Source organism: Rhea pennata, chromosome 4 (genome assembly GCF_028389875.1).
Source record: "Rhea pennata isolate bPtePen1 chromosome 4, bPtePen1.pri, whole genome shotgun sequence".
NCBI classification, from domain to species: Eukaryota; Metazoa; Chordata; class Aves; order Rheiformes; family Rheidae; genus Rhea; species Rhea pennata.
This window is the reverse complement of record NC_084666.1, coordinates 26,571,038-26,832,330: the sequence shown is the minus strand read 5'-3', so window position 1 is coordinate 26,832,330 and position 261,293 is coordinate 26,571,038. Positions and strand designations below refer to the sequence as shown.

At 37.0% G+C, this 261,293-nt stretch overlaps 2 protein-coding genes across 2 annotated transcripts; both read left to right on the top strand.

Moving 5' to 3' along the window:
* The first annotated feature begins 24,252 nt into the window (after positions 1–24,252).
* On the top strand, positions 24,253–36,940 carry YIPF7 (Yip1 domain family member 7). The gene is made up of 5 exons (XM_062574698.1): positions 24,253–24,368; positions 25,904–26,070; positions 27,815–27,960; positions 32,384–32,565; positions 36,778–36,940. The coding sequence occupies exons 1-5, from the start codon at positions 24,253–24,255 to the stop codon at positions 36,938–36,940; spliced, it is 774 nt and encodes a 257-aa protein (XP_062430682.1).
* Positions 36,941–78,383: 41,443 nt separating this feature from the next.
* KCTD8 (potassium channel tetramerization domain containing 8) lies at positions 78,384–175,498 on the top strand. The gene is made up of 2 exons (XM_062574609.1): positions 78,384–79,239; positions 174,250–175,498. The coding sequence occupies exons 1-2, from the start codon at positions 78,384–78,386 to the stop codon at positions 174,708–174,710; spliced, it is 1,317 nt and encodes a 438-aa protein (XP_062430593.1). The 3' UTR covers positions 174,711–175,498.
* The last annotated feature ends 85,795 nt before the right edge of the window (positions 175,499–261,293 follow it).

The following is a 261,293-nucleotide window of genomic DNA, read 5'->3' as shown; positions in this document are numbered from 1 at the left end:
ATTAAAAAATTTAGTATTAAATCAAAGCTACAGAAATTTGCCTGTTTATATAATAAATAAAGATGACATAGATGAAATCAGAACACTTACCTGTAATTTCCAACAATCTGTCTGCTAGAGTACTTTTGCCATGATCTACATGAGCTATAATACTGAAGTTTCGAATACTTTCAGCAGAATATGTAGAAACATCTATTTTTTCCTGAAAAATAGAAATTCTTTTTCATAAACCATGGATACTGTCTCCACATACAATATGATTAACTCTTTATTAAGTTTTGAAAATTGCATTATCATTATGATTTTATAAACTCATAGGAACATAATATTGGAAAGAATTTAAGACAACCATACAATCCAGCATCTTTCCTATGTATGGATCAAGTTTAAGAAAAATTTTACAGAATGTATCTGGTTTTTTTTATCTTAAAAATCCTTCATTTAACATTTCCCTAAACAGACCACTAAATGAAAGACACTAGCCTTTCATTACTCTTATGGCTTGAACGTTTCCTTCCCCATTTGTAGCAAGTTAGGATTAACATGGTTAGTCTTACTCTTCCAAGCATTCCAATCCTTGTCAACAACTAAGTATACTAGACACTCTAAGATTGCCTCCATCTTCTCTTTCCTAATAAATCCTACATCTTGTCCTTATTACTAGTCTTGTATGTTTTCAAATTTATATTCATCTTCATGCTCAACTTCATGCTCAAATTTTATCATCAGTGCCACAGTTATTACAAAAGAATCAAAGTACATGAAGTTTTGCATGGGTTTTTAACATTCTAACAGTGATAACAAGGATAAGGTTGTTAAGCAGTAGCCATGTGTGAGAACCAGATACATATTTGTTGTTTGCTACCATGCAGAGAGGGAATAAACAAATAAATAAATAAATAAATAGCTCAAATTGCCACCAGTGTTTAAAATGATAACCTCTTCATTCTACTCACATGTATACCTACTAGGCTGAACAGTAAGCAAGCTTGAAAGTGTTATAAAAGGCATTGTGTTCTTATGAAACTAGGGAGTCAGAAAACTTATAACAGTTAAGGTTTGTAAAACTGTACTAAACCTGAGGATTAAGAAAATTGGATTAGTGAAATCATTAAGGACATCATTCTGCATGACAGGAAAACTGTGACACTTAGCTAGCAGTCCAGGCAGCAGCAACAACATTATCATTTATCAGCATTTATCACTAGGTTTGGTGAAAAAGGAAGCTACAGATAACATGGAAATCTTGATAAATTAAAAAGGGAAAAATAAACCAGCAAAAAACAACTTGACTTCCTTGGTTCACACACAGAGAAGTTTAGCAATAGCTAGCTCCTTTTGTGTTATTCCTGCTTGTTCCAAATAACACAACATTCTGAAGAAAAGTGGTTTCATTTGTTTTTCAAGGTTTTCAGCATCAAGAACCAGGAGGTCACTACTAGCAGTCAATTACGCTCTACTCCAACACTGTGGCCCCAGCCTGCGGGGCTCAGAGCACCTCTCTTACACGAGGTGCGGTTGCAGCTCCGGGCCAGGCAGAGGAGAAAGCAATCCCTGGGATCTCTGCTAGCACCCCAACACGGCATCGCCTGCAGGATGCCTCCACGCGGGACGGCGGGGCACTTCACCAAGGGGACGACAATAACCCCGCAGCGGGGAATCGCTGCTCGCCACCTGGGGACTCGCTCCAGGCAACCCCGGCGGCGGCGAGGGGCCGCGCGGCCCCACCGAGGGCGCTCACCTTGTCCCGGGCGCTGTACGGCCGCACGCAGGGCCCGCGCCCCGCGGGCAGCCGCGGCGGCGGGCCCAGCGCGGCGGCAGCCGGGCACGCGCCCCGCAGCCGAGCCCACCCCCGCGCCGCCCCGCTCGCGAGGGCCATCGCGCCGCGGGCCGCGCTCACGGCCCCACAGCGCGCCGCCCGGCAGCCGCCGCCGCCATCGGGGGTGGGGGGCGGTGTGGGGCGTCCCACGGCACGAAGCGCGCGCGCGCCGCTCCTCAGCAACAGTGCCGCCGCCCGCCCCACGCGCCGGAAGCGCGCCCGTCGCGGCGGAAGTGACGCGCGCCGCGGCGCCCTCGCGGCCTGAAGCGGGGCGCAGCCGCAGCCGCCGACACCTGCCAGTATTTCTGCCCCCCCCCGTCCCGTCATTAATTATTTATACAGTGATCGGCAAAGCTGTGTTTGTTGTTATCAAAACGCTACGTACGCTTTGTTTTCTGTTTTATAATCTGAAATATTATGAACACAGCAAAAAGCTGTTTCCATTCTTTTTTGTTCTTGTTAATCTTCCCTTACCCCCAGCGTCAAAATTGCGTTCCTGTAATCGTTTGTAGCTAGAAGAATGTGCTTGTCTTTTTGTCTAAGTTCTAGCTTTCCCAACAGAGAAAGTCATCAATTTGATTTTAAAGTTGTTACTCGGTTTTGTTTTATGCAGCCAGTTCCTCAAGAAGCAACACAGCAAAGCTCTGATAGTTCATGGATTAAACTAGCAGGCCCTGACTGTAGTCACCTAGAGCTAAAAGGTTAAATCCCTCATTCATTTCTCTGCAATATATATTTGTGTTTCTTGTTAGTAAAACTTTTATTGGCCTACTCGACATACCTACTCACAGTAGCTTACTCCTCCTGAGCCACAGTTTGTTGGCACTGGCTCCTAGACCATTTATTATCATGAAAAGAATTTGGGTCCATCAGCTTGTAATTGCTCTTCAGAGAGTTGCAGGTTTTAATTTAGGTTGTGGCACTGTCATAAATTTCACTCAGTCAGTGTAGCCAATATAAAAATTTTATTAATTACAGCAAGCAAGATATAGGCAAATATCAGCGCTGGGCGACAGGGGAGTCTCTGCTCTGCCAACTGCCGCGCCTAGACAGGCTTCAGTTCCCCTTTTTATTCTTTTTCCTCTTCCCGTTATCTCGTCCTTCTCATATTACTCTGCGCATGTGTGTCCTGTTGTTAGGGGTTCTTTCTTCTACCTTTCGGTGGAGGTTGTCCCATTTGCAAGCTTGCAAAGCAGATATTCGTTGCAAAGTAGCCGACAAGTACTTGCAAAGTAGATATTCCTTGCACAATAGCCGACAAGCCTTATCTCAAAGAAAGCCGTTATGTACATGTCTGGGTGTCTGGTCTCCTTGCAAAATGAAACAGGATATACATCCTATTCCACCACAGGCACCACTTCCCACTTGCCAGCCTAAACAAGTGCAGCTCACAGAACCATTAAATATGAGGCAGGTGGTGTAAGACTTGGACAACTTTGGTAGCCTGTTTCTGGAATCTTCAGCTTCACCACCTGCATCTTTGACTGGGAGATCTAAACTGGACACAGTATTTTAGGTGCAGCCTTTCCAGTGTCAAGATGAGGGGAATTAAATCTTCCTTTGATCCACATTCCTCCTAGTGCAGTCCATTATGCAGTTGGTCCCGCACTGCTGGCTCACATTCAGCTCAACACCCACTGCAACTCCTACAGCCTTCTCCGCGAGGCTGCTACTCAGCTGACAGGCTCCCAGCCTGTGCACGCAGCTGTTCCACCCCATGAACTGCAGATCTTTGCATGAGGTTTCTGTTTGCCAAACCCTCAGGTTTATTGGGATCCCTTTGGATTGCACCTGTACTGTAATGCATCAACCACTTGTGTTAATTTAATGTTATTCACAAATTTGCTGAGGATGCATTGTGTCTCATTATCCAGGCCATGGATGAAGTAAAACTTCATCCATGAGTTTCAACATTGACTGTTAAGGTACTTCAGTTATTACTGCCAACCTGCTGGATGTGGCAGTCCATCTAATTTTCAAGTTGTTAGCAGTCTGTTTGTGTCAGCCTATAATTCCCCAGTTTCCAAATGTGAAGACTCTGGGAGATCGTGTCAACTGCCTTAATAAACTCAAGCTATAAATTACCCATAGTTCTTCTTTCATCCACTTAGCCAAACATTTCATCAAGGAAGGCAATCAAGCTAGTCAAATATGATGGTGGTGTTAAATTTGTGTTAACTGTTGTGTTTATCTTCTTCTTCAGCATTTGAAAACAGATGCCAAAAGAATCATAGAATCATAAAATTGATAAGGTTGGAAGGGACATCTGGAGACCGTCTAGTCCAACCCCCCTCCTCAGGCAGGATAAGCCAGAGCATGTTAGACAGGGTTGTATCCAGGCAGGCCTTGAATATCTCCAGAGAAGGAGACTCCACAACCTCTCTGGGCAACCTGGTCCAGTGCTCTCTCACTCTTACAGTGAAGAAATTCCTCCTCAAAAAAGGCATGTGATTACAATCAGTTACACTCGTAAATTATAAATAAAATAAATAAAATAAAATTATCTGTTAGTATGCTCACCAAGAGAGACCTTCTGATAGAAAGGGTTATTTGGCATACCTTTTGTTTAAATGGCTTTATAGTAACTACACACTACTCATAACTGTTTTGTTCTTTTGTCTGCTTCCCCCATCTGTTGCAGCCCCTCTTTTCTTTCACCTTATGTTTTCTATCATCTAGTAAGCTTTTGGAACTTTCTTGTCCTTTTTTTGGTACCAGATTGCTCACTAAAGCAGCTTGATTCCTGACTGTAACACCTCAGTGCTGCTGCAAGACATATCATACTGCTTCTTTTAAATATTTATTTACTGGTATTACAGAAGGATCTGCTGTCTTGTATAACTACTCCATTGCTAGCATTCAGCTGTTCTAGCCTTCTCAGCTTCATAGAATTTTAGAAGCATAATTATTATTAAATTATTTCCAGATGTTTCCATGTGTTAATCTTTATTAAGTATTATTGGATTAGTGGATCAATATTGTCTTTTCCAGGTATTTTTCTAGCTTATTTTTTTCGTAATTTAGCCTTTATTACTCCTACATGTTCTACTGTTTTCTATTTTCTTGCTTGAAAATTCTGCATGAAAGATTTACAGACCTGGGTGAACATATGTAAGCCTAGGGTCACTAATTACTCAGTTTACATGTATTGCCTTTCTTATTCTCAATTGCTCAGTCTGATTAGAGTTTCAGCTGTAGCTGCACAAAGTCTTTAAGGAATGCCAGCAGACCACTTAACTCAGAAAACTGCAAATACTTATATCAGATTCACAGTCTCAGAGTTGTGCTAAATAAAACAAAATAGAGTGGATTTTGAGGGGAAAAGTATTTAAAGGAGACTTAAGAGTAATTATCAATATAAAATAAATACATTCTTTGTTTTAAATTACAATGATTTGGCCTCAAAAGACTGCATAAAAATATCTGATAAATAGTGAAGAGAGGGGAGGAGTTCGGTATATACCAGCATGGGAGCACACAGTTTCTGAGTAAATTTGCATAGTTTGGTTCACTGTGCTAAGCACACTGAGCATAGGTAGTAATGGGGTTCCAAGATCTTATCAGCATATTCATGATATTATATAGGGGAAGAGAAGTATATTCTTGAATGGAGAATAAATGTGACAAAGGCCATGAATCTAAAGTGATGATGCATAAAATAAAAATGAGGAGTATAGCAGCTGTTTTTGGAGGAAAGCATCATTCCTGCTGTACATGAATAAATTTGATGTGATACAGACATTGACTTACCCAAGTGTGGTAATACAAAACAGAAATAAACACTGAGAGCCATCCAATAACTGCTAAATGGACATTGTCTTCACTATTGCAAGGGATATGAATAACAACAATCTAAGAAAGCTTCCTGTCTGTTGGCATGCATTAAACTAATATGCTTTACGATAACAATATCCTAAAATATCGTTACCACAGAGCAATGCATATGGATATAAATCCATAATTCCATAATGGATTTATAATGTAATGAATATAATATAATGAATAATTCCAAAAAAACAACTCCAGCAGAGGTAGCTGAATCACGCATTCAAAGTGGCAACACGCATGGTTCATTCTGTATAATGACATGCACAGAACTGTGTAGTCACACACATATCTGCAAAAACAATGGAGTTATTACAAACCAAATACCATATCTAAAGACTGCACCTTCATGCCTGGTACGTGCTCCTTAGAGAACCAGTCGCTCCACCAAGTTGGCTGAATTTAGCTCTGATTCAAGGAACCGTGCTTGAGTAGTCAGTACATGAACTCATGCGCTGTATCTTCAGTCTGGAACTCATTCGTATCTCACTTTTACAGGACACCTACAAAATGAGTGCTGGTCTATGAAAAGACTCTACAGATAGATCTGTCCTTGTTGTTAACCTGTTAGCAAGTCTATGTATTTTAGAATGCTAAAATAAAAATTGGAAATGCAACTGCTTTTCAGATATGCCCCTTGTTAATGTGAATGCAATATAGTAAACAAATTCAGATTGGCGGTCTTTCAAAAAGTCAGGACAGAGCACAGTAAAAATGACAGGTAAAGTCATCTATCTTTTCAGTTTGCATAAATATGTGAAGGAAATATTAAGATAAGCCCCATGTGCAATGGATTACATTTACTAGAACAATTGTGGAAAGATGTCCAGCTCAACAGAATAATAAGTGCGAAAGTATTCATGTGACAGCAAATTAGTAGCATAAATATCATTTTTCAAGTGATCCACTTAAGTGTGGAAATGTGATGGATGTACATACACAATTAGCATTTCCTGTACTTCAAAAGCCATTAGTTATAATGAGGATAAATTAAATGTACCTTTCATTAGCTGGATTGAGTAACATTGAAACCAACCACATAAAGTGATAAATTCAGATATTTACTGATTCATTGCTGAAAATGTGAAAACAAAATATAAATATAAATTTGTTGTCTAATTTTCAGGATACATATCTCATTATAGCCACATGTGTAGGCAGCATTGAATGTCCTGTCAATAATTATTTGAGTTGAAGAGAGAATATCATTTTGTCATAGTTTAAAATCAGTCAGTGTTATGTCTTGTTTCTTGTCAGTTGTGTTCACTAGAAGCAGATATTTTCCCTAATTGTAATGGTTTCATAGTCTGAGTTTTAATAATTATTTTCTCATAAAGTAACAAAACTGTAAAAGTAAATGTTCACACGTTCAGTGATCCTAGTCATCAGCTAAACATCCGTAAGTGTGGCAGCATACATGAATAATAGCATGCAGTGAATAATATAAACAATAAACAAGCATTTCCTCTGATAGTAAAATACGAACAGATTAAATGCAGCTAAAATTTCTGAGTATAGTATATGTGCATGCACAAGGCCAAGCAGATTCAAAATCAATGGTATCTGTGAAACACAGAAGAAAGTATACCGCTTTCTAGTCAATTTCTAGTCAATTCAACACTTTGTTTGAAAGCAATCTTTGGTAGCACTGAAAGACTCGTAAAAAGAAAAGCAATTTCTTACGTCATTTGTGAGGATTTTTGTGACAGCAGCACAGGTAAACCATGAAATCAAAGATTTCTACTCCCTGCTCATATATTTACTGTGCAAATGGAATAAGCATGAAAAAACCCTCCTGTCACTGGGAAGCACAGCTGTGAGCAGATGCTTAAAGGGAATAACTTTTTAAAGTCAACATAAGCAGAAACTTCTCTTTTCTGTAAAATGTATTCTCCGGAGCCAAAATCACAGGCTTTACATTTACATAGGAACTGAAATAAAAGGACAAAATTCACTCTGGGGAAAAAAAAAAAAAAGGCCTTTATGCATTTCAGCCTTACAACTCCTGTCCTGAACACTTTATGTAACAGGTCACTAACGCTGATCTTCTGTGAATATCTGTCCATGGCACAGTGAAGTACCTGGAGAGGTTCCTGAACTAATGAGCATGATCTGCTAGGTACTTAGCCAGAAGAGGAGTCACTCAGCTCTCCTCAAGTTAGCTATTTGAGTTAGGCCTTGCTGTCTTTGGGAGGACAAATATCAGCAAATCCTTCCCTTTTTTTTTTTTTTTTTTTTTTTTTTCCTCCTCCCAACTAATATGCAGGCTCATGCCCACATCGTATTGTATTTGTCCTTGTATCTAAATCAAAAACTATGACAAAAGGAGAATGGTGCAAAGAGACAGCAGTGGCTAGAATAAGTCTTTTTTCTCTTCATGTTGACAGTGAATTTATGTTTTGGAGTCTTTCCTTGACATTGACTTGTCACATTGCTACAATATGGTAATTTGTGGTTGAAAATACAGCCAAACTCTCTTATTTCTCATCACTTTGTAGTGATGGTTGCCAAACATTTCTGTTACAGTCACATTGACAGAAGTAGAAAATAAACATGTATCTCTTGCCTTAAAAATAAAGCAGAAGAGAGAGGTAGAATCTTATTGTCTGAGAAGATTATCTTCAAAAACTATAGCAGAAACAAGCAGTGAGGTGGTCTGTGATAGAAAACACCTGAGATTATTTTATAGTCTATCTAATAAAAAGAGAAAATGGGACATTTCCTTTTTTCTATAGTCATGTGAAATTCTCTGCTTCTAGATTGTAGTGTAGAGCGGAAAACAAAAGTATAATGAAATACTTAACAGAATAATTGTTAATTTTCTTTATATTGGAAAACTTTGTCACTTTAGAAGTTCATCTTCTATGTGCTAGAAAGTCAATGTTTTAGAATTATATTCAAATTACTTCTCTGGGTTCATAATTCCAACACACTTTGCTCAGTAATGATGAAGAACGTTTCTTCCTCTTCTTCTCCCTCATATTAATTTCTTGGGACGTAGACTGTAATTAGCAAGTTTATATGAGTTTACCAATTTAATGGAAAATTGCCTATTTTAAGATTTTCTTGAGAAGGCTTAATGAATGCTAACTGGATTCTTATTCTTTTGATTTGTGTTTACAAAATAGTTCAAACATGTTAAATAGGTTGCATTATTTTAACAAACTGCATATTGAGAAGAATGCTTAAAGAGTAAAGATTACTGATGACGGGAGTTTTATTGCTAATGAAGTCTCTTCTACATAGTGATGTGGCATTTTGAAGTGTATTTTCACCCTTGTATTAGCCAGTTAATTTTCCAGGAATGTTTTAAATCTTACAGAAAATTTTGTCAGTGTAATAATATACATAGCATGCCAGATAGATAAATTGGATGTTTAATAAAGTAAATCAACTTAGAGAAGACATGACCCTGAACCAAAGTTCAGTGTAGACTTTTCAAAATACTGAAAAAAAGTTTCATAGTTACATGGAGAAAAAGGCCACAAAGGAAGACATTCCTTATATTTCACCTGTACATAAAGTTGCTAAGGCTGTCTGGATTTAATTCTCTTTGCACTGTTATATGATTGTTAATAAAAAGTATGGAATCTTGATTTAGAAGGCTGTAAGTGATGCAGAATCCTTCTGCAGCCTAGGTGATTATTTTAACAGTTAATTTGGTTTAAGTCTTTGCACGGTCAGCTGGAAACCCCCTGCAGGCACTCTGCTTGCCCTTCTTAGTATCCAGCCCAAGCCTTCTGGCCTGCGAGGCTCTTCAAGCCCAAAGCTTCTGCAGTTGGTGCAGCCGCTGTGTAAGCAGGCACTGCTCACTTTGTTCCTAGGTGCGTAGCTTTCCATTTGGCCGCATCATAAGTGTCTGGTTTGTTGGTGCATAACTTACCATAAAATTCAGGTTGCTTTGTTTCTATGGCTTGTCCTTTTCATTATTTAAGTAGTCTTCAATCTTTGCATTATTTTTAAGTCTATTAGCAGTTGGTTTCCTAGAGATTATAAATACAAATATTAAAAAATCTATACTTCTACTACATAAGTACTTGATCATTTCCTCTCACCATCCTGAGACCTAACAATTAGACTAATGCATTTAATGTGCAATGTAAAAATTATTTTGTTTCTTAATCAAATATTGCATGTTATCAAAGTCACACACCATATAGAAGTCTACAAATTTTATATTGAGAGTGTTTTCTGCCCCCTCTGTCAGCCTAACTTGTAATCTCATTTTAAAAAAGAAATCAAGTTACTTTGATGGGATATATTTTTCACAAATCCAGGGTGATTGGCATTAATTATATTATCCTCCTTTAATTTTTAATTAGAGTCCTGTAGCATCCATTCCGTTATTTTGCTCATGATTGACATCAAGCTGATGAGTCTATAATTGCCCTTTTTAAAAGCTGAAACACTTTCTTTTGCTCTCTACCAGTGTTCTGGAACTGATGCAATGTTTCAGGAGTTACTGAAAAGCAATGTTAATGGTGCACATAACTTGTCCGTCAGGACTTTTAAAAGTTTTATATGCAAATTATTTGGATGCAGAAAATTTAAAGTTTCTAATTCTGCAACATCTCTTGGTATTGCTATTAGAAGGTGAAGAATTTGACCCTCATTATTATGTGATATACATAATATGTATGTTTCTCTTTTGTATTTGGACAAAAAAATAACTGTTCAGTATAATAAATACCATTTTCATTTAACAAGTGAATCACCCAATGGATCAATGTAATTGAAGGGGTTTTTCTCCTGAAAAATAGATTTTATTACTTACATTATTACATTATTACATAGGATTACATACTATTACATTAGAGTCAGCATGTACCATCTTTAATTTGTTATATTTTTGGAGGGCTCATCCAGGCAAATAACAAATCAAGAAATGGGATAGTAGTTACCTTGTATTTTCTTCCATTTTTGTACTTTGAACCAGACTGTATTGTAGCTTATTTAATACAGAAGTAATTTTCGCTCTCTTTCTCTTTATTAAAGCTTCTCTGTTTTGGCTGAGGTTGTGCTCTTTCTATACTTCAGTGATTATTTTTGAGTAAATATGAAGTAAGAGCGCTGCGAGAGACATTCTGCAATTAGTTATGGGTAAACTGAGGTAGGAAAGGCAACAAATTTGCTTCTTACTATAGGAAATTTATTTTCTGTCCTCTGGTACTTGTAGACCATAAAAGTGACTCTTTGTCTATTATGACCTTTTTCTTTTAACCATTTAGTAAATATATTGCTTAAACTTTTAAAAAATAATAACAACCTTTCTTACGTATTTGGAGCCTCATAAACAACAAAAAACTACATGGCCTTTTTATCACTGCACATATATTCCTTATCTTCTGTGAAGATGGAAAAAATATATAATATCTTTAGACTGAAGTAATACTTTCTTCCAGGTTACTGGCCCATATTCTGCATTTTCCCAGAGGTTTTCAACCATAAGAAGTCAATATTAACAGTCTTTTAGGACAAAAAAAATCAGTTCTTTGTACTTTGAATGAGACCAGCAAATATAACATGTTATTTTACATCTGTATCATCACAATAGTTGCCTGCAAAACAGATGATTCAGTAGCAGAAAGCAGTAAAAAAAGGAGGCGATTTATTTGAAAAAATCAATGCTGTATGTGGCCAGAAGAAATAAATTCTTTTATTTAAACATATTTCCTCGGTCAGGCAAAGCATGAATTAGTCACAGTAATACCCTTCAGCTACAAGCAGTATATGAGAGCAAGCACAAATTCTTTTTAGATATTTTGAATAGTGCAGAACCTACAATAGCAAAGTGACAATAAATTCCTAATTTTTGGTCTTATTTCATGCTAAAAAAGAAAGTTGTTTTTTTCAAGTTTGCCTCTGATATTAAACTTTAACTGCCTCTGTACACATACTGATTTTAATTACCTCTGCTTTAGTGAGAGTAAACATTTCTGCTAAATTGTATTCTGCTGTATGCCACATCCGTAAATCGCAAGACCCGGAGATGTGTTTTCCGAGTGCTGGAGGTCTACTCAGTGATGCATAGTCCATTAATCTATCCATTTTACTTATTCCTAAAGTGCTATTTCCCAGATCCTGAAAGAATAAGATTACCAAGTGTGAAAGTCTATGGAGGACTCTCTCCATTTGCTTTATTGTTTGTCTCTGAGATGTCCTGGAGGACAGCCAAGTCTCATTAGAGGAGGACAGAACTGAACTGAGAATCACTAACTGTGATACCCAGAAAAGCATTGGTGCTAACTGTGTAATTTGTAATGCCTATAAAAATAAGATAAAAACCAGCCAGGATGGATTCATCAAGAGCAAATTATGTCAGTCCAGATAGCTATCCTTCAACAGTGTGGTTGGTCTAACGAATGCAGGGGAAAGCTCATAACTCACTGTCAGTGTTTCCCCAAGCTCAGGTCTGAAAACGGGTAACGAATTTATTTCACCAGTGTCCATGAGCCTGTATACTTAATATCAACACCTTCCCTGTCAAACTGCTGCTAGTCCATCGCCACTTTCAGAAGACAATCTCCGAGCTACCACAGCCTGTTGTGCTTTTGGTTATCTTTTTCAGTTTTTCTAAGATATCGGCCATTGGCCTGATTTGCATTTGAAGTCTGAGTATCTCTTCTATTACTAAGCTCCTCAGAGAAATATTGTTGTATTGTTGTACGTAAGTCAGTGTTTGCTGCAGCTGGTAGTTCGTTGGGCCTCCTTCCAAGCCACCCGCCTACCCTCTGTCTGCATTTCAGGGACTCCTTGTCTGTATGCCTTAGGAACAAATTCCCTGTGGGCTTTATGAAAAGCGTGGCATGTTGTGGCATATGGTCACCCCCGTATTTCTCACCGCCCCAAAGCCTCTCATCTTCTGTAGCTGAAGCCCTTCCATCTGCTGCCTAACTCCTACCTGAGTAGTTACCCTTCCTTAGCAGTCACTACCCTCCCTTAGTATGTAGTGGTTACGAAAGCAGTCCCAGTCCCGGGCTGCTTTGACCAGCAGTGTTGCAGGAATGTGATACTGCAGTCATTTTGCTTCCCTCAATACAGATGTCTCAAACACGCAGAGCTTTCCCATGATGGGCCTGACAGAGAAATAATGTTATTTCCAACCTAGTGTTCAAAACAGCCCAGTTTGAAAAGGTTTCTGACAAAATGGCAATATTCCAGAAGACAGGAATAAAAACACTGAGAGGGTTAGAAAACACCTATTCCAAAAACGTTTAAAAAATGGAGTTGGATTCTTCTAGAGACGGGAAAATTACAAAATACAATACAAAATTACAAAATACAGTAGCAGAGCCTCAACACATAGAGTGCTTTCCCAAAGGTGGTAACTTGTTTTCTTTTTTCACTGATTGACATAGAGGAATAAGTAATAAGTTTATTTTCAACACCACCATTGGCCTTTCTCTCTTCTGCCAGCCACAGCCATTTATCGGAGTAGAGGGCACAACACAGTGCCTGATAAACTGCAAGTAAAACAAACCCCCTCCTGATGCCACGTGGCTGGCACACAGAGAAGCCCCAAGTGCACAGGCTGGGATGAAACCACCACACTGCTTGCAGGACGTTTAGACATGGCTTGAGACCAAAGTGCCTGTGTTTTCTGAGGCACAGAACCACACATTTGAATTTGTGAATTCACAGCTGGCAAGCGTGACGATGATCACTGCAGCTCAGTATCCTTCTCTGTCATCTCACAGCTATCAAACCCTCTACAGCAACTTCATCTGACTGTATCGCTTAGGCAATAAGCTGCCTGGGCCACAGGCACTGTCAAAACAAGCTTAACTGCTAGAGGAAATTTATAAAAATTTTTAAGCCTTTAAAACCTCACAGATTAAGGGACCCTATAGAAAGAATTTGCACGAGGAAAATTGAAAAGGTGCCCAGTCTGAATGCATGGCCTGTACACTTAGCAATATGATTGCTCATGCAGAACATATGTGATGGGTTTCCATAGCACAAATCTAAGTTTCATCATTGCCTTCCGACCACCTCAAGCATGCCCTCGCAAATGTGATACTGTTCAATACTTCAGTGATCCAGGAGCTGCCTGGTTTTGAAGACAAATTCCTAGGTTTTTCTCTCAAAAAAGCATCAGTCAGCTCTTACAGCCTAATTCATACATTGTAAATATATGGTAGCAGAAGGCTGGAAACTAATGGGAACACTAGCCTTTTTTAAGGTCAAGAAAAATAAAGAGGATACGTATGGGTCATCCCCTTGACCATTTTTGTTGTCCGTCTTTATATGGCTTCTTTAGTGGCTCACCATCTTTTCTCTCATTCTTATTTTCCTGAAGAAAAACAGACAATTTAGCAATTTACTGTTTAAACATCAGGTCCATTATATGGGGCCATCCTGAGGATGAAAACAGTGGCCCAGCAAGTCTATGATCCATGTCTGTAGGAACAAAATCCATGTTCCTTGCTATTTCTATTAAATTCCCTCCGGACATAGATCAGGCCAAGGCCATTAATCCCCGTCTTAATTGCTTTTCTCTCCCATTAAATTGTCTGCGTTAGAAAGCTAGATTTATCCAGCTCTGGAGAAGGGGGCAATTAAAATCTGTTTGCCAGTTATTCCCTCAAAGGATTTGCAAGTAAAACAAATACTTCTAAACAGAAGAATTGATCGTACTAGAAATAAATATTAAGGTATTCCAAAAGGATGGATTTGAGGATTTGATTTTTAAAACCCAATATCTTATGAATGAATGTTGGATCTTTCCCCTCCAAATACAAGATAATCTGTGCAAGTTTTCCATACACTAGCAATATCTTTGTTATATGACTTGTACAGCCAGCTAAATAAACTTCTCTGAAAATTACATGATATATTTCCGGGTGCTTCTTTAATCTCTAACATTAAGAGATTAATAACTGATTAATAATCAGACAATAGCTGATTAATAAAACAATTCATGACAGTTTTATCAGTTTTTAAAAAATCATTCAGAATGGAGATTTAAAAGGAATAAACTGATATGCAGAAATTATTCTAGTAAACCTTGCTATAAAACTTTTACATTTTTTGCTTTTCTAGTTGTCCTAGCAACACAATTTCAGACATTCATATTTTTCTCATTATTAATCTTAATGTTAAAGTTAGCACCAAACAGTAATCTTTTTAATAAACACTTCTAAAGGCATTTCTCCCATTACAAGTTTTGGCTCTGGATATTTGCGCACCTCCAGTTTTATTCTGCTGTGGATCTTTTCTATCTAAGGATGAATAAAAATACCTTGACCCAATCTTTACTTAATTTCTTTTCTGGATTTTAGCCAATAAATTTTATCGTGTTTCTGTACCCATTCCATATTCATTTCTAATGGTTGTGCTGATATAAAGAATAACCGCAAACAAAAATTAGTTTAAACCAATGCTAACCGCAGTGTCAGATACTGAAAAGTTTAAAGTGTTGACAAATATAATTTATCATTGCAAATGTAATTTCAACTCTTTTTGTTCATGTTTTAATATTTGATTTCTTTTTCTTTCATAAACTGTCCTATTTTTTTCCCTAAATTAATTCTCAGAAAATAGCATTTTTTTTCCACTGAATTTTCTTTACATTGAAAATAAAAGACAAGGAAGGTCTAAGCTCAAACACTTAAGATTTTACAAATTTATAAGCCACAAGGTCTTCATGAAGCCTTTAATTACAGCGTGGGCTGCTGCACTAATCTGTTGCTTGGATTACCACTGGGTGTACTTTCGGTGCCCTGACAAGCCTGTATCCTGGATGACCCTGGCTGGTAAGAATCAGAAATTCACAGATCTCTGTTGCTCCATTTTGGCATCCAACATTGGATGGAATATTAATTTGCTTTTGGACAAGTGTGGCTTGTATCTCTTTTTCCTATTCAAATTGGGTTAGACCTAGCTGGTCCTTTCTTCAAACACAATTTTTGTTGCTCAAAGGAATGTACTCTATGCCACTATCTCCTTTCTCTCTCTTAGTAGCGTAAAGGATCTGTGTTGTATCTGTCTGACTTTTGGCAAACTCAGGATATACTCAGCTAAATAGAAATTAATAAGAGCTCCAGATTTATTGTTAGCAAAAGCTTTCTCTGCTGCTTTAGGTTTGTTTCCAAGATTTGGATTTATTTCCTCCTGTGGGAAGAAAATAACCGACCGAGTCTTCTTCTATATACTTTTCACTTAGTATAACATTTATTTTCTAAACAACCTATACACAAAGTAATATGAACAAAGCAGTATGCATCTCCAGAGTTTCATAGCCTACTTTACAATTCCAACATCTTTTTTCTACTTTTTGTAAGGCTCTAAGCCAGGCTACACTTTCTAATCATAATTACTTCAAGCACAGAAAGGAAGTTGCAATTTTACCTGAGGAGTCTTTTAGGGATATCAAATCCATCTATGTATTTTTCCAAAAAGTAAAATTCGCTTGCTGGAGTTAACATTTCCTTTAGGCAACTTGTGATCTATAGATCATTGACACAAAATGCCTCAGCTGCTCTTTTGAAATATTTATAGCTTATAGAGCCTAAGAGTGCTATTCTAAAGAAATAATTAGAATTTGTCCTTAGGAGCTTTATGACCTCCACATAGACAAAATTTATTTGCTGAAATATTACCATGTCTCCTGTTCCCAGTACAATTTCAGCAGAATCATTATGATTATGCAAGATGCAGTGTTGCAGTTTTGTTACTCCACTAAGAGCCCTATGAAAAGCAACTATTATGCAACATCCTTCTCAAAAGTTGAGTATCTTTGTTGTGTTTGTTTAAATAAATCACATTTTATTTTAAGCTTGTTCATAGTCTTATATACAACTGCCACAGATTTTTTAATTGAAAAAAAAAATCTATGAAAAATAGCAAAAATACTGGCCTAGGTCTCAGAAACTTAAAATTCCATCCCCAGCTTTGTTGCTGGCTGAGTGAGTTTAAAAAGATCACTTAATCTCCCTTTTCAAGCATAAAGCAATAATGATACTGACTTCTTGCATAAAATACTTAATGATCTATTGAATAAAAGCCCTACAAAAGAGTGAAAAATGATTATATTTTACTACACATTAACTATTGCTTCCATGTACCTGGAAGTATAGGTGCTATTAACTTAATGCAAAGACAAGGCAACAAAATTAGATACCTACACTTGAAACCGATATACCTCAAGATCCAATAGTTCTGCTTTCTTTTTCCTCAATCGTGATGGAGGAAAATCCATATTCTGAATTTGAGTTCTTCTGGAATGTAAAAACATATTTTACTTTATGTGCCTATATTTTGATCTCTCTGCAAGAAGATGGATTGAAACTGAGCTAGACTGTGTCACAACAGAAAGGATATGACAAAAAAACTTAAAAATGGCTGGTTTATAATGTTAAAATCTTGATTTTCTATAGCTACAAGCCTACCAGACCATGCTGCTTATGTACCTATTCTATCTTTCTCCACAGTAACTTTTGAATCTGTTGGCTAATTTTGAATTAATCGAACAGAGAGGCAGTGCTCCAAATGACAATTAAGTTTCTGCAGGTTTCATGAAAATGGAAGGTGAGAAATCTTGTTCATACCTCCACTGAGATAAAGATTAAAACATGAACTCAAACTTATGAGACACTAAAGAACCAACAAATCAGCCTGAGAACAAGCTTTTACATATGCTTAAGCCGCAGAAAAAGCTTCAATAGACATTTTAGTCTAGGTAAATTAGAGATGTCAGCCACAAGGTGTAAACCCATTAACAATCAGGCTTTGATAACTGTGATACTACAGAACAAAATTTTCTCTCAAAATTATTTTTCTTCTCATAAGAAACATTGTTAACACAAGTAGACTTGAAATGCCTTTTTTAACATATCCATCTTCAGACAGTTCCTCCAACGAACAGAAACTAAGCTCTTCAATACCTTTTGCAGATAAGGCACAGGAATTCTAGATTTCTTTTGGAAATGACCCATCCTATTACAGAAGGCTATAATATAGGAAAGAAATTAAATTGAGAAGCTCTGGAAAATCAGGAAAAATTCCATTCACTTTTTTGGAAGTCATTAATCTAGGTATATCCATTAATCCAGTTTCAGATTCTTTCTGCTGCCAGTGCATTGGTAAGTGGTGAATGCTTGGGGGCTGGTATGCAGTGTGGGTCGGTAGCTAACTCAGAACAGTTAGCTACCGAACATGAGAACAGGGAATCTGATCTGAAGCAAAAGCTGAGTGGAAGGAGTATTTGAAGGTGGAAGAGGTATTTGAAGGTGGAAGAAGTATTTGAAGCAATAGCAAAGCAGTAGTTTTGATAATTGTTGTAGGCCAACAGATACATCCCACACAGAGATAAAGAAGTTAGTCTTGTGTGATGGTTTTCTGTTCTTTTGCTTTGATTTGAATCTATTTTTTTTTATTTGCTTTCCTCCTTCATAAACATTAAGAGTGGCTGTAATGAGTCAATCCAGAAAGTTTGTCTAGCCCCAAGTCCTGTCTTTAGCAAGGGCAATGACTGAGTACATGAATATGAATGCGTCCCCTGATGCCTTCCCAGTATCCTACTATTACCAGTTTCTGCGCATTTAGTCATGCTCTGCGAATTTCTCTTTCACGAATTTGTGCAGGATCGTGCGAGATACTCAATGCACATGATTTCCTTTGGCAAGGAGCTCCACAAGTCTGTTACCCACAGTATGAAGAACTCTTACCTTTGTCCTTGTCACGAATCTGGTACCATCACTTTGTAATGCCTTGCTCTTCTTTTGGAAGAGAGAATAAGCAGTCCATCCTTGCCCATCCACTCCATGCCACTCATAATTTTGTCAGCCTATATGTTTCTCCCCCACATACACACTCACGCCCCATTATTGCTATTCCAGACCAAGGAGTCCTTGCTGACTTTGTTGTTCTTCTTGCAGAGCCTGTTCCATACCTACTTTTCTTGCTTTCCTCAGCATTTCACTGTTCTGCTATCCATTTCTGAGATGAGGGAACTGGAAATACACACAGTATTAAAGCTGTGTGCAAATCAAGGGCTTATACAGTAGTATAATGATGTTCTGTTTTATTCTTTTTTCCTTTCCTAATAACTCCTAAGACTGGGTTTGTGGTTTTAACTGCTAGCGAGTATTGATCCATAAAACCACTCATGCAGGACACCATACCTTCTCACTTGTTTGTTCAAGTCTAACAAACTGCTCAATATAAAAAGAAGGAAAACACTGCCTGTTTTAGATTTTCTGCCTTTTTTTGGCCACTTACGCACCCTTTAAAGAACTTTCACAGGAAATAATTTAGGTATTACAAAGTATGTGTTGGAGGCCTCTATGCATATGATTTGTTTAGTAGACATTTTATAGAGTAAATAATTTTGGTAAAAAAATGTTTTGTGGAAGCAGTAAATGGTTTATTTCTTTGCAATTAAACTTTCCTGTCCTCTTTGGTAACATATTTTAATAATGACTCACTTATAAAATTATTAATAGGGGCTGTAAATGTAAGTAATTAAGCTTAAGGCTTACTGAATTAATCCTTAATGTGATTAATTGATGCATTTGAAAAAACTATAGAATAATTGACTAACTATTTTTAAGGATTTGCCATGGCCCTCAGTTTTGTGTGGCTTTGAATACAAAATGTAGGCTTAAAAAATCTGATTCTCTAGCCAGAATTCTATGACCTTTTCTATCTCATTTTATTTGATCTAGTTTAATAAAAATGCTTCATTATAAATAAATATACATTAAAAATATTCCAATAGTTGCTCTTATTTTGACAAAAAAGTGGAGAATGACAGTTTTTGAAAACTGATGTTATTTCACTTTTTCCTGCTTTGTCTGTTTTACTTTCTCTTTTTTTAAAATAGTGGAAAATTAGGAAAATGAAGAAGAAGTAGGGAGAAAAAAAGCTTTAATAGTTCAGTTTAGAAAAAAATTGGACTTTTTATAGAAAAATCTCACTTTTTCATAAACTACATGTATCTTTTCAATCAGCTTCACTTCTGTTTCATTTGGAATAATTAGTCCATCTCTAAACTCATTTTTCCCTAGATTATTAGCTTTCTGTGTACCTGTCAATCAGAGAAAATGACATTACATTCACATTCTGTTATAAAGCCTTGAAGTGCAGCAAATTATGTTTTCCTCATGTTAATGCACCTGTGACAGCCTTCTCTGATGAGCTGTGTCAATGAATGATGGAATCAACAGGTACGTGAAGGAGTGTGCAGCTCAGGTCTCCCTTTGCTCAGTCTACTGACTTGCTCTCTTCATCGCAAATGACCTTCCATCTTCAAGGTTTGACATTTGCTACAGTTACCTTATTGTGAACATGAACACATCTGTTTTTCTTAGCCTCTCTCAGATCCTTTTAAGCCTTATATTTTTCATCTGCGAAAGGTTTATTTAATCTTCAGGCCTGTCTCTGAGTAAATTCATTTCTTATTCATAGACTAGGAAGGACCTGTGTGATCTAGGTTGTAATTCTGGATGAACACAGGTCAAGCACTGTCACTGAATTAATTCTGCATCTTAACTACAACATAATATCTCCTCTTGATTTTCAGATGTCCTGTTGCAGGAAACTCACCAGAAGCTTTGGGAAACTTTTCTTGTGGTCAGCTGTCACTTGAAAACTTTGAAGCTTTTCAACTCTGAATTTTATTGGACTTTTGACTAGTAACTTGAAGGATTTTTTTATTATTTACTTTCTGTTTTGTCCTTGCAGTTTCTGATCAAATTACCCTGTAACTAGTTCTTTGACTGGTAGATTTTGATCCAAAGTGTCTGCTTGATTAGGTTTGTAAAGCTTTTGTCCTGTAAGACATCACTAGAAATATCCCATCTCTTTTACAATTATATTTGAGACACATCAGATAGCAATTATTTAATCCATATGAATGTTGGATTAAATTATGATGGTTTTATATATATTGAAGCAAAATCAAGTAAAATGCGTTGTGTTAAATATAGATATAATTACATCGATGGTTACCTTTCTCAACTAGAATACTCATTAAAAATAATCAAATTAGCTTGAAATGACCTAATTTCCATAATTTCATGCTGATTAGCTTCATTGGTTCAGTTATTTATTATTTAAGCCTATAATTTGCTTGAATTAATCTCATGTTGATGGGCCACTATTTATTCAGGTCAAGTCATTTAGCCTTTTACAAAATAGCATGTTTTCTTTCTTTCTTTCAATCTTCTTAAACTTTCCCATTGTTTTGCAGGTCAGTAGTGTAGGAAGGCCTTGAACAGTTCTTTTAAAACTCTTAGATGCAAAATTTTTAAATTCCTGGTAGCAGTTTTACAAGCCCTTTACATTGCCGTTGCATGGAAAATGTTTAATCATCATTTCGTTCTCCATCTGATAGGAGACCGGCAGGGCTGCTGTGATTCTACATGCTCCTAGCACATTTGAAAACTCTTTATTTCTGTTCTTTTCTATCAAATACTTCATCTCATATTCTTTTTAATCATTTTTTTGCATCATAATTTCTAATTAACGTCATCTTCCCTTTTATTTTAGATTTATATGCCTATATACACAGGAATATTCATGTAATATACATATATAATAGATATTTTAATTGTATATATAATATGTTTATATATTTGAATTTTACTTTCATATTTCAAAACACTAATATTTTTAAACTGACTTTCTTTTGCAACTATGAAACAGCTACTAAAATATTCTTCAATCATTGCTCACTATCAGGTTTTGGGGGGGATTTGGGAGGGTTTTTCAGTTTATAAAATCCTCCTTCCAAGTGCTTTGCGTGATAATTATTTTCCATTCTTATCTGGTAGCCAGTATGCATATATATAATTTATATGTGAACTTTTATGTAACTATATATAAAAGTATGTAACATTTTCTAATTGAAAGTAACAAAAGTAATCAAGTCATTTGGAGTAACCAACTCCATCCCTAAAAATACATATATTTTTAATCACTTTCCCGAAGGATAGAACTTAATTCTGTACATCTTAACAAACACTTTTTCCCGCAATGATCTGGTAAAAACAAAGCCACATTATCTAAACTGAGATGATTAGACAACATTGATGTTAGCCCTTTGCTAAGAATTGAAACTGAAAATTCACTTTGATGGGTGTAGCAGTACAGATTGTTATTCTGGAAATGGCAGGAGAGAAGTTTAATAGCACAAGAGGTAGTTTTAATAATAGGCCTAATAAATATCATAGTTAAATTACCCTTAATTAGCAGAAACAGGTATTGTATTTTTTAATTCTTCCCATCTTTCAGTTCTATAATCATTTTTGGACATGTGTATGTAGTGAAAACTTAACATTTTTTCATTCTTCTTATTTAAAATGACCTATATTTTACTTTTCTGAAAGAATTCTAGGACCTGTATTAACAGGGAATGATTATTCTCCTAATGAAATGAAAGTCATTTGGCCTTCCACCTCGCAGAATTTAATATGGACCTGAGGCACAGATTAATGGCCTGATAATGCATCCTATTTAATGTCCCCTTCCTTAAATTAACCAGCCAAGTGTTTATTGGGAAACTATCCAATAAATAAGGGGAAAAGGCAGCACTTGTTACAGTAGGTTATGTATCTGATTCTGAAGTGTGTGTAAATAGAAATCTGTCTTCAAGGTTTAAATACCCTGTTTGAAAATCCATAACCTATTACAAGTTTTCTAGTAATCAGGGCATTCTAGTAATCAGGCACAGAAAAGGGTAGTTTGGGACTGTGCAATGTTTTTTTCATAGAGGGACATGTAATGGAAGGGATATCATGAGCTGGACATTGCATTAAAAAAATAACTGTGTTATCTGCATGCACAGTAAAGGCCCTCAAAGAGCAGCTTGGGGTCGATCATCTTTTATTAGAGACGTGCTGTGGTCACGCAGCGGTGGGGGCTGCGCTGGAAGACACCTTCAGGCAGCCTTGTTTGGAGCTGAAGGAGAATGGCTGGGAAGCAGCGGGGCCAGGAGCGGGCTCTAGGGACAGAGCCCAGGCTTGTGACCCGCCAGGGGACCTGGTCCCCTAGAGCCTTCTCTGCTCTGCCCCATCTGCTGGCACGGTGCCAGGGAGCACTCGATTCTGCCCGGGTGGTGGGCAGGTCCCACCACCGGCCACGGGGACTGGCTTTGCAGGCTGCGTGTGGTCCCCGGGCCGTCCTGCAGGAACATCTCCTGGAAGCAGACCCCCACATGAACGTATGTAAATATGTACTTAATGCACAAGTTCTAAACTGCAATCTTAATTAACGTTGGTGTTAAATATATATATATATATAAAGTATTTGTTTACTTGACTTTGATTTCCTTGAAGATTCCTATCCTTTTCTGCTCGTTGTCAGTAACACGTTTGCATGTGTTGTTAAATGCTTCCCATGATATTGACAGTGGTTGGTTTTTTTCCTTCGTATGCATCTGTTCAAAGATCAAATTTAGAGCCTTATAAATAGCACTAAGCTCATCCCTGTTGTTAAAGCAAGAGGATATTTTAGGTGTTTCCAGCATGTAACCTCAACAGAAGGGATTTTTCATTGAATGCATTAAAAAGTAAGTAACCTTAACTCCAAATTCTTTGAAAATAAGTTTGTTTCATGAACTGTAGCACATAGAATTTCAGCATACTTGGTAATTTTTTCATTCTTTATAGCAATAGCAAGGAATATTACAGACATTCTAGATTTGAACTATAGTGGGAGAGGTACCAACTAAAATTTTCTAAGGTTTATTCCATGTAAAAATCTTTATTAAATATATAACTGGTGTGAAATCTCACATATAAATTCAAATAAAATAATTTAGTAAATTTATTTTATTTGAATTTATATGTACAATATATATTTTTTCTAAATATGGAAATCCTGCATGATTGGTCAGCAGTTAAGAAAATAACGTTATATGACTGCTACTTTGAACTGCTACTTTGAACTAATGAAGGAATTGGATTCCCATGATTAGTCTGATTATAGGACATGATTGGAAACTATTGAATATGCAGCATTTCAAGGTCCCTGATGAAATATTAATCTTTTGACTTTTATGTTACAAAGAGATTTGCAAAAATCTTTTCTGTATATTCTGCATATTATTAAATAGAAATCACATAATTCTATGAATATTTTGTATTTTTCATTGTTTTAGGATGCTCAGATATAATATAGCAAACACAGTAGCTAAAAATAATAATTGTCTATGAAATCCAAATACTTTTTTAATGGTAAGAATTTGTCTAATTAACTTCTAAGCATTAAGATATGCTTTTTAAAAAAGGAGAATGAACTGTATTAAACAACAATTTCCTCGATACATCTTGTAAAATTACAAATTACCAAGTTATTTTTGATAATACTAACAAGACAAAAAGTCAACTGAAAGTCAAGAAGTCATTGGAGAGTAATTTTTTTTCCCATCCTTGTAACACTAGTAAACTAATATACACTGGCAAGGTAGCAGAAGATTAATTTTTATTTCTGTAACAAAGAAAGCCAAGATTCCCATTTTGTCACTACTGTGGCTACAGAAAGTTTTCATGAGTTTGTGGCTATAAGATCTACTATTTTCATTTCAGTTTAAGACAACTAAAAACAGATTCCAGCTTGTTTGTAAGGCTATTTTATCAATGTTTTAAATCTCTTTTCTCACCAGAATGTCAAATTTTGAGCAATTTCATTTGGACTTTTACCAGTCCAGTTATACTATAGATAACCAAGAAGAAGGTTACAACAGTTATGGGTCTAATGAAAATCTTTGTGGAAGCAGAAGGTAAGTATGCTAGATTAAAAAGCTGATGTATTTCAAAACCCTAATCAAATTAATGTCAAAATCAGCTTGTAATTGCCAAAAAAGGATTGAATGTTCAATGCAGGTGAAGTTTTAAGTGGTAGGTACAAGTCATAGCAGTAGAAAGACAGCAGGAGCCTTACAATCTGATGTCTTTTTCATATTTTTCTATTTGTGGTTCCTGCCTGCTGGAAGGGGGTATAGAGGGAAGGAGGTTTGAGACTTTCACCTTAAGGAGATTTCCACGCATGGTTCTGCCTGCTGTACGAGGTTGGACTTTGCTGTAGCTTCCCCATCCTGCTGCCACAATCCAGGCGGCAGCTAATCCCTCCTGCTGGCCCCAAGCTTTGCAGAGGGAGAAGAGCTTCTGGAGAGCAGACACTTCTCACCATCCATTTGGGTCTCTTAGCAAAGCTACTTAATCACCCCAGCCCACACGCACATCTCCCCCCACCCCTCCAAGGCTTACCACCAGACTGCATTCACTTTTGGCTGCTTCCCACTCACCCCCTCTTTCCTCCTAGTCTTACTGCCAGCTGTGCCTGCCATCACACCTCAGCTGCATGGGAATGCAGCTGGGGACGTTACTCATTTCCTTATTGTCCTCCATGGAGCCCGGCCCATCCTTGTGGAAGATCTCAGGAAATAACGAATGGTTTGGGTTGAAGTATTGAAATGGGGACTAAAGGATGTGAGATTGGCCGTAGCTCTGCCCAGGGATTCCTGGGCTGCTCTGTGTTAGGATTTTTTTCTCTCTGTGCATCATTCTGAGTGTGTCCCAGGTTTCCTGTGTTTCCTTCATTTTGACTATCAGCTCTTTAGATGTCACTGGCTGCTGTGTACATATTCGTTTTAGTCAAATGAGAGTTCAAACTTGGTTTAAGCCTGCAGGTCATGTAGAAATAAAATTACACATGAAAATAATTAGGGAATTATAGAAAAGAAGTCAGGAAAGAGCTTCAGGAGACCACATAGTCTTTCCCAAGGCAATATCATTTATACCTAAACATTTCCTTATCTATGATTGGGCTCCATATTAGTTTTATAAATACAACTGTTACATGTTATTTGTCTAATTTGAATGAATGAGCTTCACATTGTTATTGCCGGGGCTTTTTTTTTTTCCATGTCCTGCTAGAAATTCTTTAAGCTCCTTTTCAGATGCAAAAAAAAAAAAAAGTTCATTTTTGTATAAATATGGGCATATAGTGGCCATGGCGCTAGGTTGCCTGGCGGAAGTCTGGAAGTGGAGAACGTTTCGGACGTTCTCGCGGCTCCCAGGTTCGGCAGTCGGGAAAGGCCTTTCTCCTCGCTCCGACCCGAGGAGAAGCAAATCTGCGGTCGGCAACCCGGTGTTCACCACGCGCGGCGTGAGCCGCGCCTGCAAAGTTTCCAGGCCTCACAGCTTGGGAGCAGTAGAAAACGTCGACCACGGCGCGCCGGGGCGCAGCCGCGAGCCGCTGTGAAGTTGCTCGCTGCCGTTGCTCGTTTCACTGGCGATTCGCTTGCTCTTCCAGGAGCCCGACAGGAGAGCGACCTCAAACAGGCGCTTTTGTCCCTTCGGAAGTACTTTTACCTCCCCAGAGTTACGCAGGTCAGATTTTGCAGCCCACATACGATTTCAACACTCTCTCGCACGTTAGTTACGCTGACGGTTTTGATGAAGAACCTCCTTTGCTAGAAGGTAAAAATAAAACCACAGACGATGTTTGTGGCTCCTGTGGGCGCCTGTGCTTTCGTTTGCCAATTTTGTGTCAGTCGCTAGAGAAACTACAGCGGAATTACCAAGCCAGGCTGCTAGGGTTGCTGCTGCCCTGCATCCTGGGCAGAATTGCAGCCAGCACCCCTGGGCCCCGAGCCTATATTTGCATATTTGAAATCTGCACGGAAAATAACAGTATTAATTCATTCATATGGCATATATGGCATGCACTTAACCACCACTAGATGCCAGCATAACAATAAGTTTTGCCTGTGTGTGTGTCTGAGCATCTTTTCCACTCTTTATTTATACTGCATAATAAAATATATTAGAGTGCTTATAACTAATAAACACAATAATCCTGTTTGCATATCTAGTAATAAATTTGGTAGTTTGAAGATGTTAAATGGCTTTATTCCCATGGAAAAAAATGAGAAAGCTGCATACTTCAGTTATGTGATCATTTAACTACATGAACAATATTATTCTTTCTTAAATGCATGTGGACGATCCTAAAGCTGGAGTCTGATTTGTAAATGAATATTCACTTCAGTTAACAAATATTAGTGCAATATAACAAATCAGGCAACCTGATTGCAACTACTTCAGCATAATGTAGTAAGTGCATATTCAGCCTGCTGTTCCATATTGGAGGGCAAGTGGATTTTTACTACTTAGAAGATACTAATACTACCTTAAAAATATCAAGACTATGCTTGATATACGTCAAGTGTTAGATTTCTAGCTCTGAGTCCAAACATTGAACTCCACTAGCAGCTCACCCTGTGAAAAGGCTCTCAGAATAAAACTGATCCACAGGGTGTCAGAGATATTCATATCTGTGTACCAAAGACGCACACTTTAATACGGAACAACTTTATTTATATAGTGTTATAAGTGTTTCGACTCAGATTATGATGATAGATGAACTGGATAAGGTAAAGACTGGTCATTCCCCTTCCAAATGGATCTAGCACATTGTCAGTCTCACTAAAACCTAAAACCTAACCTCTTTCTTGCTGCTGCATCATAGGGAAAACAATTACTCTTGCAAACTGAAGTCTTTCTACAGAAGTTGTAACAGAAATCTTTGCCCCACAGAATTGAATGGCCAAATTCCTATCGACTTTAATGGGGAAGAATTTTTTCCGGTCTCCTGTGGTCCTTAGTAATTACTTCTCAAAAGCCAAAAGCTTATAAAGCACTGCAAAAAGTATTACTAATTTGCCTAAAAGGGAAGAATGCCATTTTTAAGTGCTTCTGGCAGTTCAGCCTTAAGACACATCTCTTATTAGATTTACCAGAATTAAAGCATGTATCTCTGTCTTCAGTGTTCCAGAATGTTGTGAATTCTGCAGTAACTGTTAATTAACATATTTTTCAACATCTAAGTTAGTATGGCATTAGAAATATATATATCTTAAATATAGGAAAAACAAATATTAACTCAAAGTTGAGAGCATTTTTTAGTTCATTTCCTAAAATTGAACTTAATAAATTAATATTCCAATTTGGAATCAGAGCTGAGTCTTCAGTACACTGCATGAACAGGTACAACATATTCCTGCTACAGAATATATTCTCCCATAATATGATCTTCATTAAAGGAAGGAATTGGTTGCTTTTCTTATTATTATTATTTGGGGGGTTTGCGGTATTTAATGAGTTTCTGTAAAAGTGTTGTTTTCTTGTAAGCAATTAACAATGCTGGAATTTATTGTTGCAGAACTTGGGATCAATTTTGATCACATATGGCAAAAAACATTAACTGTTCTAAACCCAATGAAACCTGCAGATGGCAACATTATGAATGAGACAGACCTCACTGGACCTATGGTTTTCTGTTTGGCCCTTGGAGCAACATTACTGCTGGTAGGATATTATATAAATCCTAAGAGATTACTTTTTTAACAAGCAAATGCCAAGGTGGTGATGCAAGTGAAGTTGCAGAACTGACAGAAAATGGGTCATTTGCTGCCCTTTGTCCTGAAATTATACAGAAAGAAGTCTTCTGGCTTTAAAATGTTTACATAAAGTTTAAATGGAATGTAGATACAATATAAGTGAAGTGTATTAGTTTCAGTGGAGGTATAAGATCACATCATTTTTTGGAGTGAAAATAAAGGACAGATTTGTACAGTGTGTATAATAAGCAGGCTCCGAACCCTTGAAGCATGGCAGTATGTACTCAGTAAGGACCTAACCAGGAATGAATAAAAAAGGCAGAGCAGCCAGCCCACTTTTTCTAACAATTGTGCTAGTATTTTGAAATTATCATCTCTCAGTGTTGTTTTGGGGAGGGCAGAGATACCAAAGAATTCTCTTTTTGTAATTATAGCGAATCCAAAAAGAAAACGAAAACAGCTTCTTTTTCCCCCCTCAGATTTGCAATACCTTCCCATAAATTTTGCTAGTGCTTTCTTAGCTTATATTATTTTTCTACACTCTCTGCTATACAAAATATGGTAACCTGCACTTAACCTCTTTCCTCCTTATGAATACAGCTTTCCTACAGGAGGAAAGTTGAAGCAGAGATTGTACACTACTCCAAATTCATCTATTTATCACTGACAACAGGGGCTCTCTATTGCTGCTGAAGTACAGTTCTGATTGTCGGCAACCATTTATCAGACAGGGATAAGGTGGGACCGTTCTGGGAAAGGCTTTACTGCTCTAGCAACTGAGGTAGGAGAAATGGGGCTCTCATTCTCCGTTTCCTCTATGATAAATAGTGCTGAATCAGATGACTCTCACAAGTTCTTTCTCAATTTGTAACGTCTATGCAGTACCTAGAATATGCAAACTGCAATATAAATGGCAAGTATTATTATTTATGTTCCTATAAAACTAAAAATCTTTTAAAGGGATGGAAGGATGGAAACAGAAGGAGGAAAGGGAATTAAAGGAAAAGAAGGTGAGAAGCAAAAGAAGAAAGGCTGTTTTTCATCTAGAGAAATAAAGATATAAGAGGAATAAAAAGTGAAACTGTTGAATTTCTATGTTAGAATAAGAAAAAAAAGGAGGAAAGCTAAAAGAAAGAAGCAAGGAAATAAAAAAATGGTCATTGCTGATATTGCTGTCTGAATAGTCAACAATTATAATGAATATTAAATTATTGTTATTGAAATAGAGTACTTTAATTAGCTTATATATTGTTCTGGAATATTAAATGTTGTAATTGTCATTAGGAAAACAGATGTTTTCTTAAAACATCTGCTTTTCTGATGCTCTAGTTTTAGGCTAGCAGAACTCGTCTGATACAATCCAGGGAATTTCCAGCACAACTTCACAGCCATAAGTCTATGGGATTTCCATGGACCATCTTATAAATTCAGGCTGCTCATTTTTATCTTGGATGCGTTTGAATAGTAACATGGCTCTTCAGCCATATAAGCTATGATATCCTTCTATACTTGAATAATTCTATTAGCACCAGGAACATAATTTGGTTGAGAGCTTTTTTCCAAAAATAATTTATATTTTTTTCAGCTTTTTAATATGGAAAAATATGCAAAGATATTCTTCAAATGGTAGCAGTTCCTTTGGAACACAGAGAGAATGAGAAAAGGATTGTTAGTCTGGCAGTAGGACTTATCTTCCTCATGCTGGTGTAAAACAGAGCAACTCCACTGCAAATAGGAAAACAACAACAGGGTAAAAGTTAGCAGCAGCTGAGATAGAATGCGCCAGGCTCAGCTGCTTTGCATTTTGCATAGCCATTCCTACAAAATCAGATTCTCCATCCATTTCAGCTAAGGGCAGTAATACCCACCTTAGGCAGATACAAACAAGCACACAAGGTCTGACTTTCTTCTAACCTTGTTCCTTCTGGAGGACAGATTTAGTGCTTTCAATTTATCAAAGTCTGCCAGGCTAATCAAGCTTGATTCTGGTCTTGCTTACATCACTGCACATTGGGAGTATTCCCAAGTGAGTCAATATATTTACATAAGTAAGACTAGAATTGGGAGAAACATGTTCAGCTGAGGGTTTTTTTTTTTTCTTTTCTTCCTTCTCTCATTCCTCTGTACCACAAATCAAACTTTTCACCAAGGGGAGATTTAATTTACTGCTAACCTCACTTCATCTTTGTCTCAGTAATTTGTTAATGTTAGAATAAGCTGCTAAGTAGTGCTGTGTGGAATAAATACACTAAAACAAACAGTCTTATATTAGCTGATAATTGTTATATCTATTTGATATACGCCTTTCTTAGTTGATCTGCAGTAAACACTGCCACAAATAGTTGCAGATGTAAATTCGTTAGATACCTTTAATGGCTGCAATTATAACTGATAATAATCTGAGACAGTATTGCTCTCCCACACTATCTCTAGCTATCGTTAATTTTATTTGACAAAGTGTTCTTTCCTGACTGTTTTATACTAGTAGGATGTAAATTCAATGGTCTCTGTACCTAGAAAAGGCAGATTTCTCGTGCTGTTAGGTTAGGAGTAGATTGTTTCTTTATGGTGATATGCAGTATGAGGGAAAAGGCTGTTGTGAGGATGGAGGCAAGCTGACTGTACTAAGCACAGGCACGATGAAGAGGTCAAGTAAAAAGGTAGGATAACCACAGTGACATAGTACTGTAAAAGGAGGCAGATCTTATTAACTTGGGCAGCCCTTCACATAAACATGCACTGCTCTCGGGCTGCAGCTGGTGAGTCGAGCTGGCATCAATCTGCAAAATCAGGACCTTCAGCTTGTGTGAGCACTTGATTAGGATCTCTCCACTGCATTGCTTTTTATCTGTCCAGCTCAAATACTGTTTGCATCCAGCAATGAGTTTTGACCTGGACAGATACAGGGAAGAGGGAGCAGAGAAGCAGGACCCACAAAGATAGTTGCGTTTCCTGGGTTTCATTAAAATGTGTACATGAGCAGAGCAGGAAATCTTATCAATTCTCCTAAACCATTGTGGAGTTGTAAATGTTCCAAATAAGCTTCAATATTTCTACCTTATCAGACAGAAGAGGCTCCAACTGTGAGCTACAAAGCAATTAGGAAACTGGGCCTCTATTAATTTTGATTCTCCTATGGTTTATTATATGAATTATAACATGTGCATATATATGAATTTGTGTAAACAACCTGTATTTTAAGTATGTGTATTACTGTGTGTTAAGAAGGTGATGCATTGTGGCCCTTTGAGTTTACTTCACCATCATGAGTTAAGGGTTGAATCCCAGGGTTGAGCTATGTCCTTCAGAAACATGTGCTACCTTTAGGATACAAGCTTCCAGCACAAAACAAATGAAACCATCTTCGTCCCAGATCTCTGTTTATTTCTGATGTATGGATGTCAAATCACAATATTACATGGCTGACATTCAGTCATTTACTACTGAATTTGCTAGAAGCTTAAAAAGAGAGGAAAAGCTTTAACAATCTTTTGTGAGGTGAGCGTTCACTTTTGGGAGGGAACAATGCCTTCATGTCTGGAGGAGATCATTCTAAAAAAGGACAGCAAGAGCACGAAGAAATTGGTGTTGCCGTGGCCACTGTTACCTGTTGTACTAGCTTTTTGCATAAATTAGAAAGCATTGCCAGGCTGGTAACTTTCACAGGCACTGAATTCACACAAAGGAGTAAAACCAGGAAGAAAACGTATCTCAAGAATCTTTCATTCAACAGAGCAAAAAGAACATAAGCTGACAATTACTGGTTTACAGAGAAATTAGTATGTTGTATTGGTCTAACCACAAAGATGGGTCTAGCAGCAGTCCATATGTTGAGTTTGGGTTCAGGAACAACCCAGTGATTTTCTCATGATAATCAAGGGGAAGAATGGCCATATTCTCCCTGAGAACCACCATAAGTCCAGCAAAGGTTTTTTGTAGGCCTACGTAAAGCTGGAGAGCTATAACAAAGTGTGAAACCTGTCAAATAAGTAGGCTCATTTTTGCTCAGCCACATGTATGTGTATTGGAAAAATTTTCTTGATACTCAAATGTGTTTTCCATATTTATAATTTCATCTCAGTTTTCTATCATTTAGCCCTTCCCAAATCTCCCTAAGCACTTCCTGTCCTACTTCAGAGACCAATTGCATGAAGACTTAGAGTCAGCCTTATAACTCTAAATTCAGCATAAACACATTCTCACAGTTTTACCTAGGAATATTTTGATGTAAAAATCACCTAAAAGTACCAGGTGGGGTTCATATTTGAATCAATGTACCTAAAGTGAAAAGAGAAAGAGACCTAAAGTGAAAAGAAAGTGTGTTTTCTATCTTCTCCCACCATGTGATCATCGTGTATTTGCTGCTTTATGCTTACTCATATTTATTCCAGGCAGGAAAAGTTCACTTTGGCTATGTGTATGGCATGAGTGCCATGGGGTGCCTTGCCATGCACACACTCCTCAACCTGATGAGCATCACAGGAGTCTCACACGGTTGTGTTGCAAGTGTTCTGGGCTACTGCCTGCTGCCCATGGTGATCCTGTCTGGCTCTGCAGTTGTCTTTTCGCTACAGTAAGTACCAGCATATGGCAACAGATATCTTGAGAAGCACAATAAGTAGGAAGGAAAGTACTATGCACAGCATTTTATAAAGGAGGAGATTTAATAAACTCAAACTTCCAAAACTGTGAAGAAAAACACCTTTCTGTTAGTGTTTGCAGGTGGAAATGGACAAAACTGAAGAGTGAGAGGTGGTCTGTGTTTGAGGGGAGAGATGTACGTTCATTGTAATATGAGTCCTTAAATCCCATGTTCTCTACTAGGCTTGAGAGTCGCTTTGATTTTTGCAGAAGCAGCAAATATGCTTTCTGTGTTGTGGAGCCAACAGTGGCCAAAATCACTAAAAGCCGCTCCTAGGGTTTGGTTTTGCATAGCTGATTCTCCCATTCCTTCCTTGCTTATAACACCAGGCTTCCATCCTTAGATTTCTTTTCCTTTTGTAGACTCACTTCTATGTGACATAGTGAAATAATCTGCTAACCCTTAATGACCTGGACCATTAGAACAAGACTTGATGTAGTAGCGTCATATACTCTAAGTAAGGTGTAATTGCAGACCTGAAATTAACTTTGAAAACTTTGGAAAACCAAATGTACCTATTGGGGGAAGGGGGTTTTACAGTAATAAACCTATGTGTAGGATATCTGTATACCAGCATCTCCTTCCTCCTCAGTCTGTAAACTCTTGGAGATAAAAACTGTATCTACCTCCCTTTTTGCATTCTGCAAAGTACAAGGAAGCTCCAGGTCTTGCCTGAAGGCTTTGAGCATTTCCGTAGATCATGAATATATTAATTTATTTCTAATTTGACTTTCCTCCTTCAATTTTGTTGTTGACTTATATTTTTAACACTCCAATTTGTAAAGCATTGGATGTGGCTGCTGCCTCTGCTTGTTAAGGAACTGCTCCAGTTAAGAAAATGTCCCAGTTTATTTTCTTTGGAAAAGCAGCAATTGTATGTAAGTATTTATTGGTTTTGAATGAAATGATATATTGGGATCAGGATTTTACTGCAATCTTTTTTGTGTATTTCCATGGAACTATGATGGCTCAGATTGACCATATTCCACATATTAAAGTGTTTCTGAGCTGCTCCTGACAAGACAGAGTAGTGGCACTGAAGAAGCCATTGGCCCTCTGTTCTTCTACACTACCGATGCTTGCTTGATTAACCTGTTTAGTAACCCACCCATACAGAAGGTGCGGATATGTGATCATAGGACAGATGGGACTAACTCAAAACCAGCTGTTACCATTGCACCGAGTGCTGTTTTCTGTATCAGGAAACCCCCAAGCATGCACAGTACATTTGTAATATGCTGTGAATTTACAGAAAGCACATGTTTTTAAAAAATCTATAAATACTGCACTACAATAGGCTTTAACAAATTTGCCATTATATCTGAAATGAATTGGTAATGTTAAATGACTATCTACAGGATTCTGTAGTCTTTTCCCATTCACCATAGGTAATTGCTTGAACACTGTAAGTATCAAGGCTCTCTCTTAAGAATAAGCTATTAAAAATGGCAATTTTAAAATCCAATGTATTTTGTATTATTTTTGATTTTGAAAATTCTTTAAAATGGCCAAGGAAAGATAGCAATATGCTCATGATTTTCTCCTCATATTGGTAAAAATGATATTTTTGTCAACTGCAAGTTGTACAGAATTGACTAACTTCAGTATTCGTTTTCACAGGAAGCATACCTAAGAATGCATACTTGTATTGCAAAGACAGATAATAATGGAACTGAAAGCAATTTTTAAAGTTTTATTATTTTTTACAGATAGTTAATGGGTAGTTTCATATTTTTATGATTTGCATAATTAGCTATTTCAGTGAAACTGTGAATGAAGCAAAAAAAAGAAAAAGAAACATGTTGGGTGTTGAATAATGCAAAAGAGAAGACTGATTTTCGTATTCAAACTTCTATGAAACCAGATAGTCTCCAAGCTTTGTTTGTGGCCATCTCTGATGATATCATGTCTGATCACAAGTTGTTTAGGCCCCTTTTTTAGGAGAAAAAAAACAGGGGACTTTTTTTTGGAAAAAGACTTTACTATCAAATCCCTGAATGATGTCCATTGCATTATCTTGACTAAATCCTGAAGGAAATGAGTGTAAGAAGGAAATTCTTGGATCCAGGTGATGCAAAGGACTGAACTGGTGGCCACATTTGTAGGTTGTGAGGGAGAGGAGTGGAGAGGTCGCACTCAGGCTCATCCTCCTAACTCAGTCTTCATGCCAGTGCACCCTCAGTCCTGGTCACTGTGAGCATGACGTCTGCCTTTTGCCCTTCTTCCATGCTTGAAGATTTGGACCTCAAGAACTTTACTGGCAGAATCTCTCCACTGAAGTTAAAACATTCTTTTTTTCAGTAATGTGTTGTTAGATTGAGGGCCATGTTGTTAAGTGGACAAAGTATCTCTTGGCTCCAGTGTGATTTTATGTCAACTTTCCATCTTGTTCACTGCCAGTCCTGGAACAAACCTGGAGAGGCCACTGGGCCCTCGGTGCAAAGCAGAGCAGCCACAGCTCTAACTGTGCCGCCTTGTAATAGCTGCTTTAAAGAGTCATCATATTAGCTGAGAAGTGTCATCACATAGTGTGTTCCTGTTACATCCTATGCCTCTGCTGGCATGGTGATCTGCTCAAAGAGTCATCTATACCAGTTTTGAATTTCTGGCTAGCTGTTCAATTCAGCACCTTAGTCACTCTGCTTGGAGCAGAGGCCAGAAATTTGATCTGCAGAGCCCTGTGTAACACCTCTGAATGTCACTATGTAGGTTCAAAGGAACACTTAACCTGAAGACATAAAATCATATGGTCTTTAATGTTTTGTTCTTAATAGACTGAAGTTGCAATGAGGTGCTGAGTCACCTTAAAATCCATTCTCCCCATCCTCTCCCCAAAGTCCCAAGAGTTCAGGACACAAAATACTTTATAGGCCTGGAGACTGTATTGCCAGGAAATAAAGTAGGATTTTATGTGATATGAATACATTAACTAAACTAAGTCAATTAAATAAGAGAGCTTTACTTATAGTAGTTTAGTTGCAATACCAAAATTAGTGGAGATTATTTCTGCTAGATGAATCTAAGGTAATATGCACAGCCTTTTTCTCTATTCTGATTCTGTTTTGCTGATACTTTGTAAGAATGGAGTGCCAGAAGGTCTTTTAGCAAGTAGCAGAGGTTCATTCATTTTGAAAGTCCTTGAGATTGACATAGGGAAAGTGCATAACACAGCCGATCTCATTATGTACTTCAGCAGCATATTATGTGCATGATCTCATGCATTTTACAAAAGCAGACTGAAAATACAGAGTGCAAAGAAAGCATATGTGAAACATTATTTATTGGCCAGATACTGTTCCTACAGGGCTTAATAGAGTGAGCTCTCTATAATCTACAGGAATATTTCAATGGGCTTTTGATGACAGTCCCATAATCATCAGTTCTCCAGGCCATCCTGCACCTGAGAACTGGCAGAATCTAACTTGAAGAGAGTTCAGCTGTCACAGAGAGGCCACGTAGAAACCCACCATGCCTCCCGTTATGCAGAGAAGGATACCAGGATGAGGGAAAATAATATTTGGAAAATGTGCTCCTTAGTGATTCTTTTTCTGCTCCTTACTTTCCACTTGATATGCACACCTTTTTAAAAGAGCAATGTGAGCTTCCTTCTGGGAACTGGCCAGCACCTTTTTGCACGAGCAGCAGAGGTGTAATTCTTGAAGAGCTGCATTGCCTCTCCTCAGAGTTCATGCGCACTTAAAACCTTTTCTACATTACAAAAATGCATTGTCTGCTGGTCATCAGGCTGCCTGATGGAAGATCAGGTCTGCAGTGTCATTCTAAATCCTAAACCTTCTCCATGTTGATTTTGGCTGCAGTAGGATCTTTGCTATCTTAAAAAGATCTCTAGCTGATGTGTCTACTGGATACCCAGAAGATTTGGTTGGAAATGCACTAGTCCTTTTGGCAGTACAACTGATGAAGCTGCTGTTTTCATCTATGCTGAAGAAATTACATTTTTTTTGTTTACTATTATTATTTTGTTTCTCAAACTTTACTTTCGTTATGTAAGTCAGTCCTTGGTTCTGCCAGTGGTGATCATCTTATCAGGAACAAATTGCTAGACCTGAACTAGAATCTAATCAGATTTGGTGCTGCATGCACTAACAAGTGGATTCTCTTCTTCATTTTTTTTTCTCCTAGGGGAATACTGGGAACACTTTTAGCTCTTTTTATTGTTGGATGGTGCAGTCTGTCAGCCTCCAAAATTTTTACGTCTGCGTTGGCCATGGAAGGACAGCAGCTTCTTATTGCATACCCCTGTGCTTTACTTTATGGACTTTTTGCACTTCTAACGGTTTTCTGAGATGTATTTTGTAGTAGCGTTATTACAGTCTGTTTGTGGTTGTTGGTGGGGTTAGGGGTTATTTGCTTATTTTTTATTGCCTAGAACTGCTTTTAGTTCCATTAACAGAATTAGATTATGCAGTTTACCTTTGATTCACTTAATGGCTGATAATGAAATTAAAAAAAACCAAACTAACAGGAAGACACCATAATGGTGTTTTAAAGTCTTACAGCTTAAAGAAGAAACACTTGTCTTCAGAAGGTAGTAGAAGTAGGAAATTACAAAATAAATGGTAATTAAAAAAAATCTTGTCTTCACAGTATTGTATAGGTTCAATATAAATTACATATATATTAGAGAGTAATTGGAAAGCAATAACACAAATATTTAATAGACCTAGTAAATCAAGTGAAAATATGAATTTGTTTCAAGAAACATATTTTGATCATATATGTTTTCAAACTAATATCCAAAATGAATGTTTTTTTTTAATAGAAGACTGAGTGGATTATGATCTTGAATCTTTGTCAAAGTAACAGGAAGAACAGGTTGCTACAACAAAGAGAGAAAACTAGGAATGTCATCTTGTTTTTTCTTAAAGAGATGTAACTGTCCAAAACACTATTGCACTGTTTGTAATGTACAGTAATGCTAGATTTTAAAATTGCCACTAAACCACAGCCTGCTGTCACTGCAGAAAAGCATCATACAAAGCAAAGATAACTCCTAAAAACATCTCCTGAAAGGCAGAACTGTATCTGAGCAAGCAAAATAAAAATCTCAGCAATTTTATCTGGCCAAATAAATCTACTTGCTGCTTCTAGTCTTACAGGAACCTACGATTTTTATAATAGCAATGAAACACAGAATGCACAAGATGTTTCAAAATATAATATTGGAAATATCAAGCCATCAAGAGGAAACAGAGATGTGTGTGCAGGCATAACAAGAGCCAAATCCAGTAGACAGTGGTAGAGAAAATGAGTGTGGTTGTAGATAGGGCTAGGAAAAAGAAACAGATAAAGGGAAATTTGAATGAAATAAATGTCAATAAATTATTTCATCAGCGTTTTAGTGTGTCTTCCTTCTCAACGCATATTTTTATGATCTTGGTTGTTGTCCAGTCATTATTCAGAATTGTTCATTGAAATGCCTGCAAAATCCTTCTCGAGAGAGAAGACCACCAATGACTGTGGCAGAGAGCCCTGATACTCCAAGCACTTACACAGAAGCTTAATCTGCAGAAACTGCCTGAGACTATGGCAAATGAATCATCTTCCTAATGCTTTTCATGAACAGGTCACAGGTAAATTAGATGATCACTTTGTCCTCCTGCTAGTGATATGCTAGTGATTCTGTCTCTATATTGAAAGTACCTTTGACAAAAATATTTTCCATTGTTTTCATATTTGGTTTCACAGAACACTTGTGCAAACCATTCTCAAATTTGTTTTACTGAATTCCAGCAGAACTAGTTCACACTGGTATTGAGATGTAAACACTTAGGCACTTCCTTAAAAAAACTGCAGATTATTTATGGAAAAATATTTGGTACATTTATCCATTTCTTTTTTTGCAAAGCTATAGACACAGGTACAGAGAGGCAAAACTGGAGGCATAATCCTGGACTAAAATGTGGAAATAACTAAGCAGGATCTACTTGCATAGAATGGAAAAGTTTGTGAATGTGGAAAGCCAGCACTTGAGAGTGTGGTAAATTTGGCCTTGCTTTATCAAGGAGTAAAGTTGCCACTGATGGGGCAGAGTTTAATGCTTGAAGAGATTCTGACGTGTGGTTAAAAAATAAGATGGTATGATTTACCATGCACTAATGGCATTCTCTCAGAAGACAGAAAGACTTCTATGGTTTCCCTTTTCCTGAAATTCAGAAAAGATTGTTTAGAAACTTACCCATTTTTGTCCTACACTTGATCTGTACTATATGAATGGCAGAAGAACCAGTGAATCAAGCCATTAATTTCTGTTTCGGTATCATAGACAGGTCAAATTATCATCTTGACATTTAGCCACTATATTTACAAAGTAAATACTAGACTAACTACAGTTTTATGTTTATTCTTTCAGAATTTATATCTTTTTATTTCCTTTATGGGGATATAACTTCATCTTTTTTAATGATACCTTCTTAATCTAATTCTACTTCCTTCGCATTGCTGTTTAGACATGCTGATTTCTTTTTACCAGTTCTCAAAGTATTTCCAGCAGGCAGTATGCACTGGTACTATGCTCCAAGGATAGTATCTTTCCTCCATGCAGACTGGGGGTATATTTCAAACTCTTAGGCATCCTTCCTAGCTTCTTTTAAACAAAATTCTTCACATTTACGTAACTCTCCTCTCTGAATTTCAGCACAACCGTGGCAGTGCTTTTGGCCCTGCTATCCTGTGTGATTGCTGAATCTAAAAATATCATGGTCACTATTACAAGGTGTTATTTCCGTAAAATAAATGTTATTTTGACCTTAAATAAAATCAGTTCAAAACACGCATATTCAGTAATATGCTCTTGTAGGACGGGCCGTTCCAAAACCACCTAGCTTTACTTTATTTTTCCTTGTCCAGGCCATAATATTTTACTTCCTCATATTCTTAGATGAAAGTTTAAATATAAGCCTGGCAAACTATTCCTTTCAACTTACCAAAGAGAAGATTATAAAATAATAATGGGTCACAGGCTGATTTTTAATTCATGTTTGCCACCCCCAAGAGTTAAAAAATCAGGAGACTAAAATATAAGCTTCAGAGCAAAAGGAAAAGGAAAAACAGAAATCATGGTTTTGAAGGGGGAAGGTTCCTGATCTGCCTTTGGTTTCTTGATTTTCCCAGTATGCATATGAACATTCAATTCTGAGTGTGTGAAAATGCTTGTACACAAGAGTGTGTGGTTATTTAGTTCTTTTATTTCAAATGGTGGTATCAGTGTTGGACACTGGAGATACAGGAGACAAAGTGCTAGCTGTGTGAGGGCGGATGGAGGGAAGGCTCTGGAAGATTTTGGAGAAGGCAAAGACTCCTACCCAGAGAATCTTTCTCTTTATGAGAAGCTTCAGACCAGATAGAAAGTTTCTATACACTCTGCTGAACGGTTCATTTGTTGGTTGTCATGCTGCTTTCCCAATAAAGATGCAATCTGCTCTGAAGGGTCGCTGCTCTGAAATGACAAAGAAAGGAGACCTCTCCGAATAGGAGGTGTTTCTGTTACCTTCTAAATAAAAGCCTAATGAAAGCTGAACAGCTTCCCAGAGCAATGAATAATCTGCTGTTGTCAGGCTGGGCTGTAGACAGGTCTCTGATATCTTGATCCAGTAAAAGACTCAAGTGCCCAAGGTAATAAAAGTCCAAGAGGGGGATCTTGAAATCTTCCACCCTGTGCCACCTAATCCTTGAGGTAACCACAAAACTAGAGCCCTTATGCTTATCAAAAAGCAATCCACTCCACCAGAATGAAAACAGCTCACTACTGTGTCATCTGTGTTTTAAAACAAATGTTGAACTTTCCTCAGTTCTTTGAAAGAGATGTGGTAAGCTTTCTCCTCAGACTTCTGCTGTGTACAGAAAAGGACGGAGCTCCTCATGGAGGGATAGGATTTAAGAGATACCAATGTCTTTATTACTCAACATTAACTGCACACTGAGCATATTAAAGTGAGCATACGCTGAGTAAGAGAATATAGCATGGGTCAGAGTATGCATTGACTACAGAATGATTACTGAAGAGCAGCTGCTGGCATAACTTCAAGTTGCACCCAGAGGACTTCTGTGCTTGGCAAGCCAAAATTCAGGTTTGTAGTACCAAGATTCCATTATTTATCAAAAAACCATCTTGTCTTTTGTCATTTTTAAAAGACTATATACAGACCTAGAGTAATTTAACTATTGATTAACTGAATTGAGGATTGAAAGCTGCTGACACATTGGACACATGGTTCTTGGTGAAATAGCTCTATTAAGAAAGGGTAATACTTTTCTGGTTTTGCGGGGAGAGGGTGTGGACACCTCAGAAGGATCAAATACAAAAGCAGTAAAACTAATTTCATGACTATATTGTTTATGTCATCTAAGAACAAGACATGTCAGCTCCGTGCCTTGTGTTAGACCTCTATTGTCACTATGCTTATTTCAGCTGTCTGCTAATCAACCATCTTTATATGTTGATATTTTCTGTCCACCAAATGATATTAAGTGAATTTTTCACTAAAGTACTGACATTTATTCATATCAATAATGGGTCAAATTAACCAAAAATTTAATAGATTGTGTTCATTTTAAGTTTTCTTTTCCTCCACTGTTGTCAGGAGCATATTTAGTGGTCAAGCTGTTATGGGGGTGTTCATGCCTGGTGGCCAGAAATATGCATATCTATAACAGGCTGCAAGTGAGTGGAGCTGCAGAGAGGTTCTGGGCAGTACATCACTATTTTTGGAGGTCACAGTGTTAGCAGTCTAGTGACCCAGGCTGGGAGATGATACATATCCTTTCAAACAAATCAGCTATTGCAGTTTCTGATAAGCCTTATGATTAAACTGCACATAATGGCAGTTCTTGAGGTGACTTGATGCATTTAGTAGTTAATGTGTATGCCGACAGATTAAAAAAAAAGAAAAAAAAAAGATTACTGCATTGACCAGTATTGCAGCATCAAGTCTACAAAAATAAACCAGATAATTAATGTCAAGCTGCCTAGATAGTTGTAATGTGAAATTGAACTCACTTTACCTGTATCAGCTTCACTAATGGATATGTTCCTTTTCAAAATCTGCTCTCTGACAACATTTGCCCTTCACCGATTCCATGCTAATTTAGCCTCTTGCATGTTTATTCGAAGTAAACTGCAATGGTGCCATTGGTCTTTCACCTACTCAAGGTTCCTGATGGTGCATTCTTAAGAGAGGTCAAAGAACACACAAGGGCTGTGTTTTAGTCATGTTTGCCAAAAGATTTTGAAAGAATAACATTTGTGACAATTACAGTATGTTCACTGTAAATAAAGCACATTTATTAGACTTATGGTCTCATCATTAGCTTAAAAATGCCCAATGACCTTGGTGCTGCATCACTGAACTAGATGAATGATGCAATTCACAGTGATCTGCATACAGTTGCATAATAAAGACCTTGGCCAACACATACCTTCTGCTATGGTAGCATTTTAGTTACAGTTACAAAAAAAGAATCATTATCTTTCTTTTGCCATGACATCAAGTGCAGAGGTAATGAGCAAATAGAGGTCATAGAAAAACCAAGCATGCATAATTTTTAAAATAATATTACATTGAAAATCACCATTTTGCAGAGAACAAAAGGAAGATCTTCAAAGGCACAAAGGTCAGTCTTGTTGAAAATCACTGAGAATAGAGCTCTAGGGTCCACTTTGGCTATTTTCCTGAGCACTCTTGAGCAATCAAAATGCAATGAGCCACCACCTTACCACAGTCAGTCTCCCAGGAAACTGATGACCCACTTATGGTTCTGGATTGTGAGAGCTGTAGCAATCAGGCATAAGAAGGTGCCTCAACAAGCTTCTCCTTGCTGCAAAAAGTGATCACTGGCTATGATATCATTCCTTTGTTTTATTCCAGTTTATTTAGCCCTCACCCTTGGATCTTGAGTGGTCCTTCCTTGTCTTGCTCAAGTTCTAACTGCTTCTCAACTCTACATGTACAGTATTGTGGCTGGGCTCTGGTTTTGCTTTTCAGCTCGGTAGATCTTGTCTGTTGCTCTGGCTTCTGACCCTTAGCATCTCTCTTGACTGCTTCTTAACCAAAATTTCTTCTGCTTTGTAATTTCAGCTTTCCTGTTTTATTTTCAAGTTCATAGTTTTAGTCATTGTCTTCATCACTTAACAGTCTACATCCTCACTGTATTTCTTTGATGCTCCATTTGCCTTCTAGAAAATTAATCACACGGAGGAAGAAGGAATGATAGAGAACAATATGAAAATACTTCTGAAATAAAATCCTATCAGCACTTGACCATCATTAGTCCTTTTTTGTCTACAGCTGACTGTGAAATTAACAGTGCAATTAGGATTGTATATCATCTCAATACTAGTGTTGAGAGAGAAACATCCAAAATATTCTATGAGTAAAAATAGCATTTTAATTTTTAATTCCAACACCCTATTGAGGCCCCAGATAAGATGAAGACCTTAGGAGTGGTACAATTGCAAATCTAAGGGAAAAGGATCTAGAAAAGGATAACATTTAAGAGGCAAAAACTGATGCATTAGATTTTATCTCCCCATTGTACAATATGATAGTCATGCATTACTGTTCAGTCACTCTTCTGAATTGCTAACTGAATGAAGGAAGTATACTATTGACGCACTGCAGAATGTGAAATAGTTTAGGCAGTTATTTCTTGTGAAAAGTAGTAATGGCACTTGGCTCTTCAGAAGAGGTAGGCATGATAATGTGATCTGCTTTAAAGTGCACTTGTGCATTTTGCTTGGTGAGTCAATTTGCTGGAGGAACATAACACTAAATGACACTAATAAGCACAAAAAGGATGAGTGCAGCATAAATTTGCTTACATTTTGGACTTTGCGCACATGGTGCATAGAGATCTGCAAAGGGTTGCAGAGTAACAATGCTGTTATACATCTCACCTGCATAATCAGTGCTGCTGAGTAACTGTTGGCACTGCATCAGAAACACTTTGACTGAGACAGGAGCATACCTAATGCTTCCTGCCCTATTAAAGGACCACTTCTTAAAAGAGAAATTCATCCTAGAGACATATGCATTTCTGAAGGCAGCCGCTGAGGTGGTATATTTTACCAAGCACTTCATAGTTTGCATCACCACCACCATTGCCTATATACTTGTATTATCTCTTTCTAGCATGCCAGTCTGCTTATTGATCAGGTCCTGCTGCAAAGAAAGAGACTGAAATCCATTGCTAAGACTAGCTGTCAGGAATACCCTGAAATGTAGCAAGAATCTCCTCCTCAAGTGAAGAAGCAAAGGCACGCTGTATAGCAGTGTCCACAAGAGCCACTATCTATGTTCAGTGAATAATATAGAGATATTTTTGCTGTGGCAGATCAAACCTGTGTTGCTGTTGTCTCTGCCTGCCACTCTTGACCCTAAGATACATGTACGCATAGCAGTTTAGCTTCCACGCTATGGCTATGGCTTACCAAAGAACTGTGCTCCCCTCATGATCCTTCCAGTTTCTTTTGTCTAATATCACGAGCTGAAATATTACGTGTGTGTTATATGATCTGGCAGAATGAAAGATACTTTCCTGTTTAGTAAAGTAAGTAAAGTTGAGCTTTCTTAGTAAGTAAAATTGAACTTTCTAATTGTTGTAGCAGCTGGAAAATCACAAATTCATAAAAAAATCAGTGTAGGAAGGAAGGCGCTGAGCAGCCATTTAGTCCATCTTCTGCCCCCAACAAGGGCTGACATCATTCCTGATATCATGATACCATAGGAAGAGTTTACTTTGAAACTAGTCTTTGTCTCAGAATATCTTTCAAATGACTGTACTGAAGATATGGGCCTTTCTTTTAAACAGGAGGTGTCCAGTGTACTGTTATGTGCATGTATAAATATGTATACCACCAGAGATAAATAAACACTAGCAATAATCTGTTGGTAATCTGTTTTTGAGTCATTAAGCTGCAACATTGAAGATGACGCTAATCAAACTGCCACAGGACACCTACATGACCTAGTTTTTATATTTAATATATGTCCTGCTGGAAACTTGAATGCTGAATCAGCTGAAGGGTCATTCTAATACAGACCCAGTTTCTTTGCTTAAAAGTATACTTTCGGCCATTGCCAGAGAAGGCATGTTAAGCTAGATGGTACTTAGGTCTAACCAAAGACAGTAGTTTTATATTTAAAATTACAACCTTCCTCATCATGATTATTATGTAGTGCCTAATGGCTAATCAAGAATGGTATCTAGGTACAAGCATAGGATAGTGTCCTTTCCAGAACAGTTTATACTAGCCAAACACAACTGCTGCAGCAATGCACAATTGAGTGGCAACATTTTGTTAAAACATTGTGAAGCTTTCCTTCAACATAGTGCGACTGGTGCACCACAGAAAGCCTTTTGCTCTCTAATCACTGCAGTATGGTACTAATGAGCTCGTTAGGATTTGCATGCTTTACTGCACAGTTTGCATACTTCGTGTACTTGGAATACTTCAATGTTTTCTAGCTGTGCCAGTGGTATTCACATTCCAATTGCTTATCAGAATAATGCTGTACATTTAAGGAAGGTCATAATGCAAATATAAGGCATAGCAACAATAATAATATCCTAGATTCCTACAAATCCCAATGCACATGATGGCAGACATTTAAATGTGAATGAATTGGACAATATACAGCTGTAGACATCAGTTTATGCATAAAAGTCTCTATACAAATGTTTACCAACATTAAAAAAAAATAGTTGAAGGACTTCAGGGAAGAAAAAGGTTCTGTAAAAGAAAAGGGATTACGATTAATGTGCTGGCTTGAGACTTGATGCACACAGGTTCAACTTAGGCTCCTTGACGGATTTCCTAAGGCATGCTAGGTAGTGATTTGGGCTCTGATTCTCAAAGGTATTTAGTGTCCCACTACCCCATTGATTTCCTGGAGAGATAGGCATCTCTCAGGATCTGGCCCTGTCACTCCTAAATGAGGAGAGCAAGATGCTCTCCTGCCTGCCACATTCTTCTCCTTCTCTGCCTTTTCCCTGTCTTTGTGCAACATCTCACTTCTTCCCAGTGGCCTCATCTCCCTCCTGTGGGGAAAGAAAAGACCTCAGAGATACAGTCCCTCTTTATCTTTGACAATCCTTATTCAAACCTCCAGAAAGTAACATGATCACCCAGAAGAGTGTGAAATATGAGCTGCCTCAAGGCTACGATGGGAATGAACAATTGTAGTGAGCAACAGGCATTCCTTACTTGAGATTCTTGATTTTAGATTTTCTGTGCGGTGGTTCCTACCTAGTCTCTGGCTAAGCTCTTTGTGGATGGAGTAAATAGGATTTTGATGGCTCTTATTGGGGTGGTAAACCACAACAGGACTTGGAAAGGGTTGGGCAGTTCATTGACAATGAGTCCTACAGGAGGCAGCTTAGGGCACTAGAGGACACCCATGTACATGTACATCCTGAGAGGCAGGATGAACTGCAGGGAAGGCTTAGTTGTCCATCCTACAAGAATTAGTTTTTAGGAGATGAATTCTACCAGCAAGCAGCACTACTCAAATTCAGACTCCAAGTCTGGGCTGAGTTACTCTTGCCTGGACATCTCCAGTATCCCCTTCATGTGATGTGTCCTGGTTTCTAGTGGGAACTCTGTGTATCTTGCAGGTCTCCTGACCTCTCAGTTCACAGTCACTATCTGCAGCCGCGTTGCCCAGGTATGAAGGTAGCGTGCAACACTCGGCTGACTGGCAGAGCTGGATCCAGCTCACTGCTTCCTCTTGAATGGATTTTGGTAAACTGCTCAAGTAACTTCAACGAAACATTAATTCAGTAGTTTTGAGCTAAGCCAGTGAAGGGCTTTATTTTATTAACAGTCTGCACTGTTTTTAATAATCAAACATCTGTATCTCTATCAGTCAATCTGTATCTGTGGGTAATAATGAGTTTAATGAGTTCTAGAAATCTTTTCCTATTTTCCCATTTTCATTTTCATCCACTAACATTTTTATTCTGCAGTCCAGTGTGACAAGATAATCTGCAAAGTCAGCAATAACTCATTATTGTGCTTAATCCATCATACACTGTTTATTACTGCTTGTTACTGACTCTCTGTAGTTATGTCTTTCTTTGTCCTTTGATAGGGCATGCTTGATTTTACTAAATAGAAGAACATTCTGAGTTTTTGATAGATGTGGTGAAATATTTTCTCTTGAGATATTTTGTTCCGACAAGCTTGCCTATTTGTTTAAAGCAGAGACACAAATCCCCATTATATCTTAACAAAGAATGATACAACCTGAATGCTGGAAATTTTCATGAGAGTTTGAGTTTCAACAGTCATCAAAACTTTTTAAGAATGGAAAATACCCTTGCCCCCAAATTTTGCTCTTGTTTTGGCCTTTTTGGGGCTTTGCTTACAAAACTATAGTTTGTAATATCCTATACAATCAATTTTGTTCTATATATTTGTGTCTATGAAAAAATCATATATAGGCCTGAAAACACAGGCATGAGCATTAATATTTGAAGCTATGAAATGTCCTGTGACTATTTTCCAGTAAAGCAGTTTTTCATATTTGTTTTTCATGCCACATTCCTAACTTACTGCATGGTACTGACACATTATTTTGATATGTACACAGTCAGAATGATTTCATATTTCATTTATTGCATAATGCATTATTTCATACAAGAACGAACAGGAAATTCAATAATGCATGGTGCTATGCTGTCCCCTTTCGCTGAATGAAGACTATTTTTTTCCTTAAAGATAGACTGATATTATGTGAATTCAGTCTTGTATAATTTTCTAAACAAGTCTGGGGGAATTTTGGTGAGTGCTACCATGAAATACCTCCTCTGAGTTGTGAATCTCTGTCTTTGCAAGACACCTCAGGACTCCAGATAAAAGAACAGGTGTTTTACTTCAGTATGTCCTAGCATGTGTTCAAAAATCACTCCTGGACGGTAATTTTAGTGTAGGCATAGACACAAGCACAACCAGAAAGACTCACACGACAAAGCTGGGTTGTTTTCACTTTCAGGAATACAAAGCTCACTTAAGCTGCTCAGATTTCACTTGATTTGAATCACTGAAAAATCATTGCATAGCTATGTATTACTTGGAAGTATGGGGAAGAGGAAATTGTGACATTCCTGTACTTTTTAATACAAACACAAAGAATTAGGTCAATGCCTTTATCACAGGAGTGTTTATATTATTTGGTTATCCCTTTTCTCATGCAATGGACATTTTATAAAGTTGCATTCCATTTTTAAGCAATTTGAACTGCAATCAAATAAAAAGGAAAGATAAGATTTTATATCAGTTTAAAGTTTCTTTCATACAAATTAATTTGATTCTAGATGAAAGATAAGATTTTATATCAGTTTAAAGTTTCTTTCATACAAATTAATTTGATTCTAGATAAATATTTCTATAACTCCAGAACAATTAGACTGAATGAAATATTTTTGTTATTTTCTTTTTAAGTCTGCTGTTCTTTAGATCAATTTCTAATAAACAATGGGCAGTGAATATAGTTTTCTACCTCATTTGAGTACTGATCCATTGCTTATCACAGCCAATACAATTCTTTCACTAGGTTCAGTGGTGTTTGGGTAGAGCTTCCACTTACTGCTCAGCATGGAAACTGAGACGTACAAATTCCTGGTAGTGACGATAGATACTATTTGAATTGTTCATAATCTTACATTAAAACCAGTGTAATAGAAATAAATACATATACCAATATTATTAAACATTTTACACAAAGAATTAGTGAAATTTAAGGAACTGCAGGAGTAAGAAGAGTGTCTGTCTCTCTCTCTTTCTTTCTACCTGCTATCAGTCTGATTAGTGGATGGACTGGTACCAGTGCCTACATTTTTTGTACTGGTGTGTATTGGTCATGTAACCCTCCCGCTCTGGGTCATTTTTTTCAGGCACCATCAGGCATTCACGATGAGACTTTATGGTCAGGGTATGTACAGTTTCAAAGCATAAAGCAATCCTTTGTTGCCTAACATACACAAAAGATGGTTAGGGGATTTAAGTAGCTGCTAGGCTAATCATGCTCATGATCCCCAAAAGACACCGCAAAACAGAGATGCTATTATGGCAGCAATGCTTCACTCACCATACATTCTTACAGCTGCACCCTCATTATATGTAAATTCTGGTGACTGTGGTGAAACTATACCATCTACTTGCCTGTCAATCCAGTTTATTATTTTAAAGTGATATAGAACTCTGATCACCTAGGCTGACCTCTGAGCTAGTACAGAATATACAATTTTATCTATAGGTTCCTACCATAGAGGGAATTACTCTTCCATTCAAGCCCAAGAATGATATTAAGCAGAATTACTAGTGCTCAGGATGGGAAATTAGTGCTAAGAAGATCAAATTTTACTCTGAGTTATACTGCATGAAATTTGGAGAAAGATCATTAACACATATTGATGGAACTTAAGAATATGAAGACCTGAAATGTTTGGCCAACACCATGCTTCTGAGCAACAGAAGGGTCTAGGTTTAAGAACAGAAAAAAAGAATAGTTTTCAACTTTCTGTAGAGTGTAAAATATTTGTGACATGCCTGACAACAAATAGCTTGTGCTAGAAAAATTGCTTTCACATTTTTAATGAAAAGACTTGAAAGCAGATTCCTTCTGGTTCAGACAAGCATTAATCAGTAGAAGCAGGTACTTGTAAATAAATTAACTGATGTTATAGTCTCTTCCACACTTTTTTCTCTTCACAAGCTCAGAAATCAAGATATGCCTCAGGGGAAATGGTTTTATTTGGTGCTAGAGTCGAAATAGGTCCTTGAGAAGAAATAAATACAAATCAGAAGTAAAATAAAATGCTTGTCTCTAACGAAAAGAGGGAGAATGTTTGATTGGTTTGTGATTCGTAGCATCTATAAAATTGAGGTCACTATTGTAAGGGGGATCAGTCTGTTTCTAATCTGTTTAGTTAGTGCAGTGCTACCAATTCATCAGAAATTTATAGGGAAAAATACAGGAGAGCTTGAGGCTTGGGCAGAATTCATTATTCAGTACCCAACTTTCTGTTCAACAGATGCAGGCTTAGTGTAGCAGCTGTATCTTTATCCACCAAAGGACTCTGCTTGGATGTGAAAGCTTTTCCTCGATGCAGTTCTGAAAGGTCTTTTTGAACATATCTACTCTGTAGCAAGCCCGTGTATATCATTAGGGGAATCATGAAGTGTATATATTTATTCCAAGGAAAAATGAATTATTTCACTTGATGATTTCTGCAGCCTTGGTGAATGCCAGCCATGATTTCTTTCTGTAGGTTCTATTTTTTTCTTGATACAAAACTTAAAAATAATGGACCATATGCTCACCTTCTCTGCACAGCATGAAGAGCAGCAAACACACACTGTTCACAGCAGTTTGGGCTCTGAGACCAGCCATTACATGTTGTACTGCCCTGGCTATGTAGTCATAGGTAAATCGTCCATGAAAACAATAAAATATTACATTATGTGGTTGGAGGAAGTCAACTCAAGAAAGGAAGAAGACTGAGAACATATTTTCATTTCAGCCTTGTCTGTTTTCCACAGTAGTTTGTATTAGGTGTAAAAGTAGATGAAAACATTCACCTGAATGCTTCTTTTCTTCTATTATCCTTCTCCATCCTTTATAGAGGGGATAAAAATTTTTGTGTTAGTTAAGTAAGGAATTATGATCATTGGCTAATAAGTCAGTCATGTTTCCTAAAATATGTGAATGTAAAAGGCAAAATAGGATTTTCTATAGAAAATAAAGCAACCTGCATAGATGTTCAAGACTCTCAAGGGTTCATTCTGTATTCTCTTTAGGGCCTAAGGTACTGTGTAGCTATTTCACTGCCTTCTCACTGTTGTAATGTTTTTCACAGGCAAAAAAGAAGAAGGGATTGAAGCTCTATTGCACAACCGGTGTCCTTGCACAACCAGTGTCCTTGCTGTCCTTCATGTATGTGCTTGTTTTTTGCAGAGAACATGCAGCTCTGTTGAACTATTTTAAAAATGAGCTTAATAGTCCATTTTTAGAAAAAAATATTAGTTTTCAGCATGCATTTCTGCTGAATTAAGAAGAAAGAACCATAGAATCACATCATAGAGTCGTAGAAATTATTTGGAAGGGACATCAGGAGAGTATGTTGTCCTACCTTCCTCTCAAAGCATGACAGTCTATCACCAGTGCTAGATTTGGTTAACCATGGCTTTGTCTAGCCAGGTCTTGAAACCTTCCAAGGGTGCCCACAGCTTCTCTGGGCAACCTTGTCCAGGTCACATGTCCTGGTAAAGTCTCTTCTAGTGTCCAACCTGAACCTCCCAAGCCATGATTTGTGGCTATTGCCTAACAGTATACTATCCTCATCTCCACTGAGTAGAGTTTGGATCTATATTTTTGTAACTGTCCTTCAGAGATTGTAGGTTGCTATTAGATTGTTCCTTAGTCTTCTCTTTGCCAGATGAAATAATCTATGCTATTTTTACTTCTCTTCATGGAACGTATGTTGTAGGCCCCCAAATACATCTTGTATCTTCTACTGGCAAGATAACTCTCAACATTTTTTGTAGCCAAACTGCCACTTACTTGACTGAAGTAAATATCTGAGATAAGACAAATGAATTAAATGTCAGGACCTGTGCAGTATACTGAAGCATTTGAAGGAGTCTAGTTTAATGAATCTACCCTTACAACATTTTCATGAACATTTAAAGGTTAAGTTAGACTTTCTGCTTTCTCAGGGGAAATGGTCATACAACCCTAAAGACTATTAGCTTGAAAGGAAAGCCCCAAAGAAATTGAGACAGACACAGAAAATTCTCAGATCAACAAAAAAGCAAACCACTGTCCCAGGAGGCCATTATAAGGAGATTTCAGTTTTATCACTTTGTAGAGAGCAACCTGGAATCTACTAGGAATGTTCTAGCAATTCTACAACTATTTAATTTAGCAGACAATAAACAAAGTGTTACTTGGCTCCCTTTACAAGTGAAAAGAGGAAAACTTAAAATAGAACTTACTACAAAATATGTTGTTTCTGTAATTTCACAACAGGACAATTAGAGACTACTTAAAACCAGAGTTGTCAAAAACCTCAGTGCTTCTAAAACACATACCTATCACTCACCTGGGCCTTACTGTATTGAAGTTAGCATAAAACTGTAAACAGCCTGTGCTAAGCTTCTGCATCATGAAACAAAGGATGAAGTGTCCTCTGTTTCAGAAAATAAGAAATTCATATGTAATCAGCGGAGTATAAAATTCCTGCAGAGTTCCAAAAAATGATGAATCCAAAACAAGAGTTACTTATACTGTAGGACAAGGCACATGGGGTCTTCTACATTAGAATTAGACCTTTAAAACATATAAAAACAAGCATGTGCTTGAGTTTTTGCAGTAAAGCTTGTATATTCAAAACTTAATATACTCCGGATTTCATAAAACACTAGTAAGACTATCTAAGCAACTATAATCGTAGACGTAAAGGTACCTCAGGTATGCAACAATGCTCTGGGTATGCATGTATCACAGATATGCATGTAAGAAAGCTTTGACAGCCTCGAGCAGCTCAGCACATATCTTATGCCTGAGGCACCACAAAATTCCCGCACAGGACATTAGATACAGAACTGATTCAGGTACGGAATAGAACAGCACTTGAATTTCCCACATAGAATCAGTAAGGTTGGAAGGGACCTCTGCAGATCATCTAGTCCAACCCCCTTGCTCAGCAGGGTCACCTAGAGCATGTTAGACAGGATCACTTCCAGGTGAGCCTTGAATATCTCCAGAGAAGGAGACTCCACAACCTCTCTGGGCAACCTGGTCCAGTGCTCCGTCACTCTCACACGGAAGAAATTCCCCCTCATGGTCAGGTGGAACTTCCTGTGGTTCAGTTTCTGGCCATTGCCTCTTGTCCTGTCACATGGGACAGCTGAAAAGAGTTTGTCCCCGTCCCCTTGACACCCTCCCTTCAGGTACTTGTACACATTGACAAGATCCCCCCTCAGTCTTCTCTTCCCCAGGCTGAAGAGGCCCAGCTCTCGCAGCCGTTCCTCGTAGGGCAGGTGCTCCAGCCCTCTGATCATCTTCGTAGCCCTACGCTGGACTCTCTCCAGTAGCTCCATGTCTCTCTTGTCCTGAGGAGCCCAGAACTGGACACAGCACTCGAGATGAGGCCTCCCCAGGGCTGAGTAGAGGGGCAGGATCACCTCCCTCGACCTGCTGGCAACACTCTTCCTAATGCACCCCAGGAGACCATTGGCCTTCCTGGCCACAAGGGCACATTGCTGGCTCATGGTCAACCTGTCATCCACCAGCACTCCCAGGTCCTTCTCTGCAGAGCTGCTCTCCAGCAGGTCAGCCCCCAGCTTGTACTGGTGCCTGGGGTTATTTTTCCGTAGGTGCAGGACATCCCATATAATCATTAGAGTACTGAGTTAAAAAATAAATGTAGCACTACCACTTCCATTCTAAGTCTCTGTGCATGGATAGTAACAACTGATTTTGGCAGCTAACAACCATACTGAGCTCAGCTTAGCATAACACATCAAATATTTCTCAACACTTGGGATTGGCTTGTTAAACTTGCTGGCCTTTGTGAACCTGTTTATCATATGTGAAGGGCTTGCATGCCTAACTGCATATGGATTCTGTTAAAAATTAAATACCATGGCTACTAGGATGTTTGGTCCACACCTTCCAGGTGCTGCCTCACCAGCTTTAGGGAAAAACACCTCATTTACCCCCTGTCACAGAAATAAGTCATGCACACATATGGTCGAAACAATTACAGCTTTATTTTCCTGCTCCAGACAGGATCAGCAGAGGGCTGCCCAGCAGGTACCCCCGAATAGCAGTGGTTACTGCTTCACTTCCCCTGGTATTCTCTTTTTTCCTGCCTTTTTCCCTTCCCAAGTTCTTCCCTTTACCACACTCATCTACTCCCAAATAAACAGTCTTCTCCAACCTCCTCTTTCCCACTTGCCCTACTGTTGCTGACTTTATACCTCTCCAGTACTTGTGAGGTTGCTCTGGTAATTTCCCTCCTGATTAGCTATTCCTTTAAATTAGTACCCTCATTTTGCTGTCCATAATATTTTTCATTTCTACCATTTCTCACATTGCTATCTTGTTGGAGTAGCCACATGTCAGGATTATGCATCTGCATACACATTACTCTCATTTTGTTCTACGTAGTGTCCTATAATTTTTGTTAGCTTGTTAGTGTAGCCACATGTCAGGGCTGACTACCTGCACATGCACCCTAACAACAGTGTTGGGCCTAAGTCTCTGTGTGAGTCTAATACCTTTTATATATGTTCCTGACTGAGTAGAAGGTTAATTTAAGGCACACCTATTACACAAGGAGCAAGCTGGGAAGGCTCAGTTGTTAACTTTCGCTCTTGGTAAGCACACTGGGAATATTGCATCCTCCGTGCTGATTTTCAGACATGAAACGTTGGTACACATGCCTTCAAAAAGTTTCTAACAGATGGGTTATATCATCAAAAGTGCATACATTGAAGCACAGTTAAAGTTACCTTGAGCTGATTCTCCATATGGAAGAAGAGTAATAATTCATATGTAATGGAAGATCATATTCAAAGGGCCATTGACTTTGCTTCTAAATTTCTTCTCTTCCAGATTTTCTCAGATTGACAAAGAAGCTCTTAGATTAGTCTGGGGAGTTAAAAAGTTTAACCAACACCTGTACCTGGCTGCAAATAATGAGTCTCTTGTTTCTTTTTACAAAAACTAACAAAAGAGGATAAGTAGCTTTCTCTGTTCTCCCTGAACAATCTCTTCTTGGAAAATTACTGCTGCTGGCTTCTCATACCTGACTGCATCCTTGCTTTCGCTCAAACTTGGGGTTTCTGTTCACCTTAAAATGACTTCCCTAGATGCTGCCCTTCAAAAGTCAGTTTAGTTGCTGAAGTCCTCCTATTCCATGATAAGCATTCCTCCTAAATTACAGGAATCACTTCTAGAATAAATACATATACATATGTACATACATATTGGTGGATGACTAATGTAAATGGCTTGAATTATGCCATATGAATTCAGCTATTTCAGCACAGATTGTGAATTCTTAAGACTCCTGTGCTCAAGAGAGCTCCCAAACAGATTGTGTGTGACAATGGAAATCAATTCATGTTAAAGTTTCTATTATTTGTAGAAAGAAATTATATGAAATATGTCATATAAGCTTCTTATTGTCCTGCCGCAAATGGATTCACTAAAGGATCTGTCCAGACAAACCCTCCTTGAAGACAGCTTGTACAACCTTGTAGTTTGAACTAGTCTCCCACCTCCTGTAGAAATGCAGTAGACCATTCTAGAAATTGTGTCTTAGAAGTGTTTTTATAGAGGATGTTTTAAGTTTTTATCTTGACTTAACATCTGATCAACAGATTGAGCAGTGATATGTTCAACTAGCCAAACAGTTGTGGGAAACTGAGTATTTTCATTTACTGGTCCACTGTCTTATATAATTTTGTCTCAGAGAGAGTACATAAAACATGTGGTTATATGTTTTAGATTTAAATCTCTTCTTTGTTAAAAAAATCGATCAGCATTTCCATTCTTTATACAGGACATTAAGTATGCTAAGGTGTGTGTTGCTATTGTAAGAAACACTGGTTAATGAATTTTCTAGGAATACGTCATGTAACAAATTTATTAGTGAGTTATTTGCTCATGATTTTTGCATGAGTCACTGATGATTTTAAGAATGTGTTTGTTATTCAAAGAATTTATGAAATTGTATTTTTGAACTAATGTCAGCCTGTGATGAGATTTGAAATTGTTCTCTGACCCCTAAGATCCATGACTTCAAAGGGACATCTCATATGCTTAAATTTAGACATACTGAATTGCTGAATTGCAGTTTTCAGTGACTGCATTATTCATGATGAGTGTAAATATTATAAGAATAGTGTAATGAATGAACAAATGAATGAAAAGTGAATAGATGGTACTTTCCCAATAAATTAAAAATAGCCAGAGCTTCTCGTTATGTCTATATGCCCATTTCTTGCATTCTTGAAAGGCAGCTACTTTTATTAATAAATACTCAAGCACAGACTTAGCCAAACTGGTTTGCTGAGTATAAAGGATGGTGAATGCTCTTTTGTTGTATTTAATTGGCTTAAACAGAAAATCTGGTGATTTTTGACAAAAGACATGATAGTTTCTTGATTGAAACAAATGTAAGATGAATTTATCTCTGAAGATGAACCTATAATAAAAGATTTTCAACAGGAGAAAAGCAGCTTGAATGCTCTGATGAAATACTTGTTTTGTTCTGACTTACATTAATTTCTCAGGAGCCATATCATCTTGAGAAACAAGCCACTGAAACCAGCCTGAGACCTGCTGAATGATCACAAGCAATAGCAAATAAAACAATATTTTTAATCTTGAATTTTCAGATTCTATGTTTAGTGTTTATTAGTACAAATATCCGTTAGAGAATATATAATAAAAATAATAATTTGGGACAGTAATTGTTACCATTTTCTAGATGATAGACATCAGCTGAACCTGACTGGACGTTGCTTTAGTTAGTGATAATATTTAACTATACGGAGCAAAGGAGAGGAGAGGAGAGGAGAAGAGAGGAGAGGAGAGGAGAGGAGAGGAGAGGAATTCTCATGAAAACAAACACAGAAATCAATCTTTAAAATTCAATGCCTTTCATCAAAACCTATGTCTGGAAAGTGATAATCTATTATAGGATAATTTTGCAAATATGTATATAATGTAAGGTGTATGATCCCTGTTATTATAACACTTCATAGAAGGATTTTAAAGATAGTAACTTTTGCTAGTAGTTGCTCTGTCCCTCTTCACTACATGGCAAAAGATTCAGCTTCAGAAATATAAAATTTGGTGCATACATAGAAGAATTTACCTTGAAGCTGCAATAGAAGTGGTATACAACAGGCAGTTTTTATGCTTTTGTGGTGGAAATTGATGGAAAGTAGATTTAATGTAGATAATTAGATTGATTTGCCATTTTAAATATCTTGACTGATGTTTTTTAATGATTGCAGTAATTATATGAAATAAATGACAAGCTGAAAAAAAATAATGTGTAAGGCAGGACCAAATAAACAATTAAAAGCTAGTTCAAGCAGAGGAAATTTTGGAGGATTGTGAAATGATTTACAAAGTATAACTGTTCTCTCTCTTCCAAAATTATTTTACTATCTATTTTTTTTTTCCACCAATATAATCTGGATATTGAATTCTTCTCTGCTTCTGTTGCTTTCACAATTGTTTTTCTAATGCAAAGCACACAGTTATTCTTCAGGAGATTAACAAAAAATATAACAAAAGGCAAAAAGTAGTAAATTGTGTAGTCATTTCATTTTGCTCAATAGAGAAAAATGGTGTTACTCAAAAATCCTATATAATTTGTTGTGTGTATCACAAGTCTAGTGTGTGTCACCATAACTACACAATAGATAATTCTCTGGTATTGTGATGTAGTAACTGTCAGCTTTTACTTAAAACTCATTTTGTTCAGTGTGTGTTGCTCCAAGCCATGAATTATTGATATTAAACATTTAACAAATTAATTTTTGAATATTAGCAAAGCAGAACACATATCAAAATTGCTTTTTCATTTTTTCTACTGAGGAAATGGCTTAGCAGGAACCAATCTAATATTTATGCAGAGCAGCATCTATTTTTAGTACAGCAGTTTTCACTAGATATAATTTGGGCATTCTGAATAGAATATGTGAATCATTGCAAATTTAACTCCTTTGGGTTAGAAAATAAAGCCCATAGTATACGTTACTTTAAGGTGATTTTCTAACTTCAGGATATGATCTCAGTTTTGATATGTTATTTCAAAGTCACAAATTATAACAGACTGCTGTATAGGCAGACAAACACAATATTCTGATATGTATCCTAGTACAGCAAGAATACACATAGATAAACTGACTGACTCAAATTCATGCACATTCTGACCATATCTTATTTTCATTAAGACAGATGGGCTCCAAATATCTGTGCATGGAGGAGACATCCCAGCAGAGAATCCAATATATGTATTTTTATTTTGCATAGTGTAATATTCTACATATCCCACACTTGTTCCCTCCTTCCCCAAATACGTTGTAAAGAAGTGATTTGTGTTTGTCCATTGTAGGTTCAACCTATTAATGCTTATCTACTTATTTGCCTGTATACATAGATTTTTCGTATGAAGCCCGTGAAAGTAGTATCTAAGCAACAGCCCGAACATTTCAGCTTTGTCCTGAGGATTATATTCAGTATTTAGAATGGAGCATAGATGTAGGCAAGGTGTAATGGCTACGGGGAATCTAACCAGCTTATTGTCTTTCTTTTGTTTACTCTAAGCTTTAAGCAGGGTGATATTTAAATGGTTGGTATCTCCTGCTCGAAACAGCACTCTCATTGTTGTTACCACTAATGAAACTACCTCAGAGGTGTTAACCTAGAGAAATGTTAGGAGAAAGATGATCCTAGAAGCAAAATCACACAGGAAAACAAATTCAGTGCAGTACTCAGTTATAGTCTCCGCATCTGGCTGCAGACGTATGTGGGATTTGGTGAGAGTTACTTTTCAGATATCCAGAAGAGACTAGTGAGTTTTGAAAGCTTATGCTGTTCTATGGATTCTGTTTATTTATGTACATATTGTAAGGACTTGTGGCACATTTTTTCATCTATAAGCTAGTGCGTTTCTTGGAAGACTGTTCCAAGGGTTTGTGTTAATTATTGCACCTTCCCTGCCAATATTAGAGACAATGGAGACAATATTAGAGACCTTGGTATTGGTGGCAGAAAATTCCCTTCTCTCAGTAGAAGAATTATGTTTGAAACATAAGTTCTTTTGACTGGACATAAAATCCTTGTAAAAAAGTTGTCTGGAAAGCCCATCTTGAATTTTTACCGATTTTGATAAAAGGTATGTGGAAAAGTTTGTGAAAGATGGTATGGAAAGAACAACTAGCACTGATGTGTGAGACTGGGTTTTCTGCTGGCTCTTTTGCTTGCCACCGTTTCTGAAGAGAAGAAGAAATCTGTAATCTCAGTCAGGGAAGCTATTGCACACTTCTCTATATGTAGATCTTGTCTGTATTAGAAAAAGCATACAGATAGTATTGCAACTTTGAAAGTGCTTCCACAATTTTTGTAAAATGTGAGAAGAGATAGGAAATATTTTCACTTTAGAGAAGGACTGGAATGTCATACAAAAGAATGGGCCTTAGACTAAAGTAAAGATGAAATTTGATAACATTGAATGTGAGGGCATGAACTGAGGAACTTACAACAAGATTCATTCTATAAATGGTGGAATCTTCTGTTAGAAATGATAGAGTAGAAGAAATATTTGCTTTTTTATTAAATAACTCATTGGGCGCCACCAGATAATGATTAGATGCTGGTATAATATAGTAATGAAAAAGGAATGGAGACTTTATCTAAGAAAAATCTAAAAGACTTGGTTTGATGTGGTTGCCTGTAATAACAAGCAACCAGAACTGATATCCTGGGAATCTTCACCAAACAAATTCCCAGTCACTACAGGGCTGTAGGACGTTAGTGATTCGTTGGACTCTCCTTATCCTTCTTTTAGCCTTTCCAATACAAATTCTTAGTTTTCTACACATGTTGAAAGTGTATCAAGAAGTACTTGATAGCTTGTGCAGCTTCGTGGTGATACAGCAGTACAGATGTACATACACACTCCAGAACGGAATGTTTGTAATATTGTTTTTTACAGTTTCACAATTTTAGACTCAATGTCCTAATAATTCTTTTCAGAAGAATGTTGTCATATTTATGCTGGGAATTACAAATGCCAAAACTGAACAAAAAAGACCTGACAAAACAATTTTCTGGGAGGAAAAGAGTTATTTATGAGTGACCCAAGTTTTCATGGTCACAGTGTCACCTCTGTGTGTGGCAGTACAAAAATATATTTCAGCAAGGCAGAGAGAATTTAAGGACAGTTAGGCCAAATAAAACTTGAAAAAATTACTCTTGAAGATCTTGGCGAAGGCCTATATTTTTACTGTGCTTAATAATGCATATATTGAGAGGCTTGGATTATAGCTATACTCCTCTGAAATAATTAACACTTTTACAGAAGAGGGCTGATTCAGAATTATTGCCTGTCCTTCACTGTCCAATACATTTATTCCCAGATTAATAACGAAAGCTTTATTATCATTTCAGATATCCCAAGGTAAGCAAGTTACCAGCAATTCTCTTTTCATTTGAAATACAGATTGTTTTTTTTTTTTGTCCTTGTACACTCTTTGAATCTCTGTTACTGTAATCCATTTCTTTGAACAGGAAAGAAAAATCATTTAAAAAAGAAGTATGAAAACTAAAGCTCATACTAAATAGCCAAAGGTCTTATTATGTTAGTGAGTAAATCACTGCACTGATGCATAATAAAAGTAGATGAACCACAAGAAGAATGCAGTAGTGTGAGGAAGCCCCAATAATCTAGTAAAATACTGCTTAAATACCTGGCTAAAAAGTAGGAGAAAAAAAGAAGTGATTCAGAAAAAAAAACAGGGTGGGAAAGAATTTCATTGGTACAAGGCAGGAAAATACCAAAGAATGGAAAAAATAAAAATAAAAAGAAGACAAGGTTTTCTTACCTTGTTTTTCTAGCACTTATATGCTAGCATATCATTATTTTAATATTTTTAAAAGAATTTCTCCTTTTTATTTTACCAGGAATTTCCATTTTAGGATTTTATTTTTTTCCAATTTTTATTATATTTCATGTTCATTTTCTGTTTGCAAATGTTTAATGTCTTCTTTATCTTCCTGTGCTAGCACCATATTTCCTTCCTACTTTTCTACATTATTTCACCCTTTGTTTCCTCTCTTTCTCTTACTCAAATCTTTCCCTTTGGCTGGCCTCCACAGAAAATTCTGCAGTATTTTTTTTTCATACTATTCTTGCCAGTAAGACACCATCCTTGACAAAGAGAAAAAATAAGCTGCTGCTCTGGAGGTGGCTAGAAAACTGGCACAATACCAGTGAACATAACCCAAGCCTGGCATGGGACACACTAGTTGACCTGAAAACATTTCCTTATGTCCAACTTCAAGGTTTCAGTGAAAGCTGTAAGGGAAAGGGGCAGATTCCAAAATAGAAAAATCTGCCATGACTCTTTAGTTCATCTGCAGAGGATTCAAAGGGCTCCAGAGATGCACCGTCCTAAAACAGCATTTATTTTGTTCATCTTGTAAATTAAACAACAATAAGGTACCTACTTTAAACTACTTCAACTCAATTCTTTTCTTTTGTTAAGCAGATAACAAGACTTTCCATGTCAGGAGCAGAGGCAGTCACTCTTAAGTAGGTTTTTCTGTGGAAAAGAGCAGTGTCAGTCCTAGACCTAGACCTTACAGTGCAGTGTAGGTGGATAAGAGTCCTCATGATACGAGTAAGAGGAGTAGCAGAGCCAAAGAATAAGACAGCATGCAGAGAAGTTAACACCATGAAGTCTGTAGCATGTTCATATATTTTGTTTTACTTCCATACTTGCCTTTTGTCGAGCTTAATTGCTAGTGCTAAGCAGGGACTTCAAGACTCTAGACTTGTGTAAAGATCCTGTGGGAAGGCATTTTTCTTTCCCTTGTTTTTGTCCATTTTCGTGGATCCCTGATTTATCTAGCCTTCAAGGAAAAGTACGTACGTAAATCTAGACACATGTATTTCAACATTTAATTTCTTGATCTCAATATTTTGTAACACACTTCTGGAAGACTGCAGAAATGTACCATGTTTAATAGAAAACAAAACATCCTCCCTAACTCAAGGTCACACTGTGTCAATAGCATGGGAGACATCAAACTCATTTATTAGTATGGGAACCAGACAAGTAAGTGATAGAAGCCACCACTGACATTGCCTCATTAAACATGGTTTTGAAGGTTCGACAGACTTTCAGATTCAGTAATTTGACATCTTGTTTTTCTTCCTCCCTGGTCAGCCATCCATTTATATGTAAGTGAAATATAAAACAACTATTTGATTAAGAGCTCTTATTAACAGGAATTCAAGATTAGTAACTGCAAAAATAAAACCGACAACAATTGAAGAGAGGATTCACCCTGGATTTGGAGCTAGTTTGTACTGTCATTTCTAACACATAAAACTATTTCAGCTGGAATTTAGTTAGAATTGTTTTCATATCTTGCTGTTTGTCTTTGCCAGTCTGCCTATAGTCCCCAAATAGCTTCTGCTTAACTACATTTCCATCTGTACAGAAAAGGCATGGACATGAACACTGATAAACAGTAAATGAAATCTTCCTTCATCCCAGCTAAAGGTAGGATATTAGCAGGCCATATTTTTCTTTTCAGATAGTATTATGCTAGGGATTGAGTCTTATTTTGGGGATTTAAGAAGGATTTTTACCAGGAAGCAGTAGCATCAAGCCTTTTGTTAGCTGGATGGTGTACTGCTCTGCAATATATATGAAAACTTTTGACTGCTGTAACAACCTTTACAGTTCCATTCTCTGCAATAGATTAAAGTAGATTTTAGTCTTGCATTTTTGTCTGAGCTTTTCTTTCATTAAGAACAAGATGAAAGATTGTCATGTATGTCTGCATAAAGGAGGGGATATAAGAGCTACACTCTCCATCATGGACCAACTGCATCTTAAATATATTAGCTGTCTGTAGGGACAAAACAGATTTCAGGGGATGTTCTTTCCATGTTAATTAACCAAGAAATGCTTGGAAAAGGGTAGAATGCTTTTTCTTGCCTATACTCCGACCGTATTTGCTTATACTCTGACTGTACTGGTAAGAGTTAGTAGAAAGTTAACATACACAACCTCTACCTGCAACCAAAATGAAGCTCCTAAAATAGCAGAATTTTACGGCAACACAGGTATAAGGTGTGGTTAGGGGATTATAACTCCAGGTAATAACAATTTGTAACAGAGTTTCAAAATCAAGTAGGAATATGATGAGTCACTGGAAAAATATTTTACATCTGCAGTTCTGTTTCCCATAGGAGGGAATTTTCATTATGAAATCATTCCAATAATGTACAAGTGTATTGTATTCAGGATCAAACTTTTCCAAATGTTAAGAACAATAAGGAAATAAAAGTCCATATTATATACTGAAATAAATATCATATTATATTTAGCAAGTGAAAACTACAGGCATATCTGTTGATGAAAAAGGATAAACCTGTGTCCCTTGATCTAAAAAATCAGATTACTTAGAAGAGAAGGATGTTTTTCTATGACTAAATTAATACCACCATAACTATGCTCACATAACTCTCATTAATATCCACATCAGGTTGGAGCCTAGAAAGAATAGTATAGATCCCTTAAGCACTTATAACAAGCAGATTTACAGCTGATTAATTAATAAAAATGTAACTTTCCTTTAGCTTCTGATCCTACATAATATATGAAAATGCAGTCTGTGCTCTGTATTCCCATAAGTCAGGATCTGTTCTTGAGTCTTGAATCCCCTTGATAACATAGCCTAATGGTAGATCACTAGGAGGAAGGGCAAATATTGCCCTCCTCCTTTTAACTGTTTCCTTCTCACTCCCAGGCTCTTCATCAGACCTGCATCGGTTTGCAGCTGCTTCCTCGTACATTTTTGAGAAACATATTTGGACCAAACCCATCAGTCTCAGAGTCCTCCACAGTGGGTGGTGGAAGCAGCTGTGGGAATGCACTCCAGAGCTCGCTGAGGCCATCTGCAAGAATGTGAAGATCAGACAAAACTATGGCTAATACAGTGCTTGAGAAAGTTATTTTCTTAGTAACTATAATGAAGGAAAAACACTGGGGAACAGACTGCAAGAAAGAATTATATCCTTTAATGATAGATGTACAAATTCTACGAATTCTACTTCACTCTGAGTGATTTTGAATGGAAATGAAATTGTAAGTGATTGAAGAGACTAAAAGTAAGTTACGGTGAAAGTTTTGGATTGTCAGTAAAGATAGATGCGTGAACTGTTGCTATTGTTTACCATGACCTTAAGATAGAATATGAAGGAAAAGACCACAAGCACTTTCAATATGTTACCTTAATGCTCTCCATTTCTCAGAAACATAGTGACCATAAATCCCCATACCAAAAATCAATATGTTGATCAATCTATCCTTTAGATGTGATTCGTAGTTATTGAGGGCATCCAAATCTCATTTAAGCAGAGCTCTGCCATGCAAACTTTCCCAAGCTCCTCAGCTTGTCTGAATGTTACGTTCCCCTTACAGCTGCACAAGAGTGGAGTGCACAAGAGCGTGCTGTAACGTGTTCTGTGGTGCTTTGCAGTACTGGAGAACTGGGCTCCATAAAGACTTACTTCTGTCACACATCGGTGAAGCTTCTGACTGTTGCAGCCAACCAAAGAGCTCAGGAGTGGTCCATAAAGAAAACAGAAATGTAAGAGAGCTCCACCCACGACCGTGGAAGGGAGAATTTTGCATATCTCACTCTTTGGTCAAGTGATAGGCAAAGCAACCCCAAAGTTAGAGCATTAAAAGGTTTCTGAGAAAGTTTTTGGTTTCTTAGACTTCCTGTACATATGCCATGAAGCAGCAATCTGTGTTTCACAGTTCCTTCTTCTATGCAGGTTCAAAAGGAGATGGGAGAACAGCATGAGAGGAAGAACTTGCCACTCTTACAAACATTTCCTCCGTTGACTGAAGCCGAGACCCCCCAAAAAACAGCACTTTTGCCTTTACTCCTCTAGAAAGATTCCTGGCACTCCTATAGATAAGTGGGACGTTGCTGTAACTGAAATGCACTCATCGATGTCCAGCCACACAGCTCAGTTCAGCACTAGATTTGTTGTTTCTTTCTTCAAATCAGTCTGATATAGTAAGAGTAACTGTGTTCTAGAAATTAAAAGGCACACCATGGAGTTTAACTCTGAATCCAAGGGACCTATACTCTGACTTTATTTACGTTTAATCTGCTTCTTATATGTCATGTATTCTCCTGTTGGTTACCATCTTCCACTATGCACTCTGGCTTTGCTAATTAATCGATTACTTTGCATAAAGCATGCATGCAGGATCCACTCACTGGAGAAAACACACTCAGTTCATATTATTATCTTTAAAATGCCATATTGGGACACTTACTAGTCTGCCCATTTTCTTCCATGCAGTACTACAAGGGTATGGTAAGTAAACTTTCTATTTTTTAGGCTTTCATGGCAAGTTTTATCATAAACTAGGATGTAGGACAAAAAGAGGACAGATAAAAGGGAGTGATTTAATTGGCAAACCTGGAAGACAAATTCAATCTAGAAATCTAGACAAATCTAGATTTAATTGCCAGAGAGAAACCTGTGTGGCAAAATTCTGTGATAAAATATGCCTGATTGATATAATGTTCAAGATTCTGTGGAGGAAAGAGGCTGAAAGAGTCTGGCCATGTCTGGTAGATAAATACAGAACGCACACACACAGAGAAAAGAAAACCTATTGCAGATTCCCGGTGCAGGGGTTCTTCTGGAATGATTGATCCATGTATGTTGGCATCTCACTAGACTCTAATTACATTTTTTTCTTTTATAAAATCTTGCTCTTATACTGCCTTAAAATCACTCAAAATGCAGGAAAATGCAAAGCAATAACACAAATATCTGAATGTCGTGAAGACAATTTTGTCTGCTAGTTTATCATAACATTTGTTTTTATAACAAGAATCAGGAAGATACAAGTAGCACTTGTCCATCTGATTTTCTAGACCTTCACTTAATGAGATCTGCTAAATAAGAAGTTAGACTGAAAAGGGTTATTTTTTTCTTTAAGTGTTAAACTATTTCATTTAAGAAGAGACTGTGGATTGGTGTGCTGTTTTATTTATTTATTTATTCAAATGGCTTTGTAAAAGGAGATCAGGCAAACTGGGTCAATTAGGATTTTCAAGTTAAATACCCCTGGAAGCACATTACTTTAGCTTCATTTAATAGCTCTTTGGATTTATATTACTGTATAAAATTTTCCCCTACTGCTTAGTGATATGATGCTGTTTTAGATGCCTTATTCTGATAGCATTCCGGACCATGTCTAAATTAATCCTAACCCTGCATTTGTAGTTTTGAAAGCCAACCTAGGTAGTTTTCTAATTAGACCCTCCCAGGTAGCAGGAAGCTAGAGCTTTGGCTCCTTAGCTAGCAGCTGTGCTCCCAGCTGGGTATGTTTATTATATCTGAAAAAGTCTCCTCAAATTTCCATTCTCGGCATGACCATGCCTGGCTTCAGTTTCCGTTTCTGGACGTCACTGAAGATAAACATTAAAGGCAGTCTGAATGCTGGATCATAAAGATTTGGTTGGCATAATGTACTATAATGATATATTTCTAATCAGGCTATTTAGTGCTACCAAAGGATCTTTTAAAAAATGAATCATGACTTGCTATTTGAATATAAATGTAACCTAACTCAGACAGCTCTCTGTATGACGAGCCTATGCAGTAAGGCGAGTGAATGTGAAATGAAATATTTGCCTACTGCAGGCAGGTGAGGACAAAACAACGGGGCATTGTTGGACCAGGGTGAGAGTATTTTGCTGCTCATTTGAATTAAAAAAATGACTTGTATTCCAATCTGATTACAAAAAACTGAAAATGCGCTCTGTGGCATTATTCACAACAGCGCATAGCATTTTATAGTCTCACTTACACTCAATTTAGTAGGTTTAAGTGAGATTTAAGGAGTACATAGGCCCAGTACTGGCTCTTAACATAGGAGGATTTCTTCATTTATAGCTACAGATCAGACGTAAACATCTATAAAGTCAAGACAAGGAAAAACTGCAATTAAAATTAGTTTTGCCTAGGGTCTCTAGAGTATACTTTCATAGAGCTGGAGGTTTTTGTTTCAGGTGATATTTTCCCTTCTACTTAATTCTCAGGCAATCTTTCTCTCTGCACCTCCTAGCATTTGCACTGCTTTTTTGCATGATTCATTGAGCTTTTTGTCTCAGATATTTCATGCAAATGTAACAAATCCCCTCAAGCCAGCATTGGTCTAAAAAAGGCCAAGGGTAAGAAAGCAAGTTATTTTATATCAGGGTTAAAGTCTTTAGATTATTGTTCTGTGCTACAATAACTATCAATTTGTCTACTTAGAAGAGGCATGCATGTTTTAAAAAAATTAGAGTTCAAGTTTAGTTTAAAGATACAAGTTTATTAGGCCAAACCCTATTAAAGTAAATGAGAGTTTTGCAGTTGATTTAGGGGAGGCCAGGATTTAATTCACTTTCTTCACTCTCTAAGACTCTAAGAGCTAAATCTCTGTACCAATACCTTCGTCCTATACTGCTGCATCCTCCTTTTCTGTCTTCATATGATGATTCTTACAGCTTATGGGCACACAGAGGTGCTTTCTCCCAAGGTGACTTCTAAGTTATAAAGTAATCACTTTCTTCCCTAGAAATATTCCTCCCAATAACCAAGTCTTAATTCACTTTTTAGGAAGTATTATTCTCCATCAGCATGAAAGTGTATTTTATGCAGTGCTCTTTTAGCAATACACCTGGTCTACAATATAATTTATCATAACTCTTGGAAAGTAGCCGTCTCCAGTCAATGCCTGTTCTCTTCTATGTCCTGAACCCATTAATGTAACTGAAAAAACAGTGATGAGGCTAAGCATAATCATGAGAAAACTGAACTAGGGACTTTCAAGATCAAAAATGGTGTTCTACCTTTACCTTTTTTCCAAAAAGAAGAGTTTAAATTTATCAATCCTTTGGTCACGACACTTTAAAAATGTAGTGTTACGTGTTCCTAGGTGGGACATGCTCAACCACAGATAGTATGAACACGAATTTGGCACTATCAACTAATTTTCTTTTAATAAAGTAAAAATGCATGGATAGTGGCCAACTTCTCGACTTCATTTGAAATCAGACTCTACAATGAGTGACGCAGTAGAGTTCTAATTATGTTACAATATGGTGCCCACAGGATGAATAATCTGGTTGAGACCACATTCCTTCTACACATGCAAAGTTTGGCTGCACGCATCCCTCATTTAACATCACTGAAAAAGATGTGTTTTTTCTCCTGGATATAAACATGATCCCATTGACCAAATTCTACTCTGATTTACACCCAGTGCAATCCCACTAGGTTAAATTAATAGAATTTATTCATTTATCATATTGTGCTTTAGCACAACACACTTTTTTTTATCATGCACCTATGAAAAAAGATGTATTTGTTTGAAAATTTGATGTTGCTCCTGTGTGTGCCAGCAAAATCTTGTCATCAGCTTGGCAGATATGAATTAAACCAAGAAAAAGAGGTGTAAGTATTCATGCAGGTCACACACTGAAAAATTAACCCAACTGAATTATACTCAAGGTTTCTTTCTGCTTTCTTCTCCAATTCAGTTACAAGGGTATTTGCAGTAACTTGTTGCAACACACCAAAGTACAGGAGAACTAAGATTAGTTTTAGGTTACTTTAGGCAATTGTGCAATTTAAAGCAGCCTCTGGACTACTCTAAATTACGCTACCCTTGAAGAACTACTTACCATATCCTTGGAAGAATACAGGGGAGCAGCAAAGAATTGTCTAGATAATCTCTACAGCACCAACAGACTCTGCTGAATATAGCTGCCCACAGTTGTTGCTATTGTACCTCTTTGTTACCCAAGTGGTGTAAAAATACTGCAACAGAACTGAGAACCTTACTTGATAATTTTACATTATAAAAAAGCTCCAAGATGACAAATGTAGACCATTTGCACTTGCTCTGAGAAAGAAATGACTTACATTCAGTTAAGGTGGTGGTTTTAATCTTCTTCTTTTTTTTTTTTTTTTTTTTTTTTTTTTTTTTGATTTGCAGCCCTCTTAAGGAGGTATGGCCTACCATGTAGCAAAATTACCCAATAGCAGTAATTCTCCTTACCTCACTTATCTTTTGCTGACCCCAAGTGCTGACAGAGCACAGGCTGACACTGTAGATGTAACACACTTTTGCAATACACACAAAAGAATAAACAAATGAAGTCTAAAAAACATCAGCTTGAATATTTGAATGCTTTGTGTTTTTAGGAACATGATCTTTGAGCTCCCAATTTGCAGATGGAAAAACAAGCAACACCAGGAATATTTCATGATCTGTAATACAAGGTGTGCTTCATAGAATCAAAATCAATGTGAATATAATTTAGAATACAAGTTTTGTTAGTCAAGTCAGAAACTATGTGGGTATGCTCTTAATTCTGTATTAATGCTTTATTCATATTTTATGTATAGATTTTTGTATTACATTTATTACCTGCTTGCAGCACCAATTACCTTCAGTATGTTCAATAATTCTATTGATATCTTTTGTATTCCCTACAGTACACCAGCACAACAGTGCACACCTCTGTCTTTCACTTCTATACTTTTTAATCTCAGGTATAAGCTTGATAAAAACATCAGAATTGTTCTCCGTACTTACTTCTTCCCTACACTTCAGTATTTGTGGGCTTTGCCATTCTCAAAGTGTTTGTGCTCAAAGTATTTTGAAATTTATTATGTAGAAAATAGCAGTTGTGTTCTATCCCCACATATATGCCTTCAGCTTTATTTCTTTCACTCAATTCTCTCAAATTATGACCAAGTTAAGAAAATCTCCCATTACTCCTATGGCTTTCCTGACCTTTTCATATGCCTTTTCATTTACTCAGTCATTTCACAGTCCAGCTGTTCTTTTCAGAGAAGGTGGAGTATAGAATATTCCTGTAACTAGTTTATTCTCTGAGACCTATTCAAATTCAATCCATAATGACACCACAGCTTTAGAAATTATCAGTTCACTACTGTTCTTCATTCAAAGAACCAGCAAATTGATGCTTACGTGAACATCTGCTGTGGCAAGGCATACGAAAGGGAGAAAAGAGCACAGACACCCCTGACCGAGGACGTTATTCCTTTTGGCTAGAGAGGGCTGGCAGACTGCAGATACATCAGGAAACATTTTCTTGTCTCAAGGTCTGCGCCGAAGCCCTGCACCTCTGAGTTTACAGTGGCTGGACACTGCTTCTGCCTGCTTTAAGAGGCTTTGAGAAATCGCCATCTCATAGCACAGAACGGAGGATCTTGAAGGAAACCCAAAACTTCTCTCCGCATTGAAGTTATGGGCTCGTTCAAGTTGCTGTTACATCTTTCACCCTCCTCCAGGCTCTCTGCCCTCAAATAAAGGGGATGAAGTGATTTTGTTCCTAAATGCTGCTGCTACTGAGGAAAGTACAGACCTCCCATTTCACAGACTTCCCATGTCACGTTTCTGCTTGCTTCATCTAACCTATATCCCGCATTGTTAATAGCCTAGTTAATGTAATCTCCCAGCTATGTTTAAGTTATGCCCATAATATCCCCCTTTTCTTCATATCACTAGCTCTCTCATTCTCCTACCTACTTTGTTAGACTTCTTTCCATTTTTATATAGGTATTTTAACAGCCTTTTATTATTGAACTTACATAACTGTATATTAATGTCTATAAATTCTTCATTAATCTCTTATATAGCACACTGCCACCACAAAAGTACGTTTCCCTGTTAGTATTTACTCTGTTTTTTGTTTTAATTTTTATGTACATGTTTGTTGGAGAGGCCACATTTAGGAAAGATTTGGGCATATTTGAATAGGTTCATCTGACAGTAAGATGCTATGTTGTTGATCTAGAGATGACAATTCAGGCAGAAAAATAATTAAATAAAATGAATTACTAGTGCACTGGGATAATTTCTAGAAGATTTTCCTCCCCCCACATAATATATCAAATCAGAAAAGGTTAGCAAGAATCAAAGACATGATTCATAATAAACAGAGCAGTCGGGTAACTTTTAATGTCTTTAATAGAAATATAATCGCCTATTTTAATGTAAAAATTCTTGTAACAGTCGAATAGTTATTTACAAGTCAGCAACAGCATTTTACATCAAGTACTTTAATAACATAAGGAAGATATATATATATATATACACACACTTGTTAAACTACATTTGTTCCTTAACAGAAAAAAAAAAAAGTTTGTCAATCATAGCATAGAACAGTTTTAAACTACCAACATGACAGTAAGAAAAAAAACAGGGTACAGCTCTGCGACTGAAATATACCTTTCAGGCTGTTATCTCAGCCTCATAAGGGCATTTGTATGTGTGCCTTTGTCTATTCTCCCTAAGACCTGTGAAAATCCTGACTTTACTTTTTATCATTTTCTTAGAAGTGGGAGGTAGCAATCTCTAAATTTCTTTGGGCAGTCCAGTACTACACATTTTACTTTGTTCTTTTTCCTTCATTGCTTTTATTAATGTTATTTTGATAGTGACAACAATTTTGTGGGCTTTAAAATCAAATGAACACTGTTATTAGTAGATATTACTGATTTTTGCATTCGTATTTGTTAGCCTACTGTGCTATTCCATGGAGCCTTGTCACTTCCAGAATTTTTCTTTTACTCTAAAGCTATCATTAATTTATCATTATAATACATTCCACAGCTTGCTTTTGTGAGTGCAGCCTTCCACCACACAAAGACATTCTATCTTTATATTCTGATTTGGTTTTTCAACGTGACATTAGAGGAAAATATCAAGTATACAAAGAAAGAAGAAAAAATATGTGGAAGTTTCAAATAAAAAATCATATTTCAGTATGCTATTCTGTCTCTTATAGAATGAAATGAGTAAACAGTAAGCACTAAAGCATTATGAATTATTATTTTATGCTTTATATAAATATTGTTTCATACTAATGAAACATCAATACAACCGTCACAGAAGCAAAGACTCGTTAGTATAATCCCTGATCCTGCATTGCATGTGAATACTCTTACATTGATCAGTACTCTCATCAGAGTCGATTGGGCTCTTCAAAGCTTGCAGAAGTTTTTACACGTCCAGACCCAAAATAGTGCCAAAGTGCTTGCCTCCTGTTTAGACCCTTCACGCATATTAATTCTAACAGGATTTGGGTACTTCATTCAGGGTAGGTTCTTACAAATCCTGTTAGAGATCTAGCCTTAAGCTTTTTGCAATATCAGAGCATTGCCTGAGACTTCATTTTTGACCTGTTCAGCAGAAGTATCAACATAAAAATCAGTAAATTCAAATCTGTTGTCACTGGCATTTTGAGGACATACATTTACATAGCTGTGCATATGCAATATTACCTATACTTATATTACCATAAACATGACAACATGTATAGGTTTGGTGCATTTAAAGACTTGTACATAATCCTATGCTGAAAAAGTTTTGTGTATTACATTTCCTTTGATATTTCCTTACTTAATAAAGAAGGAAAAGATCGTTATGATTGTCCATTTAAATATGCAGCAAACTGTCCATTTAAATAAGCAGCAAACTGGAAAAATCTATATGGCGTTTAGTGAAGCCATGATTTGTACCACTGTAGAGATTTCCTGAAATGAACCATGCCAGCCTGGATGTGCTCACCTGTAGACATATATCTACTCAGACTTTAAGTGCCTACTTAGAGAATTCCTGAATATCACAAAAGCAAGCTGACGGCAAAGGAGCTCTGTTTATGTAAAATCTATCAAAACTAGAAAAATCAAAACCTTTATTGACAAAACAGTTACGGTCAGACTATAGCTGCTCCAGCACAAGGCTATATCACAATACCTGTGCACTAGCAGAACCTGGTATTTCTGGATTTGATTGAACCAAGCTTCCTAAGGGAGTTGCAGCAAGAGGATTCCTATACTGGTGACAGTAAAATGGTGCTACATAAAATCTCTTGCTATAGTAAGTGACCGTAGTATATAGTTAATATTCAAGCATGAGGTGTTAATGAAATATAACCTAACTTCATTATAAGGAAACAATGTGGTATGGGATATATGTTTGTTCCATCAGGCTATTCATTTTAATCGGCTTTGGGAATTTGCTGCTTCAAAATAAGAAAGAAAAGAGCAGTTGAATGGAACATCTATAAGCAGTATTTTTTTGCAGATAATTTCACATTGATTAATGTTTAAAGGGCATTTTTTAAAAAGATAAATGAAAGAAATAAAGAAAAAGAGTAGTAGATTCAAGTGCTAAATACTGCCTACTGCCTAAATACTGAGAAAATAGAGGAAAAAATGTCATTGTTTTACTCACGTCACACTTTCATAATTGTTCACACTATTATGGATAATTAAAAATGAACTAACTCATTCTTGCTGTGGAGGTGTTTATATGCAGACTATGCCAAATGTAGAGTTTGCTACAGTGAGTTAGGATTTAGTTAGATACACATCAATGTAAATTCACACAGAAGACACATTTCTGTTCTGAAAAGGAACCATGAGCCTAAGTACTTTGGGAATTTTATTTCTGAGCTCTATACTTTTTTTCTTTTGTATTTTAATCTTAATGAAAGAACAGAAATCTTGCATTCTTCATGTAACAAATAAAATAATATAAAATATACTATTCCCTCATGTATTTTTGGATAAAATAATATAAAAGATGTTAATTAAGCTAAACTGACTTATAATTCATGGGGTTGTTCTTTCATTTTTTTGCTTTGGTATTGTAGTAGAGTATAGGGAATACTTCCAACAGCTACAGTATAGAGGAACAGGCTTTATTTTAACTTCTGTAAATGACTCTGGACCCTAAGAACTCATCAGGTAAAAACTAACGCAGCTGTTGTAGTGAATAATTCAAACAAATGAGCTCAGCCACAGTATGAGACAGCTGACTTAACAAAAGGAACCTTTGTAAATATTTTTGAAAAATGGACACACTAGCTGTTAGTGACCGAAACTTCCAGTGCCTGAGTAGCGAAACTTGCTGAATTCTTGATTAATTTGGCTGTGAAAACTTTCTACTAAAGCTTTTTTCCTGAGAATGCATAATCTCTACGTAGAAACACTAGTAACTACTAGTTCCAAATGTAACTTACATTAGAACAATCAATTACTATGGACTGTAGGGGAAGAAAGTTCCCATATTCCCAGCATCAAGTGTGCAGATTAGTTTCTTCACATTTCAGTTCCAGCAGTGCAAATAAACAATCTATAATACTAATCTAAATGTAGGAATGTCGAGTACACTTGCAATGTCGTTCAGGTCCTGAACGTACAAATTCCCATAGCACTAACTCTAAGCATACGAATGCTTCCATTGAACTCCAAGCATTAATCACATAAATAAACATATTCCTGAATTTTTACAGGATGAAGTTCCAATTGTTTGGAATAATACAGATTAAATAAAAATATCTTTAAAACTAAATAAAAAGTGAAAAAAAATCTTAAAATAGATGAATTTGGCAACTAGAAGGAATATGTAGCATGGAGGAGAGTTAATAAGGAACACGTGTTTAAGGCAAATGTTTTAAATATATTGAAATGACTACTGTTAGGAGGATGGAAAACTGATCAGCTTAGAGTCTTTAGGAAAGCCATTTCTTTGGAATGAGAATGGATAAGAATAAGATGTAAAAGAACAAGAAGGATCTGCGAGTTCTCAATACAAAATATTAAAACTCGAAAAAATGTCAGAAGTTGACAACAAAAAGGAGGAGGGAATCATGAAAGTGGTCAAGGCTTTTAGGGCTTATTGAACCAAAGTAGAGTAGAGTTACAAGTATGTTTCTGCTGGCAGTTTGTCACAGACTTGTCTCCAATTTTGATGTCATTTTGGGGGATGATGAGTTTTTTGAAAGACAACATAATCACCGTAAATGCTTATCAGGTGATTTCTGTAATTATTACAGACCTACTCACAGTAGCCATCAGCAACTTTTCCTGTGTGATAAACTACTCTTCCTGCCTGATCCTGCAATTCAGGATAGAGGAACAATTTCCTTTGACCCCACAGGAGTCTGGCAGAGTTTCCTTACTTAAAAAAAGTTGGTCTATTCTGTTCATTTATGAGAATTACAGAGTTTCCATAATTCTCTTTCCAAGAACCTCTGAACAAGTGTCCAATTTCAGTGTTTGCTCTTCTATAAGTTTTCCTCTGCTTTGTTGTTCATTTTCAGGAGGGGAATAAGATATATTTTACAATTTAACTTGAAAATTGGTTGGGTAGCCTTTGTTTTATGTTATTTAACTATGCTAAAAATAAGAACGTAGTGGCAGGAACCACCTTGGATTGAAACAGTGAACATATTTTCATTTTTATGTTAAAGTATAACTTTAAAATAGTTGTCCTAAGTTTGGGAACAGGTCATTTTTGTGAAGGAAACTCACCTCCATCCCTCTCTTCAAGAACCCTAAGTGTTTACTTAATTGTGTTTACTCAAATACAATTATGCAGTAGAGATTACTGCAACATTTTAAAAATGTGAAAATGCTACCTTTTCAGGGGGGTTTCAGTTCAAAACTAGACTGAACAATAAGCCCAGTAAACTTACTTGTTCCCGATACATGAATTTCCATTTCAAAACTGGACAGTCTGAGTAGCATTAAATACACACTTTAATCTCTGTGTTTGTCGTAAGGATGATCTGGGCTTTCCCATCCTCCTTTCTGTCATTTTGCCCTCCCTCGACATGATCCTCTCAGGTCGAGATTATACAGCCTCCGTCAGGCCAGCACCCTGAATAACTCCAGGGCAGGAACGATTAGAGTGAAAAGAAGTTTTTTCAGCATGGCCTGCCTGTCCCTCCTGTCCGCCTGGTTCCTGATGGGGTGTTGCCGCTGCCTGCTGCTTGCACTGGTGCATTTTTCCTAAGGCCAGGGCTAGGGAATCTTTCAAAGAAATCCTTACATGAGGTCTTGAGCCCTGCCATAAAACACTCCCAAGAATAAGGAAATATCATGGCAAATTGACATTTATTTTTTTTTCTCTACTTTAAACATCATACAGACATCCTTGCATATTCAAAGCATAAGAATATTTACTTATGTACTTATATGTTTAGTTGTTTTTGTTGAACTGGCATCAGATGTCAGTCAAATGGCCCTATGGGGCCCTGCTCTGCCACACATCTGCAAGCCAAGATGCTTCTTACTCCGCAGAGCACAAATACGTTCTTTCTGTCCTATTCTCATGAAAAAAAATTACCCTTGGGATTTATATAAGCTTTGGTCATTGACTCAGATAGAGACATCGCTGGGCCTACTGTGTGCTTATTCACAGAGGAAACCTTGAGTTGACCAAATAATGAGCAGCACAGATGAGTTCAATACAGGAGCAACTGCAAGCATTAGGTATAAGGATTTTTCAAGTGCTTCAGGCCATGGCTGATGAGCCAAGAACAAAGCATTGATTCTCCCTTCTTTCCTGGATAATCCAGAGACAAAATTTCCTCTTTCCCTGAGTTATATGATAACACTTATTTTATACATGACTTCCATGCAACCTGCCAAACTTGGGTCATCCTGTGTGGTAATGGTCCCACTCTAATGTTTTTCATGTTACATATCCTTACAAGTTACTAGAGAGTAAGTTTAACAAATGGCAGAAGCCATTTGTTTTCGGAGATGAGAAAGAAATGCAATTCTTTCCTTGCTAATGGCACTGTACTTGGCACAAATAGGTCTGCAGTCTGCAGGGGCAGGGAGAAGGATGAGTGCTGTAGCAGCTGAGCACCACCCATCACTGCAGTGCTGCAGGGTCACAGCCACGTGCTGTTCTGGCCTGAGTTGTCTTAGACATGGACCAACTATCTACTCCGTATTACACAGAAGAGGGTGGATGTGAAACCTGTTCTAGAAATCAGCAAAAATGTTTCAACTGAATTCTCAGGGGAAAAAAAATCACCTACAGGAAAGACCAAGACAATGAAAACCATCTTTTCTCATACCTTAAGGATTTAAGCCTTAAGAAATATATGAAAAAATATTCAATAAACAATGACACCTCGCTTTCTTGATGCCCAGCACTTTGAATGGTGATTTTTCTGACTTCCAAAAGCATGTCAAACAAAATAACCATGGAAAGAGAAAGAATTTTGCTTAGTTTCTTGCAATCATCCCTGTTTCATCAGTTTTCATACTCCAGTAAGTGGTCAAGAAGTCAGGCACTGCAGAAATATTTTCAGCTGCTTTTGCACTCTGTTACAAAACCTTTACTCCCACATATTTCTTGTGTTTGGAATATAACCGATCTATAAGTCTTCACTCAAGTTTTTCCAATGCTTCTACATGGAGTGGATGGAGGGGGAGGGAGGGAATCACCACACCTAGCCTTTAGGCATGTAAAAGATAGGAGTTCTCCCTAAACATAGCTGATGGAGAGACAAAGGTACTACCTTGGTTCATCTCATCTTGAAAGAGGTCTCGAAGATTGGTGGGATGAAGTGCTGTAGAGATGTCTGTTTCTGCATTAAGAATAAAAAGTAATTTAAAGAACATGACTAAGCTTTGGATGTCTAATGCTCATGAAGGAAACCCACTCTTCTTGATCCCCACACACTAGTGAGGAGGTAAAAAATGCCAACAGTATTGCAATTGTGAACTGATGTCATTTATACCCGGACCTGAAATGGTCACTTTAAATGAAGAACAAGTTGCCTCCTTGGCACAATTAAGGCTTGCATACTTAATTTTTAAGGGATAATAAAAAACAAATCTAAAGTGTTTCCATCCATGAACTGTGCAGCACAGCAGAGTGACGCTTACATCTGGCACTAGTAGTCAGAGAAATCCAACCAGTTTTAGGCCTAAGCTTCTATGAGCAGGAGTATGTATCTCTTTCAATTCATAGGCACAAATCTGTGCTCAAATTTATATTTCAGCAAGACAGATTGATAGTACATGCATCAGAAACCTGGATGCAGGTGAGTTTGGCTCCCACTAAAAAGTAAATAAATAACAATTTTAAAAGTCTACTGTTTAAAACAAATTTAGTTGTTACAGTGCCAACAATCCAGATGGCAACGTGTACCAAATTGAAATCTGTGTTTGGCATCTGGACCCTAACAGCAGCTGACTTTCTTCTCCGCTCTGAATCACCCGGATTGCACAGCCGAGCTGGAGAGCACATTAAGCCTGTGCTGTGGTGCGTCGAGAATCAGGACCCCGGCGGGATGTGCCCCAGCGAGGCAGCAGGACGTTTGCGCCCCGCGAGGCCTGCTAGATTTGCACCGCCAGGCCGGCTGAACACCGGTTTCTTTCATGCCCCCGGTTAAATTCCTTCCCCTTTCCTTTTGGGAAAGACATGCCGGGGCAGTGCCGACGGTGAAAAATGCTGTCACACGCATCCTGCTGGATGCTACTTTTTGCCCGACTACCCTCCTTCCCGCCGTAAAACTCTGCAAACGCCGCCCGCCGCGACAGCGTAAGGGAGGCAGAGGGATTTGGGGGCGGCTGGGAGATTTTTTTTTTTTTTTTTTTTTTGGGGGGGGGTGCAAACCGACACAGAAAGCCACCCACCCGCGGCGGAGGGGAGGAGCCGCGGCGGGGGCAGAGCGGCAGCGCTTGGCCAGGAGGCGGCGCGGCCCCCCCCGTCCGCGGCCCCGAGGCCACCGCGGCCCCCGCCGCCGCCGCGCCGTCGGCCGGGCAGGGAGGGGGCGCTCGGGGGCTGCCGCGCCGCGCCCCGCCGCCCGGCCCGGCCCGGCCCGGGGCCGTCCCGTCGCGCCCCGTCCCGCCCCGCCGCCGAGCCGAGCCGAGCCGGAGGGCGGCGGGAGCGGCGGCTCCGTCCAGGCGCTTCCGGGCGCGCCGGGCGGCGGGGAAGGAGGAGGAGAGGGGTGGGTGGAGGGGGGGGAGGGAGGGAGGCCGCCTTTTTTAGGAGGGAGACCCTCCTTCGCGGCCGCCCGCTCGCAGCCATGGCTTTGAAGGAGGCGGGCGGCAGCATCCTGCCCATCAGCGACATGGTGTCGGCGCCGTCGGGCTCGCCGTTCCCCGAGGTGGTGGAGCTGAACGTGGGGGGCCAGGTGTACGTGACGAGGCACTCCACGCTGCTCAGCGTCCCGGACAGCACGCTGGCCACCATGTTCTCGCCGTGCCGGGGCGGCCCGGCCGCCGCCCGGCAGCTGCCCAGGGACAGCCGGGCGCGCTTCTTCATCGACCGCGACGGCTTCCTCTTCAGGTACGTGCTGGATTACCTGCGGGACAAGCAGCTGGCGCTGCCCGAGCACTTCCCGGAGAAGGAGCGGCTCCTGCGGGAGGCCGAGTACTTCCAGCTGGGCGACCTGGTCAAGCTGCTGTCGCCCAAGGTCACCAAGCAAAGCTCGCTCAACGACGAGGGCTGCCAGAGCGACCTGGAGGACAGCAACTCGCAGGGCAGCAGCGACCGGCTGCAGCGGGCGGCGGCGGGGGCGGCGCTGGACAAGCGCTCGGGCTTCCTCACCGTGGGCTACCGCGGCTCCTACACCACGGTGCGGGACAACCAGGCGGACGCCAAGTTCCGCCGCGTCGCCCGCATCATGGTGTGCGGCAGGATCGCCCTGGCCAAGGAGGTCTTCGGAGAGACGCTCAACGAGAGCCGCGACCCCGACCGCCCCCCCGAGAAATACACCTCCCGCTTCTACCTCAAATTCACCTACCTGGAGCAAGCCTTCGACCGGCTCTCCGAGGCGGGCTTCCACATGGTGGCCTGCAACTCCACCGGCACCGCCGCCTTCATCAACCAGTACCGGGAGGACAAGATCTGGAGCAGCTACACCGAGTACATCTTCTTCAGTAAGTGCTGCCCCGCGCCCCCCCTCACCCCGGCGGCGGGGCAGGCCCGGGACCACCCCCGGGGGGAGGGGGCGTTAAGCTAAAAACCGATCTGCAGCCCCCCGGGCCAGACCACCGCGTAGCTCCAGAGAAATTGTTGCTGTCACCCAACAACTATTTTATTTTGTGCTTTTTCGGGAGGTGTGGGGGGGGGGCGGTCCGAAGTGCGGCAGGGGAGCGGCCCCCTTCCCCTCCCAGCACCTGCCCCCCCGGCCTAGGGGCCGGGGGGCTGCTGCCGCCGGTGCTGCGGCGGGGGCAGCCCCGGCCCCGCGGGCTGCAGCCGAGGGAGGTCGCGCCGCGCCGCGCCGCTCCGCCCGAGCGCGGCTCTGCCGAGATGGCAGCGCGCAGCCGGGAGCGAGGAAGGGCTTTAATGTTTTCTCGGCACATTTCCTTCCGTCCCCGTTAGCGGCGGAGGGAGCACGGCCCAGGCGGGACCCCCCTACACCCCCTCGTGTATACAGCTCTTAAGTGACTCTGCCAGCGGGCTGTGCGTAGCCTTAAAGGTTTCAGGTCCCTCGCATACAGGAAAATCAAGCGATGCCGAAGGTCGCGGTTCAGTCTCACAGAAGTACCCCGCTCTGTAGGACCTGGGCCAGAGGGTGGGTTTGGACTAGTAAAACTGCAGCTGGGTGAAAACAGCAGCCCTTAGCAGAGATCCGTCCTTAAAAAAGACGCAGGTAGCCTTTTATCTCGGCGAAGCGCGAGCAGAGTTGGGTGAGCCTGTGGAAGAGACCGGCGTTTGCTGTGCATCTCCCGGCGCTGCTGCGCTCGGGCGCTCTTGCGTTACCTGCGCGCGGGAGGGATGGTTTTGTGAAACATCCCCCTGCCCCCGGCGTGCGGGGGGAGATGCAGCCTCCAGCTTCGCCAGCCCCGGGGTTAGACAGAGGCAACCTGCTTTGTGTTCGGAACCGTATCTAGGCACAGTACTTGACAGAGGAAGGAGATGAGAACAGCTCTATTCAGGGGAGAAATTAACTGAACAGCTTAGACTGCAGTATGTTAGGAAGGTGGTGAACACCCTTTTGCTGAACAGACTTGCGGATTTTGATACAATCGTCAAAACTGTAATAAAACAGTTCTTGAAAGATTAACTGCAAAGCCTGTCAAGCATGTCATATTTAATTAAGAAATGTAAAAACTAAGATATAGGAGAGCGTTTCACTTTTCTAGATGGACTTTATCAAGTGTTTTACATAATTATTTAATTGCCCTTTCTGCGAAAAATGGACTTACTGATTTCCAAAATAGTAGAAGCCCCTTATTATCAAGGAGTATGTGAAATAGCTTATTCTGGTTTTACAGAAACAGATTTTTAGGTGCATAATATTGTGCATTTGTGGTACTCATAAGGTTTGATTTGATTTGATTTTTTTTTTTTTTTTTTTGGGTATCATGATCAGGTTGTTCTGTAGAACAGTGCTATAATTCAGATCAATGTTCCAAAGTCATCTCTGGTGTAATATCACTGGTCTATGTGGAATTACGCCAGCGATGAAGTGGATATTGGACACCATGATTTTTGTTTTAATTTTAGTCTTCCAGCCTGCTATGATATGGAAAGTAAAACAGATAATTACTTAATTTTATACAGTTAGCTGAAAACTTATATTTTTACCAGATATTTTTGTTATTTTTACTTACAAGTACAAAAGAGGGCTCAGCTAGAAGTAGGTTGAAAAAAAAGAAGCATATTCTAATTTTGTTTGCTTAGCTACACATTTGACAACTTTTTATTTGATGTAATTTCTTACTTTTTTGTATAATTAGATGCCTTTTTTCCTGGAATAATAGCAACACAGAGAGAAAACTTACAAAATCACCAAAACAGGAAGAGAAACAAAGGCAATGCCTGAAATAATGCTTTAGTCTATTTCTTTTTAATTGACTAAATGTCAAATTGATGCAGACCTTTGCTAAAATAATAGTTTCTTATTAAATGTCCTGGACTTGGTGTAGCTTTGCTTGTGCAGAAGCACAAGAATCCATCAGCGGGACAGCTAACCTTGGAAGCCTGCCTTAGTGCCCTGTACCAGGAGAAGACTAGTCAGGTTAACTGGCTCTAGACTTTCCAACAGCATTTGGCAGGACTCTATTCCTTTCTTCACCCCTTGACAGAGCTTGATACCCAAAGAGAAGAGCAGGTGCTCCTCAAGTTGTTCCACAGTGACATGTCCCTGGGAACCCTGGAGATAAGGCAGTATCTGTTAGGAGGTGTCTGATTTCCAGAGCTCTTATATATAATGTTCAACACAGCCCTGTGTCCTACAGGCAGAAATATCACGACAAAAAATTTTGTGGGGGCTATTGTGGTTTTATTGGTACTTGATAATTAATTGGTGTCAGCCAACAAGAAACCTACCTAATTCTCTGTTACACTGTAAAAACCCTCCATGGTTGCATTTACATTTTTTTATTCACAGAATGAACATCCTTAGCAAGAAACTGTTAGTTGTTGGTCTGTCGTTATGTAGCAGGCATACAGGCTTCTTTTTGAGCATTGCTTCTGAGAACTTGTGGACAACACATTAAGATATGTGGACAACATATCTTAATATATATGTTTCACCCATTTCCTTAGGTCATGAGCAGCTGAATGAGTTTCTCATTGAAAGCTGCTGAAAAATGTTTGAAGGCTAAAGGTGGTCTTTAATCTATATTTTGCAAAATAGTTTTCAAGTCTCTTTCTAATACATCCCTAACTTTGCTAGGTATAATGAACGTCTACTACTTTTTTTATGGGAATTTGGGGAATTTCTTATTTTTTTTTAATGCTGCTACAGATCACATTCATCTTGGATACTACGTATGCATCTATTTAATTTATAAATTGCTTAATATCCAGAGATGGATTAGTTGTTGCAGACTAATTCTGATTCAAGAACCAGAGGTTGTTTGATACTGCATACCAGGAAATAATACCTCAACCTTTGGCAACGTGTCCTGACAAGTATAGAGACAGACATTCCCTTTTTAGTATGCATAATTCCTAAAAAAATTAAGTTCTTTGCCCCTAGTGGTGTGTCAGCTATCTAATATGCAATGACTGCTTCATTTATCTACACAATTACTACATGGCCAGAATTTAACTTGCATACATGGCTTAGCACTGGAAACTGCTTGACAGATCTGCTCTATGTAACTATTACAAATCCTGTTGGTTAATAGTTGATAAAAAGAATAACTCTTTATGTTGGTATCGAAAAGGCTCTACTAGAGCATGCTACATTTTTTTTTCTTTTTCCTGATATGTTGGCTCCAGGCCACACTCACGTGGAGTCTGAATGCTAACAGAGATGTCTGAGCTACCAAGCCTCTCACCTTAGCGTGTGTCAGGGTGACTTGGTTCAGTTAATGCAACAGTAAATGCACATGCAGTTTGGGAAAGAGGCTCCAACTCTTTTGCTGCATTACCATTTCAAGCTGCCATACAGGACCACCTTATGGTGTGCGGTAGAGGATGGCCGTATCACTGTCTCACAAAAGCAGCTTCTAGATGGAAAGAGGAGGCCAGAGTCCCTCCTTGCTTCCTGAGCATACAGCTCAACAGACCAGTTAGCTGGCCTTCCTGAGGAAAGGGTAAAAATTGTACTTTTAAGCTCTTCTGTCTTTTGTGGTTTACTGTGTCTCTCAGTAGTGCTGTATAATACAGGATTGCCTGTGCACGCTATTACTGTTTTTTTCTTCTGTAGAATCTAATTGGTCTTAATGGGTTTCACATTTAACATCTGCTACGCAATCTGAGTTACGGATGTTGAGAGCATGATGCTCAGCTGGAAGCTTTCTGTTCTGAACTGGCATGTTTATTGTAAGAAGAATGCAGTAATATTCCATGAAAAAAACTGTCTCATGTATTCTGTTTTGACATCTTTATTTCACATATACCATTTTCTGTTTTCTTGTCTCTTTTTTTTTGTTTGTAACAGGTAACTTTTGCAGGAGTTTATGGTGTTTTTTTTCCACCCAAACTCATAGCACTCTGTGAGATTATATTGGTTGCTGTGGAAATCATCACAAACAACTGATAACAATTTTATAATCAGTGGGGAATAAGCAGTGGGAAGCAATGTAGGAAATAGCAAGTAGGAAATAATACAGTGTTCTGTTTAAAAAAATGTTTCATTTTAAGAAGAAAGCAGAAAGTGACATGTGAAACGGGGAAAACGTGTAGGTAAAATGCTGTGAGATGTTAGTTGCCCTATAAGTGCCAAATGCAGTTCAACATCCCAGAGGGATAGCAAGGGAATGGTCGGTCAGCAGATGTTGCAACAGAGCTGGGCTGCTGTTCGGAGGCTGCAGGGCGGTGGTACGAGAGCCATCCTGTGCAGGTTTCTGTGACATTTAATTCCGAACTGCTCTGCATTGTTATATTTTTTATATATCGTGATATTTTTGCTACTAGGGGTGTCTATGAAGACTAAGTTGTTGTATTTTTTAATTTATTTATTGACTTTTTTTTTAAAAAAGGTATCACTAGAATGAGAAAAGAAAGGGGACTAAAATAGAAGTAAAAGTAAAGAAAGGCTGTTGCTCCAGGAGTAGTTTGACACTTCACTTGGAGCCTGGGTCATATGCTCAGATACTAGAGTATGAGCTTCTGGTGGTAGTAATTTAACCCTTGATGTCTGCCTCTACCACAAGCACAATATAGAAAAGCTTTAAATTTCTGACAGTATTGGAATGTAGGAATGTTTCTGGTAGGACTGTTGTGCAAAGCCCCTTAAAAGAGTGATTCTGTAGGTAGTCATGTTTATTAGTCCTGACAAGTTTGGAAAATAAACACAAGACAGCTTTAGAATATCCTGTCTTATGATTCCAGTTCAACTCTAACATAGATACAAATAAATAAATAATAGCCTATTCTTTATCTTGTCATTCCTCTAAAATAAATATAATTGAATGTAAAGGGATGAATCAAAGTGTACAGTCATAAATTGCTAATATGGGAATATTTTTCTTATACAGCTATTTGACATAAAGTAAAATAATATAGATTATAGAAATCACTATTCAAAGACATCAATTCTACTCATCATTTCAACCAAAGAACTTGATTTAAGATGTTGATTTCAAAAAAAGTGAGAATAAAAAAAAAAAACAAAATCAGCATTTTAATAACATTAATAAAGAAAAAATGCAAACAATCTGAGCTGTTCTACAGGAAGTGCACAGACACTGCTGCCATGAAAACTATTCTATAAGAAACTATGGAAATAAGTAAGACGCAGTAAGTCTGATCTGACTATGATTACTTTTTAAACGTTACATCTAGTTTTTGCACTTCTTGCAATAAAGTTATTTTTTTAAGCACTGTAGAGATACTTTAATGTTTGGAGGTAAGGAGTGGAAGTGTTGTACAATATTTTAAAAATAAAGTTACAGATCAACTTAGAAAACTGGATGTTACTGGATATTAGAAACCAGGATCAGTACTAGCAATATGCACCTAGATGCAACAGTGTTTACTTTTGATACTGGAAATCAGGAACATACTGATTTTGATACTACTACAGACTTGTACTTCATGTGAATGACTTGGGAGCAAAGTTACAGTGTTGGAGAAGCTGGCTTTGCTGGATCGGTAGCATCATTTTGCAGGAAAACTGCTTCCTGGTGTTGGATCACTTCTGTATTTTCAAGGATTTATGACAGTCCTTGCTGGGAAATTTTTATTTTTCCACAGTGGGATGAGAAAATTGTATTTTATTTTATTGTCAGTGTGAACTTCTAGTTACCTAATGCTCAAGTACAGAATTTATGTGAACAAAGCAATTTTTCTCACAGTACTGTTCCAGCCACAAGATTTAAAATTAAAACTAAAGTTTCTAATGATAAATGATCTTTCACAATGTATTTGTTTTCTCAGTGCAATATGGCTAATATCTCACTGCTGATTTTCTGCTTTGCAGCAAATACCAAATTAAGTGTACTGCGTTGAGAATTTGCGTGATGAACAGAAGTTTACTGAGCATTACACCAAGGGGGAGCTCATCAGCGCACACACATCCTCTTTCTGACACAGTTCCATGTTTAAGCAGAGGTTCCCAGAGGCAGAAAAAGTCAAACTGCTCAGGCAGCTCTCAGAGATATCAAAATGACAGGGGCACGAGGAAAAACTAAAGTGGTAAAAAAGAAAAGCCCTCTCCCTGAACAAGCTCAACGCTAGCATGGCCTGAGCAAAGCGACTAGAAGTAATCAGTTGTATTTTGACAACTTCTCAAGTGAAGGGCTGTATCTTTGCTGAGTCAAATATCTAAATGGAGAAAATAGGAAATATATATAAGCACGTATGCAGCCTTTTTACTCCTGAACTGCTCAAAGCCAGTGTGGTGCCTGGTAGAGCTCCCTGCCAGCTTAGTATTGCTCTGTGTTGCCCCAGCAACTAGGCAGATCTGATCGTAGATCCTGGCTGTTACTGTAAGAGAAGTGAATCGCATGGCCATGCTCTGGACCCCCCTCCTTTCCTACCGCCAGTTTTGGATTACTTCACTGCCAGAGTCCTGCCAGAAGTCTGCAAAGTCAAACTGGTCACGATCGTGTCGAGAGAGCTTTACCACATTGCAGACGGGTGGGTTGGTTGCTGTTTGGCTTGGTATAATTGTTGAAAAAAGCTGGAGTCACTCTGCCAGATAATATCCTAACCATGCAAGCAGAGCTGGATCAGTTTGTGTCTGAGGATGACTTTATTTCATTTCTGATGACGAAGGCTTTGTCTCTTAAAGCAGCAGGAATACTAATGGCACTCCAAAATCACGTTCTTCTATAAACTAAGCCAATTCTAGTGGAAAATCCGTACAAAATTATTAGGGAAATTTAATTTTGTTTTAGCAAATGAAATGCTTTGTGGTGGATTTCCTGGGGAAGTCATTTACTCCAACTTGATAAAGCTGTGTATTCATTTTGAGAAGAGATAATCGTTTATAATCTAGTTGAAATTCATATATTGAGTAAATGTTGGGGGAGGGGGGGGAAGCTCTATGCCTAAACTGAAATTACCATTCTTAGCATAGTTTAAATACTTTGCTTTACAAATACTTTGTAGACTTGACTTTTTTTTCTTTTTCTAAATTAAGCAAATCTGGCCCTTGCACATTTAGCTTTTGTCTCTCATAAGTGTTCAGGATTATTCTCTGATTTTGAAATTGACTCTAAAGTCCCATTAACAGCTGCAATGCAAACCTTCATTGGGACTGAATCAGCAAATAGTCTTGGGCTAGTCTTTCACATAAAAGTGAAATTAAAATTACATGAGTATTCGTTTTCATAATTGTTTCTGGTACACATATGCCTGGCAGGAGGCAAGCAGTGATGATTTGCAGTTTTCATAGCATTTATAGAAATTAATGCCATGCTATCTACAGTTGTGTTTATCAGAATGTAGCAACAAAAATTATGTCACATTTTGACAAATTAAGTCTCAGAAGACATTTGAATGAAAGAGTACATCTTACTGCTAGGTATCACTATATTCATATAACCACATCTCTAAATATTTTCAGAACTTTACCGCGCGTAAAATGTGTCACAGTGATGTTAATGAGAGTTCCATATTTCTAGCAAAGAGATTAATACAACGCTTTAAAAATGTTTTTGCAAATATGATTTCTTATTTATGCAATTACAGTAGTAATTCCAGTACTATCTTAGTACTGTCTTGCTCAAAGTGTGCTCAAAACAAGATTCAAAATTTGGGCGCTTCACTTTTACTCATTCTTTGCTCCGTAGAGGTCTGCCTGGCCGTAAGGAGCCTCAGGACTCTTCTCAGTGATAGGCAGAGCAACGGGTCCTTCATCAGCATTTTGCAGCTGAGAGTAACTGGGTCAAAATTCAGTTATTCCCTTTCTCGTTGTTCCCCGTGTGCCCAGACCCTGTGGTAGGGGCTCTGAGCAAAGGAGGCGCAGATGGGAGCCGGTGCCTCCGGGGCAGTGCCGCTGCCTCGGGGCTGAGCGCGCCTCGGGTTTGCAGCACCTTCCTAGCGCTCCCCGCCGCCTGCCCCGTGCCTGACCTGTTTTGCTCCAAATGACATGTACTTAGTGAATAAAGGAAACTGTAATGGATTATAAAACACATTAATAAAACTTCCTTTTGAAAGGAATACTGCAACACAGTCTTTAAAAATACTGTAAACTCAATCCAGAGCAGACAGTTCGATCACAAATGCAGGTACATACCAGAAGAATAACTAATACATCAAAGTAGATATATTGAACATCAGTTTTAGGGGAGAAGGAGAGGGTTGAGCAAGTGAAGAGAGAAATCAAGACCTTTCATGAATTTTTGTCAAAGAAATTAAAAATTCCATGTTTGCACAGCATAGGTTCAGTCCTATTAGACATAATACATACAGAGATGTTCTCTTTACATGGCATTTATGATTCAGGAGTGAAATTAGAGAGGTTTATATATATATATATTTATATAAGCAAACAACGGTAATCTTCAGGTGCATTTTTATCTTTTTCATCCTCTTTGTTTTTTACTCTTTAGTAGTATTAACAAATATTCCCAAAGAGAGATGAATTGATGCTCAGGGACTTGCATTTTGTTGTAAACAAACTGCTACAGCTTAAGTTACTGGTGAAAGTTTTTCATATTTTATTAAACAGAAATGGTTATAAGTTCTTGTAAGGATTACAACTATGTGTAGTATATGGAAGATATCATTTCATTAACCGCATGGCACCTTCTGAGTTATCACAAAAGTGTACTTTCCTTCCAAAGACCTTTACTAGTTAATGTTTTATATATTTCTCAGATATCTGTGAAGCTCTTCTGTTAAATAATAGGAGAGTAATATCCAAATTCTAATTCATGCATGCCTGTATGCATGGTAAGTGTAAAATGTGTACATATGTGGTTAGTAGTATTCATATATCTACAAGTTGGCACCATTACTTATAATCTAAACTTTTTTTTTACCCAGTAAAGTTAGCAAACCCCCTTCTTTATCCAATTTTACGTTATATTACTAATAAAATGTCTGCATCTTTTTATATGATAGTTGCAGTTTAAAAGAAGAAAGAGTTAAAGCAAATACGTGTCATATTACTCCTCAGTATGATTTTTAATGGTCAGGTGTAAGGTATTCTTATCCTACCCCATGAATAAACAATTTACCAACATAAAAGAACTTACTGAGGGGAAGGAATTTTCCTGCGGAAGATGAATTCACTTTTCCATGTCTTGATTTCATTATCTACTTAGTGGTGACAAGCTGTCTATAAAAAAAACGTAAGGAGGCTCAGCAAGTATTACATCACCTATTAAAAGTAGGAGAAATGCAAGATTTTTCTGTCCCACAGAGATGTTTAGTTGTATTTCATCTTTTTTTTTCTATATTTCTTTCTTTCTTCCTCTTGTGTTTTGCATTTTTTCTCTCTTTTGTTTAGCTAATTGCCTTAATTCCCCCTTTGCTTCAAAACCTGAGGGTCTGAAGGCATGTTTGGGTGAGCTCTTTTTTTTTTACCCCGCTCTGAGGTGGCTGGACGCAAGACATACTCAGAATGGAAGTCTGATAGTGGTATTTGCTTGGCCCTGTACCTAAATAAATGTACATTATCGACAGGACAGGTATGGTTGATTTCATTTTCAAATGTATTTAGTATTTCAGTGAAAAAGCATGGACTTAGTTAAAGGTTTTGAAATGTTTAGATTTCTAATATTTTAAATATCTAAAAGCCAGGAAGAAATCTACCTATTCTTTTCTTCCTTTACCCATCGATAAGCAAAACTGCAGCATGAAACTTGTAAAATTCATATCCATGAAGTATTTGTATTATTAATTCAGCATGTATGTTTGATTCTGTATAATAAAGGAGACAGTGTCAATATTTGTATATAAAGAAAAGTATTTTATAGATGACTTGTCTTACTAAGACCCAGAATTTTAAAGTCACAAATTTGCATATACTGCATTTTGATTATATACATAAATTAAAATATTACTCCCATAACTTGACCCTTACTAACAGTTTATTTAAACCAGATGGTATTTTTTCTGCCTGTTAGTCAAATCCCTGTTAATAACTATCATACCTGCAAAATTTCCAGAGCAACGATAAATATCTATTATGCATATGTAGAACTATTCTCTAATGCTTCTGGTCCTTAATCCAAGGTTCTTGTATTCTTATTCAAACTCATGAATACAAAATAATATGAAAATCAACTACAAAAGGGTTAGAAGGCAGATAAAACAAGTCGGTAAAACAGAGTGCCAGCAATTTAGTTTATGTAATGTGAAGACAATACAGTGGGGAAAGACTAAAACTAAACAACATTTTTGCTAGTTTTTGCTAATAAATACCTTTTCTTTTCATTTTTTCTTACTGTCTCCCATTTACAGCCAGTCACTTCTCAGAACTGTCCTTTTCAGACAGCTCTGTTACTGTTCTGTTATTGATCCCTACTGTGGCTTTTTAGTTGTTCAGAAACGGAGTGGATGTATGGCTACACTTGCCTTTGCACATATTTTTATCTCTTTCCATTGTTTAGGAATACAGAAGGGTAGTATAAAGGATATTAAAAAAAACGGTATACAGCTTTATAAAAGTGTGGTCAATATTACTGAAGTTTCTGGTACTTCAAGGGAAAGAACAAGTAACAATAATTCCATTATTTATGATGCAGGATATAGTGAGCCAGTTCTGTTGAGATTGTGTCCGTCCTGTCTGGTTGCCAGTATTTCTTTGTCAAACACCATGTCTTCCTTTTTAGGTGACTTATCTGTTTAAAGTATCAGTTCTTCAGAGCAAAAACTGCCAAAATATATAGATATATATGTCTTATGCACTATCATAATAAAAAACAGTAAACAAAAATACATAAGGAATATAATTAAGAATAATTATTGCAATTCATAATCCTGCTTGGAATATTTACTTTCCTGTATTTGTGGAGCTTAATTTCTCTTTCTGTTAGCAATCCCTCAGAAGGCTATGCATATTTACCTCTTTTAATGTTGTCAAAGTTCGTAAACATCAATTTCTGACCATTTTATTTTTTCTGTGAAATTTCTTCAGGCTTGCAGTATGTCTTTGGGGAAGTAATAACTGAATATAACATTTCTAAATTTTACTTCCCCAGAATTATAGGGCAAAGTCCATCTGTCTTTGTTACCACTCATGAAAGCATTTGGAATAACAAATAGCAATATCCGTTTGCTTCAACGTAATCCTATAATTCCTTTCTTTAAAGTTGAAGATAGTTTTCAAAACTATTTCAGTTATTCAGTATGTGGCATTTTTAGTACTGGTGGAATTTTTGAACTTTTAATGCATAACGTACTTGTTTTACATATTCATGTGATTTTTAGCTGTCTCACTCTAGCCCCTAGTCATTATAACACTCACATTTTCATTCATATCCTTTCATTACTTAACTTTTTTCACCTGTGATTGAAGTAGTTGGGTGTCTGAATTGGTGGAATTATGCCCCTAAATAATTGCGCCTGTGATCACATTTAATTACAGGAAAAGGAATGCACTCACTGCAGAAGAGATTAGGCTAAATGCCGTCTACATAATCAGGTCCTTGGTGACTGAATTCTGGCAGCATTTCCTTCCTCAGTTCAGTTGCTGCAGATACGATGAATAGGATCTGTGCAATCTGTGAAAGTCCCTGTTTTGGTCCCCTTTGGAATATAAAGTTCTCTTTTCCTGATTTGAGGGGAACAACGCGGAGTCAGGAGAGAGCTTGGTGTTGGCGTTGGGCATCCCTGCCGAACGTGCGTACCTCACCTGGCCTCACGGAGACCGCGGCAACTTTAACTGCAAGATACAAAGGAGAAAAAAAAAAGAAATTTTGATTTACCTTTATAACTACTTAAAAAAGTTTTATTAATAACTTCTTATTATTGCAGACATGTGACTGTATACAGACCCATCTATATTGTCATGCTTATGATACACAAAATCTTTGTAGGAGCTTGTAGGGTTTTCTTAGTTTCACTTTTTAAAGAGTGTAAAACTGTTCTGAAGTTCGAGAAGATGCATTGATTTCTTTTTTTCTCTATTTTTAATACGTGGTTTTGGACTTGGTATTATCCTATTTTAGTCAATAGCAAGGCTACAAGCAAAAATAGTTTTTAAAAATGGAAACAGGGGAATCATATTTAAGAACAATATGAATCTAAAATTAAGGTCCAAATCAATGCTTACATTCCTGAATACATTTTCAGAAAATTCATCTAAGTTCATTGAGAATTTCCACCTATACTTTAGGTACCAGGCATGCAGTAGGGATAGAAGAATTTAAGTATAGCCTGCTGGTTTGGAAATATGTTTTTTTCTTACCATCTTCATGACTGGTAAGAAGCTGCGCTTACTTCACTTCTTCCTTATCTTGTTGTTACATTAGAGGCTTAGCAAGAGGAATTTTGATCTTTTTACCAACGTTCACTTAATTTCTTGTAGTAATTAGCTCTAAGTCTGTAATATGGACAATTGCATCAATTAGTAACAGCAAAACTACGGTATGATGGCAACAGTGGTAAAGCCTATTGACTCATCAAGCAGTAATGTAGCATTACAAGTTGCAGAATAATTCAAACTACTATTTCAAAATGGGTTGCCATCGTTTCTGTTCAAGAATGTACATGGTATTCAACTGCAGATCAATAAATAAAGCCTATTAAATATTGCACATGGTAACTGTATAAAACTCTCAGCTTCCTCTCTTAAAAGATTTACAAATCCCTTACACATGTTTCAACCTGATGTAGGGAAAAACCTTTGCAACGTTAGGGCAGTCCAGTGTTGGAACAGCTTGCACAGTACGGCCGTGCAGGTTGTGGCATCTTTGGAGGTTTCCAAGACCTGACTGGATGAAGCCCAGAGCAACCTGGTCTGATCTCATAGCTGAGCCTGCCCTGAGCAGGGAGCTGCGCTAGAGACCTCCTAAATTATCATGTGATTCTGTTGTATGATGTAATTTAACTTAGTTTTGGGCATTGGCTATTTGAAATCAGTTCATGGGAAAGGAAGAGTAAACTGTTGGCAGATAAATTAAGTAGACTCTAAAGAGATGTGAATTTTGATTATTCTGAAGATCTCAAGTTTCAAAAATCTAACTTCACATTTACTTAGTTTTATGTGTTCTTCTTCTAGTCAGAATTGAAACAAATGTGCCAGGAGCAAGTTTCTTCTTACAGTCTTTCTGTTCCAAATTCAAAGCCATGGAATGTCAGGTAGGCCACAGATAAGAAAGTTTCTGAGAACATTTTCAAAATTGTTATTGGTTAGGACTATGGGAGCTGATCCCATGTAGCTGTGATGTAATGTACTGCTACAAACTTCACTCTAAATGCCTAATACTACATTTAATATAAAATTACATGTAATTGTTGGAAATAAGAAGAAGAACATTTTCCTCATCAGATGATGATTATTTTGATCCTACCTCTTTTGTAGTATCATTATGAATTGTAAAAATATTGTCATAATATATTCACACTGAGGACTTGGTCAAAAGAGATGAAAGACAAACTAAAGTGGGGGTGTTTGGATAGATTATCAGGCTTTTAAATAGTTTTGAATGGTGGTTGCCTTATTCTTTTCCTTACTGACATGAGTTCATTTTCTTTAGTTCCTCTCATAAAAATTCAGCAAAGGACTACTATTTAATCATATAGTCATTTTTATTGTCCTTCTGTATATGTTCTGCAAATAAATGTGTCTGAATACCTTGGATTTCTTTCGGATATTCCCTGTTTTCTGTCTTTTTTTTTTCCAGGGTTGACTTTCAGATACTTTCTTGCTTGAGCTTTTCATCCGCTATATTTTTTTCACCTGGCATAGCCTGAATCAATTTACACAGCAACTGAAAATGCAGTGAGCAGCTTTTTTGTAGCTTAGAAAACTTAAAATTATAACGCAAATGTGAACAATGCTGAACTACTTTTTTTTGTGGTCGCCATGGTTTTATATTAATTTATCTGTAAGTACTGACTCATTAATTCATACCTTCCTGTTAAGATATTCCTGCTCCTGGCAGATTTCTCCAGATACCTGGTGTTTAATAGGAAAATGTCAGAAACCTCATATGGCTAACTGTAGAATATATACCACATGAGGGCAATCTCTATTTTGACTTTGTCACGTTGTAATTTTAGTTGTATTCCAGTTGCTGGAAGGTCTTTTGTGCCACCTGTGATTTAGCACCATGAAAAACTAATAAAATGAAAAGAGAAAAAAAGATGCATTAGAACTTCTTTTCCTTTTATTGATTTGTTTAAAAACTACAGATCCTCCATATTTTCCATAGTGCATCTGCAATAAAATGCTAAGATATAGTGTATATTTCCATTGGCATTAGTGGTGATGGTGGGATTGGGCAGATGGGCAGAGGTATCTTTATTCATGTAAATCCACTTGGAGTAGGTTTGGAGATCTTGGTGGTGTTTACCAGTCTGTCCCTTTATGTCCATGTTGAATATGGTATAGAGCCTATATGGCTCTGGGTTCAAACCCCTCTTGCTTGGCCGTACTTCTGCTTCTGTGAGAGTGGTGGAGATGGTTCCTCTGGGCACACTCTGCCAAGGAACAGCAACCACAGGGTTTCCAGCACTTACTGGAAGTTGAAAGGCCAGCCTGTTCCTTTCCTCCTCAGTTGGTGTTGTGTCCTTGAAGCAGCGGATCATGGAATTTAGCACCTCAGTGATCTGCATAGGATAGGCTCCTTATTTTAAGGCTATTATTCCAGGCCCGTTTCCAGACTCTAATTGATGTCATAACTCTGGTTATGTCTATGTCATAAGCTTCAAGCTTTTTTTGCAACATTTAGGGCCAGATACTTACTACATTTTTAAATTAAAAGCCTGAAGTTCAGGTATGATCATGTGAATCAGGAGCCTAGTTATCTATTCTTCAATGTTTTCAGCTATCTTTTCAGGGTAAATAAGTGCTATCTTTTCAGCATTCCTAAGGCTATCATTGAAGCTTCAGCAGCAATGCAGCAGCATTGTATTTCCAAATATTTTTCAAAGCAAGAAGACTGTTAACATATATAAAATATAGAAGTACACACGTATACTCTCTCTGTATATACACACACACATATATATTAAACCTGTAATCAATTTTGTTGTCCTTTGTATCTTCTACCAGTAAATGTCTTTTCATATAGATATATATGGGTGGGTATGTGTATATGTGGATATATATATATAAAATAAAGGCATTAACTGAATTGTGATATCATGGCTCAATATTCTGATTGAGCCATATTATAATAGTTGGAGAGCCATATATATAAAGTTCTTTAGGAAAAGACTAATCAGTATTTTTACTGATTATGTCATTGTCATGCCATGTATACTTGTCAAGATACTTTACCTCCCTTTTCTGACATTTATAATCACAGAATCAGTAAGGTTGGAAGGGACCTCTGCAGATCATCTAGTCCAACCCCCCTGCTCAGCAGGGTCACCTACAGCATGTTAGACAGGGCTGCATCCAGGTGGGCCTTGAAGATCTCCAGAGAAGGAGACTCCACAGCCTCTCTGGGCAACCTGTTCCAGTGCTCCGTCACTCTCACAGGGAAGAAATTCCTCCTCATGGTCAGGCAGAACTTCCTGTGCTTCAATTTCTGCCTGTTGCCTCTTGTCCTGTCACATGGGACAACTGAAAAGAGTTTGTCCCTGTCCCCTTGACACCCTCCCTTCAGGTACTTGTACACATTGATCAGATCCCCCCCTCAGTCTTCTCTTCCCCAGGCTGAAGAGGCCCAGCTCTCACAGTCGTTCCTCATAGGGCAGGTGCTCCAGCCCTCTGATCATCTTCGTAGCCCTACGCTGGACTCTCTCCAGTAGCTCCATGTCTCTCTTGGACTGGGGAGCCCAGAACTGGACACAGTACTCGAGATGAGGCCTCCCCAGGGCTGAGTAGAGGGGCAGGATCACCTCCCTCGACCTGCTGGCAACAGTCTTAGTTGTACTGATACAATTCAGTGTTTTTTTGTCGTATCATATGTAATTGTCATTATTTCATACATTCTTAAATAGTTAAACAAATATGTCAGTGATCCTTGGCCATTATTAGGATGTTAAAATAATTCATTTTATAATATTATTTGTAATAAAAAAAAAATCCTAAATTATTGCATACAAACTAAACACTCTTTATTGCATTTTGATTCAAAGCTTCTTGAGGCCTTTTAATTCTTTGAAGATTTAATAAAGATCCAGGCTATATACAGTTATCAAATATAAATATTGATTTAATAACCATTTTATGCAGTGGTGAATCCTACATCAAATACATAAAAATTATGTTATCAAATATACAAAGTTATGCTAAAGTAATTCTGCTTTTTGTATTTTTTTTTTTTTTGAATTTTATTTTTAAGTAGACATTTTTATCTGCCTGTTTCTTTTTTAAGATTATGATGCTGCAGTCCTCATTGGATAGAAAGGCAGACTCAGTGTCATGTAAATCTATTTTCTCTTTATTCTTTTGTTTCCAAAATTAGCAGTGCTTCTACAGCGTTATTGGAGAAAAAATGACCATATTTTAATTAAGATACAAAATCTTGCCAAATGAACTTTCAGAGCCATTGATATAGCATTGGTTCTAAATAAAATTTTGCTCTGATGTGGATGATACAGGATAGCTGCACCAGCCAAATAATATATAACAGTTTGTTGCTAAAGTTCTGGAAAGAAGTAGACCACAGTATTACTTAATTACCACAGCAGGATTCAGAGGTTACAACAAATTGTAGAAACAATAAATAATACTTACGTTTATACATAATAATTGATCTTTGTAATAACTCTGCAAAATTTTTTAAATTATAATGTGTGTTCTCTGTTGGCTCATGTTATGTGTAATCCACTTCACCTGCAGAGTCAATCCCAGCAAAATAGGTAGATTCCTTTGCTTGTCTGCTGAACGATTGTAGATAGTTGTATAGAACACAAAAAAGGAAAGTCAGGGCTACAGGGACAGGAATATTCTTGAAAGATAAGACTGAGCCTTCAACTAATAGAGATGCAGGGGCAAAACTCAAGAGCGCCTGATTTTTGGTCCTTCAGTCCATTTGTTAACTTTTGATGCTTTGCATGTAGCGTAAGTTAGAGAGTGAAGACTTAAAATTGGAAATGTGAGACAAAATACGTGGAAACTAAGAAAAAAATGCTTTTCTACAAAGAGATTCCTGTCATTAAATATGTAGAATTTTATTTTTAAGTTTTAGAAAAAGTTGCTCCAAATGAAGTTTAAGGGAGTAAAAGCTCTGATGAGACTGTCTCGCATGTAGCAGTATAATCTGGTGGAAGATATTGTAATTATCAAGTCAAGGAGTCCCCATAAGACAAGCGGATTTTATGCCTTTTCTTAATGAAAAATAACTAATAATGTATGCAGAGATGTTATAAATAAGATGTATAGGTATTAAAAGCATTTGATGGAAGCTGGCAGAATTTCACCTGCCATATTGCAAACCTTTTTTTCTTTGTTATAGTGTATTTTGTACACTAGATGGCAGTGCATTAGCACTAGTGTATAGTAGGGGAATAGATTTAATTTATTCTAGTGGGGAAGAATCCTTCTGTTTCATGTTTCCTTTTACATACATCGAAGAATTGCATGTAGAAGGCTATGTAATGGTTAGCCACATACGCATGTGCAAAGGGAGCTGCAGATTAGTTCCCCTCTTCCTTTGTACAAATGAAAATCCATTTAAAGTGATAGAGCCAGACTTGCACTGGCTGGAGGTGAGATGAGCTGGTGCACTCCCTCTGTGCTTTTTCCAGTGGCTGGCTGACAAACACCACCAAATGGCATGGAGAGAGAAAGAAGAAGGGCTTCCCAGGAGCAGTGCGTGATATTGCTACACTAGGGTGTATAACTGGAGAATTCAGCTGTGTAGGTTGTCTTGCCATTTCCAAGACCCAACCCTAATAACGTCAAAGGGATCGTGGGTATCCCCCTTTTTTCTGCACGAGTCTCCCCTTCCAAATTAGTCTGTCTATTCTGATTTTCTTACTGCTTTATATTTTTTCTCTTTTTCTCTCATAAGTAGTTGTATGCCTTCTCTTAACATAGCTTCAATATATGTAGACTCATTGTTAAAAAAGTTCACCAGACCAGTAGCACTATCAAGTGAGGAAACATCATTATTTCCATTTTATAGACAGGAATGAAGTCAACAGCATAAAATGTACAAAGGCAGTTAAGTAGCTAGCATTTGGGAATTAGAACGTTGAGTATGTATTTACTTTGGACTGAAATTTGAAGGCCTTGTGTAGGTTTTACTTAACCTACTCTTTTTAAGTAAGTAAGTAAAGAGTAAGTAAGTAAACTTACTCTTTTTTTTAACTGAGTTTCCACTTAGAGAAGTTCCAAATGAAGTTTGAAATGAAGAAGATGTGAGCTAGAGATTTAGTTCCAGAAAATTAATGATATAAAAATAAATACAAAGCATGGAAAATGTTGTTGTAGACTGAGTAGTTGCCATGATGGGCCAATATAGTCAGTCCGAAGTCGTAAGTCTTTCACGTTGCTATTCTGCCAGTACACTGTGCCTCCTAGCACCGCTCTAGAGCCGTTCTTTTGAAAATAATGGGCAAAGAACTGTTCTGTGGAAGCTTCATATAAAACACTTTACTAAGTTAAAGCTAAGAATACATCCAGACTCTGAGCAGATTGATTCACAGTTTTGGGCCATATGTTGACTACACTAGGAAGCCAGGATTATTAAAAGCATTTGCCTTTTATTTTCTGAGTCTCTATGTTCATATGTGCAGTCTTGAGTTTACTATCATGAAATAAAATCTCCATCTAAGCCTGTGCAGGGAGGAAGTAGGATTTTGAAGACTAGCAAATATCAATAGAATTTACAGTTAAAATAAAAAGAAAGATTTTAAAGAAAGAAAAGAAAGTAACTTTAGTTAGTAGCAGAAGCAGAAAAAAGTAGTAATAGTAGAAAAAAAGAAAGAAAAGGGGCCTGAAATAGGAATGACAAATTCTGTAAGAAACAGCCAACAGAAAGAAGATATGAAAGAGCCAGAAAGGAAGATGTCAGGAAGTCAACAGCTGCCAAGGAAATAATTTTGTCTATGCAAATTTCCCTGAGAGTCTCTTTCTGGTGGCATTTGCTCAAAAATAAGATCATTGTTTCAAGTTTCAGTTAAATTTATACTTACAGGAAGTCCAATTTGATGCAATGTCTTTATCATGCTCACTGAGTTAAGCATTTTAAAATCAGGAGAGCTCTTGCCTGGGGCTGGGAAGAATACTGGCATGAATACATTTTCTTAAAGAAAATTTAACTAAACTTGGTGTCTCTTGCGACCTCAATGCGTGTAGCTTCTGCCTTATTTATTCAGTTTTATTTTATTTTTGCTACCTCCCTACTGAATAAACAGGATAAAAACAAATTGAAATACAGAAAAAATATATTTTATCTGCTTGTTTTTTACTGAATTTGCCATAATAGTTGAAATTTCATTAATACTGCTGGAAGGAAGACTGAAGGAATGTTTGCCTATCTTCTACCTCGACGTTCACAGAAACAGAATCTTCTTGCAAAATAGGCCATTGTTGTCCCAAATGTCCAAATGCCCAAAATGCTGTCATTTTGGGGTATCACAGAAGTGTTAGTCCTGCATATAATTTATTACCTGATTCTGCCAGAACAGAACATGCAGATGGCTTGCTATAAAAATGCAGTATGAATTATATTTGATAATAGATCTCAAAGATTCCACTTACATGATTTAGGGAGATCAACAAGTGGTGCTGTATTGGAATTTGTCATGAATTTCATGCTAGAGAGTGAGCCTAATTTGGGGGGCAGCAATGTGGGAGGTAGAAGTTGCTGGTTCTTCAACAAATGATTGAATATAGAACTCTGACCTCCCAGATGTATCTTCTAATTGTCAGGTTAGGCTGTCAAAGGAAATACCTATCCACTTTGCAAAAATGTTTTTTCTTTCTGAATTTGAATGTAAATATAATGACTTGAAGGTTTTCATAAAACAGAAACTTGTTTTCTGATTAGCCTTCTTCAGATCAATGGAGAGCATGATGTAGAGTTGTTTGAGGGAAAAGTCATGAGACACCTTAAAAAAATGTATATTTATATGATCAGCATTTTATAGAAACCTGAGTTCGGGGAGGTTGTTTTTTGAGGTTGAGAGATTGTTTTTATGTTTTGGTTTGTTTTTGTTCTCTTTTTCCCAAATATTTTGTGGTCAGATGATGAATTGAGGTGTTTGCTTTGTACAGGATCTTTAGAAAGGCTGAAAAAAAGAAGTCATATGGAGAGTAATGGAATTCCATCCAGAGTTTCAGTCTTTCAGTCTTCTGAGCAAACAGTCTCACGGGCTGGATGATAAAAGTATCTAGCAATGGACTGGCCCAGTGATAAAAGTTCTTTATCATTAACATAATGATATTTTCACAGAAACTCCTCTAATCAATCTGGATAGGGTACAGATCAAATTCCAGCTAAAAAGAAGAAAGATATATTGTAGACTTTCAATGTAAGTACCAAAGAAACATAGCATCTGTATTTTTAAAATACAAGAGAGTATCATTAAAATCTGATTATCTCATCAGTAGTTTTGTGGCTCCTTTTTCACTTTTTTAACAACCATGTCCAACACTTTGGGGAAGCAACAGCAACACTCTTCTTTTTGTTTGGGCAAGCCAAGAGAAAAATAGTGACTTCCCTTGTAGGAGATTTTTACCCTGCTCATGTGGCAGTTTTGATTAGAGCTGAAGTACAAATGAATGACAGGATTCTTCAGACCAGCCAAATGACTTGTCTTTACTCATATCCGTGATATACATTAGGTCTGCATGTCAAGAATCAGGCTTTGCAAGTGTTAAGGTCTACATGTGTTAAATTTTCATATCCATAATTCAAATTTCATTTCCTCAAAAAGGCAGTGTGCTCTTCCAGGCTATTTTATTGGGTTTCCTGTGATGAGGTCTTTGAAAAACAAAGTGAAATGTCAAGTTCATCTAATCCATCCACTTTTGATAATTTGACATTCATAAAGAAAATATTCTAGGTGTTTTCTCTAGACTAAAGGGTTGTGTTTTCTCTAGACTAAAGTGTTGTTTATGGATTTCTACTGCTGCTTTCCCTCCTCAATATTTTGCTTGCCTGCTTCTGCTTCTGAAATGTTATCTTCATACAGAGTAACGCTGCTAAATTAATTCTAGCATTTGTCATTATGGCTTTTATGCCATCCAATCAATTATTAGTCAGGTTTTGTGGATGACATTTGAGTTACTCTAACCATCATCTGGAAGATATCATTCTGACTCATTGGACTTCGCAAAAGCATCCTATCATAAATTCAATTTTGAATGGCTTTTCTTGTCATAGATATCCTTGAAAATATTCTTTAGCAATCCTGTTGTCCTTCCATTTTCTGCCTTGTTCATCCTTGGACCTATATAGGTTTTTTCTCCTTTTGCCATCATTTTCTGGACAGGCTTATAAATTATTTCATTATCCTATACACTATGATACCATTTTTCTTTTACCTTTCTTTGCTCAATCTTGATATTGATGTATACTTTGATTTTTTTTCCTGTTATTCTTAGTTTTTCTACCAGTGTCTTTTATCTTAACTCTTTTTATTCTGTTTTGTCCGTTACCTTTATATATTTTTAAATTTAAAATCTATTTATCTATATAATTGTCTATGATTAGAAGACATTGTTCTTCCAGTGACTGAAGACTTTATACTCAAGGGTTTTTAAAATACAGTCTACTCTAGCTCAGATTACTTTTTATTTCATTTCCAGAAAAATTAAAAAGTTTAAAGTGCATCAGCTTTTATTTTTTATTAGTTGTGTTTGCTTTTCATCTCCATTCTACAAGACATATGGGAACAGTTGATTTTCTTGTTTCTGTTCCTTAACCTTTTCTTCCTAAGATCATATTTTGTTCAATGTCAATGTTCATTCTTTGGATGACAGATCAAAGACTAGGATGTAAAATGTCATGCTTCCTGATTAGTTTTTCCTTTAATTCCTATGTTTTAAAATATGGAACATACTTAAAGTTCTTCATTTCTATTTCCTGCTTTTGGTTGCTGCCATAGATTCAAATCCTCAGTCCTGCTGAAAAGCTAATTGGTCTGCTAGAGGGATGCTTCAGGTGCAAGTGCAGAAAGGTGTAACTTCTGCTATAGTCTGCAGAGCTTTTGTGAATACTTTCTGCCACAGAAACTACAACTCTAGCCAAATCAGCATTTATCATACTCTATCATTTAACTGTCCTGAATTAATCACCAAATTTGGAAGCATATACTCTCCTCTTTACTATCCCTTACTTATTCTGGTCCCTTTTTATTATTTCACATCTACATATTTCTTTTCTGGGACCTTATGGAGTTGGTTCCTCTTTTTAACGAATTGAACGTCTATTTTTTGTAGCAAATACCTGTTATTTCCCCTGCAGATGCTACTCACTAGGCATGGGGAGGGCTAGGAACAAGACCTGCTCATGGTGTTTATAATGCTCCTAACATTAGAAAGGCTTAAGTTTTCTAAAATGTAGAGCTCATGTTTCCTTTCCTTGACTGAACAAATGTAGATTTTAGAGATGTCCATTCAGCAAGATCATTTAGCTTATGAAGAAATTTAACTTGACTTTGAGCACTTAACTTTGAGCATTTAACTATTATGAGTTGATGTCTATATTCAATCAGTTTTTATTTCATTAAAAATGCAGTTGACTGTCTCATAACAGTGTATGAGTGTATGAGAAACTTTCTAGGTGTCTCACAGTGTATGGAGAGGTGTGTGTATATAAACATGGACAGAACATTTTGGTTACAAAATAACCTTTCTATCAGCTTTTTTTCCAATCTGTCTTCTTTTTCCCATAATGTAGTTACACCTTCCCTTGAAAAATCTGTTTTTCTACACTCCTACCTATCACTGAGGCAGTCATCATCAAATCTGGAGATTCAAAGTGTGTATTGCAAGATGTGAAAATTTGTTCTTGGATTTTATATTTGTGGAAAAAAAAGTTTATTATTTCTATTTCTCTTTTCCTGCTTTGTACAGAAAAGGTCCTTCCTTTGTGATACGCGGGAGAGCTACAGTCTCTTTCTGAATGTGCACCGGAGAGCTTTGCCTAGCACAGGAAAGATGACAGTCGCCAAATTCAGGTTTTGTAAATCGGGGCACCTGAAGTTAAGCACGCTCTAAAGACAACCGGCTAGACGTCACCTCAAATTAAATGCGACCAGTTAACTATTCACGGGCCTCTCTTGCCAAAGTTATTTCTGTCGCGTACCCTGTCCGTGCTGTTTGCGCCTCTGCGTCCGGCCGGGCCTGTGCGCGCAGCGGCTGGGAAGCCGGGCCGGCGGGCCGGCGTGGTCGGCGACGCGCGCGGGCTCCTCGCGGAGCCCCCGGCGAGCGGCTCTGGTGGGAGGCAGCCTTCCGCTTCGCCGGAGAGCTGGAGGAAGGGGCAGAGCGAAAAAATAAATTGACAGCATCTGTCCTTTCTCCCATTTTACTATGTTTTAAACTTTCTATCTCGTTTCAGAAATTCACCACAATTTATGCAAATGTGCTGTACAGTAATAGCTGCAAAGGTAGCGAGATACGTGTCCTTCCCACTATTAAAGGCAATAACTTACAAAGCTGAAATAAAATAATTTATGTGCTAATATTATTACGTAATTATGTAATCACTTCTCTTTAAAGAAATCCCTTTGAAATTAAAGGGAAATGACCAATTTTATCCAACTTGAAAGTTACTGGATAAAAAATTCACAAATAGATAGCTGTTGGAAAGGTAATACCCATCAGCTATTCTCATTCTGCTTTCTGCGGACTTGTTTTTCTAGTTTTACGTGTGTAACTTTTGCATTGCCCGACTGTCATTTTAACTTTGTGAAACTTAATATTAACCTGACTATTCCCTGAAAATAATATTCTCTACAGAGATGGCAAGAGAATCATAAAGCATTAAAATTCAAGAGGAGTAGTTTGACGGGAAAAGGGAACATCATATTCAATCATGCCTTTTCTTAAGAAGTCAGCAACAAAAGACACAGGATATTTACCTGGAATGATCATAGCACTGCATACAGGCAGGAGGCAAAAACAGAACTGGCATTTTAATTTAAATTATCCAAAATTGCTGCTCCCTGAAGAACCCAGATTCCGCTGTTAAATTTGTTCTTTGTCTTGCTCTGGAAACTCATTTCTGGCAGTCCTCAGTATGCCACGTTGCACTGCAGGGTTACTTAACCGGATTAGACGGTGTCCAGCGTACATCTCGCGGCGGAGTCCTTCGTTTCTGACGCCGAAACTGAAGCGGTGGCTTGGGTCTGTGGCTGGCACGCTGATAGCAAGCTGGTGTCGGCGGCAGGAAGTGAGCCGGCAGCCTTGTTAGAGACAAAAAAGCAGAGCAAACAGAGAGAACTGTAAATAAGAACAAAACCACTTGAGAGTTAAAGTTGTTGCAGCTCTTCCATTTTCTCTTATAGGTGGCTGAGTATGATTTAAGTGATTAGCTAATAATGCAAACTCCAGAAAAAAAAATGTTCTCACATATGCATTGTTCTGGGACTTCATGGACATAACTATTATTTTATCATTTCAGTTCTTACTGAAGAATGCTTTACCATTTGATTTAAGTACTGGTTGAATTAAATCTTACAAAATGGAACATCCTAAAACCTTCCATTCCATTAGCTGCAGTTCCTATCTTCTCGCAGTAAGTAAATTTATTTACTCTATCAGAGGAACCAATTGAAAATTTCTAAAAGCAGCTACATATTTTTGTGACACAATGAAGAAAGAGACAAATTCCTATGTCTCCGTCATTCTTTTCAAATCACGTACCAGTTTTCATTCCATTTGCAGATCTCATATCATAAAACGTTCTCCCTTTCTGTTTACATTTTTAAAATTCTTTTTGTATTTTATTAATGCTTTATTTCAAATATTTTTCAAAAGTCTTTAGGCAGAGGCTGCTCTCTCTCATCTAGTTGGGCTTTATTCTGAGTTTATAATTCTTTTTCTTGGCTGGAGGGTGGAATTTATTTCTGAGTATGATGATTTTTGAAAAAGGAAATTATAAATTTCACCTCAGTCCACCTTTCTATTTACAAAAGACTTGAGATCTTCCTGAAGGACTTTAAAATAAGATTTTCTGGCAAATCAAGATGGACTGTCTGAAAGAAAAAAAGAGAAAAGAATTGCTTATTAGGTTTCCCTAGTAACGCGTAGAGCATTTGCAAAAGTTTGCTTTTATTACATGGATCTGTTGTATAATATGAATAGATCAGCTTGGCATCGTGAGTTATGCTTCACATTTTACTGGGTTCTGGCTTGTAATGGCAATATAAATGCCTATCAGTATGACATGCAGATGAAGGCAGCACTGTTCAGTGGCAATCTCTGTAGACAATTTAACTTCTCATTGTCATAAAAGTTTTATTCATCTACTGTATTTATAGAATTGAAGAGTGTAGTGAAGGAAAGTGCAGCCTTCACCGTCATTTTATTACAGGTCTCTCATGAAATACATAGCGTATATGTATAAAGTTTGAAATTCAGTTTCTTTTCCTTTACTATTAGTATTTTAAACTACTAGTTGCTATTAGTGCCTTTGTGTTTCAAAATTGCAAAAATGTTTTAGCTGTTTTGCGACATAAGGATACAATTTACTGATGTTCTGTTCTCCTGGGAGTGAAATATCTGACAAGTAATACTATGGGGCTGATGTAATTCTATAAATACTGGAGTGAATTCCAAACCTGTAAATTCTTCATGGTATAAGTAGTTCTGCTAAGGGAGAATATATGTGTTTGGATCCAAATAAGGTCCAGTGAGGAACTGGTGCCATCTTATGCATTTTTACATACTTCAAAGTGTATGTAAATTAGTAGGATACAGTAATAATCGTATTTCTGTGAGCGAAAATACCACTGACAGCACTCATTTTGCAGTGGTCTGCAGAAATTAAAAATTCTCAGTCCTTTCTAATGCAGCTGTGTAGGAGTTGAATGACAATGCATTTATTTTCTCTCTTCGCCGAATCAGTCTTCCTTTCTACAGATCTCTTAGGAGTCACTCTGACTAGCGAACCTAAATTTTTACATATAATCCTCTATCCCCTTTTCTAAAAAAGACAAGGTAACTAAAATTTTATCCAAATGTTTCGTTAAAGAATAAAATATAATTAGGAATCAAATATCACTAAGAATTGGATGAGGTGGATTATCTAATTTCTCAGTTGTCACTTAGGCACAAGACTATCTCTGTCTTTTAAGAGAAAGTATAAAGGTAGAATAACAGAAGTCCTCCAGTAACCCAATCAGACATCTTTAGTTTTCTGTTCTATTACTCTCTCTGTGCTGCTTCAGGTTTTACAGGTTGACTTACAGGAAAGTAGAACATTAGCCTGGAAGTGACAGTCCAAATACTCAAATGCAGTCCCTTGCCTTAATACATCATATAGTCCCATTAATATGTCTACGCCAGTTTAAAGCCTATCACTTTGCCTGCTGCCACCATTTTTATTGGTTAGAAACAACCTTAAAATGTCCAGCCTTAGCTTTGGTCACAGACAGTTTATTCTTCTTGTTCTTTGCATATATTGCTTTTAGTCTAAATGGCTCTTCTTGTTCCATTGTGAAGAACAATCATGTTTTTTCTGGGTCTTGGTTTGCTAGGATAGACAAGTTATGATTTTCTTATGTACTCTTATTTGCTAATTCTCCATTCCTCTGATCTCTCTATTCATTCTATTTTCTGCATTCATTCCTGCTTAATTATACATTTCCTGAAAAAAGGTGATTAGAATTGTAGAAAGTGCATCCAATGAGATTTTACCAGTGTTGTGGCATTTATACTTTTTAGGGTAACATTTGTAGCTTTCACTAGCCATATTACAATGCTGACTTACAGACAGCAATTTACTAGATTAAGATACTCATATTTTTATCTTTTTCCTTTTTAGCCTATAAGCTGTTGTGCCTTTTTGCAACCATGTGGGCATCACAACTTAAAGATCCATGATACTATGGCCTGACTAAACTTTTTTTTTTTTTTCCCCCCACATGCCTTTAAGTCTTCACTTATTTTGTGTTGGTTCTAGTGGCAACTGAACGTGGTTCTAAGCATTCACAGCTACCAAAATACGGTCATTCTGCGGTCTAAATACTTTTTCATACCGCTTGAGATTCAGCCTTGTTCTTCACACTGTGCAGATGCCTCGACAGTCAGTCATCATTGGTTTCTTGGCCTTGGGTTTGTAAAAATGTAAACCGGACATCATTTTTCAAATACAGCCATAGTATGTGCGCTCTATTGCAGTAGATGCTTTAGAGATCTCTTGAGACCAGTAACTTATTTCAAAACTTTGGGAATATAGACTTTTAACAGTAACCTTTGGACACCTTTTATTTATACCTGAACTCAAGAGAGGTTAACATTTCCAAATGAAGGAGAAAGTGGAGGGAGAGGGAGAGGGAGAGGAGAGAATGGAGCAACGGAGGAGAAATAGAGGAAGGATTCCATAAAAGACAGAACAAAATCACTGTGATTTTTGTCTGAAGCAGAACGTTAATGTGTTATGATACATGGCTCTACTTCTGTAGTATATTTATATCATCAGTAAGTAATACAGACAGGATAGTTGGCATTCAGATATCACTTTATTTTATGTAGAATTAAGCGCAAGTGCAGATGAAAGCAGCTATGTGATTTCAGAAGTTTCTTTTTGACTTCTATTACGTGAATATAAACTGCACTCTCTAACTATAAAATCTTGTTGTTCTCTGGTATGGCCATAATTACTGTAGAAACATTTAATGCATAAATGGTCTTTTTTTTTTTTTTTAATTCTGAATGCTGTAAAACATAATTCCTTGCAACGTGGCCATCAAAATAAAGTCACAGGCAAAATCAACAATTTTCAGATTCTGACTGTAGAAATTGTCACATTAGGATCAGTGATATTCAAAATCAAAATAGCTGTGTGAGACTTCTCACCCTCTCCTTTCCAAGGCAGTATTGTTTCTTGTACTTCTGAAAGTATAGAAAATATGTGAAATTATTATCATTGATTTTTTTAAAAGATTTTTTTTTCAAGTGGTTATTTGTGATTCCTGAATCGATCACACTATTTGACTTGGAATCTTGGCAGGAACTGAACTTGTATGTACAGGTATTTTCCCAAATCTTTGTTATTACACTTTTTATATGCTAATTTGTGTATTACTAATAAGTGTACAGAAACAAAGTATCTTGCTCATAACATTACACAGGCCTTGAATCATTTTTAGCATTTATGCTTTCTATGATTTAATATGTATGGACTGTTTCTTCCTTTAACTTAATATAAAATTACTTCAATTATATCTTGAACTCTCCTTGTTCCTCTCTTATTTGATGCTAAAGAAACCCATTAAAAAGGAATACTGCATTTATATATATATAAAAAAAAAGAGCAACAATTCTGATACCTGCTGTGAGTGTTCAGAGAACTGCTCCCAACTGTGATACTAATATCGCACTGTTTATCAGGAAAGTACCTTGCTGAGTTATTTCAAGTTAAAGGCCAGGGTTATGTCCCACTGAGATAATAGCAAGCGCTATTTTTCTGTACGAAAGTATTGATCTAATTACTTCTTTAAACTCTACTATTGAACTGTGGTAGCCATGCAGTTGCATACATTAGGGTTAAAATGACTTTACATTGTACATTTGGCACAAAATTATCTCGTTTTTAAGATATATTTTTTAAATTTTAAACTAAATTATCACCTAATGCATTCTTACTTTTGAATATTATTATTTAACAGTGATTCAGGAAAAATATCTCTTTTAGAATTTGTAAACATTTGAATATTTTAAAAGCAAAGTGAAAATTTATATATTAAAGAATGTATTTGAACTATTTATGTCATTTATTATAGCTTATTACTAATTTTAAGGGGAATATAGAAATTGCTTGTGTGTAAAAATAAAAAGAGTGTTCTAGGCTGTAGTTTGTTAAAAGTCTACCACTTGTTATAGGGTAGCATCACTGGATTATCAAGATCTTGCCATTTGGAAGTCCAGTTAAGTAAACAATCATTGTCTGTTTTTTAATGTTTTGACTCTTTTCAAATTTCAAGATTCTCTTTTCAAATTCCAAGATTCTCTTGGAAGAAAATCTAACTGAAAGTAGTTTGACATTAAATAAAATGTAACACTAACATGATGTTCATTCAACTAGTTTGTAAATTCAGTTGCGTATTATATGCTTGATACCTGTTCCCAAAGTTTGTGCTAAAAATGTTTCTAGATCTGCTAACTGAAGCAAAGCAAAAAAGTTGCCAGCGTACTGTTAGACCTCCTCATAATATTATACTGCCATTGTTTCTGGAGGAGGTCTAACAGTAATTAGTCTTATTTCCCTGGGTGAGAATTAGTAATAATACTTTAAAGTTTTATAGTCCCTTTCACATAAGATTTTAGTGCACATTAAACATAATGAAATACTGCTCAGATCATCCTTAGGACATATCAGATTACCATTTCTTTTTGAAAAAAAAATGTAATGGAATCAAAATGCCTGCAATGGCAGACTAGAGTAACATTGATAATCCTGGGTGAGAGCTGATTATGAGAAATTATATCTTCACATTTAAATTAGAAAGATGGCTAGCAGACTAAGAGTCTGAATAGATAAGTCCTATTCAATACACAATATATGGGAAGGGAAAACTTACATTTGGAAATGCATAGAAAAGTTTTTGAGAGGAACACATTTGAGTAACTTCTGTGTTATTCATTGTGGGCACAGTTATAAAGTTTAATAAATGGACTCAGCTCATCCAGGTGCAGTCAACTCTTGATCATCTGTGGATGAGTTACACAGTTTGAGGGTTAACTGGGCTGTTTTTGCACAAACACCAGAGCAGGCTCTGCGTGAGCTGGTTGCATTACAGCCATACCCATGCTGAATGCACAGTATGCTCTTGACTATGTGATGGGTGCTTCGTTGTGGATCTCTGCGTTGCACACTAATCGGTAACACCACCCTTTTCCCAGTACACCCTTGTGGTGTGTATTTATAGCTTAATTTTACATATCCATTGTATTATATGTGGTTTGGGGTTGCCCAGGGTATTGAATCCCTTCAGAGTCCGGGAGCATATCACAGCTAGTCAGATATTTGCACGCATTGGTAAGACCTGCCCTGAGCCTTCTCGTTCTCCACGCTAGGCAGTCCGCGCTCTCTCAGCCTCCGCTCACATGCAAGATCATCTCTGTTAGTCATTTTACTAGCCCTTCAGCGGACTCGCTTCAGTATGTCTGTGCCTGACTGGTGCTGGGGAGCCCAGAACTGGACCCAGCACTCCAGATGCAGCCTCACCAGGGCTGCGTAAGGGGCAGGATCACCTCCCCCAGCCTGCTTGCAACACTTTTCCTAATGCAGCCCAGGAAACCATTGGCCTTCTTTACTGCAAGGGCATATAATCAAGTATTGATTGTTGCCTGCTGTTTCCTCTTTACATTTTTTATGTATCAACTTGCTAGGAAACTATTAAAAATTGGAATAAAATTAAAAATGCTAATTTTAAAGTTATAATTTGTATGTCACTTCAAAATTAGGCTTGCTGCTGTGTTTTAGTAATGGGATTCATTATCTCGTCTAGTTGCAAAAAGACATTCATACTACTAACTTAAACATTTTGCTCGCCTTGGGCTTTTGGTGCAAAGTGAATTTAAACCATTCCTGCAATATAATTCTGCTGCAGAAAATTGATAAGACAGTCCATTTCAGAACTTTATGTGGAGTCGATGTGCTTTGGAATAAAGAGGAGGTAGCATGAGATTTAAATTTCACAGTTTTATTTCAGATCCTTTTCACAACAAGTATTAATTAAGTCCCATTTTATGATATTTTCACATCTACAATTTTAAAATTCTCATCAGTTGTTTTGAATACTCATACTCTGAGTGTTAGATTGGCAATTATACACATACGTTCACATATTATGCCCTTTTTGGCTGTGGAACAGTATTTTATTGTAACAGAAGGCACTATTGGCACTATCAGAGCCATTGATTCCCAACCACAAACCCCAATCTGTATCTTACGAGTTGTCTGTTTGCAAAATATATTAGGTGCAGTCTTTTGGGAACAGCAGAATAGGAATCCACTTAAGAGACATACTCATCTTGCTTTTAAATTGTAGGAGTGTTTTTCAATAATATATAATCTTTTTTTTTCTTTTTTTGAAAAATAACATTTTAAATGCTTAGCATAGCCACTTAAATTTTAATTACTTTTCAAAATGTAAGATCTAGTCAAACTTCACTGGATGTAAAAAGCTTTACATTTTTGGTCGCTTCCATAATACTGCCTTGTGTGTTACAACACTCTTGTCCTTCACAACATTATCTATTTGTTTGAAGCTTTGGAATCTTTCAGATTTTGTCCCTGAAATGTTTATAATTGGTTTGTTGCTTAGTCAAGGGTAATGCCTTTGTAATTCTCACAGGTCTTTTGTTTCATCTACACCATCAGCTGCCTCACAAAGAAGTATGACAGTGTTGTATTACACTCAGTGAAATTGTATGAACCAGATACCTGAAAGGTTAAAATCTGCATTTTCTCGTGCCTTTGTCAGGGATTATCTAAGTATGAAAAAAGAGAGAGAGAGAGCATTTTGAAGAGTAATCTTTTCCTCTGGCCTTTAGTTCCATCTAATATGCTAAAATGATAATCGCTGTTAAAATACCAAGCAAATTTCTCTTTGAAACATTTTCAGCTTTTTCATCTAATATGTAATATCAAGGTCCTGTTGAAATGGAAATAAGCTGGTATTGGTATTTTTTGCCTATTAGTCCACCTGTAATTCAACACACCTGCATATGTCCCTCTGGATTTGGCTATAATGTGCAAGCTGGTCTTTTTGTTACAAGGCCAGGCCATTTTCTTATTAATACAACTGTGCTTGCAATATAATCCCAAAGGCTTTGAAAGCTTCTTTCTGTGTCTTTGAGCCAAATGGAAAATGTAAGACTTGCACAACATTTTCAAAGGCTTTGATGTTGCTAGTAAGACCATAGGTTGCATTTGTTTTTGGAACATATGGTAATAAAGATAAGAAGATGTTTCATATTTAAATGTTTAGTTTTCAGGAGTGCTCGTTACCAGCACACAGCCAACAGTAAAACCAGTACAGTTTCTGCTCTTAAAATGAACTGTTTGTCTTCAGTTCCCTAGACACTTTCATAGTAATCTCTAGCAAATGTTTATGTACAGAAGAAGAATGGAGGGGGATATATATATTTATTTCTATAATACAGAAGCACTTCACTGATAACAGTTTCTCACACTTGTACATCTGTTCAGATTTTTGACTTCTAATACTTTGCCTTCCTTTCAGCACAATGTGCTTTGCTTGTTTTTCCTATGCTACTACTTTTGCAGTTGCTTCACACCAAATGAGCTAATTTCATGACACGCAAGATGTACTCGAGAGACCTAGATATTCATCTTAACACTGGTCCTGTCAGGCTCACCAAAATGCATCAGCAGCCATAAATGTGCACAGGACATGCTGAAAGCAGATGTATAACTTTCTATCTTACTAGTTTTGTGGTGATGCCAGATCATATTTTTCCTGATCAGCTTCATCTTGCCTTGGTGAGATGCCAGTTCTTTGGTGAGATGTCACTGGGCAGTGTAAAAGGCATTGCTGAGCTAAGAAGAGTAAGAGAAGCAGAGAGAAGAAAGAGGAGGGAGAAGGCACGGGCAAGAAAGAAGAGCTCTGAGGATTCCAAGAGTATTAGCCTCACTCTTTACTCTCCAGTCTTTAGAGCAGCCCAAAGAAAATTCTGTGATAGAAATCTTATCAAAAGTTCCACTCCATAACCACCCTTCTCACATCACCTTACATTTTGGGTCCTTCTGTCGTACACACACTTTTGTATCTATTCCATTATCTGAAACTCCTCAAGGCTGCTGCATAGCTCTGCACTGTTATCTTGAACTGCTGTTAAGTCTGTTGTTTCTGTGTACTTGTTCCTGCAATGGTAATTTGCCCACCAACAGCTGGCAAAGAGGCAAGCATTAAAATCTAGTTATCCCTGCTGGCTCTGAAAATAAATGGAGCTGGAATGTATCTCTCTCATCAGAGCATGTTTGGCAGGGGCCTCTTACCAAAAGAACAAGTGAGTGGGAATTGGAACGCAGGGCATTTTCTCATCTGCTGTATGTATCCTCATACTCAACACTGTAAGCACAACATAGTAATATAAGTCATCTGGACAGTCTTTGATCCTCTAAGTCAGGTTACGGGAAAGAACCACAACTCAGCCCTTCCAGCATCTTCTAGAATTTATTGTCCTGTACTCCTAGGTTCTCTGAAACCTCTAGCATGCAAGCTGACAGCTTTCCAGCAGCAGTGTGATCAAAACCTCCCCTATCTCTAGTCTGTCATACCTTAACCAGGACCTTGGCCATTGATCACAAGAGTGGCTACACAACAAATCCAGAGAGCTGCTTTACTAGAGCAGCTCTGTGGTTAACCCACAAGGAGTGCTCAGACATCTGCATGGGGTAATTCCATGAACAGGCAGCTCTACAGCACCACGAAAGCAGTCACCAGTTATGCAGTTGTTCATAATAGATTAACCTACAGAGCATCATTATGTATACAGAAGTACATAAAACTCTATTCCCTGCTTCTGTGGCTTGGTGTATATAGTAGGTTTCTGAGATAATCATTGAGTCCCGTTCTACCTCTTCCACCTCTATTTTTATTGTCTCCCTACTGCCATGTAAACATTCAGCCCACCCACAAAAATTGCAGTCCCCCTTGTACATAAGCATACTCCTTCTCCTCATATGAAAATGGACACACGAGGCATTATTTCTACCTTCCTTAACTGGGATTTCTTAGGAGACTATTACTCACCATGTAACCTGAGCAATACAGCTGTGTATCTCTCTTGAGTGACCATGCCAATGAGCAAGGAATATCAGGCTGTGAATTGTGGTAGGTCAATGTTGAAATAAAGTCCCAAAAGTTTCAGAGATGCATCTGGAGGCTCCCCTCTAGCACTGCTGCTCAGAGGATGTCCTTGGCCAACCGTGGAAGTGACCTGTTGCATGGTAAGGGATCTGACAACCTCATTAGCAAGTTTCTTTCAGTAATTCTTTATAAGGCACTTTCAACAGTCTGCATCATTTATTCATCCTGATGATTGGATTGGAGATGGTAATAGCTTAAATGACTGAGTTTTTTGGCAAAGTCCTCAAATTCATTAGAAATGCAGGTCTGTTGTAGAATATGACTGGACCTGGTAACTCATTAGTCACAGCTGACAAGGAGCAGACACTGTTAGAGCTAGATGTCTGTGATCTTGAATCATTTTGAGTAAGTCTCCTACAGTCTAGAGGTTCTTTTTCGAAAAAGTTCAGGAAAGTTCAGGAACGTCAATACAGATTTGGGCCAGCAGCTCCTTTGATGGCATCTGGCATGTCACATAAAATAATATGCCTAGTGATTTATTGCTCATTTATCACTCTTTCTTCTGGATATGCTTTCAAACACAAAACTTTTGGTTATGTTGCAGTGTAGCTAATATTACTTAACAATCTTCTTCAAGAATAGCAACAAGGTTTTTCCTTTTAGAAGCATTTTTATGAGCCAATAATTAATGTGAGTTGTTTCAAGTAGTTTTTCCATATGCCATCCTCTTAATGTTCACGGAAGGACATGTTCCAGTGGTGAATCTGTGGCAAGCCACAGATCCAAGTATAACTTGGTTGGCTGAAAAAGTGGACCAGGGAGAGAAGTGAATATTAAGACTTCAGCTACAGATAGAATGGCAATTTGGCACCACCTTGCAGTGGTTAAGAAGAGGGTAAGGAAGTACTTTGACATGAACTGAATGGATGAAACAGATTTCACAACATGTAGGTGAAAGAATCACCAACATAGCAGTGCTCAGTGATTCCTTGGAGCTCAGCAGTGTAGGCAGCAGTACCCTCATCACTTTCTGAGCTTGTGTGTTGAACTGAAATCTCTAGTTAGTGATAGCTGACACAGACAGAAATACAACTTTGGCTAATCTTAGGCCTTGGTTTTCAGCACAGCAGGCACAGTAAGTGACTATAATGGCAAACACGGGCGGTTGAAAGAACAGTGTTTCAGTTTGAGAATAGTCTCTCTTGTTTAAAATTTTTCTTGAATTTAGAACAGTCTGAAGCAGTATCCCACAATGCAAATGCACTTACATTGAATTGCTCAGTGCGTCCCAACAGGGCTGATCTAGTTTGCAGGCAAGCACATTATTTCAGTTACTGGGGCAGCTTGTCAGCCTTTACGCTGAATGCTTGCTGCCTGTGCTCAAGACGGCTCCTTCCTTCTCCCAGGACCAGTTCCACACTGCTGCTTGCTGCTGTCGTTCTTTGGCAGGATTGCACCCTTCTTGTCAGAGTCCTGGAGCTGTGTTTGTGCAGTGCAACACATGTGGCTGAAGAAGTGAGCAACATACAAATGTAATGTTTCCATGGTTAGTAACACGAATGAGACCACACCAGCTGCACCTTAATGATGAAGAACCCTGTGAAAAATGCATGAGTTATTTTTGCATAGGAAAGAAAAAGTATTCTGCATATACAGCAATGGCATCTTTTTATACCTACATCACATTTTCTGCCTCCTGCAGACAGTGGCTCCTACTCCGTTGTGTAGGAGTCTACAGTCCTTTTTAGCGAGAAAATCAGCAAGTCCAATATTACCTGCCACGATTGCTACCATCTCTTTCTTTGCATGTATCAACACCAAGGTTTCTCTTCATCTTTCCTTCTTTAGTCCTTGCATCTGTTCAAGGACCCATCAACTGTTGTCTGACATGGCAAACTCTGACTTTGATTGCTATAACGTTGCCCTTTTTATTGTTGACTTATCCTGTTGGCTGCTAGCAGCCTGTCTGTTTTGTCCATATGTCATTTCTTGACTGGCACTGAAAATGTAAACTGTTGGCAATAGATATATTTGGTGTTTACTAATTGCCTTATGCAGTTCTTTGAAACTTGACTGATTTGTACAAAAATGAAAATAATATTAATGATATTGAGTTTTTTAACTTCTTAACTAATAACACACCATCTGAGCACATGGAGTATATTAAAATTAAACAATGTACAACATATAGCTAAGATAGTTCGCTACATATAAATATAGTATCAACTGTAATCCATTGTAAAGTATGCAGATGTGTAGTGCTCTGTGTGTTTGAAAACTATTTTCTGTCTCTAAATACTGTTTCTGAAAGATTTGCATGTGCTTTGTTGAATTCTTACTGTATGAAACTAATTATTCCACCTGAGATTAGGTAGTAATGGCCATTTGGAACCGTTTTGGAATAAATTCAATACCTTTTTCCTTTCAGAACACTTTGGAAAATTGAAGATATGTGGATGATTTTACTTGCTTATATTCAAAACGTCAGTTCTAGTTGGAAATAGTTTCTGTTTTTTTCTTTCTAAGGGTCTACAATCAATAAAAGGAAAGGTTTTCATCTGAAAAATATGAGATTGATGGGGAAATCAGCAGATCATCAGGGCACAGTAATTTAAGTCCACTTGAGCACTAATTTCACTTAGTTGAGAAAACTGGAATACCAAGGCCATTCAATTTAGTCACTTAGGAAATAAGATGTAAGCTTTACTGACAGCAGTGTCACTAAAGAGCTGTTTAGTAAATTGTTTCAGCAAGAATCTGTGTTGTCTTTATGAACTATATTTATAAAAATTTACTTTCTATTCTCCAATGCTGTATTGTTTTTAGTCCTGCTAGAGCTATCTTTCTTATTTGTGACCTCTTTGCTATGTCTTTCAATATCTATGTGTGAACGAGCAGACTAAGAGATAGAATTAGAAAGAACAAAAGAAACTGAAAGTACAAAGCTCTTTCACAGAATGCCTTTACGTTCTTGAAGTCTTTCAAGTAGTAACATATGATGAAAATTAATTACTTGCTGGTGCTGAAATATATTCAAGAAATAATGATAATAAATGGCAGAACATACAAGAATTTAAACACCAGTCATAATATATTTTTTCATACATAAAATATTATTTGGAAGCTATTTTTTAACCATAACCCAGTATTTAATTATTTTAGGTGCATGGACATAACTTTAAATAACCTAAAGGAAAGATTTGCTAGTGAGAATCAATGGCTTTGATGCTGTGATATTGTTGCTTTTAGATCACAGTTCAGATAAGGCCTTCTTCACGAGTAAATTCAAACCCGTGAAAGTTGGATATCCTACTTCTATTTGTTTTTTAAAATCTTCCTGTTATAGATAGGCTTATTCATACCGTAATTTTTGCTAAATATCAATTGTCGGTATCTGGAATAAAATTCAGGAACACATTTGTGCCTTGAACAGCCACACAATGAATCTTCAGAATACTAACTTTAGGCTACCCTTAAGTATCTAATTTAGTTGTGATTTAAAACAGGTGTGGCTAGCAACATTTTCTGTATTGACAATGGAGAAAGCACACAGTATCTCCAGAGGATGCAGGGAGGATTGAAGTTGTGTGTCTGCTTTTTTAGCTAATGAGATTACCTCCTTTGAAGATAATTTTGGTTCAAGAAGGGGTAAGTTCATGCCCTCAATTTTAAAGCTTCATCAAACTGAAAAATTATGAATAGGTCTTTAATATTTTTATGAAGCAATTATGCCACTAATCATAATGTTGTAATACAAAATGAGCTGTTTATCCAGCATCTGTCAAAAACACTATTTAGAAGAGATACGGTATGGAAGTATCAAAGGGGGAGGATTTGTTGGTAGAAAGTGTCACGTAACAAAATAAAGTGCAAACTGTGTATTGTACCTTAAAGCTCATGCTACAAAAGAACATAATGGCCATACTGTGTTAAACCAAATGTTGACCTGAGCTGTCTTCTGTCAGGAAGAGTGGCTCCTTTATAGTTAGAGAGGGTATTTAATTAGAAATAGACATGGAAAACAGGCAAGATCAAGGTCAAATGATAAATGCCTAGAAAAGTGTGTGAATATGGATAAGTCTATAGTGATACTTCCCCATGCTTAGAATATTTTGTTGCTAATATTTGAAATATAAGTGCTGATACATCAAAGCATCTGTTTGGAAATAGATTTCTGGTTATTTTGGGGAAAATAATTTTGAAAACTGTGCATTTGCTCTAAAATTGAGTGCATTTTGCCCAAAAGAAAATGTCTTTTCAATAAAAGATGGATAAATATCTTGGGAAATGATAAACTGCTTATTTTAAATATGATATTAAACTTTACCCATCTAAAGTACTTCTGAGGTGACTGTTATGCACATTTCCTTTGTAATTTCTTTCCAACTTGTTCATTAAATTTTAAAATATGATAATGTTTAATGTAGAGAAAACTTTGAGGCACCAAAGCACATTAGCTGGCATCCTGGAAAGAGCTGAGGAAAATAATTCATAATGTGCCATTTCTTTTTTCTCTCCTTCATAAATACCTCACATAGAACAGTTTCTCAATATCAAATGTCTTGGTTACTGAGAACTGAGTTAGTTCTAAGTTTGTAATTGTTAGTCAATAGTCTGCCAACAATCATGGGATTCACAAAGGTGAACTGACTTTTTTTTTTTAATTAACTGAGAGGCTATTTTTATCCCTTGGCTATAACTCTGTATGCCACTTTATAGTAGAAATTAGAAGAAAAAAATCATTTTGGTAGATGCTAATATCTCAGGCTTTCCTGCCAGATCTCCTGTGTGGAGTTCTGAGGTCCATGAGTAGTGATATTCAAATTCTTTCATTGGAGAGTACTCACGAAAAAAACTGTAAAATACTTTTCCCTCTAAAAAAAAACAACACTGTTTGTGAAAGTGTTAAGTGTAGATATTTATAAACTTAGGACAAGTTTGTTGTGGGATAAATGACACAAGAAAAGTAGGAGAAGAGAATAATTAATATTCAAAAATAGAGGCGTTTTCATGGAATTCAGGAGAGGTGGAATTTTCCACTCTTGTGTTTTCTTCATAGTATGAAACAGAATCCAGAGTTTGAGATGTTTATTCTTCCATAGCAGTGGCATTGTTTAAAGTCTGCTTGGTTGTAAACAAGCATCTGACCTTGAAAATAATAGTCTCTTAGATCTGAATGATATGCTATGTGCTTGCAAATATTAAATGACATTAAGGCGATGAAAGGTATAAACATACTCTATTTAAGAAAAAAATTAAGTCCCTTTCTGCATTTGATCATAAAAAATATTTGAAAACTCTCTAGCCTTACAGTTATTTAAAATGTATTTTTAAAATGTATTTTTCTAGATGCATGCTTTTTTACTTGAAAAACTAGCCAAATAGACCTTTTTTTTCCCCACTAGTATTCAGCATTTTTTTTTTTAGTTCACTACCAATCAGAGGTTTATTTCATTTGTTTGTTTTTGCCCTGAATTCTCAGGGGTAAAGTGAGAAATAATTGTTTCTCTCTTCAGCTAGTTGCAAATTCCAGACTTCATGGACAGCCTGTGTGGGCTGGAGAGCTTGCCCAAGCCAATAGTTTTGCATTTTATACCTTAATGATCATTGCAACAACATCTCATGCAAACACCATTTAAAAAGTGATTTCTAACACAAATCAATCTTTGTGTTCCTAAACATGTAGTCTTAGAACAAAAAACAAAACCCACTTCTGTTAATGGTGATCTGAAATATTAGTAACGTATGGGTAGTACTTCCTTCTTAAAAATGAACTTAGATAAAATGAACCTATTTTAAAAAGCCCAGCTCTTAAAATAGAAAATAAAATAATAATATACAAAGTGGTTTCTCTTTTTTTTTTTTAAAAAAAAAAATCTAAATTGCATCATTGAGGGGAAAAAAAAAGATGGAAATTACTCATTATTTCCCCTTTCACATTTTATATAACATTGGCCTTGAGGGGGAAAAAAGCATATATTGGCAGCTCGAGTCAGCTGACAGGGTATTGAATATAGAGCGGTATAAGCTCCAAATGTCTGCCATTGCAGTGTTTGGGAGAACCCAATTTCTGAAAACTGTATAACTTCTTTTAAATTCTTTAAATTAAATAGTGTTTGAATGGATGAAAAATGTGGGATTAGATGACATACTTTTTTGTTGAAACTCTCCATTAAAATACTATTTCTAAGATAAATGGGACATAAAAAGGAGGAAACAATCTAAAATATAGAAGTGTAATTATATCCTTTGTAGACGTAGGTATAGGTGTTAATAAATTACCTTGGGTTGGATAGTTGAAAAAGCTGAAACGGCTTTTCCTTGTATTAATTCTTGTCATGGTCATGCTTGTAAGAGCACGCTGAGGATGGCACTGATGTTTTGTGCCAGCTTGCTGGTCACAGGCAGTTCCCGCGGCGCCTTGCGTATAGCTAACGTGCCGTAGCTACGTCTGGTTGGTACCGTACAAGCCTGAGAACAAGGTGCTATAATCAGTTATCCGACGCTTGTAGCCTCTCATTCTGTGTTGAGGGTGCCTAGTATCACAGCCGATTTCAATAAATAGAGAAATGAAACATACCCGTGTGATTAAAGATTTCACGTTTGGAAATGTATCTGCAGTTGCAGGTATGAGACTTACACTAACTTCTGTAGGTGTATGTTTGCTGAACTGTTGAGAAATTGATTTCTCTGAATATTTTTTTCAAGACATCATGCAAAAGCCCTGTTTATCTCTGGAATCCTGCATTTGTAAACCTTGTGCCGTAATTCTGAAAATTCTGAATATTCTCATGTCCAACTCTACTCCGCCAAAGAAAAATTACGTGATATAAAACAGAAAGATATCCACAAAACTCCCACAAGCTGTAAACATTACCTTGCTGCCTACCAGTATGTTTTGTGGTAGGAAAGATTAGCTTTTAAATGTTTTTATATATTTGTATGTAATGATCATTCCAAATTGTATAATATAAATGGAAAAGTTCCCCATTTACCCTTATTCTTTAGCATAATTAAAGATATGCTTCTAATAGGTAAATAATTAAAATAGCAGTGTGTCTAAAGGTCAGAGGAGTAAGAGTGGGAGGGAAAATTCACAAATATATGTGTTTTTTTTTTTTTTTTTTTTTTTTTTTTTTTTACAACCTCTTTAGTTTCCCTTGAGTAAGTAAAGGATGATGATTTGAAAGAGTTGATTAGGTTATTTCTCAAGCTCTATCTTAAAATGTAGATTGACGAAGGAGCAAATTTCTCACTCTAATGTTTTGTGTATTTAATATTAATTTTTCTCCTGCCATAGAAGGCCATATTGTATAAAATACCTGTCAGGTTTTGCATATAAACCCAGTCATCTACCATTGCAGAGACACTGGGAGAATCCTACTCAAACTCTGTCTCTGTTCCCTTTTAAATTTATGGGAATTTTATCATTATCTCCATGAAGAGCAGAGTCACTGTGGGTGTTCCTGTGTGTTTTGGGAAAGGTTGCCTTGCCAGCCCATGTGATCAGAATGAACTTCCTCAAGTAAATTCCTTTTTCAAAAATACTGACAGTGATGCATTACTTTACTTGGTGATACACTACTTTGTATCATGAAGATTGAATGAATTAGTCATAATCACAAAGATTATGCAAACTTTAAGCACTTGAGTAAATATAAGCTTACACATAAGTCTCTTCAGGATTACTTTATAAAATTTTGGGCAGTGATTGCCAAGTATTTACATTAAATACTGACAGCGTTCTACTTGACAAACTCAGTTTAATGATATGCCACCTTTAATTTTTTTCCATTGCTTAGGGCAGAGACTATGAAATGTCATGGCAAGTGGGATCTTTGTGTGTTGCATTGCTAAACTAGTAACAACTGTGCTATTACGGGCTCTTCAGATGATTTAAGGTTTTACTGTGCCTCAGTGACAAATAAATAATGAATCCAATCATTACTTTGAAATTAGCCCTTCTGCCTTTCCCTTCTCCTTTTGTATTTCATCCTTACTTAATTCCTTGGGGGGTCAAAAACACAGTCAATGCAATTAGATATTTTTTGGTGTGTTTTTTCTCTAATTTTAATTCCTGAAAACTGTACCTAATCAGAAGGACAATATGAACAGGTATATATATTTAGATCAGATCTGAAGCTTGCAGAAATTCATTCTTTTCAGGTGGTTATGCTAGGCACTGAAATGAGATTTTTAGAAAAAAATGTATGAAAAGTTGCAAGATAATTACACATAAGAACAAGGTGCCCTTTATTTAACTTGGACAGTTTGTTGTATATGAATAAAATCCATAAATATGGAGATTCCTCTTTTAGGATAGTATTACTTAGAGAATATTTCTGTGAGATTTTGGAGATAAGGTCAATTTAGGGGTTGTTGTAAGCATCCTGACAAAAGAAGCGTCCATTCTTTGTGCCTCAGTTTTTCCATCTATAAAGTAGCTGTGCTGATCTTGATTACTTTTATTGAAGTGTTTTGATATCTATTTATAAAAAGATGTATTTAAGAGCTACATACAATTATTACTCTATTATTGTAACATTTAGGAAGATACAGCTTTTTATAAGAATGAAATAGTATAATATTTTACTCGCTCCAGATTTCATGACAAAAGCTGTGACACTTGCTAACTGCTTTTTGAAAAACACCACAAAAAAAGGAAAAAGCAATAACAAATCTTAGTCCTTTTCCTTCAAAAATCAAAGTTAAGCTCCTGGATTCGTATGGTTACTTAGAATTTAAGCTCTGACTATTCTCTATTCTGTTTTTAAAATGAGTATTTTTTTTTTTTTTTTTTACTTTCAAGTTTTTCTTACGATTGTTTTAGGCTTGCCTCTTAATTTTGGATGCTTGCAATTGGTATTACTTGTTTGAAAAGATCATTAAGTCGCTGATACTGAGTACTGTTCAACTTGTGGGCTTATGTCCTCTATATCTGGACTCAAGGAAGAAACAGACCCTGAAAGTTTGTATATTGAGTAAGTCTGTCTGTTATAACATGCTAGAATAGATCCATATGTGAACACTATATTCACAATTATAATATTCCAATTTTTTCATAATCCAAAATGTTCATACCACTATTGTTTTGAAAAAGCAATAATTATTATAGAATAAAAGATGGATAAATTTTAAGACTACCAGAACTAATGAAGTCCTTAACATATGTCTCTTCCTGCAAAATTGACAAACTCTGGGTTAAACTATTAAAAAAATAATAATAATAATTCAGATCTGTGTTTTCATTGTTTCCATAAAAAGTATGAGTAATTTTGGTTCCTGGAATTCTATGGCTTTCAGATTTTTTTAAATTTATTTTATATTTTTATTTTATGCTCCTTGAAAACTGATGAAATTTTCTGAGTTGCTTCAGTATGTTTGCTGTAATGCAAAAGGTGACAGAAATTAGCTGCAGGCATCTGTTTTTCCTTCATTTTTCTCTCCTGTCTTTTGTTTCTTACTTTAATTTATTTAATTTAATATTTTTTTGAGAGAGAGAGGGGGAGGCGGTGCTAATTGTGGATGTGTGTCCAGAAGGCCAGTATCGTGAACTTCAAGCAGCTTGCCCTGAACTGAAACAGCAAACCCTGCTGTGTAATTTTGTAATTATTACTGAACTGAAACGTACTTGAAAAGCAGCCATATTCTATGATCTCTGAAACTCAGGGGTTTCAGAAAATCCTGTGTGCACATAATAGCAGAACTGGATACATATGCTAAGATAGAGAGAGCAAGGGTATGAGAAAAAGTTCTGGAAATGGAAATTCAATACCAAAAAAAGATATTCTAGAAATTCTTTTTTCTACAACCCCTTAGAACAGTACAAAAGAAACCAAATTGTTGTGAACTCCCATGATGAGTGAAATTTGCAGTAAAAATAAAGTGTTCCACAGGCAAAGGAGTGCTTTTCAGAATTTAAATTGATTTCCTTGAATATTCCGTTAATGTCAGATTACAGCCTCATTTTAATCTAGAAATAGGTATAAAAATAGACCAGTGTCTTGAACTAGCACAATGCTGATCCATGCATTTTTACCAGTGTAGAACCCAATCTCCTTTTCTTGGCAACTATTTAATGCTAGGCTCAATATTTTGTAATGAGATTTCATTATATTTGCCTTCCTACTTGGTGTGGGGTTTAGATCAAAGCATCTACTCATTCAGTCTGTCCTTTCCTGTATGAAGTCATCAAAACTGACTTGCTTGAGCTTCAGCAAGGACCACAAATACTTTTTTTTTTTTTTTTTTTTTTTTTTTTACGGTGAATATGTGAAAGTCTGAAGCGTTTTTTTTTTTTTTTTTAAAAAAAAATTGGTTCCATTTGCTCGTAGTTAAGGTATTCATGCTATTAATGCATGTAATAAATTGCTTTTTTTCCCTCCTTTTGAGTAATTATCAGAGGTCAGTTTTAGCAACAAAGTCCTGAGTATATCCATAGCCAGTGACCTTCCAGAAAGTGAAAGAAGTTCATGGGCAGCATGCAGCACTGCTGGATGAGTGGCCCCAAGTCTTCAGTTGGATGTTTTTGAAGAATAAATCTTTTCTGAAAAGGAAGAATACTTTCAGTTCCATTTCTGTTCTTTCTAGCATAAGAACTACTTGGAGTACATCAGAAATGGATGACGATGATGGTGTGTATTACTTTGGGAAAGTTTTCCAGATACTTAAAAGCATAAAAAATAAATATAATTAGGTATGCATCAATAATATCTGATTGGAGGCTTGTAAGGACTAAGAAAGACTTGTAAGATTTATTTTGGAATAAAATATTAGCATAATGAACAACAAAAATCTATTTTAATTTATTTTGAAGAAGCGTCTTTCTTAAAAAATAGTAAAAAGAATGGCTTTATTAATAAGAAAGAATGTTAACAGGTAATAAATTAAAAAGATTAGCTTGAGATGAAATTTGCCATTTGTGACTATCAACAAAATGTTTGACTGGATTTGAGGACTCTGCAGGTGTCAGTGGGAGACGATTTGACAGGCATTATCGGCTTCTGCTGTTACATACTATTTCACAATTTCTTCTTGCTGCCTAAGTAAATTTTCTGTCTTTGCAAGACCTGCTCGTTGATGCTAAACCTTGTTCTCCGCCTTTTTCTTGCTTAGTGTCAGTCAGCGAGGCAGATGTGTTCCCTGCGGGGCCTGCGTGCTGCTTGACCGTTTTGTTTGAGGACTGAAACATGTTAAATTTACTATACTTTCAGTAGACCTCCAGTCTGTTTCTGGCTTTTATATGACAGGATATTACGAAGAAAAATGCCACCATTCTGTTGCTGCTCAGTGCACAAGTGATGTGCATGTTAGAGCTGACAGTTACTACAGAAGTAACAGGCCAAACGGTACAAAAATCTCTTTCGACTGAATGATCTGTGGTTGGAAAAGTAGGTTTTCTTACAAACTTCTTAATAATACCTACTTACTTCGTGATCTGCAGAGGAATACTGCAAAGAATTTCCAACAAATCTAATTGAAAAAGGTGAAATTTGGGGCCACTTCAGATAGTCAGGCTGCCCCAAAGTGGTAAGCTAAGGCTTCTCCTTGCCAGAGTTTTCCTACCTGACAAACAGCTGAATGGGGTACAGCTGAGAATGACATCTCCAAGTATTTTTTAAAAGAATTAGCTGTGAGGTTATGTGTAATTTATCTCTTTTTCTTCGTTTTCTAGAATGCATTGCAACTATTTATTTATATTCATTTACATGAGACTGAAAATAATTTTGTGTGTTTAAGTGCATGCATATATTTGCACTTGAGCAGGTGTTTTTGCATGCATGAGGAGGCAATGAAGAAGCCGTGAGGAGCGTGAGGAGAAAGAGTTGTTCTTTTTTTTTTTTTTTTTTTTTTTCATTTTCTTATCGATACGGCCCCCAGTCGCTTCTGTTTCCTTGCTGATCGTTTCAAGCTTCTGACAGCTGTTGTAACATGGAAGGAAGAACCTGCTCCCCACCAAAGCAAGTACTGGGAGAGTGCAAGGAAACCTTTGGAGATGCTCTGTGCAAGCTTAACTGGATTTAATTGTAGAATGAGTGATAAAATTTTATATTTAATATGGCTTCCTGTTGTAATTCTGCAAAAGTTCTTTTGTTTAAAAATATTGTTAATTTTTAATCGTACGTATTATGTTATTCAACAAAATGAAGCATGCCAGACTGCAAGATCTTTCAGGGATGGTAAAAAGATTGTTTTCTGGAGAGAGAGCTTGTTTTGGTAGGAGTAGTTATAAATGAAGAAGGCCTTGTACATAGTTAAAAGTTAATTTCATTAATAATTTCTAAGTCAGACTGTGTCTTGCCCTGCATCTTGGTGAGTGCTGTATGAGGGTCATGAGAGGCTTTTTGATTATTGCTTTATCCTATGGCAGAGGCAAGTAAGAAGCATTTTGTACAGAGTAGTGCTGGCCTACTGGGCAAACACATTGATTATATTTCTGGGCACAGCCTCCCCTGAGATACTGTGAATTGCTAGGATCTGCTTCCTAGCATTTGTGGGCCCAGGATGATTGATGAGTTTATGATTATTTTGTAAGATAGAAAAGAGGAAATACAAAGGTGTATTAGACCTGCATATCCTACTTTCTTGCCTTGGTAGCTGCTTTGACTTATACCATTGACTGTAGAACTATTTAGCTGCTACAAAGAAGGAGATGTATAAACATCTAGGTAGACAGGGAAGTTCTCAACTCAGAACTATCCACTACAATGATCGTTTTTTATTTCTCAGGTTTACATTACAATTAGAAATAAACCTTTTTTTTCTATAGATAAGTTATCCAAAATATTTAATTTAAATTACATTAGATAAAAGTCAAGAGTACTAATAGCAAAAATGTGCATTAGCATCACAATTTTAATACTTCAGGCACAATGGAGGAAAATGCATAAGCTCAGTATTTGGGAGCAAGACAATGAAACCCAACAAACTCAGTTTTAACAATGTCTTTGATACTGTTAGGGAAGCATTTTTGCCCATATTTTCATCTCTCATGTACATTTGTATTAGATGAAAAAGATACTGGATAGAAAAAAATTGAAAATCTTTCAATTATTGAAAATAAAATTGCTGTGCTGTTCTTAGCAGGCTGAAAGGAAAAGATCAGTGAGTTCTACAGTCCTGATTCACCACTATATCACCACAGATATAGTCCATTGAAATGAAGCTTTTACAGGTTATAGCAGGAGCCACAGAGCAGTTAATCAAATTTAGAGCTTCTTTACTGCAACTGTCTTTTTTTAAGAATGCATTTGAGCTCTTCATTTTCTTATCTTTAATCAGCAATGCAGTTGTATGTTTTTGGTGGTCAAACATCAACCTGCAATGTAACTGACAGTGGAAATCTTTCTAGACTGTACTGTACACGGATGCGTACCAGAAGAATACAGTGTGTGCTCAGCTGATGCAAATTGCTATTAGGTTATTCTGTCAAAAGAAGTGCATAGAATACAACAGAGCAGAATTAACCTTTTCCATAGCTCTTAATAAGTGAGGGATGATTAATATGTGAGGGATGATTAAACAGTAACATATAGAGAGCTCGAGGTTGTACAGGGAATAGCTGTTTGGTTAGAGATAAATTCTAAAATTTAGAACACATCCATAAATACAGTTTTTATCCTTGTTGACATTTCTATGTCAAAATACTCATTGTCTATGAATATACAGAAAATTTCCTGTTGTACTTGAAAATTCTTGTCTTATCAACATTTTAGATTATTCATTCAAGATTATTACTTGCTTAAAAATTCTTCACAATATGTGAAGAATAATTCACATTATTATTACCTGTTATTCACTATGCAATGTTTGTAGGGGGAAAGTGTGCATCTTAAACCATCACAGTGGGTTTAAATGATACAAAACTCGGGATGTGTGGGTTTTTAGATGTACTTTTGGAAAAAAATACTTATAGTCTCATTGTCCACCTTCTGCTCCCTGCTTTCATTATTGGTGCTAACAAATGATTCCAAGGATTATGCCATAAATAAGGAATAAATACAGCCTAGGGATACTGTTCGTGATTTTTTTTTTTTACCCCAGGAAAAATATATTCAGGTAAACACTCTGGATTATGAAAAGAATCATTGGGGAAAAGTGTATGTCTACAAATGGTTCACAATCCCCAAAATGGCCTGTGAAAGTGGATAGTAACTTCTCTCCATTGACTCAGCCAGAGGTGGGTATGCATGTTTGCAATGCATAGTATATGAACACATATAGTTTGCTAGTTATATAATACAAGCTACTACTCTTCTGAGGGTCTACAAGAGATGATTTTGTAATCAGCTCGTTATGAACTATTTTTTTCACTACAGTACAGCCTTTCAGTTAATCTTTCTTAACATTTCACCATAGCTAACAGGTGCTCCTTTCCTGTGATATTACCTACTTTGCTCTATCTCATTAGCTTTAAATTCTTTCTCTTCATTGTAAAGTTCTCAAAACAATTTCTTTTTCCTTGAAATAAGGAAGTGAGGTAGATAAAGAGGTTCAATTAGAAAAAATAAACCTACGCTGTTGAAAGGTTTGAGCATTTGTATGTTTTCATTATAGTTGCATTTAAGTTGAAGGGGAAAATAAAACTTCCCTACTACCAAGTTCAGTAAATTTTAGATAAATCCTTTGGGTAAGCTGGACTCGGAACTCAGTGCTAAAAATGACAAATGTGTCTAGTTCTGGGCATAGAAAGCTTTTGTTGTTAATCTGAGTTGTCGCATTAGCCTTCAGAGACTACATTAATAGTTATCACTTATTTAAAACTGGTGAGTTAGTCTTTCATTTAGATTATAGTCATGGAATTATAGAAAATTGTCCATGTCTTTGCTTTCCCAATTTTCTTTTTTTTCTCAGTAGTTAGAGATCTGCTTTCCTCCAAGTTTCCTTTACATAGGAATATCCAAAAGGGTCAGGTAGTGCAGGATTGCTACATGACATAGTGTATCAGCAATCAGCATGTCCCCTTGTACCTCTGTACTTTACCTTCTTCTGAATCCTTTAGAAAAATCTGTATCCTATCAGTGACCTCCCAAAGGCATGGCATACAGATAATGTGCACCTCAAGCAACATCCATTAAAAGAGACTGGAAAATTCATTTCATTCTGCCTGTCCAAGCAGTCCAGAGACTGCTTTGTGCCCTTCTTGGCTCAGAGGGAAGAGCTGTCTTGTGGGAGCTGCTGTTCTTCCCAGGTGGTGCCCAGAAGAGGATAAGGAGGATTCATTCCTTTCTGTAGCTCAGTGCATCTTCACAGGAGCCAGGCACCATCTGACCCATAACTGCTCTTTGAAATATGCATGTAATGTAAATTCCTAAGAAGAGATGTGTTTTTTTTTTTGAAAGCTATAAGCAATGAGATGATTTCATTATCAATTAATCTTTTCCTTCACAAATTTTCTGATTGCTTGAAATGACTAGCAAGTCAGGCAGGCAGCCTGCGGCTCAGACTGGTCACAGCTTTTAAACAATGAGGAATCCTTAATATAAATCACTTTTATCTATGAAAGCAGTCATGTGACTGACAGTTTCTTCATGGGACTTCCCATTTCATCTTACTGTAAGTAATAGTTATCTTTTTTGCCTCAGAGGTGGGGAAATGTCTTAACTAAACAGAAAAGACCTTGACAGATTGAAAACTCAGAAGTCACTCAATGTGTGCTTTGGTTTTTAGAAGTCAATTGAGTTTCGTATATCTATTATTTAGATAAGTATTGTCTCTTCTGTTAGATTGCTGCAGGATGCCTTTACTAGCTAAATTTTGGTTCTTTGCTCATTGCAGTAGTGTGGAAATTAGCCAGTGACACTACTGTCAATTCAAAAGAGAATTTTTTTGTTCTGTCCTTTTTAATTATAGGTGCTGAATTGATTTAAAAGTCTGTTAAGTTTTAAAGTTTCTCATAAATACTTTAGAAAGCCCAGGAGATGTATTTGAAATGCTTAAGTAGCTTTCCATTTATAAATCTAGCACATGCTGAAGTTACTGTTAATAAAGTAGCATGATAAAGCTGTTTCCTGAGAAGACATCAATGCAGTAGTGTCCTTACAGGCACAAATAATTTTTTCCTGTCTTTATAACTTCTTGATATTTTACATGTCTTCAGACCTCTCCAAATACCTATTTCATTATCTGTTCAAAAACAACATGCAAACATTTACTATACCCTACTACAAGATTTCAGAAGGAATTATAAAATATGAATTTGTGAAAATTAACAGTACTCTCAGATGAGCTAAGAACATGATCTCTCCCAGATGAGCGTGATGTTTTAATCATCTGATAGAACATACAATTTTTTTTATTAAAATGTCAGTTATCAGTAAACTGACGAAATCCTTTAGTGGTCTTTCTTATTTAAAAAGAGATTTTAGAAACTTTGAAAAAGTTGCAGTTCATCATCCTGATCCTTCAATTTCAGATTCATCTGACCTTGATTACTTTAATTTTCTGATTGAAAGAATTCCATATCATGAAATGCTGCTATAACTCTTTCTTTTCCTGTCAGCAGAAGCTAACATCTACAAACTATATTGAAAAGAAAGATGAGGCCTTTTCACAGAATGAAAGTACTCATGTTCAAAATGAATTTGAATAATTTTTTGTTACTAAGCTAAGGTGATAGTGTACAATGGTTCTGTTTTCTGCTCAAATGGAGTGAAGTGGGATATGAAATAGCTGTATCCTGAAATAACCAGAAGTTAGAGTTGCTCAGCCATGTCTTAAATTGATAAGACAATCTAACACTGTGATGTTAAATTTTCAAATGAATATCAACAATTAAATTCTTTCATTGTTTTACAGAATAATCAATGTCTGATGCAGTATTTTGATAAATCAGCAATTGAAAACTATAGTCTGTTGGCATAACAGTGAAGTCCCTTCAAAGTTGTACCATAAGAATCAAGTCATTCTAAATTCTGTGCAAGTTTTTGCTTGTTCTGTTAACAGATGAAGGTTAACAGAATATAACAGAAGGTTATTAGTGGAAAAAATGGCTAATTCAGAGTGAACAAACTCTCTCTGTATTTGTTGTTCTTCATCCTAGCTGTCAAGCATTAATTTTACTATGTTCACCATGTTTACCCTTACCTGCTGCAACCACTCCTGCTCTGGAGTGGTTCCACACACAGCAGCAGCTGTGATGAGCCTTTATTCTGAGCTAGCGACCTCCTTGTGTTTTTAGCGTCACTTCAGTTCTACCTCTGGATAAGATCCAGTCCACAGAGCAAACTTAGACTCATGTTTAGTTCTGGTTCTTGAAAAAATATCTTTTCAGACTTATTCTCTGAGTAGTCAAACTCTTCTCCTCCAGCTGGGTATCTACACCCATTCTTTCACAGGGCTGAGCAGTGCTCGTGATGGATCATTTTACATTTATTAGTCATTTGACAAAATGCAGAGAAAAAATGTCAAACTTCAACAGCTGCTTCCTCTTCCTCAGGCATCCCCCAGCTATCACAGCTGTGTGTTGCCTACAGGGCATAGGAGGGGGAAAGCCAATCCTGTTCCTGTGTGTCAAGCCTAAAATCCAGTGGATGAAGCATTTTAGGGGGCTGAAATAAAAGAATGCCTCATTCAGGTTAAATGGGTACCAGGCTGTTATTTGCTCAGGCTGGGTCAGTGCTGTGCATGACCAGAAGCAGAAGTCAGTGGATCTAAACTCAAAGTGGTGCCTGCTGGGTTTCAGAATCTTTGATGGACAGAAGATTTTGGGGATGAAGCAAGGCCAAGACAGATACGGCCAGTCCGCAAGCCACTGGGAACAGAGAAGCAGCAGAAGACTCATATTAGGGATTTCTGAGAATGATTATTCTGACTGTCCTATGAGCACTCCACAGTTAAAGCTCTCTGAAATATAGACCTAGAGTGTCCCCAGGGGTGTACACACACGTCCTTAACATACACCTCAGCATTGCTATTCCTGCAGGTGAGATTAGCTTCTGACTGTCCTATGAGCACTCCACAGTTAAAGCTCTCTGAAATATAGACCTAGAGTGTCCCCAGGGGTGTACACACACGTCCTTAACATACACCTCAGCATTGCTATTCCTGCAGGTGAGATTAGCTTCCTCCTAGCTTGCCTTCTCTTAGAGAAGCTAACTTTCTATGTTAAAGCTTATCTAAATACTGGCCAGTTCTAATGGTAGCCAAAGTGAATCTAATCATAGGCTGCCTTCTCCTTACTCCCTATATGCTTCTAGATGTTGACTCCAGTGTCCGTGAAGCCACAGCTCGAATTAGGAGTGGAAGAGTATTAACTGTTGGTGCCTGTTTCAGTTTGCATGTAACCTTCTGCAGGAGCAGTGCTTTTAGACTGTAATGAAGACAGTTTTAAAAAATTACTCTGGGGAAAGCCTGGCAATTCCTTTTTATATATACCACCCTCGTCTGCTTTGTTTTAAAAACTAAAATTTTTAGAATTCTTTGAATTTCAAACTTGGTGGTTCCTGGAGTTAGTTATGAATGAATTCCACAGTGGTTTAGTATTATCAGTGGGAAGAGGAGTGTGAAGCTGAACAAATCTCTTGCCATCTGGAATCTAGCTGAAACACCTGATAATTCCATTCTAAGTCCCCTCAGGAAGCTTACAATTACATAAAACGTTTAATCAAAGCTGTTATGCCAAGTATATCCGTGTAACTGACATCACCATAGAAAAAGCAAATGTAAATGGCTCCACATGAACTGGAGCCCTTTTTATCACTAGAATTTTTAAAAGATGGGAAGAAGGGACAATAACTCACTGATAAAGGAAGTAAATTTGTGATTAAAATCATTCTTTTAGAAAATAATATCCTTCAGCTACTCTACACTGTTGTCAATTATATTAATTACAGAAATAATGTTCTGATATTTAACTATTTCCTTATGTCCATAGATTTATGATTCTGTTCCATGAAGACTGAATGTTTATTCAGTTGCTTATACATTCCAGTTTCCCTATTTTAACAGTTAATCATGCTAAGTTGAGTTAAACCCAACTGGCCTTATTTATATATTTGTATTTTTTTTAAATTTCCTTTTTTAAATCAGAAAAGACTGAAACATGTCTTTGATCATGAAGCATGATTAAAAAATGGACGCTTTTATAAGCAATTTTCATTTGAGATGTGTTTTTCACAGCAAATTGATAACTTGGCTCTTAAAAATAATTACATTGTCCTTTTTTCATTAAAAATTTCCCACTTTTTGAGAAGGGTCTATGTAAAATCTACTTGTAAAAATATTTTTTTAAATACTTAGTTGGAATTTGTTTTCATGTAAGGTGGTTTTGCACTTACAAAATTGTTAAAATGTAGGCTTGAATTTTGGTGGCAGTATTTTCTTCATAACAGCTTGGATGGGTATGTAAAAGCAAGAGATTTTTGAACAGAGTTAGTGTGGAAATTGCTTGCAAAAACAAATTTCTTACTAAAAATCAGTTTAAAATTGGTTTACAAGAAAGAATCAGCTTCAAAATATTTGTTTAACTGTCAAACTGACTCTGAAAATGCTTAAAATCATACACGGTCAGCAGTATAGTTAAATTTCAGTGGACCTATTCAAAGAACATATTTATATAGCTTGTATAAATAATTGTTTTTATGCAAATTTAAAGTAGTATTAGATCTTGAATATTACATAAGTTAGTGTTGTATCATCAGCTGAGGCTTTGACCTTATATATGTATGCGTTTAACTTTTATCTCGTCATGGGTAAAATGTGGGCTTGAGACATTTCAGTTCAGGAAAGACTTACCTTTTATATTGTTAGATGCTATGGCAGTGTTTCTTTTTTTTTTAAAAAAAAAAAAAAAGGCATGAGAAAGGAATTCTTGTTCTCAAACTCCTTAAGAAAGTGACAGATGCCTTAAGGTTAACTCTTACTTTATGCTATTTGATGAATATCATGCCACAGTTAAAACTATTTTGAAATAAAAAACTTGTTAGAAGTAAATCCTTAATCCCAAAATGAGAAGATCCAAAGATTTGTCTTGCCTTGAAACTGTCTGACTTCTAGTTCCAAAAATATGGTTCCAGTTTTTGACTTAAGGCATCTAAACTGTTCTGTATAAATCTATAATGCTCCCAAAAATGATACAAAAGTTGACTGGAAGGAAACTCTGGAGGCCATCTAGTGCCACCTTCTGCTTGAAGGTTACCTACCTTGTATGACATTAGCTATGGCTTTGTCTAACTTTGCCTGCTGTCATCAGGAAGAGTTTAGCTCCATCAGATGGATAGTAATCCTTCGAACAGTTGTAGGGTCAATAAGTCTCCTCTTTTCCTTTACAAATGTTGGAGGGGATGGCAGGCATTGCTGAAATCTTTTGTCTCCTCAAAATGGCTTCGGATACAAAGCACCATGACTTTTATCACTCGCGGGCAGGCAGAGGAAGAATCAGTACAGAAAAGGGAAAAGAAGATGCAGTAGTGACTATGGTATTGTGGGATATCCCTTTTTTCCATCTGGTAAAATTAATTTGTCCCAGGGAGCAAGGGAATGTTCACCTTCATCCAGAGACGTTCTGTTTCAGAGGAGAAGCAGCATGGTTAGATCCCACCCGAAAGTGTGTTAGGCCGAGTATACCTACCATTTGTGCTCATTTTGAACAGGAGATTGACTTAGAATTTTCTAAGGCCTTGCAGCTTCCCAAGATACTGCACTGGTGTAATTAGAACCATACTAGAATTTCACCTACTGCCATTTCTTTTTTTTAATAAGTAGACTGAAATTTCCTTAGAGCTATTTTAACAGCACGTTTATACTCCTGGTTTAAGTATTGCTTATATTTCATTTGTTATGAATTCTAAAGACAAACTAACAGCTTTCAGGTTAATTGGAGAAGGTAAATTTGGTAAATCTGTACTATAAAGGAAACACTGCTTTAATGGTCTTTCAATGAAACGTGTATATATACTGAAGGTTTAGATTAGTATTTACCTGTCATAAACTCATATTTGAGAGTTCCTGATATTAAAAGGAACTTTATGTAGTTCTCCATTTGTTACCACCTAGAATTTGAAACAACAGTACAAGAGAGGAAACTAAATAATTTAAGAACCTCTCAATGGTGGATTGTGCGTGTTTCAGCACAAAAAGTGAAACATCTCTAAGAATTTGAGTGGTTCTCACTGTTGGTTTTTGAAAGGTAAAGTCTGGTGCCCCCATGCCAGTAAATACTCATTAAATGGTGCAGAAGGTAAATGCTATCACTTCTCCTTCATGGCTCTGTACCCTTCAGAAAGTCTCCGGAGACTTGCGAAGTGGTCTGTTCGTATTGTTGAGATGCTGCCAACTCAAAGAGAAAATCTCAGGGGCATGAGTACAGATAGCAGATATCCCAGGGATATCTGCTCTGCTTCATTCATTTTAGTAGCTCTTCTCATTTCCCCTAGGGTGGCTTCAGATTTTGTGAGCATGCTGTTAATTAGAACATGAAATTTAGTTTTTTGGATAAATAATCTTGCAGTATTTTGATGTATTTGTTGTCATTTCAATAGCTTTTTTGTTTTTAAGACTAGTATTTGTGTGGGGGGGGTGAAAGGAGCTCACTATAGTTACTATTCTGCATCAAATAAAATACTTGACTGTTGCACAGTATTGCACAAAAAAAAATGAAGAGTGGAAAATTCACTTACTCTTTTGAGTTTTGCAGAGTACACCTGCATGTGAATTAAATTCAACCTTATTTAGTATCTTCAAAGAGAAGGCAAGGCTGTAATTGGACCTAAGACTGGCTTAGTCTCTAATGCTGCCAACACCCAGGTTTGAACATCTGAATTGATCCCTCCGAAATAAGGATGAAGTCCGTTTCCAAGCCAAATAATAAAACTTCCTATCTACTACAGAGTTACAGTGGGGTTATCATACTAATTAAAAGAAACAAGGAATTCTTTTATTTCATAAATATAATTTTGCAAAAATAGCACTGAACAAACGAAGCATCTCAGCCAGGCATTCATTTCCACCCTAATCATGCCAATCAATGATAGCAGGAGTTGATTCAGTCTTCTAAGCCTGCTGAAGTCAATTCTGCAAAGACGTATAATTGAGCTCATAGGATTGATTCACGTTTTTAGACACTTAAACCCTCTGATCCTGTGAAATGGCCATCTACCTATCTGAATAGTAATTAGCACACAAGGCCATTTGTTTCAAGAGGTTGTAAGAACTTTAAAGAGCAGCTCCTAGCTGAGGAAGCAGTTGTTAATTACTGCTATCTTTATTTGACTGGTATAATAGTATTTGAAAATTGGAGCTTAGTTATGAGGATTGTCCTATCATTAACTTCAGATCCTAGTAAGAACATGAATTCAACTAATTTCTTTAAATAGTGTTAATGGAGTAAATTAAGAGAGGATAAATGAATTGCCCCAGGTAGAGCACTGTGCTAATGTAACCAGACCACTTCCTACTGTACTGTTGAAGCCTGTTTTTGGGGGTCATTAGAGAAAAAATCTGTTCAAAATAAAGCAGCTCCAGACTTGCAAATCAGTAAATCAGAGGTTCTTCAACCTTGTGGTTTTAGATTGTTGATTCTTAAACGTGGATGGTTTAAAGTTATTTGGCAGTTTCATCTCTTGCCTACATCAGCAGATGAGTGGATTTTCCCAGTGAAAATCTTGGATTTTCACGGATGTATCCTGTCTTGTTTTCATGGCAAGGGAGAGGTCCTGAAATATTTTGCTGTTTTAGTATGGCATCACTGAATGAAAGAGGTTGAGAAGAAACGACGTAGTAAATATTACCAAAATGTAAATGCATTTCTAACAAAGCCTATCATTTTTTTTTTTTTTGTTATTTTTTAGTACAGTGAAGTATAGTTAATCCTCATCCTGTGGAAAGGTTTTAAGTAAAGTATTCTCCCAGTTTAAAATAGAAATCCTTGAAAATACAGTCTGTATTGAGGATTTTTTAGAGCAAAACATCTGAAGTAGTTATCACATTCAAAAATACCCCCTTTAAGGCCAAATACTCTTAGAAACTATCTTATTTTTATATTATTATTTTAAGGATAAGAGATTTTGCACTGCATGAAAAATTCTATTTCAGGCCATCTGCCCCTATTGCTTCTCTGATTTTCATTGGCTATCTAGACTTGTATCTCTCCACTTGTAATTAGGATTCTACAATTGATTTTTCTTCTGGTTACAGCAGATAAAGATAGAATTTATCTAAAAATGATATTGTTTCTTCAAGGGTGCTCATAAATCTTCTTGTAATATGAAACGAAACATATTAAGACTTTAGAGTTAGCCTGTTGAGTTCCTTCTGTTAGCTGTGCTGCTGTCCAATCTGACTTTTTCTTAATTTTCTATGAAGAAATGCTTGTAGAACTACTTTGACAGTGGAATCTTTATCAGAATATATGTGAATACTGAAAATTGTATAGGTAGAGCTGCTGATTTTGAAAAGTCCACATAGTGGTGCCTGTTTGATGCTCTGAGATGGCCAATGAGACTGAGGCCGTTGAGAGAGAAATAAGGATACACAAACCACCAGGTTCCTTCATTGTGGGTTATTTCGGTGCCGAGATCACATGCCCTCTTAGACTGACTGTGGTGGATTTCAGGCGGATGCAGAAGAAACCTGCCTGTGCTCGGAACTAGCGCCGATCCAGATATCACACAGTGTTTGGCATGGTAGCATGTGCTAAATCTGATTTAACAAACGCTCTTCCCCTCAGCAAAACCTCGTTATCTTGGCCATGCATTGCTGTAGTGCTGCAGTACATTTTCCAGTTTGCATCTGGCTCAAAACACGGGTGATGAGTGTGCAGGTATCAGCAGGAAATCCACCGTTTAGATCAGTGATTCCCAGTCTTTTGTAGTGATGCTTTGCTTGAGAAAATTGGCAAAGTTCTATTGCGCACTGGAAATAAGTATCTTAATATTATATTAGTATATGTACCATTTTATAGTGCTTAACTACGCCAGAGGCTTGCTTACTTACTGTTTGTCACTTTAAATTTAGCCAACGCTTGAATCCTGAGATAGCAATAGATGATTTCCTTCTTTATGGGCAATAAAGGAGAACTGAGAATTATGAATTTAATCCTGTCCAAGTTCTACTTTGCCAGTTTGGTTTTTGCTGCTTATCTCCAACCATTTTTTTGTTTGTGAATATATATTGTTCCTTTTAAAAATGTTCTTTCATCTCATGCTACAGCAGAGGATGTGGAAATATTTCTCATTCCACTTGAAGTTCAGATTGTTTTCAGGCAGCTTTAACATGAGACTCCATAGACTCACCAGCTTTAACAAAACCGTACTATGTTAATTTTCCTTCTTACAATGAAGCGGCCAAACAGCTAATAAAATACTTAGCGACAGATCCATAAGAGTTATTATTAAGCTTTATTACAGTATCTGTAACCATAGCTCTTTTAAGTGCATAAATAAATAAAGAGACACTTTGAAGTTTGCAATTTAATTTTTGTGTGTTTTTCTTTTAAAGAAGCAGAATAATTATAAAAGGGGCTGTAGAAAGATGTAAGTTCTTGTGCTAGTAAAATCACATCATTCTTTAATTATGACAATAATGTCCTAGAATTCAGTAATTTATTCATAATTTTAATACATACTGACTATTTTCTCAAAGTGAACAAGACAGTAGTAAGTATTCGTGAGGTGTCTAATTTAGGAGGGAAATGTGTCAGTCAATGAATGGTTGCTGAGAGAATATTCTGTGTTTGGAGTTGAGGCGCAATGGAGAATAGGAGAAAAGCTGAAAAATAAACCTGGAATCACTATTTCAGAGTTATCTACCAACTAGTTGACTAACTGAGGCTATAACTTATTTTTCAATTCCTGTATTTAGCATATTATATAGAAAAGAAAAATCAGTTTATCGTCTGTTCTTCAAGATCTGTCAATCTAAACTAAAACTAATCAAATCTTTCATAAGTTCTTTCATAAAATGGTTCCTTATGCTGCCTCATCGCAGGGGATGCTTCCTTATTACTTGAATATTTAGAGCTAATTTCAATAGTACTAGACTGAAGAGTGGACAAATAAATTCTCTCTCTGAACCTTTTCTCAAGAGAAGGGCAGCCTAAAGCATTAATGAAAATTACTCTTCTGGGATTTTTATTTACTTATGACAACATAAACATTCTTGATCTATCTATTTTTTTTCCACCTAAAGCATAAATCTGTTTTGAATTACTGTGCTTGGAAAAGAATATAGAAGTTAACATATCTACCTACCAAACTCACTCAGAGATTCAAATCTCTGATAGCTATCTTGCTTGTAACTGCAACACAAATTTCTTTCCTGGGAAAAAACGTTGGAATTTACTTCTGAAAGTACCACTTCATTGACCTTAGCTGAACTATTCATTTATTTATCAGCTCTGTTAAGTCAATAGTTGTCTTTTATGCATTAGAGAAGAGAATAGAGGGAACTTCAGGTTGAGTTGATATCTTTTCCCACCTCTCAAACTGTAAATATTGGGAGGATACTATGAGGTTTGTGCTCAAGTTATAGGTAGGTTGGGCACAGAAAAAAGTAGATGTAGGAAATAATGTCTTTTTTTTTCGATGGCTGCTAACATGCTCGTGGTGCTTCGACTGCCTTGAGTAAGTCTACAGGACACAGTCTGGGCTCTCCCTTGCCTGCTGCTTTGGGGGCAGTGCAAATGCATCTTCCCTCACTTGACTGCCGGCATGGAAAAGAAGAGCTCATTTCCTACTCAAATTAACTGAGTCTAGAATCAATGAAGAATCTAAAATTTCCGATTTGGCAGAGTTTAGTCTCGAGGGCAATGCTGATGCCCTTGTGCCTCTAATCTGAAGCAGAGGAAAATATGATTGTTGCTGCTGATTACTGGCACAAAATAGTGAAAGGCATGAAGTGGATGATGCGTGTAAGCGAGATCACTTGAACAGGAATTGTAATTACTCACTTCTATAAACAAGGGAAATACTTCTTTCAAAAATAAGTCCTCAGGATATGCTGATGCCTCTCACTCTTCTGTGTTAAGGTGGTATAATAAAAGATTTAACATTTTTGCTTATAACTGCAATATTGTCTCTTTATTTTCAGCATCTGGAGTATAAATACAGTAACTGTCAAATGCTAGAGGAAAATATCAAATAATAGATTTTTGATAGCATACAATCTAAAAATTAAATAATAAACTAGGATTCTTTCCGTGAGTTTCCATTTTCAGACAGTTTATAGACTTGCTAGAAGAGATTTAGTAATGAGTAATATTAAAGATTGTTTGAAGAAAAAAAATTACTTACGACTATCTGTGAAGCATGGCCTTGCTCATCACAGCTGGGAGTGGCAGAATCTGGCTGAATAAACAATTATAATTTTCTGTAAATACCTATAAACATACTTTGTATATTACTGAAGCATTTTTACTAGGGTTTAAGTTATTTTGTAACTTTTGCTATATATTTGATCTTTGATAGGTTAGGTACATGGATTTATAGGCAGAGTTTTTACATAGGATCAGGCTCAAAGAACCATGAATTGCAGTAGAATTATTTGTTGATTTATCTTCGTGTAAATACATAATACTATGTATTAGCATTTTTACCAATGTAGAAATCTTCTGAATTGATATTCTTATTAGTTAATTTTTTGCTCTCCTGACCTTTCTTTTGCCTTCCTTACATTGTACTGCATTACTTGGCTTTCATTTTAAATGTACGTAGGTACAGATGTATTAAGTTCATACAACTGGGTATTTTTAAAATTAAAAATCTCCTTCTGGTTCTTACAGCCATTGAAATAAAATCTTTTGAAAGTTAGGATATTTAGGGAAAAAAAAACATTGTATATAATTTGGTTAAAACAGTAAAGCATTTAGCTATTTGAATTTGAACAGTCATAAGAAGTTATTCACAGCTCACATTTTTCCACAAAATTGAACTAACAACGCACAGGTCATTGCTCATTGGAGGAGAGAATGAGGGAGGAAATACAGATGCATAGACTAAAAACAGTGTGTGTTTTCTGATGTTCATTCTGCACTAGCTGGTGATTTAAAATTTGGATTGGGTCCTAAAAGTAAAGAGGTTTGGTACCCTTGTCTTGTTACTCCTTCAGTCTGTAGTCACCAGGTGAAGTTCTGTAAGCAATGTCCTGTAATTAGTCTTCCTTCAAGAAAGGCCACTTTAAATATTTCTAATTCTATTTTCCCTTTTATCTGTAATTTTCTGTATTCACGGCTGAATATAGAATTCAGCCATGACAGCTATGAAAATCTACTCATAGATTTTATGTTTAATAATGTGTGTGTGCATTTGATTACATGATTTTCTCATTTATGTAAAAGATATGAGAAATCCAGCCTTTTATAAAGCCTTAATTTGCTGAATAGATGAAAATATCTCCAAAATGAAATAATGTATCATCAAAGAGTATAGCTATCAACTCTTCTTAATTGCATATGGGTGTGCGACTCAAATGTTCCAATAATTTAAAGTGTAAAAAGTAAACCTCAAAGATTTCAAAATATTACTATGTACCTTGCACATACAACTTTGAAGTCATGGTCTGCAGCCATATCATTTGGCCTTAAGAACTCCCTCAGGCTTCCTGTACCCTGTAATTTTTAATTGAAAAATTCTTTAAGCTTTAAAACCTTCAGAGCTTCAGAAAGTACAAAACTTCAGAATTCTTCAGGTTATTTCTTGAAGGGTTGCTATTGGGAAATGGTTGCTTCATATCTACAAAACCATAATTTTCTGTCACGTGTAACAAACTTTACACCATGCATGGTACAGATCAATTTCTCATCATGGAATTTGTCTGGATAAAAATTTTGCTGGTAGGCAGAACAAATGAATGAATTATATACCCTAAAGGAAAAGCAGTTTCCTTCTGAATATTTATTGATATTGAATTTACTTTTATTGGAACATACTCATTCATATTGTTTGGATGAACCGTGGATGAATAAAAGAAATGAACTGTCATGTATAACATTCAAAATACTTCCAACTGGCACTGAATTCAGCATCGCTTATTTTCCATTTTCTAAATAGATTTTAGGAAGATAAACATAAATATATACGTTTATATTCCCCCATAAACATAAATAGAGGTAGTTGCTCAGCTTCCTTTATTAAGAAGAAAACATTTCTCCTAGCACTGCAGACATGTTGAATAAGCAGTGATACAATGGACCTGTCTGTAGACAGCAAAGAAAGAAATTATGTGGCTGCCTAGAAGAGGGATACTTTAAACTTTCTTCTGAGACCCAAATTTCTGATGGGCAAATACAGGATAAGAGACATATGTAATATTTTGAAAGAAATAATGCTGGATGTGGTTTAGCTCAGTTGGTTAGATCGTGGTGCTGCTAATGCCAAGGTCATGGGTTCAAGGTCATACAGAGCTACGCTGAGGGCTGGACTAGATGATCTCCAGAAGTCCCTTCCAACCTTACCATTCTATGATTCTATGTGAGGCTGTCCACAGGAAGCACTCTTCCTTGGTTTTTGTATTTAGTAGGTACAGCTGTTAAAAGTGGTTTAGTGTTTTGACAGAAGCGACACTTTGACAAGTTTTCCCAAGTAACTATTAATTTTTGGAAATATCAAAGCGTTTTAATTCGTTATCTGAAAGAAAGGTTAAGAAACGAACTGGTAAGGGGGAGTACACTAACAGGGGAATAGAAGGCTTTAAAACAAACACAGTGAGTGTGATAAAATATTAAGTTGTGAAGTTTTTCAAGATAAATAATTTAATAACCTATTATGGACACTCCTTTATCTCCTGCCCTTCCTCATGTTCTCTACTAGTAATGGAGACTAGAATAAGTAATCTTCTACTCCCTTACTCTCCCCAAAGCTAACGTATATGATTTGTAAATTTTGATGAATTGCCAATAGCCTGACAAGTGCTAAAGAGCGTGCTGCTTCAGTGGTCATCTCAGGCATGAAGCTCCATGAGAAAGCTGTCAAGAAGGCTCTTCCTTTTCTTCCCTTACATTAATGCCTATATCACTTTGGATGCAGTCTGTGCACTGGGAATATCTGTGTATGCTGTCTGCTAAGAGTGGCCCCAATGCTGGCTGAAACCCAGTTTATCTACCTTCTCTAATACATGCCTGTGAGCCTGGCCTGAGTGCATTGGCTTTGACTCATGTGCTTGCACACCTTCTCCAGAGGCTGCCTTTGAACAGAACATGAGCAGGCTTTGGAGAGGGCGGGCTAGAGCTGCTGGGAAGGGTGGTCTCTAAGTGCAGTGAACACTGAGCCCGCTGCAAGGCTGCATGTGTTTGATGTACCCCATGCAAAAGCAATGGGAAAAAGGTGAGGCAGTAATCCTCATTGCCTTATTCAAAAGAACAGGCTAGACCGAGGGGAGTGTGCTGTACATGCTCATAGCATAAAAGCTCTATCTTTTTATTTATTTATTTATTTATAAGAACTTCAGTAAATCATGTTCTGGTCCAGGAGATAATGTGGAGCATTACAACTTGCTTATTCCAAGTTATGCCTGGGTGGCTTTGACTCTTCTTTGAGTCCCTTTTGGTTTCCCATATGATTTTCTCCATAAGGATCCTGTGCTAAACTCCGTAGAGGAGATATAACTAAAATACATGCATCAATTGTGGCAAGTAGTTTCTATTATGTTTTTAGGTGATTCTAAATTCTAAATAAGAGAAATAATGCCCATGTGCCTTTATTGCTTAGTTCAGGAAGTCTAAAAGTGCCTGTCAGAGTGATACAGAATTCTGGTAATAGGAATAAACATAATGTCATATTGCTTTGCAGTCATTTAATTTGAAATGGAATAAATCAAAGTAAACTACATAAAACCAGTGAAAGAGTAGAAATTAATAATAAAACCTATTAATGATTGTATCTTCCATACTTCTGTGTTAAACATAAGTTTCACAGCCTCCCATGAGCCACCCGTTGTTACCTTTAGTATCAAGAAAGGAGAGATTCAGGAATATCCTCAACCTGCGAACTTTTTTCATGCCGTATGCATAAATGCCTAGGGTACTGAACAATATGTTCATGAATGGTACTCTCAGGAGGGCCAATACCTTTAACCTCTGCTATGTGTTATTTGTGTTTAAACTAGTCTCTGAACAATTCCAAATACTTCATTCACCCATGTTCTTGAAAAGGAAATGTGAGGACTTTTATCAACAAAATTCTAGTATTTCATTGCTGACTGTCTTGCTGTTATTCACTTTGTACTATGGTAGGCAGAAGTGGTGACTTCCTGGAGCACTGGGGATTCCTGCACTTAAAATTGCTGATGGGAAATTTCCCAGTTCAAGACTGAGATATTTTTGAACTGTGTTAGTATCCTGCCCTCCAGGTGCCTGCAGTCAACTCACCAATATCATCAGGCAGTGCAGAAAATAACAAAACTCAGGGTTTCGACTATCCTTGAAAGAACAAGCATCAGGGCCAATAAAATTTAGCATATATTTTGTGCCTGTCATCCATTTATCAAGATATCAGGAAATTGAAGGGTTTTTGCCAGCAGTGCTATTGATAGTGTGCACTGTTTGCTTAGTAAGTGTACCTTACTAAAGAGCTCATCAGCCACAAATGTTCGTTAACCCGCTTTGATGATTAACAGGACAGGAACTTGGTCAAAGCATTATAATGCAGCGGTCAGGGAGGTGGTCCTTCTCCTCCACACAGCACTGGTGAGGCCACACTGGGAGTGCTGTGTCCAGTTCTGGGCGCTCCAATACAAGAGGGACATGGACATACTGGAGTGAGTCCAGTGACAGGCCCCCAAGATCATTAAGGGAGTGCAGTATCTGAGGAGAGGCTGAGAGAGCTGGGACTGTTTAGCCTGGGGAAGAGAGAGCTCAGCAGGGATCGTATCAATGTGTTTAAGTATTACTGATGGGAGGGTGTAAAGATGACAGAGGCGGGCTCTTCTCAGCGGAGACCGGTAACAAGAGGCAACGGGCACAAACTGAAACACGGGAAATTCCATTTACTCCAAAGAAAAATCCCATTAACTGTGAGGGTGGCCGAACACTGGAAGAGGTTGCCCAGAGAGGTTGTGGAGTGTCCATCCTTAGAGATATTCAAACCCCAGCTGGGCCCAGTTCTGAGAAACCAGCTGTAAGTGACCCTTCTTTGAGCAGAGGGAGATTGAACCAGATGATTTCCAGAGGTCCCTTCCAAGCTCAGCAGTTCTGTGAGTTCACTCAAGCCTTGCTGAGGCAGGGTTATGAAGCTAACCTGTAGCGGTTAGCGAAACAGCTCTGGATAATGCAGGCACACCCATTTTCTTGCATTCAACCCTTCAGTTTTTTCAACTTAAATAGCTCCTTGCCCATTACCAGCAAAGGCTTCAGAGGTACCTCTGCAAACAGGGTGGGTTGTAAGTGCTGTTCAAAGAGTATGAATACAGCCTCACTTTTAGAGAACATCAAGTAAGTTATCTTTTGGAGTAGTTTGTATGTTTATTAAAAGACTCAATATATGCATTAACAGAAATGTATGAGCCATTTTCAGTAACTATCACCAAAGTGCTTTCTCAGCTGGGTTACTCTGTCATGTATTGATCAGGTTTAATGGTGCTGTTCTCATTTTTTTCTTCTACTAAACAGCTTGAAACAGAATTTAAATGCCAAGTTCTCTCTTAAATAGTCATCTCCCACTGGGCAAGTAATTTGTAATGATTAATTTGTTTAATTAATTTACCAAATGGTTTGCAAACATTAAATTGTACTTTTAATTCTTGTTCTGTAACTTCCTTGAGAAGAGTTCAGTGCAAGGATTTTGTGAGAAACAGACTGATTTAAATGAGAGTTTAATGTCCTCTTATCCTATAAAAGTTATGGGCCGGATTATTTGTTTCACAAAATGTGACAGGATTTCTTAATAAGATTTAATAGAACACATACTTATTAAAACACATCATCAAATCTAAGCTACTGTACATAATTTTAAACTGAACAAATATAAAGCACTGTCACAGGAAGGTCAAATCACCAAATTACTCTACATTGAATTGGAATTAGATAATCAAACTAATTAAATCCTCAAGTTAATACTAAAAATGGTCTGTCTTTGTATGTATTCTGAGTGAATCTAAGGAGGGAGCTACATGCATGGGTTACAAATTCTAATTTATTTTTTGAGTTTTTCACTCAAAAATTTGAGTAAGTCGATGCTTTAAGACTGACCAAAGGCTACGCTCTAACATCTACGCTATGTTCTTAAATGCAATCATAAGAAATCCAACAAATAAACATATAAGGAGATTTCGCCTTCCTTTATCCCACAGGGAAGGCACAGACTTTTAAAAGGAAGCTGACGGAAGAATAGAAGTTTGGCAGTCCTTATTTAACAGAAAGTAGCTGGTGACAAATTCCAGTCTTCCAGAAACAATGCTATATCAAAATAATCATTGAGGGAAAAATTTACCCTGTGTAGACTTGCTGGTTGATGGCATAACTGTGCAGAGGCTGTATGAGCACACCCTCTATTTCTATAAATTGAAAATATAAAGAACATCTTTGAATTAATAAAAAGAAGAATGAAATGCTTAAGATATATTGGAGCTTGGACATTCTTTAGCTCTCACAGGCTCTATCTCACTGGCCTATCTTCAAACTAGTGCTGATGAAGCCAGTCCAATGCCAGAAGTGATTTGCTCGATGCACTACCTTGGTGCTCAGATGTAGGACTGAAAGTTTGCTGCAGATAATTCTCAGTGTGTTAGCTGTCAGTAACTTGGATACCCCGTCCGGCTCTATACCGACCTCTCCAGGACCACTTCTTCCTCGATAAATATGGCTTTTCTTAGGGGCCAGGTCACAGAAGAAATGCTGGTGTCCAGCAGAGAGACTTGTATTTGCGGGAAACAGATGAAGATTAGTTAAGTATGTTAAAACAAAAATACAAGATTTCTCTTCCCTAATCAATTTTATGTAGGCATCAAGCACAAATATTTCAAAGGGTAAATATTCAGCTTATTTTTTGCAGCTGTAAAAGAAAGTTAATGGAGATGAGTTATTAACTTTTGGTTTTAAGTGTTTTTGATGCCTCACAGAGGGAGACACAAATTGATTGTTTGCAGGATTACAAACTGAAAGCTTCTGCTGCTACTCTCCATTTTTTTCACTGGGAATCACTGTTCCAGTGAGCATTTTACCACTGAGATGATTTCACAGAATATTAATATACAGTTTAAGGAATGAGGGTGCAAAGTAAGAGGTAAATCCAACAAACGCTTGTAGAACTTTGCTTCTAATTTTCTCTCCTTTTCCTCCTTCCTGTAATTTCCCAGAGGGCAGATTAGAAACAGAAATTTGAAAGCAAACACATTTTCCCTTGAAGCTGAAAAAACAAAGAAATTTCTTTTCAACCTGCTTCTCTCAGCAGTCCCATCCTAGCTGTGCCATGCAGATTGAATACCCAGCTCAGTACTTAATGCACACAGTCAAATGACAATCTTTGAATAAACGAAAACTACTCACTGTGCTTCCGCAAGACTGTAGCAGGTATAGCTTGAGGAAAATGGCACTATATGTCAGTTCTTTCCTATCCCAACTGCCTCAGATCCATTTAAAATAGAGTAAAAATGGTGAGTATGGTGATTATTTTACAAAAAAAAAAAAAGTATTCAACTGTCATTATTTTCAGATTTGATCAGAAAGCGTATTTTCTTGTGTCCTCATTCTTTTGATGCTGTGGCCTCTACTAAGCATCAACAAAAAAAATCCTTCTTGTGCCTTTGTGCCCTCTGTTTTTTCCCACTCTTTAAAGCTCTTCAAAATGTCATATATTCCTTTTCAGACATGTTTGATGAAGAACTGAGAAAAACCATGGAAAAATAAAATCCTATCATTGCACTCAATCTAAAGTATAATTTTAATCCAGATAGATGTTTTAAATTCTATTGGCTTTTCATTGTTCAGTGTTGCAGTAATCCATGCAAATATTGCTTTTATGTTCTCATAGTCATATCCCTTTTGTCTACTTTTTTGTGTTCAGCCTACGTGCATTGCCTTTCCCCCTCCTCTGCCCCAATTCTGGAAGTGAGACCGGTTTCAACTTTTGATTCACATGTTAGCAAATTCCGTTTTCTATGCATCTCTTATTAACTATAGGTTTGAATCCAGTACTAGTGTGTAAAGAGACAGCTACATGGAGCCCCACTGAACACAGGGAATCTTCGGTGTCTGCCACTGCATGCAAATATAAATTTCTAGAACAGAGCTGTGCGTAAACAGCCAGATTTTCTAGTCTACTGCTTCCCTTCATTCAAATGTTTCTTAACATTTTTTTCTATGATATCAGCAAATGAGATCATGAGTAAAACCTGAGCCTTTAAGTTTTCATTTGTAATCTCTTAATCCTGGACTAATACTAGACATTAGTTTCTATATCAAGTCTTCTGTTTCACATGGCTGTGTTATTCCTTAATTTACCCAAAGATTGGCTTTGGTAAACTAACCTGTGAATGTTTCACAGTAGTCAGCTGATTTCCTTTGCAATTTGTCTTTTATATGATTTACTGCTCGCTGAGCGAGCCTAATTAAATCTAATGGACGGCTGGTATACATCTATTGGAATATTGACATTTTATCACCAATTAGACTGTATTCCTTATCTCATTATGCTGTTAGCTGGCTTTTTATCACTTTACTTTATAGGATTAGGAAAGAGTTCTTCCTCTATTTTTCAACAGATTTATTTTTTTTTTTTTGGTCATGGTGTTGAGGTTTCTCTTTAGAAAATAGAAACTTTGTATATCAGAAGAGATGTATGACTGAAAGACATAATCATCTTGTATTTCTTAATCTTTTTCTCTATTTCTAGCTTCTCTTTTTTTTTTTTTTTTTCAGAATACATCCCACGGTTTGATAGATTAAGCTCCTGTATGCTAAATCTGCTTTTAACAAGGAACTACTTTCTTTATTCAAAACCACTTTGCAGGAAGAAATTTCTAATGATTTGAACTGCAATATCTTGCTACATTATAATGCATAATTGTTTCATTCTGAGGTAATGCTGCAGTAGAGAATGTTCCATCATGTCTCACGATGAATTCCTCATATCGTTAGGTATCTTTAAACCTTGGAACACTGACTGTGGTACGGTGCAACTTTAAAGGAGTCTGGGACTTTCATGGGAGGATCAACTCAAGGCAATGATTGTGAGGCATCACAGGGCTGCTGTATGGTTACTATCTCTGACTGTTCTCTGCTGCTAGTCAGTAGAGAAAAGCTGTGTCAAAGAAGATGTGCACAGATGTGCTTGTGCAATGTTGTTTAGATTGCATGATTTTGGTCCCTCATAGAGTGTTTCTTGGGCTTCTCAGCAGAGGGACAGAAGAAAGATAGCAAAAGTGAGCGCTAAGCCAATTTTGAGCATTTAAACTGTTCTTAGTAGGTGAAACAGAATGGGGATTGTGCTTAAGACCAAAAGTCCTAGCTCCCATGTAGACACCTAAATTCTCTTCACTCAAAACAGTGGCCATATGCATGGCCTATTGGGGAGAGACTGGGGCCCGTGCTCTCCCCAAAACTATACACAAACCTTGTCTGGAAAAGAGCTTGTTGGCATCAGGTATAACTGTGCAATTAAAATTTCTGGACAGTCATTGGCCAGTGGCTGAATTTTGTTTTGTTTACTAGTATGTATTTAACTGTAGAGGTGCTCTTTGTACAATTTAGCCTTATGCTAGAATCAGAGGATTGCCCTGTATTGCATTAATTTAGATTATAGACCAAAGAAAAGCACTGAAAGATTTGTGCAGAGTAGTAAAAGAGGGATTGGGCTGTGTAAAAATGTGAAAAATGATCATAAAGTCAAATGTATTCCTACAATAAACAGCACTGATACCAGTAAAAGGGACTATTTTACATAGCCATTATCCAATATGTAGAATCCTGATACAGATTATAATAGGTAATCTTTGTAATCTCTTCCCATTATATACAATATCTTGTATTTATATGGATTATTTTTTGTGTGATGCTAACTAATGAGAAGCTTTGCCTGTTTACATTTTCTCTTAATTTTCAGTAATTGTTACTGATGAAATTACAGAGAACACAAAGTCGGTATATTAAAGACATTCTTTTATGTATATGAAGTATTTGCTATATATGAGTAGACTTGTTCACCAGCAGTATAATGGACTAAAGGATTATTGAGCAAGACATCCCATCAGCGCCAAAGTGCTGATGGTTACATTAAAGATGCATGTTATCTCAGCTTTTTCATTCACTGGCGTACAGTGATGGAACCAAACAAGAATAATATTTATTACTGACTATCTCTTTAAACAAACACTGAAGTTTCTTTTTTAATATACTTGACTATTGGGCTGCAGCTGATGTGCAGGCACACTCTTCTGCTGTTTCAAGGGGCAATAACCTCTTTCAGAGGTGCAGAGAGAACAGTCAGATAGAGTTTAACCGTAAGCCCTTGTAGTCCTCCTTCAGCAGGATTCTCCAGAGGATGTCTATCACTGATAATTTTATAGAACCCTTAAATTATGCACCTGTTGATAATTGCTTGTGTTGATGTATGCTGGTGTCTGCCCTACTAGGAAATAGAGAGAAATGCACATGCGCAGCAATGCTGTGGCTTCCAGAGGGACTGGGAATTCAAAATTTTCTCCCTGGAGTAATAGCAGTGTTAGGTGGATGTAAGGTTTTCAGGATGATAATGGAAGAAACACGTCAAGGCTACTTTCCCAGGTATAGTATACTATTTTTTTTTTCTAAACAAAATAACTGGTATCTAATACAGCTACTCTAAGGAAATGTACAAGTTATTATCATAATTCCTAAAGAGTTACTTTTTTGAATTACAAGAAAGATTTTCATAGGTATTTATGAATTTACTTTATTACCTGTAGCACTAATGGCCCAGGAATGCAATTATTTGATTCTGTCCTAGACTTCTGACTAGCACTATGCAGATTGTAGTGATGATGGGAAATTAACTGTACAATAAAAATACCATTACTGAATAGTTCTCATATAATAGGAAAGTACCATGCTTCATAATGTATTGTTATCTTCATGATGGCATAACAATTTGTATCGTAGGTGCATTAGATATAGAAGCAACCGCAGTACAAATAGCAGCATAAAAATCATGCTCCACTCCCTGCCCTGTGCTAAAGAAATTAAAGAGAATGTGGGAGGAAGAAAAATAACACTGAGAATTCAGAGACTGATAGCCACGGAAGTGGTAAAGTGATATGAAATCAATAGCATACAGAATACATATTCACCAATTAAGATGACAGAGTTCTACCGAAAGATGGACTTGCTCCACCTTTAAGGCAGGCACCTGTTTCCAAACGATCAAGAGCACTACATGTAATATTAAATCGATAATAAGTCTGTTGAATCCAGCAGCTCTTCTAAGGCAGTCTTGTCTGCTATTAGAATGAGCTCCGAACCGTGAATTAGTCTCTCTCCTCTGGGTTTGGATTGCTATTCTCATCTGATTTCAAAATAATCTGTAGCCCTTGCTTGTCCTGGGATGGCACATGGTGTTGTTCCTGAAGGTTGGCTGAGAACACAGTGTTCCTAGCACCCTGCGTGTAACACATATGCTTCTTGGAACTGCAGAGCAAATTCTCAGAAATACCGAGTGGGTAGGGTTTTTTTCTTTTTATTTTACGGATAGAATGCAGCTTTATAAATATTATTTTGTATATAATCGACCAGCTTCACTCCTGACAGGAAGGCATGAAAAATATATGTTGCATCTGTTTCTCCTTAAGCTGGTGCACTATATTCTTTTATAAGGCTGAGAAAAGGAAAGAAAGATTGCTTCTGCCTGGTGTAATCACTGCTTTTTTTACTTGAGACAGAAAAAGTCTCTGAAGCTTCAAGGTGTGAAAGCTTCAGCAAAAACCTAGAAGCTCACAGTTCAAGCAATTCAAATAAAACTCTTTTTTTGTTTTGTCTGTGTTTTTAGGGTTTTTTTTTCCCCTCTAGAACCATTTGAGAAATAACTATAATGAAAATATGTGGGTATATCAACCACAAAGCTATAGCTTATTTTAAGGTCTTATCATTGGTGGGGCTGGAAGACAATTCCTGCTTTACTGAATTTGTTCCTGTATATCACAGGCAATCCCATTTAATCCTACTTGTAAATTTATTTAACTGCAAAACCTTGTTGTCTTGCTTGTTAAAAAGCTTCTTCAGATTGTCATCCTAAATTTTATTCATAATTGGTTGTATCTATTTCTTTTTGTGCCAGCACTGTCCTTTATATTACTTTTTTCTTCCTTTGAACTTTCAAAGAAAAAAGAGTAGTACTGGAAACCCTCTTTGCAGCTCTTTTTTAGTTGGAAACTGTCCTTCATGAACGTGGGAAGTCCTAATTAAACGACGTATTTTAGGTGAGGTCTTACCTTTACCTTGTAGAGCCGTAAAGTGTTTCCTGTATCTTCTGGATATACCTCACTTGTCATGTTCCTGAATCACTTACGTCCTTTTCTTTAATGACTACATGAATTGTTCAGTGTCATTCCAACCAATTAGCACAACCAGTTCTTTCCTTTCCTTTTGTTTCCAGCTCACATGCTTACAGAAGAAATTTTTGCTAATAACCTCCAAGATGCATTTTGTACTATTACATTTCATCCTCTTTCTACCATTTTGGTCTTTAGCACCACTTCATTCTTCTGGTATGCTATCCTGGTGTTCCCTCTTAGTGGTAATACTTTACAACTTTATGTGAACAACACATTTGAACAGTATGCTTCTCTGCAGAGTTATTACTACAAATACTAAATGGGATTGATCTCAAGAGCGGCTCTTAAAGGAAACCACTTATTGCTTTGCTCTAACTCAACAAATTCCAGCCATCTTCATCTCCCGTTTAGTCAAGTCTTGTAGCCACCTGTATCAGTCCTCTTCTTGTCCAGCTTTTGCTCATCATGGCTGGCAATTTGTACAGATGTCTTAGCAAAATATTGCTAAGTCTCAGAATTGCACTCAAGGATTGATGCATTTCAACAATGTATATAATTTTGCAAAGAATTTATGCTAAATTCTTAAGGAAAGTCAGGTATTATTATTTATAGTAAATCTTAAGTAAAACAGTAAGAAAACTGTAAAATTTGGGAATATTTAGAGTAGGTATGTGTAATACTTGTTCATACCAAGCTGCAACTCATGAAGTTGTATTCGTTTTACAATCACAGTAAAAATAAGTTAATACAAAGAACATTTTAATAATAGTATGAAGGGAAAATGAATAGAGTTTAAAATTGTAGGTGTACCTTGTATTTTTAAACGCCACAACAAAACAGGTTAGTACCATTTTACAGTACAGAGAATAATGCTGCCACCATTTTATGTATAGTCCCAACTGAGAAGTAGCTTTTTTCCCCTTTGCTTGATGACATTTTCTTTTTGGTTATTAAAAATAGAAAAGGACAGCTGCATAATTAGATTTGCATTAACTTCATAAATTGTTAATCCTGAAAAGACATGCTGCTCACAGAGGGGGTTAGTTTAATGCTGTGGACTGCCATTCAGTGACTATCACTGTTTCTTATGTCTGAAATCGTGCATATCAGGCAATGTTTGCGTCTATATAAATGAGCCCGTTCTCAAGTTGTCTCTTGAAGCAAGAGAATATTATTTCTCTGGAAAAAAAAGGTAAAATAAAAACAATACTTATCTGCAATAGTTATCTATCTTGTGTCCCTGAGCAAAAACCAGTGGGAAGAGGTGGGTTTACAGCATGTCCTGAAGGTCAGCACCGATCCTCCTTGTCAGATTAGTAATGAGCGTTAATTCCCAACTCTTCCCTGAGAGGGCTCTAACCTGTATCTGCTTTGTCCTAACGTCTACGTTCAGGCGAATACTAGGAAAACAACACCAGTGCACCACCTGCCTGGGTGAAAAGTCACAGGGAGCTGAGAGTCTGCAGGCTGACGGCTCACCTAGGCGATTATACCCTTTGGTACGTCAAACGTACTCAACAGGACGTCTGACTGTGCTGGTGACCGCGGAGCCGCAGCGCTTGTTCCTTGCTGCCCTTGCAGCCGCTCCTGCGGTGGACTTCTTTGCGAGAGGCGAAAGAGGTGTTTTCCCCAAGTGGACATTTCAGAGCGTGGATAGGCAGGCACAAAGTGAATTCAGAGAGCTACGGCAGTGTTGCAGTGCTGAAAAGGGTGAAGGTAGACCTTTTAAGCGTGTTTGTCCCGGTTAGAGCAGGATTTTCTCGTGGACACCGTCCCATGTTACTTTTGTTAGCTTTGTCTCTGATCAGCCAGTGCATATACTACCATTTCCAAAATTCGTTCACTCCTTCACTTCTCAGGCATCAAGTTTTCCTTGTATTTTGATTAAACTAAAATACTCAGTAGGCCCCACTAAGTCTTTATCAAAAAAAGCATGAGAGCAAAAAAAAAACTTGAAATTTTTCATTGCTTGCATGACAGAAGAGTAGCATTCAATTAAATTAATGTTTTGAAAATATCTCAAAGCTGTTTTCCAGTTAGGGAAAAAATGAAAACCACATCCAAAAAAAGGGAGATTTAAACACGTAAGGTGGAACTTAGACAACTAAGTCCAAAACTGTCATCCTAAGAAACTTGGTTCAGCTGTTGCTTGACTCTAGAGGCACCTGCAGCCTATTGTAGCATTTCCTGCTTTCTAGGCTTTTACCTTTCCAGGTATGTATGCCTGGACTGTCTACTGAAGTTGTTCCACGAGGCAGGAAATAGTCATCTAAAAATGCTGAATCCTTTCCTTGTAGTCATTTTTAGAGACTTATCCAAATAGACAAATTATTAAGAATTAACTGATGTACATGGTTCCAGAAGAGAACATAATCCTTGTAGCGCTATTCGATGATGACTGTGGAAGTATTTGTGAATTTTTGGAGAAAGAGAGGTTTCAGAGGGTTTGAGAAAGAAGAGGAGCTGAGAACCTGCAGGTCTAGCTGTAACACTGCTGAATAGAAGAGACTGGTTCTCTTGAACATATTCAGCTTAATGCACGAGAATAAATGAGATGTACTCACTCAGCCTATCCTGTATTCTATTGTAAGCCCTGTAAGGAACCAGAGCATCTTCAACAGCATTGGTAAAGCGGAACTAGATTCACATCAGTGTAACTCAGTTCAGAATCTGATCCACATTATCAAAAATGTATCCACGTGAATGTGCCAGAATTCCTCATTATTGCATACAACAATAGCAGCAGGAAGCAAAGGACATGATGATTGTAAAATAATTGCCTACCTCCACCTGCTGAGGGAAAAAGTGGCATTTTGTAGGTTATATGGATATATTAAATAACATCTTGCCATTAGTAGAAATGTACTTCTATACCTATATTTTTGGTACTGCATCTGCATTATCCATAGATATTCTAATTACATTACCATTCTCACATTCAAACATGTAAAATTATTCGTATTCTTTGTTCTGCCTTTCTTCCTTTTATTCTTTCAAATAAAGACATTAAATAGCTTCAGACAAATACCATAAAATAATGTTCTGTGGAACTGTTGATTCAGTTGTATCATAGCATAGGGAGAGGAATGATGTGGAGGATATCTTAATGGTATTAAATATGTTCAAAAAATTGCTGGAATATGTTTTAATGAAAAATGTGGCTTTCATCAGAAGCATAACTATTTGAGTCACATAGATTTAAAAGAAATTTTTCCTAGAAAAGAAATACATATTTTTTAACAGGAAAATAGATTATTTCCAAAAGCTTTGGAAGTTAATTTAATAATTTTGAGATTCAATTAAAGCAAATTTCCCTACTATTTTTTACATTTTTATGTAAAAAAGATTTAGGTCTTAAAGAAAGTAACAAAAAATTGGTTCTATGATTCTATGAATAATCAAATTTTGCTTCTTGCTATGTGCTAGTAAAAAATGAAGAATACATCCAACAAGAACAATTAAATACAGGATTCCAGGCACCATTTCTAGTTCAGAAAACCCCTAAAGAGTCATTTTGAGAAAGTAGAAGGATATATCAGGAAAGGGAGCTCTCCATATACATACTATTTTTTTACTCTTACTCTAAACCTCTGCTATTGGACTCTATCAGAGACCCTACTGGGGACACAGCTAGGTTGACCTTTGATTTGACCCATTATGACTTATCTTATGTATGTTTTTATGAACGTTTTTATTCCTGCAATATATTTTCCCTAGGATGTCCACCCTGCTCATAATCAGACTGAGGGCAGTAAGGAGGAAGGAATTAATGAGCTGAGGAAGAAATCATTGTAGAGATAAACACAGAACATAAGTATGTACACCTCCTATGTCAAAACTGATTTTCTTTTGTTTTGTTTTAAATGCAGACTTAGTCTCTTCTAAGGGAAATCACCAAGTTTTCATTCTTCCGTTATTCATCTTCCATCTCTTGTCTGGAATACAGGCAGCTCTAAGGCCCTGCTGCTCATGCACACCAAGGACAATGCAAAAGCTAAATCTTAACAGCGTGTTAGCTATAGTATCTTATGTGAAGAATGTAAGACTCCATATCAGCATGTTACTACCATAAACCAGTTACCTAGTTTATGATCCTGATTCTACTTCTACTTGTCCTAATCCCTGATTAGGGCAAGTATATATACACTATATCTATTTATATAATAAAGCTGTGCTTTATTTTGTAGCTCCATCCCAATGGGGTTTCTTCTGGTCTGGTCTGGCCTGTTGTTGTCCAGTCTTTTTAGCAGTAGATCTTCAAGCATTTTACAGAAGTTTGTCACACACTGACGATATCGTCATCCGCATTTTACAGCTGGAGAAACTCAGGCACCAAGGCATCAGCACCTTCACTTTGACACTGAAAAGCAGAAGAAAATAATAGTTAAGAGACAAAAACAATTGGTTCAGGATAAATGTCTTATCGTAGATAAAGCTTAATGTACAGTTGAATGGGAAAGAGATGCCATCATTGGTAAAGCCTGGCTAGCTGAAGCCAGCATTTAGTAATGCAAAAGAGTAACAAGGGAAACAAATATGTAGGAAGCAAAATATCTCAAAGAAAGAAGCCTGAGGCCAATGACTGTAATCACAGAGAAATGTTTTGATCCTTTTGGTCATTTTGAGGGAATACTAAGTGTGAGGAGAAAGCTCACACTTCTCACTGAACAGATTGCATTTGGAAATCTAAGGCACCAGGTTTACAGCCTTGGCCCTCAACTGTCTTTATGTTTATGGTCTTGTCTTTTTTGTCAGATCTGGATGGTGACAGAAAAGAAGCACCATCTTCAGCTATTATCAGAAACAAGCTTTGGTTTGAGTTTCTATTAGAAAGCTCTAATGCAGGAATGTAACCGTCAATGTAGGCTCTTGTGTATAAGGTAACAAATGATTCTTGTACTCTGAAATAGTAAATATTCCCAAGCCTTATGATTACTAGAAAAAATACATGTTTTCATATCAAAGCTTATCTTTTTGCTAATTTTCATGTTTTGTGCATTTTAGTTTCTTGTGTAACTAAAATATAACTTTCTCAGATGAAAAGAGTGAAAAAACAATTAATTCAAAGTGAAATTTTATTCATTATAAATTATTACTTAGTAATATGCATTGAATTATAACTATTCTAACTCAGTGACTTTTTTGTGACAATAGTCCTAAGAAATTATTCTATCTCCTGGTCAATCCTCCACTGAGCCAGTGCAAGATGAGAAAAGAAAATAAAACAAAGTAAATTAGTTTAGATGTAATGAAACTCTAGTAAAAACAATTATCAGTTATGCTTTTGGAAAAAATGAGGCAGAACTATTACTGATAATCAGAGTGAGGTTGTTATTTTCCATGTAATGTTTTTACTATAAAATAGGTTACTATGATAAAAAGAAAACTGTTCAGGTTTGTTTGGCAAATGAGATTTAATGGAAAAATTTTCAGCAGTACTGTCTGTTCCTTCTTCCAAGCTGATTTTTTAATTTGTTTTCCTCTCTGCACCCATTATTTCTGTTGCTATTCAAAGCTCTAAATGCCACTCTGCTCCTAATTGAAATTTTCTTCTGATAATTTACTGGAATGTAAGATTGAAGTGAAATGTATAAATAAATGAGTATCTCTTCTGAATTCTCTTTATTTTTTGTAGTTTTTTGTTTGCTTTGCCTTTAGTAGAGCTAAATTAGATATAGATTAATAGTATCTATTTCAGTAATGCTAAGACATGTCTTGTGAATCTCATGATTTGGTCTATTTCATAAAAACCCAAGTTTTAGTAATAATGTAAGAAATGAGATTTTCTTTAAAGAATACTGTCACTTTCTTTACATAGCATTCTGTGTTCTTTCTGTATTTAATTTGCAGGAGTGTAGAAAGTCAGTCCATGTTTTATAATTTAACATTTTTATTATTTAGAAACTTTATAAATCTGGTTAATATTTCAGAAAGGAAGGAGTTTAAATAAACCTATTTCAGTCTTAGTTGGGTGTAATTTATTTACTGTAGTCTATTTGCGTTAAGTGATTAAATGTCATGTTTCAGTCATATATATCGATTGTATTTCCTCATAAGATATCTGAAACTTCTGAAATAAATTCAGGATGAATTCTTCTTATCGTTCCTAGTGCTTATTTCACCCATAAATGCCAGGATTGGACAAGTAGCCGTCACCATACAGAAAATAATTCTGAGGATGGATTTAAGGAATAAATAAATATTTCAGGCAGGATATCTCTGCTTAGAAATTATGCATCCTGTTGCAGAGTTAAAGTGAATTTGAATCAGAAGGGTATCTAATAACCTACTGATCTAAAGTTGCTCAGAAGAGGTCCAGTGTCTTTTATCCCTTGATTACAGTAGCAGAAAGATGGGAGAAGTTCATTAGGACAGGATAGGATAGAGTGGGAAAGAAAGTGCTGGAGAAGGCTTGGAAAAGCCAACCAGGACCTGACTGCTCGATAGGCCTACATGGCTGCTTAACAAGGACACAGAAATATCTTCTAGCAACTGATATTTTCAACTATATCCACATGAAATTCAGATACACTGAAAAAGCAGGGCTCTTATTTTTTGGATGACAGTTACTCCTGGGCACATTGTGTATATTGAAAGGAATGTGAATGCATCTTAGATGGGCTTACTGAGAAATATAAAGCACCTGGCTGTGCAAAGTACAACTTTATCTCCTTCCGAGGCATCTGCTTTATTCTCTTGAAAAGATATCTTTTGTAGTTTATTGCTTTGACCCTTGTTTCTCAATCCCTACATTAAATCTCTTAATTTTACATCAAATATGGGTTGCTAGTTCTTGCACTCAAGGCTTTTTGTTTTCTGTCCTCACCTACCTGGCCCCTATTACTTGCTGCTGAAATGTTACCATGATGACTTTCTCTGTTGCTCATATTTACATGATCTCAGATGCTGCTTCTTGCAGGGAGAAGTTACTATTAACATCTGCAAAGCTATTGCATTATTCTCTTTCAAGATCCTCCTTAAAACTCTCAGTTTCTGTGCTGCTAATATAAATCCTGACAAAAGATTAAACATCTGAAGATCTGAGACAACCAGCTTATCATGCTGACCAGTGTTGCATTTTTTTGGTACTTTCCCATCTGTCTGTCTCTTCCCATCTGTTGTTTTTTGTCATGTTTTTAGACTCTAACCTATACTGGACAAAGGTCATCTATTTAATTAGTGTTGATGTACATCACACACAGCAGAGTCCATTACTAGACATATAATTTGCAAGGGTAATAATATTAATAACAATAGCAATCACCACAGTCATAGTGGCAAATCATTTTGGGGCCTTATTTTCTATTACTTTTAGAGGATACATGTTGTGGAAACTATACATAACATCACTTTTATCTTCAAGTACTGTCTAAGAAGAAGAAATTTTGTGGTATCTTTTCTTTCTTTGAAGAAATCTGTGATACCTCAAATATTGCTGCTAGGAATCCCTGTATGTGCTGACTTTTTAAATGTGACCAGGGTAGTCCTGTCCCTTAAATGCCTTAGTTCTCTATTGTCAACAATGTAGTTCTTCCTCTGCAAATACTCATTCATTTCTCTTATGAATTCATATTGTCTTTACAGCACAGTAGTTGTAATCCATTCAGTTTCACTGTTTCCAAAAGATTATTCATAATAATGTATTCAATCTTCAATCATTTTGTTTGTTTATATGTGTTTGTGGATTTATGTCATATAGTCATAATATTTTACTTGTGTAAATATGTATACATAATACTTTTAGGTGGAAATGATTTGCAAACTATTTTGTTTTTGCACATGAGGACAAGATGTTGTGTATGGATTGAATTCATTATCCTTTACATGTTCAATGCTTTTCCGTTTACTTAAATATATATTATAAAATAAGGTTGGCTTTCTGCATATGTTTTCATATTTTCAGAAGTTATTTACATAGAGTGAGTGATTTGAGTGTTCCATAAAGCTGATCTAGGAATTTGGATATAAAGATAGTGTGTTATTATCGGCCTATGTTTACATAGTTTAGGAGGCAATGCCCCATTAATTTCATATTATTTTATTTCATTCTTTATGTACAAGACCCTAATGATAAAACAGATGAATAGTGTTACTACTGATGAAATGTTAGTCTGAAATGTACTTCAAACTATGAACACAGAAGTGAGAAAGAACTCATATAATGACAGTCACTGTTACTTAGGGAATCTTTCAGTATATGTTTCTGGCCCTCTCACAGAATTCTTACAGATGGTGAAGTTTCTATTATTTCAAGACAAGCATGAAAATGATGACGATATCAAGCTGGGAGGAGTGGCTGATACACCAGAGGGCTGTGCTGCCATTCAGAGAGACCTGGACAGGGTGGAGAGCTGGGCAGAGAGGAACGTCATGAGGTTCAACAAGGGCAAGTGCAGAGTCCTGCACCTAGGGAATAAAATAACCCCAGGCACCAGTACATGCTGGGGGCTGACCTGCTGGAGAGCAGCTCTACAGAGAAGGACCTGGGAGTGCTGGTGGATGACAGGTTGACCATGAGCCAGCAATGTGCCCTTGTGGCCAGGAAGGCCAATGGTATCCTGGGGTACATTAGGAAGGGTGTTGCCAGCAGGTCGAGGTGATCCTGCCCCTCTACTCAGCCCTGGCGAGGCCTCATCTCGAGTACTGCATCCAGTTCTGGGCTCCCCAGTCCAAGAGAGACATGGAGCTACTGCAGAGAGTCCAGCGTAGGGCTACAAAGATGATCAGAGGGCTGGAGCACCTGCCCTATGAGGAACGGCTGCGAGAGCTGGGCCTCTTCAGCCCGGGGAAGAGAAGACTGAGGGGGGATCTTGTCAATGTGTACAAGTACCTGAAGGGAGGGTGTCAAGGGGACAGGGGACAAACTCTTTTCAGTTGTCCCATGTGACAGGACAAGAGGCAATGGGCAGAAATTGAAGCACAGGAAGTTCTGCCTGAACGTGAGGGGGAATTTCTTTGCTGTGAGAGTGACAGAGCACTGGACCAGGTTGCCCAGAGAGGTTGTGGAGTCTCCTTCTCTGGAGATCTTCAAGGCCCACCTGGATGCAACCCTGTCTAACATGCTCTAGGTGACCCTGCTTAAGCAGGGAGGTTGGACTAGATGATCTGCAGAGGTCCCTTCCAACCTTACCCATTCTGTGATTCTGTGAAAAGGCATACAAATCTAATCTGAGTTTTTTTGAATTGCTACCGCTTAGTTCTGAAACCCTTAGGATAGTTCATTGCAGACTCTTATCCAGATCATTTAATTCATTGCTAGTTATCAATAATCAACAGTAAAATACAGATTTGATTCAATTGTGTACTTCCCATTGTTCTGCATTTGCGCGTTGCCTGAAGTGCTATCAGTAATATCATGTAAAAAACACATAGTCTGCCAAGATTGATGATGTCTGAAATAATATTTCTTTAAGGTGAGACTTTGTCTAATACCAAAGCCAGTGCATGGCAATTTGAAAACTTTCTGCTAGCATGCATTTTATACACATTCTGTAAATTCACAGTAACATTAGTTTGTTCTACATGCTGGTAGGGAAGAAAACTGTAAAATTGAAAGAGCTGGAAGAAAGAAATGAAGATTAAATATTTTATCATATAAGATAGTAATTGACAAAGCAAAAAATGTGAGATGATATCAGACAAACAAAATTAGTAAGGAAAAATTTCAATTTGGTATCTGAAATTAAATCAGGAAGCAAGCCAAAAAGGCGACAGTTGATTCTGTTCTATTTTTATTCTTTCTTTTTCTGTTGCTCATACCATTAGAACTAAGACCCCTGACCATCTACAGAGACAAAAGTTCTTACCAAGCTGTGAATGAACCCTTCTTAGAAGAAAATATCAGAGCAGAAGTTCTTGAAATTGCTGTCTCAGTCATTCCCCTTCTGCTTTAAACTCATATTTGAGCTTCTAAGAGAGTGGCAGTGTTTCTAGAAGTGATGAAATCCTTGAGATCCCACTAAAGTCAGTTTGTGATTTGTAGAACTTTATTGAGATGATATTTTTTTTAATTCTAGCTATACTTATTTTGAAAGCAAACTGTGTACTGACAAGGACATTATTAAGTCAATATGTGTACTGTATGTTTGTGTCACAAGAAGAGAAGCTATAGTTTCACGTATGTTTTACGTTGGCGTAAGCCATCACTGAAAAGTGCAGTCCCTCTCCCTTGAATATGGTTTCCTATCCCTCTGGTGTCATTTGTTCTGGCACAAGCATCTGAGTGGCCACACAGGGAGCCACGTCTGGCAGCTTAGAAGTTAAAACTAATTCAGCAAAAATGAAATATAAATGGTTCAAAGAAGAGTTTTCTTTCCTCATCTTGGTGGAAGGGGATGGAGCTTCACATTGCCTAACACTGATTAGGGCTTTGCCAAACACAGACCCAGTGGCTAAAAGACTATTTCACGGTTGAGCAGATGCCCAACCAATATGAGTATTTGCAAAGCAGAAGGCAGCAGCCAGCAGTCTGATTGAAGACAGATTGAAATTCATGATTGAGTTAGGGGTAAATATGCCCTTAGAAGAAAAGAGAAGGGAATACAGAAAGGGAATCATAGTATCTGTCAGACAGTTCCCAAGGAAAGGATAGGGATGTAAAAGTCAACGTGCCATAACCCCGTTGTTTCCTCTAAATGCAGTTTGAGGACATAGGATAGGCAATAGAACTGAGTCCCTAAAACCACGGAATAAATAGTGATTTATAGTTTGTGCAGTGAATTCTGGGAGGGAGACACCTTTCGGATTTGTTTCTGTAATAATAAGATGAAATGATTGTCTTTCATTTTTGTCCCTTTTTGTCCCTTTTCCTCTACGAAGCCATTGTCTGCTGTTGATTTTTTTTTCCCCTTGTAATTTAAGCCTGTGGTAGAGGTGATTTCAAGAAAATGATTAAGACAGAACAACTTAAGGACATTTGGATACTTGAAACTGAGATTCTCTAGCAGTCCCCAGCATCCTTCTCCAGGGTAAGAAGTCATTTAGTTACAAGGGCTGGTGACAAAGCTGGTAGACTGTAGCCTGTGTCAAGTAAATCTCTTCCAGTGATTAGCATTAATGAAGTAAATTTTCTGGCAGCACCAGGTAGTGGAAGGAAATACTGAAGTCTTAAGGGAGTTTATAATAACTGTATGATAAAATGTCCTGCTTTCAATACCACTTTCCTGACTCCTTTTTGTGGTCAGTTGAGAATATGGCTCTAGCCAAGTCTTACTAACTTTCTGATGCCTCGATTAATAAACTAGAGATAATTTGGTGAAGTTCAATATCAATTTTGTAAAAACTAATAAGCATTTTTCTTGGACAGAACTAAAGATTTAGTTTTAACTCTGACAGCCGGCGAAGAATAACAATCAAACAAGGGCAAATGGTATTTGTTATTATAATCTATTATATAAAGCTCAACACAAACCTACTGACAGTCTGTAAATGAATGACGAGCACATATACCAGATGCTACTGAGATGCTATGGAGATACAGACAGTTTGGGCTGCTCACAGTAACAAATGAAGTTATGGCAAAGGCATGCCTTTTGTGAAAGTCATCCTTACTTGTTATATATACTAATGCACTAGTTTTTGAAATTCACTTTAAGCATCAAACTTAACTACGTACATTTTCAGATTTGGGGCAAGGGAAAAATATAGCTACAGGTGAGGAGTCAACAAACCACTCTACACGTAAAGTGCATTCATATCAAATTGCCTTCATTCTAAAATAGTCCAAACCCTCCAATCTCAAGCTCAAGCTTAGTCTTATTTCTATTACTGTAATATTTGTATGCTATTGCTATTATTCTGCTGTTCATAGAGATTAGTATAGCATATGACCATCACGTAAAAAGTGACAACTTACCAAAGTTTGCTTCAGGAAGAAAATTCTATTCTATTTTAGTGAGTCCCATTTCTCCAAATAACCCACCTACAAACTATGAAGTATCTGTGTGGCTCAGAAAATCTGCAATGTCTGCTAGGAACTTGCTACAACATTCCCTTTGTCGTGAGCCTAGTGAAGCCTTTTTAAAATTCGCTTCTGGGATTTTACAGAAGGTTGTGCAATCTGTCCTAAACACTGATCTGCTCAAAGAAAATCAGGCCGGTTCACATCTTTGGCTGTGAAGTATTGACCTAGTTATATATTCCTGAAACTGATAAAATCTATCATGCACTTACAGTGGGTGGATATTGACAGTATCAGTGGCTTCCTGACTTTCAGTCTGTTGATGTTAATTCAGCTTGTGTCGTCTATATTCCAAACGTTTTATTTTCTTCTCTCTCCAGCATAGCATCAATGTGCAAAGAGTTTTTACTGTATATATTCTGTCTTTTTCTGTCATTCCAAATAACAAAAAAGCTACACTCCTTATATACAAAATAGTATTTTTATATTTTGAATAAAGTCAGTATTTAAATTACAGCCTTAGTTGAAATACATAGTTTTTCCTCAAAGATTTTATATAACTCATTCTACTCTACCATTTTTAGAAATTAGTTTAACATCAGATGGTAGTAAATGTGACAGAAAAAAAAATATTTTTATTGTTGTTATGTTTTTTTTTTCTTTTGAAACAAAGCACTTATCACTTACAGGCATGTGGTCCTAATCTGAAAGATAAATTGGTTCATTCACTTCAAGTACCACATAACCATTCACACACCATTGAGCTTAACACTATTAAAGGGTAATTTCCCCTGTGGGAACTGTGCCCAGTACAGCTGCAATCTCTACACAGTGTCTTTTTATCTTTCCATGGCAGGTAAGGAGATTTAAATAAAAGGCTTCATCAAGTGTGCAATCACACACATATTCATCGTATTGAAACATCCATGTGTTCAAACAACAAGTAAACATTCCTAAATATCTTAATGCTCCTAAACATAACAGTAAGACTTCAGTAGAGTTCCCATTTTGGAATTTTGTGTTGGGATTAAAGCATATAAAATGTATCATAGATATGGCATAGAGGACAGGAAATATTATGGGAAAAATCATATTTCCTATTACATTCTGAATGTAATAAAACATATTGGAATAATCAAGGAATATATTTTGCCTTCATCTCCCTCATAACCTCCATATTATTTTTAATTTCTCATCATTTCTTTAGTTTCTCTACAATGACTCACTGAACACTGCTATTACAAGAGCTGTATTCCAGCAAAGATGATAATTAAGCCTATAGTGAGGTTCTCTTTAGAACACAGTATTTTCACAATTTATTGCTCAAATATTTGAGGGCTTAAATATTATCTACAATAACTATGCAGCTGAAGATGAATTTTCTAGGGAAGTTGGCAAAATGGTGTTCTTTTTGAGTAATGCACAGAAAAGTTTTAGAAATCATTCTTGCCTTTTTTTTTTTAAGAAGAGGCAAGAAGTATTTTTCATCCTTTCTGCTTTCACCATGAAATATGCTTTCCTTCTAAGATCTTTTTTTGCATTCATGATAGAATAAAGATGCTCTCCTTTGGAACCAAATCTTTGTAGCTTTCACATTGATTCTGCACCTGTTACGTCAAACAGAGTGTTGTCTCTGATTTGAATGGGATCAACATTTAAAGTCTAAAGCTTTTTGCTTAACTGGATGCAGTTTTGGAACGATCCACAGCTCATAAGCCACTTGCTAGTGGTTCTGTGCCTTACCATCCTATCAAAATGGCCAAATTAATTTACACACCCTGTAGATGTGAACTTGAAGCTTTGCCAGAACATAGCGTGCATTTACAAAAGTGTTTTGATAAAATGCGTGTACCTAATTTCACCGTATTTCCGAGTGGCTACATGTCTGTCTTATACTGACGTCCTGCTGAGATTCACAAGCAAGACACTCCCGTGACAGTCTCATCTGCAAGGCTATTTGCTTAGTATTCTTAGTCCACATAAAATTTAGATTCTGCTAAGAGTACTAAAGTTGGCACGTCAACAGTGTTGCCCTTTTCACCCAAGAGTTCAGCGTGTAGAGCATTAACGAAATCAAATCCCATATACTAATTGTCTCTATTGCCTGAGGAAAGTTAGCTCACTTCTTCCAAATGAATACCATTACTTGGAAAACTTGGGAGTAAGCAAAGATAAAGTGAAGAATCTCAGTTCTTTTTACTGAAGCTTTACTACTGTGCATTGACCAACCACGTGTCAGGCCAAAGAACACCAAACTGTAAGCATTTGGCTCTCCATAGCAATTGGCTGCTCATCTGAAAGGAGGAAAAAAAAAATAAGTTTCAATCTTCCTTCTGAAAAATACTTCACTATTTTATACTAAGCATTCGTTGGATCAGGACTTTAATCCAAACAGTGGTTTGGATCTTTTGATTACAATTGAGTTGAAATTTGAGTGTGTATTTATGTGTGTATATATATATATATATATATATTTTAAGTGAGTGAAATCAATTAAATAGTTGTGAAAGTGAATGAAACAGCATAAAGACTCCTACACATTATGTTTTTTTCCACTGAATTCTTTACATTAAAGTCTTTTTTCCTGTAAGTATATACTGTTAAGAGTGGAGCTATAAGCACTTAGAAATTTTTCACATTACATGCTTAGTTATTAACATCAATATTGTCTGTTTGAGGTGTTCATAATGGGTAAAGTTCATCTGTAGGTAGAGATTCAGACTATGTACCACTTCATCCCTGTGCAGGCTTTCATATTGGGCTTAAAATAGAAATTAAGTAAAGCATAGGCCTTGGGCTCTCACAGCAGATAGGAATGAATTGCATGTAAAATGCAATACTTATAATAAGTAGAAAAGTTGCCTTAACAAGATGTATATAGCTAAACAAAAATATAAACTCTTTTCTGGCCATTAGCCAGTGGAGTTTATTTGATTTTTTTTGTGTGTGTGTGTGGTAAGGAGGGCAAATCCTGGGATCAGCAGGTCCTTTGTAAACCTGCATGCTGTAAAGCTCTGTAATGCCAAAAGTTCAAGGGATTTTGATAGGATGGCAAGGAACAGAAGTTATGGCTGCTAGTCTTAACCGAGAACTCAAAGTTATAAGAGGCAGGCTGAATCCCTTGCCAGTGTCAGGGAATTAATTCATGAGTTCTAAGAACAGGATTATCTTCTAATAATGGAAGTATCATTAATATGCCACAGAAAAATGAGTTTTTTAGAGCTTATTATAGCTCTTAAAAATATCTTTTTTAAAAATAAAATCAAAGTGAAATTAGATATAAAAGATACTCATTTATCACTGAAGTGTGATATTAAGTGCCCAAAAGTCTGGTAATGAAAATATTCCCATAGTAGTCATAATCTGTCATCAGGTTTCACAGGTGACTTCTCTCTAAGCATTCAAGTTAGTACAATACCATGGATGTTAGTGAAAGATACTGAAAAAATGGTATGCAAGATGCATTAGTCTATTTTATTGTGAAATTTGATAAGTATTTTTTTCTGTGACAGCTTATTAATTATAGTAAATTTTACTTAGATTCTTAGGATCATAAAAATAATAGGATGTTATTTTTATGTTTCTCATATTCATTCTTCCTTAGTTATTCACAGTAATGTAATTTGAATATAATATAATTTAAGCAAGTAGGTGCATAGCTATGGTTTAACCTAGCTATGTCCATGAAGGAAGTTCTCTGCCACATACAAGACTGTAGTCCAGTGTAAGCTATAAGCTACACTGAGGAAAAAAAAAATATTTCATGCAAGGTAAGGTGCAAATCACATACTGCCAATATTCTCAAACATGAAAAAAAAAAGAGTGAAGCTGAAAACAGTATTATTGGATTAGATATCTTTTACAAATACAATTAAAATAACATTTCGTCTCTTTGCTTTCTTATTTCTGAGCCTTCCAATATGATTAGAGAGTTTAAAAACCTGCTATCGTCTTGTTTTAGTTTTTGATGAAATCATCTAAAAAATGGAAGGTTTTAATACATCAGTATTTAATATTGTTGCTGCAATGTTTTTATGACCCATTTTCAATGAAAATAGACTATTTGGTAAAAATTCTTTTTTGATGCAGGAGTTAGTTCTGTCATCGTTTATCAGTCATTCCAAAAAAGCTTTCAATCAGATTATTAGTTTTGGTTTGAGAGGCAGTATATATACTAGAACTGTTCTTTTTTTTTTTTTTTTTTTCAAAAAAAAAAAAGAAAGTAAATTTAAAGAAACAGAAATGATGAAGATAAAATGTCCCAAAATTACTTTGTTTTCAGTAAAATTATATGATAAAAAGACAAGAATTTCTATGTTTATTTATCTTTAAATTGATTTAATTTTTTATTTACATCAGAAAACAGATGTCATTTTATAGTTGATAAAAGTGAAATCATTTCACATTTTTCCTGATCTGAAATGTAAGAGTGTCCTTTAACAGACTACAGTCTTTCTCATTGAGTTGCAACTACTGCAAATTGAATATATCTACAGTGTTCATTATATATATATTTCCGAATGACTATTTTTTTATCAAGCTCTACTCTTGCCTACCTGTGTTACATTCAGCTGTAACTGCTGTACTGTAGAACTAAGATTCTCTGCATCAAAACCATAGTTATTAAAATAGCTACCCTCAGTTGGGTTGCATATGTTCATAATTTCAACATGCTGTAGTAAAAACAAACTGATTTCTAAGGAAACAAATGATCTTTGAAACACTCTAGGAATAAAGTAACTGAGTGAGGAAGAAGTTCATGCCACTGTGCGTACAATAAACTGGGCATTTGACATGAATGTAATGTGCTCAGAGGGCCTGTAAACAAGATGGAAAGGACCTTACAGCTTCCATTTCCCTCTAGCATATCTATAAAGGGAGAGGGAAATGGAACAGTCAGGTTAATTGGATTTGAATAGGTTCCCTTTATTTTAAGCCTATTTTATTAATATTTAAGAAAATAGTTGTCTGTATAAATAAACTGAAATATGGATAAGCAGAATATCATTATTGCTGTGTTTTCAGTTTTTCCTATGTGGCATTTTCCTCTGTTGCAGGAAACAGTTCTTCACATGCACAAGCAGTTTAGATGTTTCTAAACTGTATTTGACTTCCAGAAGTATTTGGTTACAATTTTTAGCCAGTAGTTATTGCTTCCATTGTATTTTCTGTCCCTGGCTGGAGCTCTGTTGATCAGTTACTGCTCAACAGAGAGGGTAGAGAGGACTTTTTCTGTTTCTTGTTCAGTTTATTACAACTAGTAGAAGCAGACTGTTACCACAGAAAATTACATTTAAAAGTTTTTGATTAATTTTTTGTGAATATTTTGCAGTATTCATTTGAAAATGGTTATTTTGTTGCTCAGCTCTGCTAGTAAATTTTTGTTCAAGGAAATAACACAGAAGAGGAATGAATACAGTGAAAGTAAATGTAAGAGCTCACCCCTGTCAGTGAAATGTGATTGAGATACTCCCTCAACGCTTGTAAGACCGGCAAAGTATTGCTATCTGTCTCTGATAGAAGCAGCCTGCAGCAGCCCTGGTGGAAGCAGTAAGCCCAGGGAAACGACAAGCTCGTCTCTCAACGTGTCTGGAGAAACCCCCCCACTAAGCTGCTTTTTGCTCATAGTCACCACTGGAGCAGGTGCTCCATGATGTTTTTAACAACTGTTATCAAAAATGGTTTCCTAATGTGGATGCTGTGGCTTAGTAGAGATAAAGCTATATATGATTAATAAATCATAGAATCACAGAATGGTTGAGGTTGGAAAGGACCTCTGGAGATCATCTAGTCCAACCCCCCCTGCTCAAGCAGGGTCACCTAGAGCATGTTAGACAGGGTTGCATCCAGGCGGGCCTTGAATATCTCCAGAGAAGGAGACTCCACAACCTCTCTGGGCAACCTGGTCCAGTGCTCTGTCACTTTCACAGGGAAGAAATTCCCCCTCACAGTCAGGCGGAACTGCCTGTGGTTCAGTTTGTGCCTGTTGCCTCTTGTCCTGTCGCATGGCACAAGTGTCTGGCCCCATCCTCTTGACACCCTGCCTTCAGGTACTTGTACACATTGATAAGATCCCCCCTCAGTCTTCTCTTCAGGCTAAATAGGCCCAGCTCTTGCAGTCTTTCCTCACAGGAAAGATGCTCCAGCACTCTGATGACCTTTGTAGCCCTACGCTGGACTCTCTCCAGTAGCTCCATGTCTCTCTTGTACTGAGGAGCCCAGAATTGGACACAGCACTCGAGATGAGGCTTCATCAGGGCTGAATAGAGGGGGAGGATCACCTCCCTCCACCTGCTGATGACACTGCACCACAGGATACCATTGGCCTTCTTGGCTACAAGGACACATTGCTGGCTTATGATTAGCTTATTGTCCACCAGGACTTTCAGATCCTTCTCCGCAGAGCTGCTTTCCAGCAGGTCAACTGCCAGCCTGGACTGGTGCATGGAGTTATTCATCCCTAGGTGCAGGACTCTGCACTTGCCTTTGTTGAACTTCTTAATGTTCCTGTCCACCTGACTCTCTAGGCTGTCCAGCCTTTGGGTGTATCAGCCACTCCTCTCAGCAAACTTGCTGAGGAGGCACTCTGCCCCTTCATCCAGGTCTTCGATGAACAAGACTGGACCCAGGACTGACCCCTGAGAGACACCACTAGCTACAGGCCTCCAACTAGACTTCATGCCACTGATGACAACCCTCTGAGCTCTGCCTTTCAGCCAGTTCTCAATCCACCTCACTGTCCACTCATCTAACCTGCATTTCCTGAGCTTACCTATGAGGATGTTAAGGGAGACAGTGTCTAAAGCCTTGCTGAAGTCAAGGTAGATACCATCCACTGCTCTTCCCTCATCTACCTAGCCACTCATTCCATCATAGAAGGCTATCAGATTGGTTAGGCAGGATTTCTCTTTGGTGAATCCATGCTGACTACTCCCGATCACCTTCTTTTCCTCCACATGTCTGGAGATGGCATCCGGTGTGAGCTGTTCCATCACCTCTCCAGGGATGGACGTGAGACTGACTGGCCTGTGCTTTCCTGGGTTCTCCTTCTTGTGCTTTTTGAAGACTGGAGTGAGTCTGGCTTTCTTCTAGTCCTCAGGCACCTCTCCTGTTTTCCATGACCTTTCAAAGATGATGGAGAGTGACTCAGCAATCACATCCACCAGCTTCCTCAGTACTCGTCGGTGCGTCCCTTCAGGGCCCATGGATTTGTAGGTGTCAAGTTCATCTAAAAGATCTCTAACCCAATCCTTCTCAACCAAGGGAAAGTCTTCCTTTCTCCAGACTTTCTCTCTCATCTCCAATCTCTGGGATTCCTGAGAGCTGGCCTTAGCAAAGAAGGCATTCAGTAACACTGCCTTCTCTTTATCTTTTGTCACCAGGGTCCCCACCCCATTCAGCAAGAGGCTCGCATTTTCCCTAGTCTTCCTTTTGCTACTTACGTATTTGAAGAAGCCCTTCTTGTTCTTGACATCCCTTGCCAGAGTTAATTCCAAATGGGCCTTAGTCTTCCTCATCGCAACCCTGCATACTCTGACAACGTTCCTATATTCCTCGCAAAATGAGAAAGAAAAAAATGGGAAGTTCAAGGTCTACTGGAAAGGCCTGGAAGAGAAATGTTAACTGGGAACTATTGGAGAACTGGGCAATGGAGAGAGCAACTGGGTATATCTGGGTGAAGGAGAGAGAGTGGAGAAGGGCAAAGTACAGTGCATTCATTCCAGCTTCTCTCTGCTGGAGAGCTAGCTCCAGGTAGGAGACCTCAAAAGGGCAGGAGTTGGGGAGAAAGGGAAGCGGGGAGGTTATGAGTTAGTGAAGTATTTTAGAAGTATGTGCACAATGGAGCAAATATACTTTCTCTAGGATGTAAGAATTATTCTGCAGGCCTGGAACATAAATAGTTTTAGGTAGACAGACCTCTTTGAAAGTTCATAATGATATTCTAGAAGGGTTGAGCAGGTATGGTAGAAACAACATCCCATCCACAGATGAGTATTCCAGTGTAGAGGGCAACAGGGAGATGTTTTTGAATTGGAGATGTATCTAAATCTATCTGCTAATCTCTGCTTTTGAAATTGAACCAAATATCCTTTGAGAATCATTTATCCTGTATTTCTCAATTCTGTTGGGTTTAAGCAGCTTGAAAATATTATGAGAAAAACCTTTCCTCCAAAAGAATTGTTGCTTCTGTTAATAACACACTGTTGAGAAAGAATTGAGGAGGCATGTAAAGAATTCTTTGTGAGGGAGGATTTGTTAATTTTTAAAAGGAGAGGTGTGGAAGAAACCTGTGTTTGGATTAAAGTCATTGTGAATTTAGATGATTCAGTGAAGCATACAGAGCTCAGTACTGCAGAGTACTGAATCTCAGGGCTCTGATCCAAAATAGCATTTAAATACTTGCCTAATATAAGGCTTTTGAATAATCTTGTAGAAGTGAAAGAAAATTTTCTTATTCTTGAAGGAATGTGTATATATCTCAGTGCTTTCTTAGACTGGATGCTTGATACATTGCAGGTTTGAGCCTTGGAAAGCAAGGAGTAGCAATGGAGAAGTAATTATAAATAGACCAACCAGAAAGAATATTTTGATTTATAAAGTTACTGAAAAAAATGGCCAGGAAAGAAAGAGTTCAAGACAGCAAGCTGTTGCTAACAGAAAACTCAGTCATAGTGTATGTAAAGACACTATGATTATAAAAGATACTGATGATAGTTATGCTATTGAAAATCAGAGTAACTATATGAAATCATTACCTGATTAACTGCTCAGACTTAAAACTGCTTGCTGCAAAGCCAGTGTAATTCTGTAATGTCACCTTCAGTATATCAGTACTAATGTCAATAATTCTCTAGATTTAGCATTTCCATACCACACTTTTGAGCTAGGAAATGCTAAATGCCAAATACAACAATAGAAAGAAGGCATGTAAATAAATCTATTTAGGAAGATGAATGTATTTCTGGAAGAGAGAGAGGAGAAAAAATGCTGCAGCCGTGTGTTAAATATTTTTGTTTGATATAATGAAGTAGAAAATCACTTGTTTTTCGCTCTTAATAAGGTATGTACACACCCTGATGAACTATTGTCTCTTCTCCTAAATCTTCATTATTCATGTGTTTCTGTAGGTACGCTGTAGAAACGTGATACAGTGTCTTTGGATGCTGGCTAAAACAAGAAAAGCAGATTGCTGGATGCTGCTGCTGTTAAACTCACATTTATTTGCTTTTATATTTTGTCTTGTTTTCCCCTGGTTCTCACATAAAATATTGCAGTCTTCTCTGATTCCTTTGAATCATACAAGTGCATTGTTAAAGAAGACACAAGAGTGCTCCTGCATTCTTTATAACTGGAATTATATTTTTAATTTGTAATTCTGAAGAAGAGTTAAATTCTAAAAAAATAAGTGTCAGCTCTGTCCCAGTAACTCACAGTTGGGCTACCTGAATTTTCTTAATGACAAAGGCAGGAAGTGATGCTGGTGGTGCTTGGGCAAACTGTAAGGATAAGCTAGGTTTTGTAAGACATTTAGATGTGTAAGCTGTTTAAACTCTTTCAGAATTCCTAGTAAACACACAGCTACCACAGAAAATCCACCCTTCATTTTCATTTTGATGCTTAAACACCATTGAAATCTGTCTCTTTGGTCTGATCCAAAGCCTGTTGAACTCCATGGATGTTTCTATGAGCTTTAGATAGTGCCCCAGATTGAGATCATGACATTTATTATGATGCCAGGATAGCATTATTTCACAGTTGGAGTTTTGAAATCAAGCTTCAGAAATGAAAATGCTTGTACAGATTTAGTGGTTACCACCTACTTCTTCATGTTCTGCTTAAGACTTCAAAGCAAAAGTAATATCTAGAGAAAATAACAGCCCAGATCTGATTTTCAGACATGTTGAGCACTGCACACTTCCTGCTGATAGGCCATCAGATCTCTCTCTCTCTCTCTGCTGTTACAGAATGCTTTTTTATTGGTAACTTCATAACCTTCTTTTCCTTGCCAGGTTGTGCAGTAAGATATGTATAACTGAATTCTGAATTTGCAGTGAAGCAAGTCTGGTATATTAATTGGCAGTAAGAAGTGCAGTGAAATCGCTGTAGGATAAAGGAGTAAAAAAAGCCTAAAGACTCTATTAGTAGAGACTGATCTCTCTGTTATTTTAGGATTAGTACTCCTTTTTCTGTCCAGAGTCTTTGTGTAGGGTTGATATCTACGGAGCATAGTATCAGAAGACAGTTCTGAAAAGGTAAATTAGAGTTTCTTAAAAAAATAAAACCCTTGGAATATTTTTTATTTAAGCTAAGGAAAAAGGGTTGCAAATTTTACGCTATTATTTTCCTAATACTACAACAATCTGATTTCTCATCATAAACTTCTTGGGCCATAATGGAAAAATAGCTCATTTAAACTTGCCTGCAGGGATTTCTGGTGGAGATATTCTGTGAGCATTATACACATTTCATTACCTGGATTCTTATGCAGACAGAGAATTTATTCTTGAGGTAGACATTTTTTAGGAGGGAGAATATTGAATTGAACACATGTGTAAGACCCTCAAATTGTGTAATAATTTGGTGTACTTCTCTTTGACTGAAAGAAATGTCACTAATTTATCCCAACTGAGCTTGAATCACTTTTTTTACATGATAGCTGATCATCCATTTTCTGTGTAAACCAGTGCTTGTTTAATACTTTTTCTTTCCTGCCTTGTATTAGGGCCTCCACAGAGAACCGTTTCCCCCAAACAAGACCATGAAGAAAGGAAGCATGATAAAGTCTTGGACAAAGGCAGTGAAAGTGGGACCTCCTGTAATGAGCTGTCCACTTCGAGTTGTGACAGCCATTCAGAAGCTAGCACTCCTCAAGAAAACGCCACTACCACGCAGCAATCCACAGCCCACCAACCAAATACTCTCACTTTGGATCGTCCGTCCAAGAAGGCACCAGTGCAGTGGATGCCACCTCCAGACAAACGTAGGAACAGTGAACTCTTTCAAACTCTCATTAGCAAATCCAGAGAAACAAATCTTTCCAAAAAGAAGGTGTGTGAGAAGCTGAGTGTTGAGGAAGAGATGAGAAAATGTATCCAAGATTTTAAAAAAATCCACATTCCAGATTACTTTCCAGAGCGCAAACGTCCCTGGCAATCTGAACTCTTACAGAAATATGGGTTATAGTAATCACCTCTTTCATGACGTATCTCTGTGGCATTTGATGTTTATTAAGTTGCCACTAACTTACTGATGTCCTCTTCCTAGCTAACTCTGCCACCAGAGCTATTCCTGCTGCTTATTTCTTTCTGTGAACAGTGGATGTTGGATAGTACATGGTTTATTTAAAAATATATTTAAGAAGATAGAAACTTAAAAAATACAAAAGCTGTCTCATCTAAACCACTTCATAATAGTAAAGCAAAATGTGCATGGTCAAGAAAGATGGTTTTCAAACTGTAGTCAGCTGAGCTTCATTATCATTCTGGACCTTATCAAATAAAAATTTCAATCATCAGTTAACACCTCGTTTTATGTCACCAGTAAAAATGACTCAGACTTGCAATGGATGAAGAGAAACAGGGTTTAAAATGTGATTGAACTGTTTTCAGAACTAGTTCCCAATGTTCTTTCAATGTTAATGCAATAAAACAAATATCTATTTTGCATGAGCACAGTGTTACAAATAAATCACACAAGAACAAGAGGTTGTCTGTTGCTTGGAGAATTATTTGTTTGAAACCAAGCCTATAAACGTAAAACGTCTAAAGGATTGAATTTGCTTTGTTCTGGATCTGTGATTTTTTTGTGTGTACAGTGTTCTTTATGTAAAGATGGTGTAAATATGCCTTATACTGTTTTATTATTGCGCCAACATTCATCTATTAGTGCTTGTCAGGATTATTTCTGTGAAATGCAAATTTATGGCAGATTGTGAAAATTGGTTTGATGGTCTGAAAGTTTCTGTTATGTTAGTCGATAAAACTGGAGAAAAATAAAAGAGAGTAATGTATTTATTAAAAGAACCATCTGGTAGGTTTTCTTGGCTATTATTGTCTCCTCGCCTTTTTTAAAATAGGCTTAAGCAAATTGTTATTTTTTGTTTAATGTTTTCATAACTACTCCTCTGCTGAAAAACAAAACAAAACAAAAAACATGTTTCAAGAGTGGGTGAGTAATGTTTAGGGTAGTGCCATTTAACTGAAGCCGTAATACAGACTCCCTTAAGAGGAAGAGAGCTACACTAGAGTGCTAGCACACAAGCTAGCAATGATACAGATCTCAGTAGGAATGTACTAAAAATGAATAATTTCACTAAGAGAACTGAAAATAGTTCAAATCCGACAAGTTAACAAAAAAAGACTCATCTTAGAAATACAAGATTTAAAATATCACAGCAAAATGCACAACTCTTACAAATGAAAAAATTTCTATGAATAGTCAGCTCTTAGTGACAAAATTTGATTTCTCAAACCATGTACAAAATACCAATTCCTTTTCAATTATAATAATAACAAGACAAAGATGCTTTTGGTTCAGGCAATCATACATGAAATGGGTAAAGACTTCTGGAGTTTGCAAGAGAGCTCTTACATTCTTATATACATTAAATTATTACTGTGTGCACATGCACACAAACTTACATACCTGCATATAGAAGAATTTATCTCCATAGACGTTCTACACTACGAACTGCACAGATGTGTGAAAAGAGACGTTACTTTACTTCTGATGATAATTTTAACTAGTTTAGCTGAACTAAACAGGATTTCTTGTGTTTAATTCCCAGGATTATTCCGAGAACTCTTATTACACTTCAGTCTTCTAACAGGCCATTTTTATAAAAGACATAAGGCACACTTCTGATAGCAGGTCAGCTGCGTCATTCATTGTTATTTTTTTGTTGGTGGTGGTCAAATCTGTCTAGAACTAATTATTCTTTCCTCTCTAATCAGTTTGTTCGAGCATTTCTTCTTTTGACAGCACTTTCTTGAAGGAATATATTTGATATTGAAAGAGTATATCTGAACTTTAACGTGAAGGAGTATGTCTGGAATAAGCTGGTAAGTCTAGTGTGAAGTGGTGCAGTCCAGTGTGAAATCATTTGTCTTCTCTGCACTACCCTTATCTTTCTTCCTTGCTTCTCTCTCTGAGGTCCAAAGACCCATGAATTCTTCTGAAAGTTTATTGCTTCTTATACACATCAAAGATTTTCTTTCTCTATCTTTTTTTAATCTTTGGCTTTCTAGTCTTTACAAGATGAAATTTCCAAGTATTTAATATTAGCTTAATTACCTTCAGTGGTTAAAATCCTGTTTTTTATTTAGTCTGAAGTCAGGCTAATATCATGAGCTTTTGAAAATCTCAAACTGAATTTTCTTCTTGCTTCATGAATCTGTGTCTTCATAGCATCTACCATAGATTATGCTGTTTTCCAATGCCTTTTTTTAGGTTCAGTTTTCATCTTGAATGCTACCTTTTAGATTCAGACAGATTCTTGAACCTTCCCATTAAACCTTGCCGTATAGTATGGGGAAAATTTTGCCTTCTTAGAGATTCTCAGTGTTCTGTTACCCACCTAGGATATACTTAAGTGCATGTTTGAAGAGCCCATCCATTTTAATTTGTCCATCTATAGATATTTTGATAAATCTTAATTTTCTTTTTAGCACACTCTATACAATTTCCCAGAGTATTTTTTACTTCTATTATGAAAAGTAAGAAAATGTACACTTCTTTGTATTTGAAGAGAGCAGAATATTTTGTTAATACAAAGGCAACGTAAGATTTATGATAACCTTAACTGCTTTCCCTGTGTTCATGAGGCATGAGAGTGATACAGCAGATGAACTACATTGCTGTTACTTAGCAACCATACGAGGGTCTCGGGATGCAGTTTTGATTTTGGAGCTGCAGAGCAGACACTGTCCTCCTCCTTTCTGAGGGAAAGACTGGGATGTGTTATAGTAAGAGATGGAGTGGGAGAAAAGAGTGGCTCTCATAAAACCATCAGTTACATTCTAATTCCGGTCATCCAGTTCCCCTGTTACAACTCCAACTCCACCTAAATGTTAATCAATCTATAGTTTTCCAATTTCAACCTTTAATTAGAGAGAAAGCAAGATGAGGCATTTGGTGGAACAGAGGACTTTGTAGGTGATTAGATGGCTAACTTTAGTAGGAAAATCCTGAGCGTAACAAGAGTTATGCAACAGATACAGAAACTGAGAAGGGCTTTTTTTCTTGTATGTTCTTTTCTCGCCCCTTTTCCTTTGACTTCTGTTTTTCTTACTTTTCTGTAATAGCTCCTTTATTCTTTTGTCCATTTCAGTCTTCTTCCTTTCTCTTCTTTCTAGCTGTTCTCTCTTACACACAGGAACCTACCAGCTTTGGGAAGCTATGCTTTTTACTGGTCCTTAGCAGAGGTGGTCAATACATAAAAAAAAAAATTGTCTATCCTTAAAATGCATATTGTTGTAGAGAGGAAAGAAAGATCAAAATACTGTGATTTGCCAATCTGAAATTAGAAAAGGAATATCAAAAAGTAGATAGTTCGTATTTTTCAATATTTCAGTTGTGATTTTTATGTAAATTTATAATCTTATTATTTATAAATTTATATTTTACCATTAGATGGCATGGTTAATTTAGTGTAAAAGTTGGGTTTAGCCTGTAACTGATATTACAAATTGTAATCGATAATTGCTTTGATAAAATTTATAAAATTAATTCAGTATAAGATGAAACATAATTATTTAATGTAGATAAACATATTTCTAGAAAAAATAGTAATTCTGAAACAGCATTGTCCCATAAAAAATTACGGTATTAAGAATTCTTAATTTTTAACAATGTGGAAATTTAGCAGTGTGAAAAGTTATTTTCTAGAGTGCATTTGAAGAATTGGAACTATTTCATAAAAACAAAACCGACCTTCCTTCACAAGTAATATCCCTAACTGAGCTAATATTTCACAAGACTAAGATATCAAAACCTGCTGCAAAAATACTGTTATCATTGCCCATGTTTATTCACTAAAAAAAAATAATTTTAAGACCATATAATGGACATTATGCCTGCTGTCTGGATATACTTTATTGTTCTAACTGAATAGATGAAAAATAGTGATACAGTTTTGCCATACAAGGATACTTACACTTTTGAAATGTATGACCAAAGCTCACTATGACATGTTGAGTTAATTACTCTATTGCTGAAGGAATATTTCTGAGCCCTTCTTCAATTAACCTAAATGTACAAGCCTTGGATTTGATCTTTTTATTAAGCTACTGTAAGAAAAATCTGTCAGACAAATTAGATGAGGAAGGCTGTTTGGACAAATGTCAATGGTGCTTATAATATTGCCACTAAGCATATGTGTTGAAATTAATTCTGAATTAGAATTTTAGAATTCACTATGATGAACTTAAATGTTATTATTCCTTTTTGCTATTGGTAGCACATATTATATCAGTGATCCTATTCAGGGAATTATTTATAAAAGGTGAAGTTGAAGCTGAAGAACTTCTATCAAATACTTCTTCTTACCTTCAGTTTCCTCCCTAATTGAGCCACAGAAATAAATTCCTTAGGAAATCAGAACCTCAATATGCTTTAGTCACTATGCTACAGCACTTCAGTTATACAGCCTGTTAATTGACCAAAAGAAATAACAGCTTAAAAATGCTGATTTGTATAAAAAGGCATCATTTTGTGGTCTTCTAAAAAAAAAAAAAAAAAAAAAAAAAAAAAAAAAAAACCTACTGATGGTGAAAAACCCAATTTGGACATATTTGGGAAACAGAGAGCAAAGTTGGTTTTGTTCTGACTCAAGTCCTGAAACACATTCTTGGGGAGTGTTTAGAGATCCTCACAAAATCCTTAGCTTTTTGAGGGATCCCACCACTGGTATGGCTCAACATAAACACTGTATTCGCACATTTCTTCAGCTTATATATTGCAGACCATGAAGTTTTCCTCCCCCCCCCCCACCTGGATCTGTTACTGAGAAGCAATGATGTTCATCCTGTTTCATATTTCTTTGCACTACTCCTTTCTTTTCCATTTTTACTATAGACATTCCTATAATCACTCTTTTATTTAAGAGCTTATCTGAAGTCACATAACCAAATTTAGAAGGAATTACAGCAGGGTTCCCATGAGAAAGTGATGAGGGAAGTTGGGCACATTGGGAGTATTGCCAGTTTGAATACGGCCAGCACTGCTAGCGAGATGTTCTAAAGTGTAAGCTACAAGGCAAAGTGAGGTGTGTCACTCTACCCCTCATGCACTCTCTCAGACTAGCAGGCATCAAGTACCTTTAGCACTGCTCAATCATCCAATGAAGCGAGCCACAAAGCCATTACTCATGGATAAATAAGCCGCTGATACTGTCAGCATTCAGTTTGCTGTTCACATGCATGCTGTGTTAGTGTTCTGCTGTGAAAGCAATGATCCCAGTTCAAATACAGAGATCCTGGGCAGTGCAGGTCTCCTCCAAGCAACTACTCACACAGTATATGTATTCATGCAGATATACTCCCTGCCACAGCCTGCTGTGGTGGATATCTGCCTCCACATAGGCACGCCCTGCATCACCATGTTTGAACTGGGACCTTTGTTTTAGTCTGCTTTATCGTCGCTGTTTCCCCAGAAAAGAGCTGGTGTCAGGAACCCAGTTCTGTTGTTCTTGCATGCTGATCCACAGCAGAAGACAGAGGTTTATGCTTCAGCAGTGTTTCTTCTTGGAAACGGGGCAAAATGAGGTGCTGAGGAAACTGAGTGGGTCACAGAGGAGAAACTCAACACCATTTGAGTTCCCATCTGTTTGAAGCCTGGCACCCTAGCAATACCACCACACATCCCGATCTAAAGCATTATCTAATAACAGTTTGCAGACATTATATTGTATAAAACAAGTAGAGAAAAGCATAAGTTAAGTTAATGATGAATATAAGAGAATAAATATTTTCCTTCCCCTAAGGACTTCTCCTGTTCTTGCTAGTCCATCCCTTTTCCTCAGATTAAAAAAAAAGGGAAAGAAATAATAGAGGAGATGGAGGTGGCAAGAATTTTTCAGTCCCTATGTTGGACTGGCTTTTAAAATGCCTATGTTTCTTCAAAAATTGACTTTATATTCCTTTATATACAGAAAAGGGGAGAGTAGAAAACATTTGACAAGATTAGTCTTGAAACACTAGATTGTATAATCTTGATGAAATTCTAGTACTGAGCATGTTAAGCGTTTCTATTACATTGCAGTGCAATTCTTAGCAAGAAGTCACCGAAGAATAGATAAGTACCAGTAACAAGAAGTAAATTAAATTAACATAAAAAGAAGGGAGATCACAAATAGGCAATAAATAATCTTTCTACATTCTGAAACATTTAATGTTGAAATATTATCACTTTATCTACTAGCTGCTTAACATGCATGTAATTCATTAACTTAATACTGAACAATTCTTAATGTGCCAAAAGCTTAAACTCCTCATGCTTAATGACACACTGTTTTCTTCATAAACATATACCGTGCATACTTAATGTAAATCTTGACTGCGAGCAGCACCAGATGGAACCCCTGCAAGGCTATTAGTTTGGCCTAGGATGGAGTGTGGAAACCATCAATCAATACTCCTAAAATTCTTTTTCTTGTTTCTCTCCCTTTTTATGTGATTTTCATTTTTCATGTGATGGCATTTTTCTGTTGAAGGTAGTATCAGATTCAGTGCAGCACAAAACAGTCACAGGCACTTTCACGCTGGATTGTTTTGATCCAGCACAAAATTTATACTTACCTTTGATTCAAATTACATTAGCAGAACTCTGATATCAGCAGTTGAGATGACTGTAGTGATGAAACAAGAAATGAGCTTAAAGAAGAGAGTGTTGAAAATAATTCTCCATGTCAGAGTGGATTTGGAGGCATCCAAAAGGGTTAGAAACCCCTGTCCCTCTGGAACATCATGTGCACTGCTCACCTCTCTAAACATGGCAGGATGTGAATACTCTTCATCAAGTGAAAATTTGGGTTCACCATCTTGCAGGACTAAGCCTAGTCTTTGGTAAAAAAAATTACTCTTTCACAGGTTTTATGATGCTAGTCCAGAATGTCCTCATGGAAAAATAAAACAGTGCTCTCTTGATCCCTAAATAAAAAGCAGGCTTGGCCTTTGTGGCTACAGTCAGTGATAAATTTATGTGAATAATTGTCTTGAATTTCACTGGCAAGTATCTCAGCTGACGCTGGGCTTAGGACAGTCTTTTCAAACATGTCTCATTACTCTCCCTGAACTTCTTCCAACTGTTCAACACTCTTTTGGTAAATAGGCATCCACAAAACGTGGTTCTGGCTGTGGTCAGTAACAGAAGGGCAGAGAGAAAAACAGGTCATTCCCTTCCTGCACTGTGGTGGGATGTTTCCACATATAGAATCCATTATTATATGGTCTTTTTTTACTGCCTCATGATATTCTAATTTCATGTCTAGTCTGAATCATTATATTTCTTCTTCTTCTTTTTTTTTTTTTTTTTTTTTTTTTTCTTTTAATATCTCTTTCTCCTGGTTACCTCAACCCTCTGGTAATATACAGCATGGATTTTCAATTATTTCTAACCAGACTACTTTTTTTTCAAAAAATCAGTCACATTTTACCTTTCTCTATGTTTCTAATTACTCTTGAGTATTTCCTTCTTTCTTTTCTTTTTTTTTCCCTGAATTTCATGAACATCTCACTTATTTCATCTTAGATGATTAGATAGAATGGGAAATAAAACTTATAAGAGAGATTTTCAAAGGCACATAGGTCACAGAGACACAATTTCCTTTTTCTTTTACTGAGACTTGGGTACATGAGCTTTTCCTGACTCTGAAAATCTCTGCAGCAATCCCTATGCCCTTCCCCTCATCTTAATATAACCTGTCATTCATCTTCAGCTGCAGCTTCCCACTTCTACTCCAAGACAATCTGAATTAATTTTACAATCAAGATTTCTTAAAATATAAATCAGACTGATTATGCTGTCCTATTCCCTTCACTTGCTACATCTGTAGCGCTTACTAAAAGAAATAATCGAGTAAGTCTGACAAGATCTATGTTTTAGTACTGCTTGTGGGTCTGTCATATTCTTACACTGCAGTAAATAGCAATTGCCTGAGCCAGCCTGCAATAGATATCTCAGTAGGAGCAAAGCATTGGTGCTACTAGGTGGGGTACAGAGATGAGAAGATTCTTACACATATGAACTTCTAACAAATTATATGTACAATGGTTCTCAAAATCTACAGAAGTTTTCCAAAGGCTTCTGTGTCCCTAAGTCTACATACAGTGAAGCTGTCATGGGGGGAGAGGGAGAAAATAAAAACAAGAATTGGACAAAAAGATTTTGCATGGCTTTGAAAATGATTTGAGTGGTTTCTCCCAGTCTCTGTGTACTTTAATTCATTCTCCTCATACGATTATACTGATTCTGTGCTGCTGGACATCCTGCAGGCTGGGATAGCTCCTAGCTGATGCTCAGGAGCTGAGATCCTGCCTGGCTTCTAAGTACCTTTCAGGGACCTCATCTACCCAACTCCATCAATACTCCATCTTAGAAAATATGGATGTGATTACATAGATCATGCCTCTGACAGTGGGGGTAGAAACACATACTACTCTCAGCAATTTATGTTCTTCGATGTATACCACATCCCATCATAGTCTGTGACTTCAGAAAATCTTAGCAAAATATTATGCAGGGCCTCTGTCAAGAATTATCACATCATGTTTTGACTGCAACTATTAAGAGATTATTTTCAGCTGCTAAGTGACCATGGTTTGAAGCTGTATAGATTTCTGTGATTATCTAGTTGGTTCTTCTTCCCAGTTTTGAAAAAATATTATTTATTTTTTCTCTTCCCTGCTGGTGCATTGTACACCAAAGATATACAGTAAGCAAGACTACTGATGCAGGAAGAGTGTGCTGATTTGCTTAATACCCCAGAATGTCTATCATGATTCGTTTTTTATTTATTTTGTATGAGATGCACAGTTAGTGCTTTACAGTTAAACATAAAGACTTGTCTCATGCCCCAAGACAACTGAAAACGAAAACAAACTCTTCCCAAACAGGAACTGGGACAGTTAAAATAAATGTAACGTAACTGCAAAGAGATTGGTTGTTCTATGTCATTTTTATTAGTGTTCCTTAGAGTGGTTCCGTTTCAAATGTATTGTAGAGCACAGGATAAGATCACAACCCCTTCTGACTCCTTTGTTTTTAAATTAGTAGAACTCCTTATGTAAGTTAAATCAAGTCATATCCAGACAATACTTATTCACATCAAAATCTCCTGCCTCCTTCTTCAATACTTTCAGAGTTTTAAGACTTACCAAATAATTTTGCTCTATTGTTTGCTCATCATGTTTGGTCATGTTTGACCAACTTACATTCAAATTATATAATTCAAATTCAAAGGATGAAAAAAAGAACTTATCTATTACCAGTACTTTTTCAGTACTGAAAATCCTGCTTGTTATGAGATATTTGAGAAATTTTGTCATGTGTCACTCAGTAGGAAAGCTCCTGAGTGAATGAGAACTTTTATTTATTTTTTAATACACCCCAGTCCTGCAGCCTAATGTTTATGCAAGTTGGGCAAAAGTCTGCTAGTATGAATGAAGTTCTTGCCCATGTGTATCAGATTGCAAGAGTAATGCCTTAAAACTGAGTCCTCCTAATTCTCATCTATCCAAGTTCTACCAATGCAGAGCCATGCTGGCAGCCATGAGATCTTACTTCATGTTCCTCAAAAACCCTAATAAAACAATTAATAAACAAATGTTTAACAGAATTAAAAGTTCAGCTACCTATAAAATGGAGACCCAGACCTTTCCAGGGATTCAAAGTCTCTCCAGCTTATGCCATACAGTTGAATGTAGCACTTGTATTCTGTTTACTAGTTTGTTGAGCAGGTGAATATTTATTCATAAGAAACTAAAATATATTTTGGTACTGGGCTTCTAGTAGAATAGAATAATTTTCAGAGGGATAAAAAGAGTTATTTATTTCTGGCTGTGGAGAAAGCATAGTGCATTTTCTGAAAGCCACAATCAACAATTTGCTCTTTTCTTCCCTCTTTTCTAGGCTATAGCTTTTGGACTACACAGCAGAGCCAGACACCTAACAGCTTTATTCCCTCGTAGGACTCTCACTTTATTGGCCACCACTGGGGAAGAGAGCGTGCCAGCCGCTGCTCTCCCCGCTGCAGGACAGACAGGCAGAGAGACAGAGTGAGTAGTTACAGCCTCAACCTCCCATCTCCCGTGTCTTATATGGCTGAATGATGCCAACTGCACAGTCTGCAAGTTCAGTATGGAATTTGGGTTATTTTGTTTGTTGGTTTGTATTTTTTTTCTCCCTCTGTAAGCTTTCTTCTAGAGACACCAGCTGCAAATCTGGGCCTGCCGCCAACCTTGCCTCCCCTTGAATAAAAATAAGACAGAGCTTGTGGGAATTGTGGAGAGGGCAAAGGAAGATCACACAGCTACTCATATCAGCTCTGCGATACTTGGGCAAGCTGCAGTTAGTGGTTTAGGTGCTGCCCTGGAGAAGGATTCTTAAAGCAATTGCTGCGTAGACATTAGGCACCTGCAGACGCGTAGCCGCTCATCAAGCGGCCCAGGTGGTGCTGCTCGTAAGCTGAGCTCAGCTTCTCCTTAGCATATGGCACCAAATTTCATGAGGAGCGTGCTTACAGCCCTGCTCGCCAGCTGCACCTCTGCTGTCCCTGCACCATGGCAACGTCCAGGTCAGAAAGTGGCCCTAGAGAGCTGTGGAGGAAGAAGATGCAGGCCTGATATTCTCAGTGAGCATAATTCTGTAGGCTGGAGGTGGAAATCATCAGCAAACGTGCTGGAGTGAAGCTAGCCCTCCTAGCAGAGCCTCTGTGCCATTTGGGAGGGCTGCTGAGAGGGCCTGGAGGCTTCAGCCAAGGACGTGGAGATAAATGATGACTGCTCATGGAGCAAACCCTGACAGCAAGACAGGTTTGTGTCCCTCATCTTTTTTTTTTTTTTTTTTTAAAAAAAAAAGGCAGAATTCAGGGGAAACGGGAGCCACACGGAGGTTGTGGGTGGTGGTGGAAGTGGCTGCATAGACATCGGTAATCAGTTACCGGCTGATCCGTAACTGCCCTGGCCCCGCCCAGGCGGCCATCTTGGCCCACCGGGGCAGCCCTCGGCTTCTGCCTGCCATGTCGCGACAGTGCTGGCTCCAGCCCTGCCACGGGCCTGGTCCCAACCCCGACCTGATCTGCAGGCGACCGCCCAGTCCGGCCCAGGCCCTGGAGGAGCCCAGCCGCCCACGCCCTGGCAGGCAGCGGCCCGGGTGCTGCTGCCAGACCCAGCCCCACTGCCATGGGGAGCCCCCGGCGCCGGCCCACACAGCGCCCTGACAGTTTATCTGTGGACGGCAGCTGTTCAACCAGGTGTAGTCTTAGGGAGTGAAAGAAGACTGGAATACTGAAGCAGGAATGCGCAGTCTAAAAATTGAGAATTGTCACAAAAATGCAGTAACAGCAATGCCTCCATCGTGTTACGGGCTCTTTGATAAAAACGGTCACTTTCTTGTGGTTTCCCTGTATTTTTCAGGCTGAGGAATAGCTGTGCACTAATCTGCGTTAGTGCTGTGTACTGTTCGTTTCTCCTTGCATTCTAAACAGCTCATAATAACTTTATTCAGGACAAAAAGCTTATGAGCTTAACTAATACAGGATACAAGAATGAAGCTGTTACATTGTGGATTGGAAGCAATCACCCACAAAATATAATTCCTCTTCCAGGCCAGAAGAGTTCAGAGGATGATGAAATGTTAGCAGGTTTCTCCAAGTTCCTGCTCTTCAGGGAAACAAAGAAACAACCCCATCTTGTTGCTCACCCCCCTATTCCCTTCAGTGTATATAACTGCTTTACAAACAATGAACTTGATGGGAAAACATATATGAAAAACTTTTTTTAAAAAAACGCAACAAATGTGTATATAATTGGTTATAAATCCTAGAATAAGCATTTGTCATTTATTTGCTATTTGCTTCTCTATTCACAAAATCTCAGATCTTTCCTTATTTAGACACTCTATCCAAATAACTGTTCATTATATTAGAAGTATAGAAAGGGCCTCTAAAACTGGAAAAAAGAATCTTGCACCCCATTAGAACCCTTTTACCATTATTTCTTGTGAAGAGTCTTTGTGAAAATGAGGATTTGGCACATTCCTTCTTATAAACACTGACATTTATTAGCAGATTAAGATAGGAAAGGATGATTCCTTTTGATGCAGACTGTAGAAGATAATTAATTAGAGTTCCAATTCAGTAGAAAAGTATTAAATTTAAACTTCAGAAGAATTAAAAATACTCAATGAATTGGCCTGGTATGTGCTGAAGTTTCTAGTAACTTGCTTAGGTGGACTAAATTAAATGACCTAAAATCATGATCGAACAGTAAAAAATTGAATTAGTTTACCTAACCTGCGAGACGGCAGTAAATAACAAACTGAAGAAGGATTAAAAATATGCAATTAATAAAATGCAGTTATTAATATTAGACTATTAATAAATACTCTAAGAGCACTACAAGATCTCTATTGAGGAAAATACAAATCATTTATATAATAAAATTCCTGGTCCATAAAAATTGCCATTTTAAATGTTTCTGTTTATTTCTACAAAGATCCAAAGGCTTCAGCAAAGGGAACTTCAACACTATTTTGAATGAAAAAGTTTCCAATACAAGCATTTAAAATAGGAAAAGGCAAATGGACAATTTCCTTTCTGCTGTTCTATTTTCTTATCTTACCTAACTCTCTAGACTCCTTTGAGTTAGAAGTGCTCTGTAAGAAGTTTGTCAGCTTTAGCTGAGTGAAGACCTTCCAAATGGATTGATGAATATCCTCTGTATATAGTAGCTGTACTCTTCATATTTTAATGTTTCCTAGGTATTTATCAGTTCCCTAATTCTTACAAATCAGTAAGTAAGGACATTTAGCTTAATGTAACACAAAGCTGGTACAACTGAACATGCAGGCGCATAGAGAATTATTAAACATTGTTCTCAAAAAAAAAAAAAACTTTCTTAGAACCACAAATATAGTAATTATAAGAGAGATTCTGCAGTTTAGCTTTGAGGAGCAAAATTTTGCTCTCCATTTACATTACTATAAAGTCTTTCTGATACCACTGTGTAGAAGCAGAGAATTTGAGCCAGTTTGTAAGTATCGTGGTAGACTTAATCATGCCATACGTTTGTTTATTTTATCAGTTCCTCCCCCACATATGACTAACGCATGATATTCAGACCTTCCAAGATACGAAAAAATGCTGCCTCCACATCATTCTCTGTGGGTGCCATTCACACTGATGAGCTGCTGAACCCAACCCCGCTGGATGTAGCACAACAGGTTGATTTAATCACTGCCTTTTCAATTCAAGGCATCCTGTAGGCAGCCATGTCCCATACTGGGAAGATTCATAACCTTCACCACTTGAAACATTTGGAAGCACACTTAGAGGATATTTATTGAAATCATTTTCCTCAGCTAAGTGTCTGTTTCTTCACAGTTATCAAAAATAAGCCACCTGCACCCAAGATGCCAGCATTTTCCCTTTTCATTGCCCTCTCATTCTGCTGAAATGGTGACATGTGTTCATCACGGTGGTGGGTGCTGCCAAATGGCATAAGATCACTTGCAGTACAGAAATAAATCTGTACGCAAATCTAAGGGATTTGAAAAGCTACTCAGAGACTCAGGTGGCTTTATTCAATAAAAGCTAAAACACGCCTTGAAATACTGCTTGGTAGGTGCACGTGTATTTTCTAAGACAGGTACACTTCAAATACTTTGAATAAGCATTGAAGTCCTGGACAAATTTCAGTGTTTGTTAAACTCAGAACCAGAAAATCATCCAAATAATTAAGGACTGACTTCAGAGTTACACTTTCCCTTCATTACTATGCACTACAAGAGTGTACTACAAACATTAGTATCCCATTATTGGTTCATAATGTGGTGCCATTATTCTGTCCCAGCTCAAATTACCATTGTAATGGCTACTGGCTTCCAATAACCTACCCCAATATGAGATTTCACAAGGGAGACAGTTTATGTGAGCCACCACTATAAATGTCTCATAATATGCATAGAAGACCAAATTGTGCATAAAAGATTGAACATCTTCTGAATGCAAAGTCCCTGCACTCTCTGTAACAGATGTTTTCATTCATGCTGCCAGAAAGAATATAGCTTGGGAATTGCCTAAATGCAAATATATATCATTGTCTCTATATGCATATTTGTCAATGCTACTTGTGGTATTTACTTTCCCCTCTACTTCCCCCTTTTCTTAGTTCTGCAGACAGGGATGCAAATCTGTGAAATAATGTAAGACTCGCTGTTCCCTTTGGAGTCCAAAGACATGTGGGTGTCATCTTCTGCAGAGCTGCTCCCCACTGTCCTGTCACACACTATTGATCAACGTGACTTCAGTTTTCCATTGCTGCCATGGCACTGCAATTAAATTTGGTTTCCCATTATCCACTGCAGTTTCGTGACTGTCTAACTACCATAGCTTGGAGTTCCTTCCTATTTATTTCTCATATCAGCAGTTACAAGAGACCTGCCCTGCCAAACACCACCTACACTCCCTTTCCCATCCAGCCGTGTAAAGATTATTGTTATTTATATATTTCAATCTTTGCATTTTTTAAAGGTCTGTAATTAAAATTCTTCGTTCCTATTTTTCTCTGTTTACAGTTGCCAACATGCAGTGAGTAAACTTTGATTAAATAATTTTTGAAATATATCCTAGGAGTAAGCTATGTTTAAAGGAAAACAGAGATGTGCAATTCAGACTACCACTTCTTTTCACACACAATTTATTTATGCATATATGAAGATGATTACCCAATCCATCAGGATGAATTCTCTGTTTATTTTTTCTTTCATCTCTCTCCCTCTGTGATCTGCATCTCACAGTCAATAACTCTTTTCCTCCCACATCATATGCCCTGACAGCTTTCTTTTCTATGATTTTAAATGAAAGATGAGGACTCTATGTGTTTGTTGATGCAAGAGTCCATAGCTTTTTTAAAAAAAACTTTTTAGAAAACTAGTTCTCTGTGTGAGAACCAAGTAAGTATCCACCGCTTATCCTTCTATCATATGAACAAAATGTAAGTACTTTGTAACATTGAGCAGTATCTTTTCCATTTCAGAATAGTAATATGCAGTTAGAAGTTCTCTGTTTTTTCTTTTTTTATTCATAAGCGAGACGAGAATGAAAAGTGTGCTATTGATAATCTATGATAAGGATTAAGGACAATTCCTGCTCAATCTACTACTACTAAGGTTCTCGTATTTGATTTTAAATTGGACTATGGGTGTGTGAATGGAGATGTGTAAGCTATGGACGCATGTAGACCTGGAGCAAATGCTCCATACAGCTTCATACAGATAAGGAGGCTCTATAATTGTGAGTGGAAGAAACTAAAGCAAGAAAGAACTCATGGTATTCCTAGGGGTGAGCTGGACATTACTGAAATGAAACAAAAGTATGTCTTAGAGCTGCTTTATTCTCACTAATTTTTAAAATATAGCACAAATTTAGAGAGCTTACCAGTGCAAGTAGGATTGTTCACTCCTTAAAGACAGTTTAAGGATTTAGTTTCCTCCAAGCCCATCCTGACACACTGAAGTTAGCAGATATTTTGACAGTGAGTCTTGTCGAGGTTTTGCTACCGTTTGTATTCTAGTAGATAAACAAAATATAATATATTTCTATAAAAGTTCCTTTTTTCACTCTTCTTTATCCATATTTTAATCTAGTGGTACTCTTACTTACAGACATTGGCTAACCTTGCTTTTACTATTTCCAAAAATTACCTGACCTTATTTATTTTACAGATTTCTAATAAGGTAACATGAAACATTGCTATGAAATTAACATTTTATGCTATTTCTTTCAGGAGGTTCTGAGGAAGGTAACCTGCCTATTTCCATCAAGTAATTAAATAATGTTTTTGTATAAGAAAAAAGGACTCTTTAACTAGAATAAAAATTTGTTTTTTAATGAGCAGTCATCTAGTTTGCAACACATTAAAATGATCAGAATAGAAATTGAAACTGAGTATAGGAGAAACAAACCATTTATCTCAGTAAAGATCAAGCTTTCATAGGAACTTTGATCTAGAATTATAAGATATTCAAATTAAATTATATTCTGATGAGATGGAACATATCTATATTAGAAATAATCTTAACTGTGGAAAGGCTATAAAGAAGTCTCTGGAAGGACACAAAAGATTTGAGGAGTTCGTTTATATATTTTTGCTTTTCAAAGTAATAGTTGAATATTCCAACAGCAATTCTTGCTTTGTAATTAACAGTCAATAATGACTTTGAATCAATCTGATTAAAGAGGTGTTGTCTTTGCAAATTTGTTTTCTGTAGAAATTGTTTTCTGTATTCTGAGAAAGAATAATAAGAGTGCTGGCTTGAGTATTGAGACTAAGTAAACTTTACATGGATTCTGATAGAAATGTGTTAACCATGAACAAAACAAGAACAATAATTATTTCTATAGATCTCTTTGCTAAACAGTAGACTATGGTTTGAACTGAGAACTTCAAGATTTGACCTTTAGCAATCATATGTGACCCAGAGATCGCAGGATTAATGATCCAACCATTGCAAATTTAGCTAAATTATTTTCTAAGTTAAATTTCATGCATCTAGTTAAAGTTGGTGGGGACATTTGCAGCAACTTTATGTTTTTATTTTTAGTTTAGCTTAGTTTAGTTTAGAATCACATCCTTTTCTGATGACTTGGATGATTTCTTTCATTAGGTAAGAAGTACTGAGCAAACAACAGCAGCTTTAAGTGGGAGAGCTTCTACTTTGACAATAACTTGCAATATAAAGCTAGTTTAGCTTCTCTTTTTATTAATTCTCTTCTTATTAAAGGCTTGTAGAGAAAACCTGGTTTTCTGATTTGATATGATGTTCAAACTTTTCTTTGCTATGCTGGATTTTAACTTGAAAGTATATTCTGAAAATAGAGTAATGAGATCATGAGTACAGTGGATCTGTTTTTTGTGATGATGGCTTCAATTAGCTAGGAAATTAGCTAGGTCTTTACAGCTAAAACTGCATCCAGGCATCTATTAACTATTGATCTCCATCTACTCACTCATAATTTGAAAGGACAGTTACAGAAACAAGGCACTTTGAAGAATTAAAGTCTCTGATTATTTTGGCTTTCTGAAAGTTCTCCGTTTTTCTTCTCCTTCATCTCTTTCTTCTCCTAAGACAGTACACTTAATAAAGAGCATTTTAATATATTCTATTCTTTCTCTGAGACACAGAAAGTTTCTTTCATCTAAACTGAATGTTGCACGTCACTGTCTCTGCCAAATACTATCTAAAAATTTCCTGTACACCAATGTTTAAGAAGTATTAAACTTTATGTCCTACTGCACATGATGAGCATCTGCCTGTTCTCACTTATTTCCAAAGTCAAATACTTAAATAAGTTTAGATTTGAGTAATTTTCATTTCCTTGACTGTAAACTTTTACAAAAGTTAAAAGCTAAGTGTTGCCTTCTCAAATACTGGAATAAACTCAAACTGAAAATAAAAACCCTGTGATATTAAGGCTTCAAATCACTTTAAAATAAGTTAATTTGATGAAACAATGAAGACGAAATGCAGTAGGCAAACAGTTACAAACCTATGTTTTTTGTGCTTTTTCCTGAGAATTTCTTCCTCCCTCACTAAGGGAGTACTCTGACTCTGATTAAGTACTCTGACTACTAAATTATCATCTTGAGCAAACCCTACCACAAGTGAGATGAGAAATTTTCCAGAGTGAACTGTGTTGAGGCCTTCTTTGAAAGAGAATTTGGGGCTTTTGATCCTCCCGGGACTGACACGTTGCCAGGAGAGTTCTTCCTTGTCATCAGGGGCACTTTTACATACTACCTGCTGAAAATGGAATGCCTCTCTTTTGAATTCTCTTTTGAATTCTCTGGGATTGAGGTTTGCAAATTCTGTTTTTGAAAGAGTCCAAGGAAGATACAAGAGAATAGAAATGAATGAGAAATATATATGTAACATATTTCCTTCTATTTTGGCCATTCATATGCCTTAGTCATTCATGCTGCTGCTATTTGATATCAGGTGTCCCAAATTCTCTCTCCATTTCATGCCATTGTCCCCTGTGATGGCATCCATGGGTATTCTTGTCTGTGAATATTCTCTCTTCCATGCCCACACAATCTCCTGGAAAGGGCAGAGGAAAATATGATAACCTATGAGTGCTGTGCTTGTTGTGATAGCATCAGCTGGAAGATAGCTACTCACAGGCTTTGAGAGTTTAATTAATCACATATAACCCTTCCTTGCAGGTAGATAAATAGTTACAAGAGCCCTAGAAAGTAATAACTTTTTAGGGGTATGTTTTTGTGCTGCCGAAGTTGATTTAGAAATCTTCTTAGGAAAGACTTTCTACTAAGTAGGTGTTAGAAAAACAAAGTGCATATTTTTATGAGTCTGCGATTTTTTTTGCATTTATTCTAGTAGCTTGGACAAATATAATGGTCTGCATTTATTTTAGTAGCTTGGACAAAAGGTGAATCTTCAAAAGAACGCTTCTTGATCACCTCTCCTACAACATATTTTTCTTTAAAAACTAGCAGCATTGCCTCTACAGGCAGTGAAATACATGGCTACTGGGAGTACTACCATTTTTGGAATGGCTCTGACATTACAGCAATGGTAATGTAATGTGAATTGGGGCTATTAAAATGTCAATAAACTAACTGTCTTTGGAGGGCTGTGGTCGTAGATTTACTGTATCAGTTTTATGCACAGTGGATCAGAAGGAGCAGTTTAAAATCTACCAGCTCTAGAAAGATTCAAGGGACAAAAGTAGCTTAGTGTATTTCCAGATTTCCAAAAATTACCAATGCAACTTTTAAAGCTACCGTTTAAAGAGTGTTTTCTTCTCTCTTTTTTCTTCTTCTTATTAATATATCCTTAACATCAATACTTTGTGTCTTAATATTTTCACAGTTAAAATTTTCAGAAATACACACATATGTTTAACTTCATTTGCCATTATTACGGCTTCTTAATACCACTAATTTAAGCTTTTTAATGTAGAATTTGGTGAGACAGAAAGGATTCTTTTAAATCCTGGAATAACCTTATTATCTAAAAAAACTCTTGCTATTAATTGTGCCCTTTACTCCAGGGCAATATTTATGACAAAAAATTAGTATCGCCATTCCTATCTTTTCTTCTTTTAGACATTTATGATCATTTAAATTTATTCTGACATCTAAAGTAATAGCTTAACTCAAGAGGTATCTTAATCTAGATATCTGAAATAGGAATGAACTGCCTTCCAGAATCACAACAAAACCCATCCAGTCCAATGGCCTTTATTGAAAAGTGCTTAGTAATAGGTGCCCCATTACTCCATTGTTTAATGGAGGAAACAGAGCATCCTTGTCCTCATACCCCCTCCCACAACTGATAATCAACAACGGGGGTTTTCCTGACCTAGAGGATCCTTATATTCAAGAGGCACTAGTGCATCTTCTCTCAAAGAGTGTGTCCATTAACCCATGTATACTTTTAGCTCTACAGTATCCTGCAGCAAGAGGTTTCCGAACTTGTATGAAGCTAACTTGGCTCTCAGGAGCAGGGTCCACATCCTCACTTAGGTACCTTGGTCCCTTTTGCAAAACAAGAAGAATGTACTGCACTCTGAGCAGTAACTGCCTGAGCCTGACAATAGGAAAATGGAGTAAAAATGTGAAGCTTTTTTCACTCAGCTTAGGATTCACTCAGCCCTTTCTGAAGGGAGATGTGTGTATCTCTCCTTTCATAGATCATAGAATTACCATTGCTTTTTCCATTATAGTTGACTGATTAGCATATTCATCATAGATGTGGGTTATGTGGGCTCAGTTAACTTCATCCCTCTGTTTCCTACCTGTAACAGGAATATGTGCTGTACATACCAAGTTATATAATTTTTTAGGTAAGTTCAGCAGCTGTTACTCTGTTCTGTTCATGGTATTTTCCTAAGCCTAGAAAATACTTTAGTATTTCAAAGGAGTGAAAAAAGGGGGAAAAGGGTCTCTAATCAAGAGATTTTGGCACTTGCTGGGAGAGATGGAATTTGTTTCTAGCTCTTGATCCTAGGATAGCTCATGTATTCTCTTATTTTTTAATGAAAAGTGCATTCAATACAGTAGGGCCTAAGATTTAAGCTTCCCTTTTCCCAAATTCCATTGTTGCAGTGTAGAACTGTGGTGGTCTGACTGTTCCTCTTCCAGAATTCCCCTAGGTATGTCGTGTGGACTGGAATAACAGCAGGGAGGAGAAGAAGAGCCCCTTATCCTGTAATAGACCACAGAAGAAGAAATGTTGACCTGAAGTCCTGCAGTCAGAAGAGATGCTAAAGTCTTGCCTTGGCCACTCCAGAGCAGTATTCCTATCACTGCTCCACTGTTAAAAGTGAAACTCTGGCACACTTTCTGTAAGCAGAGGTGAAGATGAACACTATGTATATTCTGCTGTGTGCTATAAGCACGTAAGTTGCTTGAGCCATTGGGTGGGGTCTAATGATTACAAGGAGGCTAAGGCAAGAGAAAGATGTCCAACTGCTCATTCCTGTAATAAACCATTTCTCTGTAAAGACACAAGAAAGTTAAGATAAAGAGATGGGACGTCTGTGGATGATGCATGCTCAGAATTTTGAACTTATGTGCTGGAAGTGTCATGCACAGTTTTCTGGATCTAGGCTTTCTATGCCTGTTCATGTTCTGTTGAATGGGGAAGTTACGATTCCTCTCTTGAATGCTGAGGAACTACACTAACAGGAAGGGAGAGGGACCTAAACACCTTAGTCTGAGAGGTGGCTGAGATCTCCTTAGGCTTATGAGCTCAAGAGGAGCTTCTCAACAGTTGTATTGCGCTATCCTGGAGTCTTTGGAGTCAGGCACCTGAAAATAAGTAGAGCAAGAAAGAGAATGCCTATGAATAAAGGGATCCTGTCACAATAAACAAAAGACCACACAATATGGAAAGAGCCAAACAATGTGAAAAAGAGGTCAGTGTATTCAGGCATGCCTAACAGGGAGCAACATGGAGAAGATACCAACACTAAATGAATATAGGTGGGCTGGTCAGCAGGGTGTACACCTATGACATCAAAGGTAACATTCACATCCATTAGAGGGGTTGTAAGTTCTGATGCATGATCCTCTGACTGAGGATATAGTGTCTGTGCACAGATCTTTCTTTCAGGAAGAGGTGGCATAGTATAATTTTTACTGGCTCAGTGTCTCTTATTTATTATTAAAATTTAAAAAATAGGATTCATAAGGAATCTGACCACTTATTCTGGTGGACCAGATGCAATGTGAATCAGATGTGCAGATGAGGTGAAATTGTATTCAAAATGGCTGTACGCAAGCTGGTTTATGTAGTCTGAATAGGAGACTGGTAAAGGCAGAAATAAGCAGGTAAGGCAAGGTATCTGAAAGTGGACTAAAGTCAGTGCAATAGCTAGATATGAAATGTAATACTGAGTTAGTGAAAAAATAAACAGATCATTGTAAAGCCTGAAGTTAGTTTAGTAAATTAATTAGAATATCCTGGGGAAGGAGGTTACTTTTTTTTTCCCAAAAGTTGATGAGTATATTTTAGTCCATGGTCTGCTCTGAAATTTGTGTTTAGAAGAACTTCCTGTTCTGTTTGTCTCACTGTATTGAACCTTTAATTGTAATTGTGCATACAATGAGATAAACTATGACATACATTAATATAAAAGGAATAAAGAGAGAAAGTAAGAAAAACCATCCGTCTTAAAAACAGTATCACTTCAGTACTTCCCTAAAGACTTTGGAGAGTATTCTCTATGATGCATATTCTACTACCGATGAGAATTGTGTATGTCAAAGGGGGAGTTAAAATAGATCACTTAGTATTCGTCTTTCTTCTCATCGATTTTCACATAAACGAACAGCAGAACAACTGAATCTATTGTAAATCTTATATAGAATCTGAACCTTTGTTATGCAAGCTGCAAAGGAAAGTAATTGAACTGAAGATGTGGAAGAGGAAAGTAATTAAACTAAACTGAAGATGTGGCTTCTAATTAAGATGTATAGTTTATTGGTGACTTAATTTCTCAGGTTATTAATTGCTATAAAATAAATGTCTGTATGACTCAACCTTTCAACTTCTGACTTTAATGACAGTTCAAAACCCTTGATACTTCTAAAATGTGCTCAGCACTATGGAGGACCAAGCTTCTAAAAGAAAAAGATGCATTTCTTCCCTTTCATTTAGGGTCAAAGTAATGAAAATCCAGTTCCTCGGAAACATGTCAAATCTGCATATGGATGCATAAAATATAGTCTTCCACTATAATTAAACCAATGATGCAGAAAAACTGTAGACTCCTACTGCTTTCGATTAAATGTTAATTCTGTTAGCCTATATAGGTAATCCTGCATAAATTAGATTGCTTATTTTGATAAACAAGAATTACTGAATCAGATAATGCTCCATGTGACCCTTTTAAAGTTTAAATCTAATCTTAGTGGACCTGATTTTGTTTCTATTTAACAATGTGAATTTGGAAGCAGCTCCACTGATATTGTGGGATATACTTGTAAAATTTGGTATAAAGATTACTGGAATTTATTTACTATTTCTTTATGCTGTATGATTTTCTATCCTGAATTTCTTGAAGTCCCAACTTTCCTCTCTGAAAAGAAATAGACATTTGTCATTGATTTTGCCTGAGCTGGGCTGGACCATTTAAAACTAAAAGCTGTGTTAGTACGCTTCCCATTGATGTCCATACTTCAGTAAACTCTATTAGAAAAACTATTTCATTCTAAACACTTATAAATAGCATTTAGATAGGGAAAAAGTACCATCAATCACTCGGTGATATCCCACAGACAACACTGCACACATCAGTGATGTGCTTAGAAGGCAAGAAGACCAAGAGGAAATGGTACAGCTCATCTACTTTTTTTCCCTTACAAACTACAGTGTTGCAGAGGTATAAAACACTACGTAACTATCATTTTCACTGTTGAACTCCAGCATAAAAAGACCTGTTATAAAAACAGCAGGATTAAACAACAAAGGATAAATTATATAATTTTACAGGGAAATATAAATGAGAACAGTATTAAAAGATTAAAGTTTAATATGATAAGGTTATGATTAGCCATCAGTAAACCTTAATTCATTTGTTCTATCTGTGAAATAATATTGGCAGTCAAATTTTGCTCATGTATAGAAACAGAAAATACTCTCTATACCTCACTACAGAGTGTGTATGTGTTATGAAAGAAACTGAATGACTCAAGATACTGAAAGGAACATGTTAAAGCCAACATAATTGATATTGGCACTTAATATATTGACTTTCTAGAAAAAGAATGACCAGCATTATTTATTTAATTTCTTCAATTCATAATTCAAGTGTATTTTAAAATATCTGAAAATCACGAGAAAAAGTCTTCTGAATTATTCTCAAAAATCAAAATCTTGTGTCATTCAGTTAGCATTTGTTGTGTAAAATAGATCATGTTAAATTATGATGAGATGGCTACAAATTTGTGAAGACATTAGAAGCCGTGCAAGATAGTACATAGTAAAAAACAATGGAAAAATGGACTAAATAGAAAAAAAACACCCTGGCAATTAAAAAGGACAGAAAAAGATTCAGTTTAGTATGATAGTAGTTGTTTCTCCAAGCATTTGAAAGGACTAAAATGATATCTGCTCTATTTTAATATAACTGATCTTGAAAAAGAAAGTTGAATTTGATGTTTGTGTACGTAATGCCAAAAAAATTTTACTTCAGAAACTTTTAAAGCTAAAAGAGACTGCTTGTCTTTCCGTCTAAAAAAACAGTAGAATTTTACCAGTAGCTCTTGCATCTAGCTGAGGAAATTACAAGGAAATATCTTTAGAAAGACATTTAATACTGATTTAAGCACAAAGTAGTGGCAAATCTAGCTTATTCCTTGGAAAAAAAGCTACTACTATGTGTGGGAAAAAGCATTTGGAATTTTTGTTTAGGAAAAAGGACATATTTTGTCATTAGTATGTATGTATATTGGATCTGCAGAAGCCATTCTGCTAACCCGAGCCATTAATTAATAACTGTTGTTCATTACTACTTGTCATATAGAACATAATAATTTTCATTTGCTATCCTAAGGACAACAAATCTAAATAGACCTTCTATTTATATTATGTTGCATTTTTCTGGAAATTATTTCTACCCCCGGAACCTAATGAAATAATAATGATAGATTCTGACTCTATTCAGTTGATAGTCATGTCATAAAATACAAAATCAGACCATCAGAATCAGTTCATCTACACATTTCCTTCAATGCAGTTAGTCTTGACTAGGTATGTGTAAGTAAAAGGAAATTAGGATCTTCTTTCTCTTTAAGCTTTTTTAATTCTTTTTTTTCTATATGTTGTTATGGTATTCACCCAAAGCCAACGAGAATGGAGCACTGCAATAACAACAGGAGTATCCTTGTGAGTTCAGTAAAATTTTTCTTTTCATGGAATAAAAATTGTACCCCACTTTCTTTTTCCTATTCAGCACTTGTTTATTTACCTGCTAAATGTGAGTAACTGCAATAACTTAACCTATGTGTTGTTCTAATGAGCATGCAGTTAAATAGCAAGATTTTCTTTGGCTTCTATTCTGGCAGAATAACACTGGGCAGTGCAAAGTGAGTTAACACAGAGTGCATACCACTTGTATGTTTATAACAACGTACTATAGGCTGTGCATCTGCAATGCATTATTGATCAAACAGTTGTTATAAATAGGAGCATCTAGTTTTGTTACTAGTGCCAGTCCTCAGATCTCTGAAAGCTAAGTATATCATTAGTATATTCATAGAGAATGCGTAAACTAAGACTAGGAGACTCCCTACAAACATCCATGTTAGAAGAAGCAAGACAAAATTCATTAAGATTTATAATATTCATTAGATTAGATAGCTTTTATAACCTGCACCTCTCCCCAACATGCCCTTCTTCTGTCAACATTCAAAAACTTGTTACAGATTTGCTAAGACAACTAGGTTCTCAGTTTGATCAGAGAAAGAAAATCATACAATTCCACTAAATCTTCTGACAGTTCTGCTGTCAGGGCTGTCAGACTGGGATATGTACTTTACACTAAATGAAGCAGAATATTGTAGCACAGAAGGGGCTGTAAGAATCTCTTCATAACAATGATTTATTTATTTTTACATTAAATATGCTTTGGGCTGCTGGATGATGAAAAGTTATTACTGTTGTTTATTATTTATTATTGGTATTATTATAGTGCTTCAGAGTAGTCATGGACTATGATCCAATCGTTCTTGCTGCCATACACAGTTCTGCCAAGGAACTTATAATTGAGGGTATGTTTAAACTGCAATCAGAGAGGTGATTGCAGAATAGCAGACATGCCCAGGTCAGCTTTACTCTCTCTAGTGCAGGTAACAACAGCAGTGAAATCACCACAGCATGCTTGAGCCTGCTTCAGTCCATTCCTGAGCTCCTGGATGGTTTTACGCTGCCCCTGTATCGCAACAGTGGTGTTGCTGTGGTGGCCACACCAGCTAGCTCCACTGTGCAGCTCCATCATGGACAAGCGAAGAAATGAGAGAAGGTGAGGGTGAAATAGGCAGGCAGGCAGTGAAGGAAGCAGGAAGACACAGTATTTGTCAGGATTGTACAGAGTGGTCACAGGACACCAGTTGCCTAGCTAGAAAAGTTTTTTCAAGGTTTCATGGCAAAGGAGAATATGTTGAGGAGAATGAAGTAATGCAGCGGATGTTCTCAAACAGTCCTTTCAAGCCTCAAGAGCAATGGTAGGGATAGCCCAGTTGTACTTTCTAAAAAATATAATGCATAGGCAGCAGAGGCTGGCCAAACAACCGCTTGGAAGCAATGGCCTCGGTGCTAAAAGGAGATGTTAAACAAGGTCAGTAAGAGGGAAAGGACACAGAAGAACATGCCAGAGGGATGAAAAGCTAAGGATATCTGTTGAAAGAAATAGGCTAGAAACATGAGTTTTGAGAAACTGTGAAAATGTGCAAGTGTCCTTAGCTTTACATAAAAAAGAAAGCAACAGCAAATATTACCATCAGAACATAGTCTATATTCAGCTTTTTATTCCACTGAATAGCTTAGTCAGAGAATGTGTCCAATTTGTACAGAGTTAAATCATGGCTTCTCTTTTATAGTTATGTAGGATTACAAAGAGAATAGCTTAATTTATACCAGTTTAGAAGTTAGTTTGCCTTTTTTCTTTAGTCCATTTTCAGAGACTCTAGGACTAGCCAAAAGTTCTTCAGAGCTTTGCTGCCGAGCTCAAATTGAACAGTATCACAGAAAGTAGGACTCGTTAGAAAAGATAAAGTAGAGAGTGTGAAGAGGAGGTGTAGACTTCCAATATTTGGATATTAACATTGAAAAAATTCTTTCTGGCATAGGAAGCATTTATAAATAGTATATATAAATGTATATAAATGCCTGTGTAACCACATCATAATCAACAGTAATCTTTTCCCTCCGAATAGTCATCATAGTGACAAAAGTAAGGATATATTTTTTGAACTGGTCTGTATTAATGAGGGCTATAGCGATATCTGTATTCTGGAAGGATATTCAACATCACAGAAGTCTGAGTTCAAAGGAAAAAGAAACTAAGTATTTTGTCCATATATGATAAAACGGCAGCCACCCTGGGAAAAATATGAACGAAATCTGGCAAATACAGAACAAAAACAAGCTAGAAAGAGCAAATGGGCTTCAGACATAGTAGGAAATTAGACTGTAACTTGTCCCAGACTGTTTAACATGCTTATGTTTAACATGCCTTTCACTTCAATAGAGAAACTGCAGGACTACCTGAAAAGAGATGCATAATGGAGTAATTGGAAAACCTGCATGTTGTAAGGATATGTGGAATGTGAATGATACCTAGATGCTTGGAATATAAGAACATCTGGTTTGTGGGGATATCTGATTAACATAAAAAAAACAGTAATAATTTAAACATATAGATACTCTAATGAGCAGGAGATGGCTAACCTGATGATAACAAAGACTGGATCCCTCAAGTCACTGGCTGACAAGCCATTGAAGGAATCACTCAAGCATAGCCTTGGAAGAGGTTCAACCAGAGCTTCGTAACCAGTAAGAAGGGGGAAAACAAGATTATCATGGGTCTCATGAGAAAGAGACAAAGATAAGGAGATCTTTCCCTTGTTTATTGTATTTTTTAGTCAAACCTAAAATGTACCTCACGAGGAAGTGCAGTGTCTTTTAGACAGTATCAGTTTATATGTTTTTTTGGTAAGGTGTAACTCAACACTAGCCCAACATTTATAACTGCAGAATTTATAAAACCCATCAGGTAGTAACTAGAAATAATTTCATTGATCCAACAGTGGTTATCTAACTCCCTTCTACTTTTTTCAAGGTCACTGTATTATTACATTATATACTATATAATGTAAGGCTCTTGATAATTAAAACACATTTTTATTCGTCTAGCTAGAAGACTTGATAGAAAAGTTGTACTCTCTCTTAAGGAAATTATCTGCTTTAGGGAATGCCTTTAAATATATCAAAGTGGAGGGATCATTACCTTGTCTGCGGCTCATTTGCAATATAACCTCATTTTGGCTCCAACCATCAATGAATGGTAATGGATATTGATCAGTTGTTTTAGCAGTGAAATAACAGCTTCAATTTAATGACTATGTAATAACATTATAATGGCCAAGGTTGTGAACAGAACATGTTCATTATTTCACAAGCCATACAAGGCAACATTAAGGCTTTTAATGCATTTTCTGTATGATTTAATTGTGTACCAAGTTGCACTTTTACATGAAACAATAGTACGCAAGGATTACAGTCTTTTAAAATGTATATACAACTTATGCAAACACAGCTGATCACATTTCCATTTTTATTTCTAGAAATCTACTTGCTTTTAAATAAGCTTACAACATACCATTTTCTTTAAATAGTTTATTTTATTTAAAAATATATTTACCATAAATTTATTCCCAACAAAATCAGTATCTGGCTGTGTCCTTTCAGCAAGCATATTCTTGTTTCTCGCCAAAAGAAAGCTAATCACCGAATTAAAGAAAATTGAAAAGAGGCATCAGAGATGTTAAAAATTTGTCTCAAAATTTACCAGATCAGCCAATATTATGTAAAGTAGCAGTCATATTTTCAGTGAACCAATAAACCAATCACACTCAAAGTTGTGAAATAATGTCCTTTTCATGTTTTTTTTTAATTCTTCATATTTTTAAATGAGATTTCTCTAATTTCATCTTTTTATAGCTGCCCTTCTTGGAAATATATCCCCCTTTTTTTTTTACATCCAGAAAAATGCTGACCATTTTGAAAAGGCTTCAGCTCTGCTGTTACCTTGAAGCCCAGTAAGTTAAATAGTATTGGGTTGAAATCTGAAAGTCTTCTTTCTGCATAATTTAACACTTCAAAATAAATCTTTCAACACTGCAACAGAAAAAAAAAATTCTTATTAAAAGTTGTCTGATCATTTAAAATAGTGACATCCAATTTCATTTTTAGGATATTTTAATGAAAAAATCTTAAGCTGGGAAGGTGTTATAGTTGACTAAGCAAGTATAATTTAATCTTGAATTTATTCAAATCTTCAAGGAAATGTACTGGTTTTTGAGAACCAAAGCTTCTTTTTATCTGTCTTGTAGAATGTTTGAATCTTGTAATGATGTTTTTCATCAAATTTGGATTTTGAACACTTATACTTTCAGCATAGCCAAAAAAATTCTAAACCTCCCACTGAAGTATTGTGCTCTATACTCATGCTAGTTAATTTATTACATTTTTTCCATATTATTTAGAAAAATACTAGGAGTGTTTTAAAATTACATTATAGCCAAGAATAAATAATTCACTGAACTTAAATAATATAATTAAAATTAAGTCTAAACTTCATAGTATGTCTACTGTGGGGTCAGTTTTGATTTAAAATGTTGGAGCAGGAGAGATACAATTGATAAGGTTATTAACATAGAGGTTGGAGTCCAAAGAAATATTCAGAAATTACTATAAATGAGAAGAAAAAGCAAAGAATCAAAATTAATAAGATGGCTGAAAAATAAAAAATGCACAAGAGCAAAATGAAGGACAGAGAAAAGACCAACTGTTAATATATATAGTTGGGGAAAAAAAAGGAAAAAGAGAAAGAAAAAAGTATTGCAAATGGGATATTATGAGCTCTGTTGATCACTATGAGGGATAAGGGACTATCGGAATTGGATTTTAGATCATGTATGATTAGGAGTGCACTTAATCCATTCTTGAATGAATAATTCTCAAAACTTTCTCAAAACATGGTTTCCTATCCCTCTCAACCTCACCTGCTCACTGTCAGCAAAGTAGCAGTAAGTGCCGCATTCCTTGCTCTCACTTGAGAAATAACAGTTTCTGTTTTTTATTAGATGAATTAATCACAAATCTGTGTTGTTTGAGCTGAGTAACACAACTGTTATGTCTGACATACACTGAAGAGTAGTGTCTCTGTTTAGCGGCTGTAAAAAGGCTTAAACTGATACCTCTGAAGTAGTTCCATTGACTTCAGAAGGTGCTGAACTTGAATATATCTCCCAGTTATCATCAGCTCTTCTGCACTCAATCGTTCCATCTTCATATAGCTAGTTTTGGATTTGTGACCAAAGTATGCATAATTTTAAAATATTATTTTCTGGGGAAATACCTACCCCTACTTTTCCATTTTTCCCCCACAAATGTTATTACCTAACATGTCCCACTTATCAGCTGCTCATGGAATAGCTTAGAAGAGGTAGCAAGAGCAAATTTTAAATGCATATTTAAAATCAAGAAAAGATTAGAAGCATTTTGAAGATGAGTAGACAATCCTTGTATTTTGCTTTATGTTTCCCAGAATCATGATCATGTCCATATGGTATGTTTTACCTGTGCTGTAGACTAGCCATGTTTTTGCTGCCAAAGCCCACCACTCCACCTGAAAGCAGAGAGTAGATAAACAATCATGTATCAGACATTACTATTATTTGTATCCCATCTCCAGCAAAACTGGTTTGACATACACAATTATCTGTCTAGATGCATTAATTGCACCTAAACCACCTTTTGTCAGAAATTAGCCTGCTTTCTGATTGTCTTCCCTTATATGATGTAAATTTTTCCCAGATGCTTTCCAGTTTCCAGAGGATTTCAGCTCTAGTGGAGCATTTAGCTACAGCATTCTTCCACTCTATTATTTTTTCCATTTCATTTTAGTTCTGACTCGAAGTGTTTTTCACAGTCTTTTGGAACCCAAGCTGCTTGAAAGTGATCCAATTTATCTGACAGCAGAAGACTAACTGCTCTGCTTAGCAGGACATGTCCACTTCATACCTACACTAGAATACATTTGTTTGCGGAGCTAAAGCATGTATATCCCTAACACAAAGATGTTATAACTGTACATGGACACATTGATTTCAATAACTTGAGCAGAAAAATGCATTGTTTATTTGCAAAGCATTTCAATAGCTTAACACATTGACTGTCTTTAAACTGCACATCTTCCACAGTACAAACTAAGTTGCTTTAATCCCACAGTTCATGTTTTAAAGATATAAATTTATACTAGCCATCACAGTGAAGCACATTTTTCTGTATTTAGTAACTTGTTAACATTTGCAGGACTTTGGTAAATTCCGTCCAGTTCTGAGCCATTCTGGTTCAGCCCCCAGTGTAGTAGTAGTAGCCCATTTAAGCAGGGTATGCAGCCTCCCTAAATGCATTCATCATTCCCGTTGTAATATATTTATAAATTAACTTTGTGAACCTCATTTTTACATACTGATTAGGTCATGCTTTAATTTTACACACTGATAACCGTTGCATGAATAAGTGTGAGAGGATTCTAAAAATAGATAGGGAGGATTTAACAGAGACAGAAAACCTCTTGTTAGCTGCTAGTAAGCACCAAACTCACTACAGCTGAGAATCAGATGTCTGTCCAGTAAAAGCAGCATTTTACATGGAACTAATAGCTCTTCAGTACTTCTATTATAACCTCTATTTTGTTAATGAGGTTTGAAGTACTAAGAATAATCACAATATCAGTGATACAGTAAATAAAGTTGTCATTGGACAAGGATAAAGTGTAGTTTCTGACCTCTAATACTATTATTTAATATGACTTATATTATCATTTAAGATGACTTATATAATATTCTGATTATTTGATGGAGTTTGACTTATTCACCACTACACTCTTGGTGCCTAATAACCCTATTCTATGTAACTCCATGTAGTGATGGGCTGTGAGTGCTATTAAGCTAATTAGAAGGCGATGATGAGCATTATGTCTAGCCTATAGCATTTTGTATATTTATTATATTAAAACAAACAAACGCTAGTTATTAGTTTAAGAATAGAGCTTTTGCCTTTACCTTTCTTTTCTCAGCTGAGCAGATCGCTTGTCCTGAGGAGAACTACGTTGACAACATCTGAACTTATAATAATCAGTCAGTGATAAGCCTGGAGAACAGCCAAGGTGTTAGCTTTTGTGGTATGGCAGTAACATGTCTTCCAAACAAAAGAAAACAGATCCCCTCCTGCCAAATAATAGCTGCATGAAATAGTTCAAATAGGAAATAAACTGGTGTTCTCTGTATTTACCCCTGGAGACAATGGTAAATCTAGCCTTAACACACGTAGTCCTCATTATTATGTTATAATTTCATAATAGATGTTGTATACTATGTATATAGTACATATAGAATACATATAGAATATATATAGAATAATAACATTTGTATTTAAATAAAAGAAATCTTGAAGACAAGGAGTGAAATCTTAGTCAAATACTCTATGAAGAGTAACAAACCTTCAGGGATCATAAAAGCCATTATAGTCACATGTTCCTCATAATTTCCTGATTAGTTAGTGAGAATGACAAAACTATATTTACCACTCTGAACTTGCTCCTCTTCTTAGGACTTAGGATTTGCTATTTTGAGTTCTTACTCAAAAGTAAGAACTCATAAGTAGACAATTGTTGTCCCCCTACCCATCCCCTTCAATCTGACCTGGCTATTCTGCCCATTTCAACGGCTGTTTTCATTTTCTGGAAAACAAGTGCTCACCATCATGTCAGGTTCTCTTTTTAAGAGGCTCAAAAAGCATGGTTTCAATCTTACGATTCTGAAAAGATGCCTTAAAAATAAATCCAGCATTTGAACTGAGTAGATATATTCAAATCTAACAATAAAACAATTTCATTTGCTATATTTATTACGTAATATAATTGTATTGCATAAAAAAACACCTTCATATAGAGCTTCCCACTGAAGGTTGTTGATTCCAAGCTGGGATAAACTGGGAGGCACAGAAGAGGAAGTTACCTTAGACTTGATCTCCAACAAAGATGATAGAAAATCTTTTACACTGAAAAGGGGACTTGAGATTCTTTATCATTTTGGCAATTTTAAACTATTATAAACGGTCTATCTTTTTTTTCCCTCCACCTGGATAGACCTACAGGTTATTTAAGGCTTTATGTCTTCTCTTGGAATTTTGAGTGGGAATTTATCTCATGACTGTAAATGGGAAAATCTCACTCACCCTTTCACATAAAATTCTTCTTTTTGTTTAGTCCTATTTTCCTCACAGTTCTCTCCTTTTTTTTTTTTTTTTCATAAAATCTTGGTCATCTTCTAAATTCTTCTTGTTTCCAGAAAGTCTTATGCTTTCTCCCATCTCCAAGCTTCTATAATTTTTCCTCTCTATCTTCAAAAAGATTGAGTTGTCCTAAAAATAAGTCACCAGCAAGGAAATTTGTGGCTTTTTCCTCTGTTACTATAATTACTATATTTTCAGTACACTATCCCAGTTAACTTCAGTAGTATGTCATTTGCTTGGTCTCCTAGGAGTAGTAAAACTTCTGAACTTACTGCTCCTATTGTATTAAATCAAACTATGATTTCCAAGTTAGACAGAAAATTATATATTAGGGTCTTGTTGTGTAGTCCTTGCTCATACTGGGGAACATTTTCTCACCTAAATGATCTTATTTGGATGATTCATGTAAATCCTAACACTTTGCAATACCATCTTAAGCAAAGCATGAGACATTGTTGACCGTATTGCCCATTAGCCTGTAAGTGTAATTTAATGACTCTTGTCTTTTTACGATTCAATTTCTAAGCCTTTCAGACACTTAGAAGGATAACTCTGGCACCTGCACATTGATTTCAATAGCTCAGAAGTAGGTAGGACAATATTTATGAAGTAGACAGGACAATAATATTTAAGCTAATGTGTACAAAATGACTTTTGGTTTTGTGTAACGTATACTCTTAAAAAAAAGAAAGAATGTCTCGTCTCGTTTCCTCTGTTTCATTTACTCTTCCTATCCTCTTCTTCTCCTCTTGCTCTCCTCTTCCTCCTCTCTTCCTCTCCTCTTCCTCTTCCCTCCTGCCTTCTCCTCGAGGGCTGATGGTGGATTTGGTAAGGACATGCCAGGCATTTTACACCATGCACATGACTATAGAAAAGAGATATGGCATGTCCAGTTCCACTGAGAGTGAAATCATTGATTTATTTAAGTTGTTTCCTGGTGGTAGTCCTTAGAAGAAACTGAGCTAGCAAGATGTACATTAGGCTTTCTTAATATATCCCTCTATGACTGTCTTCATTGCCCTTGGAATAAGGTTAGCTGAGATTTAACTGTGAGCAGCAGGACTATCTATCTCAAATTCTGTGCTGTTGTGAAATCAGTTGTTACAGTCAGAAGGCTATTCAGGACTTAGCAGTTTTTGTACTTTGCATTGCTTATAATCCTAATAGAAACAAAAGAAAATGTATGTCATAGATAACCATCAAATTCCTAATAAAATCAAATAGCTCAATTATAAACTTTACAACTAGTGGAACAATACACTGCTATAAAAGGTGCAGCAGTCAATAAAAAAACGTTCTAAAAACTGCTCCACCTCTGTATAGTGTTACATCCTGGCAACCACTAAGCACCAGCTTTTTATTGAAAACAAAGCCTGATTTGTGTGTCCAGGCTCTTGGTGTTTACTTGTTATCATGTCACACACTAATTGGCTAGGTTATTGAGAATAAACAGTACACTTCTGTTTCTGGCACATTGAAGAAATAAAATATTATCAAAAGTACAGAAAATTTGAAAGCTCTTGTAATCATATTGCTGAGTTAATTCATTTTTTCTTCTTGTGTAAAGAAGAACAACTTCAACTTGCTTGCAAATACAATCTCAGCTCTTTAAAAAATAATTCATAATAGTGTTACTGGAGGCAATCCAGGGTCACAATGGCATATAACATTATGAAAATTCATAAGGTTTGTTTGAAATATTTACACACCCAATGGAATATTTTCAACTGTACTTGGAACAGTTAGTTGTTTAAGAACAATTAAGAATGATCACAAACAGTGGGATAGAATTCTGTGAACTGCTTTCAAGCATCCAAAGTTACTATTATTCAAGGTAACCTTGAATATTAAGGTGACAGGTAGTCACCAAAATTGCCTGAAATTTCTTCTGCTCCTGACAGATGATTGAAGTTTTATAGCGGGAGAAAAGAAATGATGAAGAGCAAATATATTTCAATTCTGAATTTGTGAAGCTTTCAAATAGTCATCTGAGTGAATGGAAATATTGCAATAGATGTAAGCGTGTGTGTGACTGGGCCCATTAGTATTGTATGAATACTTGCAGCCTGAGTATTAGCCTGAGCCTAATACTGAATTTCACAAAGTTGTTCTGAAGGACAAGTGGGCGTTATGGAGACTCTTTAAGACAATAAAATCAGAAGTTGAACAGAAAAAAATTGCAGCATTTTCTCTTAAGAAAACCTCAAAAAAGACCTCTTTTGGAAAAGGAACAGTAATGATGTGTAGGCAATGAGATTGCATTAAAGTTAAGTCACTCTCAGAGCCTCTAATTAATTTTTTTTTTTTTTAACTAACATAATACAGATCTATGTTACTCATTCATGGTACTGGCTCTGAAAGTGTCTCTGATTGTTTGGCAGTTGTGATACAGATCTAATCTCAGATTTAGAACATTGGCAAATGTAATCTGAGATACTCCCTAAGCATCTCTAATGACAGCAAAGCAAGGATCCAAAAGCATTTGGAGTTAACAGTTCAGCTGATGATAGGGAGGTAGCAGTCTGAATAAAATACAGTCTTATGCAGGGCTGTACATAAGTATGCGAAAATGTATTTTATGTAAACAGAGATGCAAAGGCAAAGATGTGGCAAATATTGAAATGGATTTCTGAGTGCCTTGAAACATTATGGTTTTAAAGAGGAAAAGAAGTTCAGTTTTTCAATAACTAATCCAGAACTGAAACATGTCAAACTGTTGTCTTCAAAATGGTGCCACATGCCAGATGGAGGTATTGTCATAATTGTTGCTCAGGATTTACAGTGCTGATCTCCCCGTTTGATGGGCTTGATAGCCTGACTCTTTCTCCCAAGATGTATCTCTATCTCTTGTTAATGAAGATAGGAAATATGATGCATGATTTATGAGCTAGAAGTCAATTAAAGAGTCTAATTCACAGGGGAAAATAGCTCTATCTGAGCTGAAATTTTCATTTTTCAGAGAAAATATTCTGTATTATCATTCAAAACTGTAGATATTCATTTCTCAGATACTCGTTTTTCTAGTCTAATATCAACATTTCTGCTGAGAGCAGATATTTTTGCCCCAAAAAACCCATTTCTTCAGAAATGCAATTTTGCACTCATAAAGAAATTTAACAGCAGTCTTTTGACCATCCCAGTAAGTATTGTTCTTGCATAGCTTGAGTAACTGAATGGAAATCATTTAATTTGCTTTTGTTTCAAAAGGTCTACCTGTAAAGTGAGGCTGTCTCCTGTTTTAGTGTTTTTTTTTTTTTTTTTTAAGTTAAACAAAATTCCCAGAGAAATCAGTGAAATTTTACATATAGAATTTGAGTGAAAACTGGATTCAAATATCTATTAAAATAGTTCTCTGCTCCATAATACAGTAAAGTTCAATTTATTAACATATATAAACTATTCATTGTTTAAAGTATTGTTTTCATACATTCTTATTAATAGATTCCAAACTGTTTTTTAAAACAGCTAAGATTTTTTCCAGTGATGGAGCTCAGTTTGTAATATTTGGGAATCTTTATTCCGCCTCCTTCTATTCTTGTGCCTCCAAAGGAAAGCAGCCCTCTTTCTCTGAGCTGGTGCTATAAAGCCAACAGAGAGCCATAATCACTTATCTTCCACTTTCTCAGGTGAACAAGGAGAGCAGAAATTTGAATGGTGCCAATAATTGCTGCACTTAGTCAATTCCTTTGGTAGCAGTAAAAGAAATAATTCTCTGAAGCTTCCCTTGATACAAAAGAAACTATTGCACTGTGTCTACTTGGTTCTGCCCTAATCCCAAGTGAAGCCAAAGTGGATCAATATTTTATTTAGGAACAAGTGAAGTGCAAGTAGACACTTGTTTCAGACGGTGATCATCTTTGAAAAGAACTGAAAACCAAAATGTTAAAATTACTCGATTTGTTCTCATGAGGCACATGTGCATATAACAAAAACAAGTACTTATATTAAACAAACTGAATGTATTTTGACCAGCAAAGTTTATTTTTCCTCTAATGCAAAATTTGAGTTGGAGTGGTCTAATTATTGTGTTTCTCAGTCTTTTACAAACTTTTTTAGACAATGAACAATTTGCTTGCTTTACAAAAAGACAAGTAATTGTTAGAGCAAACCAAGAAAAACAAAATATGGTCATCATGTATACAAGTGTATGTGAGGGGCTCCCACAATAGCTGTTACATATAGGCACTCTTTTATAGCCTTAATCGTATCATCACTGCAAATGGATTGCTGTGTATCTAAATTCATTTGCACACACTGTGTTTTTCATCCCTGAGGAGTAATATGGTATATAACCACATATGAAAACTGAAACAGTGAAATTTATGTCATACCAATGTTTATTTTGTTGTAAAATTGACTTTCAACATGCAATCCAATATCTAGTAAAAGTCTCTGATCAGGCAGGGTAATAATGTCATTAAATGGTGTATTTGTTAATAGCTGCAAATATTTTCTTTCTTACTACTTAAGGATGTTGAAAAGCTTGTTAATGGGAGTGGAAATGAGCTACAAATGACTGTATACATATTGTAGTGAAGTAATTCAGCAATTGCCTGTTCCTATTTAAACTGAAAGAAAAATGTCGGAAAGGAAAAAATGCAAAAGAGACATCAGAACCCCCTCAGTCCTGCAGTATATTAGCCCCTGGAATAATTTCCTGAAGGAATTGATGGGAACTGGATTTTTGAACCATTTAAAACAAATCATGATGAAACAATGAAGAATATAAGAAGAAACAATCTTGATTTTCCAAATGCAGTGATACTGAGTTTTAGGTCTGAGATCTTGAAAGCCTTCCTTAGATGCTGTTGGCCTTCCCCGTGTTAAGCAGAGGTTACTTAAATGCCTGGTAACTTCCCCTGTGGAAACAATCCTGTGGGTGTCAAACCACTGTTGAAATACATATATCTTCTCTGGACTAGCTAAACTTCACTCTCATGGCAGAAGAGAGGAGGTGATCTCCTCATGGCTTGCTTTTCTTCATAGTAACACCTTTTGGAATCAATGTTATGGAAATCAATAAAATGAGCTTCAGATTTTGATAGTTTTGTACCACTGTAGAGATAATGAGCCTTGTATTCTTCCTTCACAAGTTTTTAATTGTTACAGCAGTACATCCCAAGACAAATCAGAGGAAAACTAGAAGGAAAACTCTAACTCTAGCCTCTACAATACTACCTGTGAAATGTGTGCTGGAACCTATATAAAAAGGATAAAACTTTCATTGCAGAGCTCAGGATTTTTTCTACTTCTTGGTTCTCTACCAGTTAACTATTGCTCCTGAACTATGAGACAGAAATCGCTGCTATGTACAGTAATTTATTTCCTACTCTTTGTCATGATCTATTGCTAATTTTTCAACAGACAAAACGAGACATGGTTAAGATGAATTGAATTGAAGAAATGCTTATAATATTAGTGTCAGAGTAATGAACCTTAAATTTACATATGTGAAAGTATGAACTCTGTCTGATGCCTATGTAGTCACAAACAGTATAGTGTCAAAACCAAAGCAGTCTTTAATGTGCTGGCCCAGAACTATTGTATGAGTTAATATTTTAATTAACATTATTGTAGAGATAAGTTAATCTTACAGAGCCCCTAATCTGCCCATTCCAAAAGACAGCAGAATTTGCTGTAAAAGAAAATTAATAAAATGAAGCATTTCTGGGTAAGAAGTCAGTCTGTTCCTCAAATGAAACATTCAGGGTCTGTTTCATCCCTACTCATACAAAATTACCAGGACATCTATTTCTCCAGTTACTTTATGCTTGCTGTTTCTGGATGGTTTTGACCCCTGCCATAGTCCAAATCATTCTATAAGATGAATTGGTAGTCGCATGTGAATTAGTACAGTGTACAGAGACCCAAGAAGGGTTGAATTTTGGTGGTCCCATTCTGCTTCTCTGCCTATTTACTATGGATTTTTCCAAACTTTGTTCCTTCAAGCAATAGTTAGTTTGCACAGACTTTTCAAGCAGTGTATAGCAAAAAGATGTTTGGATGAATATCTCATCAGTATGGATAATGCAATGAGAACACAAGTGCAGATATTGTTATTTAGAGAGCTGTGGGGTTTTAAAGGTTTATTTATTTATTTATTTTTTTAACTGAAGTTTGCTTCAGGTTTCTTGCTGCTGCCTTCACTATTCTCTTCCTACACCAATTATTGAATTGTTTGCCTTGGGCATCAGATACAATAGATGGTAGAAAATATAACATACTAGGCAAAATATTATAGGAAAAAAACATGTGGCAGAAAAGGACGAAAAAGAGATGTATAAGCAGGGGGAAGTTGGATAGTGGAGGGCTTTTATACCTTGACATGAGTTGTGAAAATCCTAGCTGTAGCTACAACAAAAGTGAAAAAATGCTCTCAAAACCACACAGTAGCAGTAATCACATAGAAAAATGTTAGTCTATTCTTGTAACACTGCAGAAATCCCTACATAGCACCGTTTATCCTCTTATTCCACAAGGAAACATCCTTGAGAGTTCTCTGTCTTCCCAGAACAAGAACTTGAGTAGTGATTTATTTATGCTTGGTTGCCTAAAAATAAGAAATGCAAATGGGACATGTATGTTTGCATTCGTAAATGTTAATATGACAGGCTAGAGAAGGCATTATCTTGTCCTGGTGTGTACAATCACATGGTGAGGACAGAATAGGCTGGGCTTTCGTGAGCAGGGTAAGCCTTTGAGGAGCAAGTAGCAAAAGTGTAAATAAAGGTAATTTGGAAGCCAAGGAGGTAGATTTAAATTCCTTTCCTGATACAGTAGAAAGGAAACAAGTGAAAAGGTGATAAGATAATTACATGTTCCTGCAGGCTACTTCGTAAAATACTTAGTGGGGCCAAGAATAATTACTATGTAACTGACACTGGCTCTATTTACTTTGTAACGTTTATAGCAATTATCATATAATTAAACTGCCACTACCTGATATTTACTATGCAATCAAATGACAAGAGCTACTATGAAATGTGGTTAAGTAGAGAAGGAATATGGCAATGGCGATCTGTAAATTTAATCATTACCAAAGTAACAATTACAACACAGCTGAGAAAATAGAAGCAGGACAGTTCTAACTCAAGGATAGTTGTCAAAATGGTGTATGTACAAATCACAAACCAAAACAAAATTATTTATTCTAAGGAACTTGAATTTCGCACTAAAGATATTTACTCTGATTTTACATTTGCCCACAATCCATTGAGCTTAGGTAAACTTCCACTTCTATCCAGTGTCTGAGGCTGGAAACCTCCTGCTTCAGTGAAGCACAGGAAACAGGAATGTTGCCTCTTCACACTCTCTCCAGTGTTAGGAAGAGAGAGGAAGAGACATCTTTAAAGAGAAATTCCAAAGTTCGATGAGCTAAGATATTATCTAGAGGCATTTATTTTCCATAAAGACTGTGATAGCAGCCTAGAGTCATTAAAATCCTAACATAAGCACCTCCATTAATTGCATGAAATTAGATAAATTGCATTCAGATCTCAATTAAAAAGCCAAATAAATTAAATTCACCAGAAGCCTGCCTAAAAAGATGATCAGATACTCTGACTGGAAGTTCTCTTGTATATGCCACATGTTTGTACAATTATTTACATCTCATCTTGGCACACTCTCATTGTAAATAACATTATAACTTTCATAGCCTTCATGTATTTTGCACTGTACTCTACAAACTCTAAAATAATTAATTAAAAACTGTATCCGCTACTTCAAAATGGAGAAAGTATAATGAGTATGACTTATAGTAAAGTACTTACTAACCATATATCTTTGATAACTTTGGTTTGTACCATTGCTTTTGATTTATGATAAGCATATCAACATTTAAGGAGGATAGTTGTGCAGAACATAACACACCTTCAAAAAGTGAAGTATATCAGTGTTACTGCACATGAAATTATATCTTTCAGACCAGTCTCCAGTGAGCTAAAGTCTCTGCTCCAAAAAAATTCAAATGACATTGAAGCAAGTCAAGAGCGAATCTATTACCGAACTAGGCTCTCAGGTCCTTGCATCAATAAATATTTAATGAAAAGCTAAGAACTAAAGAGGGGAAAAAGGAGAACAAATGTTTATGCTTTTCACAATTCATAGAGAAGTGTATCCACTGGGAATACACACCTTAGCCTCAAGGAGCAGTGAATGCATTCACAGATGTATTTGCATATGCATCAAATATAAGATTATTGTTCCTTTGCTTCTGGACATTATTTCGAGGAAAGAACAGGACAAATCCTATATTTTACTTCCCCTATTTTTGATTCAATGGTTCAAGTATAAGAATACAATCTAAAAGGAAGATACCCTCGGAGGAGTGTCTGATACACCAGAAGGTTGTATTGCCATTTAGAAGGACCTTGATATGCTGGATAAATGGGCAGACCTCACGAAGCTCATGAAGTTCTACTCTTTGCAGGTGTAAATTCCTGCACCTGGAAAGAAATAACTCCTTGCACCAGTACTGTCTGGGATCAGCCAGTTAGGGAGCAGCTTTACAAAGAAGGACCTGCAGGTTCTGGTGGACAAAAAATTGGATGTGAGCCAGCAATGCACCTGCATGGCAAAGAAGGCCAACAGTATCTTGAGCTGCATTAAGAGGAGTGTTGCCAGCAGGTCGAGGGAGGTTGGACTAGATGATCTCCAGAGGTTCCATCCAACTTCAACCATTCTGCAATTCTGTAATCCTTCCCTTTTACTCAGCTCTGGTGAGGCCACACCTGGAGAGCCAGGTCTTCTGGGCTCCCCAGTACAAGAAGACATGGACATAATGGAGTGAGTCCAGCAAAGGGCCACAAAGCTGATTAAGGAGGGCAATCTTATTGAGGTGTATACTTAGCGGGAGGGGGTAAAGTTGGGACCAGACTCTTCTCAGTGGTGCACTGTGACAGGACAAGGGAAAATGGGCACAAACTGAAGCACAAGAAGTTCCATCTGGACATAAGAAAAACTTCTTTACTGTCAGGATGATTAAACCCTGGAACAGGTTGCCCAGAGAGGTTGTGGAGTCTCTATCCCTGTAAGTATTCAAAACCCAGCAGGACACGGCCCTGAGCAGCCTGCTCTGTCTGGAGAGATAGAGCAGAGGGGTTGGACAAGATGATCACCAGAAGTCCCTGCCAATCCTAATGATTCTGTAAATCTGAATCAGTAGGAGCATAGCAGAATGAAAAAACAGACAGAATGCCTCTGGTCCATTGACAAACATATATGAAGTGGTAGTAAACAGATGTTCTACATTTATGTATCTTTTTTTCCATCCTAAATGGGTAACATTGATACACTGAGATTGGTAAAAATGACACCATTGATAAACCATCAAATTCAGGTTTCAGAGTTTTATAGACAATTATACATTATCCCTCTCTGTTTTTTTAAAAAAAAATCATGTCAAATCATAGAATCATAGAATCGGTAAGGTTGGAAGGGACCTCTGGAGATCTGCTAGTCCAACTGCCTTGCTCAGCAGGGTCACTTAGAGCATGGTGGACAGGGTTGCATCCATGCGGGCCTTGAGTATCTCCAGAGAAGGAGACTCCACAACCTCTCTGGGCAACCTGGTCCAGTGCTCCGTCACTCTCACAGGGAAGAAATTCCCCCTCACGGAAGGTGAGGTGGTGTAAAGTAAGGGCACAAGGAGCCTGTTTCTGGAGCAGATTCAGAACTGCCTGCCTCAGGAATGCCTATAGCCCACTTTTAACGTAGATTCCCAGAAAACCACTGGAAAACAAGATTCAGTTTTTCTGCAGCATGTTCCATTGTCCTGTATATATATATATGCTACTTCCAGAATGTGTTTTACATACTTCTCTCTGCTTCTCCAGTCACCTTATGTAAGAGGGTCTATTCATAGCTCATTAGGAAGTGAGCAAGCTATCCGTGCCAGCTCTATAGCAAAGGCAGTAAGAGAATCCTTCACTGTTTTTCTGTGCCACAGAGGGATGCAGAGTCATGCCAGGAGAATTTCGTATTGAATTGCTTGGACAATGCAGATGTCTGCACAATGGCGCTACCTTTTAGGATGACACTCACTCAAGTTGCTAGTTAGCAAACCTATAACACAGTTTCTCAAAGAATGGGATTACAGTTTCACCTAGAAGAATAAAGCAGGATAGCAGGAACTCTGAAACCAGAGGCTCAAATAACCAAGCTCATTCTAAATTTCTGTATTCAAAGCTCAACCCCATTAACAGAACCCTTCTGGGAGCAGAGTTAGAGAATATGGAAAGAGCTAACAGGAAACTGAAAAATCCATAGCCAGTGGATTTTATCTCAGTGCATTATCTCCTGCCAAAGTCAGGTGTGCTTCATGGAAAATTACAAAAGCAATTGAAGAACTCTTTCCTCTGAGCTGCTTGCTTCAAACAAAGGTATGTTTTGAATTATTCATGGAGTTTTGAACAATGGCTTCATAACCACCAGCAATCAAACTGAGAATTCATGTGTTCAAGACAAATGTTTTAGCTTTAGCTTTAGCCTTGGCATGCTGGACTGTCTGTGCAGCACAGTGGGGACCTGGTCATTGATTGACATCCTTCCACAATTAAATATTAAATCCTAAAAGGGATTAGTGATTACTAGTAATTTAAACATCCTGCCTTCCCGTCACTGTTTTAAATCATGTCTTTGGTGATACCACTGGTGGGATTACTCTGCTCTGCTCTTACTAACATTCTTTAGAGTTCAACCTGAACTGAGTTTTTCTTAGACACAATTTAACTCCCTACTCTTTACTGGAGGAGAAATGATTATAAAACTCTCATTTTAGGGTCAATTTTCAATAAAAAGAGATGTCAGCAGAACACCTATGGCACAGATCAGCAGTTTGAAAGATTTATCTTTAAACATAGCCACTGCAGAAATTTATTTATAATATACAGGGAACATGGATATAAGACTCTGTCTCTGATACAGAACTTTATCTCATTTTTCCAGTAGAATTGAAAAGATCATATAAATCAAGTTCCAAAAGTAAGTCTGCAGATATCCAAAGCTGCAAAATTAGTTACCCTGTCCAAAGACACCTAGAAACCTCCATTATTTGTCCAAAAATAATTTTTTAAAAAAGTGTAGTACCATGTATTGTATCACTTTGATTTGTTTGTCTGCCATATTTTGTCCAGGTTGTAAAGTACAACATCTTCTATATAATTTCCTCTATTCTAGCTAACCCTATCTTAGAGTATCTCTTAAGTTTCAGGCCAGTCAGACCACTTGTTTTTCCTAATAACAACAGCGTGAGTAAAAGTCAGAGAGTCAGCATCTCGCTGAAATAAATTCTCAAATAGCTTTCCAAACCTGCAATGTCATTTCAGAAGACAATGCAATTTATATTTCTGAATTTATTTGCACAGTCACTGAAAAAAAACCCAAACTTTCAACAGTATTGGATTGTTCTGTGCTCTTTGTATAGAAGAAATGCTATAATAAGTAACAATTGTGGAGTGATTGCTGTCTCTTTGTAAGTGTATTCTTGAATAACATTTTCACAGCGACTGTGACAGGAAGGAAGACTTTAATATATAATGTTGAGCAGCATGAGCAAAATTGTGATGTCCCTGAAGTCAACAGAAACTTACCCTAGACTTCAATAAGATAGAAACTTGGCTCAATGTTAGATAAAAATAAACTCAGATGACTGTTTTCTCTTCTGCTGTCCTCAGATGAATTGAAATGCATGATGAACATATTTTTATAGACTTTGATGCTTTCTTTGGATGTGTCCTTTCTGCTTGGAAGAAGTCCAGGAGCTTGTTTTAGGTTCAAGTAACTTATATGATACTATAGCTACTGCCAGTGCTAAGGGAAGTGAAAAAAAGAAAAAGACAAATTTGTTTACAATAAGAGGTTCAGAGGTTCCCCAGAAAATATATTCATATACCTCAGGGTGTGGGAGATGAAGGAACAGCTCAATACAGAATAAGTTATAATGTAATTTTAAAATATAGCATTTACAGTTTACCTATATATATAGCTTTGCACCACAAATGTATGTATTTAAAATAAAGAGACAATATGATAGAATCAGAACTCTGTTTATATATAGTTTCTATTCTTTTTAGGAACTGGGCAGAACTTTACTGTGAATTTCAGAAGGATTCTCAAAAGTACACTAAGCAAAAAAGAGTCTCGAGGTCTGTCTCTATCACTTTTTTAAAACTTTCTCATTTTATGTGAATAATATTACTAGAACAAGGACCAATTTTCCATGTATTTACTGGAGACATCTCATCCTCTACCAAATTTGATAGCTTAGTCCTGAAATCTTCTTCCAGTGAAAGACAAATACTGTTTCCTGTGGAAAAAATTTATCCTTAGTGACTACTGAAATGACATTTTGCAGAACATTTACTATTTGCCAAATCCACCTCTAACTTTGTCTCCACTGAGTGCTCCAGAAATTCCTATTACTTTTGGCTACAGTGTGATTTCAGACAAGGATTTCAAATATAGAGTGAAGTTTTGTTCTGAGCAAGTTTTGTAATAAAGAAAAAAAAGGACAAAGCGCATATATTAAAGCTGGGGAGGCATAATCAATGACAGACATTGCTTTAAGTACCACAGAGGTCAAGAATACTATAATCACTACTTATTCTTGTTTCTTGGAAAACATTTTGTAGTTGAACTTCCCAAGTTATTTACTTCAGATCCACATGTTTGAGCCATTCCCTGCCTGCTCAAGTAGGGTCACCTACAGCACCTTGCACAGGATCGTGTCCAAGAAGGTTTTGAATATCTCCAGAGACTCCACAACCTTTCTGGGCAACCTGGTCCAGTGCTCCATCACTCTCGCAGGGAAGAAGTTCTTCCTCATATTCAGGTGGAACTTCCTGTGTTTCAGTTAGTGCTCGGTGCCTCTCGTCCTGTCACTGGGCACCATGGAAAAGAATACGGCCCCATCCCCTTGACACCCTCCCTTCAGGTACTTGTACACATTGATAAGATCCCCCCTCAGTCTTCTCTTCCCCAGGCTGAAGAGGCCCAGCTCTCGCAGCCGTTCCTCACAGGGCAGGTGCTCCAGCCCTCTGATCATCTTTGTAGCCCTTCTCTGGACTCTCTCCAGTAGCTCCATGTCTCTCTTGTGCTGGGGAGCCCAGAACTGGACACAGCACCCGAGATGAGGCCTCCCCAGGGCTGAGTAGAGGGCAGGATCACCTCCCTCGACTGCTAGCAACACTCTTCCTAATACACTTCAGGATACCATTGGCCTTCCTGGCCACAAGGGCACATTGCTGGCTCATGGTCAGCTTGTCCACCAGGACTCCCATGTCCTTCTCCACAGAACTGCTTTCCAGCAGGTCAACCCCCAGCCTGTACTCTGTTGCATGGGGTTATTTCTCCCTAGGTGCAGGACTCTGCACTTGCCCTTGTTGAATCTCATGAGGTTCTTCTCTGCCCATGTAGCTAAGCTGTGGACCTAGCCACAGCATGATGCAGATTCTAATATGCATTTCAAAAGTAATTGGACAAAGATGCATAAGAGAAATCCATCAATGATTATTAAATACAAAGATATCACCTTCCAAGCAATCCTCTACATCACAAATTACTAGAAGCAGAGAGAGCATTTGGGGAAATTCCTCTATTTGCATATTCTGTTCTTTAACTCTTTTGAGGCATTCCTGATGGCTGTCTAGATGGGCTTTGCTCTGATCAGTCAGGGCCATTCCTAAATAGGACCTAGTTCAAAGCAGAATTTATCACAGAGAATATTCAAGCAAAGCTCAGAGTATTTGAGTTCCTTAGGTCTTTAGATCCTCTTCAGTAGGTCTCAGCTAAAAAACATTCTTTCAAGGTATAAAATATGAAGGGATAGAACTTATTCCCATGCAGTTCTGTATTTCAGATCCATTATCAGCTAAAATAATGCAATACTATAACTATCGTGTACATCAATCAATATAATTAAGTAATTAGATACAATCTATCAGAACAGATAACAGTTATACTCTGCTTTCCTCCACCTGTCAAGAAAAGGAAATGCAGTGGAAGTAGCATGATGTAGTAAGGGAAATAACACATTTCTATCACACAAGAGCAACTCCTCTAATTAGGTGTGAAGTGACTAAGGAAATGCTGATGCCATGGAAAAAATCATTAAAATTCTCCTGTAAGATTAAAAATAAATATATGTGACTGACATTAGCACATCATGAAAGTATGCATAAATTGGTGGAGATTATATGAATGTGCTACAGTATTTGTAACATAATGTGAAAAGACTTTATCGCTTAATAATTTAAGTGTGAAGAAAGAAGAGTGAAACCTATGATCTAACTTTTCAACTTGAAATTGAAAGAAGCTCAGGAGAAAACTACTTTTCTTAGTTGTAAATAATTTAATATAACACACTCTTCTGAAAGCTAGGCTAGCTGTAAGGTCTTTGTAAAAACCTGGAAAGTATATAACATTTTAATTGGAAAATATTAATAGTTTCAGCCTCAAGGCTCTCCAGCTAATAGTTTTCTTTGTCAGATTCTTGCCCTCCAGGCTGCTCACACAGGCCTGGATTTTGCAAGGCATCCTAGCTTCACAGAACATCTCAGTGAGTCAGGGACTCTGATTCAGTTACCTGAGAACAGATATGAACTACATTAATGCTTCCGAACATGCTACCACTTCAAAGCATAAGTTACTTTGCTTCCTCTCCCACATCAGATGACATATAAAGCAAAACTGAAAGCCTATTGCTGAAAGCACTGTTTTATATATCTTTTTTTCTTTTTTTTTTTTCTTAATTTACTTCTATTCCTGGAGGACAGCTGCCTAGATCACAGCCATTCCTAGGAACAGTGCTGTCATGACTTCAAAAGTTCTTAGGAAGCTTTGAACTTTAGAAACAGTTATTTCCCTTTTAGGAAACCTGGAGCAAAGATAAAGATATAATGAATTATTAGAATCTATAGCATTTATATAAATAACCCAGGATTTTTTCACAGCAATAAGAAGTTGATATACATACTAGCACATAGAGCAATGCACTTCTTACTGTAGGTGACATTCTCCTAATTACGTGAGTGCAAACACACTCACAGCTTTCTTGGTTTACTGCTGGTTGCACCTGCTCTCTGCTCTGAATTGTGCTGTCTGCATAATTCATCAGTAAGAAATAAAATCACCATGTACCAAGCTACCTTGTCTCAATATTTTATCTCTTCCTATATCCTTTATTCATTCTTTTCTGTTTTTAAGACTTTGCATTAAATTTGAACTTTGGCAAAAAATACCGCAAAGTGAATCTTTTTTTACAAAGCAATGCTGTTTCTGCAGGTTATCTCTTTGTTATGAATGGTCACAATTGTCTTGATCAGATTTAGGTTTGTATTTCACAGTGCCTTCCTACCTATTTTGGTTTTATTTATGAAGAATGGGATTCATCTCGTCTCATTTGACTATGTGAAAATTAGTTATCTGTGCTAACCATCTAGCTCTCTAGAAAGACAGTGAAAGGAGGTAAACTCATGACAGGAAGTGGTTCAGGTTATCTACAGACAGATACGTAAGATATAATATTCTTGCTTTCTCTGTTGACTGAGGAAACTTAGTTGTTAGACCATGATGGCGGCTTAGATTAGACAATCTTTTTTGCGGCTAAAGTTAAGGGAGATGTATCCCATCCTAAATATAGATTTTATCACTTACGCTACATTAAACAGTCTGTGGTGGGAAGTGCAGAAGTCAGATCCCATTACCTATGTGACCAGTCACACAGAAATATACTTGACCCTGGTGGCATAACAGGGAGTTTGTTGCTTCAGCAAACACTCATCTATACTTACAAGTGCCACTACATCTGGTCTTCTCCTTTGTATTCAAGGACACTTTAACAGTAATGAGTAAAGATATTGCATAACTCTCGTGGAACCAGATAGCCATGATGAATGGCTTCACTAGCCATTTTTTAGCTCTTTTAGGAAAAGCTAAAAGACAGAGATTTTCTAGATAACTTCCCCATTTATGTTCAATCATATTTGCATTTTCAATGAAGGATACACTCAGAATGCATTTACAGTAGGGATTTAATATACTGGAGGACTTTTCTGGGTCTTTTCTCTTGTGAATTTGCCTTGCATCTGCGCACGAAAGTCTTGTAAGGCAGAACCGAGCTCATTACTGGTGCTCTTGAATCAAAGTCTGTTTGGTACCGAGGTCAAAGCCATGCATCACTAAGAGTGCACCACTTGCTGTGTGGACAAAAGGTAGCCCTCTATGCATAGCAGTCAATAAAGTAGACACACCCTAAGCATTTCTATTTTCTGTAGTTTACTTTTTCTTGCATTCTTCTACTGATGGTGTGCTTCTTTGCTCTTTATAAGAATTTTTATCTCCATAAAACAGTTGAAAACACTTTTAATCGCATGAGCTGGCTTTCCTTATGCTTTCCGAAAGTTCATCTGGCAGCGTACAGAAGTAAGGTGTATGATCATTTTTGCAAACTCATCTACACCAGTACAGGATTATCCAAGTTCATAAACTAACCCAAGCTAGATATTGCTAAAGTAGCATCCTGTGCTCTTAACTGGGGGGACAGGAGAGGAAGAATCAAACCTTTTTCTGTTTCTGTTTGTATTTCATCGAATATTTACAGAAAGATATATTTGAGAATCAAATTCAATAATAAGGTTTTCCTAGATGGAATTAAATTTCTAGTAGACATCAGTGTTTAATTATTGAAGGAAGCTTTTTGATTAAGGTAGCTGACATTTGGGGGACCTGCCTATAGCCCTGTATCAATACATCCTTAGTAAGGCAACATTATGTGCAGGCCCCAGGGGAAAGTCTATGCCTATGTGAGTATGTGTGTCTGCCTAGCTGCCACAAATTTTGGAAGGTGTGTGAGGTGGCATATATGCCCATACGTGTATATGTATATATGTTCTGCGTTATTTTGAAAAAAAGTTGAAATTTCAAAGTCAAAAATTAAAAATTTAAGAATACCAGAATTAAACCAGGCCATATAAACTCTACTTGGCTCAATTCTGCCACTGAATTTTGACAGTGACAAATATACATATTGTGTGAGTCCAAGGATTCCACAGCCATATAGATCAAAATTATCAAAACTCTCTTTTCATTGAAATCACAATGTTACATTCTTTTCTGTCTCTATATACTGATGTCTTAACGAGGCAGAGACTCTGAATGAAATACAAGAAATATAAGAGTACAAGTTACCTTTTTTTTAAAAAAATTACTTTTTAGCTTCATTTGGCAGTCCTTTAGTCTTGTTTTGGAGACACAGTGATCCTTATCCTTTGACCCTTATTCACTCTCTTCAAATCAGCCGTGACGTACAGAACTCTGTACTCCTCACATGGAAGCCATTCATACCTTTAATCACCCTTGATGCCTTTTGCTGAAATATTTCTGATTCTACTCATTTGATACGCTAACATATAGAAAGCAAACATTAATCTGGACTTTCTGATGTTATTAATGCAGTGGAACATTGGAGATGAGAGCATACAAATAATTTCCTGTGTTATAGTTAACTTCCCATTTACTTCTTCAGACACACTTCACCCTACACTATGTGAAGGGGAAAGTAATTGCTGTTTTAATTTTTGTAAATCATACTTTACTAGCCATTCAAACTACTGAATACTGAAAAGATCAAAATATTACAGTTCATGAGTGTAATTTATGATTTTTCTCTTGCACATTGAAGATCAGCATATATTGAGAGAAAACTGTAAACTCTATGAAGAAAAAACTCAAATTAAGCCATGGCCAATGTCCAAAAAGGTTAGTCATTTAGAGTTTTAGATTTCCAATTGTTTTTACATTACTTTTACATCGCAAAACAACAGTCGTCACTGAAATGTTTTACAAAGACTAATTCATCCATAACTTAATTAAATATTCTTGTGAGGAACTAGGGAATAGGGTTATGTTTCAGCCAGAAATGATGACTGATGTTTATCCATTTTCTGTAGTTTACTCTCAGTGAACAGGGAGTCATAATTATGAGTCATAATTACGAGGAATTAGAATCCAGGACTTCTTGGGGGCTAGTTTTCTTCCCGTTATACAACTGAGTGTGAAATACTAAATGACATTCTTGGACCTCTTTTGTGTGCACCCCTTCACTCCCACACCTTTGGAATAGGAGGAATTTGAGACTAGTAGCTTGCAGATTTAACTCATGTGTATGTACGTGTGCCTGCTGAACTTAAAAGCAATTAATATTTTATGAATGTGAAATGAATTTTCTTCTTATAAAACAAAAGATCTGATGTTTTTAGAGGGAGAAAAAGAGTCAAACATAACTTTTAATCTGAGCAGGAATGAAATGCATCATTTGTTTATGTCTTTTTTTTAATGGTTTTAGAATTTCAACTACAGCTGATAATGAAATGGTATCTGTAAATGTAATCACAGAATCAACAGCAACTGGCTATTCCATACCCTTGTGTATCAGGTGGAAAATGGAACTTCAATTATTATACCTGGCATCTTATTAAATTTTTCTATTCTAATACCTTTTTTTTCCCCTCAACCTTCCTGTCCTAAAACTCACAAGGACAGCTATTTTCCTCCATTATTTATTTATTCTTGACAGGATAGAATTCCCTTAAAATTTCATACATTAAATTACTCTACTGTTATTACAAAATGCCTTCTTATTTCAAAACTCAAAACTTCTATTTAGATGAAAAAGTTTATCTCCTTTAGAAATACTTTGTAATACTTTACACTTGACTGGCAATGTAGTATGGCCCACCAAAAATTTTGTAGTGGTTGAGCAGCAGAAATAAACAGTAGCAATAACGTTCAGAAAATTTGAGACTGAGTATCAGCTCATAGTTGATACAATTGATTCTTTCCTTCAGTCATTCTCATTCATTCACAAAAAGTGTCCAAAAAAGTGTGCATTTTTAATCAAATCTCATTCAAGAGATTTGAAACAATGCTACCGAAACAAGGCTACAGAGGAGAGAGAAAGATTTTAAAAAGCGGAAAGAAAAATAATCATGTATGAAATACTGTTGTGGCATTTCATCAAATAGGAGTCTAAAACATCCTTCAAACAGCACCAAGCTCTGGAAATATAGAGTCAAGTTATTCGCACAGAAGCAAAACATTGACTATACAGTTGTGTTTTGCTGTAACTAGCAGTCTCAGAGGCCTTTGTGTGAAAGTGCTGATAAATGGTGACCGTTCGCTGTGTGGTTCCCTCACAAGAGAGTAGGAGGTGTTTGAACTACAGCAGTTCACAGAGGTGTTTCTCACCGTTTCCCTTCCTCTCTGGCAGAGTGTTTTACCAGCAGCAGAATTGCTGGGAGTGGGAGACAGGGCTCCCGTACAAGATTTCTGCAAAAGACGGAGAAACAGCACTAACTCTCACTTGCTAAAATAAGACCCATCAAATGGAATAAAATAACAACGATGCTCAAGTTAGACCCCTCGTTCAGACTTGCGCTGAATCTCAGGAAGTATCTTTGCAGCACAGCTTCCTCTGGCTTCACCGCAGATAGCAGAATGGGACAGGCCTAAAGAGGGGTCTGCCTGTATGTCAAAATATTCTTTGTGCTCTGGACTGAAGTAGAGTTGGAGTCCGAAGTACGGTAGTGATGTTACAGCTTCCTTTAAATGCTTGGCAGCACCACCAATGCTGTTTTCTTTCAAGCAAGAAACACGTTGAACTCAGCCAAATTATTCTGCTTAATTGCAGTTCAGTAGCCCTTATTAGGAGATCTTGGGAGGGGACCAAAACATGGCAGTTTTCTGAATACAAAATAACATTGTCACCATCCTTAAGGTGACAAACATAGTAATATAGTGTTTAGAGACTAACTATGTTAAAACATGACTATTATTGAAGTTTAAAGAACTATTTTGGAAAGGCCAGAACTGGAAAAGTGATTGTTCTGTCTTTTGTTCTGAATAATTCCACTCTACCACTATACAGCGGTGTGTGTACTGGATAAAGGCTCTCACATTTGTGGCTGTTGTAGCAGTAGCCAGACCTGAAATGAAATAGCCAAACCTCAAATGGAAAAGAGAGATTTCATTGTCAACAGATTTTCTCCAAAGCAAAAGTAAGACTCAAAGACACTTATTTTTATTTATCAAATTCTGTATACAGCAAAAGGCTGAGAAAGTGCCAGCAGTATCCTATCATCCTACCGAGACTTAGATAATGTTCCATAGTCTCCAGAGTGTATGGGAGTACGGAAGAGAGCAACGGCTGACCAATAGGAATTGTTAATCCTTTAAATTCTCTTTTCTGTAGATTTTAACATAATGGACTTGCATCTGAATTTTTTTCAGGAATAAGACTCTTGTGGATGCTTGCCTATGGATGTGCTATGTTATCAGAGAAAGAAAAAGGTGCACAGAAAATTTAAAAATGCTACAGAACTCTGTAAAATGGTAAAATTAAGCTATTATATGTGATAGTTTGAATAAGTCATGCAAGAGAATTAGCACTAGATACCACACAGGAGTATTAATATGACCCTGTTGATCTCATTGATATATTCAGGCAGCATGTTGTCTGCTATTAACACATCCACTTTCCGTCCCCTGCTTCCCAAACAAATTTGGCTTGGTTTGAATGTAGGATGGTATAATTCGACTTCTGCAATCACAGCAGACAGCTGTGAGTGATATATGTCATGAAAATGAATTTTCCCCATCCTTGCTCATTGAGAATAAGTAGTGCTCTACAGTTATTACGCTGTGTTGTAGTCTGTGACAGATTGGTATGGATACAGGAAGATAAAATAAGCCTTCATTTCTCGTGTTATTAATTGTTCCTATACATACAGAAAAATAAAATTATACAAACATCATATTCCTTAATTTCCATGCTGTCTCTCCCCTCCCTCCATTCTCCTTCACTGTGAAATAACTCCACCATACTCCCAGTTACTCAGGCTTAATAGCAGACTTTCAGATTCTACTCAGATTCTTTCCACCCACTAGCAGACTTGTTAAATTTCTCCAGTTATTCCTCAGTAAGATGAGTAAGCTATATAATTTACTTTCTATTTCAGCTGCTACAGTTTTGATAATTTATTGAAATTCTCTCGTCATCTCTCACCTCAGCTAATTCAGCTTCCTTCTTTTCCTCTTAGGCTTTATGTTGCAAGCCTTTGGTCTAGCCTGTATGAGCTTCGCCTACGTACTTCTATCATCTGAACCTCTGCACTAGCTTCCTCTCAGTCCAGCCTCATTCTACATCACCCTTATTTGATCTCACTTTTCACTGCCCAGTGACACATTTGGCCAGTGGCAAACCTCTCTAAAGTCATGCAGTTCATGTTTTGAAAACCCTTCTCCGGGTGCAACAATTTACCCCTGACAGTTTGTCACTTCCACATGTTCTACCCCAAGCTGCTTGAAGTTCAATTCATCCTTCCCCCAGCCTCTCCATCTTTGTCTGAAGCTTTTTCTCATCTGCACTTTTGAAGTTCAGCACATTGTCAATTTGTTTTTCCTTCCTCTTTTCTTTCTGAGCCCTTCAAGCTTTGTCTCTGTTACTCTAGAAATATTTTAAGAATAAAATTATTTTCAAATGCATTTTTTTAGTCTGAATGCAGTTTGAACTGTGTCTTGGTGGTACATATTTGAGCGGAATCTGTGGATTTGCCCTTTATTATGGACTCAAAATGTGAATAAGAGTGAGCAAAAGAATTTTTGGGGACTTATGTGCTAGCAGCTGAGTCACTGAGTCATGCTCAGCAGCTCTAGCTTGAATAAATCATTTGGATTACAGCATAATGAGAGCACAGAAGCTCTTTAAAATTCTTTTTGACAAACGATTTTGAAAAAAAAATCAACAGCTTGCATAATGTAGGAAATATAATAAAGGAAGTCCTTATTAACAGAAACATTTCAAATCCCAGTGCCTACATTTGGGCTCCTAAAGCCTCATTTATACAGTTATATACATGACCTATTCTGAAGAGCTGAATTGTCCCTCCTTGCAGTGACCTGCCTCGGCTCCTTTCGAGTGACACCCCAGGTGGTTCTGTGACTTACCAGTGACCAGTGGTAAGACACACTTGTTCCTGACCAGTCCCTGCTGCCATCTGTTTCTGTTCCTGAGCTGGGAATTGTTTGATTTCAAACCTATCCTGTTTTTCATATCCTACATTGAAGGTGCCTCAAACATTAGCAAGTGCGCATGGGTGCTTATGCCATCGTGTTATCTGCGTTGCTCTGTTTTGTATGCTCTTATTTACGACTAAATGATTTGTGTCCAACAGTCTGGCACACAGGAAGTCTTGTGTCCTCTGTGAAGCATGGCCAACATTGCACAGGTGAGTGCAGGGTGGGGCAAAGGCTGCGTCTCCTTTCCTTCTGTTTTGTTGGGCCTCAAAGTCTTTGATTCAGGCTTATTTTCCTACCTCCCAAGCTCTGTTTTTTTCTGCATATGTATCTGAGAAGGGAGAGGTCCTTCTGCTGGTGCCTGTGCCCAACCCACGTGCCTAAAGAGCGGACTGCAGTAACTGCTGGGGACATGCCATGGGCAGTGTAGGAGAAAGGCACCAGTCAAAATGAAGTTATTTTTCTGCTTCCTCACAAGACAAACAAATGACAGACCTAGCTGTGCCTGACACTTCCCCACACCACAGATTCTCTCTCCCTCCAGGGAACTTCGGGTTAATGAGACAGAAAATGCAGTCAGCAGATTCTGCACCATCAGAAACCACCAAACTTGCACAAACTGCCCCTGTGTCTCTGAACTCTGTCTTATTTTTAAAACCAAATGACTATTAATATCAGATTCTTAGTTCAGTTCTGATTTGGTTTTTAATATCTTTCCTCTGCCCTTCCTACCAATATTTTGAAAAGGAAAAGGAAAAGAGTCTGCCTCACAGATCCTGAAGTCTCTACAGTAATTTTCATCCAGCAAATCAGATTGCCTGTGGGCTGTAGATTTTCATAGTGTGCATGCATGGCAGAGGTCACCTTTAACATTAAGGACATGAATCTCGTTTTCCCTACATCATTTGAGCTTTGGTGTACCATCATTAATAACTTCAGCAGGTTCACACTGGCTGGAACTGTGGAGTAACTAAGGCCATTATTTTGGCCCAGGCCTTGTATTTAAAGAGTAACTAATGGCAACGAAAACTCTTAAACTGTACTTTAGAGAGAAAATGTAATAATGAAAAGCTGCTGACAGTTTCATAGGAACCATGTCAGACTGCTTACCTAATTTTATATAGAACTTTTCATCACTAGACCCCATAGGCTTTTTTGTGAAGTGAATAAACCCATTACGCCCATTTTGCAGATAGAAGTAAGGTTCTGAGACAAAAGGACTGTCAAAAATCTTTCAGAAGGGAAAATTAAAATATTTTTTTTTCTTGCTGATACTCCATTACACTCAAAATTTAGCATGTTGGTTCCTAGGAAGAAGAGAAGGCAGTAGTACAAAACATTGAAACAGGAAACAGAACAGAGTCTAGCTTTCGAGTTTGTTTCAAATTATCCAGATTTCTTTTACTGAAAAAAGCAATAGTGTGGGAAAGTTGCTCCAAGAGGAATCTATCTACCTTTGTAACTCCTTAGCTCCTCACAGAGCCCCTGTAATCCCAAATTATTAGCACTTTCCGGTCAAGGAATGTGCTACGATAGGACTCAATATTTCTGCAGAGAAGCTGCCTGCTCCACATTGCTTTAAAGGGCAGTTTATACCAGAGCTAAAGGTGATTTGCATGAATGTTGGCTTGCACAAAATCCCAGGAATCCACCGAGAAAGGACAGTCGGTTCTTAAGGAAGACAAGGGATCTGTCATTATCCGAGTCCCTTCATCTTTCTCAGAGCTTGCCTTGCTTTAACAGCTGTGCGGTTACGCCAAGAGGTGGCAGGTTTTACGTGGAGGCTTTGCCTTCTGCTGCTGGTTGTTCACGAGCCGCTGCAGTCACGCAGCCTGGCGTGTGGCCTTGAGTTTGAGCAGTGCCCTGAGTCAAGTCTTCTGCTGCTGGTAGAGGTTTTCTGTTAACATGCTTGCTTGTAGATATAAAGAACTTGCTAGAGCTATGTCAAAAAGAATTGCCACCATGAGTCATTCACGAATTATGACCGTTTTCTGCGATTAACTCCTCTAGAGCCTAAACGAGCCAGCTGTGATATACAGTGTGCTAGTTTTGTTGCTACTTAGTGTGCTCTGCAGCAGATCAGCTTTTTAAAAAATGAGTAGTGGTCCACTAACAAACAGTAATCTCTCCAGTTCAAACAGATCTGCACTGACCTGCCTCAATATTTTCTATGCTTAAGGGCCTGCGCCTGTCCTTTTCCTCCAGCTCAAAACTTCCCATCTAAGCCAGTCAAATTCTGTCTCAGAAATGATAGTAGTACTTGAATTAATTTTATTTCTTATTTCTCTTTCCACAGCTTCTTGCTTCCGCACATTAGAGGAATCATTTCTTAGCAGCCTTCCAAGGTGTTGCATCTTTAATACATCAGATATCTCAATCTGGCTGTATTCCTCATGGAGTACAGCCAATACCTGTACGGTCAGATCTGTTTATCCTTCTTCTGTCTCCAGTTCAGGTTTGTGGATTTGTTGGCTTCTAGTAAGATTTCCAGCACTATTCAAAGACACTTGCTTTACTTAGGCTCCTTTCATGGATCCATTTCAAAGTAGTAGAGTGACTTCCAAGGATTTTTAGATCACAAGTTAAACCCACAGAACTAATTATCTGGCTACAGCACCAGGGTACCAGAATGTCTGCCGTATGGAGAGCAAGGAATGTAAATCTCTGACAACCTGGTTAATAGATTTGCATCAAATATCATCATTTTCTTAGTCAAAAGCAATAAAAATGAATCTAACTGACTTTTTTTGTAATGTGGTATGTAAACATATCCCTGTGAATTAAATTTTTGATTTATGTAAAACATTGGTCTATGATATATGCTCTTGTTACCTTCTGTATTAGTTCCTGTGACTGGCAGAACTTATTACTAAGTTAGCCATATTCCTCCTTAGTGTTAGTGGTAAACTTGATTTTGAGTGACTAAAATCCTAAGCCCATGCTCTGTACCCAATAAATCATATATCTCATTGTTTTTGTGCTTGGACACAGGTATCCGTGCTTTTTCAATAGTGTTTCTAGTACAGATGGGCAAAATCTTAAACATAGATCTGCTTTTTTTTTACAGTTCATTTTAAGATGAAGATCTGAACAATATATTCTGGTCCATTTTCAGTGCTGGACTTTTCTCCTGGGAGAAACTGTATTACAATTCTGAAAAAAAAATATGAGAAAGTTTGTGAGAACAATTAAGAAGAGAGCTGTGATCAGTATTAATGGTATTAATGGGCTCTATGTTTGAGTTACAAAGTAGACAGATTTTTTTAGAAGTTATTTTCACACATAAACAATATGAGTAAACAGAATATGCTACTTTGTGATTCTGAATTTGTATCTGAAGTGTGTGAACACAGCTAAATTACAATTATGTAGCTGCTACTTATAAGGTTTCCAGTGATTCAGATCATCACTTCTGATAGTCATAATTTTCTACAGAAACAAAATATGTTCTATATGTTCATTTGACTGTTCAGACTATACTTGAGTTTACTGAACATGTGATATATATTTATATGTTCTTCAAGAGGAATGTTTTCCCTGCAGTGAAGTTTACTTAGAGAAAAATAATACAGAACCAAAAAATATCCAGGGAAACAAACAAACAAACAAAGGAGATTTTATTTTCTGGTATAGATTTTAGCCCTTAGCATGTTTCACATCCTGCATTATTTATTTATTTGTTTCCCAATAAAAGTAATATGATAATGGAGTTAGAGTTAAATAGAATTTAGTTCACCGTTTCTTCATGTGAATGTGTATGTTAATCCTGTCAAAATGCATTTTGTTTTATATACTTTTAATGATAGACCTTGAAGATTTCTGTAGGGAACATATTTCACCCACAGGCATTCTAAGAAGAACATTAGTTCAACCAGTACTAGGTGGAAATTCCCATTTTATGAGACACTCTTGTGAATTTCAGAATTCCTATGAAATTCACAATATTTTTTTCTCAAAAGCAATTATTTAAGTATTTGCTAGAAAAATGGAATTACTAAAACATCATTTGGGATCAGTCAACATTGTTTTTACAAAATGGAAACAATTTTACTGGACTTTTAATCTGAAATGTAGAAGGCTCCATTTTACAGAAAGTTTTGAAACATATAAAAGTATTTTTTTCATTTCAAAAACAATTCAAATGAAACATTTCAAAACATTTCAAAACATTTCAAGTGAAACGTTTCAAAACATTTCAACACTCAATTTTACATCATTAAAAAAAAAGCCTTTGTATTAAAATAAATGAATATCATAGAATGAGTACTCTCCTATAATTTTAACAAGGTTCTGCTAAAAATTCCTGGCCAAATCTATTTAGTAGAATCTCACTAGAAAGAGGAATGAGAATTCCCCACCTGTGGGAATGGTTTTTCCAAAAGCAGGTTTGCTTAAGTAAAGGCTGTGCAGATACCAAAGCTGCACAGAGAATTCAATTTCTTGCTCACTGTCTTCATTCTGACTCCATTATTTTACTCCCTGTCCGAATTTACCAGAAGTGTTGATCTACACCTGTGATTTGACCAAAAGAACATCCAGGCAGCTCCTGTGCTGGGGGTCCCAGGACACTGCAGCACCACAGAGCTCCAGCTCCATGCTCTTTTCAGCTTTCTACGCTGGGTACCCTAACTTTTCTATTTCTTCTTTATAAGTGCTGGAAGCAATTACTATGGGGTATTGATTCTTTCTGGTTGATCTTGAAGATGAACAGTACTATTATGCCTATATTACTGCTTTGAAATGTGTTTTGCTTTTGCCAATATTGCTAACAGTCTACGTACCATTCCACAGGCATCATGGCAAACATTTCCTAGGCTCAGCACTCTGTTTATTAAAGAGTAGTCTCAAATATATGATGACAGTTGAATGAAACATATAGTTCTTGTCTGTTTCCCCTACCGAAATACTCCTTTATGGTGTCTTTTCTTTGTAAATCCTGGCAAAGATAGGCAACTGCATCTACTAGGGGAGAAGTATTTGCAAGTAGGAGCTCTGTGGTCTTTCAATAGCAAAAGTAATCTGATAAATGTAGATCTTTATTACAGCCTAAACAGGATGATACAAAAAGTCAAAGAAAACACAGGTAAACTTACTGTATGTTAGATAAATATTTTGTTTTACCTAATGTTCTTCTCCATCGTCTATGGAAAGAGGAGTTTCTCGTTATTTTTGTTATTTTTTTTCCCCTTAGGTTTTGCATTACATTAAGAAATCAATCTAATCAGTCTACAAATTCAGCTTGGAGTTTGGTCTAGTATCTACTGTATTTTTACGGTGATTACCATGACTTTATCTGAATTAAATTGCACTCTACCCATGAGAATAGAAGTAGGTTACAAAAACCTGGCAGGTGAATGTTCAGGTATAATCAGTCCCTTTCAGCTGAGTGTATGGTATAATAGGTTGCTTCATCTCTAAGCACAATTCTGTTTCTGATCCAGTGTTGGTTGGTATTTCAAAACTCTGCTTGGGGAGGCTGTACTTGATGGCAGGACCGGTTTTAAATCCACAGCAACACACTCTTTCACACAGTGGGGGAAAGGCAGCTAGTCCTCATGCTGCTTTGCCCTGCAAAGGGTGCTCCAGCACATGCTCCTAAATGAGTCCCGTGCTAATCGCAGTGCCAGAGCTCCACTTTTCACATGTACATATCAGCTTGCATCATGACCCTACACACAACTACATGGTCATCTAAAAATGTATGCCTGTAAGAAAGAGCAGGTTTTAATCTTCACTGTTTTCAATCTACACTAAATTATGGGGGGGAAAAGGGAATTTATCTCATAATAATGAAATAGACATGGTACAGACATGATTTAGGGGTTAACAGTGGCTGAACCTGAGGTCGTGTCATCTACTCCCTTTTGACTGTTAATCATCAAGAAAGGTCCTCACTTGATCATTATTGCTGCGTTAAATCAAAAATATGCTAAAGGCATAAAACTATAATATTCAACCACTTTCTCATGAAGTCTTGGATGTAGAATACCTTATGCCCACGAATCTTTTCTCTGTAACTCTTTATATGAGCTACAGAATACAACAGCAACGTACACCATGTACTTGCACTACTCTGAACTTCCACAAATTTAGAATTTCTGTATATTCTATAAAATGTCATAAAACATAAAATACAAAGTAAATCCATCTCAGGAAAACACTTTTCTTTAAACATCTGTCTTTCCCAAGTTTTTGTGTTATTGAAAATAGTTGTGTTCTACCTTTGCTGAAAGATTGCTCTCATTAAACGGCTGATAGTGCTGATCTTCTGAAGAATTCTTACAGAACAGAGTGCACTTCATTTGTTGTCTCCCTGATTTACACACCCTTCCCATGGGACTAAATGGCCAAGATAAGCTGCTCCTTTCTTTCGCAAAGACAATGCAAACATTAAAATAAAACCTATCATTGGAAAATTTGGGGTGTTTGAACTGACTTACTCCCTCAATTCTTTTAAATTGTATCAAATGGGTTAGTTTTCAACTTATTGGAGGAAAACATAAGATTTTTAATATAGCTGTCAGAGCAGCAAATATATCATTAAACAATGGGAAATTTCTTTTCAGCAGATAACTCTAAGAAGCTAATTGGGGTCACTTAAAGTTAATAAACAACTAACAAATACTATGATCTTTATAATTCTCCCTTCCCCTACAAAAATTGTATTTCAGAAGACATGATTAGACCTTTTGACAAAATGAGGCAATATAAAAGCAAAGCAAAGCAGTTGCATAAAGGACTGAGAAAGAAATAAGCTACCTTTAAGTTTACTGCCTGACTGCAGTCAGTGATCTCCCCATAAGTTATCGGACAAGAAACTAATATGCAGCACAAGGGAAAGGTCACTCACCACAATAAGCCAGCAAATATTTAGAAAGGTTACACGTTACGATGACAACTGTGAATACCATACTTATTCCATGGATGAGCAGTGAGGCAGTGAAGTTTCATTAAAACCAGGGTGATATTATTAAACTTTTATAATTTGACTAGGACACATGCAGCAACATTTTTCACAAGCCTAAGCCTGTTCAGTGTGCGATGAGAGAACCGATAAGTAGTGAATTATAATAATCAATATGTGAAATGACAAAAGCATTAATCAACATTGCAGCAGTGCCCTGACCTAGGAAGAAATTAGTTTTATATAGATCACATAAATACTAGATAAATTATATACTGGGCCAAATGAATGGCTCATGTAACTCAGTTGCTGATATATGCAGCTGTGACACATTTGGATCTAGCGATGAATTTGGATGATTACATTTGACATGATAGCATACTGAGTCAGGCAATTAGCATAGCAACATTTTCACAAGGACTTATTTTGATGTAAAATTTATGTAGATTCTGCTGTGCTTATGTATTTTTCTTGTTTGCATGGGACATTATATTGCTTCACACAAAGAAGTCACAGAACTTTACTGGCATGGGCACCCACAGACAAAGAAGCTTAGGTAATGCATACTCTAATACAGGAAACAGGAAAATTATGCGACTTTCCTACTGAAAGGTACATCCCTTAATACATCATCTGGTCACAGCCTTGGTCAGAAGTGGTTAAATAAGCCCTTTAGGGGACCATTCATCTGCATTCAAAGACTTTGTAGCCCAGTGAGAGAAAATTAATGTTAGAATTTGTGCTCTGCAGTTATCCCTGTAGAAATCTGTCTTGCTTGAGCTCTTTTGTATGGTTTAAATGAAAAAGGCCTTTCTCTTCATTAAAATCGTATAGAATTACACCAGTAATGGCTATACATATAGAGCCATATAATTTTCTCAACTTACCATGGGAATAGATGACAAGCCTGGTTCGAGTGTAACATGCTCCCGTAAGAGATTACAGACAAGGCCACTCGCTATCCTCATGTGTAAAGATAAATAACTCTGCACGTGCACTGTTAGTGTGGATTTCTTTGGGAAAAGAAAGGATAGGCTGAAAATGACTAACAGTGTAGCTGCATCGTCCAGGTACATCTCTCTCAGGAAATACAATTATCTTTGGAAGGGAAACAGGAGAACAAATATATAAATAATTGGCAAGAGAAGTTTCTTTGGCTAATGATCAGAAATAGCTGTTAAAATGCAGAGAGAGAATTACCTAGACTACAGCTGGTTTTACTAGGCAGAAGAAAAGCTCTGCATGAAGGTCCAAGGGAGTTTTCCAGGTACATAAAAAGTTTTTGAAAAGAAAAGGGAAAAAATTGGTAAATTTGGAGAATCCTTAATACTTTTGTATTAAATACTCAATATTTCTGTGTTCTTTATAGAGAAAATCTTTATAAAAAATAAATAAAAATGACAGATTGTAGACACTATGCTTGTTGACACATTGGTGTTGCGTATTGATCCTGCCAATGTCTCAGAGCTATTTGTTTGCAATGAATGTTTTTTTTTTTTTCACTGCTCACTCAATTCTCGTTAACAGAAAAGAGTGAGATCCATTAGACTTTTCAATTGCTAGTGACTGTCAGTGAAGAGTTCATTTTGACTTGGGCTGTGTCCAACTTTGGTAGATGAAATGAATACTCTTGAGGTCAGTGAATAGTTCAGAAGTGACTCGAAGCCCAAACAACAGCATCGACCTGAAGTTATTCAATGTCTCATGCAGAGCCATAATAACAAAAGTTAATTTAATAGTCAAATAAAGTATTGAAAGAATAATGCTTTTCTAAGAAATCTGTGTAACAGAGGTAGATTGGGAAGAGTCCTTTATCTTGTTTCTGACAAGAAAACACATGGCTCCCATGTGGAAAGGAGGAAGCATAAGATGGACACTAACACTGTCTTAAAGTCAAAAACAAATAAAACAAAAAAATTATATTTCAGTATTTCTGTGTAAAATCTAGGCCTCACAGAATGTAAACAATCAATTAGAAAGCTGGTAGGTCAATTAAGTCACACTGAGCTATCAGTTAGATTCATTTATTTTCTGTTTCTACCATTATGATTATTACTGACACTGAAGGGTTAAAAAACTGAAATGGTAAATATCAAGAGCAGATTGGGACTCATCTTGGATTAACTGTGCAGGCTTTTATAATAAAGGACAGTATAAGTCCCAAACCACAACTGAAGCTGCATCGAACAGTTTCTATAGAAATGGATGTATGTATTAGAGAGTCATTCACAGCAAATTTGTCCTTATTCCTTTATAATTACTTTCTCCAGTTTCTCTGAGTCACAGAAAACATGTCAGGAGCCATAAGGTTAAGTGAAATGCTGTTTTTAAGTATTAGAAATGGTTTTATAGGCAAAACTCCATAATATTAAAAAAAATTGTACTTTGAGAAAATTTTAAATATACGCTCCTTGCTTTTTGCTTAGGTACACTCTGTGTGCTCTGGAGTAGCATGAAGCCTGTTATTATAAATAATACTTCTAGGCAATAAGGAAAATGAATTTTGGACCATTTTTATTGTTAGTTACTCCTTAGTTGCTTGTTGTGTTACATCAGTAAATATTATGTGTCTATCATTTCTAGGAAAATATACTTTTTCTATTATCTCAGCCTAAAAGCTAAAAGCAATGAAATATAACATGTTTTGGCATTGTGATTTATAGTATAGAAGTGAAAACAGGGGAAAAGGATATGAAATGAACCTAGCAAAATTAATGTGTTCTTTGGCAGCTCCCAGTTTAGAGGAAGGTTACATTAAGCAGTTTGTTGGTCTGGAAATATTTCCTTATTTTTCAACCCTCTGAAACTTTTCCAAATAGTTTATAGGTTCAGTCTATCACCAATATGTATGTCAAAACATTCACAGTATTACTGAGAAATGAAGATAGTTTTTTTGACAACTTCATGCATGAATTACTGAAAGATTGACATTGTCACATAAATAACTGTTTCAGAAAGTAAATTAAATGAAGCTTGAGGGGGGATAGCTTTTGTGTTCCAGAATTTTGTATCCACTAATCCTTAAATGATGGTAAAAATATGTATTTTACACTTATGAAGAAAGCTTTACATAAAGTAAAAAATGACAAAATTTCACAGTCAAAAAAAAAAATCTTGTTGAATGGAGCTATGTATCTCAGCTTTGGGAGACTTTCTTTGGAACTAACAGCAATTCCAATAACTCTACTCTAAAGTAAACTTTGCAATGCAAAGGAAGACCATTGTTATTTGATTAGATTTACACAACAAATTCAGAATTTTTGCATTTTGTTCAGCTTAAGAACTGACGAAAGGTCATTAAAATGTGACCCTCTAGGGTTCCAATCATCTTCCATGAAGCGTGCCACAAATCCTCCTCTCCCAGTGACTTTGATGAGATTTGACTACTAGAATAATTTTTTAGGAAGTACAGCTTATTTTGCAAGTTCAGTTCCATTGTTGCATTTAAATTTCTATAATCTGCTCCTAAGGCTTTGTTCCCACCTAGCAACAATGTTGTTTGTTTGTAGGGTTTGTTTTTGGTTTTTATTGTTTATTCATTTTATCAGTCCTGAGCCTTCAAGCACTTTGTAGGAAAAATGCTAGCATTTATTACTAAGAAACAGGAAATCGCATTATGGTGCAGCCAATGAGCAGCATTTTTCTAGACTTAAAGAATGCTGATCTCATTTGCAAAACACATTACTTTGCTTCACATTATAAGAGGAATGCATTAATGTTTTTGAAAATGACATTTCATGATTAGCTAAGCATGACACCTACACAGTCATTTCAAATAAGATTGCCTGTTCCCAGAATTGTTTTACTATGTCAAAGGAAACAGTAGTCTTTCTTGCAAATCTGTTTAAAATCCAAAAACAATTGTTTAAATTTATTTTTGACTCACATGCCTGACTTCCAGTAAGGAAATAAGCTCATTTCTGTATTTTCTTTTCTAATATTCTGTATTATATCTTATTTTGCAAAGACTTTTAACACTCCATGGATTTGGGAAGCTCTTTTCATTACTGTAAGAATTAATGTGTCTAGTGAAAAATGATTTAAGAACATTGAAACAGCTAATTGACCAGAGATTCACTTGAAATATTTTGTCTCCTACATTAAATATGAGTAGAATTTCAATGAATTAATACAGGCTGGAAAGAGATACCTTCTCAAGTTTTCCTCTATAATGCTGTGACATTCAAAAATAAAAATAACTAAAGGGAGGGATGTTTCCATTGCAGCTCAGCATTTGAAGGATCTAGGCAGCAGGGTCCCACCGTAAGAGTGGTGTCAAAAATGAATGGAGCATTACTAGTGATGAGGTGAGCTACGGGTTCAACAGGGTTCAAAAAGCCAATTTATTGGCCCAGGCCCTCACCTGAAGTAAATCAGCACAGCTCCAGCAGGTTTGATGAACTGGGCCACGGTGGTGGGGTGTTCACCTCAGCTCTACCATCTATTCAACTACAAGTGTTTGATCTCACGGACAGCAAGTGTCAGGCTGTCAGCAGAATGGCAGCCGTGATGCCAATTAAAGGTTCTGATTTCAGACACCCACTTCCCGGCTTTTGACGGTGACGGCACCTACCACAGGCTACAGCAGCACAGCATGAAAATATTCTGAGCAACATTAATTAACTCCCTGGTAGGCTAGACTAACCTCATTTGCAATTGCATGTACTATTTTACACCAGCGTGTTTGAAAATATGTGTAAGGAACTAAAGGCAAGAAGTGCAGCTACACTTCCCCAAAGACAATGAGTCTGGGAATACGTGCTGTAATATATCACTACAGCATAAGTTTCCAGAAACTAATATTTGGAATGACATTCTTTCTAATATTGTTTTGTCCAGCCATGGACAAAATTCAACCTTCAAGATCACTTTCTGAAATACATATTATATGTTTTTAAATAATATATATTGTATATATTATATATATAAAATATATAACATATTTAAATTAATAAAATACCTCAAATATCTCCATCTGTATGTTCACCAATGATCAGGTGTAGTATTTTCTGCTTTGTGAAAAATATACAGCTGTAGCAGCCTGGGTTCTGTGTTTGTTTGTAATACCTAATTCTGTCACATGAGAGGTTCAGAAAAAGAAGATGAAAAAAAAAAAAAAAAAAAGAAAAGAAAAGAAACAGAATCCCCATTAAGCATGCTCTGATGAGCACAGAAAGGATTTCAAAGGCAGACTGCTCACTCTGCAGTGTCAGAAATTCATTTGTTTGTACGTTTCATCCTTCGGAGACCTTTGATCTGATTCCCACTTCCCATCTTGCAACCTCAATATATATAATGTCGCTTCATTATTTTCTGACATCTTGCCTCCTGGTGAGCAGGTGTAACTTGAAAAATAGCATCTAAAAGCAATCTCTAATGCTGTTTCTGACCCCTGAAAAAGAATCTTTTCCGCATGAAAAAAATCATTTGCATGAAAAAAACATGTTTTAGGACCTCAGTCTTGAAGTTTGGAACAACCTTCCATAGTTTGAGCAAAAAGTCCAAATAAAGCTTTCATAGGGCAGTTCTCAAAGCATCTAAAAGATTGCTTTATAATTTTGAACAAAAAGGCAGGTTTTTTGGTTGCTGTAATTTATTCCTGCTGTCTGAGTGCAGGGTTTGTTTACTACCTTACAAAATAGTCATTACTATTTTCCCATACAAAAATGAAAGGAATAAACAGATTAAATATCTTTTCCATTATTTCTTATGTCCTATTTTCACAAATTGAGCATTGTGAAAAGCTTAAACTATGTTAGTAGTTGCATGGCTGTAACAACATTCACAGAGCTCAAGAAAGAGAATTAAATTTGTTAATCTTTATGGATTCAAATTAGAGAAACTGCAGCTGAAGATTTATTCAGAATCTGAAAGAAAATCTACTTTTATTTTAGGGAATAAATTCTGGAATTTATTTAGAGTCCTTGTGTCTATTTAAGGATTTTTTCCTATAATTTTCCTGGCTTGGTTTCTTAGTGTGAGATCAAATCTTTGATGCCTGGAAACCTGTAGTGATATGCAAGACCTTTGCAGCAGTGTTGGCCTCTGGAGAGGGAATCACACACACCTGCAAAGGACTTACCTCTGCCTTGGACTCACATTGAAATGGTCCTCTGAGATCACGTTCCTCTCTGAGTAAGGACTTCAATGCTTGGAGGAGGAAACCTCATGTCTGACCACCTTATTCCAAACCTATTCTATACATGCATACATACATACATATATATATATATAAATAAAGATAGAACAAATGAACTACAAAGATAATGACAGAGTTGTAATAAAAGACAGTTAAAATGTCCTGTTAGTAAATGAAAGTAGAGCACATGGCAAAAAATAATTCCAATAGACCTTAGACATATACATTGCTACATTATCTTACTTTTTACCTTATTTGGTAGTTTTATTTGGTTTATTTGAGCAGAAGTGTTGGCAGTGATAAGTAAGATAAGAAAGAATAAGAAGAGTTCACACTGTAGTTTATAAGAAGATTTACAGTGACCTTTTATCTGAGGTAAATGTGTAAGTATCACAAAGGATAGTCCACCCTTATGCATCAGGGTAAGGCTGTATACAGTCCCAATGTATTTTAAAACCAAAATAAAGCTAACGAGTAAAATAAATATGTGGCAAGAAAAAATGTGCGCATATGTAGATATAAGGTGAACAAGGACTATTGATTCTGGTTTTCTGTTTTTATTCCCCTACATTTTCCTGTTTATTTCAGGCTTTTTAATATTGACATTTCCCCACAATTGTTTATAGGGCTCAGAAAGAAAGAACGAACGAACAATCCTGTTTGAAACTAGGTCATGGATCATTATGACAACAAGAGCTGCTTCTTAGAAGTCGTAGCTTCTGAAATGGAAAATGTTTTGACAACTTTAATGTAGCAGATCTAAAGTACTGAAGCACTCTAAGATTATTAACCTCCAAATAAACTGTATCTTTTCTTCAAGAGGAGTCTTTGATCAAAGCACTCCTTTGTTTTCTTTGTTTTCTTTGTTTTTTTCTAAGTCATATCTAGAATATATGAAGTATTTTGACCATCATTTTGCAAATAATAATTGAGAATACATGGTAAGTGTTTGGGGAGGGAGGGAGGTTTACTTTATTTGCTATACTTTGACCCCAAGAAACATGAAGGAAGATAATGTTAGAGTGTTTAGGAATACTGGGAGAATTCTTTAAACTTTTTTTTTTTTTGGTTAGGAAACTGAACTGGTTTCCCAAAATTGTAAATGAAGCAAGTCAGTCTAAGCTGGCATTCTGCCTGCAGTGCGTTTTGACCCTGCTAAAATGCCTGTTTTCCCTAAGTCAGAATACATGAAAGGACAACTGATGCTCAACATCATGTAGACAGTGCTGACATACACAGAATGTCTATGTGCATTACACTATATGCCTTAAGATACCAACATCACAGGTATACTTTTCATTTGGATTTAGTTGTTGTTTAGATAGAAAGTTCACAGCAAAGTCTAAAAAATAAATTCTGATGCTTGCTTTACTAAGATTCATTTTTTCATTTCTTCCTTTCTTTCCTTTCTTTGTAGTATATACAGCAATCACAGGTCATGCAACCAGAAGAGCAGTGCGGTTGCAGTAAGTGCTGTTAAAACAGTTCTCAAATACTTCATTCACTGAATGCTAGCACATTTTCAACTTTAAAGTAATTTACGGTCATCTTAAATTGAAATTTAAGGTAGTTTGATTTATTCAACTAGCTTTGTAAGATAATTACCCCAAATTCAGTGAACAAATTATTTTGTGATTTTTATGGTGCCACAGTTACACTCCAAGGATGTTACTTTATTAAAGTGAAATATTATCTTAAAACTTCTATTGTAGTTCAACAAGCACATACAGAAGTCCAGTTTTAAAAGCACATTATTGAGGAGTATTTCAAAAGAGACAGCAACATTTTTTGCAGAATGAACCTTTTAAAAATTTCTATTAGAAATGTTTGATTTGAACATTTCAAATAACTTTTTAATATTTTAAATGTAAAATCATTCACTTAAGATTGATATTACATTACTTCCTTACCAGAGGCATTTCAGAATAGGTTGATGTGTTTTAAAGAAAAAAAAAACCCTTGACAAAATCAAAGCTTTTGCATGAAAGGAACTAATATTGAAAATAGCTGTCAGAGATACAAGCAAATAAATATGATGATCTTATTAATCCAGCTTTCTTAGATAACTTAAAAGAGATTTTGTCTTTAGTTATTTTTATTGCATACACATATAGAATGCCCACACAAATGGTGACTGTTCTGCTGTACTCTGTGCAGAACTGAGTGTGCAGATAGTTAGATAGGCTGAAGCTGCGATGGGAAAGAGGGCCACAGAGTAGGTCTGTGGCCATATCTGAGCTGCAGCTGACAGAAAATCTGTAAAAAGAGGCATGATCTAATTAAGGCAGGCTTGAACACAGCCATTTCACAAGAAAAAAGCAAGCAGAGAGCAAGGACATTGGGCAAGAACCACCCATTTTGGAAATGATGCACATTTTGTATTTCCTCCAGGCACTGATTGAGGCAGACTGAAGGGAAACTTTCCTAGAATCACAGAACAGCTAAGGTTGGAAGGAACCTGCGGAGATCAGGTAGTCCAACCTCCCCGCTCGGCAGGGTCACCTAGAGCATGTTAGACAAGGTTGCATCCAGGCAGGCCTTGAAGATCTCCAGAGAAGGAGACTCCACAGCCTCTCTGGGCAATCTGGTCCAGTGCTCCGTCACTCTCACAGGGAAGAAATTCCCCCTCACGGTCAGGTGGAACTTCCTGTGCTTCAATTTCTGCCTATTGCCTCTTGTCCTGTCACACAGGAAAAGAGTTTGTCCCTGTCCCCTTGACACCCTCCCTTCAGGTACTCGTACACATTGATAAGATCCCCCCTCAGTCTTCTCTTCCCCAGGCTGAAGAGGCCCAGCTCTCGCAGCCGTTCCTCACAGGGCAGGTGCTCCAGCCCTCTGATCATCTTTGTAGCCCTACGCTGGACTCTCTGCAGTAGCTCCATGTCTCTCTTGGACTGGGGAGAAGTAAAGGTAAAGACAACTTTCAGGTAAAGTAAAGATAAAGACAACTTACTTTTCAGGTAAAGACAACTTTTTACAGTTGTTTTGGAGGCAATCATCTCTTGCATTTCCCTTTAATCATTTGGTAGCAGCCCTTGCCAATGACAGGACAAAAGTCTAAATGGACGACTGATCTAATCAAGTGTGAACATTTCTGTATAGTTATATCTACTACTGCTAAGCACTTATCCAGAAAAGCCAAGAATTTGATAAATGTTGCCTGAACAGCTGGAAACTCATCTAAATCAGTGGGTATTATAACCACCTACCAAGTAAGTTTGAGAATCTGATTTTCTACAGATAGGGCGGCAATTGGAAAGGCCTAATTACACTAATTATAATAAGTATTTCGTAAATGTTTCATCAAAAACACTGACCCACTCTGCATAGCAGGTGCTCATTAAATGTGGAAGATCTGCTATTAATAATCATTTACCCCTTGTGGAAACTACACACTGCATGCAATAAAGAAAACGTTTAACTTCCCCAGATAGTTACCCAAGAAAAAAACATTTCCATGAAACTGAGTTGAAACTCTTTTGTTATTTCTTAACATTTAATGAATAGGGGAAAGAATAGAGCAGCTTTATACCCTGTTGATTCTTCAGAAGTAAAATAGTATTTCTCGATAAAACATATTCAGTAGTAAAATATATTCAGCAAATACAGACGCTAGTAGACAATGCTGTAACCTACATCCACTTTCAGTACTGCTGTGAGTACATAGCAATGTGCATGTTAAAGAAAAACACAATGCACACATCAGTTTAGGCAATTTGGCTAGTTCTCTAGTAGTTTCAGGAGGACAAGTTATGTACTGAGGCAATTTTGTAGCATGAGGAAGGCGCTGTACACTGGTAAAATTTCAGACTACAGAGAGCTTACCTGTAGCAGTGAAATGTCTGCACTGTTTGTCACCCAAACATGGCAAAATAATATCACATATGGGATGGGACTTGGCTTATTCCAGTATTTTTAAAATTAAGTGTTTTAGCAGGTGATAATCAACAAGTATTATCAAGACCTAAATTCATCTGAGAACTCATATCCACTCAGATTTTTCCTTGGTTAACTTTCCCCCCCCTTACTCATCTACTTTGTGTGTCTTCACATTGTTAAATACATCTTTTTACTTCTGAAAGTTTTTACTTTAGCATAGGATTCCCATCAAACCTGTGACTCTGCACCACTGCTTTGCAGAACAATCTCTTTCTATAGGTGAAGGATACAAAATAAAATCAAGCTTCTGTGTAGGAGGAGTTTTATCTCTTATAATTTACCGTCCAATATTTTTAGCATTTTAACATTGTGGAAACAAAAATAAAACTTACAGAAGAAACAGACAGTAGCGAGCACTAGTGAGCACAGGGCAGTCATACAGAGCAGTACAGACCTCTCTTTAAGTTGGGACCATTCAAGCAAAATGAGATTATCTGAATACAGTCAAATCTATGGGCATACACCCAGGGACACAAAATACAAGTCATGACTACTGAATGTGCCTCCTGTACCCTGGACAGGAACGACACTGAAGGAGAGAGAGGAGATTAATGAGATTCAGTCAGATAAATTCAGATTGAAAAGAGTCACTTTTATTTTTTGTGGGTAAGGGTGGCTAATCACTTGAAACAAATTAACAAAGAACATGGCAAACTCCTCACTCTTTTTATGTTAAAATCAAGATAGGGTATTTTACAGAAATATAATCTTTACTACTCAAATGCAAATTATTGGATTCACTATATGGTTAACAGGCAGTATCATGCGGATCAGACTGGATGATCTGATGATCTCATTTAGCTTTATAATCCATCGATCTATAATTACAACATGAATTTATATGAATATTTACATGAATTTACAACAAGTAATTGATTTAAAGCCCATTCTACCTGCTTTAGGTAGGATTATGTTAGAAACTGTGTTAAGTATTCTAGTAGAGATTTAATATGTAGTAGACTTGTTTACATTGTGTTGGCCTTTATTTTTTTAGCTTGCAAGGTCTTCTTGCCTCCATTTGACGTTTTTTCTTGTTTGTTTATAAATATTTGAACCAGTCCTCTCTCAACTGATTTGAATGGAAGACCTGCGAATCCTAAGTCAAAAAGCTTTTGTCCAGGATCAATTAACTCGCATACAAACCCCAGTTTTCTGCTTTCCCAGTAAAACAAGTCTTTCCATGACTCTTCTCAGCTGCTTTTAAATGTTAACCAAGAACAGACCTTAACCCAAAGCCCTATTTCTCAGAAGACAGCTATGGCTGCAGTATGCTTAACTCCAGCCATAAAATGGAAAGGCAACAGCTCATGCAAGGTGAACTTCCTTGTGTTCGCATTATGAGTAAGCACTAGTCTCCAACTATAAGAACTACTAAACTTAAGGATCCCAAAAAAAAATGACAAATTATAGTGCAGTGAAAATGTTTTTCCTTTTGCCTGTCTAGCTGGAAATGTTCTCTCTGTATCAGAGGAGGTATTACCGTGGCAGGAGAAAAGAGGTACTGTCTGGATCTATTTCCTGCAGCATATAAATATTAGTGCTCATATTTCCGAGGAATCATTCTATTGCTGGAGTAACTTGAGACCAGGTCAAAGTGAGTAAACTGAGTTTTCATTCTTGCAGACTCACACTTGAAAAATGCATTTTTCTAACAAACATTTTTAAATAAATGTACTAACTTTCTTGAAATATATTTAATGTATTTTAAAAATACATCAGAAATACTCTCATAAACCCAGGTAGCTAATGCAGCTAACAGATGTGAGCATTTTGTCTGGGGATCACACAGAATACAGTTTACTAAATTGTGTCACATGGCAGATGGGCAGAAGCTCAGTGGACTATTCAGATGATTACTCCACGGTTTCTGCAGTCAGCAGGAAAGCCCCAACCTGCATCCTTTGCATACCCTCAGCTCCTCGGGATGCCAGTTTGCATTTGTTACAGAAGCAAGACTGAAACTAAACACCTCAGGTCTTTTCCAAATGTACTTTTTCAGTATCGGTTAAATCCAAACATTGCCTTTTTCCATCCAGAAAAGAAATGTAACATGGACAAACCCTTTAGGCTAGACAGTGTCTTCCTCTGGCAACTGTAGTTTTTAGATCTCACTATTGCGTCTACTCTACCTAAATACCCCTTTAAACTTTCTCTGTTATGTTACAATAGTTATGTGAAGACTTGGAGAATGCTTTGTTTTTTCATTTTAAAACAATTTCCACCATGAACTGAAAAAATTCTCACAGCTCTGTTTTCTCATTTTTAGTTTACAAAGGTTCCTGTGCTGCTTGGTGACTCATAATCTTCCGATGAGTTGCAGCAGTCAAGAGATAGAGAAAGTAGCTTTATGTTGATCCAGCAAAACAGTTATCTTAAAAAATAGCTTGAATTATCCCTTCAACACAAAATTTCTGCATTGATGCAGACGTATTAATATGTATGAAACGAAAGGATATGACAGGAAATGGGAATCAGCAAAAGCCTAGACCCTGAATACCAAAAATGGCAAAAAACTATCATAACTTAAAATGCTATCATGACTATGGATACTATTGATTTTAGCCTCAAATGTTATGCAAGTTGTCATCAAGAGTCAAATAGGAATATCCAGAAACCACCAGTGTATTTTATGTGAACAATTTGCAATCCTTGATAACTTGTTTAATTATTTAATTTATTATTACTATAAAATGATGAAAATTTAGGTAATATTTTTCTCATTCATTACTGTAGTCATATAGCAGATGGCACATTACAAATGGAGATAGTAAGAATATGCGTATAATAATGGTTGTCATCTAACACTTTCTCTCCAAGATCCTGCATTCAATTACCTATCAGTTTGTCAAATTTCAGCTGTTGCAGCTAAAATTTTCGATGTCAGCAAGTTCACTTCAGGCGGTACTTCTTTTGAAAAGTTTTTGAAAAGAAAGTTTTCCTTAAAAAATTGTTCTCTCTGTTCCAGCAATGACAGTGAGGACTAATAATTGGTTTGTTTATGTAACGCTGAGACCAACAGACTCTGGAATGAGCCTTGCAATTTACTACTACTTTTAGCTCAGGAAAGTAGCTGTTTCATTGAATGCCTACCAAAATAACCCGTGAGAAATGTCCTGGTGTCTTTCACAAGTTTCTGGCATTCCTCTCTCTGAAGCAAGAAGTTGGCACTCGGAGTTGAAGACAGAGGACCCTCCAGGGAGGTCATTGGCAGACTGCAGAGGGATGAGCTAAAAGGGTGGGGGAAGCGTGGGCAGGAGAAGGGGGAGGCATCTTGCCAAGTGCAGAAATGGACCTCCACGTTGCTGAGTCCCATTGGTCTCCTGAGGTCAGCCCCAAGCTTGGAAATCCCCTGCAAAGGTGTGGCTCTCACCCTGCACTAGTACTGGTTCATATGGAGAGTAAGAACACGGCTGGCTGTTCCACCAGCTGCGCCTTCACCCTGGGTGGCAGTGCTCTGCGTTTGAGTCTGAAGATTCAAACCCTGTGCATGTGTGGCTCAATGCGGGTATGGTTTTGTTTTCTTTCATTAACTTTATCTCACTGCCCTTCAGGTCTTAATTAGCAAAAGGGGAATAGTACACCCTCTCATCTCACAGGCAGATTGGATGATGTTGTTTTTTTCTGCCTTCCAAGCAGGATTTGAACAGTTGGCAGTAAATAAAGCAGAAGACCGCAGTTTGACGGTGAGGCTGTCGGGAAAAAAGAGCATACTGACACAGCCTGTTCAGTGCACCAAATGAGGCAGGAACCCTGTGAAAGACAAAGTAGGTGATTATTCAGTAAAGTGCTGTATGAGAGGAGAAGGGTATTTGCAAAGGCTGTCTTTAGCACTGGGGATTTTATCTTCCTAGCTGATCAGCTTCCTAGCTAGTCAGCTAGCTCCTTTGGGAGACTGGAAGTCTTAAAGTTGGCTCTTACTCTAGATTTGCTTTACAGAAAAGTTTGCCTGTCTCCCTCAGCTGAAGAGGCAGTGAGGGAAAGTAGCACCTCCAAAGCAGAGTTATGTTTTGTGTATTTTCCTCGGTGCCATGTAATGTAAGTGTATAAAATAGTTATGGAGGAAAAATCATCAATTATTAAAAACTGGAGAAAAAAAGCACTAGTAATATTGAAATAAATCTTTAAATGGTTCTTCTACCGTAAATGCTCTGTGAATTTTAATGATACAGCAAATTTTAAGAGCTATCTCAAACTTTGTTTCTGAACTCAGCTGGGACAAGAGCATGAAAAAACATGATAATCTCCTAGAGGATTGATTTACAGCTGAAACACTAATTAACTATCTGCAAAATAAATCTAGTGCTTGCTGAAGCTTTGGGTAGAACAGTGGCATTCTTTCTACATAAGGGTGTTTGAATCTTTTTTAGATACAAATCAATCTTCTTGAAATACAATTTTGAAGTAGTATTTTGAGAACCAACAATGGAAGCTTTCTGGATGTATTAGAACAACATCATGGAAGGAGTGGGAAGTGTCAGCCTGACAGTTTTCTACCTGAAAACATTTTTCCACACGCCACTTTGCAGAGAAACTGGACACATACTTGAGACAAAAACAGACAAACAGGAAGTCAAAGGTGGGCTTGACTAGCTGAATAGGGGCTAATTCTGTTATAAGACAGGTGGTGAAAACAAAACCACAGCTCTATGGTTCATGGCAAAGTGTTTGCAGTAGATAAGGTGTTAGAGAGGAAACTAGTGGAGCGATTTCAAAGGCATTGATGCAGTCAGATTGATAAATCCACATAGGTTGCAATAGGAATTACATAGCATACAATACTTATTTTTCACTGATTTTTACATGTGTAGAGCAAGAACTCTTCAGACAATGAATCTCTGCCGATGTGTTTAATATGATGCTGCTGAAAGGACTGTATCAGTAATGTTCTATGCCAAAAATTGTCAGCATGTGAATCTGTAAAAGAATCTTATGAATTATTTTTAATACGGTTACCGGAAGCATAAAGATTGTTCACTTAAATTACCTAATGCAAAGAAAAGTTGATGCTCTCAGACACTGAATGTGAAATTGCTGTATGAGTGCTACGGGGATGCATGTGAAAAGCAGCTAATTGAAGTTTTCTTGCTTACAGATTCAGCACTGAGATGTGGATTGTTTGAGTGAAGATGTTTAGGCTTTGTGCAAATACAGGCATGGAAGCACTACCAAGCTGGGCTCCCTAACTGCTAGCCCTTTTACGGGCAAACTCAATGGCAAGGGTCTTCAGCAGGGATGGTGTGGAGGGGAGCTTTGTCCAGGGACAAATGCTTCTCTCCAAGGCAATTGTGAGGAGGGATATTTCACAGACTGAACTACAGGAATAGCTGAAAAATTTTAAGAAGAGGGTTGTTGTTCTAATTCTCTGTGAGGCTCAACTCCTCATCACTACATGAGTAGGAAATAGCTCAGCCTGTACAACGCGCAGTTCTGGAGAATGAGCAGCAAGGCTCATATATATGAAGCTCCCCATTAACTCTTATTTCACCCCCTGTCATTGCCGGTTTGGCATTGACTGAACCAGCTCTGCAGGTTTTAACCTTTTCCATCAACAGAATCAGAAAGGAACAGTAGTAAACTCAGCTATGGATGCACAGCCAAGGACTTGCCATATGGTGTTTTTGTTTCACACAAGGGGAAAGATTGCTTTAAAGACCAAGGGCCAAATTCATCCCTGGCCTAAGACTATTAAATTCAGTGGAGTAAGATCAAGCATGAATTCAACAACAAACTAATTCTAGGTGATGAGGAACAGAAGTTGTTGTTTTTTTTTTTTTTTGTTTTTTTTTTTTTTTTAACAGCCTGAGGATGTCTGTAAGGTAAACTCAGTTGAGCCAAGCGTATTTTAATGTCTAACTGACATCTGTTCACTGAAAGCCTGCAGCACACTGGAACAGTTTCCCAACCTTTTCCCCTTCTACAACCACCATGGACGTTCTGTAGCAGCCAGAGATGGTGAAAAGACATGCTTCATATGAAAATGGGCACCACAAGTGAGCTAGTCAATGTTACTCTTCTAACACACCCTGCTACTGCTTCGATGAGTCTACATTCCAGGGAGAAATATGTCAAAAAAACTTTCCAACAACCTGTTGTGAATTTTTGTTAAAGTACTTTGATTTATTAACATTGACAGCAGATGAATTTTAGCCATTGTTGTCACTATGCACAGTAAAGAAATGACACCAGGGACAACAGACTGTGTGCTAGCCAGGCTACTGACAGTCTAAGCCCTCTTTTATGTTTTAGAGCATTTGATGTGTATATCTATTAGAGCGTTTTTTTCGAGTCATCTTCCATTGCACAGCAGCTATGACATGCAGAACCCCCATAATGCGCACATTCAGTAAAGTGCATGCTGGTACACTTTTATCTGTACAGCGTGCTATCTCGTTTTTACTGGGAGAGGTTGCTAGAATGGATTGCTTGAAATGTAAAATGTAAATGAGGAAACTGGCTTTTAAACTTGATGAGTTATTAAATACCTGGGAACAGAAATTGGTTGCTAGCATGAGAAGTTAGCTAGTTCGACCTCTGCTGTAGGTTAAGCTAGCAATAATACCTGAGATATAGATTTTAGAGGAGCTTCTTCAAGTCCAAGATAATGGCTGGTGAAGCTGTGCTCACAGTAATGTAAAACAGCACTAATTCAACAGCAGCCAGTAAGGTTAAACAGTTATAAATCCAATAAAAATGTGATCAGAATTAGGCCCAGTACATTGGTTAACCAGTAACATTGGTTAATATAAAAGGAGATATTATACAGGTAAATTACAAGTGAATTCAGGAAGAAAAAGTGTGAAGTAAATTAAATTAGCAAATCCCCCTACAACCTCAATAAGGATAAGACCTGTCTGCAGAATCAATTTTTGACTTAGAGAGCACAGATAGTTGAAAAAAATGTTTAAAGAAAAGTAGGTTGTCTTGTGACTCCTGGCTACTGCTAAATATTCTCAGAGTGGCTATACAAAGCTCGATTATAAAACGGTTTCATCACTCTCACAAATTCCTATAAGAGACCAAGAGCAGTCCTGATGTGTATAAATTATTCATGTTTTAGTCATATTATTGATTCTGGCCCTAAACTCGGTGTAGCCAGAAGAGAGCGGAGAAGTGAAAGGAGACCCACTGAAGGTGCAGAGGCAGTGATGATCTGATAGAGCAGGACATGCAGCTGTGTGTGTGAAGCATGAGGCCAAAGGGTACAAGGAGGAACCAGGGTTTGTAAAAACCCTATCCCTCCATTATTCTGCTGCAAGGCCAGAGAAGCACAAAGCATTTTAGCTGTTAGTGGTTGCTTCGTAGCTGCAGGAGATCTCATTCTAACTCTAATTCCAGCTGACCATCCAGAAGAACAAGAGGTCAGAAGAGCTGCCTGTCTCTGAAGCACATATATTCTCTAACACCTATCTTAGCAAGTGAAAATTTTATGCCAGTAGTCCTTAAAAGTCTTTACATACAATTTAAATATTTATACTTACTGGACCTAATAATTCATCTATTGAACATTGTTTAATTAGGTAGGAGTGCTCTACACTAACTTATGGGACTCCCAGCAGCACTGGCTATGCTGTTGTCAATAGAGCAATAGAGTCAATAGAGTTCATTTTGTCTAGTTGTTTCATCTCCTGGAGCTCTTTTGCCTCAGTTTGCCACCAGTGCTGCAGAATCTCTTGACTATGAGACCCCAAAATAGCACAACCGCTGTCCCCTCTTTTGTACCTGAGAAGTTGTGACATTTTCCTTCCTGGTGTCTGTCAATCTGGATGAGCTTTTGTAAGAGTGTTGCTGTTGGAACTGCTCTTTTCTCCTGGAGGGTTATTTCCATGAGATTGCTGTGGCTCCCAGGACTGACTGCTTTCCTGTGAAGTCCAGTTTTTCCTGTGCCTCCATCACAAAACAGTTTGGTTGGCATATGCAATCAGCCTTGCCACATTTCTTAATGTTGCTGCTCACCCGCAGCCAGTATAGAACATCACCTTTCTTTTATATTTTCTAAGTCTTTGGTTGACACTGTTTCACCTTAAGAAATACCAGTGAAATGCAGAATTGCATCAGGGAGCTCACACTGTCTTCCTAATGAGACTTAAAGACAAGTTCTTGCAGTAGCCTTATGCTAACTGTTGTCAGTCTCTGTTAGCAGGTCCTTCTTCCGAGCAGCCATTGTGGCAATGAGTCCATATTTTGTCTGATTCAAGGACAAGTGATTTTAATCAGACTGACGTGTTCTGCACTTTGTTCAAGTACTCTTCTGCCAAATACTCTAACAAGTATGTCTGCAACCAGTAACTTGCTTCCAGGCTTGCACTCAATTTACAAACAGTACATTCACAGTTGAAATATTATCTCTATATTATGGGGAGGTAATGAATATATTTAGCAGGCACCTAAAGGCACTATAAATAAAGATATTAGATTTCTTTCACACTCAAGGACTTAGACAACCCCCTTTCTGTCTGACCTTTTAACAATGTGCTTTTGTTAGAACCTGTAACACACAAGATTGCAGGAAACAAGGTCAAACAAGCATATCAGAGATGGCTTCACTTTGCTGGGACCTACCTGTGTTTTTTTTTGTATTAAATTTTCTCCTAGAGATGTTATTTTCCTTCCAAGAAATTTATATTTTTGTCTGTCTAGCTCTACTTCTGAATCTTTCCCAAAGCCTCTGGATGCTCTGGCCATGTCCTTCTCCTCTTTTTCCTCCCATTAGTATGTTTTGTATGTACCTTCTGTGTCATAAAATCTGTTAGAGTACTGATAAATCATCTCAGGTATTGCACACAACCTAGATAGCACTCTGAGGAACAGTTTCTAAACAGGGTAGCTGAGAGCAATGGGAAAAGAGGAAATGAAGCAAAGGATTTGGGACTGCTGAACAAATAAAATGTGTGCTCTGCTTTCTTGATTGCATCTGTTGAGACATAAAAAGAATAGAAAACTATGGAAAAAATTCTATGCACATATAAAACCATTAAGTTTTAAAGTGATGATTTTCAGAGCCTACAAGGGGAAAAAGAGGAAACAATTAAAGTAAAATCATTATATAGCCTTTAGTGTGTGCTGACACAACTCTCTCCTCCCCACACCCTTACTGTAACCCAATAACATAGTGCACAACACTAAAGATAACTACCAGAGATCCACTCCATCTTTCCCAGAAAAAGAATCATTAATAGTTTGGACCAAATGTTTTATTTCCAGGGTGCATATGCAGACAAGTGGCTCCAGCTACCCAGTGACTTGTCCGGAAGAATAAGAATACATGGGGAGAGTAATGAACAAAATTGGCCTTAGGCAACACTTGCACATCTTCAAAACTGTAGTGGAAGCTAGCTAATTCTCATAAAATAGCTGGAAGTTTCCTAGGTTGGGCAGGGAACATTGAGTCTCAGAAGAGTCCCCATAGAAGTTCCTCCAAGAAAAAAATAACAAATGCTCCATCCATTGCAAATTTAAGACATGACTAACTATGTCCTTTTACACTTACTGAAGTAAAAATCATTCAGCCATGCTATTTTCATTGAACATCTCTAAAATAAATGTATAGTGGCTGTGGAATCAGATATCCTCATAGTTAACTGAGGAACTGAGCTTTTTTTCATAGGTTTGCGTCTGCTGATAGTTGCTTCTGGTACTGGAGCATTTAATCATGACCTAAATCTTTTTTAGCTTCTTAGCTCTGGTTAGAGAACAAACATTCATTACCAAAGAGAAAAGAAAGAGAGGAAAAAAAAAAAAAGAGAAATCAAGACAGGAGATTATAGAAAGTGTATGATGGAATTAGGGAACTATTCTCTAATGCAAATGAGTTCGATCTATACCCTCAGCATCTTTTTTTAAAATTTTTTCCTCTGTTTTGTTTCGTCCTTTCTATCTTTGCTTTTATTCCTACACTTGTAAACTAGGTGCTGGGTGAAGAAAAAAATAACTGCCACATATCCACACATTCAATATTTGTTCTTTGTTTCATCAGTTATTTTTTAAAAAAGTGATGAAAGTTCTGCTTCAGAGGATCAGACTGATTTAAACAGTATTTCTTTAAACAGAAATTTGGAAGAAGAAACAACATTGATATACCTCTGAGCAGAGGAATAAATAGATAACTTGTCTCAGTCTTTGCTTCATTTGTTTTATAAACAGTTGTGGCTGCTGTGACTTTTGTGCTACACAAATAGTGAATTTTGTCTCCAGTATCTGATTTAAGGCATATTTTGTAGAAATATTTGACAGAAAATGCTTTTCCTTTTTCTTTCTCTACCCTTTCTTTTGTCTTCAATCTTAATATTTGCAAGCCTGTTATGTGACAAGAGCTGTGGAACAAAAACTCATAATACCGCAGAAATGTTAACCTCAGTAAGTTCAAACTATTAAGAAAGAAAATAAGCAACATTTATTACAATATTACCAAGCTGAGTAATGCTCACTTTCAGATTCAAGTGAATTGTATATCACTCCCACATCACAGTCTACAGTAAACTATAGCTTTTTATCTCCATTATTTGATAGCGCTATCATTTTAGTTGCGATTTTTTCACTACCAGCTATGAATCTTGCCTCCATTAACACCTGTTTCAACCTTAAGCTGAATTTCCATTGTCTATTTTCTTCCCATTATGAGCAGTTTGCATATATTTACTACTAAACAGCATTTACTGTAAATAGTGTTTTCTCCCTTATACTCTTTAAGGTCCAAAGTCCAGAGAAGTTTTGTCTTCATTACAGTGTGCAGCACCTTGAATCTTTCCTGTTTCAAATCAATGAAATCTCAGGCTTTGGAAAACAAATTTCTCTATTGTATTTCTTGCCACGAGCACCATTTTTATGTACATGTAAGAAAGTAAACTTGGCTGAGTGAAAGCATTTTTTAAAGAAATGTTATTTAAAATGCTTAATTGTTCACATTTATACTGTCCTCATTTGCAGTGCTACTTCAGCTCCCATGTCCTACTAGTCTAATGACATAAAATTTGGAAGACAACAGGAAATTCTGCTGCAGCTACTTGTCTCAAAGCAATCAGATTAAAACACTGTCTCAGCGCTAACGGCCTAGAAGTTCGCTGAGCATGTGCATGTCTGCCTGTGTGTATGTGTATGTGATAGATCATTTAGCATGGCCAGCTCATTAGCTGTATATTTTATTTGACGCAACGATAGTACAGCCTTTTCTCTGTATTGGTCGTTGCAAGCGGAGACACCATGAAAAATTCACGGATTCTCCATTTTGTTTGCATTGATTAGACTTTTAAATAGGGCAAGGCAAGAAGACTGAATGACTGTTTAGATACATCCACCTTCCTATCTCTATACTCAGTATATACTGTTTTAATATTTGTGTATATATGCACACACATACATATATATTTGTATGTATGTATGTAAATATTTAGACACGTATATATTTGTGTATATGTGTTACATACGACAAAAATGATATCCTAATTTTCTTTCATCTTTCTACAATGCCTTCCCTACAGCACTAGGAGTTAATAGAATTGAATGTTTCCCCAAAACAGATAGTAAAAATACATCCGAGAAATACTTGCAATGAACTAGGAAATGTAGTATCTACATACAGGTTTGATTTGTTACCAGTATGAGATGAGTTAAATGTCTTTTTGTTTTGCTGTGGGTTGCCTTTTCAGACCAGAATAAGACATGAAGACAACTATCTCAAAAAAATCTGATATTTTGCTTAAGCAATAGGGCTTTCTGCTTTTAGACCCAAGGTTTTCGGAATTGGTTCCTGTTCATGACTTGAGAGGGGACAGCATTCAAAGTGGTAAGATATATTCACAAATGGGTCTTATATGAATCTGTGATGGATATCCTGGTGTTGAGTGTATTTTAAAGAGCACAGAAGTAAATGAGACCTAAAGTGTATCTTATCTCTAGTTTTTCAAGACCTCTTGGTCTTGGTGGAGGTGAGAAGAGGAAATGACTTCATAATCTCACAACCTGCTTTGGAGAAATTACTTCAAAGCAAATTTATTTCATTTCTTGGCTTATTTATACATGAGTTCAATTGTTAACTCAATATGATTCCATAAATCCCCCTTTTATTCCTGGGTTGTAGTGTATTGTTCTAAACTATCAAAAGCACAATGCTAGGATGTTACCTAGTTATCAAAAGATTTAGCCCTTTATGTCTAGGTTAAGAAGGACTTTAAGGTATCTTACTGCATAAAAGGCAAGCTGAAATACAAGGTTAATAATACCTTCTTTTTTACTGTCAAAGATTAGCACTTATATTTTCAAAATTATTTTAATAAATTGTATAATTCACACTTTATATAGCATTGCGAAGGTATAATTTAATGTTAAGAATATCTATAGACTCCCATGTTCAGTCTTCTTTGGAATATTCTATAGTGTTGTTGTTTGTTGCTTTAATTGATCTTCGACCCGCTTTTTCCAGTAGAATTATGAGACAAAGAATTCATCTTCTTGGTAAATGTGTCCTGAATGATTCTTGATGGAACTATAAAGCCTCTGCTTCTCCTAATCCTACTTTAAAACTAAGGAGAAAACAAAAATCATAAAATTATGAAATGAAAGTCAGCAAATGGATATTTTCTGTATGACCCATAAAGTTTATAAAATATCTACTTTTACATACCTAACCTGTGACCTGATCACTTCAGAAGAAATATCTACAAATGAAAATTGAATTTTCAGCAATCTACTACAAAGCAAGGCTATTAAGGAACTCCAAAGGTAGTATAACCTGGGCAGAGAGACTTAATAGTTCCATATGGTATATTATAGATGGACACTTCAAATTGTGTCAAATTTATCACTAGGTAATGTGCCTTTAGAGCACTGAATGGAGAAAATAAACTACTGATTCCATTAAATCATTTAAAGTTCATGCAGGCAACCGCATTTTGTAATTCTGTGCAAAAGTTTTATTTCCTTATGTGACTTAATACGTTTTCTGACTGATTAAGGACTACTTGCCAAATTACATATTAATTTATTGTACAGCTTACCTTGTAAAACTGCATACAAGCCAAAAATTCCTGCGTCACTTTCCAGGCTATTAGGTCAACATGCTGCAAAAATGATTCTCTGCAGGGGGTTTGTCAAGCAGCAACGAAAATGGGCGAGTAAGCTCAGAAAATGAAGGAATGTTTGCTAAAACCAAAAACGTTTTTTTGAGAAACACTAAGCAAATCTGGAACGAGTATTGATCCACAGCAATTTTCTAAAAGTCAAAATTGTATGGCAAGCATAGCAAAATGCAATAGTATTAGAAAATATCTAAATACACACAGGCAGCCTGCAATTGGTATGTTACTTTCACATTAATTGCCGAGTATATACTGTTATATACACTGCTACTTCCAGCACAGATTGGATTTTGCTACAAACCCATCCTGCCATCTGTTGAGTATGCATGTACGTATCTACATTTATTCCTCACACATAGCACTCTCACATCACTTCAGCTGTATTAACAAATGGCTGAACCAGCAGTACTGACTACCAAAAACTTTATCACGGGTAAAAGTCAATGCTCCTAATATCTAAATAACCTATTATTAAGAACAATTTCCATGACAATTGATAACAGTGGGTTGGGCTTTCCTGTAACGCTGGCCAAACAAATCCGGTGAGAAAATAGCTACATTTCTTCTGTTACTAATGCTTGTTCTTTGCAGAGTAAAATTTCTCAACTCTCCAGCATTTTGCAAGGCTGCAATTCTGTTCATTACTCTATTCTCCAAGCCTCAGACATCTCTAAGTTGTGTGTGCTCATTTCTGACAAATTTGCTTATCATCCTTTCAGAAATTGTACTGTGTATCATTTACATATATATAAATGAAAGGTTGATGAATTATGAAGAGTCTTGCAGGGAGATGGCACAATGAGCTTAATAATACAGATGCTTTGCTTCTTTTACTTTGCATGTTTTTTTTTATTTCAAAAAAATAAATTAGTTACCTGCATCAGTTTTTCACTACTGTGTACACACATTTATTGTTAATTATTTTTTATTATGTAATCCCAGAACCATGGTTTTCACAGAGCCTACTGCTACCTACCTTTATTAATTATTGCAAAGAATTCCATTTAATTAATTAATTATTAATGGAGCTGCACAGTAAAACAGAATTTTTTACATTTTCATCTTATTTCCCTTTGGCATGACAAAGATCTGCACAAAATTCTATTTCAAACTGCATCTTTCCAACCTATTTTCCTTTCACATCTCTATAGAACCCATTTACTAAAAAGCTCTACCACTGGCACAGGCTACATTTCAAGAAATGGTTAAAGGTTTTTGTATATAGTTTCCAAATATTTGGATTTAGCTTAAGGTGACGTTAGATCTCCTTTACCTCCGCCTTGTAAGTGATATAGAAGTGAAAGGGTCTCATCAAGTCCTGATCTGCTTAAAAATACTATCAACAGTCTAATTCACGTAAGACTTCACAAATTGCTGATGTTGAGATTAAAGCAGACCTGTAAAGGACCTAGGGGTCTTGGTAGAGAGTAAGCTGGGCATGAGCCATAAACATGCCCTGGCAGCATAGAAGATCAGCAGCCTTCTGGGCTGCATGGGAGCTGTACTTATCTTTCTGTGATTAGTCAAGCATGCCAAGAGGAACTAAAAAGGTACTGGGAAATGTTGCTCCTCAAAAGCATCCTCATGGTCCCACCAATAAACTGATAACTTAGCCGTTCATGGTAGGACCATGTCTCTCAGTGCAACAATAGATCTCAATTTCAAGTGCAAGCCAGGCACTGAGGGACTTCACTGCTTCTAGACATACCTCTCAGCATGTTCTGATATCAACTTCTGGCTCGCATCAATACACACCGTTAAAACTGTACCTTAAAAATGAAAGGTTTCCTTAGAAACTTGTATATATTTCTCTAATG

Bases quoted from the DNA above. Each gene is read 5' to 3' on its own strand.
- YIPF7 (XM_062574698.1), top strand. From the start codon at position 24,253: ATGTCAAATTTTGAGCAATTTCATTTGGACTTTTACCAGTCCAGTTAT. The intron at 24,369-25,903 runs GTAAGTATGCTA...TTGCTCTTCCAG, and splicing joins AATCTTTGTGGAAGCAGAAG to GAGCCCGACAGGAGAGCGAC. The intron at 27,961-32,383 runs GTAGGATATTAT...TATTTATTCCAG, and splicing joins TTGGAGCAACATTACTGCTG to GCAGGAAAAGTTCACTTTGG.
- KCTD8 (XM_062574609.1), top strand. From the start codon at position 78,384: ATGGCTTTGAAGGAGGCGGGCGGCAGCATCCTGCCCATCAGCGACATG. The intron at 79,240-174,249 runs GTAAGTGCTGCC...GCCTTGTATTAG, and splicing joins CACCGAGTACATCTTCTTCA to GGCCTCCACAGAGAACCGTT.